The sequence below is a fragment of the Cololabis saira genome, chromosome 18, assembly GCF_033807715.1.
Source record: "Cololabis saira isolate AMF1-May2022 chromosome 18, fColSai1.1, whole genome shotgun sequence".
Taxonomy (NCBI): Eukaryota; Metazoa; Chordata; class Actinopteri; order Beloniformes; family Belonidae; genus Cololabis; species Cololabis saira.
Genome location: NC_084604.1, coordinates 6,913,390 through 7,123,124, shown reverse-complemented (window position 1 = coordinate 7,123,124; position 209,735 = coordinate 6,913,390). Strand labels below are relative to the sequence as shown.

The 209,735-nt window shown below is 41.9% G+C and overlaps 2 protein-coding genes across 2 annotated transcripts; both read left to right on the top strand.

The window, feature by feature from the left end:
- The first annotated feature begins 13,038 nt into the window (after nt 1–13,038).
- ube2j1 (ubiquitin-conjugating enzyme E2, J1) lies at nt 13,039–63,456 on the top strand. Its single transcript, XM_061746730.1, has 8 exons — nt 13,039–13,354; nt 30,034–30,107; nt 33,791–33,922; nt 34,429–34,513; nt 40,124–40,229; nt 54,855–54,984; nt 59,781–59,939; nt 62,647–63,456. Exons 1-8 carry the CDS (start codon nt 13,324–13,326, stop codon nt 62,941–62,943), a joined length of 1,014 nt encoding a protein of 337 aa, XP_061602714.1. The 5' UTR covers nt 13,039–13,323; the 3' UTR covers nt 62,944–63,456.
- Nucleotides 63,457–74,799: 11,343 nt separating this feature from the next.
- LOC133464890 (gamma-aminobutyric acid receptor subunit rho-2-like) lies at nt 74,800–146,221 on the top strand. The gene is made up of 9 exons (XM_061747085.1): nt 74,800–75,074; nt 85,593–85,699; nt 98,050–98,117; nt 103,792–104,015; nt 104,106–104,188; nt 108,718–108,858; nt 140,898–141,050; nt 144,314–144,522; nt 144,603–146,221. The coding sequence occupies exons 1-9, from the start codon at nt 74,950–74,952 to the stop codon at nt 144,915–144,917; spliced, it is 1,425 nt and encodes a 474-aa protein (XP_061603069.1). The 5' UTR covers nt 74,800–74,949; the 3' UTR covers nt 144,918–146,221.
- The last annotated feature ends 63,514 nt before the right edge of the window (nt 146,222–209,735 follow it).

The window sequence follows — 209,735 nt, the reverse complement described above, 5'->3', positions numbered from 1 at the left end:
TAAATTGCGTTATTGCTCAATTAATATATTACTAGTGTGCACTTGAGCCTACAGTGATATTGGTATGTTATTTACATGTTGATATATGCAGCAGCAATATTGCTAGATGGATCATTCATTAAATCTCAGCACGGAGTTTCATTTTATTTTTTGTAATGCAAAAATGTCATACATTCTGGATTCATTACAAATCAACTGAAATATTGCAAGCCTTTTATTATTTTAATATTGCTGATCATGGCTTACAGCTTAAGAAAACTCAAATATCCTATCTCAAAAACTTAGAATATTCTGGGAATCTTAATCTTAAACTGTAAGCCATAATCAGCAATATTAAAATAATAAAAGGCTTGCAATATTTCAGTTGATTTGTAATGAATCCAGAATGTATGACATTTTTGTTTTTTTAATTGCATTACAGAAAATAAAGGACTTTATCACAATATTCAAATTTTCTGAGACAGTCTTGTAAACTTGCTGGCGTGGTTGTGTTTGAACCACTTCTGAATATCCATCGTTACTTTGTGTTAATGGAGCAGCAGAGCAGCGTCTTGCAGATCAGTGACGTCCGGCTGATTTATGGTTCCGCGTTGCACCAACGCAGATCGTACGGCGTAGGAAACGCGGCGACGCGAACGTACGTTGCGCGTCACCGCCGTCGATTTAACGCGGAACCATAAATGAGGCTTAACGCGCACGCATTTCTCAGTTTTCTTTTCGTCTTTATAACTGAGCATGCAAACACATAAACTGAGGGTGCAATGCTTATGCACCCTCGTAGAACCGGGCCTGTATAAGCAGCAGCTGTCTGGAGTGGACTATTTTAACTTTAATTGGACTTTGTATGACAAGCTAACTTGGTTCACCTTTGGGAAAGAAAGCAGTCAGCAGCTCCTTCCCCTCGTTCTGCCATCTTTCTTTTTGTTTCCTCTATTTCTTTTTCTGATAGCCCGATTTATGTTTTTTGGGCAGCATGATGTCCTGCACACAGGTCTCTGATCTGGGCGCACGGTCTGACCCATACCTGTTGCCGGTCGCTGTTGGGCGGACTAAACCATTTTGCATAGGGGGGGCCCAGAATGTCTAATATGTTGGGAGAACTGTGACATTAAGTTCATTCTCTCATTTGATGTTATCAATATATTTGAAATAAATTATGACACCAATTAATTGGAGGGCCCAATTCATTCGAAATAAAAACATCACAAAAAAAATTAAAAAAATCCGGATTTTCATGGGCCCCTCTCTCTACTCGGGCCCTGGGTAGTCAGGTCCACTTTTCCCCCCACTACCACGCCCATGTCTGTAACGTCCTTATCTGCATATGACTAGTGCACTGGGCTACGAGGACTGAAGTGCTTGAACACACTAGCGTAATAATTGAACTACACTTGATTCATTATGACATGAGTCAGTGGTCAAGTTTCCTCTTGCAGCTGCTCATTGTGATCTGGAAGTTTCCAATTCAGTTTGTACAGTGGTTGGTTCAAAATGAAAACACTGAGCATTTTCCAGTTGAAACAAAGCCACAGTTATGTTGTGTAATAATGATGTGTTATTTCAGTGATGCTGAAGACAAAAAGGTTCACATCAGAAATGGGGAACAGTCACCACAAGTCCTAGATCAGGGGTCTCCAACTTTATTTGTCAGAGGGCCAGAATTTTACCGGAGAGTCACCTTGGGGGCCGGACCCTCAAATAAAAATTTAATAAAAATCAGATTTTGGCATAACATTATTGTTTGATGTTTATTGTTTATATATTTGTTCTATTTCGTTACAAAACTGAAGGAATTTTTAGCCTTTATGAGTCAGTCTCCTCTCACCTAGACCACAGTCATCCACCAGGAGTGATAGAGAGATTTAGCCTCAACTCAATTACCGTATTTTCCGCATTATAAGGCGCATCTTCAATGAATGACGTATTTTTAAACTTTTTCCATATATAAGGCGCTACAGTAGAGGCTGGGGTTACGTTATGCATCCATTAGACCAAGGGTCGGCAACCCGCGGCTCTTTCATCCTTTTACTGCGGCTCCGAGTGGCAAAAAAAACAAAAACTAAGTATTTAATTGAAGTGTATTTTATTTGTGTTAATTCTTTAATATTTTAGTTCTAAATTGGAAGATTATTGTGATCTTGACATATTAGAATAAATATATTTTATGTTTTTCGTCGCTCAAAATACGTATATATGTCTATGGTTGCGAGACCTGTTGCGGCTCAATATTGATCCACATATAAGGCTCAATATTGATCCATATATAAGACGCACCGGATTATAAGGCGCATGGTCAGCTTTTGAAAAAATGTAAGGCTTTTAGGTGCGCCTTATAGTGCGGAAAATACGGTAAGTCAACTTTATTTATGCAGTTGATGATCACTGTCCTAGATGAACACTTCAGTTATCAATGTCACCTTTATACACTGGTATAAAGTCTTTACTTTTTAATAGCCTTATGGAAGCCTTGTTTTGCATGTAAAGAAGAGGAGCTATCTAAGCCCACGCCCCTAACAGGCAGATCTCTATAGTGTATTCATGTCCTCGCTTGTATGGATAAATATTTTACTCAGAATAATATATGCAGAGTAGTAAGCAGCACCTCTGGTCTTTGTTATCTTGTAGATAAGCCCACATCTGCCCATGCACATGAATGCATTCTCAAGATTTGGATGGTAAAAATCATCAAACACATGGTACAAAGTTTTAGTGCACAGAGCTCTCCCGCTTGAAAAAGACAGCCCACCAAGAATAGAGTTCAGCTAGATTTCACTATTTGATCACACTTTTGGTTTCTTTATTCTATTTTTTTATTTTGGAAGTTCGACGCAGTGCTCAGTTACTTGGGGGAAAACCCTATAAACACAAATACACACACCATCTTCAGAGCACAAGTGTACACAAAACTAATTTTGACATATACAGGATAAAAATGCTTGGTTTTAAAAGAAGACGACAAAGAAGAGAGAGAGTAAATACATGAAGGATGCTACTTGTGTTTTTGCTTGTTTTTTGACATTGTGGAGATTAAAAGAAAATTCAGCTGGCCTTCTTCATTGGTATAATACACCAACAAGGCCTGAACCCACTTGTCGGTCCATCTATCATTTTTTCTTGTAATCTCCATCTTCATCAAATGTACTTGCGGCAAAATGTTCCTGTTCCACATGCTTCAAATAATCTTTGTTCACATGATTTATGTTCACATGAGTGGGCTGAACATAATTTGGAAATCCTGATCAGCAGAGACGCCAAAATTCCTGGCTCAATGCCAGCAGGAACACATGAACTCCAGAACCTTGAACCCCTTGGCTGCACCTAGAAATTCTGTCCATAAAAGTTATGAAAGAATCAGTGACAAAGGGAAGCTCTGACAGAGTTCAGCTTCTATGTGAAATGGATATGACTCATTACTAGTGATATGGTCCACCGCAGGCAGGTGGAAGCAGCAGCGGGTTGACCAGAGGGGGGGGGGGGGGCAGGCAGGTGGAAGCAGCAGCGGGTTGACCAGAGGGGGGGGGGGGGGGGGTACCGGGTCCTCTGGCCAGCACGCAGCTCCTGAAGCTCCGGCCTGCAAACATGCACAGAAGAGAAAAAAGGGGGCCAGCACAAGAAACTACAGGAACAATGGACAAAAATGATGGCTATGAGATACTTATAATAAATAAAAATGGAAAAGGAGAAGAGAGGAAGGGGAGAGGAGAATAAGGGTGAGAGGCACCGCTCAGTGGATCATGTTGGCGTCCCCCTGCAGCATAAGCCTATAGCAGCATATCTACCACCAAGCTATATTTGAGACTAACTATTATAGTCTTGTTCTATAGCTGCAGCTATGACTACTGACTCTAATGGCACTTTTCCATTAGTACCTACTCAGCCCGACTCGCCTCGGGACGGCTCGTCACACATCGTCCCGGCTCCACCCGCTTTGTCCTCGTTTGTTTTTCCACAGCCAGGTGAGAAGTGGGCGGGTTGGGGTGAAGCTGCTGTGACGTACTCGATTGCGCAACCCCTTTGTTTGTGTCGACGCAGATCAGAAAAAACAGGTGGAGCCGCGAGCGGCTGAGAATAAAACAGAGCTCCTGTGGATCTGATCGTTCCTTATTACCCGTCTACATCCCTTTTTTAATTCTCTCGTCAGCCACCAGGTTTATGAACATCTGCACCTCAGAGTTGGATCACCAAACAGACGTTTGTGCTGTATAATGAAATCGCCGCAAGCCGCCAGTCACTCTCGCGCTGACTCCCGCTTCCTGATTCAAACGTCTGACGGCCCCGCCCCCGACCAATCGGTGGCCTGTAGTGTGATGACGTCAGATATAGTGCCGGCTCAGCCGCTTATGTCGCTTTTGCACTAGGACTTACTTGGCCCGACTCGGCTCGGCGCGGCTTTACACGGCGCGGTCGATTGCGCAGCACCTTTGTTTGTGTCGGCGCAGATGAGAAATCAGCTGAAGCCGGGAGCGGCTGAGAGTAAAACAGCCCGTCTACATCGCTTTTAAAAATTTTTCTCGACAGCCACCAGGTTTATGAACATCTGCACCTCAGAGTTGGATCACCAAACAGACGTTTTTGCCGTATAATAAAATCGCTGCGAGCCGCGAGCAATAGATCCATGGCCGCGAGTCGCCTCGCTCTGACTCCCGCTTCCTGATTCAAACGTTTGACGGCCCCGCCCCCCCGACCAATCAGAGGCGTGGAGGGTGGTGACGTCCCCGCCCCCCGACCAATCGGTGGCGAGGAGGGTGGTGACCTCAGAAATAGTCCCTGCTCAGCCCGCTATAGAACCTCACTGAAATGGTTACAGAAAAAGGTATCGGCTTGGAGCGGCTCTACCCGTCTCAGCCCTAATGCAAAAGCGCAAAACGGGTAGAACCGAGCTAAGGTGATACTAGTGCAAAAGCGGCATTAGAACCTCGGCAGCCTCGTTACAGAAAAAGTATCTGCTTGGCATGGCTCCACCCGCCTCGGCCCGTAGTGGAAAAGCGCAAGACGGGGGCGTGGCGGGTAGAAGCGAGCTGAGTAGGTACTAGTGGAAAAGGGGCCATAACACACTAGAGTTTACACTAACTAAAGATTTACTAACACCAGCTAGATGTTTACTAAACACTAACTATAGGCTTTACTAAACAGAAAGGTTTTCAGTTTGGTTTTAAAGGTGGAGGTGGTGTCAGCCTCCTTAACCCAGATTGGAATTCAATTCAATTCAATTCAATTTTATTTATATAGCGTCTAATACAACAGAGTTGTCTCTAGACGCTTTCCAGAGACCCATACCCAGAACATGACCCCCGAGCAGTTATTACATAAACAATGGCAGGTAAAAACTCCCCTAGTGGGAGAAAAACCTTAAGCCAAACAATGGCAAGGAAAAACTCCCCTTTAGGAGGGAAGAAACTTGAGCAGGACCAGGCTCATAAGGGGGGACCCTCCTGCCGAGGGCCAGACTGGTGGGTCAGGGACGGCAACAGCACAGCAGGCAGATGGAAGCAGCAACGGGATGACCAGGAGTGGGGACCGCAGGCCAGCACGCAGCTCCCGAAGCTCCGGCCCAATCATCAAGTCCCAGGTTGGGGTGCAGGGTCGGGGAAAGGTTGAGAAGGGGCAGGGCCAGGGAGAGGAGTCTTGAGGGACGAACCTTCTCCCCCGCCCAAAAGGGGCCGTTACCCTGCCCCCCTCACTCCCACACTGCAGGTTCCGGTGTCCGGCAAAGGATGCTGCAACATGGACAAAAGAGAGAAAAGGGAGGAGAAGGGGGGGCCAGCACAAGAAACTACAGGAGCGACTCTGACACACTAAAGTTTACACTACCTAGAGATTTACCAACACCAGCTAGAGGTTTACTAAACACTAACTATAGGCTTTACTAAACAGAAATGTTTTAAGTTTAGTTTTAAAGGTGGAGGTGGTGTCAGCCCCCTTAACCCAGATTGGAAGTTGGTTCCATAGTAATGGTGCCTGATAGCAGAACGCCCGCCCTCCAAATCTAAATTTAGATACTCTAGGAACTACGAGTAAACCTGCACTCTGAGAACGGAGAGCTCTGACAGGAACATAAGGCACTATCAGGTCTTGCAAATAATGCGGAGCTAAGCCGTTTTGGGCTTTATACGCAAGTAATACAATTTTAAATTGGATTCTGAATTTTACGGGTAACCAATGGAGCGACGCTAACACTGGAGAGACGTGGTCTCTCCTGCTAATTCCTGTCAGTACTCGTGCTGCTGCACTTTGGATCAGCTGGAGCCTATTCAGCAAATTACTTGGACATCCTGCTAACAACACATTACAGTAATCTAGTCTAGAAGATACAAACGCATGAACTAGTTTTTCTGCATCACTCTGCGAGAGGATTTTCCTAATCTTTGCAATATTACGGAGATGGAAAAAGGCTATTTTACAAACCTGATTGACATATGGTTTAAACGACAAATCCTGATCGAAAATAACACCAAGGTTTCTCACAGTTGCACTGGAAGCCATCAAAACACCATCTAATCCCTTCCTAAGATGCTCTGGACCAAGAATGATAACCTCTGTTTTATCTGAATTTAGAAGCAAGAAATTTCTGGACATCCAGTCCTTGATGTCCCTAAGACATGCCTGAAGTTTAACTAACGGTTCTGTTTCATCCGGCTTCATAGACAAGTAGAGCTGCGTATCATCAGCATAACAATGAAAGTGTATGCCGTGATTCTGGATTATACTTCCCAATGGCTGCATGTATAAACTGAACAAGATTGGCCCTAGCACTGAACCCTGCGGAACACCATAACAGACCCTTGACTGTTCTGAAGAAACCTCATGTACATGAACAAACTGGAACCTGTCAGATAGATATGATTTAAACCAACATAGAGCTGTCCCTTTAATCCCAACAACATGCTCTAATCTGTGCAGTAAAATGCCATGATCTATAGTGTCAAAAGCAGCACTGAGGTCCAGTAGAACCGGTATGGACACTAATCCCTTATCTGAGGCCATAAGAAGGTCATTCGTGACTCGAACCAGTGCTGTCTCTGTGCTATGATGCATTCTGAACCCTGACTGAAAGACTTCAAACAGATCATTTCTATACAAATAGTCACATAACTGGCTTGAAACTGCCTTTTCCAGAATTTTAGATACAAATGGAAGGTTGGAAATTGGTCTATAATTAGCTAAGGTGTCTGGGTCAAAAGAAGGTTTTTTAAGTAAAGGTTTAATTACTGCGACTTTGAAAACCTGTGGTACATATCCTAAACTTAGGGATAGGTTAATTTGGTCCAGTATTGTCGTACCAATAAGAGAAAAAATATGTTTGAATAGTCGAGTCGGGATGGGGTCTAACATACATGTGGTTGACTTAGCTCTATTGACGAGTGAGGTCAGCTCAGGGAAGTCTATAGGATCAAAACAGTCTAGAGTCAAGTCAGAGCCTAGGGAAGTCGCTAAAGCTGAAGAAACACTTACAACCGACTGGTTGATTTCTTCTCTAATTCTCACGATTTTACTGTTGAAGAAGCTCATAAAGTCCTCACTACTGAGAGTTGCAGGAATGCACGGCTCAACAGAGTTGTGACTCTTTGTCAGCCTGGCTACAGTGCTGAACAGAAAACATGGGTTACTTTTGTTATCCTCCATCAACGTTGAATAATAAGCTGTTCTGGCTTTGCGAATGGCTTTTTTATATACTATTAGAATATCTTTCCATTCACGATAAGAGTCTACAGACCTACAAGAGTACCACTTCCTTTCCATTTTACGCACGTTTTGTTTCAACATGCGGATATCAGAATTATACCAGGGAGTTAAGCTCCTGTGGCTAGAAACCCTCCTTTTCAGAGGAGCAACTTCATCTAAAGCTGAATGCAACAAATCAGCAGTGTTACTAGCAAGGAAATCAACATCTGTAGAGGTATAACCCAGGTCACTGGCCTCGACTACATCACTATTTCGCACTGTCGTAAGATAAGCAATGGCCTCCCTAAATTTAACAATAACTTCATCAGACAAACATCTGCTAAAATAATACCTCCTATTTTGCACTTCAACATCAACAAAATTAAATTCAAACGTTATTAAGTAATGGTCGGATAAAAGGGAGTTTACAGGTGACACCAACAGACCATCAGTTTCAACACCGTAGGTGAGAACGAGATCGAGAGTATGATTAAAACAGTGCGTCGGTTTATCCCCTTTTTGTGAGATACCCATTGATTCTAGAAGAGAATCGAAGGCTAATTTAAGATTATCGCTTTCAACATCCATATGAATGTTAAAATCACCCACTAATCAACTGGAAGTTGGTTCCATAGTAATGGTGCCTGATAGCAGAACGCTTATGGGTGAAGGGACAGCCCAGATCATCCCCAGAGTCCACCGATTCCACACAGAGACCTTACACTGTCTGACGACAACCACTTGAGATCAACAGCGTCCAAACCAGGGGGTGGTTTGTTCATTAGGGTGATTGGGTGAAAAGCCTTCAAGCTTAGCCTGAGTTACCCTCTCAGTGCTATTATTCCATTAGCATAAAGCCATGCCACCATGCAGGCCAAATTTAAACATCAAACAAGTTTCTGGTGGATTTTCCCGCAGTGAAAAAGAACTTCTTATTAACAATAATGGTCCTGTTAACCCACAAGGTGACACCAGAAGCACTGAACCTGTGGGTAAATATCATCTTCCAATAGTAAAGAATTTGTTAATGGGATTTAGTTTTAGTTGGTAATTTATATTTATTGGTAATTTTGTGATATCATAGTCACATTTTAACTTATTAATTAGAGCAGAATAGAATAGAATAGAAAGCCTTTATTGTCATTCTAATAATATAATGAGATTAAGCAGCAGCTCCATAAAAGTGCACCCATGTAAAAGGCTATGTAAAAACAAAATAAGAAACAGACAAAATAAGAAACAGTTACAATATAAATATATATACACTATGAAAATGAATGAATAAGAGAATATTTCACATAAATGAGTGAAAAAATATTGCACAGTATGAGGTAGGGTAATTAATAATGACTAATTAATTCAGGATCATCAGACGGAAACCTATTTGTTATGCTAGTGTGACCACAATGCATGCATATAAAAACATTGGGGAAAGGAGAAAAATGTAACATTGCAATCATGGTTGATTCCTATTAGTAATATCTGTCTGAACACACACACACACACACACACACACACACACACACACACACACACACACACACACACACACACACACACACACACACACACACACACACACACACACACACACACACACACACACACACACACAACATGGCATTTTATGAATACATATGTATGGGTAAACGCGTCATGAGCGTTTCCATCATGAGGTCGCCTGCTGTGTGTTTGTGCTCAAGCCCCAAACCTTTTTTTATTGCAAATTCTTGAATTTACAAACAAACAAGGCACATCAAATCTGCCATGTAGCAAGCACATTAGAAAAGGCCTGTACTGAGTGGACAAATTAATGAAATAGGAAATAGAAAATAAGGAACAAAAAAAAAAAAACTTAAATGAAATTAAATAAATACATTTTCTAAACATCATAAATGTTATGACAAAATAATGACAAATAAAATAAATAAATGTAGCTTAAAAGAAAACGAGGATAAAAGACATTTTGCAGTTATGATTTCCTTCTGGTAGGGTTATACATAATTTCAATCAGAATCTATTAATTTATAACACTGAATGTAATTTAGCAGTTTGTCCGCAGATTTGAAGTTCATATACTTGAAGGATTTACAGTACAGGGGGACCTATTATGAAAAACAGGTTTTTTCTTGCTTTAACATATTTAAAGTTGTCTCCTTCTCTGCCAACTCAGAGAAGGAGGAAAGCAACTAGATTCTGCAGTGTCTGTACAGCCGCCCGGATGAGCCGTCCAGTGTGATGTGGATCTACGAGCCAATAAGATTCTTCTCCCGTCGTTACTTAGCTACAGTGAGTCATTTACAGAGGTTGGCCTCCGATGCGTGAAACCACGCCCACAACTAACTCCGCCGGCCGGAGCTTCCGCCATTTTTTCGTAGCGGTGTATCACGTCATTCAGGCAGCCAATCAGCACAGAGCCTCATTATCATAGGCTGCGTCCGAAATTGCATACTTCCAACCTAATGAGTAGCAAAAACAGTATGTGATTAATTAATGCACACTACTGAAATTTACTCAAAAGTGTGCCGAACTTAAAGGGGACCTATTATGAGAAACACGCTTTCTCTTGCTTTAACAGGTGGTCTCCCCTCAGCCTGCCAACTCAGAGAAGGAGGAAAGCAACCAAATTCTGCAGTGTCTGTACAGCCGCCCAGATGAGCCGTCGAGTGTGATGTGACTTCTACGAGCCGTTCAGATTCGGCGCATTTTCGGTACGTAACCAAAATGCAAACCACGCCCACAACTATAAAACCGTGTAACTGCATGTGAGCGTCCGACTATCGCGTCGCACTGCGTGACATTGGACGCTCTCTGTCCAGCTCCCTCCAGCAGCTGCCACTTTATTGAGGTTTTTGTAGTGAAATGAGGAGGAATCATAGAGATAACTTCTCATTTCAACTAACTGGATCAGCCGTTCCTCATCCGTGACTGTTACAGCGCTTTCAACCGGCTTTCAACGCGAGTGGCAGGAAGAAAATAGAAACCTGCATCCGACAAACTTTCAGCTCAAAACGGCGCGGCGCGCTGCGCAGCGCTCGCGGCCAGTTAGGGCAGTCCAATAGAAAATAAAGCAATGGAATTGATTTTGTCGCTGACGCTCACTCGCATCGCATACAGTTAGGAAACGGTGCAACTCCGCCGGCCGGAGCTTCCACCATTTTTTCTTAGCGGTGTATTGTGTCATTCAGGCAGCCAATCAGCACAGAGCCTCATTATCATAGCCCCGCCCACTCAGAATCCTGCATAGATAATGAGGTTAGAGACTGGGAAGATAAAGACATGGATCAGAGGCTGAATTTCTAATTTATTTAGCAAAAACAATCAAAAGCTTGTTTTTAAGACATTCAAGGTCTGTTTAAAATAGGTATTAGATGCCATAATAGGTCCCCTTTAAATTCGGTATAAAAGGCATTAAAGATAGGTGGAGTTTTCATAAATTTCGATTTGTGAATGTAGAATTTGTCCATTATGAGGATTGTGTTAGTCAGTAATAATCTCGTCTTCCATCACTCGAACCCCAAACCCGCTCTTTTTTTTGTATGAAACTTGATTTCAATTTCAGAAAATACAATAACATTAAAATAAATGGCAGACATCATTCAATAATATAAAAACACAAACATCATCATAGTCCAAAAAATATAAGATTATTATCACAAAAAAAACTACAATAAAGTGCAAGTAGTTCGTGACATTAACAATTACACTAAATATAATAGGAAGGCAATACATTCAGATATCAGTAAACATTTCTTTTATGACGTTGACAGTGGTATTACATTTCTTGTTATTAATCAATTGTACTGTCTCAAAATACATTTTGAAATCAACTTTAAAGGGAACTAAGGATGGACAGGATTTGGAGAATTTTGCCTTGTGAATGTGAAACTTAGCAACAAGAATCATTAAGTTGACCAATTGTTGAATTTTGTAATTTTGGTTTTCGTAATATAGTAAGATATCTTTAGCTTCTAATTTAATTATATTTTTAGTTTGTATATCAAAAAATTCTTCAATTTTTTTCCAGTAGCCTATGCTCACATTCATAAAACAAATGTATGATGGTCTCTTCGTCATGTTTACAAAATACACATCTGCTATCAATGTCTACAAATGTGGATATAAGTTGGTTGGTGGGGTAAATATGATGTAAAATTTTATATTGGACTTCTTTTAATTTTTTTGAGATTGCAAATTTATAGGGAAGGAGCCACGCTGTTTTCCATTGAATGTCAGAAAAATGGGAGTTCCAGACAAATTTCCCTCTTGGGGTTATTTTCCTTTTACTGTAGAAGTAGTTTCTTATGTGTTTATTAGTGCACTTTTTATTTCTAATATCTACCGTCAACAAGAAGGGAGAGATCCTTCTCTTGTACTTCTGGCATCTCAAAGTGACACTTCATCAATTGAAGAATAGCATTTATTACCGATTTACAGAGGTGTCAAGTAACTAAGAACAAATACTTCGTTACCTTACTCAAGTAGAGATTTTGGTTATCTATACTTCACTGGAGTAATTATTTTTCAGACGACTTTTTACTTTTACTCCTTACATTTTCACACAATTATCTGTACTTTTTACTCCTTACATTTTAAAAACAGCCTTGTTACTCTATTTCATTTCGGCCTTTAAAAAGAACTATCCAGTTAAATTGCTCCATCCGGATAGAGTGAATTTGGTTGTGGTTGTTTCAGATGTTCTTGTCCAGTTTTGTTCTTACATCCGTTCCCTCAGATTCCTGCAACTAAACTTGGATGTACATTCCAATAAAGGTTAGGATAAATGATAACATGCCTCTGAAGTTTGACTTTTTGCACCATTACAATACTTATAGGCAACTAGTCATCATATCTCCTGCTCTCTGAAACACATGTTAATGCTCAATAGTACACATATATGGTTCTTTAATATATTTGCATTATACTAAGATGCATTCATTTTCAATGGCTTTTGTCCTTAATGGCTATTTTTCCCCCTTACATTACTTTTACTTTTATACTTTAAGTAGTTTTGAAACCAGTACTTTTATACTTTTACTTGAGTAAAAAACTTGAGTTGATACTTCAACTTCTACAGGAGTATTTTTAAACTGTAGTACTTCAACCTGAGAAACGTGAATACTTTTGACACCTCTGCCGATTTATATATATTATATACCGATTTAATACCAATATATATATATATATATATATATATATATATATATATATATATATATATATATATATATATATATATATATATATATATTGTGATAGTAAAGGTTTTAGATTTAAGGAATTCCTCGTAATTTAGAAGGTCTGCGAGGAAGATGATATTCCTGTCAGTCCAGTTTGGTAAATAAACCCCAGCCCGCCACTTCCTGTTTACGCTCCAGATGACGACACGCTGATCACGTTTAACTAAGTGTTTCCAAAACGAAACAGCCAATAACTTCAGTAACAATCCCTCGTCGGTCTTTTACATACTCAATTCAGATATATTCCAACACGGCGACGTGTATTGAACCCCGGAGAGAGAGGAAGAGCATCGATTAACACAGTTATTCACCTTTTAACGCGGAAGAGAGCTAGCCGGTGTGCTATCGGAGCTAGCCGTCATTAACAACAACAGACTCCTCCAAACTGCTCCGTCTGCTCGGTTACCTGACGTCTGACAGCATGGAGAATAAATACAACCTCAAGAGTCCCGGTAAGATGACTTTTAAATGTGCTGCAGATGGTGTCCAGCTTTTAATGCATTTAACTAAAACGGTGTGATAAAGAGGAAACGCAGCTCTCCTCCGCTTTTAAGGCTGATTTATGGTTCCGCGTTACACCGACGCAGAGCCTATGACGTAGGGTTACGCGGCTACGCGCACCTTACGGCGTAGCTCTGCGTTGATTTAACGCGGAACCATAAATCAGCCTTTACACATTTGCTTGCAACAGACAGCCTGAAAAAAATAACACATAACACATTTTAATAAAAACACCGATGCTGACTTATCCACTGGCACTTTAATTAAGTGAGTGCGTTCGATGGGATCTTCCAGTTCTGAATTCACCTGGAGATATTAAGTCTTTTTTCATTTTTATCTGCAGTAAACCAACCACCCAGTCCTCTGTTAAAACCAGTTCTGTCTGTCTATATGTTGCTTTAACTGAGGCATGGCCCGTTTTTAAGTCGTTAAACCCAGTACTCGAGTTGTAAAAAATAAAAAAAATAAGGGGGGATGGTGGATTTGATCATATGGGGACAGATAATTTGTGCTGATTACAAATAATATAATATATTACAAATAATAGCAGTGACCAAAACAGCTGCAGAAATACTGCAGGAATGACATAGCAGCAGTTAAATGCAGCCTTCTGTAAGCTTTAAATATCCACAGGGCTTACATCAAATACATCAAAACACAACAATAAAAAACAGTTTTCTGAACTTATCAATATGACTCTGTCCTTCACAGGATAAGAAAAATGGATCACTGCAAAAACTCAAAATCTTAACAAGAATATTTGTCTTATTTCTAGTTAAAATGTCTCATTTTAGTAAAAAACATCTCATTACACTTAAAACAAGACTCATCACTGGAAAAAACAACAATTTTCAGCTGTTTCAAGTATATTTTCACTTGAAATAAGTAGAAAAATCTACCAGTGGAACAAGATTTTTTTGCTTGTAATGAGAAGATAAATCTTGTCCCACTGGCAGATTTTCCTACTTATTTTAAGTGGAAAATGTACTTGAAACAGGTGAAAATTGTCAAATAAGTTATTTTTCTGGTGATGACTCTAAATGTTGAAATAGCAGTAAAACCACATTCATTGATGAAATGACATACGGGATGGAAAGGGAGGATGGCAGTTTTACAGCACTCTCCTAAGTTTTATATGAATTGCACTGTTTTTCATTGAATTTAAGTAGGGTGTACAAATGTTGCCTATTGATAAGGCCTTGTGATATATACATTTTTTATAGTTCTCAATACTGAAGGTGTTTCTTCACTTAAAGAAGAAAAAAAGAGAAGCCGTTTGATGTTGGAGGAGATTCTTTGCTCTTTTCCTACTTGGCTTTAGCAAGGGTATTATTTATTAATTGATTTGCAATTAATAGATGGGATAGATTTATTCCTTACCCTTTCCTAGATTGCTTCTATGTGTGACTTCCTAAATGGCCATGTGTGGCAAATTACCTATGTGAGAAAAAGAGACTAAACAAAACTTGCTGCTTGATAATTTCTGTGTAGTAAAATGGCATTTGTTTTTCACTTGAACCATATGACCAATAACATATTTTTTTAAAAGTGGGGGAAGAATCTTTTTTTCCCCCCTAATTTTAGACAACTTGACAGCTGCAGCTTTTGTTAGACGTTATCAGTGCTTCCTGAATAGAAGCGAAACTGAGAATAAAACCGTCTTCAACATACTGAAACACTGAGTTTATGCCACGTATCATAAGTGACACTTGCTCATATGTCAGCTTAGTGTTTACTGTGCTGGTGTACAGCTCTTGTTTGAAGGACAGGTGGTAACACACACACACACACACACACACACACACACACACACACACACACACACACACACACACACCCTGTGCACACATGCAGTTGCTCTGAACCAACAACCAGGAGTTATTTGTTTAAAGTAACTGAGTAGGAATGCTTATACTAGTTCCCACATTCAACATTTTAGAACTAATCTCAACACTTATATTGGCAAGTATTGTAGGTACGCAAGCCAAAAATAATCAAAAAGTAAAAATAATAATAAAAAAAAAAATCACTATACAGGTCACAACAGAATGCTGTCACGTTTAAACAATTAAGAGCAGTTTTTCACTTGTTTGAGAGAGTGGAAACTTCTGTTCTGCTAAATTCAAAATCACTAATGCTAAAATGGCCAAAATTAAAGCGCAATGGACAACATGTATCCCAGAACTGTTTGATGTTAGAAAATCCATTTGTTCCTGATAATAGACAACACAAAAGGGCATTATCATGCGATACAGTACATCTTCACTTGTCATATAAAAGATTATGATCAATTTCTATTTCATGCATATAGTAATTTAAGTCTTATGTGACTGAACAAGAGTTTCTACAGAATGTGAGTGTAGTAGAGCGAACTGGAGACGAAGCATGACATGAGTTGGCATGTAATCAGGGTCTCAAATTAACTGGTAGATTAAAAAAAATCCACCGGTCAAGCACATATTTTACCGACAAAATAATAAATTGCCTTTTTGTGTTACATATACATTCATTTTCCTACATTTCATTAATATAAAGTATTATGTTGAATACAAACTTGAAGAAAAGTCCAGAAAACATTTGAAGCAGAATTATTTTCAATGATTTGAAGACTGTGTGTGTGTTTCTAAGGAATACGAGCCTCCCAAGATGCAGTTTATCAAACCATGGCCCCTTATTACACTGGTGGATATCTCTTCTTTAAACATGTGCATCTAGCCTGTCCTTTCTACATTAACTGACACGGGTTGGCTTGTCCAGCTGGCCCAACCAGCCGCCCATAACTCGCCCCTGAGGGGTACGCTTAATCGGGGGTCAGGCCTAATGTATAAAAAAGTGATGCAGGTCATGGGTGATATTCATTGATGACAAGAGGAGGATGTGCGCAAGCTCCTAACCCTCCTATTTTCTCTCCAAATCAGCATATTACAGAACCATATTCTGCAACTGGCTGCTAAAATAACAGACTGCGACTTTGCAAAACACAAAGCTCGGGTCGTTAACAAATTGAAGAACCTCAGAAAGAAGTTATTTGTGGTCAACGAACACAACAACAGGAATGACAGAGACCACTGGTCATATTTGTGCAACATGACTTGGAGGAAATCGCTACGCAAATCCCGTTGTTATTCAGCGTGGATCCTCCACCTGCTCCATCTCCTGCATTAGCCATCTCTTCTGATGTTGGTGTAGTCGGCGAAGCCAACCAGACAGAGGGCGGGTGGTCATGTTATGTAGTACCACTCGATAACACCTCCCAACTTGTCTTCGATCCCCTCAACATGGCTTCAGGTGCCAGGGAGACAATGACATGCCTTATGTTGACATTGACCAGCATTAAACATGCAGGGATAATAGCAGAGTCTGTTTACCCATCAGTGTAGCGAATAGCCTCCGCAATTTACTCGCCAAACAGAAATTTTACCATTGTCAATTGGGCGACCCTGCATGTAATCCTCATCAGTACGTCACCTGATGTCAGCAAGCTTTTGCTTTTTTTTTTTGATTAAACGAACTGATGGTTTTTCATTTAACTGTTATTAATGGCTAATTACTTACTTACTTAAATTTTATTTTAGAGGGACCATGTGCAATTAAAAACATAAATGTAAACATTTGATGCATTGCACCAGAGTTGGCCTTAGGCTAATCGGCAGTCCCTTGGTACAAATAAATACATCACAGATAAAAAACAAACATTATTCAAGGATATTAAACCCAGAGATAAAATGCGAAATTGTGTTTTTACTTACTTTCAGTGATTTGGTAAAAACTAAAGTGATTGTGTTCTCTCATATTGATTGCTAGCTCTTGAGTCGAAATCAATCAAAATGGTGTCGTGGCAGACTGATATATCAAATTGTCATGCAGCTAATCAATGTAATATTGTATATTGTGGCAAAACCTGTGGTAGACAGCTGTAATAATTATGTGCAAAACACCTGGAATCCTTGAAATTTCTTTTTTTTTTTTTTTTTTTTTTTAAGAACCAAATCAGAAAATACAACAAAAAATATGCTTTTTAGTTTATATACAGAACAAAATCACATGACAAAATATACAAATGGTTGTTGATCTGATTGTTTATCTATTTTATATTTTAAAACACAGAAATAGAGAAAAAACAACAATAATGGTCCATTTATTCAAGTAAATGAATGGAGTGGAAGGATGCTGGTTTTAAGAACAAGGTCGATTTGCAGTCGATTCTGCAGCTATAGAGGAGTAAAGTTGAGGAGCCATACAGTAAAGTTATTGGAAAGAGTTGTGGAAGCTAGACTAAGGACAGAAGTGAATATTTGTGAACAGCAGTATTGTTTCATGCCGAAAAAGAGTCCTACAGATGTAATATTTGGGGACGTTGATAGAGAAGCACAGAGAAGGTCAAAGAGAGTTGCTTTGTCTTTGTAGATCTTGAGAAAGCTTATAGTCCATGTTCCAGACCAGATATCAGTACCATTCAAGGTGACAAAACTTGCTCATAATTTTTTAAAGGTCCATATCTCTAGATGATATTTTGGTATGATGACCCTTCCTGAGTGGCAGCTGTATCAGAGTTATCAGCTCATGAAGTTACCCACCCCCTTCAGATGCTTCAAAGGTCCCCTTTAAAATGATACCAAAGACAATATCATGAAACATTGACAGATTTCCTGTACATGATTCTAAACCAGGATATGCAGCAGCATCTAAAATGTAATTTTCTGAAGGGGGTGGGTAACTTCATGAGCTGATAACTATGATACAGCTGCCACTCAGGAAGAGTTATCATACCAAAATACCATCTATAGACATGGATCTTTTCAAAAATCATAAGTAAGTTTTGTCACCTTGAGTGGTACTGACAAGTGAAATTTTGGGCTCTGGCCCATGGACTATTATGGCAAGGTGTCAAGAGAGAGAGCTATGTTAGTGTTTAAGGAAGTCTGGAGTAGTAGAGAAGGATGTTTGAGTGGTGCAGGACATGTAAGGGAGTATAAAAAAAAGACAGTGATGAGGTGTGCTGTTAGTGTGACAGACGAGTTCAAGGTGGAGGTGGCACTGCATCAAGGAGCAGCCCTAAGCTCCTTCTTGTTTGCTAAGGTGATGGACAGGCTGACAGATGAGGTTAGACAGGAATCCTCATGGACTATGATGTTTGCAGATGACATTGTGATCTGTAGTGAGAGCAGGGAGCTGGTGGAGGAAAATCTAGAGAGGTGGAGGTGTGTGCTGGAAAGGAGAAAAATGAAGGTTAGCCTAGGCAAGTGTGTGTGTGAATTACAGGGACCCAAGTGGAATGGTGGGCCTGCAGGGAGCAGAGATAAAGGTGGAGGGTTTTAAGTACTTTGAGTGAACAGTAGAGAGCAATGGAGAATATGGAAAAGAAATGAAGAAGCATGTGCAAGCAGGTTGGAACAGGTGGAGTTTAGTGTCAGGGTTGATGTGTGATAAAAGAGTATGAAAGTAGCAGATGTTAAAATGTTGAGCATTTCTTCAGGAGATAGAATGAAGAATTGGGTCAGCGAATGTTATGTTTTGGAGAGTCTGAGGTCACGTATCCGTTACCCTGTCAAACCAAAACCTGTAATGGAAATGCCTTTTAATAAGAAAAAAATAGCCAAACATAGCAAAAATCTTTTTTTACACTTTCACAAGGTTATTTTTCAGACGCCTCATTAATGGGATGTAGTTGTGCAATAACATTACTTAATCATTATGTTTTACTACATTACATAAGGGCTTTGTCTTTGAATAATCATTTAAATTATTAGGCATGTTTCCCCGAGGGGGAGTTCCAGGTAGATTGTTCAGGGTCGAGGTGTATGGGGCAAAATATGTCACTGTAACAGGAGAGGTACTCTCCTGCTCTTGCCCTCTGGTTGGCCAACAGGAACTTCCTGGCAGGGGGTCTCTGCTAACTTGGATTTCTAAACCAATTTCAGCACTCTCAAGTCACCACAACTCATTTTTTACCATTTGAACCAGAGACATTTTGCTACTAGTACATTTGTCGAAGTTGGAGATTGCAAGAAAAAAATTATAGATGGACCGGCTAGTTGGTTGGAGGTCTTGTTGGTATATTACACCAACGTAAAAGGTCAGGTGGGGAGGCTTTCTTCCAATCTCAATCGCTATGGCCGCGGTGTATGTTAAAAACAACAACAAAAAAGAAAACTGTTCTTCTTCTCTTTATTCTTTTGCTGCATTCTTCTTTTTCATCTTCCTGTAAGCTGCTGACCATCTGTGAACAGCAAAAAATGGGCATTACCGCCCAGGGCTGTACGCTTACTTTTTTGAATGGTAGCACTGGTGCTAGCAAGTTAAAAATTTTAGTAGCACAAATAAAAATTTACTAGCACACCCGGGTGGACAGTTGGTTAACCTGTTTATTGTGAAATCCATGTTATATTCATCAGAACTTCATTTACATGTTGAACAGCAAATAAACCGGTTCAGTCCATGCTGATCTTAATGAGATCTTGTTCTTAAACTTGAGACACAAACTGTGGCCACTCCTTTATAATTTGGTCGCCTGGCACGTTTAGATGAGGAAAGCCAATGGACTGCAGAATTTGTTGGGTCGAATGTTTCTAATGGACATCCCTCAGTGCTGATCCGCATGAGATCCTCTGTGGTGGAGACATGAAGACTGCTCTGGACAGAATTTTTAATTCTGTTCTGGGTCTAGTGTATTTTGAAGGATCAAATACTTAACATCCCATATTATCCATTTTACATAGTGCAAGAAATTATGCAAATTTTGAAAATCGACTGTGCGCATGCGCAGAACCAAAAAGTAGCATTTCTCGGCAGGTAGCAGAAATTGGCAGAACACCGGCCGTTCAAAGTGTAGCCTGATTTATGGTCCGCGTTAAATCGACGTAGAGTCTACGCCGTAGGGTACGCAGCGAAAGGGTAGTGGATTTACCCTGAACTAGAGGAAATTGCGCCTATTATCCACTGCCTCCCTCTTGTTTTTTGCAGTAGTGGCAGTTGCAGTGGCAGTTACAAAAATGTATCCAAAACAAAATATATTTTCGTCAGTCTTCTTTTTCTTTGTTTTGAAGAGAAGTCACAGGATGAGATATGAAGAGTTTCAGAGATACGGAGAGAAATTGGAGAGTTGCGCTCATACAAAGAAAAACATTTTTTGTTTGGCGAAAAAGAGTAATGGAAATCCACCTAGAGAGATTAGACTGAGATGCTTTGGACATGTACAGATAGTGAATATATCGGTAAAAGGATGATGAGGTTGGAATAACCAGGAGGTCTAGAAAAAGACCAAAGAGGAGATTTGTGGATGCGGTGAAAGATGACATGATAACATTGTTAGTGTGAGAGAAGAGGATGCAGAGGATAGGGTTTGATGGAGGCGGATGATTCGCTGTGGCCACCCCTGAAGGGAATAGTTGAAATGAAAAGGGGACAAAGATCTGGAGAATGTTTTCACATTGAGAAAAACGTTCATTCTGTCATTAAAAAAAAGAACAACAACAACATAAAGACCATCAGAGTCGCTTGCGCCTATGAAGAAATTATTAGTGTGCTATTATTATTAGTGTGCTATTATACTAATACAAACTGTATTACCTTGTTGCCCCGTGGGGCATTTATTCATTACATGACTGGAAGAAGGATCTGAATGGAGCACAACTTTGAAAGAAGGAATCATGTTTCTGATTATTTTTCCCCTTGTTACTCGATAGGAAAACTGGTAACGGTGGATGATTGTGTTTCAGTCATTTTCATGTTTTAGTTACATGCCGTCCCTAACACCACACACACACACCCTCTTCATTTTACCCGGACAAAATATAGTACCCTGTACTTAATATTAAAGTGTTGATATTTTAACATTTTATACTTTATCGTTTCTTATTGTTTTTTACTGCTTTCAATAAATTTCACAGAGAATAGGGTTAGCACTTGTACTCCAGTTTTTACCTTCAATTTTTTGCGGAACAGGCAACAGCAGAAGAAGAGCAATTAAAAATGCTAAGACTTTGAAGGAGTCCCTCCCCCTCCTCCACTCTTTGCCTCCCACATCTTTGATGTTGGGTTGTTATTACACAATAGTATCTCCTCTTTCCCCTCTGGACCTGCTATGAATCATTTCCAGTGGCAGAAACTCAAAATGTGTATTACATAAGATGATTTGGCATGTGGGATTATCGCCCCATTGCCTTGGGTTAGTCACCTGACCTCTCCAAATCAAAGGCTTTAGGCACATGTGGGGAAAGGGTTTTTCCATCTCCTCCCTTTTTACGATTAACTAAAGGAAGGGCCAAAAATGGGCATGAGAAATGAAACTCACCAGGGGAAATGGAGCACTGGCACTCGCAGTGAATCCACGCATGAGGAAGGACATTGATGTTAAGAGGATGTCTGAGATTTGGAAGGCCCCTCCCCTCAGTATTTCAGCTCAGCATCCCTAGGAATTATAGCATGTGTTTATAGCACTGTTCGTTTTGTGTTGATGTCTGTGTTGATGTCTGTGCATAAAGTAGTGTGTCATTTCTGCAGTGAGTGTCAGTTACTTCTTGTAACTAGAGATGCATCGATTACAATTTTGTAGAGTGCGCGAGCGTGTGCATATACTGTATATGAATATATACAGTGGGTACTTTTTCTAAATTTCTGTTTTTTTCTGTCAAGGTGGGTGCTGAGTGTACATAAATATAATGAACTTTTTTGATATTAGCAAAAGCTGCAAAGAAAAAAAGAAAGTTCACTACTGCTTCACGAACCAGAACCGGAAATGCGTTGCTACCAAGCAAACCAATCACAGCCCTCTCGGTCTGCGTTGGGTCTGCGACCTCTTGACGCGTAGTTACAATTTTTGGGAGGTGCGTCAGGCGTGGCGTGGCGTCCGCCGTGGGGTGCTCATTGCGGCGCAACCTGCGGCGTAGGCTCAGCGTCAATTTAAAGCAGAACCATAATCCAGCCTTCACGCTCAAGGAGTGGTTTTTCCTTCTCGTTCAGACTGGATAGGTGAATTCATGTGATTTTTAACCATAACACCAAATTTACCGTCATGGGAAAATTTACGTTATTCAACGCAGTGAATGTCGGTTACGCTACATTTTCGGTTTATCACCCAGGCTTAGTATGTATGTATATATTAGGGGTGTGAAATTAGTGCGTTAATTGCAATGAATTATTTACAGGCATATTTAGGGCGTTGTGTTTTTTAATCACCTGATCTATTTTATAAGCTCTGACTTTACTTTTTCTGTTTGAGAGTTGCCTTTATCATGAAATCTGTGTTTGTGCGGTGGGCTTGTTGTGCTTGAGTTGTGGGTGGAAAACAATGGTCAGTCCCACCTTGAAGTGGACACTGATTGGCTGTCCCTGTGTGTGGGCGTGTTTAGCATACGCTGGTAGACTCCCATTGTAGCTGGACTAGCATGGGGGGGTAGCGGAGAAGTAAAGATGGAGGAGCATGTGAAAGTTGTTGGACCAGTGAACGGGGAATTTACATTTCTAATACGCCCCGACGGCACCGTTGATAAAGGTAGATTGATATGTCTTTGTGGAAAGGAATTTGCTTCCCAACGAAGCAGCTCAAATTTAGCCTACCCCATAAATGCAAAGCACCCGGTCGCGAGTAGTAAAGATGTTGCTACAGCAACGCTCTTCCTCAAACTAAACTGGAGGAGAGAAACACACATGCGCACGTCTGCGACAGAGAGGCTGGCGGATGTTCTTGCCACGTGGATGTAAATGGCTAGGACTGTATCTGTTCAAGTCTGTTTAAAAAAATCAATAAATTACTTTATACATTTATATATCAATCTTTTGACCAAACCCCCCACCACGACCCGCCACCCAGCATTAGTTCTGTTTACATTAGACCTGACCTGGTTAAGACTACCCTCGGAGGAGAGTTATTAGCAGGGCAGCTCGACACACCACCCCCCGTTGGTCAATGTAAAAGGGCCGCACGACACGCTAGATCCAACGTTAAACGTTATAAAATTCAAATTATATATTTTTTGGCATTATGTTAATGTGTCAAAAGATTATTTTTGCTTAATTATCACTGGTGTCTTCAGTCTTTTTATCAGTAATTTTGTCAGCCATGTTCTCTGAGGTTGGTTGTAGCCAACCTTAGAGAACGAGGCTGCAAGAAGAAATGCAATCCCAGGTCGATCAAAAAGATTGGTTTGGATGGCAGACGAAGAAACAAGTAAAGCATCCTAAGATTTTCAAGATGAATTCCAAACCCCCCACCACGACCCGCCACCCAGCATTAGTTCTGTTTACATCAGACCTGACCCGCGGTTAAGACTACCCTCAGAGGCGAGTTATTCGCAGGGCAGCTCGACACGCCACCCCCCGTTGGTCAATGTAAAAGGGGCGCTGGATCCAACGTTAAACGCAGGGTATTCGCCAATGTAAAAGGAGCTGGTGATTCAATTTACTTTTGCGCAAAAGTGCAATGAAAATGCTATTTTTTTTTCAAACTTGAGAGTTAATACAAGCTCCTAACTTTGGTCTTTATTTACTTCTTTACTCACAGAATCTTGTGCAAGTGTGGGTGAAGAATTCTAATTTCTGTTACCACTTGAACAATCTATGCATCTCACTCACACAGTAAACTCAAATAACTTTAGTTTACCTTAGTTTGTTGTTTTCCCCCTTGTAAGTAGAAGTTTGTATTTGGTATTTTACTTAATACAATTCAACTTTGGAGTTTTCATGTCATAGTTTAACATTCACAGTTGGTCAGTGAGAATTCTCACCTCTGGGTACAACAGCAAATCTCTACATCTGCTATAGGGATGAACTCCTTGTATATATCCATGGCTACAAATCATTTTTGTAAATCATAGCAAATCCATGCACACAGTTGGCTACTGAATTGGCAAAATAGAAAGTAGATGTGCAATCTTTGTCTCCTGATTATGTATTCCCAGTCAGGGCTCCAGACTGCGACCAAATGCTCGCATTTTGCGACCAAAATTTGAGTATGTGCGACTGAATTTCATGTCCACTCGCACACGTGCGACCAGTAAATTTGCCAGTGTTTTTTTTTTTTTTTTTTTTTTCTTTTCTTTTACACTTTAAACGTGGAAGGGGTGCGTCAATGAACCCGCATATTTGCAGGCCAATGAGTGTGAAAGGGAATGAGTTGGGGGATCTATTTATTTATTTATTTTTTTCGTTTAATTTCACCAGCTCAAAGCAGGTATTACGCCCGGACCACATTTAATGCGACACAACACGCTGCCGCCGCGGCGCGCACAGAAGAAAGAGACGGCGGATATGTTTGGTTTTAGTAACATCATGCTCAGGCAATGAGTCTGCAATGGCCCAGACGGGAGACACATGTAGCTCAGTGCTTAACTTTTATTTTTAATCCACTCTATATTCTTCTGGTTGTTCTCCGATATGTTCCCCTAAAGCCTGAAGGTTCCGCCTTAAATCGACGCAGAGCCGCCGCCGTAGCCCACAGCGTAGGCTCTGCGTTGTTGTAACGCGGAACCATAAATCAGCCTTCACCCGGTAAAGAAAAAAAAAAAAGAAAATGTGCTCCAATACAGCAGGTCTCATAATTTTATTTTGAACATTGCCAAAACTCTAACTTAAAACGTAACTAGAACTTAAAATTTGCTTGACACAAATGAAAGTTAAATTTTAACACGTGGGAAAAACACCTAACCTTTTAAGTGATGTGTGTTATCAGGTGTAATGGCATTTTTAGGTTAGAAATAAGAATATTTCCTGGTAAGATCCTTAGTTATTTGAGTGAAGGCAGTGAATTTGGTCAACTGGTGTAGGTTCAGGGTTTTAGTAAAGACACAAGTAGGGAAATGTTATTGGCCAGTACCCCCAATATTTGTACATTTGTTAAGTACTGTGTTTAACGGTTAAATTCAGGGCTGAAAGGTTACTAAGCACTTTGTTACAAAGCACTTTTTTATCATGTGAATGTATGTTTTTATATATATATATATATATATATATATATATATATATATAATGACAGCAATGGTGCTGTCAGTTTACTTTATGTTGCGGCATCTTTAAAAGTGCACAATAAAATGTAACACTGCATTTGAAACAGCACATTGTGGTAATTCATTAATCTATTATGAAATACGTATTACTAATACACTGAAATGTAGTAGAAATGTAAAAATTTGGTTAGCGTGTCGATAAACGATATGCGCTCCTAAAATGTCTGATTGTGCCCCTAAAAATATTCAGTTAGGGGCTACTGTGCTCCTAGTGAAAAAAGTTAGTCTGGAGCCCTGCCAGTTATGAATTACAAATTTTATAGCATGTTTATTAACCAATTATATGGATTTACCGTTGATTTTAGGCTCACTAAGGTAAAGTTACGCCAAACATAATACATCAGCTGTACGGATGTAAACAAAGATACAGCAGCAGTGAGTGTGCTGTGAAAGTGGACACATTCATACACTAATTATCATGAGAAGAAACCTGGGGAAAAGGAGAGTAACATTGTTGTTATTGTCCATGTGTGGAGCGATGGCTTTAATTTCTGTACAGAGATGTGTGTGGATGAGAGATACTACTTTTTCAGACCGTGGGGATTGTTATTATGATATTATAATATATTATTATGAGATTAATAGAGTAATATAAGGTATGCAAATTGACAGCTAACGATCCAGGCACTCGAGACGAGGTGGATAAAAAGATAAAAAAACCTTTATTAGAAGAGGGCTGCCAACATGTTTTCATCAGGGCAAAAGCAATACAGAGGAAAGGAACCCATATAAATAACCACAGGTGTGGTAATGAGCACAGGTGAAATTAATCACTCATCAAGGCGAAAACACAGGTGAACCATATAGCAACATTTTAAGGTGGTATGGGGAGTTAAACTCATCACAACCAATAATCATTGGAATAAAACATCCATATAGTACACAAAAAAAGCGCCGCACATATGAGCAAAAAATGTCTACAACCTAAAGGCAGGTCTGAAAAATAAAAAAAACACTACACAATATGAAACCAAAATCAAAAGGAAAGAACATGACAAGCCGACAAGGGACGGCATATAATTAAAATAGGCTACAGTAGCCATGACCACAAGGTGAAGGCTGCATAGCAAGCAAGACTATACCGATGACAGGGAAGCAGTAGGCTACATTGTACAGTCATTGTTACATCTGACATTTTTTGCTCATATGTGCGGTGAGCACCTGGTCGACTCTTTTTCTATGCAAATTGACAGTTGCATTATTTGTTGGACAGATTCTTTTAAACTTTAAAATTAAATCTTATGTGGACACCAGAATGCAAAAGTTTAATTTCTAACAGGACGAAGTGTTAATGGATCATTGAAATTTATAAGGAACAACAAGTGTTTTAAAACTTGCACAATAAATAATATCAATGCCCCAGACAACAAATTAACTTAGGGCTCAGTGTAAAATAGGAAGACGTGCTCCTGATGTGTACAGATGTCAAAAATTGTGCTTGTACCCTCAGGGCTCATAGGGAAAAAAAAGAATGCCCAATTTCTTCTGAAAAGTGACTAAATTGAGAGCAATTGTCTCATGTTCTTCTTTTTGCCCTTTATTATGTGTTGGTATGAAATGAAAATACTTGCAATAGAAGAATTGCTTGTTTTATAAGTAGGTTTTTAAGATGCCTTGGACCGATTTGTTATAAAATTCTAATTCTATATTTTTTGGCATTATGTTAATGTGTCAAAAGATTATTTTTGCTCAATTATCACTGGTGTCTTCAGTATTTTTATCTGTAATTTTGTCAGCCATGTTCTCTGAGGCTGGTTGTAGCCAACCTCGGAGAACGAGGCTGCAAGAAGAAATGCAATCCCAGGTCGATCAAAAAGATTGTTTGGATGGCAGACGAAGAAACAAGTAAAGCATCCCAAGATTTTCAAGATGAATTCCCAGTTCAAGGTACATGGCCATCATATTTGCACCATCTGCCAACTTCTGGACAGCAATCTGGTTCATAAAAAAGACCCAGGAAGAGTTCACTGCATTAATGCCCATAAACATACTGAAAGCTAAGGTGATTCTAGAAGCTGGAATCACCAGAATCAGACCGTCCCACTGAAAAAGGTTATTTTGTCATTTTGGTTTAAAAGAAGAAGACGAAAAAAAAAATCATCTCAAGTTTCCTCTAGCTCAAAGTTTCCATCAAAATAAATACCTAAGATTACTTTCTCAGCCCAATTTCTTTTGAATAGAATCTGAAGTATTTCTGCAAACTGCCAAAACTGCCCAGAATGTACTTTGATCATTCTGAGCAAAAAATACTTTATTAGGTTATATAGGAGAAGTGAATTTTTTAACATATGAATCAACAACAACAAAGCATCAGGGGTGTATGGGGGAAGATCATGGGGGACCTTGAAAACCTGCACACACCAAGACTGTTTATTATTTTTGTGTCTCCAGCGTGGTTAGTTTACATCTTAACTAAAGAGAGCCTGTCCTTGAGCTGGATCAGATGCGAAACGTGCCCTTAAAGCCATGTGGTATGAGGCCATCTCTCTTCATTCTGGCCTGGAGGTTCCACGTCCTCTCAGACCGCCTTGCCTTCATCCCTTGTACTTGCACTCCCATCCGTCCCCACAGCTGACCCATGTCATCTTCTCCTGCATTCATCACAGTCTCCATTTTCAGCTTAGCACCCCAGCAGTCCATTCTTGATTTGATTCTAAACCAATTTTACAACCACAAATAACTCTTAGTTCCTTTTTGATTTTTAAAATCACTTAATAAAATTCAGCCTCAACCTGCTTCTTCTTGAAGTGGTTCTTGAACTGGTAGCTGATACTACTTCTGATAAATGTAATGGTTAATGTTTTTAGTTAACATCAAATCATCAAAGAATATCTGTTAGATAAATAAATCCCTGAATTAAACTTAAAGTATAGCTGAAAATTTGTAAACTAAAAAAGGCATTTATATTTTGACATTTAAACATTTGCACGGTGGGTCTAAATGTCTATCATAAACTTTTTTTAGCTCATGAAGTTTATAGAGAGTCGTTTCAGAGATGCACTTTTGTCCTGGGAAACTACTGCGGCTTCAGATGTTCAGTTATGCTCTAAAATCCAATATTGTCAATAGGGCTGCAGCTATCGAATATTTTAGTAATCGAGTATTCTACTGAAAATTCCATTGATTAATCGAGTAATCAGATAAAATATTTTTGTTTAGACAAAGAGCAATTATAAATATACAGAAGATGTTAGATGTTAATTAACATTACTAAGACTAAATTATATAATACAGTAGGTTCAGTAGGCTGTGTATTTAAAAACCCTGAACTTACACCAAATGACCAAATTCACTGCCTTCACTCAAAAAACTAAGGATCTTACCAAGAAATGTTCTTATTTCTAACCTAAAAATGCCATTACACCTGATAACACACATCACTTAAAAGGTTAGATGATTTGCCCACGTGTTTCAATTGAACTTTCATTTGTGTCAAGCAAATTTTAAGTTCTAGTTAAGTTTTAAGTTAAAGTATAAGATTTTGAGTTTTGGCAGTGTTCAAAATAAAATTCTGATTCCTGCTGTATTGGAGCACATTAGGCACCAGCGCTGCTTGTTTTATCCATGAATAACTACAGAGATAAAACTGAAAACTACCCAGTGAGCTTTATTAAATTTTTTACTTTTCTGACATTTTCTGCCTTTTCTTTTAGTTAAAACTGTAGCGGGAACAGATGTTTAGAGGAATCTATGTATGTACCGGGTTAGAAGGGGAACATATAGGAGAACGGACCAGAAGAATATAGCGTGGATTGAAAATAAAAGTTAAGCATTGAGCTACATGTGTCTCCCGTCTGGTTTCCCTGCAGACTGCCTGAGCATGGCATGTTACTAAAACCAAACATATCCGCCGCCTCTTTCTTTTTCCTTTACGTGCGCGGCGTCAGCGCGTTGTGCCGCATTAAATGTAGTCCGGGCGAAATATGATGCTTTGAGCTGCAAAATTAAAAGATTCCTTGAGGCAGAGAAAATTCCTCAATCATTTTTTGTACTCGAATTATTCGAGGAATCGTTTCAGCCCTAATTGTCAATGGCTGGAAGGGCTGATCATCTATGACAATGAATTCTACTGTTTTAACCATCATCATATCGCCTTACTGAAGAAGGAGAAACAATGAATTATTACCCTGAAAAGGTTGTTGGCTAACTTATGGCATTATGAAGAACACTCTGGTTTTTCTGTTTGCTGTGAAAAATCTGCAGGGCCAAAGGTGACTGCAAGTTCATTGTTCTTGCAGATGTTTACCCTTGCAGGCTGAGTAATTATGAAAGTCGGGGTGGATTTTGGGATAAATTTGGTGTACTGCCAGTGCACAGAAGCTTATAACCGTTCACAATCCACTCATATGTTTGCATGTACGAATGTCATCCTCGTGAGTAAGAGGTTTACAGCCCTCTGTGTATCAGAGCCAGAGTCCCTTTTACAACTGCTCTAGTTGAAATGTTTAGAAATATTTGACTGAAACTCTGGACAAAACCTATTGTTGAAGTGCTGTCGACACATAATGTAACCAGTAATGTAGTCACACAGATTATGTGAAGTGGATACAGCTGTCAGGTTGATAACCTTATTTTTTTCTCCTCCCTCTCCTCCTTTTATTGCCTTTTTGTCTCATTGGAATGAGCAGCGGTAAAGAGACTGATGAAAGAGGCTGCTGAACTGAGGGATCCCACTGAGCACTACCACGCCCAGCCGTTGGAAGTAAGTTCAGAAAACAACCACTTACGGCCTTTTTCACTTTCATGCAGAAACACAATATAATGCATTGTACTATGCGCTTCTTACTTGTCTGTAGAAAATGGCCAAGTTGAGATAGATGCATAAAATAAAACAACACTGTATAAGTGTGGACTATTCACCAATTATGTAACCTTTGAATATGTATTTTTGTATAACCAAATCTGTAGAAAACAACCCAAGTAAATATAAATGTAATAATTCACAGTGTGAAGTTTTTACAATGATAAATTGTTTTCTTTGTAACAAGGAACCCACACTAATATGTATTTTGAGCCTCAATATGTTCGAATTACCTACTATACCTAATATTTCCCACTAATTACTTAGAAACTACTACAATGTTTTCAAGAATGCATAAAATATTCTATTTCAAAATCGTCCCATCAGTTTGTCACATATTTTGATCTATATTTTCCACCATTACTTTGCATGTGCAATACATATTACATTTATGATGAAGTAAAAGGGCCATTCAAAGCACGTTCAGCAAGGATTCAGAGATGAGACTTCAGATTTATTCTGCATTAAAATGATATGAAACAACAGCTAGTAATGTTGATGCACTTTTTTTCTTTTTGTAGTTAAGCTTGACATGTGTCGGTGCATTCATTATATTTGAAAAGGGTTTGTCGTACACAATACAAATACCTTTCTTTTTCTCGTGCAGTAAAGGTTTAGTAGATGCATTTCTTTGTTAGGCATGAAATACTTAAATGTCATTTAGTTATTTTTATATAAACTCATTCTGTTAGACCTTTTTCATGAGGGATGCACTTCCTGTGTGATTTAACATATCAATGCATTTGATGTTAGTGGTGCAACGGATCCTCATTGATCCGTGATCCGTTCGGATCAATATCTTTGGTCCGGCACACACGCAAAATGATTTAATGAAGAGAAGTTATGCCCATGTTCAGTCGGCACACAGCGTGGTCATGGCGAGTGAGGGAACCGCAGAGCTTGAAGGCCCCGCGTCATTTAAATCCCCATGGGAGCATTTTCAAATATAATGATGAAGGATAGAGGTTGGTGGATAAAACCGTGATGGTGTGTAGGTGTGAAACGAAGGCTGATCAACAACCGCATATCACTGCAGCATTTATGCACAATCCGACTGGGCTAAAGCCATCACAATCGCTATGGGTGTGTTTAGAGGTGCAGACAGGGACTCAGTGACTGCGAGAGGTCTCCCCAGACAATGTAGACATCCTTACCTTTTTGAAAAAGAATTTGAAATTATAATCTCAGATATGCTTTGGTTTCTTGGGGACATAGGCTTTATTTCACTATCCATGTTTCAAGGAAGATGACTTGCCTTCTTAAGTTGCACTTTAAGTTGTTTTTCATTAATTATGTTAAAAAGAAGATATTATGCCTTGTGCACTTTAATCTTAATCTTTGGGATGTGCCAGAGAAAACCTTCTCCAGCAGTTCGACTTTCCCATCATTAATACAAGAACTTGGCAAAAACATTAATGGCACCGGATGGGAAATAAATGTTGTGACAGTGACTGTGTTTCCATGCATCAATAACCCTTTTAAAACCTGAATATTGGCAATAACCCAAATTTGCACGGCCATGTAAACACCAATAATCCCTTTGAATAACCCGAATTTGCTCATATTTGGGTTTTTAAAAACCCGAATATGAGCCCTGGGTTACTCCTTTTAAAACCCGAATATTCGGTCATGTAAACGTCAAACGGAATATCCTGATCAAACGGAACAGGAATTAGTTTTCTGAACATGCTCTGTTCACAAGGAATCCTGGTCTTTTGAGTCCAGGAAGTTCTTATAAACACGGAGAAACCAAGACCAGGAGGAGACTAATCACTTCATAAATGGAATGAAGGATATGAACATTTCTGCATTTGTAGACGGTAGAAAGTACCGGGATAGAAGATTTAAAAGAAGGTGAGGGAAAAGTTGCGCGAAGCAGCATTTGTTTTGAATTTGGATACAGGAAGAAGAAGTGGAAATTACGGTAATTGCGTCATCACGTTCTCCGCGCGTCGCTGGTTTGATCCAGATATCACAAATGATTAATTACCATGTAAACAGAATATTCCGAATGTTTCAGTAACTGGAATATTAGCAATAACTTGAATTTTGACGGTATGTAAACATAGTCATTGGCTAAGTCGTGTATTGAAGCAACTCCACATAGTAAAAGCAAACGGGTCCAAAAAAAATATTGGTGTAACTTTTTTACTAGCCAGGAAGTTTGAAAATGTTGGATTGGGTTATGAGTAGTTATCTACATATGTGACAAAAGCGCCCAGTTTGTGGACCCTGATATAAACACGATTCCCCACAGTTTAACCCTGTGTGCAATTTAAGTAGTGACAACAACAAATGTACACCAAGATGAAAAAGATCAGAAAGGTAAATGGTCAAATGGCTTACACTTATATAGCGCTTTACACTGTAGACATTCACCCACACTCACACACACACACACACACACACACATTCACACACCGGCTGTCGCCTGACAACCGGGAGCAACTGGAGATTCAGTGTCTTGCCCAAGGACACTTTGGTGGACACAGGAGGAACTAGGACTCGAACCACTGACCTTCAGGTTCATGGGCCAACGCTCTACCAACTGAGCCACCTACCACCTATATTGGGCCAAAATCTATGGTGTGTACAACAGCTGCCTTTCCAATACTACAGGAGTTCTGCTGTTTTGAAATGAGCTGATCTGTGCCAACAATGCTGTACAGCAACAACAGAAAAACATGAGAAACACAACAGAAAAAGAGACCCCTGAAAATTGTTAAAAGGAAATGTATAAATATATAAAATCAACTTAATGGCCAATCCATGTGGAAATTAATGTAGCTTGCTCCCTGAACTGCCATTGATCCCAATGAGTGCTGGCATTGTCATCTTCGAGTAAGCCCGTGCCAAATGCTCCCATCATTCAGCAAAAGAATGGACTCATCAAGCAAGATGACCTTTTTTTTCCCATTTGTCCTGATTTCAGTCTTTAAAAAAATAAAATAAAAATGACTTTTTTTGGTAATTGATTATTCGATTTATCAAATATTCCATTAATTAATCGGATAAAACTTACTTTTGCTTAATTAATGCCCAATTATAAATATACAATAGAAAACAGATCACCTAATAAAAATAACCAATTTCTTTTCATTTATAAGACAAATGGAAAATTATTTACATATTATGCAAACTAGTAAACTGAAGTAAATAAATAAAAGTAAATAAAATGTAAGTAAATAAAATTACTTCAAACTTAGCATTTCCTGAGACATAAAATTAAATGAAAATAAATATAGTTATAATAATAGTTTCCCATTTATTTTTTCTAAGTATCAAAAATAGAACAAAAACCACCAGGTGATGATCAGTTGACATCAGTTCATTTTTAATTTAAAATTATCCCATACTATCAACATCTTCTGTTTGTCTAGTGATCTACAATAGTAGTATTAACAAAGATTAATTTTCATAGAATGCTGCTTTGTTAAAGTCACGGCTCATCATAAGCACAAGAAACCACTGTCACTGAGAGGCTTCACAGGAGACATCAATGTTGCCACTTCTAATAAATCTGCCCTTGCATGTATTCACACATTTTAATATGGCCCTAATGTGACATTTCCTCTTGTCTGCAGGATAATCTGTTTGAGTGGCACTTCTCCGTACGTGGGCCTCCAGATTCAGATTTTGATGGTGGGGTTTACCACGGCAGGATCATACTTCCCCCAGAGTACCCCATGAAGCCCCCCAGCATCATCCTCCTCACAGTAAGACACACATAAAGACCACATTTAAATTGTTTCTAATCATTATTTTTGAAGCAGAATAGTTAAGTGTCAGTTTGAATTATCAAAGCTTGTAATTTAACCCCAAGCCATCTCTGCTTCCGTTACATGTTGTGGCAATTGTCAGTATAAATCACTTTCTGTAAGAGCACTGCAAATGGATTTCCATTAATTTGATAAGAATATAATATTGTTTTATATTTTAGATTATTGTATGACACCCGGTTTAATGACATATGATTAAGCTTAGTAGAATTTATTGTCAGTGTGACTTTCCATGTCATCCATCTAACTCCTTTATTCTTGAGGGGAACCTTTTTTTTTTCATTTGGTAAATTTGCCACAAAAACCTAGATTTTGTTGCATTCCCTCCACTATTTCAAACTCATAGCTGCATGTGATAACTTTTGAGAAGGTATGTTTTATTCATTTGTTTATGTCCTCCCACACAACCAACTCATGCTTGACATTATTGCATTTCTTCCCAGCCAAATGGAAGATTCGAAGTTGGGAAGAAGATTTGTTTGAGCATCTCTGGCCACCACCCCGAGACCTGGCAGCCATCTTGGAGTAGTAAGTATATTCAAAAATGAAAAATGGTTTTAAACATTCACGGTAATCATTTCCTGTTTTATTTTTGTAATGTTTTTCTCCAACTATGATTAAATCTGTCAGTAATCACTAATCGCTTATAATCTGTTATGGCGATTTCTATTTGCGGGTTTTGAACTCTTTTTAACGGAATACATTTTCTTTACCACTTTACACAGACTTAACTTTCACGAAGATGACAATTCCTTCAAGAAACAGGGATCCTTTTTGGCATGAAATATTTATGCAGGAAATACTGTATTTACTTTCATTGACTGTAACATAGCAGTGATTATAAAAGTCTAACTTGAATAAATGAAAGAAAGGAAATGATAGTATATTGCATTATACTAAAGACTATAACTAATGTGAAAGGTAAAATTTGTCTAATTGATCACATCATTAACTGTAACTGAAGATTTGAACAAAATCATTGCTAAAATTTGAGGCCTTTTAAAACAAATCATAAAATTGGACTGATTGGACATTATTTGGGAATTTGCAGTAATGGACCTTCATCTGCAGAATTAAAATCTCCAATCAAGTATAGTCCCTGATGTTTGCTCTGGTATTTTTTAATGACTAGATGAGCTGCGAATTTGAAGTTCATTACAAAATAATTATCAAGGAGTCAGTGCTGAGACTGTAGTTGTGGAGGGTTCCTTTTTTTAAAGCCTTAGGAGTCAAAATTGATAATTTATTTCAACCAAGAACTAATTTTCGTTCGGACCTTGCATTCCATACTTTTTCTGAATTCTGCTTTCATGTTCCTTCACAGCATGAGACTTTAATCAAAGGGAACGCAGTGGGAGATGGTACATCTTCCTCAAAGCACTTTTCCCCACTGACTCATAACCCAAAACAGGTTTAAATCAATAACAGAATTGAATCAAAGACAAAGGTTCCTTTAAACCTCTTTTTACTAATGCACTACGGGTCACATGGCTATCCATGCCTTAGAGATTTGGCTTCTCCTGCTAAGTTTTTGAAAGTGTTGTGTACAAGTCATGCCTGATCTTGTTTGGAATGACCACAGGAGGCAAGGCTTGCAATAACAGCTCTGAACGTCACGGCTCTGCTGATTTCAGAGCTTTTCTAACTAATCTTGGCTGACTCTTTAGTTAATACACACCAGGCCTGCATATTGAATGAAGTGTTGCTAAATGATTCAAACATTTTATTGGTTGTCATTTAATAATATTTTAAACATAAATCTTTTCCACTTTTTTGGCTATGTATATGTAACCCAGCCCATGTGGGATTGCAGCTCTTTACACCCGTGGAATCTGCGCTGTGCTAAAAGTTGTTTGTCTCGGTGAGGCTAGTGAGGCAACAGTCCAAAACATGGTGGTTGTGGTTCAGATCGCGCCGTGTATTGGTGTCAGGGTTCATACGTTTTGAAAAAACCTGGAAAACTCATGGAATTTGAAAATGTCATTTTCAAGGCCTGGAAAAGTTTTGGAAACATAAGTTCACCCCAAAAGTTTTGGAAAAGTCATGGAATTTATTTTTCTCACTTAATGATAACATTTAGTTATAACAGCCTATAAGGTAGATTCAAAATTGATCAATACATATTTCGTATCGAAAAGTCTCACACGTTCTCGCGCGTGACGTTCCGAGCATCTTGCACATCATGCAGATTGGTTATTATTACAGTTATTACAGTTATATTAGATTACTATACAACATATACTACATATACTATACTACAACATATTGCTGGTATACCAGTGTTTAAACAAATGTTTCTTTTGTATAAAACCAATTGTCATTAGATCTCCACTGTGGTGACTTTTTACATAGTTTTATTCCTATATTTCATTCATACATTGATGTATAGTCATGGAAACTTGCTGCCAAGTCATGGAAAAGTCATGGAAATTTGTTGGTTAAAATGTGTATGAACCCTGTGGTGTTGATGCTGGCAGCTCCACCTTACAAACCATAAACAAACACTCCGAGGCAAAATAACTCATACAAAAGTCATGTTAAATACAATACAATAAAAAAAACTTTGCAGGAGTTTGCAGTATGAATGAATGAATGAAAAAATGAACGATTGGAGACTGCTAGCATAATGGACAGGTTTTTGCCAGAGCTCGTTTGACATGCAGGTATTCTGTTATATGATAAATAAAAACAGTTACCCTTGAAATAATTACACTCTAAATGGTGTTTATTTTTTGGTTGTTTAAAACTAGAACTGCTGAGGCGGTCACACAGATGGTTTTGTCAATAACTTGTCAATAACTATGACGTGTGGGTGTCACAGGAAAAATGAGGGTCGTCCACATTGGAGGCAATCTCAATTAGGGATGGGAATCGAGAACCGGGTCTTGTTGAGAACCGGTTCCCAGTGTTTCAATTCCTTGGAATCGTTTGCATTTTTCGCAAACGATTCCCTTATCGATTCCAGTCGGCGCGAATTACGTCACCACGCACGTTGCGCAACGTGCGCATTCGCGCCCCGGAGGAAAACACGGGGACAAAGCGGCATAAACGCTCGAAAGTTTGGTTACATTTTACCAAAAAGGATGACAACAGGGCGACAATTCTTGCAATGTGGACATTTTAACAAAGGGGGGAAACTGTTAGGACTCGGCCGGCTCATGCGCTGTGACACGCACCGTACGGCGCAAGTCGCCGCGTACCCTACGCCGTAGGCTCTGCGTCGATTTAACGCGGAACCATAATTCATGCTTTAGAAGAGCTGCGCGCTCGGCCACGCGGACGTGCTGGGCGCTTCGGCGGACAGTGGAGCTCCTGACACAGCTGCAGCTCGTCAGCTCATCTATGGAGAAGTTAAAGAGCATCTACCACTAGCTTCTCCTTTCATCAAGGCAGGAAGAGTATCAGGCCAGAATAGATGAATGTTACCAGCAGTGACTAAGTTTGTGGTGTTGAACATGTTACTGGACATTCTTGTGCAATTGCTACAAAATAATTTGTTGTTTTTCGTTAATTTCTACAGAAGAATATTTATTTTATTATTATTATTTTATATTAAATACATATTTTACTGTATATTACAAATCATTTTGTGGGGAGCCCAAGGCTGGGGGCATCTTAAGACCTCACTTATATTTTTTTGTTCAAAGATATAAAAGTTTTATATCTTTGAACAAAAAAGATCAGAGAAACAAAGAAATTGAAACAAAGAAACAATTTTAGTATCAACTTTGTTTTATTAAAACAAAGTTGATACTAAAATTGTTTCTTCGCCTTTTTTCCAAATGAGAATCGATAAAGAATCGAATCGTTAAGCAGAATCGAAAATGGAATCGGAATCGAAAAAATCTTATCAATTCCCATCCCTAATCAATGCAGAGAGACATTGAGATGAGATGAGATGAGTGACCAACACAACCACATTGGATGACTTGCAACAAAATCTGGTTGAAGAATGGGATGTTGTTTCTTCAAACTTCAATCATCCAATCCACCAAACACCAAACAAGAGTCAATGGAAAAATAAGTTGTTTGACATTGGCAGAGAAGATTTGGCCCATTTTTCATGGGTGCAACTCACATACTCAGCTCTGCTGCTCCTCCCACAAATACATGTTCCTTACGAATGTGTCACCATTTAAAAGGGAAATACACAGGCTTCCAACGGTATTATTTATAAGATTTATTGCCAAGAAGCATAATTTTGTGTAATTTTTGACTATAGGCTACCTGTCTCATTCAATGTGCATACTGCATATATTTAATTTACTGCACTTTATGGCAAATTGCACTGATTTGTTCTTGGTGAAGCACCACCTTGATAAAAATAAACTGTTTCATAAATTGAACATATGTTTTCACTAGTCAATCATTCACTCGTATACAAAAATCCATTTGAAACAAACAAAAGGAACTCTCATTGTTCTCATTGTTGATATGCGATCAAATGGCGATTAATTGCGATTAATTAATTACAAAGCCTGTAATTAATTCGATTCATTTTTTTAATCGAGTCCCAGCCCTAATATATTTATTTTTATTTCGGGGCGGGGGATGGGGGTATATATTTATATATTTTAATATATCATATATTTATTTTATTAATATTTATACATTTTTTTTAATTATTTTTTAATGTGAAGGAGGGGGTCGGGGTGGGGGTTCGGGGTGACATCCGCTGTTAGTCTAAAACGCGAAAAACACAGGGAAACGCACAACGAGCACATAAGCCTTTGGAGCTGTAAGAGAAAAAACAGACACGAGAACAGACAGAGACCATTTCAGCTCTGCAAATACATTCTTTAAAATCAGACAATGTGATTTTCTGGATTTTTCATAGTTGAGATAGTTGAGATACCTGTGATGAAAATTACAGGCCTCTCTTATCTTTTTAAGTGGGAGAACTTGCACAACTGGTGTCTGACTAAGTACTTTTTTACCCCACTGTATGTATATATGTGTGTGTGTATATAGTCTATTTATTTTTTTATACATTTTCCAGGCTTTGATGGCATGTTTTGCCTCTACTTCTTGGTTTACTCTCTATTTTAATAATACAGCCTGCTTTTGGTGTTATTGCGTTGCCCTAAAGCTGTGGCCATAAGGGACCAGACTTGTCAGTTATTTCTGGTAGCAATATAAGGCAGGAAATGTTTTGTGTTGGTATGTTCAATACCAACTCTGTCTGTTCTCTCTTTTCCTGCTCTGTCCAGCTGGTCTTCAGCAGGAGGGTCCCCCCTTATGATCCAGGTCCTGGTCCAGGTTTCTACCCCCTTATGATCCAGGTCCTGGTCCAGGTTTCTACCCCCTTATGATCCAGGTCCTGGTCCAGGTTTCTTCCCCCTTATGATCCAGGTCCTGGTCCAGGTTTCTACCCCCTTATGATCCAGGTCCTGGTCCAGGTTTCTACCCCCTTATGATCCAGGTCCTGGTCCAGGTTTCTACCCCCTTATGATCCAGGTCCTGGTCCAGGTTTCTTCCCCCTTATGATCCAGGTCCTGGTCCAGGTTTCTTCCCTCATAAAGGGGAGTTTTTCTTGCCGCTGTTTGGCTTAAGGCTTGTCTCCCAGTAGGGGAGTTTGTACCTGCCATTGTTTATGTAATGATTGCTCGGGGGTTTATGTTCATGTTCTGGGTCTCTAAAAGGCTCCTAGAGACACTTGTGTTATAATAGAAGCTATATAAATAAAATTGAATTGAATTGAAATGATATGCACAAACAGCATGCAAATTGCCATGTTTTGTAATTATAATACGAGTAACCTTTTAAAATAAGTATCTTCAAAATACAGTCGTAGAAAGGGCAACCAGGAATAACTGAAGCGCAGTGGCTTGTGTCATAACACACACAAGCCACTGACCCTGACCATGCTGCAAAACTTGCCTTGTGCCAGCCGGAGATTGTGTGAGTGGAGATGCATTCTGAATTTCCTTCAGGGGTGTTGGGGCTGTACACTAAACAGAAACCAAATATTATTCCCCCTTATGTAACACGAGTACCGGCCATGTGCAGTGTTTCATGACATTTAACCTCTGTCTTTCCAAGTAATGCTGAAATCTGTTCATGTTTTTATTCAAATTTTTCTCATCGTTGTTTTTTTCTCTCTCCCTTTTTTCCCTCTTGCTTTTTTCCCCCCGTTAGTCCGAACGGCCCTAATTGCTATAATCGGATTCATGCCAACAAAAGGAGAGGGTGCAATAGGATCTCTTGATTATACCCCAGAAGAGAGAAGAGCCCTTGCCAAAAAGTAAGAATTGCTTGATGAAAATCTTTTCACTGTTTTCTCTCTGGACTGTATGTGCTTTGTGTCCAATGCTTTGGACTGAGAATAATAATGAAGTGGGCATTGCAGAGTGGATTGAAACGGTGCATTCTTCCAGTTTATAAAATCATGATCCATATGATCAGTACTGGAGTTGAGGGGGGATGAGGGGGGATGGCATCCCCCTGAAATAAAAACGGTCCAAATCATGCCCCCTGTAAAACTGCCATCCCCCCTTTCCATCCCTTATGTAATTTCATCAATGAATGTGGTTTTACTGCTATTTCAACATTTAGAGTCATCACCAGAAAAATAACAACAGAAAAATAACTTATTTGACAATTTTCAACTGTTTCAAGTAAATTTTCACTTGAAATAAGTAGGAAAATCTGCCAGTGGGACAAGATTTATCTTCTTATTACAAGCAAAAAAATCTTCCACTGGCAGATTTTTCTACTTACCGTATTTTCGCGACCATAAGGCGCACATACATTTTTTTTTTTTTTTTTTTTTTTTTTTTTTTTTAAATGTGCCGGGCGCCTTATGAAACGGTGCGCCATGTCTATTACCTGAATTACGGTAATGTAAGGCCGGCCACCATGAGAACGCTAAAAAGAGAAGGGGGCGGGTATAGCCGTGAATGAGACCATCCACTGAGCTGTTTAATGCGAAACAGATGATGAAGACTTTTAAAGCAGCACAATGTAACTTTTCCACCTTAATATAATTTTTCCAGAGTCATTGTGATGGTACATCAACTTACAACAGGTTTACTGACACCTCTGTCATGGTCTGAGGGGTCTGTATCGCCTTCACTGGCACTATGTAACTTCGAGGTGGATGGTAGGAACCCTTCCACACTACTGGTAAAGCACTACCGCTTTTGTCCAAAGGAGCCGCCAAACTCAACAAAAGCTGAAAGTTACATTGTGCTGCTTTAAGGATTTGCTTGATGTGTAAAGTGAAATAAAATACAATCAAACTAAGTTTTGCTCCTGCTATATTTTTAAATAAGCACACTTGTGTGTGTGTTCTGCAGCGCGTGTGTTTTGCATGTCGGAACCGAGGAAGAACCTGCCGTGGGTTTGCGGGTCCGATCGCCGCATCCCCGGGGCAGATCCGGCTGAAATGCCGGTGCTCTTTCCCCGGGAGCCCCTACTACCAGTCCATGTGGGCTCCTCCGGTCCCGGCCGGTCGGAACCGGTCACGTTCCCCGGTTAAAGCCGCGGTGATGCGCTGCTCCAGCCCGACTTCCTGGTTCCCCAAGCGGGGTCCGATCGACCTGGTTCCCGGCCGCTTTGGGAGCAGGGATTTCTGGGGTACGTCCCAGGTCGGACCAGCTTCACTCTCCGAGATTTTCAGCAAAATCTGTCGGTTACAAACCCGGTACCGGATCCCCGACAATGCGAGAATGTGTGTGTTTCGCACAGCGAAACACACACATTCTCATTTATGTGGTGCTTGCCTGCCACGCTGATGGACAGAAACTGTATGGTGATTTTTAAAAGAAAAACTTTGCATAAGACGTTTCCAGCCGGAGTCATTATAAGGACGAATGAAAAGGGGTGGCTGGATGAAGGGACGATGATCAAGTGGCTGAGACAGGTCTGGAAATTCGGACTGGCGCAGCTGAATTAGCGGAGCGGAGCTCCTGTCTGATACAACCCGGTACCGGCATGCGCGTGTGTGAGCGGGACCAGCGCGGGGGGGCGGACGGGGAGCGGACCCGGTCCAGCGCGGGGGACCCGGGACCCGGGACCAGCGCGGGGGGCGGGGGAGCGGAGCGGGACCCGGGACCGCCGCGGTCGGGATCCGCAGCACAACGGGGTATGAAAAGTTTACTCTTGTGCTTGCCTGCCACGCTGATGGACAGAAACTGCCGGCTATGGTGATTTTTAAAAGAAAAGCGTTGCCTAAACAGACTTTTCCAGCCAGAGTGAAATGAAAAGGGCTGGATGGATGAGGAGATGATCGGGTGGCTGAGACAGGTTTATGTGCGGGGACCCGTGTTTTTTTTAATTCTTTAATGCGGAAACAGAAGATGAACCTTTTGAAGGGTTTGATTGATGTGAAAAGTGAAATAAAATATCAGACTAGACTAGACTAGAGCTTCCGCTCTATTTTTAGCGCGTGTGTGTTTTGCAGCGTGCGTGTGTGCAGCTCCGTCTCTGTAGACGGCGCCTTTTGGGTCGGTGCGCCGTATGTGTGTTTTAAAACCAAAAATGACACACAAAACTGAGGGTGCGCCTTTCCACACAGTGCGCCATATGGTCGTGAAAATACGGTATTTCAAGTGAAAATCTACTTGAAACAAAATTGTTGTTTTTTCCAGTGATGAGTCTTGTTTTAAGTGTAATGAGATTTTTTTACTAAAATGAGACATTTTAACTAGAAATAGGACAAATATTCTTGTTAAGATTTAGAGTTTTTGCAGTGATCCATTTTACTTATCCTGTGAAGGACAGAGTCATATTGATAAGTTCAGAAAAGTGATTTTTATTGTTGTGTTTTGATGTATTTGATGTAAGCCCAGTGGATATTTAAAGCTTACAGAAGGCTGCATTAAACTGCTGCTATGTCATTCCTGCAGTATTTCTGCAGGTGTTTTGGTCAGTGCTATTATTTGTAATATATTATATTATTTGTAATCAGCACAAAGTATCTGTCCCCATATGATAAAATCCACCATCCCCCCCTGTTTTTTTTTTTTTTTTTTTTTTTAACAACTCGAGTACTGGATATGATACACAGATCGGTAATGGATGTGATCGTGGCTGGAATTGAAGGCAGAATGCCTGTTTACACCATATATATAGAAAGCCAGTTAACACCAACGTATATGTCATCAGCACGTTAACCTTGATGTTAATAATGGCTTCTCTCAGAACACATCGTGCATCCACACCAGTCCTGGTGTTGCATGCCATTATCACATTTATTCATTGTCTCCAGAGGGAACGTGAGCCAACATGTTGATTTTCATTTCACACCACATTAGAAAGAAAGAGGATCCTGTTTGAGTCTCTACTTTATTAGGAGATGAGATGAGGCTCTTGATCAGATGATGTGTTTCATTAGCACATGGAGACCAGATTGGCAGGAATATGCATTTTGCTATAAATGCATGGCATTTCAACGCACATTTTTTTCCCGTGTAGTAAAAATGTTTTATACAAAGTTATGAAAGGAATCGTTCAGTCAAACCTGATGGTTTCCATGCTTAAATTATATTTGACCTTAATCAAGTATTTGTTAATATGCAAAACCCGGATATTGGAGTTGGAATAGTGACTGAACAAGTTGGATAGTTGCAACTCTATTTTTCATGTTTGTAAATTGCTTCAAGTTCTTGTGATGTAACAGGACACATTTCCAGACTGGCCTTTGGGATTCTAGGAAGGATCAGAATGTGAAAAAATATGTTGAAAAATAAATAATACAATCCTCACAATGTAGTCCAAAAGCCAATGAAGACTTCCTTGCTTATATTTTGTATTTGTTTGTATGTAGAGTGTGAAAAAGTGCCCCCTTCCTGATTTGCTCATGGTGGTTTCAGTCACTACGGTCCCACTCTCTGGAATTCCTTGTTGCAGGAACTAAGATCTGCTCCAACAGCCCTCCTTCAAAAGCAGACTAAAAACGTACCTTTTTGCACAGGCGTTTGACTAAACTCATGGTTGGCTGAGTGATAGCATTTTTGTTATAATGGAAGTATTGTCCTGTAATTGTTTGTTTGTTTGTTTGTTTGTTTATGTATTTGAGCACATGCTCGTCGTGTGAAATGTGCTTTATAAATAAATTTGCCTTGCCTGATTCCTTTTTTTTTTTTTAATGTTTGTCGCACTTAAATGTTTCAGATCATCAAACAAATTTAAATATTAGACAAAGATAACACAAGTAAACACAAAAGTTTTTAAATGAAGGTTTTTATTATTAAGGGGAATGAAAAATCCAAACCTACATGGCCCTGTGTGGAAAAAGTGATTCCCCCTAAACCTAATAACTGGTTGTTCCACCCTTAGCAGCAACAATTGCAATCAAGCGTTTGCCATAACTGGTAATGAGTCTTTTCCAGCTGTGGAGGAATTCTGGCCCACTCATCTTTGCAGAATTGCTGTAATTCAGCCACATTGGAGGGTTGGAGAGCAGGAACCTCCTTTTTCAGGTCATGCCAAAGCATCTCAATCAGATTCAGGTCGGGACTTTGACTTGTTTAGTTTTTCTGAAGCCATTCAGAGGTTGCTGGTGTGATTTGGATCATTGTCGTGCTGCAGAACCCAAGTGGCTTCAGCTTGAGGTCACGAACAGATGGCTGGACATTCTCCTTCAGGATTTTTTGGTAGACAGCAGAATATGGGGCTAGAACAGTCTCATAATTCACAAATGCACACGCCGATCCGCAAATGCACAGGAGAAGATTCATAAATGAACAGAACAATTCACACGTGCGTAGGACAAGATACACAAATGTATTTTTGATGCACACACAAATATAACCTGATTTACAAACTTTTTTTTTTGTCTGTGAGCTGCGCTTGATTTGCGTGTGACTTTTGAGACTCCCCTGACATGACTCGATCCACAAATACGTTTTTTTTTTACACGGAAGGATCTGCAACCAAAGTGTTACTTTTACACCAGATGTAATGGGACATACACTTTCCAAAAAGTTCAACCTTTGTCTTTTCAGTCCACAGAGTATTTCCCCAAAAGTCTTGGGGATCATCAAGATGTTTTCTGGCAAAACTGAGACAAGCCTTTATGTTCTTTTTGCTCAGCAGTGGTTTTGGTCTTGGAACTCTGCCATGCAGCCATTTTTGCCCCGTCTCTTTCTTATTGTGGAGTCATGAACACTGACCTTAATTGAGGCAAGTGAGGCCTGCAGGTCTTTGGATGTTGTTTTGTTCTTTACTGACCTCTTGGGTGAGTTGTCGCTGCTCTTGGGGTCATTTTGGTCGGCCGGCCTCCTGGGAAGGTTCACCACTGTTCCATGTTTTCTCCATTTGTGGAAAATGGCTCTCACTGTGATTCGCTGGAGTCCCAAAGCTTTAGAAATGGCTTTGTTACCTTTTCCAGTCTGATAGATCTCAATTACTTTGTTTGTCATTTGTTCCTGAATGTCTTTGGATCGCAGCAGGATGTCTAGCTTTTGAGGATCTTTTGGTCTACTTCACTTTGTCAGGCAGGTCCTATTTAATGGCCCTTTTACACTAGTATCTACTCAACCCGACTCGACTCGCCTCGCCCTTGTTTCTTTTCAATACCCAGATCAGAAGTACTGTATGCAGGGTTGGAGCGAAGCTGCTGTGACGTACTCGATTGTGCGATTGGGCCAATCCCCTGACCAATCAGTGGCCTGTAGTGTGATGATGTCAGTTTCAGCCGCTTAGAACCTTGGCAGAATAGATACAGAAAAAGTATCTACTCGGCACGGGTAGACCCCTAGTGGAAAGGCGGCAAACCGAGTAGAGTCGAGTAGGGCTGGGGATCGATTCCGATTCTTAAAGGGGACCTATTATGAAAAACACGGTTTTTTCTTGTTTTAACATATATAAAGTGGTCTCCCCTCACCCTGCCAGCACAGGGGAGACAAAATACCATGAATTTCTGCAGGGTCTCTGACCCCCGCCGGACAGAGTCCCCCAGTGTCAAGTGGTTTTTTTTGAGCCGATTAAAATCTGCTCCCGTCGTGACGTCACGACGGGAGAAGATTTCCATAGGTTCAGCCTCCGCTGCTGAAACCACGCCCACAACCAGCTCTCTACGCTGCTGGAGCGGCGCTTCCTTCAGCCAGTTGGACGCAGCACCGCGGCGGAGCAGATCCGGGTTAAATCATCCAGGTTCCCGGGTGGTTTGGGAGCTGGGTCCTCGGGGGTCTGTCCCAGGTCGGACCAGCTTCACCCTCCGAGATTTTCAGGCAAATCTGTCGGTTTGATCACCGGTAACCGACGATGCGCCGCGGATGCGCTCCGGAGCCGATCTGTGCGCCCGCCTTGGGGTTGCGCCGCCCGTCGCGCAGCATCCGCCGGGCAGATCCGGCTGAAATTCCGCTGGTTGGTCCCCGGGAGTCCCTGCTACCAGTCCAGGCGGGTTCCTGCGGTCCCGGCCGGTCGGAACCGGTCAGATTCCCCGGTTAAAGCCGCAGTGATGCGCGCTGCTCCAGCCGGGCGCCCGGCGTGGCTCCGGGGCCAGCGTTCAGCATCCGCCGGGTAGATCCGGTTTAAATAGTGCAGAAATGTTATTTATATACAACTCATATTTAATTTTAACAATAAAGTTTCCATTTGTGAAAATTCAGTGTTGTGATAATTTACAGGCTCGGGCTGCTCTGGCGGAGCGAGGTTTATGCTCCTCCCCTGCTACACGTCATTCAGGGAGCCAATCAGCACAGAGCCTCATTATCATACCCCCCCCTTCCCTAAAAATGAGGCGCAGAAAAAGAGGTTAGAAGCGGTAAAACTAGTGACAGGGCCCACAGGCTGGATTTATGATTTATGTAGAAAAAACAAGCTTTAGATTGTTTTTAAGACATTCAAGGCCTGTTTAAAATATACATTAAATGCCATAATAGGTCACCTTTAAAAGTATTGTGACATCATTTTTAACATGCTTTTAACACTATTAAAAGTCTTGGCCAACATCCCTCAAATGTGTCTAAAAGAGTGTAACAAGAAAAACTTCACTCTAGTACTCCATTCTGTCCTTTTTATTACAGTGTTTTTTTGCGCCGTGAAAAACGGGTCCTTTTTCCCCTTTCCTGTCAATCATTGCGCCGCTCCTCCTCCAGACCTCCTCCAACCAACCGCTACACACTTCTGCCGTCTTCACACACACGCGCGCACACCAAACCACAAACACCGACACACAGCCCAGACAGGGCGACTACAGCCCGGGGATGAAGTCCAACCGGGACCAGAGGACCGGGGCCGCAGCTCCCCAGTTTTCCTCCGGTGATTAGAACAGAAGAGGCTCTAAACAGCTCCGTGTTAAGCCTGATTTATGGTTCCGCGTTAAATCGACGCAGACCCTACGCCGTAGGGTCACGGCCCGCCACCAAACCAGGTGCGCCGTTTTTGCACAGTTATGCAGAAAATCCCAGAAAGCACACAATACACTGAATGTTAAAAGTTCGTTGTTTTTTTGGGTGTAATTGATGTCAAGACACCCAACAAAACACAAAAAATCAAGAAAAATGTGTTTTTCATGTCACAATACCTTTAAGATTCAGAATCGATTATCAAGATTCGATTCGATTCTGATATTGATTTGGGTTAGTGTTATTAAAACTGTTTTTTGAGCTGTTGCATGAATTATATGACTAGTTATGCAAAATATTACTACTAGTATTATATTGAGATTCAACAGCAAGTATTGTCAGCTAATGATGCTGTAAGGACCAATCAGCTCCCAGAATGCTGATAGAACTGCTTTCAGAAACATTGTGGGTCAGAATTACCAAACAGATCCAGGGAGGAAACAGAGACGGATCAAATCGGTTTTATTTTTTCACACATTCTGTTTTTATTTGTTCCATTTTCGGTCTATTTTGGTTTTTAATTTTTGAGCATTTGGTTTTTTAGCATTTTTTGCAAATGTAACCCCAAGACAGTATATAAAGTAATGAAATATAGACAATTTATGCAATTATAACCTAACACTTTAATGTTTTCATACCTTTAAACATATTTAAAGGCAAAAACATGGCACCAGTTATTCTCGTTTCCAACAAAACATTCCTTTTTTTGGGATAAACAAAAAAAATAACCAAAAGTTGTAATGGAATGATGAAAAAAAGGAATAAATAAAAGAAAAAAAAATCAATCTTTAGACATATGAATCGATTTTTAGGAATTAATATGAGAATCGATTTAGAATTGGGAAATCGATTTTTTTCAACACAGGCCTAGAGTCGAGTCAGGCTGAGTAGGTACTAGTGGAAAAGTGCCATAAGTGATTTCTTGATTGAGAACAGGTGTGGCAGTAATCGGGGGGGGGGGGGGGGGGTGCATTTGTCTGATGATCTGAAACATTTAATTGTGACAAACGTGCAAAAAAAAAAGAAATCAGGAAGGAGGCAAACACTTTTTCACACAACTGTATTTCTTTACTAGTTATCCGTCATTGAAAAAAAAAAAAAAAAAAATTCTCTCAGGTAAAGTCTTGCAGTCAAAATAATTGTATCTTTTCAGTCAATCCAGAAAATGCAAGGAGGCAGATCTGTATGTTCCCGAATTGGGATAGCTTTTAAATATCAAACGATTCCTTCAGCTACCAACTGAAAAGTGATGATGTTGAAATTGGATTTTATTTTTTAAAACCATATAGTATATGATTGACACTGAGCTTCACTGTTCAAAATAGTTGTTGTAATATGTGAAGGTAAGTACAGTAGTTCAACTAGGTAGGTACTCCTATAGGCCTTGGGTCATGGTGTCAACATTCTCTACTACTTCAGCAGGATGAGTCATTTTCTGATCAGACTGCTGTAAGTCGTCTGTTGTGGGCCGGGGGGCAACAAATGGACTGTAAGGGGCAAAATGCAAGAATGTAAACTTCTAGTTATCAGGGGCTGGTTTTTATTCCTTACGTAAAATTCAAAGTGTTGGCCAGTCCAAGGGACCAACCTGCAAATATGCTCAACATCCAAGACTATGTGATCAAATTATCAAAGTACGGACAAAGTTTGGACATGACATCTGTCTCAAAGGATGATGCCGAAGTTATCTGTTTCTACTTGAATGTTTTCATTGGCTGTGGTAAAACTACTCATAATCTTAAGTACAACTATTAATAGCGCCACTTCCCATTAGTGACGGGTTACAATTCTTAATATTTGTACTCACTCAACCCAATATGAGTTCTGATCTCCACCTCCCAGTAGGGCTGCAACTAACGACTAGTTTAATAGTTGACTAGTCACCGACTATTGAAACGATTAGTCAACTGTTTTCTTCATCCTGCTCCCACTGAATTTCTCACCATTACCGCCCGCGCCTGCAACGTGTGTGTTACACTCCCGCCCGCTCCCGAAAAACTCAGAGAATTTATGCCCGCACGGCGCACAATAACGATGCATTGATTTAGTGTCTTCTCCCGTCCCGCAAGAGAAATGTCCAGACAAATCTATCTGATTTAATGTTAACATGATTATTGTGGAGTTTGATGGATAATTGACAGTTCATAGGTCACCTGACTGAAAATTAGAAGCAAATCCTTCATTGTCATCATCGCACAAGCTATTTCGCCTTTCGCGCACGCATCAATTATGTGATTGAGGTTATAGCAATGAGAGTAGCTGTGAGTGGCTCAAATAATACTAATAAATAACATGAAATAAACAAAGTTAACAAATGAAACGAATTAATTCAACAAATGAATCACTTGGCCATTACATTGCTGTGTAGGGAGAGAATGTTGCTGACCGACTGAGGTCCCAATCCCTCGTCTCTCTTCCAAGATTCATTTAAAATACTAAAAAATAAAGTCAGGCATAACGTTAAAGCCAAAATAAGCTTAATATCTTACCAAGGCAAGTCTGTTTCGTTCAACACTCCGACGTGCTTTCTCTTCAAATGCTCGTGCATTACCGACGTGCTCCCGTGATAAGCAAGGTCTGCTTTGCAAACCCTGCAAGTCATCTTTTTATTACGCGCAGCTGCTGTACAGGACGCCGTCATTTTGTTTTACCCGCCACCGCTCGGCAGAGACGCTATCGTGCATGCGCGACTCTCGGCAGAGATTGTATTGAAGTGAGACGCCTCACTCCGTTGGAAAAAACACGTCTGGCGACAATTGATGACAATGGAATTCATCGTCAACAATTTTGATTATCGATTTTTGTCGACAACGTCGACGAATCGTTGCAGCCCTACCTCCCAACATACAAATGTACTGCTGCTCATATATAGCACACTGAATAGTTAGACTGAGATATGGACCCCTTGAGTCGGGTTTAATCAATATTGTCACATCTCAATTGCAGCCTATAATTACCCATTTGGAGAACCATATATTTACTTTTATTTTTTCACACACAATTTTCCTCTCTCTGCTTTTTGGCATGTCTATATTTGTGGGATGAGGCTTCTTACTGGATCAGCCATTTGTTGGATGACTTGTTGAAAACAAGTTATTTTACTCTGACACATACCCAAACTTTAGTGACCACTACAAGTAGGAATTGGAACTCACTTTTTGGTTTCAATCTTAGCAAAACTAACCTTGGATTTCAACTGCAGATTTTTCAACTCTGATTTGCCATTAAATGACAAAGAGGCGGACAACCCAGGCTGCCTCTCACCACTTCTGCTGCCACTTTGTGACAGTTTCTCCTTGAAGGTAGCGGGAGACTGAAGTGGGGGAAAAAGAGTGAAAACTTCAAACATCGTCTACATGTCAAGCTCCTCACGTTATTTTTATTCGGTTATAGAAATGAAACCCCTTTTTGAAGCCTATCATATGAAATTAAATTGCAAGGAAAACAGTTCCAAGCCAATTATTTATACATCTCCCAAATGTATCTTTTATCTCAGTGTCTATCTCAGATCATACCACGGCTCCAGTTTAAGGACCGTCTGAGCTGAAATGTGTTCTTGTTGATATGCTTGAAAGGCTTCAGTCTTTCAGTTGAGGACCCATCAACCAACCACGCAGCATGATGCCTGCTGGTGGAGGCACAGTCTGCCCTTTTATGCTGTCACAGTCCACTCACACGACTGGCAAAAGAGAATATTCAGCATGCCTCACAGGATGCTTGAAGCTCAGTTTCTTCTTCTGCATCTTAAATTCAGTTGAATATCATCACATTTTACTATGTCTCTAGGGCAGGGGTCGGCAACCCAAAATGTTGAAAGAGCCGTATTGGACCAAAAACACCAAAAACAAATATGTCTGGAGCCGCAAAAAATGAAGTCTTGTATCAGCCTTAGAATGAAGGCAACACATGCTGCATGTTTCTATATTAGTTAGAACTGGGGGAAGATTTTTTTTTCATTATGAACTTCGAGGAAAAAGTCGAAATGTCGAGAAAAAAGTCGAAATGTCGAGAAAAAAGTTGAAATGTTGAGATTAATGTTGAAATACAATCTTGAGAAAAAAGTCGAAACGTCGAGAAAAAAGTCGAAATGTTGAGATTAAAAAGGAAAGGAAAAAAGAAGAAAAAAAGAGAAAAAAGAAAAAAAGCATAAAGAAGGAAAAAAAAGAAGAAAAGGGAAAAAAAAAGGTCAAACATTTTGGAAAAAAGCTCCAGGAGCCACTAGGGTGGCGCCAAAGAGCCGCATGCGGCTCTAGAGCCGCGGGTTGCCGACCCCTGTTCTAGGGCAAGACACCGATTTGGCTCATTTAGCACCTAATTGTATTAAAATGTGTCTGTCACTTTAGCCCAAGTAGCTGATGATATGATGACTCTTTCACCCTGCTTTTCATGGCTGTAACATCAACCCATCAACTGCTGAAAGGGACATTTAGATTTTCTATCGCAAATGCACAGAAAGTGCCTTTCTGTGTTGTATTTTCTTGTCTGTTGTGATCCTCATCTTCACCATATTGTCCTGCGTTCGACTGTCACGACTGACTTGAAGAGCTGAAATCCCATACGACTTAAGAGTCCTGGCATGTGGATGTGCCACAGGTGGTGAGAACAAAAACAAACCTGTCAGCTGAGGACACATGGGACCCAGAGCCGACACTGTGTTTACCCTCACTGCAGGCCAATAATGGATTGCACGAGTGTATTTGAGTTCTGCTGGCCACTTGTGAAGCTGTAGCTGGCAACTGAGCCACATCAGCCCTGGGATTACACAGGAATATGAAATACAAGTGCTTAAAACCAAAACCAACTGTGTTCTCAGTAGATAACAGCTGCCATTCTTCTTCTCTTTTGGGGGTTGTTGTTTGTCTGAAGTTGTATTTGCATTATTTTGAAAAAAAAATATGGTTACTAGGATATTTATTTCTTTGTAGACAGGATAAGAATGTCAAATATTTCCTGTTTGTTTTTTTCCCCAACTCCATTTTATTTATTGATACATCCATTTTTGGAATTCAGATTGGCAACCCTCTTCAAATATGTTTGTACGGGGGAGTTAAGTGCTCGTGAGAAGGTGAAATGAAAAAACATACTGATGTCGTTTCAAACGGGTAATGTCTGCAGGTGATTGTAATGATTCTTGGGTACAAAAGACTGAGTCTCTGTTTAGAAACTTTACATATTTCTCTTACGGTGCATAATATGATTAAAGGATTTAAAATGTCTAGAGGAATTTAAATGATAATAATCTGTGATCCCTCTTTTATCAGTGGCCACCTTCACACAGAGCTCATGGTAGAAAGACAAATGTTGATCCCCCTCTTTATTCCACCTGCAGTCTCCAGCTGTGCGTTCGCAATGATGCCAAGATGGTGCAATATTGCCTCCTTGAAATCTGAAGACAATCCATTCCCCTGTATTCACCGTCCACAACTAGCAACACATTCTTTGTGTCTCAGGTCACTTTATTCAGTGAGTGCTGCGATAAATAAAAGTGGCTACCTGATTGGTCCTGTGGGACAGACGAGGCAACACGTCTTGCCTCAGTTTTACTGTTGGTATCTCCACAAGCACGCTGCAAACAGAGAGACTGCAAGTGGCCTGTTTCCCACTGCTTGATTTCATTCTCTATAGTCGCTTTTATACTAGTACCTACTCAGTGCGACTCGATTCACCACGCCTCGTCTCGACTCGCCTCGTTTCTTTTTAATACCCACATCAGAAGTAGGAGGTTGGAGTGAAGTTGCTGTGGCGTATTTGATTGTGTGATCTAAACAGAGAAGACAACACTAAAGATGTAATGGTAAATGGTAAATGGCTTACACTTATATAGCGCTTTCCAGCTGTGCTCCTACAGCCCCAAAGCGCTTTACACTGTAGACGTTCACCCACCCACACACACACACCGGTTGTCTGCGGAGCCGCCATTCAACGGCGCTGGCCTGACAACCGGGAGCAACCGGGGGATTCTGTGTCTTGCCCAAGGACACTTTGGTGGACACAGGAAGAACTAGGGATCGAACCACTGACCTTCAGGTTCATGGGCGACCGCTCTACCAACTGAGCCACCTACCTATGTAGAACCTGGAGGAGATGATATCTTTGCTGCTGGGTCTGTGGCTTGTGTTCCATATCAAGTTAAAAAATGAGAGTGAGAGAAGCTTCAAGCAGCGACGCTTTTAAATTTTTTGTCTCGGCTGCTGAAAAGTGAGCAGCTATGAAGAGACAGAGCTCCTGGTAGATCTGGTCGTTCCTTATCGCCCGTCTAGATCCCTTTTTAATTATCTCCTCAGCACCAGGTTTATGAACATCTGCACCTCAGAGTTGGATCATGAAACAGACTTTTGCTGCCATTGCTGGTCGAATAAAATGAAGAAGTCGCTCTTTCGCTGATTTTCTCCTCCTGACTCAGACATCTGACTCCAACCCCCCGACCAATCGGTGGCCTGTAGTGTGATGATGTCAGATACAGCCGACTCAGCCCCTTACAACCTCGGCAGAATAGATACAGAAAAGTATCTACTCGGCACGCCTCCACCCCTAGTGGAGAAGCACAAAGGCGAGTCGAGTCGGGCTGAGTAGGTACTAGTGGAAAAGCGCCATATGTGGAATACGCATCCCCCTCATGCCCATGTTATGCCTTTCTGGACTGTTGTTACAACCTCACAAGGTGGAACGAGGGAAACGGAATGTGACATTTCCACCGGTCCACCGCGATGCGTTTCATAAAGCACAATGGGGTGGAATAAAGGTGCTACAGCAAACTGTGTGAATACAGCTTCTAACTGATTTAACCACCCGGTTGGGGATTTGTTTATTTGTTTATTTAATTGGATCGCCATTAGCTGCCACCAGAGTGGCAGCTACTCTTCCTGGGGTCCACACACAACAACATCACATAAGGCACAATAAATCAACAAAACAACACATAAGACACAATAGATAACATGTCTGACAAAACCTAAAAGCAAGTAAAGCAAACATACAAAACAATGCAAGACATAAAAACAAACGGTATAGGCTTCAAATGAAAACAAACTAAAGTACACTAAATCTAAACATCACAATACATTAAACTATATCCCATCTAATTCCCTCAGATTTAGATAACATTTGGATTCAAATTAATGTGTTTTTTAAACAGTTTTTTAAAACTTGCCTTAGTCGGTGCTTCAATAATCAGAATTGGCAACTTGTTCCACACGGAAAGAGCCCGATATATTCTAGACCTCCGGACTGAATCTGTTCTGGGTTTTGGTTTCACTAAAGAACCTCTAGTAGCCTGGTATTGGAACTATGATCTCTTACATCATGTAGTTGTGAATACAGACAGTTTGGTTGTTTGCTGTAGAAGATGTTTCTGAAAAAAAAACCCATTAAGTTACAAGCCAACCTCTCCTGGACTCTGAGCCAAGAGAGACTGGCATGCAAACTTTCAGTACTCTGTCTCACACCTGATGGACAGCACAATGCAGGGATTGGCTGGGGAAAAAGTGTCAAAGGTGTTGGAAACAACCTTTCCCAGCCTGATTGTGTGGTCCTGTGGGAGGTTATCTCACACGTCTTCCCGGTTCCCCCATCAGATCTCTGGACTTCGGCTGTGAATCGTGCAGCTGCTCCATGCGGTCTGCCCTGCTGCCCCTGACTCCCAACAGCAACCCCAGCGCCGAGGACGACACGGCTAAAGAACTGGCTCAGCAAATCAGCTTCAAGGTACAGATGGCAGCTGTTACAAAACACTCAGTCCGTTTCCATGCAGCAAAGAAATCAGATTTCTGATCGTATCAGATAAACATCCAGAAGACCCAATCACTTGTCTGAGTTTACATGCTGTTCAGAGAATGGGATAAATTTCCAGAGCATGGCTGACTCTGTGACGCTATGTGGCGCTGTAACCATGGTAACCATGGTAACCATTTCACCAAAGAGCCACTTCCGGTTGACGGTTGTTTTGTTTGGCGCCAATGTTACGCCTTCCGTATATTTTTCCACTTTATTCTGATCTGCTCCGGTGTCCTGATGAAGCTTCTGCCATCTCTTTCGCGGCCTTTTTAAAGGTGTTTAAACAACTATTTAACACACGCCGTCTCCTTTCACTTCCGGATGAATGAATGAATGAATGGAGGGAGGGAGGGAGGGAGGGAGGGAGGGAACGGAACGGAACGGAACGCCCCATAGGAAATTCTCCAGCATGCGCCGACTGCAATATCCAATGTCTCTGTATACATGGCGTTAAAATTCCGACTCTAAACGAATTATCTAGGTGTTGCTATCCGTTTATTAAATGTCCGAAATAGGTCAGAAGTAGATCTGATTGAGGTGTTTACATGCAGTTTAAAAGTCCGAACGATGTCTTATACGATCAGAAATCCGATTGAACTGCTGCATGTAAACGTACTGACAGTTCACAGTTGAATTTACTTTTCAGTCTTCTATCCAACGTATCTGCTGTTTTTTTTTTTCTTCCTGTGCTCTTGAAGAATAAGCTCACTCAGATCTGTGAAACAAGTCTAGATAATAAACCACTTAACTTTGGTCATCGCAGATTTTGAGTAATTAGTCCATATCAGATTTCAGACATAATTTACCAATCATGTTTAGAAATGTAATCACAGAACTTCTTTCAAAACTAGACCCAATATGTTACCGTGCAGCTTTGAGGATAATTATTGGCAATGGATATTGAAATTGAGAAAGTGACGTTAGTTCTATGTCCTTAAAGCGGTTGCCCTTAGGTGCTGAAATGTGAAGATATTTTCACTAATACTTCCTGAGATGTTTACATTAAAAACATCCTAGTGGCGCAAAGGACATAATCTCCGCTTTTCACCTTGCTTTTTTTTTTACACTGACGCCTTAAGAAATGTTAGGGAATGAAAATAATATGTCTTTTAAAGGAAACTTGAGGAGCAGAGCTGTGATCATGACAGGACTGGTTCCCATCTACCAGAGAGACATCTCTGAACCAGCTAGTCAGTCTGCAAATATCCAGATTCTAGGAAGAGCTGCCTTTCATTTTCATTGATCATGAATAATTGTATAAAAAAACTGGTCAAGTGATGAACTTGCCTTCAGAAATGTCACATGCAGGTGATTGGTAGTCCAAGACATTTGTCCATTTCTCCTTAACATGTTTAACTGTTTTCAACACAGACCTTAATTATTTTTCTTATTATGAAATATTTGCTTTAAATGGTACATAGTTTGAACACATTAACATTTCTTTGGATTAGGACTGTATTACAAGATTAGATTTGTGATATGAAATTGCTACCAAATCAAAAACTTCAACATTATACAATCATGTCACTCTGAAAACCTTTCAGGGAGCCCTTAAAATTTGCAGGGTACTATGACATCACAGACCCAGCATCCCCTTCTATATCACCACCCAACTTTATATCGTGCTGCTTCTGTTGTACTTGAGTAGTGGATACCAAGCCAGAAGGACCAAAGCCAGTAGGCCCATTCTCAAAGAAGCACACCCTGCAGACGAAGGGCCGGCTCCACCTCGGAGACTGTCTGGCTTTGAACAGAGATGTGAAGACTTGGTTGGAAAGGGAACGGCTTTATGGCATCTCTGTGTTGTTTTATGCAAAGCCTGGCAAAGTCATTTCCTTGAGGTAGTTTCCGCTTTTCATCCGTCCATCCATCCATTATCCATACCCGCTTTATCCTTTGCAGGCTCACAGGGGTCTGCTGGAGCCTATCCCAGCTCATTTCAGCCGAGAGGCAGGGGTTACACTGCCATCGACGTCACTTCCCCACTGGACCAGCCCCCTTACTCGCACTGAGTGGCAGAAATGGCTGCAACTAGTGGAGAAGACGGGATAACAGCTGATTATGGGCTTAAATTAAAGGCAGGTGGACTTGACAGTGCAGGGGCGCCGCTAGGGATTTTAGGCCCCATGAAAAGAATCTTTACAGGGCCCCCAACACAGCAGTGAATATTTTTGATGCTATTTTACATACAATTATGCATTTAAATGGTATTTTTGACTTTCATCAAAATAAAACATTTGTGATTATATGTTAGTTAATAATTCAGTGTCATTCTTTTTGCTGTATTATCATTTCATCATCATTAAGGGCCTCTCTGGGCCCCCCTCAATCATTGGCCCCTAGAATCCGTATCCTTTACCCCCCAATTTTGGCACCCCAGTGACAGTGACCCGTACAGTTTCCCCAAGAACCAGTGGTCCATGGACATTAATATTTGGTACAGTTACCAAGAACCAGTGGTCCATGGACATTAATATTTGGTACAGTTACCAAGAACCAGTGGTCCATGGACATTAATATTTGGTACAGTTACCAAGAACCAGTGGTCCATGGACATTAATATTTGGTACAGTTACCAAGAACCAGTGGTCCATGGACATTAATATTTGGTACAGTTACCAAGAACCAGTGGTCCATGGACATTAATATTTGGCCACGAATCCACTTTCCTGATATTTATATGTACTTAATTACGCCGGGGAAATACACGAAGCAAAGCTTGAAGGCTTACAAAAGTCTTGACGCTTGGTCCGACTTCAAGGCAGGATTTGTTGTAGAAATTAAAGTGATGAGGACACTGAACTTTATGATTTGACCGTTTAACGTTAGCTACCCAAAAATCCAACATTACCTGATACAAAATAGGAACCACAAATCCACGTTTCGGTGCCTGGAATCCAGTTGTTTCTGTGAATTGCAGTGATCCATTTGTCTCTCTTAAGCTTATTTTTCGACAGTCTGTAAAACGATAACTCCGATTTCAGAATCAGAATCAGAAAAAGCTGTATTGCCAGGTCAGATATAAATCAGACGAGAGAACTTGACTCCGGTTTACACCGATGGCACCATTAATACGGACGCCATTTTTAGAGGAAGGATGACACTGGGATGGGGGGGAGGAGGGGAAAAAAAGGCATCTTCACACTGTGTATTAATACCTAGTGTCAAGGTGCAAAAAAAAACACCTCAGCACAGAAAAGCGACATACACACAACAACACAACATCATAAGCTTATGGGTATATGGGCAATGGCCATTGCAGCTGGCGCTCCAACCCAGAGACTGTGTCAGGGGGGGCTGCTGACAAGAGGGGAGGGGGGCAGGAAGGCGTTGCATATGGGGAGAGGGGGGTGTGTCAGTGTGTGTGTGTGAGAGTCTGTGACGCGATAAGTCCGAGAACCTTCGCCCAGAGCGCAGCCAAATGTCCTTGATGATATCAGGCAGCGGTACAGTTCTGGGAGGGAGATTCGCAGGTGTGGGAGAGGGGGAGGGTTGAGTTGGGTGCAGAGCGTCGTGTTTACATTCCTCCAGGGAGATTTGTGACGAAGAGGCCTGCCAAGCCGCTCCGTCAAGGCCAAATCAAATCAACAATTTGCAGGCAGCTCAGTAATTTTCCTTCTTCCTTTCAGTCTTCTGGTTCCTCAATAAACTCCAATCAGACGAATTTGTGATCAATCCCCGCCAAGCCGGGTACCCAGCTTCTCCAAGGTGTTCTACATCTTGTTAAAGAGCTCAAAGACCCCTGCTAGCCTACGATTCTGTTCAAGAATCGCATCCAGCTTGCGGCCCTGCTCACCCAACGTTAAAGTCTGAGTGCGGAGCCCCGTGCTCAATCCTTCAGCAGCTTCGGGCAGCTCAGAAAGGGCCAGAACGGCTCCCGCAGACTTACGCGATTGTCCATAGGCCAGAAAGATCCCCACTCCAATTAGAAGAAATCCTGCTATCATAAATCAAATTATGAAGGCGTCTTCAATATCCTCAACAGATAAAATTTGAGACACATCGGCCGCCAGTTCTTGTACACGTCCATCGTGTAACCAGCAAAAAATGTCCCGTCGGGGCAGGATGGCTCCCTAACCCCCTGGCTTCTCGTTGCAAAAATTTGGTCAATGGTGCTGAGAGACCAGTTAATCAATTCCATAATGTAGAGTTTTCGGAGGAGTGAAGAAGGAGAGGCTCTGAAGCGACAGGACAAAAGCAGCAGCAGGGCAGATAGAGAGGGAGAAGAGCAGAAAAAGCGTCCGCCTTCGCTGAGAGCCGGAAGAATAGTACATAAATCTATGAGTACAGTCGATCGCACAACAGCTCTTTCCCATTTTAGATGCTTTCCAGTTGCTCAAACTGAAAGTTTACACTGCCACTCAGTCTTTCTGACACTCAGTCTTTCTGACACTCAGTGGGCGTAACCCGCTGTGAAGTCGCATCTGACGTCATGCACATTCTCTCTATCAAAGGTCTATTCACTAATATTAATTATCTGCAGGGCACATGATATTGAAACAGGCTAAAGTTGATTCAAAAGGTGCTCTTAGAGCAGCTTCTAATTTTCAATAAGCTGTACCTGCACTATGAAAGAAAAAGTCCTCAACCCTACTATAAGCTCAAAAAAATAGTCTTAAATGTACAGAAGTGACATCAGTTGAATGCTCAACATACACAACATGTACATCCAGTCTACGACGAGATTGAGATTGTAGATGACTGCAGTTCCACGTTTGTCCATGCAGGCAGAATCCAGCGTAGCCAGACCGTCTAGTCCAGATGGGGGAGCAGGAAGTGAAGCTCCACCAACCCCCGAGGGAGACGCCTCCACCTCCACCTCCACCTCCACCTCCACCTCCACGCCTGAAGAGCAGGAAGCTGCTGAACGGCCCCAGGTTGAACAGGTGGGTGTTAGACTGCACCCTAGGGTGTCACGGGACGGCATGTAGCCTCCCTCCAGAGTTCACAACCAACCATGCCAACGGCCTCTTCATTTTTTTTTATCCTTTGTTAGAAGTTAATGGATTATTGATGGATGTCCCTATTTTACAGAGTCATCAACTGTGAGGGCAAAGAAAAGGGAAAAATGGCAACAAAAGAAAAATGTCAATATGGCACCTTTATTCATTAAACCAGGTTAATGTGTTTAACCCTTGTACTGTCTTTGGGTCAAAATGACCTAATTCTCCTGTTCCTTCTTTCCTCCTGCTCTGTCCTTCCTTCTCCCTTTCTCTTTTCTCCCTTCCTTCCTTGTTTACTCCTTTCATTCTTTCTTTTCTCCCTTCCTTCTTTCCTCCCTTCCTTCCTTCTTTTTTCCTTCCTTCCTTCCTTCCTTCCTTCCTTCCTTCCTTCCTTCCTTCCTTCCTTCCTTCCTTCTGTTCTCCCTTCCTTCCTTCCTTCCTTCTTTCCTTCCTTCCTTCTTTTTCCCTTCCTTCCTTCTTTCCTCCCTTCCTTCCTTCTTTCCTCCCTTCCTTCCTTCCTTCCTTCTTTTTTCCTTCCTTCCTTCCTTCCTTCCTTCCTTCCTTCCTTCCTTCCTTCCTTCCTTCCTTCCTTCCTTCCTTCCTTCCTTCCTTCCTTCCTTCCTTCCTTCTGTTCTCCCTTCCTTCCTTTTTTCCATCCTTCTTTTTTCCCTTCCTTCTTTTATCCCTTCCTTCTTTCCTCCCTTCCTTCCTTCCTTCCTTCCTTCCTTCCTTCCTTCCTTCCTTCCTTCCTTCCTTCCTTCCTTCCTTCCTTCCTTCCTTCCTTCCTTCCTTCTTTTTCCCTTGCTTCCTTCTTTCCTCCCTTGCTTCCTTCTTTCCTCCCTTCCTTCCTTCTTTTCTCCCTTCCTTCCTTCTTTCCTCCCATCCTTCCTTCTTTCCTCCCTTCCTTCCTTCCTTCCTTCCTCCCTTCCTTCCTTCTTTTTTCCCTTCATTCCTTCCTCCCTTCCTTCCTTCTTTCCTCCCTTCCTTCCTTCTTTCCTCCCTCCCTTCCTTCTTTCCTCCCTTCCTTCCTTCTTTTCTCCCTTCTTTTCTTTCTTTCTTCCTTCCTTCCTCCTATTCTTCCTTCCTTCTTTCCTCCTTTCTTCCCTTCCTCCTTCCTTGACCCGCAGACAGCACAAGGGTTAATAAAGTAGTTAGACATCAGCTCTCTCATAACATAAGGGGACAGATTTTTGGGGCTTGCTGCTTGTCTTCAGAAGCTCTAATATTTGGGCAAGCTTTGTTGCTTAAGAGGATTGATTTTAAGTGGCAGGTGCTATTCACAGAACCATGTAGACTGAGTCTGAAGGAGCAGAGAGGAGGGTCAGCTTAGATTAGTATGTCTGTCTGTAGATAAGTCAAGGCGGGCCAAAATACTCCCTACCATCTGTTGCTGGAGTGTGAGGGAAAAGTAATAAAAATCCAGAATGATAGGCCGGAGCGTTGCACTCAACACGATTCAATTTCCCCAAAGGGAAATGAATCGTTGCAGTAGTCATTTTATTCATTATTGGGCCATAGTTGTGGGCAGAAAAGATCTGTAGCTGTCTGTGTTGCAGCAGGTCTGAAGAACCTCTCACTGAACACTGTTGCTGAATCACTGACTGCGTTTCCATGCACTCAATAACCCTTTTAAAACCCGAATATTGGCAATAACCCGAATTTGCACGGCCATTTAAACACCAATAACCCCTTTGAATAACCCGAATTTGCTCATATTCGGGTCTTTAAAAATCCGAATATGACCCCTGAAAATACTAAAAATACTACTATGAGACTAAAATGTCTCATTTTAGTAAAAAAAATCTCATTACACTTAAAACAAGACTCATCACTGGAAAAAACAACCATTTTCACCTGTTTCAAGTAGATTTTCACTTGAAATAAGTAGGAAAATCTGCCAGTGGAACAAGATTTTTTTGCTTGTAATGAGAAGATAAATCTTGTCCCACTGGCAGATTTTCCTACTTATTTCAAGGGAAAATTTGTCACGTCTGGGGGTAAGGTGTGGACCCAAACGCAGGAGAGCAGGAGGCAGGAGTTTAATGAAAAAAGGATTTATTTAACAAAAAAGCCAAACTAAAACGCTGCAGAGCAGGATCAAAAAACTCAAAGAAACAGGGATCAAAACTTGGATGAAAACCGTGGCAGGAAACATGGGGAACAAACAGTACGGTCCGACCGGGAACAAGGGAATGACAAGACCAGATATACACAGGGGATAACGAGACATGACGAGACACAGGTGCAGACACAATCAGGGCAGATGGGACACAGGCGGGGCAAAACAGAAACTGAAAGCTGGGGGGAATGTCAAACCTTGACAAAATTTACTTGAAACAGATGAAAATTGTCAAATAAGTTATTTTTCTGGTGTTATTTTTCTGGTGATGACTCTAAATGTTGAAATAGCAGTAAAACCACATTCATTGATGAAATGACATAAGGGATGGAAAGGTGGGATGGCAGTTTTACAGGGGGGATGGTTTGGACCGTATTTATTTCAGGGGGGGATGCATCCCCCCTCACCCCCCCCCTCAACTCCAGTACTGGGTAATGTTCTTCTGAATCCTCCAATGGACATTATTTACAGGCAAAGTTGTTTGTTCTGATTTTATCTGAGTTGTTAATTCCGAACTGTCCACCTCCACAGGCAGATCCATTGTCCGCACCAGAATTAGAGGAACCCCAGACACCGACCGACGTCCCCCCCAACCGGCCCCTCAGCCCCCGGCAGCGCCGTGCGCAGCAGCGCAGCCAGCAGGGCCCCCGAGACGGCCGAGAGGCGGCGGCCAGCAGAGCTGCCTTCACCCCGGCTCCCCGCCGTCTCCAGGACAACAGCCACGCGGCCTCGGCACTCCTCATCGTGGTGCTCACGCTGGCTCTGGCCGCACTCATCTTCCGCAGGATCTATATGACTAATGAATACAAGTTCAACTACGACTTCTGACGTGACTCCCTCCTGCTATCAGCCCTCCAGAGCTGTGATCAGATGAAGTGGAACCAAAGCCGAGGCCGAGCTAACACTGACTTTCTGGCCTCACTGCTCAGCAGAAAAGGGTTGAGCTTGAACTGAGGGAGAACTTTCATTCCTGCAGAGGATGCGCTCCACTCACCACAACACCTCCAGGGTGTCCTTTAATCAATGTGAATTTTACTCCCCAGAGCACCGTGTATTTTAAAAACTGGAAACTTTTATTTTGTGATTTTGGCAGCCAGGCACACAATATGTCCTGTACCCCTGTAATAGTCATCTATCCTAGGGCTGCGCTTGTTCCCATTATTTAAATAAAACTGTAACAATAGGATTTCAACAATATAGAATTCTAAAATCTTTCTTGCAGAAAATATATCGCCACAATATTGTCTACATGTGCTGTGTTGTCACACCAACGTCAGTCACACCAACGTCAGTCACACCAACGTCAGTCACACCAACGTCAGTCACACCAACGTCAGTCACACCAACGTCAGTCACATCAACGTCAGTCAGACCAACGTCAGTCACATCAACGTCAGTCACATCAACGTCAGTCAGACCAACGCCAGTCACACCAACGTCAGTCACACCAACGTCAGTCACACCAACGTCAGTCACACCAACGTCAGTCACACCAACGTCAGTCACACCAACGTCAGTCACACCAACGTCAGTCACACCAACGTCAGTCACACCAACGTCAGTCACACCAACGTCAGTCACACCAACGTCAGTCACACCAACGTCAGTCACACCAACGTCAGTCACACCAACGTCAGTCACATCAACGTCAGTCAGACCAACGCCAGTCACATCAACGTCAGTCACACCAACGTCAGTCACACCAACGTCAGTCACACCAACGTCAGTCACACCAACGTCAGTCACACCAACGTCAGTCACACCAACGTCAGTCACACCAACGTCAGTCACACCAACGTCAGTCAGACCAACGTCAGTCACACCAACGTCAGTCACACCAACGTCAGTCACACCAACGTCAGTCACACCAACGTCAGTCACACCAACGTCAGTCACACCAACGTCAGTCACACCAACGTCAGTCAGACCAACGTCAGTCAGACCAGCGTCAGTCACACCAACGTCAGTCAGACCAACGTCAGTCACACCAACGTCAGTCACACCAACGTCAGTCAGACCAACGTCAGTCACACCAACGTCAGTCAGACCAACAGACCAACGTCAGTCAGACCAACGTCAGTCAGACCAACGTCAGTCAGACCAACGTCAGTCACACCAACGTCAGTCACACCAACGTCAGTCAGACCAACGTCAGTCACACCAACGTCAGTCAGACCAACAGACCAACGTCAGTCAGACCAACGTCAGTCACACCAACGTCAGTCAGACTAGCGTCAGTCACACCAACGTCAGTCACACCAACGTCAGTCACATCAACGTCAGTCAGACCAACGCCAGTCACACCAACGTCAGTCACACCAACGTCAGTCACATCAACGTCAGTCAGACCAACGCCAGTCACACCAACGTCAGTCACACCAACGTCAGTCACACCAACGTCAGTCAGACCAACGTCAGTCAGACCAACGTCAGTCAGACCAACGTCAGTCACACCAACGTCAGTCAGACCAACGTCAGTCAGACCAACGTCAGTCAGACCAACGTCAGTCAGACCAACGTCAGTCAGACCAACGTCAGTCACACCAACGTCAGTCACACCAACGTCAGTCAGACCAACGTCAGTCAGACCAACGTCAGTCACACCAACGTCAGTCACACCAACGTCAGTCACACCAACGTCAGTCACACCAACGTCAGTCAGAGTGTCAGAGTGATGCTGCCACGCCGCGTGAAACTGAGCAGTTTAGGACGTTACGGTTCCAACATATAGGCCATTTAGGATCTGGAAATACAATCTAATATTATGAAGTACTTTCTTTTCTTAAACAACAAAACACAAGTCAGCAGCTTTTTCTAGCTCGTATTAGACACTAGAAGTGCACCAGAGCCCCAACAGCACCTCCTGAGGGCACACGTGAAAGGAAGCTCCACATTTTAGACCACATACTTTTAAGGTATACTTTTATTTTTCTCAGAGTTGAGTGTCTGGTGCGGGAGTGTTCTGATCAGCTTTACCTATGACTGTTGCGGTCCCTGACAAAGCATCCCGGAGTTTTTCATCTGAACCTGATTTCACTGCATTGTAATTAAAAAACAAAAAAAGGTTCCACGTGTTGAAAATAAGGATGGAACAGCTTGTTACATTTTACAGAGTAGATCCTCTTAAGACCCCATCCCCCTTTTTTAACCATTTAGTGGAGCCACAGATATTGAATGAAGCTGTTGAATATTGTAAATTTGCTAAAGGGATGAGAGAGAAGCAGAAAGGACAGGCGTTAGACGTGGTGAGAGGATCTGGTGCACCTCCCTCTATCATCGCTAATGCTGCCCCTTTAAATGTGGTTTAAATGCATAAATGGGTTTGTGTGTAATTAAAATAATTTATCTGCAATTTTAAGTCTATATGTTTTGGACATTTCTTGTTTTCGCACACTTGACAAAGTTAACGTAGTTACCTTGACTCAAAAATCAAGTCTCCACCCGCTCTCCACTCGTTCTCCACCCGCTCTCCACCCGCTCTCCACCCGTTCTCCACTTGTTCTCCACCCGCTCTCCACCCGCTCTCCACCCGCTCTCCACCCGCTCTCCACTCGTTCTCCACTCGTTCTCCACCCGCTCTCCACCCGCTCTCCACCCGCTCTCCACCCGTTCTCCGCCCGTTCTCCACCCGCTCTCCGCCCGTTCTCCACCCGTTCTCCACCCGCTCTCTGCCCGTTCTCCACCCGTTCTCCACCCGTTCTCCACCCACTCTCTGCCCGTTCTCCTCCCGTTCTCCGCCCGTTCTCCACCCATTCTCCGCCCGTTCTCCGGACATTTCTTGTTTTCGCACACTTGACAAAGTTAACGTAGTTACCTTGACTCAAAAATCAAGTCTCCGCCCGCTCTCCGCCCGTTCTCCGCCCGTTGTCCACCCGCTCTCCTCCCGTTGTCCACCCGCTCCCCGCCCGCTCTCCGCCCGCTCTCCGCCTGTTCTCCGCCCGCTCTCCGCCCGATCTCCTCCCGTTGTCCACCCGCTCCCCGCCCGCTCTCCGCCCGCTCTCCGCCCGTTCTCCGCCCGCTCTCCGCCCGATCTCCTCCCGTTGTCCACCCGCTCTCCGCCCGCTCCCTGCCCGTTCTCCGCCCGTTCTCCTCCCGTTCTCCACCCGTTCTCCACCCGTTCTCCGCCCGTTCTCCTCCCGTTCTCCACCCGTTCTCCACCCGTTCTCCGCCCGTTCTCCGCCCGTTCTCCGCCCGCTCTCCGCCCGTTCTCCGCCCGCTCTCCGCCCGATCTCCTCCCGTTGTCCACCCGCTCTCCGCCCGCTCTCCGCCCGTTCTCCGCCCGTTCTCCTCCCGTTCTCCACCCGTTCTCCACCCGTTCTCCGCCCGTTCTCCGCCCGTTCTCCGCCCGTTCTCCCGTTCTCCGCCCGTTCTCCGCCCGTTCTCCGCCCGTTCTCCGCCCGCTCTCCGCCCGTTCTCCACCCGTTCTCCGCCCGTTCTCCTCCCGTTCTCCGCCCGCTCTCCGCCCGTTCTCCGCCCGTTCTGCGCCCGCTCTCCGCCCGTTCTGCGCCCGCTCTCCGCCCGTTCTGCGCCCGCTCTCCGCCCGCTCTCCGCCCGTTCTCCGCCCGCTCTCCGCCCGTTCTCCACCCGTTCTCCGCCCGTTCTCCACTCGTTCTCCGCCCGTTCTCCGCCCGTTGTCCACCCGCTCTCCGCCCGCTCTCCGCCCGTTCTCCGCCCGCTCTCCGCCCGTTCTCCTCCCGTTCTCCGCCCGTTCTCCGCCCGTTCTCCACCCGTTCTCCACCCGCTCTCCGCCCGCTCTCCTCCCGCTCTCCGCCCGTTCTCCTCCCGTTCTCCGCCCGCTCTCCGCCCGCTCTCCTCCCGCTCTCCGCCCGCTCTCCGCCCGTTCTCCTCCCGTTCTCCGCCCGTTCTCCGCCCGTTCTCCACCCGTTCTCCACCCGTTCTCCGCCCGTTCTCCGCCCGTTCTCCGCCCGCTCTCCGCCCGCTCTCCGCCCGTTCTCCACCCGTTCTCCGCCCGTTCTCCACCCGTTCTCCGCCCGTTCTCCACCCGTTCTCCGCCCGCTCTCTGCCTGCTCTCCAGTGTCCACCAGGGTTGTCTAAATAGAGCCCAGTTCTCAGATTGGTTGAAATGTCGTTTCAAATGTCAATGAAGAAATAAATGATCTAAACACACTGTTATTGCATCGCAGACACTCCGTCTATCCTCTCAAACCTTGTGTAATCAAGGCATCGCTTGATTTTAACTTCTGTGCTTCTCTTTTTTTTGGTTTTGGATAAATATCCATCTTCCCCCATGTTCATGTTAAATGTATAGAAGGTCATGACAGCTGTTGCAGGAGGAGGCAGCAGTAACCATTCCCTCGTCTGACGGGCCTGGAACTATGTTTACTTTTAATTCAGATACGTCTGCCACAGATTTAGTTTCCTCCACGAAGGCGTTTTTCTAATCCTGTTAATTTGTATCGTTCCTCCCTCGTCGTTGCTCCCGTCGTCTCCTCTGCTGTTTCATGGTATTCATCCCATGTTCCTTTAGCATTAATCTCTTGTTTGGCTGGTATTCTGCGACGCTCTTCAAACACTATTTTTTTTCCCTCCCTGCTGTATAAATAGACCCAAACACTGTTGAACATTTACCCTCTTTGATTTACTTTGAGTAGGGTTTTATCAGTCTAATGAGACTCGGAGGAACAGGGAAGCAATTTAAATTCATTCTTTACGCACCTTAGCTGACAGCTTTTTCCATATGCGACACAGTCGCAGCAGTGGACCTGTTGAAGGGAACAAGCCTGTGTGCTTTTCACGCCTTACACCTGCAGTGTACAGCTATTATTACTATTATCACCTCTTTTTTTTTCAAACAAACATCTGTATTCTCTAAATCTTTGAATATGGGACCATTGTGCCCATGGGGGGCATGATCAGCAAATAAATGACTCAAATGAAATCCTGTGTTTTTCTTGTCAGGTCATTAAACGTACACATCTTACTGGAAACATGGAGAACTTCTGTTACCTGTAAATAATTGATGATTGAGCTGAGCGGATGTTTCGTCTTTACTTCCCACCAGTGAGGGGCTCTACTGCTGCTGAGAGATAAATGTTAACATAACTAGTTGTTGCAATCATGATTTCAAAATCCCTGGAATGTTCACAGCTGGACACTTTTCATGGGAATTAATGGAAAAAACAAGCGATGCATGATACGAGGTCAGCGTGTTACAGGGGGACACACGTGTGGTTGGGAGGTTGGCTTTTCCTTAAATCCAGGTTACAGTAAACAGATTAAAAGAAAAGTGGTTACTTCATTTGGTACTTAAAGCTGTGCATTCCTCCATCACGTACACCAGGGCCCAGGGACCCTTGGATGAGAGAAAAACAGAGCAGGGACCCCCGTTTTAAGCCCATGCTTATAATAACTTTTGAATGTGTTTTATTCTGCTTATATCACCTTATTAACCTACAATTCCTGACTGGGTTATTAGCTACATGTGTTTACGGTTGATGAAACTTTGTCCTCGTCAGACGTGGAAGGAGTAATTAGGCTTCGTTATTGTCACTAATGTATCCGTCAGGTCCAACTAGCGTTAAATATGAAATAGCCAAGTCCATTTAGCAACGAATTTTCTTTTCTTAAACAGCTAGCTAGCTCGTTTTTCCGCTCTAAAGTTGACATTAGTCACATGACTCACGTCATGGGAATCATTTATGTAGAGTTGTAGACTAAATAGTTATTGTCAAAAGTAGATTATTATCGCCTGTTAATGGAGTTTTCTCAATCATATATATATATATATATATATATATATATATATATATATATATATATGTATATATATATATATATAATGTATATGTATATATATATATATATATTATATATATATAATGTATATGTATATATATATATATATATATATATATGTTACGTATATATATATGTATATATATATATGTGGCAGGGTGGAGGAGCTGCAGCCACTCAGGAGATTGGGTACAGGTGTATCCAATCAACCTCTCCACCCTGCCTCCCTTCATAAGGAGCAGCTGCACTCCAGAGAGGGGCTGCTGCTGCTGGGAGAAGGTCTTGCTGTGCACGTGTGTCTTGGGTGATTATTAAAGAGTTCTGCACTGAAACCTGTGTCCTCTGTCCTGTCGGTCGGGCCCAGTAGCACTCGCCGTGCTACAATATATATATATAAATATATATATATATATATATATATATATATATATATATATATATATATATATAGAGCCTATATATATTTTTTTTTTTTAACTCTCACAAATTATTTTGGTTAAAATTTCCTTTATTTCTTGTTAAGTGTAAGGACCCCCTGCCGCACCTCGGTTGAAGACCCCTGACGTACACAGATAATTTCTAGAGTCTGGAGAATACGCAAGGTGTCCAAGGACTGCATCCAGTCAAGTTTGGTGATATTTATTGTGTAAACAGCCTGTATTAAATTGTGACCAATAAATACAGCATATGTTTCTATCGTAATTTCATCAGCTCTTCCCGCTCCAGCTCTCGGTTCAGCAGGTTTGTAGTAGTTCAGCTCTGGTCTGGAGAACGTGCAGCGTACTTTCCTGACATGGAGCCAGACTAAGTCAGACGGAATTTCAAACAGTCGACCTAATAAATCAGCAACAAATTTAAAGTCACGATAACAACATTGTTGCATGAAAATGGCAAAGCTACAGTTCTCACTGATGCTGAATGTGTTCTGGGATACAAGCGTCCACTGGGCCTTCTGGATCACACAGGCACTGCAAAAGCCCTTAAAGGGATGCTGGCTGTTCTTGGCTGGATGTGGACTTGGACGAGAACGTCAGCTGTGACTGCTTGAGAAGCAGCTGCTGACATTTTAAGAGACAGGCAGCTGCTGATAGGCAGCTCATAGTTGTCCTGCTGTTTTTTCTGCCTTCTATTAAGCAGTTTTCAATGATCACACAAGCTTTTTGGTTCATTTAGAACCGGAGTCGGCAACCCAAAATGTTGAAAGAGCCATATTGGACCAAAAACCAAATATGTCTGGAGCTGCTAAAAATGAAAAGTCTTGTAATGAATATATAATGCCTTATAATGAAGGCAAGCGGGGGAAGATTTTATTTTTCATTCGAGAAAAAAGTCGAAATGTCGAGAAAAAAGTTGAAATTTCGAGAAAAAAGTCGAAATGTCAAGATTAATGTTGAAGTACAATCTTGAGAAAAAAGTCGAACTTTTGTGAAAAAAGTCGAAATGTCGAAAAAAAAGTCAAAATGTCGAGAAAAAAGTCGAAATGTCGAGAAAAAAGTTGAACTTTTGTGAAAAAAGTTGAGATGTTGAGAAAAAAGTCAAAATTTCGAGTAAAAAGTCAAAATGTCGAGATTAAAAAGGAAAGGAAAAAGGAAGCAAAGAAGGAAAAAATAAGAAAGCAAAAAAAGAAAAAAAGGAAAAAAAGAAGAAAAAAGGAAATAAAAGGTCAAACATTTTTGAAAAAGCTCCAGGACCAACTAGGGCGGCGCTAAAGAGCCACATGCGGCTCTAGAGCCGCGGGTTGCCGACCCCTGGTTTAGAATAATTCTACGTCCATGATTTGATTGCAAAGTGTAATATTATCAAAACTCCTCGGCTAAACTTGCCATGGAAAGTTCCTGGAAGTTTATTGGAATTTTTTTCAGCCCTTTGCAACCCTGGTCATCGTGCCAAAGGCAGAAGAAATGTTACAGGATCTGCTGGGAAACCTAGATTCAGCTTTCATTCACACCTACTTTGACCTGAGGGGACTTCATCTTGTTGGTTTGTTTTGGTTTGTTTCTTTAATTCCCTAATTCAATATTTGTATCTGCAATGAAAAATATTCTTCAGTTCAAACAAACAGAAAATGCTGGTGGGGAAAAGCTTTATTTTCTTTGCATAGCTTTCCCCCATGCATGCACATTTGTTTTACAGCATCTGAAGGCTGAAACAAGACGCTTAAAGAATGACTGCAAACCTTAATTAAGACCTGTGGTTGTGGAATAATATGTGTGCCACAAAACAATAAAACTGTCTCAGCCTCTCGTCCGTCACTGATTCCCCCCACAACTGCAGTAATCTGAGTATTTGTGCAGATGACAGGACTGTGACTGGTCTGGAGGTCTGGGGTGAACAGGGTGAAGAGGAGTGGAGGGAATGCAGCCAGTACTGGAGTGGAGGGGGATGAGGGGGGATGAGGAGGGATGAGGGGGGATGGCATCCCCCCCTGAAATAAAAACGGTCCAAATCATCCCCCCTGTAAAACTGCCATCCCCCCTTTCCATCCCTTATGTCATTTCATCAATGAATGTGGTTTTTCTGCTATTTCAACATTTAGAGTCATCACCAGAAAAATAACACCAGAAAAATAACTTATTTGACAATTTTCACCTGTTTCAGGTAAATTTTCACTTGAAATAAGTAGCAGATTTTTCTACTTGAAACAGGTGAACATTGATGTTTTTTCCAGTGATGAGTCTTGTTTTATGTGTAATGATTTTTTTTTGACTAAAATTAGACATTTTTAACTAGAAATAAGACAGATTTTCTTGTTAAGATTTTGAGTTTTTGCAGTGATCCATTTTACTTATCCTGTGAAGGACAGAGTCATATTGATAAATTCAGAAAAGTGTTTTTTATTGTTGTGTTTTGATGTATTTGATGTAAGCCCAGTGGATATTTAAAGCTTACAGAAGGCTGCATTTAACTGCTGCTATGTCATTCCTGCAGTATTTCTGCAGGTGTTTTGGTCACTGCTATTATTTGTAATATATTATATTATTTGTAATCCCCCCCCCCCCCCCCCCCCCCCCCCGTTTTTCTTTTTTACAACTCGAGTACCACCGGAGCTGTTTCCTGGCCTAGGCCGAGGTTGGAGCAGAGGTGGGTAGAGTAGCCAAAAATTGTACTCAAGTAAAAGTACTGTTACTTCAGAATCATATGACTCAAGTAGAAGTAAAAAGTAGTCATCCAAATAATTACTTGAGTAAAAGTAAAAAAGTACTTGGTGAAAAAACTACTCAAGTACTGAGTAACTGTTGAGTAACGTCTGATTTATTTTTTTAACACAACCATTCAAACAGACAAAAGTACAAAATAATCATGTTCAGGCAAATTAAATCAATAAAATAATAAAATAAATTAAAATTAATAAAAAATAAAAAAATAGCTTAAATTAAAATAATCTTAAAGTAAATTCAAGTACTTTAATAAATAATAAAATAAATAAAAAAATAGCAGAATAAAAAAATTAATTAAGCAGAAGTAGCACAAAATTTCAAGCCTTTGTACTTTTCTGTCTGTGTCTGTGTAAATGTGACAAAACATGCAAAAACAAACATTTTTCCCAAAGAATCACCCAGTGATGTCGTGAGATTGATGCGTACGCGGATAAAAGGGATAAAAGAAAAGTAACAGCTCAACGTAGCCTAATGTAGCGGAGTAAGAGCCTGATTAACGCAAAGGCAAACTAGGCATGTGCCTAGGGCCCGATTGACAGGGGAGGGGCCCACACAGAGGGACAAAAAAAAAAAAAAAATTTTTTTTTTTTGTCTGCACACATATTACACCGCCGCAAGGGATGTGCGAACCATGCGCCTGGCCTCGCGCTATGGGCCGTTTTTTTTTTTCAATTTTTTTTTCAATTTTTTTTTTTTTTTCAAAATGTTTTCCTTTTTTCCCTTATCAACAGTCACGTTCCATTACAGACCTAAATGTGTACTAGTCTGTGCATATCAATAAATATATGTGTAATGATGCGCGTGTCTGCGTCAGACCAAGCGCAGACACAAGGTGCTCTGATCCAGACGGGTGGAGTTGGAACAAACTGTCACACAATGTCGAGAGAACGAGACAGATTCAGGAAATCTGAAAAAAGAAAAAAACGAAAGAAAATGGAAGAGTTCAATGCCTCTCTGAAAGGCTCGTTTGATAAATTTGTTACAAAAATCACCGATCCGACCGGGTCTCAAGCAGCCGCGAGGCCCTGCGTCGAGGCAAGCCCAGATGATGATGAGGCAGGGGAAGGTATCCAGTATTTTGCTAATTGGAGAGTTAAAATTGCGCATATAGACACCCGATCCGACCCGAAAAACCCCAAAATTTCGCGCGCGCTCGCACAGGGCCTCCCAAATCTCCCAGACTCCCAGGCTCTGCATACGCATACACATACATACATATACACATACAGACATACATACTACAGCACACTTTGTCTTACTGCAAATTTTATTGGTCTTTGTAGATTTGACTTCTTATTTAACTATTCAATTTAATCAACACATTTCATTAAGATTTTCTGCAAAATGCAATAGCTTGAAACATTTATCTTATTTTACTCTGTTTACATAGCAATGCTGACACCTATTGGTGATTTACTGGTACTAATACCTTAACAATGATACTCGCAATCGATAAGATAAGGATAATTTAATAGCATTTAATAGAGCGTTGTAATAACGTATAAATAATAAAAATCAAAAAATACTCTGATAGACTGTTTAATATACAACACATGACTTATTTTGGAAGACAAAGAACCAACTTGACTATGACTATGCTATGTAAAATGTGAATTAAGTTTTATTAGTAACTTTGGTAAGTTTAAGATTTCAATTCATAAATAACATTGATGGAGGGGGGCCCAAAAATCCCAGTTTGCCTAGTGTAGTCCATTTATTTAATCCGGCTCTGAGTAAGAGTAACAGTTTCTCCTTCACAAATCTACTCAAGTAAAAGTAAAAAGTATAGTGATTCAAAACTACTCCTAAAAGTAACAAAATTTTCCAAAACTTACTCAAGTAAATGTAATGGAGTAAATGTAACTCGTTACTACCCACCTCTGGGTTGGAGAGATGCTCCAGTCCCACGTGGCTGGTGTGAACTGGCTTCTCTGCAGGCTTGTTTCCAGTTCAGCTGCTGGAGAGACGGACACGTAACACGTGAAACAAACCTCAAACTTGGATTAACCATCCGCCTCACAAGCTACAACAGTAATGTTCTCTATCCTGCTATAGTTTATTGAAAAGGTCACAACCTTTATTTTTTTTCATGTTATTATAGTGAAACATTTTCTTATAGCGGTACCCGGTAATCTAGCGGTGCATTACTCAAACACGAGGAGGGATAATGCCTTTTAATCTGTTAAGATTGATGTAGGGTTAAGGATGTTCCTTATCATCCACAAAGCCAGCTGTAATGTTTGCAGCTGGAGCGAGCTGCAAACACAACATGTCCTCAACAAAAAAAAAGTGACTTTGACATATTCTATGTTTAAACCTGTTTATTCCAAGAAAATCCTTGCCCCATCTGTGGAGAATAATTCCTCTCCAGGATCCAGCCGGCTGCACTGAAGAGAACCCTGAGCTCTATTGAACCTGTTATTTCACATCATCATAACAGCTCTTAGAAAAAGATTCAGTACAAATAATAGCTGGCACTTATTATCACTCTCGGAGTTCATGAGATCAAACGAAGCTCCAGCAAGAATAGCTTTGTCACAGCATGTTCCCTCTTTCTCTTTCTTTGTTTCTGAGGACAGGCTGCCTTCTCCCATCCTGCATCCCCCCAGCATCCCTCCCATCCCTCGGATCTCTCCGGGAGGGACACATTTCTGTTTGTTTATTTGCCTCTCTGCATGTGGTGCTGATGCTGCGCGCTCCCGGCTCAGGAAAAGCCTCTCTGGAGTCAGACAACCAATCAGATCGCTGATCGGCCCCTCAACCGTCCCATCTCTTTTTCTGCACTCGCTTTATCACAGGTCCTTTTGACTCCCACATTCCCTCCCGTAGCCTCTTGACAGGAAGATGGTGTCGGGATCCGAGCATCCTCCGGGACCACAGGTCTCCCCGGTGTACTCGCCCCTGGACTAGTGAAGCAGCCATGCCGCTCTACCCCCGGACCCTGCTGCTGCTGCTGCTGTGTGTGGCCATGGTCGCGGAGAGCCGGAGACACAGGAGCAGGAGAAAGCGCTGGTCCGCGCCGGCGGAGACGCATAAGCCGGGGAAGTAAGTGTCGTTTTTATTCAGTTAAACTGTGATGCGAAACGTGGAAGAGCGGAGATTTCCTCCAGGAGAAACATTACGCAGGAGATGAAACCCGTTTTCCTCGACGCAGCTCCATCCAAGAGATCAGTCTCCATCCAAGAACTCTGCACTGAGAAATAAGAGAGATAAACTTCAGCATTTGGTAGATGTAAGATATAGATAGATAGATAGATAGATAGATAGATAGATAGATAGATAGATAGATAGATAGATAGATAGATAGATAGATAGATAGATAGATAGATAGATAGATAGATAGATAGATAGATAGATAGATAGATAGATAGATAGATAGATAGATAGATAGATAGATAGATAGATATTGACATTCCTGTCACAACCGTTGTTTTATATCATTGAACATTGACACTCGTTTCGATTTACTTCCAGTTTTTTGTTGTAGTTTCTGTTTTTTTGGTTTGAGGATCTTAATTTAAGTCAGTTGGCACATGTCATTTTTGATGTGGTAGATAGATAGATTAGATCTGGATGCCAGTTTGCAAAAAGAGAACACAACTCGGGGGGCGGCAGCTCCTTTGCAGATTTCATCCACACTTCATTTCCAAGAATGTCGCCACTTGTGGGACGTTTGTTTCCGCGTGGATGGACGTGCTCGTGTCGTGATCACCCCCACATGGCTCCTCGGTGACCCGGGTCGTCTCCCCCCTAGACCCGTCACCACTAGACCCGTCCCCCCCCGCGTCCAGCTTCTGATTTGCGGCTCATTCCGTCCAAAGCAACTCGTGCGTAAAAGCATCCAGCGCGCTGCGCGCTCCAGCTGCTGTGGACATTCTGCACCAAAATTGAGTTAATCCCAACAGATTCAGCACATCTGAAGTTATTGCATCTGAATGCAAGTCGGTTTGCTTGTCAGTAAGAGACCGACAAGATGTTGGAAAGAGGGTCATCATTACATTTCTTTTTTTTTTTTTTTTTTTTGCCTCTTTTTGAAACTGCTGCAGCGTTTTTCGCCGCGCCATGAATTTAAAGTGCCTGCGAAAATGGAAGTGCATGTTGTGCCAGTGCCGGACGCTATATATTCTACCAAATACATTCTCTCTCTTTTGTTTTAATTCCCATTTTGAAGAAGAAACTGTGCATTGTAAGGAGCGTCCCTGTCTCACTCTTCAGTCTACAGGTAGTTACTGATGGTTAGACAGTTCTGCAGGTGAGGTGAATCTGGAGCCTCCATTGGTCTCCAGCAGCAATAACCTAGGGATTTATCATGATCCTATCTGCAGTTTCAGGTTATAAAGTCTCACACATGTAATGTCATCCAGACCATATTGTGTTTTTTTGATCTGCATCTATTTCTAAGGAGGTCTGGATGCTAAAAAGAAAATTAAAAAACAAAGCAAGAAATTGTCCTCTTGCATTTTCACACAATAGAATAAAGATTTCACAAATCTCAAAGTGTGTTTTAGATGCTTGAAGGACTGGGAAGTCATCTTCAATTCTTGCTTAAAGCCTTTATTTTCCTAAAGCTGCATCATTTGTCACCAACAAACCAAAGTCCAAATATGTTGAAATAGTTGAAGACCATAAAAATAAATGAATGAACGAGTAAAACATCAAATGTTTAGTAAGCTGCATGGTTGGGAGGCTTTGTGATCTGCACCCCACAGTTAATTCAACAGTTTAAACTTTTTTGTCTGGTACATGAAAGTCCAGATTTGTAAACTCAAATGAATCTAGATGGAAATGTAGGGATTTGTGATCATGTCCTCCATATTCACTCTTTTGGGTGGTTGCAATGTTCTGTATTTTCATGATTGAGCTAAAAATAAGCATATACTGTACACCATTGTATTTAGTAGCATCTTCAGTGAAATGTGTTTCGTATCAGGAACCCATGACACAAATTAAAAAACGAAAACACAAGTATAAAAAAAAATACCTTTCAGAGATAAAATGTGATATTTGACAGCAAATGTCACCTGACAGCCATAGATGGCTGTATAGTTCTGACAGGCTTTTTCTGCGGTTAATACATGAATCTCATTGCTCTGTATCTTTACAGTCCAAGAATGATTAAAGGACTGAGCTACAGGGCTGCACAAGATGAAATAATAAAACTCACGGTAGCTCTGATTGCCTCAAATACCCCCTAAAACACTAAATATGGATTATCTGCAACTAAATATAGTTCGTAGTAAATGTAAATCAGTGAGAACCACAGGAAACTGTGGTTTCAGCTTATGGTTTTAGCTTATTTTTTTTATTTTATTCAATTTTTAACTCTCTTTACCCTCCATTTGAGATCTCAAATAAGGGTCAGCACCTTACGAGAAGCTTCATACATTTAAATACTCTCAAATTCTGGGATATAGTCAAGTTGCAAACCTTATTGGTCCCATTCAAAGCTCACAACAATCTCCTTCCACGCAGCATCCAGGAAAAATCATGTTCAAACTCCAGGAAAACAAATATGAGCTGAGAAATGCCGGTTCGTTCAAAAACCAAAAGGCAAGAACAAAGTCAAAAGAACATTGTCTTTCAGTAAATGGTGTAAAACTATGGAATTGTTGCGAAAAGGACTTAAGAATGTGTAGTTTGATCCATACCTTTAAAAAAATGTTTAAAATTAAGACTATCAATGGGTATAAAAATATACTGTAATGGGATATACTGTAATGCAATCAAATTCATTGACACCAAATTTCATAGTGTAACAATTATTACTAGGCTTTTGTTTGCTTCTTTGCACCTACCTTGTCTAGTATTGATTGTATGATAATAGGGTTAAAGGCATCACAAGCTCAGGCTTCGGCTACACCTTTATTGGTCACATCTATTTGAGCCTTCTCTGTAGTTTTCCCCATGTGTGCTGTATGATGATGGTTGCACAGATGTATTAACATTGTTTTTTGGATGATCAAAATAAACAAAAAGAATGAAAGAAAGAAAATCCTGCAGGGGCCCTTCTGTGTGCAGTTTACATGTGTCCTCCGCTCTGGTTCCTCACACAGGCCCAGAAAATATGGAAGTCAGGTTCACTGGTGATTTGAAACTGCCCATGTGTGTGTGTGTGCAGAGGTGTCTTCAGTATTCACATTCATTACTCAGGTAGAAGTATAGATACTAGAGTTTAAAAATACTCCTGTAGAAGTTGAAGTTTCAACTCAAGTTTTTTACTGAAGTAAAAGTATAAAAGTACTGGTTTCAAAACTACTTAAAGTATAAAAGTAAAAGTAATGTAAGGGGGAAAAAAGCCATTAAGGACAAAAGCCATTGAAAATGAATGCATCTTAGTATAATGCAAATATATTAAAGAACCATATATGTGTACTATTGAGCATTAACATGTGTTTCAGAGAGCAGGAGATATGATGACTAGTTGCCTATAAGTATTGTAATGGTGCAAAAAGTCAAACTTCATGTTCATGTTATCATTTATCCTAACCTTTATTGGAATGTACATCCAAGTTTAGTTGCAGGAATCTGAGGGAACGGATGTAAGAACAAAACTGGACAAGAACATCTGAAACAACCACAACAAATCACTCTATCCTGATGGAGCAATTTAACTGGATAGTTTTTTTTAAAGGCCCAAATGAAATAGAGTAACGAGGCTGTTTTTAAAATGTAAGGAGTAAAAAGTACAGATAATTGCGTGAAAATGTAAGGAGTAAAAGTAAAAAGTCATCTGAAAAATAATTACTCCAGTGAAGTATAGATAACCAACATTTCTACTTAAGTAAGGTAACAAAGTATTTGTACTTTGTTACTTGACACCTCTGTGTGTGTGTGTGTGTGTGTGTGTGTGTGTGTGTGTGTGTGTGTGTGTGTGTGTGTGTGTGTGTGTGTGTGTGTGTGTGTGTGTGCAGGGTGAACCCTTACCTTTTGCCCAATGAGAGCTGAGATCCCCGTGGCCCCGAATGGGAATAAGGGGGTTCATTATGATGGATTATGATGAATATTTGCATCAGTGCATGAATACAGGAGGCAGAAAGATCATGACCATCAGATAATGCACGGCTGCACTGTCTTCCGTCTTGTGTGCACACAAAGCTGCTGCCATTAAGGCAGCGCAGCGTCTGTGTGCACGGAGAATATGACTGCAGCTGCACCACGGATCCTGCAAGCGTATGTTTTGAACAGCAGTATACTTTACATGACACTGGGAGACATGTTTTTTAGTTTAGTTTAGTTTATTTTGGTCATGACATCACAAAAAAAGAATAAAAATAAGACAAACATCAAAATAGCTTTTACAAAATTAAGAATAAAATAAAAATGACAACAAGGAAACGAATACACTGTCCAAAGAAAACATTACAAAAAAGTTTCCAATGTAAAAATAAGATCTAGACTGAAAAAGGTGTAGGCTGAAGCAAAGCTTATTCATTGCCTTCCCTCAAAAAGATTATTTAAAGTAATGAAATAAAAGCAAAAAGTAAGAGATAAGACTGCCAGTAAAACAAATTGCCTCCATGGGGATAACAAAAATTCCTCAAGAAATAAGAAAGAAAAAAAGGTGCAGTCTACATGTTTCCTTCATCCTTAAATAATCAAACCAAATCACCAATTAAATGAATACCCAAATCAACATAGCAGCATCACCGCTCATTACTTTGATATAGAGAAATCATCTTTCTTTTCAATGTTTTTTTAAATAAGGTTAAGGTTCTGCATGATTTCCAATCCCTCTCCAACCTATTCCATCCATCACCACTGTAGTGTTCATTGATCCTGTCCGTGACTCTGCATGTGCAGGGGGTCGTTGTGGACTGGTATTTGCCGTGAGATGGCTTCTCATCTCCTCCCTGCCGTCCCTTCGTGCCAGCACGTCTGACTGGATCTGTGCCCGAGCCACACGGGCTCTGATCCAACCACAGGTTATTGCTGTTTCCCTGAAATTCCAGCCGGTCTGCTCCTCAGGACAGCTTGGTTTCCGTCTGAATAGTTTCTGGATGTGTTCACTTGTCATCTGTGCCTTGTTTGAATCAACAGGTCATAACTGATAACTGTGCAGCTTCCAGCTTCCACTTCAGAGGAGATGTGCCACTACAACACTGGCAGGATTTGTCTGAACGTTTCTTCAGCATTGAGGCTTTTATTTCAACTGCCTAGGAATTAGATTTCCTTCTGCTAGCGTCTCCAGGACCAAGCGGTAGCTCAGCGTTTAATTTACAACTCCGATGTTTCGTTTCGTTACTATTCATGTTATTTTGATATTTGATATTTTGACAGAAATCTTAACTTTAATAACAACACCAACCACATCTTTAAATCTTGTAATCAGTACTCGAGTTGTAAAAAAAAAAATCAGAGGGGATGGTGGATTTGATCATATGGGGACAGATAATTTGTGCTGATTACAAATAGTATAATATATTACAAATAATAGCAGTGACCAAAACACCTGCAGAAATACTGCAGGAATGACATAGCAGCAGTTAAATGCAGCCTTCTGTAAGCTTTAAATATCCACTGGGCTTACATCAAATACATCAAAACACAACAATAAAAAAACACTTTTCTGAACTTATCAATATGACTCTGTCCTTCACAGGATAAGTAACATGGATCACTGCAAAAACTCACAATCTTAACAAGAATATTTGTCTTATTTCTAGTTAAAATGTCTCATTTTAGAAAAAAACATCTCATTACACTTAAAACAAGACTCATCACTGGAAAAAACAACAATTTTCACCTGTTTCAAGTAGATTTTCACTTAGAATAAGTAGAAAAAGATTTTTTTGCTTGTAATGAGAAGATAAATCTTGTCCCACTGGCAGATTTTTCTACATATTTCAAGCTCAACTCTTCTAGTGTGAGCAGCAGATTATGGAGACTTTATAAGAACCTCATAGAGGGAATCTGAACCTTTAACTTGGCAACGTGGTAAGGCAACCTTAACACAAAAAATAGATGCAAGCTACAAAGAATAGTGAATTTAGCCTCAAAAATAATAGGGAAGACACAGAGAAATGTAAGTGGCATTTATAAGGAAGTGATTGGGAAAAAAGCTGCTAGGATAGTAAATGATCGTATTCACCCACTCTGCAGCTTTAGAGTTTAAATGACTTCCCTCAGGTAGACGGTACAGTTACCAAAGGCAAACTGGAACTTATTTAAAAACTCATTAATTCCCAACGCCATTAAGGCTCTGAATGATGGCACGTCTCGGTAGACTTGTCTTTTATGTACATGCCCTTGTTGTTCCTCCTTTTTGCCACTAAGATGTTTTGCGTGTAAATGTTAAGTGTTTGTTGCTGTGTCATGTTACTGTTGTTTTTGTATTATGACACAAAAGACAAATCTCCACTTGTGGACAAATAAATTAACTAAGTAACTAACTAACTAACTAACGAATTTCAGTACTTTAAGTTTAGCTTGGTTAGAACACAAACCGCTGACTCTGCGGTTCCTGCTGGGAAGACGGTTCAGGGGAAGGGATGCTGGAGGGGTCTTTAATTCCATTAAGGTACAAAGTTTCACTTTCTCTTTAACAATAGCTTCCCTTACTGTAACTAAAAGTAAAGTTCCAAACTTTGCATTAAATGTAACCCTCACATTGATTTTGGTCATTTCCTGTTTGCCGACCATGCAACACAGTCTCACTCCGGAGGCGTCGGATTCCGACGAACGGTCAAGAGCCATTGGCAGGTGGAAGCAGCAACGGGATGATCAGGGGGGGGGGGGCGTCAGCAGCATTTCGTGTCTATTTTTGAACAGTTCACTAATGCTTTGAGCTACGAGGCTGAAATTCTGGACTCTGTATCAGGAGGTGACTTTCATCCACTGTGCAGATTTTCAGATCTGTGTGACCTTCGGAAGTGTCAAAGGTCACGCTTTTCGGTCTGCAAAGACTATTTCGTGTCTTTTTTTGCATAGTTCACTAATGCTTTGAGCTACGAGGCTGAAATTCTAGACCGTAGGGCCGTAGGCTCTGCGTTGGTGTAACGGGGGACCATAATTCAGCCTTAACTGGAAGTCACACGTGTCATTTGTTGATGTTTTTCCAGGATTCTGATTGGCTGGCATGATCCGGGTCCCTACCTACTAACAACCAGCCCCGTGATTGGCTGAGACTTACCAAGCGTACAAATCATTACTGGGCTACTCAAACCATTTGTTTCAGTTATCCATAACTGAAACAAATGGCCGGTAACTACTAGCAGGTTAATAGCCCCCCACTAGCCTACTTATGGGACTAAATAACGCCTCATTCCATGGCCTGATACCAGTCAACGGCACACGAACGGAGCATCTGTCACGTGTCCAGGATCCCCCCGTCACACTATGACGTAGAGGGAATTCCCAGAGGGGGTTCCCGAATCTTGAAAGTCCGTGACTTGGTCGCAAAAGGAATAGTCAGAAAAATGTATTTATACAATTCAAGGGCTATTATTGTAATCCCTCTACGTTTTTGTACTTTGGAACAAGTAGGCAGGGTACGTTTTTATGTGAGAGGAGTCGGGAGTGTAGTGTTTGGTTGTCATGGTGATTTGGTGATTACTTGCCCTGGGCGTCCAGTAGTGCCGCAGCGTAAGCGTCCTTGTGGGACGCATCGGGGGTACCGGAAAGGTGGGGGGAGGATATAAAGCGAGACGACGGCTACTAGTCCCCTATTTAAGTTTTTAAAATATATATACATCTCCCAAAAATGTCAGACAACTAGTAGGCTACAGCCACAGAATATATGGGAATTATAAACGCATGCATGCAATGCATTAAACTAAAAATATATTTTTCAAAAAGGCTGCTGTCGTTTGTTGGTGCCCAATTCCATCCGCATTTCACTCTGGTCAAAGTGGAAAAATGCTTCTTAATAACTGATAAACCATGCATGATACTCACTGAACAGAGATTGTGGGATAAACATTTTTAAATTGAAGTATTTGCATTTTAAAAGAGGAATGAGGACGCGGTGATCAGCTGCTCTGAGCGTCAGATATAGCCGCAGACGGGATTACATTGGAGTCAATTGGAGCCTATTTGCGTCTGAAAGAGACGCAGAAGGGTACCTTTTGCGTCAGTAGATGGCGCCAATGGCTCTTGACCGTTCGTCGGAATCCGACGCCTCCGGAGTGAGACTGTGTTGGACCATAAGAGTATTAATACCAGTGGCGGCTTGTCAATAGGGGGCGCTAGGGCGCCGCCTCCATTAAAATTACAGGAAAAATATAGACACAGTACACATAAATTACGTAATAAAAAGTAATTATCACATCTGTGCACTCATAAAATGTGTCTGACTTTTAATTTTTCAAGCCTTCCCATCCCATACTGGGTTTATTCAGAGTTGTTTTTTATACATAGGTTTCAATGGTGAGGGGCGCCGGCCAAATGAGTGTGTATTGTATGTTCTTTTCTTCCATGTGACTTCATGCTGGTCTCTAATTGGTTACTCAAAGACTCTCCTCCGGGCGCAGCTCTTTGCGCCCGTGGCCAATCAGCGTGTTTTCTGTAAGTCTTCATCCAATCTGATTGATTCATGAGCTGTCAATCAAAGTCACACCCCTGACAGTGTAGACGCGCGACTGTAACTGTCACTCGCTACAAACGGAGTCACAACAAGACAGGAGAGAATGGCAGCAGAAAAACTACATTTGGTTGTTTCATTACAAAATAATAATTTTACGAGGCGTTCGCCGGATGAAAAGAAGCTGATTAAGGAGCTTGGACCGGAGGCTGAATGCACTGGCCGTGCTCTCCATGGAAAAGAGACTTGTTTGTGAAATGACAGATTTCAATCAGAAAGTCATTGAAAAATTTGCTGGCCTGAAGGAGAGAAGAGCAAAATGTATGTTCAAGTAGAGTTTATAGTTGTGTTGTAATCCCCACTCGCCAGTGCGCCCCCCCCAACATGTTTTATCACCAGCCGCCACTGATTAATACATGTCACCAGTTCAGGGTTAAAGCAGCACTATGTAACTTTTCCACCTTAATCTAATATTTCATCATCATCATTGTGATGGTACATCAACTTCCAACAGGTTTAATGAACCTCTGTCATGGTCTGAGGGGTCTGTATCGCCTTCACTGGCACTATGTAACTTTGAGGAGCATGGTAGGAACCCTGCCACACTAAAAAACTACACATTTTTACAGCTTTGACTGCTTTACGGCATACGTCACTTCCCCCTCCTTCCCCATTCGTAGTGGAGACAAAGCTGGGCGGGGCATGGACAGCAGAGCTCAGGAGAAGCTGGTGTCATGGCCGAAGCAGCAAAAAACCCAAGAAAATAAAAGTTTTATCGGAGAAAAAAAGAAAGCGGGAGATTAACAAGCTAAATGCCCGGACAAGAATCAACATTGTCCCGGCGTTCACTCGCTGGCGTGAGCTGAAAGACGAGGAGGGATGTCCGACAAGAGAGACAGAATTGTTATGATACAAATGTAAATGTAGAGTTCTATGTTCAATAAAAAACAAAATTAGAATGTTTCGTCCTGGGTTCTAGTATTTTTCCTGAGAACTGTAAAATTGTGCAGGGCTGATCTGCAAAATATAAGGAATGGGCATTTAATTTATGACGAAGTCCCTCTAAAAAACGTGACAGGAAAAAGGTGCAGAGCGTATGAGTTTGTAGGGCGCATTATCTGGCTGAAACAACTTAATAAAACCAAGTTGAACTTAGTGATTTTCAACATCGTTGATTATTATTTAACCAAAAATAGATACATTACCTCTTCGCTATCCATCCTGCAAATGACCGCTGAAAACAGAAAAGTAGTTTTGAAAGTCCGTCCCGTCTTCTCTCATTCACTATCAAAACAAATGCAGCGACGGGGACAGGAGTTTTCCGGCAGTATGCGCTGGTGCTCATGGGAAATGTAGTGTTCTTTCTGGTAAAGCACTACCGCTTTTGTCCAAAGGAGCCAAACTCAACAAAAGATGAAAGTTACATTGTGCTGCTTTAAGTCCAACAATATGTCAGAAGGATGAGGACAACATGCTCCACATGCTGCCACACTCCACCTGTCCACAGCAGACACAAGACACTCCTTCAGGTGTACTTTCAGGGTCAAATTCAGCCTCAGTCCTCTCTCAGAACTGTGTCAGCAGTTTGATGGTTCTGATGCAGCGCAGCCAGGACTGCACAAGACGTCTCAAAGCGCCCGGTACCTGGCACAGACGTGCTGGCCACAGATCTGTCAAGTTCTGTAAGCTGCTGAGGATCAGACCCGCTTCACTTTCCTCTCCAGCTACCCAGCTACTAGATCAAGCTCTGTCCTTTGTCACATTGACAAGTGCCCGTCTACAAAGCCTGTGATGTTGGAGATTTTGGAGATTCTCCACGCCTCCAGCATCCAACTCTGTTTCATGTCCACTTTTTAGACATGAAACGACTTTTAGACTTTCTTTCTTACTCAGGCGTGACGAGAAGGAAAAATCAGAGGAAGAAAAACCTGTTTGTGTTTCCACAAGGGCATTGAGGATGTGTTTTTGTTTAAAAAGAGAGACTTGAGCCGTGGTGCTGCCATGTATCAGAGCCCTCTATCTTCTGTCTGTTTGCATGTCTCCAGTCCTTTGTCAAAGAAGGTCGCGGATGGCACCAAGAATCGAAAGCTGAAGACCAACCACCTGCTGCGCATCGATGAACACGACTTCACCATGAGGCCGGCGTTTGCAGGTAAGACCAGCACCCCCTATGGTCTGTATCAGAAGGGGGGGGGGGGGATTCAGGATTCCTTCATTGTAGCGCTGTAGCTATTGAATATTTTAGTAATCGAGTATTCTACTGAAAATTCCATTGATTAATCGAGTAATCGGATAAAACATATTTTTGTTTAGTTAAAGAGCAATTATAAATCTACATAAGATGTTAATTGACATTACTAAGACTAAATGATATAATCCAGTAGGTTCATGGCTGTGCATTTAAAAACCCTGAACTTACACCAGTCGACCAAATTCACTGCCTTCACTCAAAAAACTAAGGATCTTACCAAGAAATCTTCTTATTTCTTATTTCTAACCTAAAAATGCCATTACACCTGATAACACACATCACTTAAAAGGTTAGGTGTTTTTCCCACGTGTTTCAATTGAACTTTCATTTGTGTCAAGTACATTTTAAGTTCTAGTTAAGTTTTAAGTTAAAGTCTTTAAGATTTTGAGTTTTGGCAGTGTTCAAAATAAAATTATTCAATTCAATTCAATTCAATTCAATTCAATTCAATTCAATTTTATTTATATAGCGTCTAATACAACATATGTTGTCTCTAGACGCTTTCCAGAGATCCAGAACATGAACATAAACATAAACATAAACATAAACCCCCGAGCAATTATTACATAAACAATGGCAGGTAAAAACTCCCCTAGTGGGAGAAAAACCTTAAGCCAAACAGTGGCAAGGAAAAACTCCCCTTTAGGAGGGAAGAAACCTTGAGCAGGACCAGGCTCATAAGGGGGGACCCTCCTGCAGAGGGCCAGACTGGGGGAGTCAGGGACGTCTGCAGCACACAGCAGGCAGGTGGAAGCAGCAGCGGTAATTATGAGACCTGCTGTATTGGAGCACATTTTCTTTTAGTTAAAACTGTAGCGGGGACAGATGTTTAGAGGAATCTATGTATGTACCGGGTTAGAGGGGGAACATATAAGAGAACGGACCAGAAGAATATAGCGTGGATTGGAAATAAAAGTTAAGCATTGAGCTACATGTGTCTCCCGTCTCGGCCATTGCAGACTGCCTGAGCACATAGATATATATATATATATATATATATATATCTATGCCTGAGCATGGTATGTTACAAAAACCAAACATATCCGCCTCTTTCTTTGTGCGTTGTGCCGCATTAAATGTAGTCCGGGAGAAATACCTGCTTTGAGCTGCAAAATTAGACGATTCCTCGGGGCAGAGAAAATTCCTTGATCATTTTTTGTAATCGAATTACTCGAATTATTGGAGGAATCGTTTCAGCCCTACTTCATTGTTCATCAGACTCCCTTTCTCTGAGTGGATGTTTATATAAGAAAACCAGTGCAGAGTTTTCCAGCTAATGTTGGTCACATGTTCACTGCGTGCCATCTGCTTCCTCGTCAGCGCCCTCACACGTGCAGAGTTGATGCTTTCAACATAAAGAAAAAGTCAGAAAGAGTCAGCGCTTTCTCTTTTAGGTTCATTGCAAACAACGTGACATGGGGTTGAGCACGGGTCAAACTGCAGCGTTCGAATTAAAAACCCTGTCATCCTCTTTATTGCTTAAAGTCACGCTCTTTAATTTTTTGCTACCGGGCCTCTCTGAAATTCCCCCAAGGTTTTATATTATATTTTGTTAAACTATAGAAGCCAAAAATGTGCTGGAAGACACTTTAAAGGCCATGCTTTCACACCTCTCCCACATCCCTGATCCCTGCGCTGCTCCACGTATTTCAGGAGACAATTGAAAATAAGATGCTTATTTTTAAACTAAAGACTCCAGCTCACTGGTGCTTCGCATAAAACAGCACCGTTTAGGCACAGGGGGAGATGCCAGGCTAAATGAAATGTCCCACAGTGAATTTCACGCTCTTCTGGGACTGTAGTTGCAGCCACAGATGGGTGCATGAATCCTAATGAGGGTGTTTTTTTTCCCTCCTTGTATTTGTCAGCCTTTGTTTGCCAGATCCTGCAGAAAGAGAACAAGAGGAAGAATGTTATCATCTTACTCGAACATCATCAAAAGCTGACTTTTGTGAGCACCCTGCTGCTGCTTGTGAGCCTCCCATGCCATGATTGAGCTGCAGACGAGTGTGTGCGTCGCCGCTAAGGCTCCTCTTAGTTTCCAACGCAGCCGCTGCAACGCTACTAATGAAAGCCTCTTACATGACCACTTTCTGTTCACTGAACAATATTGAGAACATCCCCTATTGTGTGTTGGAGAGCATTCCCATGTCTCAATGTGGGGCATTTTTATTGTCCGGCTGCAGCAGACAATGAGCAGCTTTGTTGTGAACTCATGTTCTGAAGAGAAAAGACTTTGAAATGAAAAGGCGCCTCTTTGGCTTCTCGTTAAGATTTTTCTGCCTCTACAAAATCCTCAGAGTAGAATCAAATGTGATTTGTGTTCAGTGGTACTTGGGGAGAAATATGAATGTTGATGAGGTTTCTGTTATCCTAATTATAGCAGGCGCAGCGCTCCCATTGGGCAGTCCCCCATTGTGGCAAGTCAAGTTGCTGCACAGCAGCAGATAGGTGTGTCGTCATGTCAACTTTTGAGGGTTGCATCTATTTTTAGAGCCTCCTCCCAGTATGTTTGGAGGTTTAAAACAACTTAAAACAGGATAGATAGACCTGCCGTGCATTAGTGATGTTTACATTAAAGGGAGAGAAGCACGGAGGTGAAGAAGCCTCCACTAAATGCATCCCATCCCCGGGATTTCCCTCCGGACTTAGTGTCTGTAATGCACAGGTCGAGCTGTCTAATCTAAGCGCGGTCAACCAACAGCGGATTTACAGCTGCTAATCCACCAACAGTGGGACAGTGGGGTGGAAGGGCGTTTTCACAGCCTTAGTTTCCCTCTTTCTATTCTGTAGAAATTGCATGAGAACAATTGAGGTCCGAGAGCCGAGTCTGACGGAGGAAACAAACGAATGAAACTCCTCACCAAGTGCAGATTCAGTCAGAGATGTTTGACCATGATGGACTGCAGATGTACGAGTCCTCCAGCTCTCCAGTCAGATTTAATTTAAACTACAGGACTGTCTCAGAAAATTAGAATATTGTGATAAAGTCCTTTATTTTCTGTAATGCAAAAATGTCATACATTCTGGATTCATTACAAATCAACTGAAATATTGCAAGCCTTTTATTATTTTAATATTGCTGATCATGGTTTACAGCTTAAGAAAACTCAAATATCCTATCTCAAAAAATTTGAATATACTGGGAATCTTAATCTTAAACTGTAAGCCATAATCAGCCATATTAAAATAATAAAAGGCTTGCAATATTTCAGTTGATTTGTAATGAATCCAGAATGTATGACATTTTTGTTTTTTTAATTGCATTACAGAAAATAAAGAACTTTATCACAATATTCAAATTTTCTGAGACAGCCCTGTAATAAAGCAACAAAAAAAACCTGCAGATTGTCTTTGAGAAAACGGATTTGTGCTGACTTATCCAGATGAAAATTTGTTTGCATATATTTGTCATTACATCACAGTCACAGAACGGCAGCCTTGAAGGGCTGGATCTTATGTAAGCTTTAGACTCTAAGCTGTAGAGTCCTCTGTTATTTATGCCCGTATGAATGAATGTGGCTCAATCAAAGTACAATAAATACTGAGCACTCGCAGGACCCTTCGCGAGTAAAGATGTATGTTTTTATTCTTCTTTGCTACGCGCCTGTCTGAACCGCTCCCATCAAACAGGTGACGCAGAGACGTCTCACACATCACACGTGGCAGCGCGTAGGAAGTGCGTGCAAAACCCCCGGAAACCGACTCCTCATGTGCCAGAGTTTTATCTTTGACGAACATCTGTTGGTTCAAATAGATATAAATAGTTGCTTGGATTAAGTGATTAATTCTCGTCATGTAACCCACAAGTGCTGCTATCTTATGCCATTAGTACATTATATCCAAAAGGGCGGCAGAATGTTCATTGATTCAGTGACTTTTAGGCACGTTGGGGATTCTTGTCAGAACAAAGACTGTTTTTTTAGTTTTTTTTAGTTTATTTCGGTCATGACATCACAAAAAAAAAAGAATAAAAATGACAACAAGGAAACGAATACGCTGATCAAAGAAAACATTACAAAAAAGTTTCCAATATACAAATAACATCTAGACCGAAAAAGGTGTAGGCTGAAGCAAAGCTTATTCATTGCCTACCCTCAAAAAGATTATTTAAAGTAATAAAAGCAAGAAGTAAGAGATAAGACTGCCAGTAAAACAAATTGCCTCCATGGGGATAACAAAGATTCCTCAAGAAATAAAAAATAAATAAATAAAAGGTGCAGTCTACATGTTTCCTTCATCCTTAAATAATCAAATCAAATCACCAATTAAATGAATACCCAAATCAACATAGTAAGCATCACCGCTCATTAATTTGATATAGAGCAGGGGTCGGCAACCCAAAATGTTGAAAGAGCCATATTGGACCAAAAACACAAAAAACGCATATGTCTGGAGCCGCAAAAAATGAAAAGTCTTGTATCAACCTTGGAATGAAGGCAACACATGCTGCATGTAGCTATATTAGTTATAACTGGGGGAAGATTTTTTTTCATTATGCACTTCGAGAAAAAAGTCGAAATGTCGAGAAAAAAGTCGAAATTTCAAGATTAATGTTGAAGTACAATTTTGAGAAAAAAGTCGAAATGAGAAAAAAGTCGAAATGTCGAGAAAAAAGTCGAAATTTCAAGATTAATGTTGAAGTACAATTTCGAGAAAAAAGTTGAAATTTCGAGAAAAAAGTCGAAATGTCAAGATTAATGTTGAAGTACAATCTTGAGAAAAAAGTCTAAATGAGAAAAAAGTCGAAATGTCAAGAAAAAAGTCGAAATGACGAGAAAAAAGTTGAAATGACGAGAAAAAAGTCGAAATGTCGAGAAAAAAGTCAAAATGTCAGGAAAATATTCAAAATTTCGTGAAAAAAGTCAAAATGTCGAGATTAAAAAGGAAAAAGGAAGAAAAAAGAGGAAAAAAGAAAAAAAAAGGAAAAAAGAAAGTCAAACATTTTTGAAAAATCTCCAGGAGCCACTAGGGCGGCGCTAAAGAGCCACATGCGGCTCTGGAGCCGCGGGTTGCCGACCCCTGATATAGAGAAATCATCCTTCTTTTGAATGTTTTTTTAAATAAGGTTAAGGTTCTGCATGATTTCAAATCCCTCTCCAATTTATTCCATACATCCATCACTGCCACTGTAGCATCTCAGTTTGTTGTTGGTTCTGATTTTTGATTTCCCTCCACGTTGGGATTCTTGTCAGAACAAAGACTGTCCAGCAGTTTCTGTCCTCGGGACACGGTGAATTTAACTTTTAATCTTTTATTTAAATGTGTATTGTTTTTATTCTGTGGCGATGGAAGAATTGGACGCCCTGTTTGAAAAGTACAGATTTTATTGATCAGACAGACAGACAGTGTGGGCAGAAACAGAACAAGTATAGCGACGCTAAAGTTGTTCAGCAACCGATGGAGTAAAGGTGGGTGGAAAAGAAAAGAGAGTTTTATCTTTGACGAACATCTGTTGGTTTAAATAGATATAAATAGTTGCTTGGATTAAGTGATTAATTCTCGTCATGTAACCCACAAGTGCTGCTATCTAATGCCATTAGTACATTACATCCCAAAGGGCGGCAGAATGTCCATTGATTCAGTGACTCTAATAATTAACTTGATCAGAAAAAAAACGGCAATTGCTTAATCCCAAAACGTGGTTAACAAATGTTTGCTCTCATGTCACATGATGGATTGGTATGGATTATGTGCTTCTGTTTTCCTCCTATTCTTTCATGGTAATTCCATTTTAAAGAGGTGAGATGTGGATTAAATGAGCTCCTCGACTGTGTTCTACCAGAGAACCGTGAAGCGCTGAACAATGACTACGTTTACATGCAGTCAAAATTCGGGTTATTGCTAATATTCCGGTTACTGAAACATTCGGAATATTCCGTTTCCATGCGTGAGCAAACAGGGTTATCCCTGTATACATGGTAATTAATCATTCGGGATATCTGGATCAAACCAGCGACACACGGAGAACATCATGACGCAATTACCGTCATTTCCGCTTCTTCTTCCTGTATCCAAATTCAAAACAAATGCTGCTTCGCGCAACTTTTCGCTCACCGTCTTGTAAATCTCGCTATTCCCGTACTTTCTACTGTCTACAAATGCCAAAATGTATATATCCTTCATTACATTTATAAAGTGATTAGTCTCCTCCTAACGCAGTAAAGGGGTACCGGCAGGCCAAGCGAGCCGCGGCACGGGCAGTCCTGAAGGCAAAAACCCAGGTCTGGGAGGAGTTCGGGGAGGCCATCGAGGAAGACTTTCGGTCGGCCTCGAGGAAATTCTGGAGGACCGTTCGGCGCCTCAGAAGGGGGAAGCAGTACTCTGCCGGCACCGTTTACGGTGTGGGTGGGGAGCTGTTGACCTCGACTGGGGACATTGTCGGACGGTGGAAGGAATACTTCGAGGAGATCCTCAACCCGACTGACATGCCTTCCACTGAGGAAGCAAAGAGTGTGGACTCTGGGGCGTGCTCATCCATCACCCAAGCCAAGGTTACTGAGGTAGTTCATAAGCTCCTCAGTGGCAGGGCACCGGGGGTGGATGAGATTCGCCCTGAGTACCTCAAGTCTCTGGATGTCGTAGGGCTGTCTTGGTTGACACGCCTCTGCGACATCGCATGGAGAAAGGGGACAGTAACGCTGGAGTGGCAAACCGGGGTGGTGGTCCCTCTGTTTAAAAAGGGGGACCGGAGAGTGTGTTCCAACTATAGGGGGATCACACTTCTCAGCCTCCCCGGGAAAGTCTACGCCAGGGTACTGGAGAGGAGAATACGGCCGATAGTTGAACCTCGGATTCAGGAGGAACAATGCGGTTTTCGTCCCGGTCGCGGAACACTGGACCAGCTCTATACCCTCCGCAGGGTGCTCGAGGGTTCATGGGAATTTGCCCAACCAGTCTACATGTGCTTTGTGGATCTGGAGAAGGCATTTGACCGTGTCCCTCGTGCCATTCTGTGGGGTGTGCTCAGTGAGTATGGAGTCCGGGGCCCTCTATTAAGGGCTGTCCGGTCTCTGTATGATCGGAGCAGGAGTCTGGTTCGCATTGCCGGCAGTAGATCAGACTTGTTCCCGGTGCATGTTGGACTCCGGCAGGGCTGCCCTCTGTCACCGGTCCTGTTCATAATTTTTATGGACAGGATTTCTAGGCGTAGCCAGGGGCCGGAGGGGATCCGGTTTGGGAACCACAGGATTTCATCTCTGCTTTTTGCAGATGATGTTGTCCTGTTGGCTTCATCAGACCGGGACCTTCAGCATGTGCTGGGGCGGTTTGAGGCCGAGTGCGACGCGGCAGGGATGAGAATCAGCACCTCCAAAACCGAGGCCATGGTTCTCCACCGGGAAAGGGTGGCGTGCCTTCTCCGGGTGGGTGGAGAAGTCCTGCCTCAGGTGGAGGAGTTCAAGTATCTCAGGGTCTTGTTCACGAGTGAGGGAACGATGGAGCGTGAGATTGACAGACGGATCGGTGCAGCGTCCGCAGTTATGCGGTCGATGTACCGGACCGACGTGGTGAAGAAGGAGCTGAGTCGAAAGGCGAAGCTCTGGATTTACCGGTCAATCTACGCACCTACCCTCACCTATGGTCATGAACTTTGGGTAGTGACCGAAAGGACAAGATCACGGATACAAGCGGCCAAGATGAGTTTCCTCCGCAGGGTGGCTGGACGCTCCCTTAGAGATAGGGTGAGGAGTTCGGTCACCCGGGAGGAGCTCGGAGTCGAGCCGCTACTCCTTCACATTGAGAGGAATCGGCTGAGGTGGCTTGGGCATCTGTACCGGATGCCTCCTGGACGCCTCCCTAAGGAGGCCCCCAGGCATGTCCCTCCTCCCTAGGGAGGTGTTCCAGGCATGTCCCTCCTCCCTAGGGAGGTGTTCCAGGCATGTCCCACCGGGAGGAGACCCCGGGGAAGACCCAGGACACGCTGGAGAGACTATGTCTCTCGGCTGGCCTGGGAAAGCCTCGGATTCCCCTCTGAGGAGCTGGAGGAAGTGTCTGGAAGAAGAGCTGTAGGAAGAGCTGTAGGAAGACCTGGAGGAAGAGCTGGAAGAAGAGCTGTAGGAAGAGCTGTAGGAAGAGCTGTAGGAAGAGCTGGAGGAAGAGCTGGAAGAAGAGCTGTAGGAAGAGCTGTAGGAAGAGCTGGAGGAAGAGCTGGAGGAAGAGCTGGAAGAAGAGCTGTAGGAAGAGATGGAGGAAGAGCTGGAGGAAGAGCTGGAGGAAGTGTCTGGGGTGAAAGAAGTCTGGGCATCCCTGCTGAGGCTGCTGCCCCCGTGACCCGGGAACGGATAAGCGGAAGAAGATGAGATGATGAGTAGTCTCCTCCTCACTCCAAAAGTGTGGCGTGGTCTTGCATTTCTCCATGTTTATAAGAACTTCCTGGACTCAAAAGACCAGGATTCCTTGTGAACAGAGCATGCGCAGAAAACAAATTCATGTTCCGTTTGATGGGGATATTCCGTTTGGGGTTTACATGACCGAATATTCGGGTTTTAAAAGGAGTAACCCAGGGGTCATATTCGGGTTTTTAAAATTTATTCAGAGGGGTAATTGGTGTTTACATGGCCGTGCAAAACCGGGTTATTGCTAATATTCGGGTTTTAAAAGGGTTATTGACTGCATGTAAATGCAGTCAGTGTGTGCCCAGAACTCTGACACGGCTCTGTGTTTCCTCTGCTTCTGCGTTGATGTTCAGTGCTGTTCGTGCAAGTGGCACTTTAAGGTCACGAGGAAGCGCTGATTAATCGGTGTCTTCTAAGAAATTGTGACTGTCAATAATTTGCTGACGGAAAATATTTCAGAATAAGAATAGTCTCAAGAAAATCTGACAAAACCATTTTGTGTGTATGTGACTGTTGCAGCTGAACATTTAAACTCTGCTCTCTCATGTTCAGTGTGCTGAGGCAGAAACATCACCGTAATCATCATACGCAGTCATATTCCTTTCTGAAAAAAAAGGATTTTGTGCTCTTGCAGTTGAGCTCTGAGCTCAGAGTGCAGTGTGGCTGCAGCTTCGTGCTACAGAGCTACAGATGACCTGAAATGCAAGGTCACCCCTGGCTGAGGCTTTTTCTTTTTTTCCCCTCAGCAGGTGTCTGATTTTAGGTTGTCTGTCTGACTGGGCATGTCAGCTCAGGATTTACTGAGGCCAGCACGTGATCTACGGCATATGGTGTGAGTAAGAGTAGGGAGGACACTGTTGACAGCTGGAACCGGGCAGGAGTTAATATCCCCTATTCCAGGTAGCAGCTTTGCTCGGCCACTAGTTACGTAAGGCTGGTGCTTTTACTCCTGCAGATTAACAATAACAGCGGGCCAATATGACTCTAACACACAAATGACAGAAGGATGTGTGAATGTTTTTCGCTGCTGATAATAAGACTACCAGGATACTCTTCCATATCCCTGTAAATCCTAAACTGGCCTTAAATACAATCCTTCCTATCAGCTGGACGACACACATGAACAAAAATGAGAATATGGGAATCTATTTAATGAAACATCCCATGTGAAAATGATGTGAGTTATTAGTCATGGCTTAGCAGGACACCCCGTCCTGTTATTTTTAGGAGTGTGTGTATGAGAGCGTGGACGGATGACACCGCGGCACGACCGCATCACCACTGACGTCACAGTTCCATTAAAATCAATGAATATCTTTGCATATCTATTTGTTCATCAGATCAACTAACTAGGATGTGGAAGAACAAAACTTCCACACGTTCTACAGTCATATTTGTGGAGAGGATTGTAGAACCCTATAATGTAATAATTTCCTGAAAATGTAATAACGCCTGAAAATGTAATAGAATTTGCACTTGCCTCATTTGAAAATGTAATAAAATCCAATAATGTAATAACTTCACCAATAATGTAATAAAATATCCTGACTGATATTGTAATAACATTTTTACCGATAATGTAATACCTTATTACATTATTGGGAATTTATTACATTTTTAAGTGGGTCTTTTTTTTTTTTTTTTAACTGATAAAGTAATACTTGACAGATAATGTAATATGTTAATTTTCAGTCCAGAGATCTACATTTTGTGTTTTAAGAATCTAAGAATGTTATATACACTGGATTGAAACACCAGAATGACTATTGGGTTAAATTGCAGACTTTGAGTACCATGTAATAAATTCCCAATAATGTAATAAGGTATTACATTATCGGTAAAAATGTTATTACAATATCCGTCAGGATATTTTATTACATTATTGGTGAAGTTATTACATTATTGGGTTCTATTACATTTTCGATTGAGTTAAGTGCAAATTTTATTACATTTTCAGGCGTTATTACATTTTAAGGAAATTATTACATTATAGGGTGGAAATTATTACATTATAGGGTGAAATTATTACATTATAGGGTGAAATTATGACATTATAGGGTGAAATTATTACATTATAGGGTGAAATTATGACATTATAGGGTGAAATTATTACATTATAGGGTGCTACAAGGATCCGCCTGTGAATGGCCGTCTCAGAGTTCAGGTTTATATTTAGTTTTAGCTCGTAGGTTGTCTGTCCACACGTTTTTACAGTGTTGGTCCCCTCAGTGTTTTCTTAGCATTATTTTGCCTGTAAAAGGGACTTCTAATTTCAAAGCAAACACCCCACAAATTCCTCCTCAGCGAGCTGCATCGACAGCAGTCAGCTGGTGAACAGATAGGGTTCATGGCGAACAAAAACAGAACTGAAATAGACTTGACACTTTTTATTTCACTGCTGGCTCATATTTCCTAGTATATGATAAATTACAGTGATTCAGTTCTGCTGGAGCAGATAATTAGGTAGTTGCAATGAGTCTCCGATAGCCAGCAGCGTTGGTGCAGAGCCAGCGGCTGCAACAGAAGCCGGGGATGTTGACTGCCTCGTCAAATATGAAGTGGGTGGATGACACGTCATCATCCAACAGTCTCACTGATGTGACGTCTGCATGGGAGAAAACAAACCAACTCAACCAGTGTGGAGCCCAGAGACAGACCTGGTGCTCTACACCAGTTCTCGAGTTGTAAAAAAACATCAGGGGGGATGGTGGATTTTTATCACATGGGGACAGATAATTTGTGCTGATTACAAATAATATAATATATTATGAATAATAGCAGTGACCAAAACAGCTGCAGAAATACTGCAGGAATGACATAGCAGCAGTTAAATGCAGCCTTCTGTAAGCTTTAAATATCCACTGGGCTTACATCAAATACATCAAAACACAACAATAAAAAACAGTTTTCTGAACTTATCAATATGACTCTGTCCTTCACAGGATAAGTAAAATGAATCACTGCAAAAACTCACAATCTTAACAAGAATATTTGTCTTATTTCTGGTTAAAATGTCTCATTTTATTAAAAAAAAATCTCATTACACTTAAAACAAGACTCATCACTGGAAAAAACAACAATTTTCACCTGTTTCAAGTAGATTTTCACTTAAAATAAGTAGAAAAATCTGCCAGTGGAACAAGATATTTTTGCTTGTAATAAGAAGATAAATCTTGTCCCACTGGCAGATTTTCCTACTTATTTCAAGTGAAAATGTACTTGAAACAGGTGAAAATTGTCAAATAAGTTATTTTTGTGGTGTTATTTTTCTGGTGATGACTCTAAATGTTGAAATAGCAGTAAAACCACATTCATTGATGAAATGACATAAGGGATGGAAAGGAGGGATGGCAGTTTTACAGGGGGGATGATTTGGACCGTTTTTATTTCAGGGGGGATGCCATCCCCCCTCATCCCCCATCATCCCCCCTTAACTCCAGTACTGATCTACACTAACAAAACAAATGGAGTTGTTGCTGATGTGAGACAAGAGTACGTGTGTTCTCAACAAAGTTGGATTCGCGTTCATTTTCCCATTTGATGTTGTTTCATCCAGTAAAAACACAATGATCACACTCAACCAATAAAAAACGATCACAAGGAAGAGACGCATCGTTTTTGTTCTTGCAACAGATGTAAGTGAGGTTTGAAGTAATACTTTAAGGCATGTTCAGATTCTTGTCAGAACAAAGACTGTTCAGCAGTTTCTGTCCTTGGGGCACGGTGAATTTAACTCTTCAATCAAACTTGTATTTAAATGTGTGTTGATTTTATTCTGCTGTGAATGAAAAATTGGACGCCTGTTTGAAAAGTACAGATTTTATTGATCAGACAGTGTGGGCAGAAACAGAACAAGTATAGTGATGCTACAGTTGAATGAATGAATGCATTCCTTATGACTGATATTGTCCGTAGGTCCTGCTGTCCCCGTTGGAGTGGACGTTCAGGTGGAGAGCTTGGACAGCATATCAGAAGTAGACATGGTAAGTGGCTTGTAAGTATTAAAAGTGTGTTAAATTAGCAGTAAAGATAGAATATAAACTGGATAAGGCTGTCAAAAGAGGGATGGAGGGAAAATAATTCAGAGAAGTTGGTAATAGGTCACATATACATTAGTGAAAAACAGGGAAATAACTAAGTAATAACCCTAACCCTCTGATAATCAACAATCACCAGCTAAAAGGACAGCTTTTATCAAAAGACTAGAACTATAATGTTGTTGTTAATGCCGTGAAATGACTAGACTAGTGCCAGACTAGACTAGTGCCAGATTGGAGGTTGTGAACAAATGAACACATGGAAAAGAGGCCCCTGTCACAAAATCCAGCTAATGAACCAGTGCAGGGACATTTTTCATCAACAGCACAGGAATGGACGCACAAACAAGCCTGCTAGCAACATTTGAAGTTGTGACAACTTGGCTTATGGGCTGCAACGTGAAATGGAGAGTGAAAATAAAGATGCTGAGCAACTGGGAGCCCAGTCGGGCTGGAATTTGATGAAAAAAGTCACAGGTGCAGCCAATTTAGATGATTAAGATGATGAGGCCGTGGACAGCGCCACCTGTGGAGAAGCGGAGGGGCGTAGCTGAATTCAATAAGATGAGTTTGGTGGAGATGTCTTATTCTAGGTACAGTACAGCAGGCGGCCACTGGTATTAAAGAGATCCCATGTTCTGGAAGGTCATGACTGTATCTTTATTAATAAGAAGTCCTTGTTTTTACTCAGTACGTTTACATGCAGCAAAGAGATGGGATTTCTGATTGTATCAGATAACGACATGCAGAAGACCGGATCACTTGTCTGAGTTTACATGCTGTTCAGAGATCGGATAAATGTCCAGAGCATGGCGGACTCCGTGACGCTAGGTGGCGCTGTAGCCATGGTAACCATTTCAACAAAGAGCCACCTCCGGTTGACGTCCACTTAATAACAACAAGAAAAGATGTCGTACGACGACCTGGTCTGATTTGTTGTTCCGAGTTTGTTTCCTTTGCTGCCACTAACCTTGCGAGAGGCGCAAAAGGCACAATAACCCTTTTTTTTAATTATTATATTATAAAACAGGAAATTTAAGGGAAAATACCAATACGGGAGGACGGCGGGAAAGAGGGGTAAAATACGGTAGTTTCCCAGCCAAAACGGGAGACTTGACAGGTATGCCAAAGTAACAACTCAACATCTGGCCAGCAGAAAAGTTAATCTTGCCGATGCTTCAGCACTTCTGCTGGAACTAGAAGATGTACTGCAGTTTCATGAGCTTGAGTGGAAACAAGTCATACGTGATATACAGTATATATATATATATATATATATATATATATATATATATATATATATATATATATATATATATATATATATATATATATATATATATATATACACACACATATATATAAATGTTGTCCTTTACTGAATTAAATGGTTGCTAATCAATAATTCCGCCAATTAATTAGCCTGCCTAAGTTTCAACTGCCCTTATAACAATATGACCTTTAATTTAAAATATTCATATTTTAGATTGTAGGTCATCTTATACCCCGTCAAACAAAATGACAACTAGCGGTGTCCGGAGCCTCCGCCCTCCGTCTTCCTTTCACTTCCGGGTGAAGCCCCAGAGGAAATTCTCCAGCATGTGCAGACTGCAATATCCGATGTCTCCGTATACATGGCGTTAACATTCCGACTGCAAACGGTTTATCTAGGTGTTGCTATCCGATAATTAAATGTCCGATATAGGTCCGAAGTAGATCGGATAAAGGTGTTTACATGCAGTTTAAAGTTAAAAGTCCAAACGATGTCTTATACGATCAGAAATCCGATTGAACTGCTGCATGTAAATGTACTAACTGTTATAATCAAAACTAGTTTGTGAATGTTGATGAATGCTCATTGACATGAACGGTTTGTTCTGCTTGGGGTCAATGACTTAATTCAGTGTAGGGTTACGCATTTAAACCAACCTTCTGTTCCGGAACCATAAATTTGATCTAAAACAGTCATTCTGACATTGTATAAGCTCCTGTTTGCAAGGACTAATGAGGATTACATTTAATTTACGACCAAAGGTTAGGTATTTAATTGCTTTGAAACAGAAGGGGAGAAATGAATGTTTTCAGACTGCAGCTGCTATTAATTACATTATGTCATAGGCCAAAATATAGACTACTAAACAGTCACATGGCAAAATATCTTTTTCTGTTGTCAGTATGTTTAACAATCATCGTCAAAAAGTTTTATAAAAAAGAGTCAAGCAGTTTTAACTGTCTACTAACTTCCGTTTTCTTTACGTGGGTCTCAGTTCTAAGTAGTTTGGTCCCCAATGACATAAATATTTTTGAGATAAACCACAAAACCACTGTGGCTCAGGAGCTCACAAAGATAGTAGCTAATTAGTACTTAGACAAGAAGTAATTGGGCATCATTGCATCTGCCGTTTTATTTCTTATGGTAGTAAGTTAGTACTGCCACAGGCTGTTTTCAGTCGAAGTGTGTTGAAATGTGTTAATTTGCTTTAGATGAAGGTGAGCCAGCCTAATTAAAAACATTTGTAGTTGAGCCCTGTGTAAGTTTGAAATAGGCTGGAAAATAGCCCACATGTGGCTAGTAGTGAGACTATTTTGGGACTTTTTGGATCCAGTATTAATAGCCCTTGTGCATTGGGTTATCTATGTTTACCCAGAATTGCACATTAGATGGGCCTCGTGTGTTTTCCCGGGAAAACACGTGATCACTGTGGCAATTAAAACCAGGGCAATGTTGAATAAATGGGCAAACTTGTCCTGCCAGACCACCTGTAGCTCCTTTCATACAGAGATAGTGGTAAAAGGGCACACTAGAGACCTCTTCTTTATTCCCTCCACTCTTCAGATGTGCATTCACAATGATCCCACATAGGTGCAGTACTTATGTGTCCTTTCGCAAGGCATTCTGAAATCCAAAGGTGTCCCTTTTCTATGACTGTGGTCCACAGCTAGCAACAAGTCCCTAAAGTCTCTGGCCACTGCTTAATTCAATTGTTACTGAATAAATAAATAAAAATCCAAAAGATACCAAAATAAATAAAGTTGACCTGGTTTTTACAGTGGGACACACAGAACTGTGCTGGCCTCAGTTTCCTCATCGCTGCTAGTGTTTGTGCATTGTCTGCGGCTACAGGAGAGAGACGTTGGGCCAGCTGGAGCAGGTGGTGCCTAAGGAATAGATTTCACTGAGAAGCTAGTGCCTAAGCTATAGAGTTCACTGAGAAGCTAGTGCCTAAGCAATAGAGTTCAACGAGTAGGTAGTGCCTAAGCAATATAGTTCACTGAGTAGCTAGTGCCTAAGCAATATAGTTCATTGAGTAGCTAGTGCCTAAGCAATATAGTTCACTGAGTAGCTAGTGCCTAAGCAATATAGTTCACTGAGTAGCTAGTGCCTAAGCAATATAGTTCACTGAGTAGCTAGTGCCTAAGCAGTGGAGTTTATGGAGTAGCTAGTGCCTAAGCAATAGAGTTCACTGAGTAGCTCGTGCCAAAGCAATAGAGTTCAATGAGTAGCTAATGCCTAAGCAATAGAGTTCACTGAGTAGCTGGTGCCTAAACTTGAGTGACAAAGTGGCCAATCCAGTGCTGTTGACTTGCTTGTCATTGGGCTAAACGTTTTCATTAGGTGGACTCGCCGGTCCAATTCCTCCCCGTCCTCTTAATACCTGATTTCCTCCTCCACTTTGAAGTTTCAGTGTTGTGCCTTTTTACATTTTCAGTTTTCAAAGCATTGATTCTGTCTCTTAGGCCTCCGTTACTATTTCAAGGTGGAACATCGATGAAACGAACTGTTCCACACAGAACAGGCTGTCAGATTAAAGGCTGTGGTCACATCCACCAAGCGAGGCAAAATTTAAGTCTCCATTGAGTCCTTGGCATGCCTTTGGTCTCCACCTGGCGGGACACTTGAGGTATCTGGGTGCCTAGATGTATCAAGATGAACCGCTTTTTGTTTGTCCCCTCACCTTGAACAAATATGCCTTGATCAGCTCTACAAGGGGGATTAGCGGTGGGATATAGAGCACAGCAACCTTTTTAAAATCAATGTACAACCCCAATTCTTAAGTGAAAACAGAATGCATTATTTGCAAATCTCATGAATCTATTTATCCCTAATAGAACTTAAACAACATATTGGATGTTGAAACTGAGACATTTTACCATTTCATGGAAAATGTGAGTTGATTTTGAATCTGATGTCAGCAACACATCTCAAAGAAGTTGGAACAGGGTCATGTTTACCATTGTGTAGCATCTCCTCTTCTTCCAACAACAGTTTGTAAAACATCTGGGAAGCGAGGAGGCCAGTTGCTGGACTTTTAGGAGAGGATTGGTCCATTCTTGTTTGATGCAGGATCCTAGCTGCTCAACAGTCCTGGGCCTCTGTTGCCAGATTTTTCATTTTATGCTTCGCCACTTGTTTTCTATTGGTGAAAGGTCTAGACTGCAGGCAAGCCAGTTCAGCTCCTGGACCTTTCTCCTGTGAAGTCCTGCTGTTGTGATGGATTAGCATTGTCTTGCTGAAACATTCAAGGCCTTCTCTTAAAGAGATATCTGGATGGGAGCATATGTGTACTCTTCACCATCAATGGAGCCTTTCCAGATGTGTAAGCTGCCCATGCCGTAGACGCTAATGTAACTCCATCACCCGTGACGCTTTGGAAATGTTCCCCAGCCCATGCGATGATTTCCAAATGAGCATCATGTCTGTTTTTAATTCAGTACTGCCTGAGGGCCCAAAGATCATGAGCATCCAGTATTGATCTTCAGCCTTGTCTTTTGCATAGGGATTCTTCCTAATTCTCTCAAACTTTTGATAACATTATACACTGTAGATGTAGATCTTCAAAGTCTTTAGTTTTACGTTAAGGAACATTTTCTTGAAATTGTTACATAAACTGTTGCCAGGTCCTGGGGTAGTAGTCCATCAACTTGAGAAAATGGGTTGCTTTGTATTTAACGTATTTCATTGTAGCATGAAGCATGATTTATTTTTTCAAATGTTGGTGGAGAGTCATCAAAATACATTAAATCATCTCTTTAAGTAATTAACCAAAAGGTTGTGGTAATGAATGCCATAAAAAAAATCAAGATACTGCCTCTAAATCTGTGTATTTAAATCATCTTTCTTTTATAAACACATTATAGTTATTGCTCATCCAAGGGATTTACAAATGCCCCTGAACTGCTCTTATGCAACCAAAGATACTTTTATGGTGTTTGCCAAGAGTACAATGTGTTGCTGCAGCCATTATTCCAAAGTGATTTGATCTTATGTAATGCCATGAGGAGAAAAGGATAGAGGCTGATCCGTGGCACGGGGCAGCAGTGCCGGCCCAGGACAAATCAAGCGTGCTTAGCAACACGCAGGAATGAGGCACCGGGACGTGGTTAATCAAAGACCAGTAGATTGTATCTACCGTGGATTGTATTTAGTTAACATATGTTCAAGACTTCTGTCGACTTTGTACGTACATTTAGTAATGAACTATCCAAATAATCCAGCAGCCATGGGTAACAGAACTATAATCCTAGTGGAATTCAATTAACCAGAGGAGTCCTCGCAGTAACACTTAATCCAAAGGCTGTTTCTGTTTTTCTGTGAATCCCCTCCCTGTGACTCCCTTAGGACTTCACCATGACCCTGTATCTGAGACACTACTGGAAGGATGAGAGGTTGGCCTTCCCAAGTGCAACCAACAAGAGCATGACCTTCGACGGGCGTCTGGTGAAAAAAATATGGGTGCCGGACGTGTTCTTTGTCCATTCCAAGAGGTCCTTTATCCACGACACGACCACTGACAACATCATGCTGAGGGTCTTCCCAGATGGCCATGTTCTCTACAGCCTACGGTGAAGATACCCAACTAAATCAGATTTGTTAGGTGTGGTTGCATTCTGCATGGAACTGGTGGAATTTACTCTCTGCTTTTAATACCACAGGGTTACAGTTACTGCTGCTTGCAACATGGATTTCAGTCGTTTCCCTCTGGACTCACAGACATGCACCCTGGAGTTGGAAAGCTGTAAGTATTCATGCACCGGGATATACCCCTCTTTTGCAAGGAAGAAAAATCTAAAAGGCTGTGCTTCTAATTATTAAAAGCCTGAGGCATTTTGGCAGCATGTTGCTGGTTGGTGTACGTTGCACCAACCAACCCCACACTGGGTGAGAATAACATCAAGCAATCTTTCAGGAAGAAGCTGGTGAAAATAATTCTCTCGCATTTCACACTAGCTGGAATTGCTTATAGAGAAACAGATTTTTATTTACTATTGCTATATGTTACAAGCGGGCTTTACGTACCGTTGCTTTTGCTTATGGTCACTGTAAAATCAATGTATCACATGTAAAAGGTGTTTAAATCAGTATTGCAGGTTGAAAAGTGTAAAGAACAATACATGATTAATTCGATTGATACAACATCATACAGTACAGGAGGCATGCCAGTCTCACAGCTCCTATGGTGGTCTGTTCTTTAATCAAAACTGTGTTGTCACACCTCAATTTCTCAGTTTTTTGTGGTACTTTTAAGCGACTGTCAATGAATCAACCTTAAGCTCAAAAACCTTCCAGCATTTCTAAAGTTATTATGTCATTTTTGGGAAAATATGAAACCACTCTTACACTTTGTAGTCCAGTATCCCTGCACACAGACACGACTTCTGCAAATATTTAGCTCTTTAAAGGGCATTAGAACCTACTTTTAAAAATCTACAAGAAGTTAGGATTAATTGAAATGGCTTAGAGTATTTTTTTTAAAGATTTTGTGGCTCTAGTGGCCTTTATACGAGGCGTAGACAGGAAGGGGGCAGAGAGGGAGAAGGGGGTCAACATGCAGCAAAGGGCTACAGGCCGGGACTGGAGCTGCAGGAGGACTGTAGCCTCTGTACATGGGCTGCTTCCTCTAACCACTGCGCCACCCAGCGGCCCAAAATGGCTTACGAGTATTGATGGATTCAGCATTTATGTTAGAATGAGAGGCAGGCTATAACAACTATGCAATATGTAAATTTCCATATATATTTTGTAAGTAAGGTCACGTGAGGACAAAAGTATGCGCTCTTTTGATTTTATCTATCAGATCATGTAAAATATTCTGGGTGTTTATCATGTCTTAAAGTTAGATGAAATCAACCTCTTGAATAAGCGCACACAAGACATATATCACATTATTAGTTATTTGACTAAATAAAGCAAAAATGCAGGGGGATCCCATGATTCGATAGCTTATAGAGCTGCCATTAAAACCCCTTGATTATTTTCTATGGACGTCCTGTGGCTCCAATCAAACCCAAAATGATCACCCTTCCACATTCATGTTTAACAGTCGGCATCACGTGTTTGTGCTGATATTCTCTGTTATACCAAATGTGTGTTATGGCCAAACATGTCCAAAGCTTGTGTTTGACCAAAACATATTGCTCCAGATGTGAGGTGGGGTTTGTTGTCTTTTCAGATGCAATCTTTATCACGTATTGCAGCAGGTGTTGTTTTGCTGCCATCAAGCTTCCAAAATTTGTCCCCAAGATAAATTTGCCTTATTTAAAACATACCTTTGCCATGACCTTGAATAGGATCAGAGCAGGTATAGAAATAGATGAATGTATGGACAATAGCTTTAGGTTTTCCATCAATATTGTGATTCTTTACGTCAATGCAATCTATCCCCACCACTCCCTTTGTCCAGTGTATGTACAGATTGCTTAATTTGGGCCCAAGCATTGACCGTGCGAAGGCTCTATTGTATACACGAATCCGGCGACCGGTTTGTGTGCGCCGCCATCTTGCGGCGGCGCCATCGCTGCGGTGGCAGGTGTCAATCTGCCACCGCAGCACTGTTATTGTAACCTGACGCTCTACAGCATCATTATAGCTGGATTGATGATGTTAGACAGTGGCCTTCCATAAATAATGAAGGTATCTTAAATTAATGCTGATGTTAATTTATAAATAATGATTTGTTTGAGCGATAAGCAGGAAAGAATAGAGGAATAGGGAGATAAGGGAGTGTATGATTAAACACTGTAATATAGTTCTCTCCACCTCCTCTCCTTACGAGGCACGTCTGCACAATTAAATATTACCTGTTTATGTTTTGTTTAATTTTAGGTATCCAAGAATATTTTATTGATCGCCTGGCGTCCGATGACGAAAAAAAAACGCAATTACAGGTCTCTAATTGAAGGGCAGAACTATCTCAGCTCCGGATGATACAGAATACATACATAACCCCAATCTTCAGATAAAACTAGTTTGTTGAGGAAAAAATATTAACTCTATTTGTAGCTGCAGAAGAAAAAAATAATCTCACGAGGAAAAGAAAAATATTACTCAAGCCTCGGAGCCTCTTCAGCATAAAAAAAAACAAAAGAGAAGTAAGAGTAATAAAAAAGATGTACTGTATGTTGTAATATTATACTAATTTATTGAAACACATGGCGAGTCAAACATTTACCAAAGCAGCTGCCAAACACTAAACAAGGTAGTAAGACGTGGGTTGTGCAGAACTGCGGCAGTAAATCCTCATCGGAGCTTCATTCTTTAGTAGTGATTTCATATGAACCCAAACCGTTAATAATCATTATTTTCTCCATATACCGCTCCCTGGCTTGCGTTCCGTCTGTTCACTTTGTGAAACAGAAAAGTAGTTTTTAAAGTCCATCCCGTCTTCATTCACTATCAAAACAAATGCACGTGACCGGGACAGGAGTGTTCCGATGATACAAATACATTAAGAGAGCCTGGCAGGGAGCGGAGTAATAGATCCATACGTATATATGTCTATGGGCTGGAGCGGAGGAGCGGAGCCGCCACATGAGCCGCCACCGCAGTAATGGCGGCCGCTCGACTTCCGGGTTTCGCCGGATTCGTGTATATGTAGGAATTTGTTTTCTCGTTTTTTTTTGTTTTTTTTTTTAATTTTTCCGACGAAATGAGGGCCTTTTTGCCCCCCCTAAACGTGCCCCAAAAGTCACCAAATTTTGCACGCAAGCCAGGCCTGGCTAAAAATTCGATATTTAATGGTTTGCATTAATGGGTGTGGCCTAATGGCTCAACAGCGCCCCCTAGAAAACTTTGTGCCTCAAGTCCCACAATACGGTTTGACATACATGCACGAAAATCAGTACACACCTGTATCATGTTGTAACTTAAAGAAATGTCTCTTGGCGCCATGGCCGAAACCCAACAGGAAGTTGGCCATTTTGAATTAATCGAGTAATTTTGGCGCAATTTATGCCATTTCTTCGGCCGCTTCTTCGCCCGAACCGTAATGTGCACCCAGGTGTGTTATACATCAAAATGTGCGTCTCGATCCTGCGACAACGGGCATTACTTTGCTCAATCAAAAGCGTTACCGTGGCGGCGATAGACGCCAAAAAGCGTGCCCCCCCCCCTTCATCTGGTTGGTCCATATTTGATAGTTCCTACTTTCTGCCATAACTTTTGAATGGTTTGACATAAAGACTTGAGTGGTGTCATTGGACTCAGTTTTGAGTCCTTGACCTTCATTGGCCTGCATTAGCCCCGCCCCTTCTTCTGATTGGTCAATATGTGATAGTTCCTATTTTCCGCAATAACCTTTGGATGGTTTGACATAAAGACTTGTGGGTGGTGTCATCAGACTCAGTTTTGAGTCCTTGAATATAATTGCTGAAAATTAGCCCCGCCCCTTCATCTGATTGGTCGATATTTGATAGTCCCTATTTTCTGCCATAACTTTTGAATGGTTTGACATAGAGAGTCGTGGCTGGTGTCATCCGCTAAATGTCCAGGCCTGAAGAATCTACATTCAAGTCATACAAGCGCTGCCACTGCAGCCTGAACGTGCACAAGGGTGCGAGGGCCCGTTCATCGCTGCTTGCAGCTTTCATTTCCTTTGTGCTGCTTTAAAAGGACTGGCAGAGCATGAGGATCAATATCCTGACTTGGATTATAGCAGTTATAAAGGGGTGTAAGCTTAAAGCAGGATACCAGCCTTCCTTTTCATGTTAGATACCAGACCCCGTTTCATTTGAAAGAACATTTACTTTCTTTTAGGAGGGATAATCTGGTTCCCACAGTCTCTTGTTCCAGCTCTCTGCAAAACCCAGTCAAAGTAACTTTGGACTCCTGATGTTATCTCTTGCTAAAAGCTGTACATCACTTTACAGAACTTTGTCACACATCAACATTTATGATACTAGCTCAGAGACCTACGTTGGACATCTCTAAAGAAGCAACTAAGAGATTTAAGAAAATAATGATGGAAAAGAAATTCAGAGATAAAGTGATAAAACAAGAGATTGGACAAAAGTAGAGTTATATCATGTATTTTTTAATTGGGTTTGGATTTATGTAATTTTAAAAATAGTTAAAGACCTTAATTTTTTATTTTGCCCAGATAAGTAACATCTTAGATTTGAGAGAAGTGTACTTTCTCTCACATGAGAGTATATTTGCTGTTTTTTATTTGACTATTTTATTTAGTTTGCATTTATTTATTACTTGGTTGAATACAAACCGATGTTTTTGTGTGCCGTAATCATAGAGCTGTCTCCTTTTGTCCCTCAGATGCTTACACAGATGAGGACCTGATGCTGTATTGGAAAAGTGGTGATGAGTCCTTGAGCACAGATGACAGGATTTCTTTGTCCCAGTTCCTCATTCAGAAGTTCCACACGACCTCCAGACTGGCCTTCTACAGCAGCACAGGTTGGAAGGCAAAAGACGTCAGAGTGCATTTCTACATGGATTCTGTGTATGGGGCTGGATTGGCCACAATGTTTCCTACTATTCTGATGCACCTTAATAACTTCAGGGTAACTTTGTAGAAATCACTATGGAAGCTTTGAACTAAGTCATTAATATAGGGTGAAAATAAAAGAATCTCAGTCTTTGATATGTGGCCTCCTACTATCAATAATCTTTATATAAGGATCTCATTTTAATACCTTTAATAGTTAAGTTGTAAGTTATATATTCCTCAGTGAATTCCTCATGTATCTTCAGTGCATACGGAATCAGAAAGAGCTGTATTGACTTAGCTGAATCTAAATGAGGCAAGTCAAAGAACCCTAACAAATGCTCAACTTCTGTAGTGTAGGTTTCGAATTGCAATTCAGACAAATTAGGTTGACTTCTTTGATATCTTTTATTGTTATCTTTATTTTGATCGTTTCCTAGATGTCTTCTCTAGTCACAGACAGCAGAAGCATTTTAATGTTTCTGCATGATTAAACAACCAGTACATGCAGGCATGGGCGTCAGTTTGATTTCAGAAGTGCTGGGGACATTTACCATAAACCTGAGTAAGGTTTGAAAAGTGCTGGGTACGAGCTAGGCCCATTACTTCCGAATTAAGGTTTCATGATAAATAATAGGCATTGCATTAGATGATGCGTATTGACGCGATATTGTCCCCATATTAAAAGCCATCTGCGCGGTCTTCAGTGGCGGAGCGTGGGTTTCAGCACAGAGGGGGCGGAGCATTCTCAATGGGCCCTTATGATAATTATTTTACTATTCAACAACTTAAAGATAACGGACACCTCATCATACCCAGCAAACAACCCAAATGCTCACGTTTACTGAGCCAAGCAAGCCTAGGTGCCTCAGAAAGCCACAAACCAGTTCACACACACACACACACACACACACACACACACACACACACACACACACACACACACACACACACACACACACACACACACACACACACACACACACACACACACACACACACACACACACACGCAGCCTGACAGCCGTCAATCCGAGAGCATCGCTGTCCTTGGTGCTGGTGTGACAGTGACTCACAGGGTCTGAGCCGAACCATTTAATATAACTTAAAACATAAAATGTAAACTACAATTACACAATCTATTCAGATAGAATATAGACACAATTGTCTATAAGCCATTAATGAGATCTATAAATAGAAAATAGACACAGCGGTCTAAACACAACAAAACGCATAGCCTATTAAAAATGTATCAACTGCACACAATATGCATTCAAATAGAAAATAGACTCGGCGGTCTATTACAGTTGACAACAACACAAGGTACATTAAGGTGGTCAAGGCAATAACAACATTCTGATCATTATTTATGTGCTCACCGATCGCTGTCTCTGTGCTTGTTGCCGCTGCACCAATTCACAGACTCCGAACTCCAGAACATCATCCTCGGCTCGAAGAATATATTCCAAGTAACGTGGAAAACAATGTAACGGTTCAGAACTATGTACATGCTGTGTGGTCTTCTTAAAGTTTTACCCTCCTCTCCTTCATGGCGGCGAACTTGCCAACCACTTTCTCCTTATCGATGTTAATGTCCCGCTCAACACTCAGCAAAGTGAGGTTCGACAGCCTGGCCTCATCCATGCACGAACGTAAACAGGTTTTTATGAGCTTCAGGCGGCTGAAACTTCTTTCTGCACTACAGCTAACACTAGCCTCCTTATCAGCCACCGGCACCGTTGCAAAATATGAGGAGAGCAGTGGACAGGAAGCAACTAGCCTCTCCTTTCTCTCTTTTACCTTTCTTTTTAACGATCCAGACTGGTGCTTTGTATTTTTTTATTTTTCCTCTTTCAAAGTTCCCTCCAAAATGCCGCAGTCCCACATAGCCTACAACAAGACGAGTTAGTTCAAATGTAAAAAAACGAAACAAGTTAAGTTCCAGCCAATCAGGTTGGCTCACAGCCCTGATGCGTTCAGGACAGTTGTAAAGTAAGAATTAACCTACACTGGCCGCACAATGCACATTTTATCGTTATTATAACCTACAAATTTTACGATTATATATGAACGTATCACACAAAACGGGGCCCTCTCATTGGTGGGGACAAATCTGCTCCTCAGACAAAGTGGTGGGGACGCGTCCCCGGCGGAGATGACGCGCCTGCATGCAGGCAATACTTTACGCCGTGCATTTTTACATTGTGTATTTGAATCCATCCATTCGATATACGCGCTTACCCTGATCACGACTGCACAACCCTGTATGTTCACATGCTTTTGGACTGTTGGGATTGGAGTACCCAGAGATAACCCATGCATGTATGCATGTATATGTGTAAGTGGGCGTGCGTGCGTACGTGTGCGCGCGTGCGTGCGTGCATGTATGTATGCAGACATGTATACATACATGTATGCATGCATGCATGCATGTATACATAAATGACACCTTGCAATTGCCCCTCGGGGATAAATAAAGTTTTTCTGAATCTGAATCTGAATGTATGCAAGCATGCACGTATGTATGCATGTATGGCCTCGTGGCTCCAGGCTAAAAGGTCAGCAGTGGGCCCTAAACCAACTACCCACTGCCCCACTGCCATGTGGGTAAACCTGGGAGGGTACCTTGGCTAGGGGAGTAAACTCCAAAATCAAATCTATACCTGGGGACAGGCATAGGCGGAGTCCAACAGAGATTACTGGCAGTTTCTGCAACTCCTGCCAGACGAAGGTCGTCATGGGTTTTCCATGCCACTGGAACGCACCTGGCGGAGTGAAGATGGTGGGAGTGAGGACTGCGCACCCACACCCTCACCCTCACCCTAATCCTTACCTTGTGGTAGCATGTTGCTCCACCCACCCCAGCCCTGTGGCGATGTGGAATGGCGACTGGCAAAGGCCAAGGATGTGGCTGGGAGTGCCTAGCCAAACCATGCACACAAGCGGCAATGGAGTGATGGTCGTTGTGACTGCGGGATGGGGCAGCGCATCACCCTGGCAGCTTCCATTGCGACTGAGAAGCCCCACACTGCTCACCCCAGATTGGGTAAAGACCTGGAAAAGGTGGTTCAAAAATTGTCTGCTCCCCAACCTCGGGACGGTCAGCCACAACTGTTGGAGCATCCCCCCCTGCGGCCAAAAAACCAAACATAGAAATGTAAACTTATGTATTGCTAAGTGGAATGTCCGCAAACTGCTGGACTCGGCTGTAACACCGGACAGGCGCCACCGTAGGACAACACTGGTGGCTCTTGAGCTTGCCAGATATAACATCGATATTGCAGCAATCAGCGAGATCAGATTACATGGAGAGGACTCCCAGGGTACACTTTCTTCTATAAGAGGGTGCCTGAAGGCACTTGCCGCATCCATGGAGTTTGTTTTGCTGTGAAGACCCAACTGCTGCAGTGCATCTCAGAATCGCCTACAGGCATCAATGAAAGAACGATGACGTGGCGTATGCCCCTTACAAAGGGACGCTTCTCCACCCTCATCAGTGCTTATGCACCAACCCTTGATGCCGAAGACAACATCAAAGAGGATTTCTACCAGTGGGGAAGATTAATTCCAACGAGCTGCGACTCCTCTCCCTCTGTGTAGAACACCACCTGGTCATCACCAACACCACATTTCAAAAGAGGGACAGGCTCAAAACCACCTGGCAGTACCCCCGCTTGAAACACTGGCACTGGACTATGTGATTATTCGTCAAAGGGACAGATGTGATGTTACTACCACCCGAGCCATGCGCAGAGCCGAATGTTGGACGGACCATCTGTGGTCAGATCCAAGCTCCACATGAACATCCAATCCTGTTGTCCAAAGGAAGCCTCTAACAGAAAACTTAACTGTGCAGCCCTCAATAGCCCTGCCAACAAAGACAATCTCCAACGGCTCCTTGCAGTAAACCTTGACCAGATCCTGGAGGATCCCCCTAACTGGCCAACCTTGCATCACGCCATCTACAACGCAACCTCAGAGGCACTTGAAATCAAGAAAACTTCACTAGGACTGGTTTAACTGCAACTCGGCCAACATACAGTCACTTCTTTACTCCAAACATCATTAGGAATTCTTGTGCAGAGGACACTCAGAGTACAAACATGAAAAGGAGTAAACATTTAAAAACTAAAACTAAAAGTAAAAATAATAAAATAACAATAAATATCAATAAATATCAGACACTCTACACTTCACCTAAACATATTGCATGTTTCCCGGTTGGTTGTCAGTAAACAGAGGTAGGTTAGTCAAGAGGACTGATAGTACTTTGCTTTTGCCATCAGTCTCACTGTAGCAAGGAAGAAAGTGTTGTAAAAGTGTGTCTTCCGTGTGATGATACTTTCTGCTTTGTCTAACGCTGTATGTAGAGTGTTTATGTTTGAGGAGGTTGTGTGCTGGGTGATGTGTGTCTCTGATGATGCTATGTGCCTTCTTAGTGCAGCTTTGTGTGTAAATGGTGTCCATAGAGGGATGTTTTGTTTTTATGATCCTCTCTGCAGTCTTGATCACCCTCTGAAGAGCCCTGCTCTCTCCCTGGGTGGTATTTCCGTACCACACAGTGATTCTGGTTGTGAGGATGCTCTCCACAAAACTTTTGTATGCTGGGGGGGCCGAGCCTCAGGCCAGCCTTCCTGAGCAGTCTGATGATGTGCTGCTGGCCCTTTTTCATCGTAGCAGTGTTGTTTGCAGACCAGTTTAGATTTGCCGCTAGCTGAAGAGCAAGGAACCTGTAGCTAATCACGCTCTCCATCTCAGACCCCCTGATGTTAACGGGCTGCAGAGGGGGGGGCTTTCTTCCTAAAGTCCATTATGAGTTCTTTGGTTTTGTCTACGTTGAGGACAAGGTCATTCTCCTCACCATAAGCAAGCATGTCTTTGATCAGACTCCTGTACCCCGACTCGTCCCCACCTTTGATCAGACCCAGGGTGGTTGTGTCATCCGCGTACTTGATGATGACGGTGTCGTCCCGGCTGAGACGCAGTTGCCGGTGTACAAGGTGAAGAGTTTAGGGCTGAGACAGCAGCCCTGTGGAGACCCTGTGCTGCCTGTGAGCTTAGCTGAAATCCTGCCTCCCTTCCTCACCACCTGTGGTCTGTCCATGAGGAAATCCAGAATCCAGTTACAGCTGGTGGGCGGGACCCCCAAGTCAGTAAACTTTATAATCAGTTTGCCTGGACGGGTGGTATTCAATACACTCAGTGGTCATATCGTCCTGCCCGTGGTACATATGTCCTGCTGCGGTCTAGATGTTGTAGTGCATGATAGAGGGCCATGGCTACTGCATCTGTAGGGGATCAACTGTTACGGGAACCAGGGAGTCAATGTGTGAGCACACCAGCTTTTCCAGACACTTCATGGCCACTGATGTAAGTGCCAATGGTTTTAATTTGTCAAATCTGGTGTAAAACCTGTTAATACAGTCAGGCAGATCTGTTTCCTTAGCCTCCATGCTGTAGGCTCTGCTTCTATAGTTAGTGAGTGTTTTGCCACATACTGTGCGTGTTATTTTGCAGGTAGAAGCTTTCAAGCTTTTGTGAGTGTGGCTTCTTTGCAGCTGTGATGGACCTCAGCGCTTCATATCAGGCCTGCTTATACTCCTCGCTGTCACCTGCATTGAAAGCCTTCTGCCTTTCCCTGATTTTAGAATGGATGTCAGTGTTAAACCAGGGCTTTTGATTTGGAAAGACATGTACAGTTTTTGAGGAGACACAGATTGAGGTGCACCAACTGACATAGTCAATGACAGTCTCTATATACATAGACGGATTACCGCATGGGCAAAGTGGGCGAGTGCCCAGGGCCCTGGAGCCAATGGGGGCCCTTGGCTTTCAAACATTTTTTTTTTTTTTTTTATGTGTAAATTAAAATAAATGTACAAACTCATAGGGCCCAATGATAGGGCCCCGTTTTGTGTGATACGTTCATATATAATCGTAAATTGTAGGCTATAATTACGATAAAATGTGCATTGTGCGGTCAGTGTAGACTAATTCTTACTTTACAACTGTCCTGAACGCATCAGAGCCGTGGGCCAACGCTGATTTGCTGTAAAGCTTGATTTATGGTTCCGCGTTAAATCGACGCAGAGCCTCCGCGCATCGCCGCGTACCCTACGCCGTAGGCGCTGCGTTGGTGTAACGCGGAACCATAAATCAGCCTTAACAGTTAGAGCCAATTTGCCGACTCGGCAAATTTGCGGCCATGTAAGAGATGAGCGCTAAACTTTAAAAGAGGACTAAGCATGTACAAAGTTTTATGGAAGAGTCAACTACCATTGGTGAGTCAGTGTAACCTTCATAAATAATTTCTTTATCAGAAAGTTGTGGTATTCTTGACCACCTGCTTATTTGAATGAGCTTTGTGTTTTTGTCAACGAGACCGCCGAGTCTATTCTCTGTTCTAGAGCTCAGAAATGATGTTATAGACCGCTGTGTCTATATCTATCTAAATATGTGTAATGTTTTTTTTTATTTAAACTGTATCAAAGATGGAACTGAGTCAGTCCGAGTCAGCGCCGTGTGATTGACAGCTGTCAGGCCGGTGTGTGTGTGTGTGTGCGTGCGTGTGTGTGTGTGTGTGTGTGCGTGCGTGTGTGTGTGTGTGTGTGTGTGTGTGTGTGTGTGCTTCTGAACAAGTTTGTGACTTTACTCTGCTTTCTGCAGCATAGGCCTATAGGCTTGGCTCAATAAAAGTGAGATAAATGTTGTTTGATGGGTAGGATGATGTTGTTGAACGTTAAAATGACTATCATAAGGGCCCATGGAGAATGCTCCGCCCCCTCTGTACTGAGACCCACGCTCTGCCATTCCGCCATCCACATTCACACGGTGTGATTGTGGATTCTCTGCGCCATTGTGAGACCAAACTGAGTGATTGGGGAGGGCATGCACCGTGCACGTAGGATATTATTGTAGGTAGGGGCCCATAGCGAGTTTGTGTCCAGGGCCCGTGGTCATGATAATCCGTCCTTGTCTATATAGTCGTGTATGTTACTTGTAGCTTCCTTGAATATGTCCATGTCTGTAAGCTCAAGACAGATGTTAAGAGTTCTGACTGTTACTGGGTTAGCTTTCAGCTGTTTGATGTAAGTAGTCTTGAGCAGGATTGCTAAGCGATCTGATTTTCCAAAGTGGGATTTTGGCTCAGCTATATATGCATTTCTTAGAATGCTATAGCATTGGTCTAGTGTGTTTTTACCTCTAGTGGGAAAGGTCACATACTGGTGATAATCTGGCAGATTTTTCTGAAGGTTAGGGATTAAAATCCCCTAACACAATAACAGCACTGCCAGGGTACATGTTTACTGATCATGTTGTGCAGATTATCCAGCGCAGCTTCTTCCTTGGTACAGGGAGGGATGTACACAATAGTCACAATAATGCACTGCAGTTCTCTGGGTAAGAAGAACGGTCTGCACCTCAGGGTTAAATATTCCACGTCCTGAAAACAGAAGAGTGAGATAACTTTACAGTCAGTGCACCAGGACTGCTTGACAAAGTATGGCCGTTCCTCCGCTGCAAGTCTTACTGCTCATTTCAGGTATTTCTCCATTCAGCCATGTCTCACAGAAGCACAGCATTGAACAGTCCTGCCCATACCGCTGGGTGAATATCCTTGCCTGAAACCCGTCCATTTAATTATCCAGAGACTAGACGTTTGCGAACAGTATCATCGGGATGGCTAACCTTCCTGAGTTAACCAGATGCCGGAGCCTCCACTGTACTCCTCCTCACATGCCACGTTTGCACTTTGTCCCTGCTGCATCGCGTACTGGCATTGCAAGTATTTCAGGGAAGGAGTTTAATACGCGCAAGTCACAAAATAAACTCTGACTCTGCTGTGCCAGCTGTAATAAGACTGTCCGGTCATAGCTAATAGTTGCTCGGACTATTGCTCTATCATGGCATATAAAAATGAGGGAAACCAATAGAAAAAACAGTTTGACTCTGACCATCTTCCGTACTTCCGTAACTGCAAGCTCATAAAGCTGTCCTGTCCTGCCCTGAATCTCCAATCCTGAAATCCTCCTTCGCTGCAGTGAGAGCTGAGACCCAACGTGCTCTCTGGGTAATGGAAGATACCTGGTGGGTTCAGAAGGCTCAGGATATCCAACATCTAGAAGACTGCCACAACAACCAGGACTTCTATGATGCTATCAAATCTCTGTATGGCCTTGATAAACTGCCTTACCTACCACCAGTCACACATCTGGACTCCCCGACACAATATCCAGAGACCCGCCAAGCCATCAAAAGCTTGAAAAACAATAAAAGCGCAGGACCCGTTGGCATCCCATCTGAGATTTTCAAACACGGGGGATACCTCGTAACACACTGCCTACACCTTATGATCACACACATCTGGGAGCATGAGACCCTGCCACAGGACTGTAAGGACGCCAACATCACCGCCATCTATAAACGCAAAGGCGAAAGAGCGACCATTGAGAATAGCCATGGAAACTCTCTCTTCTCCACCGCAGGGAAAATCCTGGCAAAGATTATGCTCAACAGACTGGTATAGCACATCTCAGAAGATGTTCTTCCAGAAACACAATGCTGCTTCTGGAAGACCAGATCCACCTCAGATATGGTCTTCATCCCGAGACAGCTAATGGAGAAAAGCAGGGAGAAGTGCAAAGACCTCTACATTGCCTTTATAGACCTCAACAAAGCCTTCAACACTGTTGACTGTGAGTTGCACACCAGAGTCATCGCAGGAGAACTCCAGTCAGTCCTTCAAAGTAAAAACTGAGGTGAGGCAAAGCTGCGTCTTGGTGCCAATACTCTTCAACCACTTTCTCTCCAGCATCACATATCTTTTCCATGGTGCCCTGGATCCTGGAAATGGTGTCAACCTAGAATACCGTCTTGACAGAAGCATTTTAACATCCAGCGCCTCTAGGCCCACACGAAGACAAAGACTAATCTGGCCAAATCTATTCAATTCAATTCAATTCAATTTTATTTATATAGCGTCTAATACAACAGATGTTGTCTCTAGACGCTTTCCAGAGATCCAGAACATGAACATGAACATAAACATAAACATAAACATAAACCCCCGAGCAATTATTATATAAACAATGGCAGGTAAAAACTCCCATAGTGGGAGAAAAGCCTTAAGCCAAACAGTGGCAAGGAAAAACTCCCCTTTAGGAGGGAAGAAACCTTGAGCAGGACCAGGCTCATAAGGGGGGACCCTCCTGCCAAAGGCCAGACTGGGGGAGTCAGGAACGTCAGCAGCACAGCAGGCAGGTGGAAGCAGCAGCGGGATGACCAGAGGTGGGGGGGGGGGGGGGGGGGGGGGGCGTCAGCAGCACACAACAGTCATATGGAAGCAGCAGCTGCAATATGCTGACGACTGTACAGTTAGCACACAGACCAAAATCCATGCAGCACGACCTCAACACCATCTCCTCTCTTTAAAAATCACTCGGGCTACAAGTGAAACACCCAAAAAACTGAAGTCATGTCCCAACTCACCCAACCTACCTCCACCCCGAGCTTTCACATAAATGGTGTTCCACTTAAAACAGTTGATATTTCACCTATCTTGGCTCTACACTGTTCTCACACTGCTCCCTCGACATGGAAATACACACCTGCATCAACAAAGCATCATCAGCTTTCGGACGCCTGCGCAGCAGAGTTTTTGAAAACCGAAACCTAAAGGGCAGCACTAAGGTCACTGTCTACAACGCAATATGTGTTTCAACTCTGATCTACAGGGCAGAAACATGGACTCAATACAGGCAGCATATCATGAACCTTGAGGGCTTCCACATCTGCTACCTCCAGAGGATCCTGGGTCTGTCTTGGGTAGACCGTGTCCCCCAAACAGAAATCCTGGCCAACACCAATTCCATCTGTATGGAAGCAACGGCCGCAAAAAGACACCTACAGTATTCTGGATAGGACACATCATCGTATGCCTGAGCCCCGCCTGCCCCGCTAAGTCCCCGATGGCCAACTGAATGACGCAAAGCAAGTTCCCGGCAGACAAAAAAGGTGTCACAAGGACTATACAAAAGAACTCCTAAAGCGCCCTGCCATCAGTCCCACACAGCTTGAAATCCTGGCACTGGACTGGTCAGCCTGGCAGGTTACCTGTGCCAGAGAAACCTCACAAGAACATAACAGCAACCAGCAGAAAAGGACCAAGAGGCGTGACCAGTGACATCAGAGGGCAGCCCGCATTCCCCCCACATCCGGGCTCCCCTGTCTTGACTATGGACGGCAACATCGCTGACCCCTTTTCCCCCACCCCCACCCCGAAGCAAGCATCCTCATCGTACATGATGGATCTGCCTGAAGGTTTGATGGGGGAGGCAGCCTGGTCTAAAAAGGAGAGAAAGGGCACTGAAAACCCATCTAACACACACTGACGCAATGCAGCAAAACTTGATGGTGGCGCAGCTGAAGCTTGGAATTGTAGTTGGAAACTTGGAATCTCAAGGTCAGACAACTGATCACAGGCAGTTTAAATGGCTATTGATCTTACTTAAAAAAATTAACTTTTCCAATTTGTCACTGCCACCTGCTCTAATAAAAGGAAGAAAAGCAACCCAACATTCAATGAGATAACACAAGATGTGACTTTCCAATAAGTCACTGATACATGTTAATGAAGGGCAATTGATGTGCACAAGACATACAAATTCCCAAGGCATAAACAAAGTCCAGACTGCATCTTAATGATGACGACCTTAATTTATTGTCATAATCCATTCCAGTGAAGCAAACTTGGCTAATTATGTAGCCTATGATTGCATACTGCGCCAACCTGTTTGCACCTGGTCTCCATACCAATACCTTGAGGACAGACCCACAAAACCCAAGGTACATTGCAACAAAATGACAGTCAGTACATTCAAACTGAGTCAGACATTAGCTTTTTGGTCCCTGAATTGCGTAGGTGTTTGCTATGTGAGTTCTCAGAGTAAAGAAAAATATTACAGAGAACTTTTAACTGTTTCGTACACACACACACACACACACACACACACACACACACACACACACACACACACACACACACACACACACACACAAAACCGTTTGAAGCAGCGAGGCATCAGCTTCACTGCATGTAATCAGACACAGCATGACTCCTCCGGCGTGGCTGTTGGTAACACGCAACAGCCAGTCTTTAACAATTCAAATGAAGCTGAAAGCTTTTTTAGAGTGCTATTTTGATGATCATCTGCACCATGATGTGTAAACTAAAGCTTTGCTATGTAAAAAACCATCCTGATGGTTTTTTGTGCACCGATGTGGACAATAATTGAGCCAGTATTTTGAAAAAGGATCATATTGTGTTTCGGGGCCGGCTTAAACTATTGCCGAGCTCCTTTTGGGATAACCACTGAGCCCAGAGGCTCAGTATTAATCCTTTTTGCGACCTTATCTAAATGGGATTCTCATTTTGGTAGTAGAGTCAAGAGAGATGGGATTCTAGCATAGTCAGATAGGTCCTGAAACAGCCACTTGCTGTCAGACAGGTGCTGCTATGCATGATGGGAAAAATTAGTTCACAGGTTCAAAGTTACTGCTACTGTTTTATTGTTTATTATTGTTCAGCAGGCTCATAACATCTGTAACACTTTCTATTAGTAGACCTTTTCAGCACTGTATGAATTATTATTATTATTAGTATGTTTAAGAATATATTTCAAGATTGATACAATTTTCTGAGATTGTAATGCCATGATGTGTATGTTTAAAAAGATCAAATATCCATACGTATATAATAATAATAATAATAATAATAATAATAATAATAATAATAATAATAATAATATATCTCCTTTATGTTTTCTTATCAGAACCGAAAATACAAATAGACAAACAAATAATGAAAAAGGTCAAACATGTAAGAAGTAGATTAAAATCTGCGCATTTAGGAATAGCTGGAGGCAACAGTTGTTTTAACAATCCCATTCCAAAGATGTTGGAGCATATCATATGTGTTGTAATTCATGCCCATTAATTATGTAGCGCATTTACGTGGTCAGGCTTTAATATTGGATGGGAAGGCCGTGCTCGCCATCTCCACTCTAGTTCATCCCAAAGGTGCTCAGTGGGGTTGTGGTCAGGGCTCCAAGCATGCCAGCCAGGTTCTTCCACACCAAACTCATCAAGTCATGTCTTTGTCCAAGATGAAACCTTCCTCCACTAAACCTCATGAGCAGTGCACTTGGGCAAGCAGCGTTCTCCTGGCATCAAACAAACCCAGACTCGCCCATCTGACTGCTAAACAGAGAAGTGTGATCGTTATTCCATAGAACATGTTTCCACTTCTCCACAGCCGTGTCTGCTTTACACCACATCTGATGCTTGGCATTCACTTGGGATTCTTGCATGAAGCTGCTTGGCTAATGAAACCCGTGCACGAGGCTCCTGCCACACAGATTTACATTGGCACCAGTGCAAGTCTGGAAATTCTTCATTATTCTTCTAATAATGTCACTTAAAGGTTTTACATATCAGGACACCACCAAGTATGTGGTCCTGACCAGCTCTATTAGGTACGACAACATCTGGATGCTTGTGAATTTACAGTTGGAATAAGACTGCATGAGTTTAATAATTTGATCATTTAGTTTTGTAATTTTTGCCAGGAGAAACTGGCAAAAGTGTACAGTATCTCAAAACACAAACTACAAAATAAATCCAGGATAATATCCTTTGTGGGTCTTTGAGGATGATGATGATTTGAGATTAGCCTTGGAGTTGTTCTGATACAGACCAAATAAGCAATGTTGTTTATAAGCAATGTCGGCTAAAACTGTAAACAGGTTTACAACAATTCAATTCCATTTTATTTATATGGCATCTATTACAACACAAGTTGTCTCTAGGATTTTTTCAGAGACCCAGAATATGAACCCCGAGCAATTATTACAAAAAACATAACATAAACAATGGCAAGGAAAAACTTCCCTTTTAGGATGGAAGAAACCTGGACCAGGACCTGGATCATGAAGGGGGGACTTGGATCCTGCTGAAGACCAGCTGGGCAGAGCAGGAAAAGAGAGAACAGACAGAGAGAATGAAGAACAGAGAAAGGAGAGAGACAGACACAATGGCTAACTGATGCACTACAGGGATTATATAAGCAGATGTAGAAAGCAGACAATAAGGTGGTCAGGGGGAGGGGACTGCAGGTCAGGATGTCAGCAAGCATATAGTAGACATCCACCCAGGCAGGTGGAAGCAGCAGTGGGATGATCAGAGGGGGGACTGCAGGTCAGCACACAGCTCCTGAAGCTCCAGCCTGCAAACAAAAGGACATTTGAACATTTTTACAGACATTTATTTATTTATTTATTTATTTATTTATTTATTTATTTTTTTTTTCTTTTTTTTATTAACAAACAGTGCAAACGATGACAAAAGACAGCATCAGTATGTGTGTGTGTATGTGTGTGTGTGTGTGTGCATGCGTGCCGTGTTTGAGTGTAAATAAGGTGATGAAAATAGGTACATAAATTGAGAATATTGATTCGAAAGTGAACAAATAAACAATTTTCATATAGAGTGGTGTAGCATGATATCATATAAATATAGCAATATCCTAATATAACATAATTTGTATAAAATATTATAACATGTAACCAAATTATATCACCATACTATTATATATTACAATATAATACTATAGTTTAACATGCCAAGAGATTTCATAACTTAAATATAATAATATGAAACAATATATCATGATAATGCCAGTAATAATTATTAGAGTTAGAATTGGTCATTTATGTTTTGCAATGAGGGGTGAGGTCAGACCGGGGTGTCAGGGGAGCGAGCAGGAGGCCCCCACCAGACTTCAGTTGCCCGACCGGGAGCCCCAGCAGGAGGCAAGTAGGACGGCAGTGAAAGGAAACCCCCCCCTACTATATAAGTACATATATATTTATTTATTTATTTTTTTATTTATTTATTTTTTTTTCTTCTCCCCCTTTTCTTTTTCTTTTTTTTTTATTTTCCCCTATTCCCTTTCCCCCACTACCCCTCCTGATTAATTTTGTTAGTTCTGTTAGATGTCATTTAGAGTCAGGAGGGATCGCATCTTGGACCGCAACCAGACCCAGAGGAGGCTGCCGGCCCGTTGTGGATCGACCTCCTGTGCTTCTCCTACTCTGGGCAACTCCCAGACCCAGAGGAGGGGGTCTGCCCGCTGAGGAGAGGCTTTCCAATTTTTCATTATTCATTTATTTTATTTAATTATTTATGTATTTAATTGTTCCCTCCCCCCCTTTTTTGAGAGTGAGAGAGATGGGGTTCTCCCATACCTGCCCCCTACCGCCAGCCAGGGCCCCGTCATGGCCCCACAGAGCCAGGCCTGGAGCCCCCGCCCACCTCTACCTTCAGCCAGTCAAGCCCGGCCCCGCCCCCCCGCCTTTACTCTAATTATGATATAATAACTTCATTATCATGATTATTGTTCAAATTAAAAAATAAATAAAATAAAATAATAATAAATCATAATAATAATAATAATAATAATAATAATAATAATAATAATAATAATAATAATAGTAATATACAAAAAAGAGAAACTTTGGTTGTGATGTTGGCTGATAATGTTGGCAATGAGAACAACAACAGTAGTAATAATAATTACAGTCATGATCTTAATCATAACCAATATATATATATTTTTACAGACATTTAAATGGGTTTAAATGACAAAATATGAATGCTTTTTAAAATTTTACTATAATAGAATATATATATATATATATATATATATATATATATATATATATATATACATATATATATATATATATATATATATATATATATATATATATATATATATATATATATATATATATATATATATATATATATATATATATCAATTACATTACTGGTGTCAGATGAGGACTTTGTATCAGGTAATATCCAAAGCCCAAGTATTAGAGTGGTGCCGGGACCAAAAATTAAAAAACAAACGCTATCTAAAAATCAGCAGGGATGCATAACGACCTAGGCAATTTTAAAACCAGCGAGTTGATCATTAAATCCTCTGTATATCAAAAGTATATCGGAATTACTTTGAGACTCAGTCTGAAAACTAAGTCACCGGATAATTGTTCATGGAAAAGAAAATTGATCCCAAGCACATCAGGAACTCTACGGCAGAGGGGCAGAACAAATGAAGGTGTTGTTATTGGCCAAAGTCCAGACCCAGGACATTGAAATTCTGCGGCAGGACCAGGACCAGGACCAGGACCAGGACCAGGTCCAGGTCCAGGACCAGGACCAGGACCAGGTCCAGGACCAGGACCAGGACCAGGTCCAGGACCAGGACCAGGACCAGGACCAGGACCAGGTCCAGGACCAGGACCAGGACCAGGTCCAGGACCAGGTCCAGAGAGTTGAGCATAAACAGCAAACCTCAATGATTTAAAGCAATGTTGATCAGAAAAGGAGAACAACAACATTGTCCCTATATGGGATATAGAAATGTACTTTTTTACACAGCTTAACCATTTTAACTTAGTTCCTGTTCAGTAAAAAGCCACATAGTGTAATTTTTCATGTAATGTTCACCTGAGGCTGTTTTCCTAATTTGGAGTCCTTGAAAGGAGAAGATGATAATATACCTATCCGCTCAGGCTTAGTTGCAGCCCTTATTTCAGAAGTTGCTGGCAGGTTGTCCAGTTAGTCAACTTGAAGAGATCCTGAAATGATCCAAGGTAATGATCAGTCAACAGAAGGACCCCGTTTCTGTGAAAGGTAGAAGCTGGTGATGTAGAAACCGCTGAGCTGAAGTCTGTCTAGCTGAGGTTCTCTGGCCAACAGCATTCAGCCCAGAGAGAAAGGGGGCGGATGAAGATAGCTGCTTCAGGCTATTTTGTTCAGTTTCACCCCTAAAGCCTTCAGGGCCTGTAAACAGCACCACAACACATATCATCTTGAAAATATGAATAACTATGCTCTGGTGCATCTTTATTCACAGCTTAGAAGTCAGGAGAATGCTTAGCATGCTAAGCTAAAGCGATGACTGCCAACATTAGCACCAGCCAGCCATCAATCAAGAGATCACACCTCTAATTGTGCTAACATTTGTGGCTTTATATCATTTTACCTGATAAGGTGCATACAAATTTTAATCTAGCTATGCAGACCCAAGCCACTTTTTGAATGAGGCGGTGAATATATTGTGATATATTAATACACAGGTTGATGGAGACGGACTTGCTTTTGACGCCAGCCCCCAGCAATCAGTCGAGGAAAAGCAATTTTCTTCATTTGTAGGTTTGCAAGTCAGATAGACCCTTGGCAGGAGCGAACCACAGCCTACAATGCTTGTAAGTGTAAGTCCTGGACAAACCTTATCCCCAATCAAGGTGCCTCAAGCAGAACCAGGTTCTGATGGATAACCCTCTCTATCCTTACTAGAACCACATGTGACTGACTGTAGACCAGGTAGAGCACTAGTGGCAGCTGGTCAGTGGACCTGTAGAGAAGTAGGTGACATTAGACGAGGACTGTACAGGAGCTGGATGTTGATGTGTTGGTGCAGAAGGAGGCACAGGGACTTGAAAAGTTGTGGCAGATGATGCTCCTTGTATAGGTTCAATCATCCATGATGAGGAATGTAAGAACCTTGCGCCACCACTCACTACAGCACACAAGCCTACAGGTTGTGACTGCATCACCACACACACCAGCTGTGTTCAGTCCATGTCCACCACTGCCCATGCTCTTCCTTACCAAAGCATTTCCCCAGACACAGGAAGAGGCAGTGGCAGCTGGTGTAGTTTTCTCCAGGGGGGGCTATACTAAACTCCAAAATGGACATATACCAAAAAGTAGGCAAATAATGTACTAAAGCAGGGGTCACCAACTCCGGTCCTGGAGAGCACCTATCCAGCGTGTTTTAGATGTTTCCCTGCTTCAGCACACCATGATACAAGGAGCTGTGTCATCAACAGAACTGTCCAGACCTTGATGACAAGTTAATGACGACCATTGATTAGAATCAGGTGTGTTCATGCAGGGAGACACCTAAAACATGCTGGATAGGTGGATCCAGGACCAGAGTTGGTGACCCCTGTACTAAAGTATCACATCTGTATTTGAATCAATTAAATTACAATAGCAACTTTATAATTCTAATAACATGTAGTGTTTTATTTTTTGTACCGAAGTTTTGTCCTGTTTTTGACAAGTTTCTTCTCCATAGAGAGGCTGGCCAATGCATTAAGATGATGCTGTGTTGTGTTCCTGAGAAGGTCTAGATTCTCTTCAGAAGCCTCTCAGATCAGCTGTAGTCAGAGGAGTTGAGATGATGATCTGGTTCAGAACGGTTCAGAACCACAGAACTCATCATTGCTGTAGATGAGGCCCAGTTCAGTGTTCAGCTTGTTCAGCAGAGGATAAACCTCCATGGTGTTCAGTCCTGCTTCAGGGTTGTTGTACTGCTGGAATCCGTCTGCTTGTAGCAGTGCAGCACTGATCAGCTGCTGGAGAAGGAGAACTGGTCTTATGCACAGCCTAAGATGGTGTCACAAACCTAAAACATGAATGCATCAATTTAATAGAACTTAGAGATGGGTATAAGTCAGCTTTACAATATCTATGATCTCATATATAAAAATAAATTATTTTATCTATTATGTGTTCATTTGATTTAAGAGAAAATGCAAATAAACATAGCACCTCTATAAAAGTAACAATTATATTATACATGGTCTATTCCAGTGATTCTTAACCATAGGGCCGCGGCCAACACTTGGGCCGCGAGCGCCATCTAGTGGGCCGCCAAAAAAATTCAGTTTTGTACGTCTGGGCCGCGAGGGCCGCGGGACTGCATATCAACTCCCGACCAAATGAGGAGAAGAAGACCCTCAGCTAGCTGTTCGTGTAATAGTAAGAGAAATGGTGTGTATTTACAGAGACAATCCTTCATTTTGCACAGAGTAGGTTTAGATCCGCCAGGATCAGGGATCGATTAATTGGGTCTGCGCCCAGAGCAAGCGAGCGCGGCGTGATCATTTATCCTGACGCGTCCCCGCGGCCGGGGAGGTCGGCTGAGGCTGCCGCTCGGGCGGTGGGCTCCGTCGTTACTGCTGAAAGATGGTAGATGTAGATGCGTGGGGTGTCTGCTGGACTGGACTGTTCGGGCTTTCGAAAAAGCATCGGAAAGTAACTGCTGCAGCGCGACCAGAGAGCTGCGGTGCGGGCTGGGCCCGTCGCAGCTGATCAGGCTCCGATGAAACCCGACACACTCAGTACGTACACATGCAGCGATTCAACATGGTTGGAGATCTGATCAGATAATGACATGCAGAAGATTGGATCAACTTATCTGATCACACATGCTGTTCTGAGATCAGACTGAATCAGCTTGAATAAGCCACTGTAACCAGAGCATGGCTGACTCCGTGACGCTAGGTGGCGCTGTACCCGAGGTAACCATGGTAACCATTTCAACAAAGAGCCACTTCCGGTTGACCTCCGCTTATCAACAAGGAAAGGAAAAAGTGCACTCTAACTGCTTTCCTATTAATAATCTGTCTAAAACAGCCTTTCTCAACCTTTTTTCAGTCATGACACCTTTCAAAAGTGAATAAAATCTCACGACACCCCAGAGTAAAATATAATTAAAAACCGCACTGCATCGCTCTGACTGTAAATGCATAAATCCTGTTTATTTTGTAGCAATAACTTGAACACGTTAACTGCACCACAGTAGAAGTCATCGTTCACTGTTGTGCTTGGTTGCCACGCTGATGGACAGAAACTATGGTGACTTTTAAAAGAAAAGACTGCCTAAAGAGACTTTTCCAGCCGGCTTCACGCCGGCTGGAAAAGTGAAGCCTGATTTATGGTTCCGCGTTAAATCGACGCAGAGCTTACGCCGTAACGTACGCGGCGAAGCGCACCGTACGTGTGCGTCGCCGCATAACCTACGGCGTTTTCTCTGAGTTGGTTAACGCAGAACCATAAATCGGCCTTAAGGCTGCGAGCGGCGTGTGAGCGACGGATGACTGAGAGGGAGAAGAGTTTCTCCAGGAGTGAAGCAGCGCCGGGCGAATTATGCCACAGTTTGCAGATGGATTGTTGATGCGTGGGCTAACGTGTCTGCTGGGACTATTTTGCGAGCTTTTGCAAAAGCATGCATTTCCGAGGCGCCGCACGGAACGTGACTCTGACAGCGAGGAGTTCGGACTGGCACAGCTGATTTAGCGGAGCTCTTTAATGCAGAAACAGAGGATGAGACTTAATGGGTTTGATTAATGTAAAAACTGAAATAAAGTAGCCTACAATCAAACAAAGTTTTGTTCCCGCTGTATTTTTAAATAGCACGCTTGTGTGCTTGTGTGTGTGTGTTGTTGTGTGTGTGCCTTTTCGGTCGGTGCGCCGTGTGTGTTTTAAATACAGAAATGACACAAGACTGTGCCTTTCCACACGGCGCCCGTATGGTCGCGAAAATACAGTATTTATATATGAAATGTCAGAATAGGAAATATTTTGACGACACCCCTGAAGCAGTCAAACGACACCCCAGGGTGCTACTACTGAGCAGCGTTGCGTCGTCTCCTTTCACTTCCGGGTGAATCCCCTCCCCCGGGGGAAAACCCCACCCGGGGGAAAATCTCGAGCATGCGCAGACTGTAATATCTATGTCCCCGTACACATGGCATTAACAAGGCGGTTGCGACTGGCTTATCTAGGTGCTGCAAGCGGGTTGATGAATCCAGTCTGATCAGATTGACTGGACTGACTTAAGGTGTTCACATGCAGTTTAAAAGTCAGTACGATGTGTGCAAATGATCTCCAACCAGCTTGAATCGCTGCATGTGCACGTACTGAGTCCTGACAACTTATTAATGTAAATAACTTAAAGTAAAATCAAACTAAGTTTTGTCCTCGCTGTATTTTTAAATATGCAACCCGGAATGGACAAATTCATCCTGTTCAGTCTTCCCACTGGGACAAAACCAGTGTCTCATACGTTCAGAGACCGTGGCGTTCAAAGTGCGAAAGTGAAACGCCACTGAAACAAAACACAAAGTTTTTCATCAAACATATCCACTCAAGTCTGAACTGAAGTCACAGAAAATAAACTGACCATCTTAAAACATCCTGCCCATGTCTGGGTCCAGATACAGCTGTGAAGCAGCTTTCTCCACAGTGAACATAATTAAAACTAAATATCGTTTCAGGCTCAACAATGAGCACCTCCAAATGAGAACCTGACAACATCCAGCCCAGATTTAAAGTCCTGACAGGAGAAATTAGAGCTCAGTTCTCTCACTGAACGACAGAAAGTGGGGGCATAAGATTATAAGAGGGGAAGAAAGAAAAACTGCAAAACTGTTAAATTGTTAAGATATGTTTATATTAATTTAGTATAAAAATGTGTTGAGACAATTAACAAAGAAAAGGGGAAATTCAAACTGCTGGTAGAGAAATAAAATAAGATAGCATTTGAAAAATAAAATAAAATCTACTTTATTTTTAAGAGAAAAAAATATGTTTAATTCAAGTTAAACATGTTAATTGGCAAATATGTACTTTTATTAATATAACAGTCAGATGCAGATGTTGATACAACTATGAGGCTACTTGAATATATACACACACACACATATATATATATATATATATATATATATATATATATATATATATATATATATATATATATATATATATATTATGATGTTCTGGACCTTCGCTTGAGTAAATTTTCTCTAAATGGACCTCTTAAAGTTTTAGTTGAATACCCCTGCTATACAGTGTTTATATTTAATGGGCCCAGGGCCACTCTGTACTGAAAAAATTGGACCCCAAAGTCAGAAAGGTTAAGAACCCCTGGTCTATTCTAAGGTGTGTTCCCCACTTTTCTGCACAATACACCACTACGATTAAAAACATTGTCACCTCTCTAGCTTCCCTCTAAAGGTCACCTGAAAGTTACCTGAAGGTCACGTGGGCCCAGTGTGGGCGTTTTACGATTCCCTGGGCAAAGACAGTTCCAAGCTGTTTCACGTCCAGCTTCTCCCAAATGGTGTTGTTTTAAGTGACTTCACTAAATTTGATTTCTCTCTCCATTTTGCTTCTTCCTCCGTTGTCCGTCTCCCACTCAAACTCACTCTGACAGATGGCAGTGATGTAGCATGGGCAGTGTACTGTATGTAAATCCAGCTGCATTCATTAATATAGCAGCCAATTCAGTTGGCGCTTCCTGTGCAGTGTCAGGTGTTTTGGTCGTGTATAAGGGAGTTCAAAGTTACTTTGAAAAAGATCAACACCTCTGAATTTATTCACCAACCTCAATATGCTCCCGTTTGAAAAGGAGATGCAGCTCCTTTTTACAACATAAGCATTGTAGGAAGTGTTTCTCAGCTTTAAACACAAATTGTATGTTCAGGAAAGGTTTCTGCCAAGGTGCCTACTTCTTTAGATAAGAAATAAAAATCGCATCTCTTTAGAAAGGAAATCTGGGAAAATAAATCTGCTTCCCAAATCTTGGTCAAGTCACCAACCCACACCAGTGGACGTCTCCACATCTGCCATCACGAGTGTGCCTTCGTAAACTCATGTTGAATATCACAACAGCAAGAACTACGTAAACAAGTTACACAGGTGCCATGGCCATCATATCAAGGGTTGGGATGTGAATGTCTTTAGCTGGATGAACTGAGTACGGCCAGACAGGTAGGAAATGAACCAGTCCAGGGGTGTCCAATAGACCAATAGATGCGAGCCTGTCGATGAGGATGATGTGGGAGATGGTGTTGAAGGCTGCACTCAGATCGAGGAGGATGAGAATAGATGACAGTCCGGAGTCAGCTGCCAGTAGGAGGTCGTTGGTGATCTTTAGGAGAGCGGTCTCCATGCTATGACGTAGGCAGAAACCAGACTGGAACTGTTCATAAAGGTTATTGTTGTGGAGATGAGCATGAAGCTGGGGTGCCACTACTTTTTCCAGGATTTTTGAAAGAAAGGGTAGGTTGGAAATCGGACGAAGGTGATTGAAGTTGTTGGGATCAGAACCAAGTTTCTTGAAAATGGGTGTTACAGCCACAGATTTGAAAGATGATGGAACAGAGCCAGAGGTTATGGAGGAGTGAATGATGGCGGTTATCAGGGGCAACAGAAAAGGAAGGCATGCGGTGACTAAAGAGATCGGCACTGGGTCAAGCTGGCAAGTGGATGTTTTTGATTTCAGGATGAGGTCTGTTACAATGGGAGAGGGGAGTTGGAAGCTTGAGAATGGTTGAAAGAGGGGGGCATTAGAAGCCAGAGGAGATGGATTGCAGGATGAGTGAGGGGTCAGTTGCTGGTGGATCTTACTTTTGGATTGAAAAATTACATTAGGGAGTTACAGTGTTCAGTGGAGTAGAAATGAGGGTGAAAAGAGTCCGGGGGGTGTAGTGTTTTGTTCAGCACTGAGAATAGGGCCCTGGTGTTCCCATCACCAGTACTGATCAGACCTGTGTAATATTGGGATTTGACTGAGGAGAGGGTGTTCAGGTGGATGACCTTTGGTTTAAAGTCGGCACAGAATAGGTGAAAACCAGGGAGCAGAGTGGGTGAATGATACAGTCCGAGTTTTTACAGGGAACAAGTGAGTTCAAGTGGTCCTCACTCCTGGTCCTCGAGAGCCGCTGTCCTTTTTGATGTTTCCCTGCTCCAGTAAACCCTGATACAGATGACTGTGTCACCAACAGAACTGTACAGACCTGGAGGAAAGATTGGTGATGACCACTAATTAGAATCAGGTGTGTTGATGCAGGGAAACATCAAAAACATGCAGGACAGCGGCTCTCGAGGACCAGGAGTGAGGACCACTGTTGTAGAGGGTAAGCAGTTGATCAGGAGGAGAGGAGTGAATGAAACTGGGGAGGCTGTCAATACCTGAGAGAGCTGCTAAATCAATGTGTTTTATAGTACGGAAGGAGATAAGACGTTAAGACGTGACTGTTTAGAGTTGACTGTTTAGAGGTGTTGAATGAAATTAACATGTGATCTGAGGAGGGAAGATCATCTGTAGCACAGTTAAAAGGAGTGACACCAGAGCAGCAGACCAAGTCCAAAATATGTCCTTTAGTGTGAGTGGGAAACAGTTTTAGTCCAAAACCTGTCCAGGCAAGAAGTAAAATCCTTGGTAAGAGCCTGATTGGAGCAGTCCATATGAATATTGTAATCACTGAGCAAAATTACATTGGGGAAGAGGGAGCAGATGTGAGTGAAAAAAGCAGAGAAGTCATTAATAAAATCCTTGTTTGGTTTGTTTCAAAAGATGAATATGCTGGAGCTGTAAGAGGGGAAACCTTCCAGGTCTCGTGGTAGATTATCACGAGACCTCCCCCTCTGCAGGTGAGACAAGGCTGGCAGATGTAAACAAACCCAGGTGCTGAGAGAAGTCATTGGGTTGTTGACATGTCTCAGTTAGACATAAAAAGACATACTTGATCGCAGAGGAGGTCCAGGAGCAATTCTCCCTTGCCCGTAAGGGAATGGATGTCAAACAGTCCAATTTTGACGTTGCTGCGCTCATTGGTGAAGTTGACGTTAGCCGACCTGGCTAGGCTGGCTGATACACTGTGGTCCACTTTCCTACCGGAGTTTCTTGCAGGATGTCGAGTTGTGGATCAGATGGAGTTGATTGCAGTGGAGTCGTCAATGTGGTAGCTTCGTCGGGCGCCACAGTGGATGTATTTCCGAGGAGGTGGGTGAGCGAGGTCAGGGCAGAGATGCTGAAGCAGTGGAGGATGGCATCGGTGGAGCTGAAGCTGGAGGAGCTCAGCAGCCGTGTAAGGGAGTAAGGCTGACGATGGATTAGGTCCAGACAGTCCAGACGAGCACGAACCTCAGGGCAGGGTGTGGATCTTAATGTTGAAGAGGAGTAGGTCCAATTTTCCTGGAAGCAGTAGGAGAAGAAAGACGCGGGAACCCCACAGGTGAGCAGAACAAGGGCCTCATGTTCAAAACGTGCGGCGCACAAAAAACGTGTGTACGCCACTTTCTACGCTCACGGTCGAATGTTCGAAAATTGACGACACTCACTGGTGATACAGTGAAGTGCAGAATATGAGGAAACGTGACGTCAACAATAAGTTCACGACAGTCCCCACATTACCAGATAAGTTACACAAGACTGGAACTGCAACAATCTCACAATCAACCACATGATCTGAACAAACAACTAAAGGCAGGAGCTCAACGATGGAACCTGCAAATCCAAACGGCAGCTTTGGCTCCGTTAGAGGAACCTGCTGATGCATCAGATCACACTGACCTGCTGGTCCAGGACTAAGACTGGACCATCAGCTGGTTTAGTCTGGACCTGCTGGTCCAGGACTAAGACTGGACCATCAGCTGGTTTAGGTACCAAGAGGATCCTTCTGGATCCCTGAACTGGACCTGCTGCTCCGGTTCAGACCAACATGATGCTTTCAGCTGGAGCTGCTACAGGTCCGACATCTCTCTGTCACCATGACGACCGTATGGGACGAGTACTGGAGATTAAAGCCAGATCCTAAAAAATCCCATAACTGTGTCTCGACAGAAAAACATTAAAATACATTTTACATTTTGTATGTATTTGAGGGAGGAGACAGGGAGTGTTGTGCTCCTGCATATGCGCTCAAATCCACGCTGATTGTGATGTTCAAAGGAACCTGCGTGGATTTGGGCGTACGCAAAGTTTTGAACATCTGAATTTCTTTTGCATACGCAAAAATCCATGCACGGATTCACGTTGAAATCCACGCACATTTCGAACATGAGGCCCCAGATCAGACGAAACTGACAAACAGGTCGTTTTGATGCGGGAACCGAGGTACAAAACCAACAGCGCTGTCTTTGCCCGATGTCAAAAATCCACTGCTGAGTCCATATATTCAATAAAAATCACAAAAAATCACAAATGCGCCAGGGTGTACTCAACCGGAAGTTGAGAGCACATGTGGAAAGTTTCCCAGTTATATTTTTGACCTTTATGAAATGACACCATTGACTTTTGGATGTTGCAACTTCCTGCAATTGTATTTTCTCACCATGAAAATGCCCACAGAGACTTGACTTGAAGATTGTTGCATTTATTGCAACTGCATTCTTCCACAATCACAAAGATCCATCAAATTCTGAGAAGTACCCCCCCGCTGGGTGCAGTCATTACCAGTAATTGCATTTTTCCACTTTCAACAAAACCATTTACCCCAGTGGATTAAAAGGATCCTGCATTTAATGTCTTGAATAGTTTTGCAATTAAATTTTTTTCTCCATCATTACAAACAACCAAACTTATAGGACTTCCCCCTTGACTTCCTGGATGTTCATGGGTGTCGTGTTTCCTGGCTTTTATTTGTATTTGCTCCATGAATGAATTTCACCATGACTAACATGTGCGGGGATTTTAAGTGCTTATTTTCTGGGTGGTGGCACAACTCATACCCCATGAGATGAAGGTATTAATGATCATGTATCCGCAGCTGCTATCAAGGCACGCCACACTGCTCTGCTCTTCCTTGCAGTCTTCACTTTGTAATCAGTGCTGGAAGATAGTGTCCACTTATTCTTCATTCAACAGAAATCACTTCAGCATCAACAACTTTTCAGTCATATTTAAGTCATACCAATCTATCTCTTACCTGCAACACACCTGGAAGGAATCTTCTAACGCCCTGCCCACCCTGCCTATTAACGGTGATGTCACCTTTAGAGGCTCTGGTGTTAAGTGGTTACTGTAGCATCCCTGCCTACTACTGCCTACTGTCCATTTTGAATGCATTTAGCTGGAAATTGTTTATGCAGACTCCAACAGATGAGTCTCTCTTCCTCTTCCACATGTACATATAGGGCTTCTTTGTGCACACTTCAAGTTAGTTGTCACTGTTAAAAAGCTAGATTTGATGCATAGTGGTAGGAGACAACAAAATTTGTATGTAAATCCAGCTGCATTCAAATGTAGCGTTGGGTGCAGCAGGACTGCGTCCCGACAAGTTCCTATCTCCTCCTATCTGAAGAGAGGCAACTGTGCATGTACAACTTCTGTGGGCAAAGATTCTTGTGCCCCGGGGAGCAAACACGTGACCAATCAGTAACTTTAGATGACATAGATGAACATAAAGGGCCGATCCCAATACACCCCCTACTTTCTACCACTAGCTCCCACCCACTACAACTAGCCCTAAAAATAGGTAGGGTCCTTATAATCTTCCCTAGGGATTGGGACACCACTTGCTACGTCACTGCGTGGTTTACGTTCGGGTACGTAAGTGACTGCATAGTTACGTTTGCACAAACGTCACACCATATCAGGAAGCCCAGAGCTAAAAGCTGTTTTAATTTCCGCTGTAGCGCTGTTAATATGTCACTTTATTAAGTTTTAATATTTTTTCAGGCGTAAAAGTAACCGTTAAGCTCCCCAACCTGGGCTCAGTTTATCCAAATAAAGCCTGTTAAGAAATTTGATCCAATGTTTTTGGGGGATGTCTAGAGCCGCCGGCTGATTAATGGTTCCGCGTTAAATCGAAGCAGAGCCTACGGCATAGGATACGCGGCAATGCGCACCGTACGGCGCGCGTCGCCGCATACCCTACGCCGTAGGCTCTGCATTGGTGTAATGCGGAACCATGAATCAGCCTTTATTATGGCGAGATCTGAAAAAACGAGCAAGCGAGTGATTATATACATTCACTGAGTGAATATTATGAAAGTAAAATATATATTTCTCGCTAGAAATGTAATCAAAACGCATTTTTATGCAGAAACTAACTCAAAATATTGATTTTATTCACTAAAAAATAAGAAATGTCCGTCATGTTTTTTCATTTGATTCAGTCTGCAAATGACGACGTAAAGCATTCTGGGAATTTTCTCTAGCCCTCGGTCAGCTAGTGAGCATCTGAAAACCCTCGCTCTGAAGGGATAGATTGATAACCACTAGCCCTCGTTATGTTCGCTAGCCCTACATGCAAAGAGGAATTGGGACACCACTACCCTCACAAAAAAACGCTCAAAATGTACGGATAGTGGTGAAAAGTAGGGGTAGGGGGGGATTGGGACTGGCCCAAAAACCTTTACTCACTATGTACTACTTGTACTGAAAAAAATAAAAAAATATATATAAATATATTTCAAAGTATTTTATTTATTTATTTTTTTCTTGTGCTGGGGCAGCACCGTAGCGCCCTCTATTGGCCATCCGCCATTGGGAGGAGCTTGGCAGCCCCTGCCATCTATCTATCTTTATGAGATTACTTAGAAACATATCATCTCTGCAGATCTTTTTATTGTATTGATTAATTTATTATTTTTTATTATCACTGGGTTCATTTAAAATTTTCTTCAATATGTTAGAAATTAATGCCAGGTCTCTTTTTGTTTTTAATTGTAGTATATATGCGAGTGTTGATATTCCTCTTTTTGAAATGAAATGAAGCTTGAAATTAAGTGTGGGGGGGCACTCTCACTCTCACTCTCACTCTCTGGGAGTGATCTGTCAGGAAGTTCAATACTCCAGCAGCAGATGCCGGGATAAAGTCCCAGCTCTGCCACATCTGGACATCCGTCTGTGGGGGAAGATTGTGTTAACAACAGGCAGCCTTGCATAGCTGCCCTGCTGCTCTAGGAAGATTAGAGCAGGGTGGATTGCTGTGGCGATGATGACATCCTCTGTGACTCGCTCAGTAGGCAAACTGGTGAGTTGAAATGACGTGACCCCAGAACCAGTGTTTCAAAGCTCTTCATAACTCTTGGTGGAGGTTTCGCTGCACAGTAGTCATTTGGGCTGCTGATAGTAGTCTTTTCAGGCAAAGGAACAATAAGAGAAGACTCAGGCAAAGTGGGACAGTGTCCTGGGACAAGGACTGGTTGAAAATCCTGGTAAAGACACCAGACAGCTCACACAGGCCTACAGTACATATCTAGTAGGGGTGTAACAATATATCGTGCAACGAAATGTCAGGATACAAAAACGTCACGATACGTGTCGTGGAGGTGACAAACTGTATTGCGATATTGGATAATTAATATTAATAGCCTATATTGTGTTGACTAGTAACGTGCAGCGTATTTTTGCCGACCGCAGGACGAAAATCTTCCTCCGCTCAGAAGAAACTAGTACCGTTTTGGTCCCGATCACGGGGCTCTTGGGGGGTTTTGAGCTCTGAACTTTTACTTATGTAAGGCTGGTGTAGAGTTAAGCCTTACTTTATTAAATTAAACCTTTTTGGGGTCGTGAGTAGGATAAATACGGGGACAACTTCTGCTGAGTTCCAGTCTACTTTAATGTCCCTCAACAGTGTAGGATTTTAGAACATCAACACAGCACCTAGTAGCGTACTGTGGCGTATCACTCCGCCTAATCTAAAACAGACTAATCACTACAGATAAACTGACTAGTGTCATTATAGTCCCTGATTTACATCAGAATATAAAGAATATATTTATAAAATAATCAACCCTGAATTATCAAAATAATGAGCATGAAAAAAAAGAGCATGAATCAATCTTTTTTATGATGTAAAATTGTATGTATTTATTTACTTTTGTTTATTTATTAAATTTTTGTTGTTAAATTTCTGGAAAAGAAAAAAGTCATATCATACATTCAATTCAATTCAATTCAATTTTATTTATATAGCGTCTAATACAACAGAGTTGTCTCTAGACGCTTTACAGAGACCCATACCCAGAACATGACCCCCGAGCAGATATTACATAAACAATGGCAGGTAAAAAACTCCCCTAGTGGGAGAAAAACCTTAAGCCAAACAGTGGCAAGGAAAAACTCCCCTTTAGGAGGGAAGAAACCTTGAGCAGGACCAGGCTCATCAGGGGGGACCCTCCTGCCGAGGGCCAGACTGGTGGGTCAGGGACGGCAACAGCACAGCAGGCAGGTGGAAGCAGCAACGGGATGACCGGGGGTGGGGACCGCAGGCCAGCACACAGCTCCCGAAGCTCCGGCCCAATCAGCAAGTCCCAGGTTGGGGTGCAGGGTCAGGAAAAGACTTGTGCTCCGTAATGCAAGCTACAAGCCACCCACGGCCACCTGCAGGACAAAAGAGAGAAAAGGGAGGAGAAGGGGGAGGCAGCAACGGGATGACCAGGGGTGGGGACCGCAGGCCAGCACACAGCTCCCGAAGCTCCGGCCCAATCAGCAAGTCCCAGGTTGGGGTGCAGGGTCAGGGAAAGACTTGTGCTCCGTAATGCAAGCTACAAGCCACCCACGACCACCTGCAGGTTCCGGTGTCCGGCAAAGGATGCTGCAACATGGACAAAAGAGAGAAAAGGGAGGAGAAGGGGGGGCCAGCACAAGAAACTACAGGAGCGACTCTGACACACTAAAGTTTACACTACCTAGAGATTTACCAACACCAGCTAGAGGTTTACTAAACACTAACTATAGGCTTTACTAAACAGAAAGGTTTTAAGTTTAGTTTTAAAGGTGGAGGTGGAGTCAGCCTCCTTAACCCAGATTGGAAGTTGGTTCCAAAGTAATGGTGCCTGATAGCAGAACGCCCGCCCTCCAAATCTACATTTAGATACTCTAGGAACTACGAGTAAACCTGCACTCTGAGAACGGAGAGCTCTGACAGGAACATAAGGCACTATCAGGTCTTGCAAATAATGCGGAGCTAAGTCGTTTTGGGCTTTATACGCAAGTAATAAAATTTTAAATTGGATTCTGAATTTTACGGGTAACCAATGGAGCGACGCTAACACTGGAGAGACGTGGTCTCTCCTGCTAATTCCTGTCAGTACTCGTGCTGCTGCATTTTGGATCAGCTGGAGCCTATTCAGCAAATTACTTGGACATCCTGCTAACAACACATTACAGTAATCTAGTCTAGAAGATACAAACGCATGAACTAGTTTTTCTGCATCACTCTGTGAGAGGATTTTCCTAATCTTTGCAATATTACGGAGATGGAAAAAGGCTATTTTACAAACCTGATTGACATATGGTTTAAACGACAAATCCTGATCGAAAATAACACCAAGATTTCTCACAGTTGCACTGGAAGCCATCGCAACACCATCTAATCCCTTCCTAAGATGCTCTGGACCAAGAATGATAACCTCTGTTTTATCTGAATTTAGAAGCAGGAAATTTCTGGACATCCAGTCCTTGATGTCCCTAAGACATGCCTGAAGTTTAACTAACGGTTCTGTTTCATCCGGCTTCATAGACAAATAGAGCTGCGTATCATCAGCATAACAATGAAAGTGTATGCCGTGATTCTGGATTATACTTCCCAACGGCTGCATGTATAAACTGAACAAGATTGGCCCTAGCACTGAACCCTGCGGAACACCATAACAGACCCTTGACTGTTCTGAAGAAACCTCATGTACATGAACAAACTGGAACCTGTCAGATAGATATGATTTAAACCAACATAGAGCTGTCCCTTTAATCCCAACAACATGCTCTAACCTGTGCAGTAAAATGCCATGATCTATAGTGTCAAAAGCAGCACTGAGGTCCAGTAGAACCAGTATGGACACTAATCCCTTATCTGAGGCCATAAGGAGGTCATTCGTGACTCGAACAAGTGCTGTCTCTGTGCTATGATGCATTCTGAACCCTGACTGAAAGACTTCAAACAGATCATTTCTATACAAATAGTCACATAACTGGCTTGAAACTGCCTTTTCCAGAATTTTAGACACAAATGGAAGGTTGGAAATTGGTCTATAATTAGCTAAGGTGTCTGGGTCAAGAGAAGGTTTTTTAAGTAAAGGTTTAATTACTGCGACTTTGAAAAAATACATGAGAGAAACTATTCAGTTTGTGGCTAAATATTTGTACTTGTAAGAAACTGAAGATGCATAATTCAAACCTGACATTTACTTTTAGTTCAGTTTGTAGAAAATGGTTGGCCTGGCTTTCTCTTTAAAACTTAAACAGTTATAAAGCATTACAAACTGGAACAATAGGGCAAACGCACAGTATTGTTTTGTATTTGTGTCTTTCAAATAAAATAAATTTTTTTCCAGTCATATGTTCCTCATTCAAGGTTGTTAAAAAAATACTGCTATAATATCGTATCGTTATCGTGACCTCAATATCGTGTATCGTACCGTATCGTAACAGCGCTAATATCTAGTACACAAGCTTGTACAGATCAAACAGCTCACCACTGGGAGGTGGTTGGAGCTGTGGCCGGTGAAGTGGTGGATAGGCACTGGCTTCACTCAAGAAATGTCTGTTTAAATTTAATCTGTAGGACTATCTAATTACTTTTAGGGAAACTTTATCCAGCCCTCATGGCCTATCATATCTACTGTTGACCAAAAAAACAGGGAAAATAACTTTGCATTCACCTTTCCATTGTCTCATGTACCGCGTATAGCTCCCGCTAGCTCACCGGATAGCTGGACATCATGGACATTCACACACCAGAGAGCAACTATAACATATTTAACTTCTTCTCCTGTCACTATCATTTAACTGTGTGTTGGCTTAGTCCGTTTTGTTATTAAAACTGCTGAGTCAGGAATTTAGATAAGAATATTGATGCATAACATCAGTTTGCATTAACATGCTGTGGCAGGGTGGAGGAGCAGACACTCAGCGGATTGGGCACAGGTGTGCCCAATCAACCTCTCCACCCTGCCTGCCTTCGTAAGGAGCAGCTGCACTCCAGAGAGGGGCTGCTGCTGGGAGAAGGTTCTGCTTGTTCACGTGTCGCGGTGTGAGAGAATAAAGAGTTCCTGCACTAAACCCTGTGTTCTCTGTCCTGTCGGTCGGCCCCAGTGGCAACGAGCTTGCTACACATGCCCTGCCATATTTCTACCACTTTACACTGTTTACCTCTGTACTTTAAAGATAGGATAATCAATCCTGCATGATTCCAGATCCATAACATAAAGTGGGTTGTATTTTCTTGGGGAGCACTGGAGGGAGGAGCATCCAGAAATCCTTTACCCTATATTTAACACATTCTATTGATTCAAATCTGACAGATATAAAAATGCAATGATTACATTTGACCTTTTCTCCTGTCTGCAGGCTGGTACAACCGTTTGTACATCAACTTCACTCTGCGGCGTCACATCTTCTTTTTCCTGCTGCAAACCTACTTCCCTGCTACCCTGATGGTCATGTTGTCCTGGGTGTCTTTCTGGATCGACCGCCGGGCCGTCCCTGCCAGAGTGTCTCTAGGTAGGAGGATTCAGAACTATGACTTTGCACCCTGTCCAAATTTTAATGTACAAACACATCTCAGTGATTTTAAAGTGTGAAATGTGCTCAGTATCTGGCTCATGACAGTGTGAATGTGGAGTTGTGGTTGTGGTTTGCCCTGATGACCATGTGAACCCCTCTTTGGCCACGTTGATGATCTTTTAAAGGCTTCTTTCAGTAGAAGGCACCATGTCATGAACCAAAAGTCATCTTCAGTTGGTGCCATGGAAATACGGTACTGTGCAAATGTCTTAGGCACTTCTAGTGTTATTGTTCTATCAAAGTTGTATTTATCAAAATACTAGCAGAACATACAGTGATCATATTATATTATAATTGATGGTCTGATCATGGCCATTTTCTTTTTTAAATAAGTGACATTGGCCATAGAAAAATCCTTATCATACCTAAGTATTTATATGTAAGTTCCTCCCTCCTGCGTGTCCTGTTTGTACTACTACTACTACTAGTACTACTGTCATTTAGCAGACGCTGTTTATGCTACCATAAACAGTATTAATAATATCAGAGCTTATGAGCACTACAGTCGATTATAATTCGCCCCTGGAGCTCTGCATGTTTCATATTTCTACAGCTGAGGGCTTGCCTTCAATGCAGTTCTAAAGGACTTAAAACTTACTTTTGTCTTTCTAAAAGTAAGATATCATATCGAATCAATGAAAGTGGTCACTGTGGCAGGTTGGGGAGGTGCAGCCACTGAGGTGATTGGGCACAGGTGTGCCCCATCAACCTCTCCACCCTGCCTGCCTTCATAAGAAGTGGCTGCACAGCAGCAAGGGGTCTCTGCTGAAGGTGCTGGTGTATGTGTGTCTGCAGTGAACGAGTGAATAAAGAGTTCCTGTGCTAAACCACGGTGTCCTCTGTCCTGTCGGTCGGCAGAGGTGGACAGAGTACTCGACCCCAGTACTTGAGTAAGAGTACAAATACTACTGGTCAAAATTTACTCTGTTACAAGTAAAAGTAGCTCAGTCAAAATATTACTCGAGTAAGATTAGAAAAGTACTTGCTTTTAAAGGTACTTAAGTATCCAAAAGTAAATGCTTTTAAATTTACTTTAAGTAAAAGTAAGAGTAAGAGTAAGAGTAAATTTCTTATTTTCCACATCAGTAAATTACTATATTTTTTCTAAATTAATTTAAGGATCTTTTAACTCTTGTTTCTGAGAATTAACTCTTTGAAACCAGCTTTAGGGAAGAAGAAAAAAGAGCAGACCTGAAAGTAACGAGTACTTTTCAGCTTTCCTAGAAATTTACTCGAGTAAAAGTAAAAATATTTGTCTTGGAAATGTATTCAAGTAAGAGTAATAAGTACCAAAGAAATCTAATACTCAATTAAAGTACAAATCCTCTGGATATGTACTTAAGTACAGTACTCAAGTAAATTTACTCCGTTACTGTCCACCACTGTCGGTCGGCCCCAGTGGCAACGAGCTTGCTACAGTCACATTAAGGCTGAATTCTGGTTCTGCGTTAAACCTACTCCGTAGGGTACACGGCTACGTGGGAGTCTCTCCGTAGCCTACGCCGTAGCCTGACGTTCACTATTCACGACGAGTTCCCTGAACACTAGCAGATGTGACTCAAGTATCTTTTGGATTGGTTGAATTCCTGCAGGCATGCAGCTGACCAGAGCTAATGGTTCATGAGCAAACTCCTCTCATGTTTCTGGTCAGACAAAAATTCTTAACAAATTGATGCTACATTACTGCCAATAGCTCAATTCAGATGTGCATGTAGCCGTTCTGACTGTCGGACCACTGATGGTACTCTCAAAGACTGTACTCTGGCAGTCTGGCTTTAGAACGGGCCATAGCACAGAGACTGCACTCCTCAAAGTGCTCAATGATCTCCTTTTAGCAGCTGACTCTGGCCATTCATCTATTTTAATCCTTTTAGATCTCACTGCAGCTTTTGATACCGTAGATCACCTGATTTTATTGGAACGTCTCAAGAACTGGGTTGGCGTCTCTGGCATTGTTTTAGACTGGTTTTACTCATATCTCCACAATAGGACTTTTAATGTTGCTATTGGTGACTGCAGATCTTCCACAGCATCTCTGTCTTGTGGAGTACCTCAGGGGTCAGTCCTTGGCCCGCTGCTCTTCTCACTCTACATGTTACCTCTAGGTCACATAATCCGCAGACACAATATTAGTTTCCATTTTTACGCAGATGACACACAGCTTTATTTCTCTTTCGACCCTACCATCAACCATCAACTACACACTCTCAAAGTATGCCTAAATGAAGTACAAACCTGGCTGTCTAATAACTTCCTTCAATTGAACCCGGACAAATCCGAAGTCATTATCATAGGCCCAGACACCACACACAATCACATCTCACCACAACTTGGCTTATTCTCCACCAGTATTACCCCCAGCTGCAGAAATCTTGGTATCATCTTCGACAGTAATCTCAACTTTAATCAGCATGTTAAAGTAACTGTCCAGTCTTGTTTCATTCAACTACGCAGAATCTCCAAAATCCGGTCCTTTCTGTCTCCCAAGAACCTGGAAATTGTCATTCATGCATTCATCACATCCCGTTTAGATTACTGTAACTCACTCTACTCCTGCCTAAGTAAACATAATCTCTCCAGACTTCAGCTTATCCAAAATTCTGCTGCCAGACTCCTCACAAATTCAAATAAAAGAGTACACATAACCCCGATTTTAGCTTAATTACACTGGCTACCTGTGCGTTTTAGAATTGATTTTAAGATTTTAATGATCACTTTTAAGGCCCGGATGGGACTGGCCCCTGAGTACATCAAAGACTGCTTAGTCCCATACGAGCCAAGGTGTCGCCTGAGATCCTCCGGCGGGTCCCTATTAGAGATTCCTAGATCTCGACTAAAAACTAAGGGCGACCGGGCCTTTGCTATCAGGGCCCCGTCGCTCTGGAATGACCTGCCGATTTTTAAATCTCTTTTAAAAACACACTTTTTTAAATGTGCTTTTACTTAACATCTAATAATGCACTCTATAATATCCAATGTTATTATTTTCTAATGTTTTATTGTATTTCTATGCTCTTATGTTTTTATATTTTTGTCATTTTATTGGATTCTGCCTTTTAATTCTGCTTTGTAAAAGCACCTTGTAACCGTGTTTGGAAAGGTGCTATACAAATAAAGCTTATTATTATTATTATTATTACTCCCCATAAAGAATCTTGCAAGACAAACCAAACCAAACAAATGAGTGCTCTGTTTTCCAGGAATAACCACGGTGCTCACCATGTCCACCATCATCACTGGAGTCAACGCCTCCATGCCTAGGGTCTCCTACATCAAGGCTGTGGACATTTACCTCTGGGTCAGCTTCGTCTTTGTCTTCCTCTCTGTGCTTGAATATGCAGCCGTGAACTACCTGACGACTGTGAGGGACGGCAAAGACCGCAAACTCCGGGAAAAAGCAAGGGAACAGGTACAGCGAGCGTCCGGAAATCACATCTTTATGCAAATGGTGGTAGAAACATTTTGACTTGTTTTCTGTTCTTCGTCTAGTCCCAGTCTCTCCCCTGCACTTGCGGCATCCCTCACACAAAGACCATGATGCTGGACGGGACCTACAGTGAAGCCGACTCCAACAGCCTGGCCGGGTACACCAGAGCCTCCATGCCCGCCGAAGATTCATCAGACAAACAAGAGCAGATGGTGGTACATCTCGCCTTGGACAATGAATCCACAGGAACAAAGAAGAAGGGTATCCGCAGCTTCCGGATTATCCAGAACACCCACACTATCGACACTTACTCTCGCATGATCTTCCCAGGCGCCTACATCCTCTTTAACCTGATCTACTGGTGTGTCTATTGCTGAGTGAGAATATTACAGTTTGAGGGACAGCAGAAGAAGAAAATCAAGAACTGTGGACATTTTTCCTTGAGTTTTCTTCATCCTACATGCTCCAGTGGAGTTTTGCGGGATGGCTGATAAATAGATCAGGTTTGTGAGAATCTGGCACCCTGTGGTTCACGTCGCTCTTGGACTGGATCACCCAGAGATTAGAGAGCTTCTCCTACCACTATGAAAAAAATCATGCCTGCCCCAGAAATGCTTCAAGTCTTCATTCTATTGACACTTGTACAAAAATCAAACTGATTAATTTCAAGTAAAAAGAAAAAAAAGAAAAAAAACCATGTCATCATATCCAACGTTAACAACGGTGTCACTTTTGCAAATCAGTCTCCAACAACAGAAGTAGCTACTTATTAAATGTTATGATGTTCTGACATGTTTTTTGCTGAATTCCTGTTTTTTTGCATCCTTTTGAGTGTTTTGAGAACATCCTGAACTCAGACCAGGTGCAAACAATCCAAGGTTACGTTCATGCTGCAGGTCTCAATGCTCAAATCTGACTTTTTACCAAAATCCAATTTTTTTTTATTATTTTTTTCGTGGTCGTTCACATTATCATTTTAATGTGACCTTCATCGCAGTTAAGTGTGAATAGTATGAGGCCCTGAAGTGACATGCATCCACAGAGGAAAACACGACGTCATGTAGTGCGTGGTGTTTATAGAAGTAAATATGGCTGCGCAGCAGTGGTGTCTGCTGCTGCCACTGTTCAGAGGTGCGTGTGGATGCGGAGTCGGAACCAGGAGAGCTGAGACCGCGACGTGAGCGTCTTCACTGACACAAAGTTCATCCATAATGTCAGGATGTGGAGGAAGACTATATCCTGTGACATCAAAGTCGGATGAAATACGACGCAACCGTTCTGACGGATATGATCGGATATGTGTCCGATTCAGAACCACACATGAAAGTGGCCTGGGTCGGCTTTGAGAAAGAAATCCAATTTGCGCCGTTCAGACTGTCATTAAAAAATCAGATATGAGTCACATATAGGCAAAAAAATCAGAGTTGAGCTGCAGTGTGAGCGTGGCCAGTTTATCCAGGTGCTTCAATGTGCTCAAGGCTCCATATTTGGACTCCTGATTCCAAACGTCTTCACAGCCGACATTTATGTAGCGGAAGCAGATGTGGAATAACAGATATATTTTAAATCCATCTAGGAAAGCTAGCTTCAGAGCTTCTCTATGTCTCCCAGGGTCAATTATTATTATTATTATTTCAGTGTTTCAGATTGAACTTCTTCATCAACACTACATTTTAGTCATGAGGGCTGATGTGTACAGTGGCCGACAAGGGCCAAACGCACTGCAACGGCCTCAGTTAAGGAAAACGGCTTCAAGTACAGAAACGATTCAAATTCACAAACTCAAAACGAGGTACAAAAAGAGGAACGTGGTGCAAATGAAAAAACGCTCTCAGCGTAACAGCTCAATGGACAGACACACGGGATGTAGAGAGACCGAACAGCTGACTAAACCACAGAGTATACATCCATTACGAAATGTTTCTTTATTATATTTTACACCAGACGATACAATGTACAACGTTGTACAGTGATATGAACATCGTATATGAAAATAGTCATATAAAAATCACATTACCGTTCCCGCTGTATGTTTAAACCATAGATGTAAACACTGTGGTTCAGTCAGTCAGAAGTTACACCCATAACCGTTTCTACAGTAGAGCCTCCAGGAATAAGGTGGATAGTCACGGTAAAAAGCTACCGTATTTACAAATGTTGGCGTCTGTCCATTGAGCTGTTACGCTGAGAGCGCCCCCTGCAGGTTTGGAGCACTTCCGGTTGTAGTGACCGGTTATGAAGCGTTTTTCTTTTGAAGATGGTTTCTTGTTTTATATCGTTTTGTGCTTTGTATCGTTTCTCTATTTGCAGCGTGTTTGATGAAGCTGCATTTGTCTTTGTTTTTTGCAGCACGTTTTTTCATTTGCACCACGTTCCTCTTTTTGTACCTCGTTTTGAGTTTGTGAATTTGAATCGTTTCTGTACTTGAAGCTGTTTTCCTTAACTGAGACGCATTAGGCCGTTGCAGTGCGTTTGGCCCTTGTCGGCCACCGTAGATGTGTCCGTGTTAGCTGTTTAGTGTTAGAAAGAGACGACCCTGCTAATTTCACTCATCATGGGAGTTATGTTAAACGTTGGTATGAGCAGTTACCTCTGGCCATTTTTGAGACGGCATCCTAGTCAAAAACAAATAATATTCCGATAGTTAGTGTACTGCACTTTATACTGAACTTTATTACTCCATGTTAAAAGCATCTTATCATTTAAATTTCTATTGAGTCGCATAAAATTGATAATTGTGTCCATTTTTGCTAAAATGCAGACCTGCACCTCTGGAATTGCAGCATAAGCTCTATTCACACAGGATTAGTTTAACGCCTGATATTCGGGCAACTTGTCGTACGTACTGTACTAAATCAGACTGCTTGTCCCTTTCTGCAGAGGATACTGGTCCTGAGTGAATAGTGAATGTGTGTTTGTTTATTTCTTCCTAGCCATGAGCCGATAAAACTTACCTACAGCCTTAGAAGAACTGTGGTTAAGTTGGAGGGAAGGTTAATCACGTTCGTTTGATACGGCATGTGTAATATTTTTAGGCGTCACCTCTTCATTGCTCTACAGCTGTCTTCTTCATGTGGCCAGGATCACACAGTACAGTAGAAAGGAGTTATCATATTATTAGTAAGTCCATACAATGAATGAATCCGTTCAATCTCTGCATCAATGATGTGTGCTCTCTGATGTATTTGCACTCCAGGGCAGTCATCTATAGGCACAAACTTAACTTGTCATGGTGAGAAAGGTGTTCCGGTTTTCCAGCCAGATATCAGCAGCTGTAGAAGTCCTGGAAAGAGTCTTGGTTCTTTTACACAATCTACACTTGACAGTAACGTTCCCATCAGCTTTTTTCTTGACACGTTCAAAGTAACAGGCACATACGGAAGAGTATTAGGGCCAGGCAGGAGAAAAAACATTTGAGAGTCGAATATTTTTTTATTGTGCACTTCGAGAAAAAGACGAAATGTTGAGAAAAAAGTCGAAATGTCGAGATTAATGTTGAAATACAATTTCGAGGAAAAAATAAAAAAGTCGAAATTTCGCCTTTTTTCTCAACATTTCGACTTTTTTCTTGACATTTCGACTTTTTTCTCGAAATTGTACTTCAACATTAATCTCGACTTTTTGACTTTTTTTTCAACATTTCAACTTTTTTCTCAACATTTCGACTTTTTTCTCGACATTTCGACTTTTGTCTCGACATTTCGACCCTTTTCTCAACATTTTGACTTTTTTCTCGAAATTGTACTTTTTTCTCGGAGTGCATAATGAAAAAAAAAATGTCTTCCTCCTCTAAAATATTATTTTTATTTTTCTCCTGCCTGGCCCCAATACTCTTCCGTAGGCACACTATCAGTTAGTCAGTAGGAGCATTTATGGCTCTATCTTCCAAACTAAACAACTACGCTGCTGTGGTGCGCGTGCACATTTTGCTTTATGTGGCTGTAAAGGCACTGTAGTTTGTGGTATGTTACGGAATTTGTGGCTAGTTTCCAGTTTTGTAAAAAAAAAAGGTAAACAATAGTAATATTTACTGCTGTCTGCCATTTTTCCAAATAGTTTCAGACGCCGACTGCTGTATTTGGATGCTGAATTAGAGTAGAGCAACATTTTATGTATATTTTAAATCCTCTATTATTGTATCCTAAACTTCTGTATGAAATTTGCAACTGCAGTCCCAGGAACACCAAGCTGGTCTTGGAGAAGGTCTTGGAACTCTTGCAATTTATCTTTCTATAAATATTGTTCATACTATACAGTAAGTTAATTAATTAAGGGAAAAGTTGATTTCCACAGATCCTGCAGACTCCAAGAGCATAGTTCTATTTTCAATTAAACTACAATGAAAAATTCAAAGGATGGATAGATAGATAGATAGATAGATAGATAGATAGATAGATAGATAGATAGATAGATAGATAGATAGATAGATAGATAGATAGATAGATAGATAGATAGATAGATAGATAGATAGATAGATAGATAGATAGATAGATAGATAGATAGATAGATAGATAGACGGTTTGAATAATTGTTTTTGTTTGTGCTTCTATCTACTTTGTTTTATGCGACTTCTCAGTTTCACATGCAGGACTGTCTCAGAAAATGAGAATATTGTGATAAAGTTCTTTATTTTCTGCAATTAAAAAAACAAAAATGTCATACATTCTGGATTCATTACAAATCAACTAAAATATTGCAAGCCTTTAATTATTTTAATATTGTTGATTATGGTTTACAGTTTAAGATTAAGATTCCCAGAATATTCTAATTTTTTTGAGATAGGATATTTGAGTTTTCGTAAGCTGTAAGCCATGATCAGCAATATTAAAATAATAAAAGGCTTGAAATATTTCAGTTGATTTGTAATGAATCCAAAATGTATGACATTTTTGCATTACAGAAAATAAAGGACTTTATCACAATATTCTAATTTTCTGAGACAGTCCTGTACTGTACATTGAGTGGTACAATTGAAAAATATAAAAATCTTTTAGAAAAGAGGATAAAAAAACATTTGGTGCATTGATGAGAGCACATTTCAGCCAAAATGTGCTGCATAACTAATAAACGACTACAGCAATGCACAAACCTCCACGTAGACCTCTGCTCTGAGCTTTGAGTTGTGACAAAGATTCTTTTCTCTGTACATCATTTCACTGCAATGAACAGCAACTGGGGACTTTGCAACATCATAAACAAGGTCCTAATTTTCATTTATGCTATCGTGGACAGGCAACAGAAACGGGCATAAATGTGTATTTCTTGTTGATTTGCAGGAATGTAAACTACATTTGGATGTAAGACTTTGTACTTGTTTCTTTTATTGGCTGCAATTTGTTCATTAAATAACAATTTGTTTACTTTTAGTATAGTAATATATCCTTGTGCCATTCTACCTTAAGTTTTCAAAGGTGCACAGAACAGGGCTCATAAAGACATGTCTTTACGCATGCTATGAAATGTGCATTATAGATTATTTGTAGTTCTATATTTATTAGAAAATACTTTAAACCATGTGGAAGCGTTGTAAAAAGCTTGAACCGCCTTAAGTTAAGTTATTTATTTCTTTTGGTTCACCAGCATGGTCTATTGGGTTGGGCTTTTCTTTTTACGTTGCGTATTTCAGCAGCGTTAGTGACTGCATCGTACTCTATCATGTATCATGTAAATAAGTAAATAGCAAACCAGAAGCTGTTCCTCGAGTAATTATGTAATGTGTGTGATTTCACCCATCCCAAGAAGGACCATTTTACACGTTAACATTTTAAAAGCAAATTCTACATTGTAAAGTATGTCATATCAATATATTCAATAAGCATTTTACACATTTTATAAATTTGATTTTAGTTCAATGAGCATCCGTGCACATAATGTAAAGCGCTGGATTATGGAGATGATAATTCACAATAAAAATTGGAAGCAGGGGAAGATGACTCACATCGGTCGGTCCAAAGTTACACCATCTGTATCTAACACTTCTTAATCAATGATAATATGCAATTTCTTCAATCTACTCACACTGTAAGAAAGATTTTCTGTACTTTTGATTGCACTTTGTTCAGCTTTACTTTGAGATCTTTTGCTGGTAGGCAGGGGATGCTCTTTCATCAGTTTTACACTTAGAAATCAGTTGGAACATACATTCCCTCTTGTCAGCTTTATTATCAGTCAAGAGTGAAGCTGCAGCGCCGGTTCTTTGAAACAGTTGGCGTTTGGTTTGAGCTGATCAAAAAGAGAAGGAAAATCAGCCGGTCAGAAGTACTTGGATTTTTCATTTAGGTTAAAGCAGCTCGGCCTACTACTGTACATCCACCATTTGTATTTTTGCTTATGTGAAATACAGATCGTACAGAAATGCTTGATGGTTAATGTTAAAGTATAAAAAAATAAAAGTGGGCCTTTGTAGATAGAATACTGTTTTTTCATGGTGTTTTTTTTTTCATATGGGCCATTCCTACTATCTGGTGTCATTTCAGTTTGCTAACTGTCTCAGAAAATGTTTTAATTTTACATAATCATCTTCTTTTCCTTTTAGCTGCTCCCTTCAGGGGTCGCCACAACAAGTTAACAATCTCCATCTACCCCAATCCTTACATCCTCCTCTCTCACACCAACCGACCTCATGTCCTCCTTGACTACATCCATATATCTTCTCTTTGGTCTTCCTCTAAAAATGTAAAATGCATATATAAATAATCTTTAATTGTCGGTATACATCTCAAGAAACACACTGAAATTAGTTCTCACTTGTTGGGTGTTAATATCCTTTCTAGTAACACGGAAGGCTTGTTGCACTCAGCTTTAGATGCAGTTGCTCCTTTGAGAAGGAGAGTTTCCAACCAAAGGAGCTTAACTCCCTGTTATAATTCAGGTATCCACATGTTGAAACAAAACGTGTGTAAATGGAAAGGAATTTGGGCACAGGTGTGCCCAATCGGCTGAGTGGCTGCTCCTCCACCCTGCCACACACCCCCATCGTCCAACTCAGGCCAGGAACCGCCATCTGAACCTCCGGGCCTTCCAGGTTCGGCGGGACACCGAGACCGGTCGGGAGGTCGCCCTCGGCATCGGCGTCGGGCCGACCGCCGAGAGGGCCGCTCTAGGGACTGGGCCCAGGGTGGCCTCGGGCCAGACGGCATCCGCGGCCCTGGCCAGGGTGCGCCCAGGACCACCCCCTCCCCGACGCAGCACTGCTCCAGCATCTGGTCCGCCTCCGGAGCTGGCGTGGACCGCCTCGGCGACCTCCGCCACCGACGCCTCCGCCTCGGCGACCTCCGACAACTCCGCCTCGGCGACTTCCGCCACCGACGCCTCGGCGACCTCCGACACCTCCGCCTCGGCGACTTCCGCCACCGACGCCTCGGCGACCTCCGCCACCGACGCCTCCGCCTCGGCGACCTCCGACAACTCCGCCTCGGCGACTTCCGCCACCGACGCCTCGGCGACCTCCGACACCTCCGCCTCGGCGACTTCTGCCACCGACGCCTCGGCGACCTCCGCCAATGACGCCTCCGCCTCGGCGACCTCCGACACCTCCGCCTCGGCGACTTCCGCCACTGACGCCTCGGCGACCTCCGCCACCGACGTCTCCGCCTTGGCGACCTCCGCCTCCAGAACTGCCGTGACGAACCTCAGGCGTGGCGCCTGGGTGGGTCGCGCTGCAGGTTCCGCCATCGCTGGAGCCGCCTCAGGAGCCGTCACTTGGCGGCCTGCAGCCTCCGCCTCACGGCCTGTCGGCTGCTGCACCACCAGCGCCTCCAGCACTGCTGCAGCGAACCTCTGGCGTGGCGCCGGGGTGGGTCGCGCTGCAGGTTCCGCCATCGCTGGAGCCGCCTCAGGAGCCGTCGCCTGGCGCCCTGCAACCTCTGCTTCCCAGCCTGTCGGCTGCTGCACCACCAGCGCTGCGGTCTGCTGCTCCCACTGGCTCTGCAACAGGGCTGCCAGGTCTGCCAGCACCTGTGCAAGCGCCTCCAGGGTCCGCTCCCCGCATCCCTCCTCCATCCTGTAGGGCCCCACGTTGGGTGCCAGTGTAGCAAGCTCGTTGCCACTGGGGCCGACCGACAGGACAGAGGACACAGGGTTTAGTGCAAGAACTCTTTATTCTCTCACACCGCCACACGTGCACCAGCAGAACCTTCTCCCAGCACACCTCTTGCTGGTGTGCAGCCACTTCTTATGTAGCCAGGCAGGGTGGAGAGGTTGATTGGGCACAAGTGTGCCCAATCGGCTGAGTGGCTGCTCCTCCACCCTGCCACAGAAAGATTATCTATTAGTATGTAAAAAAGCCATTCGCAAAGCTTCTTTAACAGTAAAATCATCAGAATTAGAGAAGAAATCAACCAGGCCCACCTATTCAATTGAATTCAATTCAATTCCTTTATTGTCATTATAAGCAGTGCGAACAACGAAATTAGATAGCAACTCTGTGGTGTTACAACAACATAAAACACACAGGACAATGAAATAATAAAAAGCATGTATCAACTAAGATCTGCTACTAAGCATGTATAATAATAAATAATAAACAGTAAAACAGCTGGCTTGTACCAGGTTAAAGTGCATGGTTAAAGTGCAAGAGTGGCAACATAGCAGCATCAGCTTAATTAGTGCATTACAGTATTAAGAGCACAAATAGCCTGGGAAAGAAGCTTCTCTGAATCTGGTGGTGCGTGTTTTCATTGATCTGTAGCGCCTGCCAGAGGGCAACAGATCAAACAAGTGATGGCCAGGGTGGGAAGAGTCTTTAGTGATGTTTCTGGCTCTTTTGAGGTGCAGAATCAGTTTCCTCCAGTGGTGGCAGCGGGCAGCCGATAATTTTCTCTGAAGCTTTCACCACATTCTGCAATTACTTTTTGTCCACTAGTAGCGGTTGTGGGCGTTTCTTCAGCTTTAGCGACTTCCCTAGGCTCTGACTTGACTCTAGACTGTTTGGATCCTGTAGACCTCCCTGAGCTGACCGAGTCATCAATAGAGCTAAATCAAACACGTGTTTGTTAGACCCCATCCCGACTCAACAAAAGAGTCGGGATGACTCTTTTCTCTTATTGAGAAACATTTTCTCTTATTGGCACAACAATACTGGACCAAATCAACTTATTCCTAAACTTAGAATATGTACCACAGGTTTTCTAAGTTGCAGTAATTAAACCTTTACTTAAAAAACCTTCTCTTGACCCAGACATCTTAGCTAATTATAGACCAATTTCCAACCTTCCATTTGTATCTAGAATTCTGGAAAAGGTAGTTGCACGACATATAAATGTCATTATTTTCACAATTTCTTTCCATCCATTTTCTATACCCACTTCATCTTGTACAGGGTCAGGGGTCTGCTGGAGCCTATCCCAGCTCATTACAGGTAAGAGGCAGGGGTTACACCCTGGACAGGTAGCCAGTCCATCACAGGGACACATTTGAGACATTTTAATCTGTCCTGATTTGCATTAATGAGAATATGAGAAGCCCCACACTGCTGCCATGCTCCTCCTTTGTACGGTAGTCGTAAAAGTTAAACATCATGGCCGTGCAGCGCTGCTTGCACTTTGGCAAGTCGCATCAGTTAAGAGATGTATGTTAAAAGATGATAAAAAATAAAGTATTTAAAAAAAGAAGATGATACATGTATACATGTAGCTACTCAAAAACATGGAGGTAAGTGCTCTGAAAAGTTCAGATTTTTTTTATTACACTAGAAAACAAACAGACAAACGAAACTACAAAACAACAAAGTCAATGTTTTCGCTCAGATTTTGATCAGGTGTGTGCGTGTATGAGTGCGTTTATGTATGTATGCACGTGTGTGGTGTGTATGTGGGTATGGTGGTGTTCTACAATGATGGTTATTTAAGGAGAGAAATGCAGAAATGTTGATTCACCTCCGGGCTGTAGAGCATCTATTCAGGTTGGGGATGGGTCCGCTGACTTATTAATATAGCTGTCCAGCCCCAGTCCCATCCGCTGGTCCCCCCTCTCCCAAAGCCCCCAGCCTCCAGGGCCCAACCCGGTACAGTTCCAGCACTCGAATGGTGAAAATAAATAAGTAAATAAGTAAATATAGGGTGGGCTATGTATCAAATCAAATCAAATCAAACTTTATTTATATAGCCCTTCTCATACAAATAATGCAACACAAAGTGCTTAACATAAAACAAATAAACATAAAACTTATTAATGCCCTGCCCCCCTCCCCCCTCCCCGCAGACACAAGCACACTACAATTGACTTAGGTCATACACACAGACACACACACAGACACATGGTGCAGACATGGCTAGGCACAGAGGATCCAGGTGAGGAAACGGTAACAGGGAGCCGTCCACGCCAGGAGGTCTCATAGCCCGCAGCTACAAGGGGGGGGGCCCACAGAGACCATCCCGGCCCGGACGGATAGAGGAGTCCACACCACAGCGGTGAAGCCGTGGTACAGAGCTCCACAACCATCCAGGCCAGAACCACCCCCAGGACGACCCCCTGCAGGCCAGAGTCACTCCCAGCATGGAGGCTCCCCATGAGGAAACACTGGAGATAAAAGCTACAAGAAAGCAGGATAAAATACACTAAAGGAGTTTAAAAGAGTATAACATAACATAAAATCCTAAAAGTATGTCTAGAAAGCAAGACATTAAAAACTAAAAGAATAAGACAGTAGAATGTATAAAATAGACCATAAATAACGACTAAAATATTTAGATAAAACATGAGATTAAAAAAAAAAAAAAATATGATAAAAAAGGATAAACTAAATATAAAACAGAGCAGTAAGATCCAATAAAAATAAGGGTGAGCATAAGAAATTTAAAAGAGTTAAATGAGTGTATGTATGGGTAGGATCAGATCATACACATAAATAAATATAATAATAATAATAATAATAATTAAAGCTGCAAGCAGCGATGAACGGGCCCTCACGCGTAAATTCTTCACTAATAAAAGTCAAGGACTCAAAACTAAGTCTGATGACACCACCCAGGAGTCTTTATGTCAAACCATTCAAAAGTTATGGCAGAAAGTAGGAACTATCAAATGGACCAATCAGATGAAGGGTGGGCTCGCTTTTTGGCATCTATCGTCGCCGTGGTAACGCTTTTGACTGAGAAAAGTCATGTGCATCGTCGCAGGATGGAGATGCATATTTTGATGTATAACACACCTGGGTGCACGCTACGGTTCGGGCCGCATTAACAGCCAAAGAAATGGCATACATTTCGCCAAAATTACACGATTCATTCAAAATGACCGAAACCGACTTCCTGTTCGGTTTCGGCCATGGCGCCAAGAGACTTTTCTTAAAGTTGCAACATGATACAGGTGGGTACCGATTTTCGTGCATGTACGTCAAACCATATTGTGGGGCTTAAGGCACAAAGTTTTCTAGGGGGCTGTTGAGCCATTAGGCCACGCCCATTAATGCAAACCATTAAATATCACATTTTTCGCCAGGCCTGGCTTGGTGCAAAATGTGGTGACTTTTGGGGCACGTTTAGGGGGGCAAAAAGGCCATCCTTTCGTCGGAAGAAGGAAAAAAAAAAACAAGGAAAACGAGAACGAGAAAAATTCCTACAGATACAAGAGGGCCTTCGCACTGTCAGTGCTCGGGCCCTAATTAATAACTAATAAATAAAGTAAAAGAAGGGGGTAAGGTGATCTATACAAAAATAAACATATTCATTCAGAAAAGAAAGAAAGTAGGACCAAAAACAGTCAGGTTTGTCAATATTACCACCTCTTACACTGAAAGCAACAGTAACGTAAACCAACAGATTCCACATATTAATGCAGCTGGCGTTTTAAGGTAATGCACTGACTCATGCTCCATGTCCTGTCATGGCTTATACCTGCTGGCTGCGCCTTAAGGACTAATTGTCCTAACAGGATGTCTGTGCTTTGCCTGGCACACATTTGCATTTATACACATTTCTAAGAGTGCAAAACTAATGGCTGTGGGTAGTTTAGTGACATTTGCACCAGAGGAATGGGAATCTGAATTGAACTGAGCATAACCCTGATGTTGCAGGTTTTGTTTTCTCTTTCTTTCTTTCTTTCTTTCTTTCTTTCTTTCTTTCTTTCTTTCTTTCTTTCTTTCTTTCTTTCTTTCTTTCTTTCTTTCTTTCTTTCTTTCTTTCTTTCTTTCTTTCTTTCTTTCTTTCTTTCTTTCTTTCTTGTTGCTCAGTAAATCAATACTCGGTATAAATGTATGCAGTACTGAGGCAGCAGCCTGATCTGATTTTGGGTTTGAACCCCGGGGGAACTCAGATGAGTATTAACCAAAAGAAGACAGATGGTAGCTATCAAATCTTTTAGCATCACACTTGTGGTGCATTTAAACAGCAGTTGTTTATTGTAGCAGTTGTTAACCATAACTTGGTTGTAGTGATAGATAGCTTTTTATGACTACAAGCAAGAGATTGACCTTCTTTTAATATACAGTCATAGGAAAGTTAGTAATCCCTCTTTTAATCCTATTTTAATATCATGAAAATCATCTAATAGTAATGGATTATGTGAGGACAAGCACAGACAAAAAGCAACATATGACTTTTTTGTAAGATACATGAAGTCAAAAGGCCAAAATTAGAAAAAAATAATAAAAAAATATATAAAAAATCCCATGGGGAACACAGTACATCCTAATTGCTTTCATGGGATTTAAAAGTGTAAGTTGCAGCTGCTGCTAATCAGCCCTTGATTAACTGTTCACCATTTTCAAACAATTTGGAGTTCAACATTCAACGAAAAAGATTATTCAGTAGTGGAAAACAAGGCTCTCTCTCTACTCAGTGAAGTAAAGAAGAACCACAACGTAACAACTAAAGGCCTCTCTGGAACTAGCAGACATCTCTTCATGAATCTCCCACGCACGTCCTTGAACAGATGGGATGTTCATGAAGAAATACCAGAGGAAGCTACTGCTCTCCAAATAGATACATATATAATTCTTCCATACACGTATGTTAGTACACCTTCATTAAGCTTGTTGGCTCATTGAGCCTCCTCCATATTTTCAAGTACTTACCGTCTTCTTTGTTTTAAATACTTCATTTTTGCATCTTTTAACATACATATCTTAACTGGTGCAACTTGCCAAAAAGCTCTTTTTTTTCTTTTCCGTTCAAAGGACATTGACTAAGAAGCGTTGTGGTTTCTCAAAATTGCATTTAGGCAAATTCCAGTCTCAGCTGCTCTTATTTGCTGTCGCCTGGAGTCCTTGGTTGACTTGCAAGTCCAAAGTAAATTGGCTCTCATTTTCTAGATATTTAGCCTTCTCCCTCGTTACTTCCATCCATCTCTCTGATTTGTTGTTCTGAGTTTGTTCCCGTTGTTGCCACTAACCTCGCAAGAACTGCCACCAAGGCTACAGCAGGCGAGGTTGGTGACAATTCAGTTTGGAGAGGTAGAGGAATGCTGTTTAAAAATTATTATATATACAAAACTGGAAATTTACGGGAAAATACTAATACGGGAGGATGGTGGGAAAGAGGGGTAAAATACTGTAGTTTCCCGGCCAAAACAGGAGACTTGACAGGTATGTGCTGGGTGTTGTGTTGTGTTGTGTTAACATGTGAGACACTTGCAGAGGTGTCAAAACTATTCACATTCATTACTCAGGTAAAAGTATAGATACTAGAGTTTAAAAATACTTCTGTAGAAGTTGAAGTATCAACTCAAATTTTTTACTCAAGTAAAAGTATAAAAGTACTGGTTTCAAAACTACTTAAAGTATAAAAGTAAAAGTAATGTAAGGGGGAAAAAAGCCCTTAAGGACAAAAGCCATATATGTGTACTATTGAGCATTAACATGTGTTTCAGAGAGCAGGAGATATGATGACTAGTTGCCTATAAGCAGGGCCGCCGCAAGGGGTGTGCGAACCGTGCGAGCGCACGGGGCCTCGCGCCCCAAGGGGCCTCGCGCTATGGGCCGTTTAAAAAAAAAAAAAAAAAAAAAAGATGTTTTTTTTTCGTTTTTTTTTTTCCTTTTTTCCCTTATAAATATCAACAGTCACGTTTCATTACAGACCTAAATGTGTATTAGTCTCTGTGCATATCAATAAATATATGTGCAATGATGCGCGTGTCTGTTGTTCAATACAACTGATCAGACCAAGCGCAGACACAAGCTGCTCTGATCCAGACGGGTGGAGTGTGTAACAAACTGTCACACAATGTCGAGAGAACGAGACAGATTCAGGAAATTTCCATCAGGGGAGGAAAAAAGAAAAAAAGAGTTTAATGCCTCTCTGAAAGGCTTGTTTGATAAATTTGTTACAAAAATCACCGATCCGACCCTCTCAAGCAGCCGTGGGGCCCCGCGTCGAAGCAAGCCCAGATGATGATGAGGCAGGGGAAGGTATCCAGTATTTTGCTAATTGGAGAGTTAAAATTGCGCATATAGACACCCGATCCGACCCGAAAAACCCAAAAATTTCGCTTGCGCGCTCGATACGCTCACGTGCGAGGGCCCCCCCCGGCCATTTCGCACAGGGCCTCGCAAATCTCCCAGTCGGCTCTGCCTATAAGTATTGTAATGGTGCAAAAAGTCAAACTTCCGAGGCATGTTATCATTTATCCTAACCTTTATTGGAATGTACATCCAAGTTTAGTTGCAGGAATCTGAGGGAACGGATGTGGTGTTCCACAAGGGTCTGTTTTGGGACCAAAGCTATTTATATTGTATTTAAATGATATTTATACAGCATTGAATAAGTTGAAATTTATTACATTTGCAGACGATACAAACTTATTTTGTTCAGGACCAGACATTAAAGAATTGTTGAAAACAGCAGAGAGGGATTTGATCATGTTAAAAAAATGGTTTGATACCAATAAATTATCATTAAATGAAAGTAAAATTAAATTTATGGTGTTTGGTGGTGCTAGAACTAATTGTGAAATTAAATTGAATCTAAGTGGAGTTGAAATTGAAAGAGTATATGAAACTAAATTTTTGGGAGTAATTATAGATCATAAACTTTGTTGGAAGCCACATATAGATTATATTAAGCAGAAATTGTCTAAATCTATTGGTATAATTTACAAAACAAGGGATCTGTTGGATAAAAAATGTCTGCACATACTGTATTTCTCTCTTATCATGCCATACATGTCATATTGTGTGGAGGTTTGGGGGAATACGTATAGAACTTATATAGACCCTATAGTTAAACTCCAGAAAAGAGCTGTAAGAATAATAAATAAAGTTTCTTATCGTGACACTACTAATAAATTATTTGTAGAGTCATGCATATTAAAATTCATAGATATTGTATATTTAAAAACATTAGAAATTTTGTTTCGAGTTAAGAATAATAGCCTTCCTGCTTGTTTTCAGCATTTCTTTAAATTAAGAGAAACAAATTATAATTTAAGAAGGCTGTGGGTCTTTGAAAGATGTCGTGTGAGGACTAATGTTAAATATAGATGTGTTTCATTTTTGGGAGTCAAATTATGGAATCAACTTAGTTATGAAGTGAAACTGTGTAAATCTCTGTTGAATTTTAAAAAAATATTGAAAAGTAAAATAATTAAGGATTACAATGCTAAATGATTGGAGTATAATTTGGTTAAGCAGAACAATTTAAAGGGAAATTTCTCTTTTTGTTTATTTTCATATTGCAGATAATCTGGGTTTTCTGTTGGAAAGTACAGGGTAGGCAAATATAAGCTTTGGCTTCAGCCTATTCCTTTTTCGGTTACAGAGTTTATTATTATTTTTTGTGTGAAACTGATGAGTGTAAACTTGTATGAAAGTGTTTACACACACACACACACACACACACACACACACACACACACACACACACACAGTTTGAATTGCAAATAATGTAATGTAACCGAAATAAACAATTCATTCATTCATTCATTCATGTAAGAACAAAACTGGACAAGAACATCTGAAACAACCACAACCAAATTCACTCTATCCGGATGGAGCAATTTAACTGGATAGTTTTTTTTAAAGGCCGAAATGAAATAGAGTAACAAGGCTGTTTTTAAAATGTAAGGAGTAAAAAGTACAGATAATTGCGTGAAAATGTAAGGAGTAAAAGTAAAAAGTCGTCTGAAAAATAATTAGTGAAGTATAGATAACCAAAATTTCTACTTAAGTAAGGTTATAAGGAAGTATTTGTACTTTGTTACTTGACACCTCTGGACACTTGTGAGATAGTGCTTCACCTGTGGGCTGCTTTGTTACCACACCACACCTAAAGGTCACTGAATAAAACTTTTTTTTTCTTTTTAATTTCTTTTAATCTGTTACAGTAGACTCTAAAAGTTATAAATTGGCAATCATCAGTTGACTGAAGTAACTCCCACAGTCTTGAAGTTAACAAATTTGCTGCTTAACCAAACCCAAAAAACATTTTGCACTGATTGTGAGAGAGCAAGGCATATAATTAAACACCTCCACGTTGCACAGTTCTCACATGTTGAGTCCAAGTTTGTTTTCTTGAGTAATGAGGTTTGGTGTTTATAAAAATCAGAGATTTGGCAATACTGGAAGTAGGCTCTTCAGTCACCATGGCAACAATTGCTCCAAGCCTCACGAAAACATGGATATTAATCAATGCATTTCTTCTGTGTCTGTTTTCTGTATTTGTTATATTAGTTTCTCCATGCTGTGCCTGTGTGGTCAAATTGCCAAAATATTTTCTTAATTTACTGGATGCTCAAACTACGCCATGTGGACTTTGTAAAGCCACCATGCGTTCCCTTTGTCATCTGTCATTATGAAAGCGTACTCTGCGAAACTGTTGCAGCTCCAACTGCATATAAATGTCGGCTTCTCAGAGCCAGTTGCATAACAACATAACACTTGAAAACAATGCTCAAAATGATCATGAGCTTTGCTGCACAACAAAAAAGCATATCCAAAAATTTTAATCGTTTTTTTTTTTACCTGGATTTTCATTCAGAGAGCATGTCTAGAGCCATGTCTAATATGGAGCTATTTCCTATACAGACCCACCTGTTACCAGGGTTCATAAATTGCCTCGGGGGCTCTCTTTCTTCAGCAACAAAGAGAATTCAAAAGTCTTTTAGCACTAAATGTCAGATTATTACATGAAAGAAACTCATATGAATGATTACATCTTTACTCAAAGACATTCAGTGATACATACCGCAGCTATGGAAGTATACAGGTTATCCCTCTTCACAGTATATATAGTTTCTTGAAGTATAGCATGACAGTTTCTCTCAAAGTGATTCTATTGCTCATCTCAGTTTTCTGCACCAGGGCTGTCAGAGTTTGATGGCTGAACCTGGAGGGGGTATTACCACAGGATCTACAAAGGCTGCTCCTTTTTGCTGCACAGTAGGATACGGACCGCTTGGCTTTTATTTCACCCTCCATTCTTATCTGTTATTGTACTTTACTGCTCCCAGTTAGCCATCCACAAGTGTTCTGTTGCCACTGATGCCCAAGATTCAAAGGGTTGGATGTCTGGGCATCAGTGTTATGGTATCAATACACAGTCCTTACAGAGTCCTCTGAAGTCTGCTTTCTGTCTTGGGTTGGAGTTGAGGATGGCGTCATCCATCTGCTGCACCAAGGGCACTCACATCGAGACTGACTGCCGTCGTGGAGTGTGTCAGTAGCACACAGGGGATTCACCACACACACACACAACGGTGGACTGCTTTGTGGCATGATACGGAAGCAATCATCTCATCTTAACCAAGAAGATAAAAGAGAGGATTGTGAATTTTATAAGGACTGGAAAGTCAAATAACATTTCTGTTCATGGAATAAGGTGAGGGTACCTGGGACATATATTTTCTAAACGCCAGAGATGCAAAAGAACTTGTAAGAGCCATTTGTGTTACTTTGTCAAATGTGTCTGTAGAAAGCTTGTTGCCACTGGGGCCGACCGACAGGACAGAGGACACAGGGTTTAGTGCAGGAACTCCTTTATTCAATCACACCGCCACACGTGCACCAGCAGAACCTTCTCCCAGCAGACCTCTTGCTGGTGTGCAGCCACTTCTTATGTAGCCAGGCAGGGTGGAGAGGTTGATTGGGCACAGGTGTGCCCAATCGGCTGAGTGGCTGCTCCTCCACCCCGCCACAGTGTCTTTGTCGTGTTTTTGGTCAGCCTTCCGTCCACTGGGGGCAGTAGTGATACAGTCAATTGGGCTCGGTCTACTTAATCAAGGTGCAATCACAAACAGGTGGCTGTGTGGAGGCAAAAGTTTCTTGACCGTACTAGCGTGTGTTGAATAAGTGAATATAGAAGTAGCAGGCGGATATTTATGTTTGTTTATTTTGGGTTTACAAGTGACAAAGTAGCAATACCTGCATGAACACTGCTTGTATTTCCACGCGTCATAAATGAACTCTAATCACAGCCAGGTAGTGGCTTTTTTGATGGGCAAATGGTCACTACAGAACTAAATAAACAGGTGGAGGGCTTATTGGGAAAATTAAGGATTTGTAAAACACCGAGCACAGCGCTACACATCCTCTAAAAACAGTGTTATAAAACACGTCAGTATCTTCAGTCAGAGGACTCTGCAGGTTCACTGCAATAACAACCAGTACTGCACTGCGCTGGAGAGGAAACAACTGGCACGGATGGTGAGAACTGCTCAGGGCATTGCAGGCTGTCCCCTCCCAGACCTGGACTCCCAGATCCATCGTCACCTGGGCCACTGAACTGCTTCCATCAGGCAAGCGGTACAGAAACATACGGACCACAACAAACAGGCTGAGGGGACAGCTTTTTCCCCACTTTCACTTGACTTGTTCAGTGACAATAAAGGCTAATTGTAGAGCAGCGCTTTGCTATAGTCTAATTCTTTTATAATTACTACAACTACTAGTACTACTACCACTACTACTATACTACTGCTGCTATTACTACTACCACTACTACTGCTACTACTACCATTACTACTACTAGTACTACTACCACTACTACTACTGCTGCTATTACTACTACTACTACTGCTATTACTACTACCACCACCACTACTACCACCACTGCTACCATTACTACTACTACCACTACTACTACTGCTGCTATTACTACTACCACTACTACTACTACTACTACCACCACTGCTACCATTACTACTACTACTACTACTACTACCACTACTACCACCACTACTACCGCCACTGCTACTACTACCACTACTACTACTACTACTACTACCACTACTACTACCACTACCACTACTACTACCACTACCACTACTACTACTACCACTACTACTGCTGCTATTACTACTACCACTACTACTACTACCACCACTACTACCACTACTACCATTACTACTACTACTACCACTACTACTACTACTTTTACCACTACTACTACTACTACAACTACTTCTACAACTACCATTAGTACTACAACTACTACAACTACCACCAATACTACCACTACTACTACTACAACAACTACTACTACCTGTTATGGCTAGTGAGGGTGACCCAAGCGCACAGCAACGAGGAGACGTAAGCTTGGTGAAGCCCGTGGGCGTATTTATTTAAGAGACCAAAAGCAGTGATGAGGAAGTTGGAGTGGGGTGTGGGCTCCGCCGGTGACCGCAGCTCAGCGTAGAAATCCAGAGAACTGAGGAGAAGAGAAGAACGGGGTCAGTGGTGAAAAAACCACAGCAGGAGAAAAACAAAGGCTGCAACTGCATGAAGCTAACAGCTTAGCAATAGCTGTGAGGCTAAATAGTTCTGCTACAACTTTAGAGAGCTAAACTGTAGGCTGGCCTGTAGTACTTTACCATACGTGTAGACAGGTGAAGCTCTGGCGAGGAATGAAGTGCAGACTGGGTCTTTATACTGGCAGTGGTTGATTGTAGATTGGCAGGCTGGTGTGAAGATTGGTGAGGGACATCAGGTGTGCTGGGCTGAGCCATGGAGCAATCAGTGAGGGGGGAGGGGTGGATGTGAAGGTGAAGAGGAGCGAGCCGTAACACTACCACTACTACTACTACTTCCAACCACTACTACTACTACTTCTACCACTACTACTACTACTTCTACAACTACCATTACCACTACTACCACTACTACTACTACTACTAGGAACTCCAGATCCAATTCATCAGATTCTAAGCACCAGTCAAGGGTTCACCCTGACGAGAGATCACTACACTACATTAACTGTTTGACTGTCCCCAAATCTCCTGTTCAATTACCTAAAATGTGGCCTGTTAAATGTCCGCTCCCTCTGAAATAAGTCTTTTATTTGCAATGATTTTATAAGTGCTAACTGCCTAGACTCTTCTTCTTATGGTTACTGAGTCCTGGCTTACGCCTAACGATATCATCCCTTTAGTTGAGGCTACTCCTCCAAATATTTCTAATTTTCATCTCCCTCAGCGTTCAGGTCAGGGTGGAGGCATTGCTGTCATTCACAAGAATAGTTTTAAATGTTATTTTCCATCCTTTGGTTCTTTTAAGTCCTTTGAAGTTTTACGTTTCTTAATTTTTAGTCCAGTTACTCTACTTTGTATACTTTTATACAGACCCCCTAAGCTTGATGGTTTTATTCATGAATTCTCTGAGGTCCTCTCACTTGTCACACCCAAATATGACAAAATCCTCATACTTGGTGATTTCAATGTCCATGTGTGCTGTCCCACAAACTCCTTTTCCTGTGATTTCTTGGAACTTATTGAGTCATTCAATTTATCACAAATGGTTAAAGGTGCGACACACACTAAAGGCCACAACCTAGATCTGGTCATCGCTAGTGGATTTCTCCCCAGTAATGTGAACCTCTTAGACCTTCATGTCTCAGATCATCAAGCCATTATTTTTAATGTCCCCATATCTCCCCTCATTAACAACCCTGAAACCACTGTTCTGCTACGTGATCTTAATGCTGATTCTGCCAGCAAAGTTTATGATGCCATCTCCATTTCCATTACGTCTAGTTCCTACCTCCAGCAACTGTGCCCAGATGCCCTAGCTAATTCTTTTAACAATATTTGCATCACCATTTTGGATTATATTGCTCCTCCTAAATCTAGACAGAAAAAATGCAATCCTTCTCCATGGCTAAATGAGCACACTCGGGCCGTAAAGAAACAATGTAGAAAGGCTGAACGTATATGTGGAAAACAAACAAGCTACAAGTCTCCCTTGAAATACTAAAAAACCTTATAACCTGCTATCAGGCTGCTGTTAAAGAGGCAAGATCAGCATATTTCTCCAATCTGTTTAATAACAATTCCCATAATTCAAAAGTTTTATTCAAAGCCATCGACTCTGTGGTTAATGGTCCATCCACCTCAACTACTGAGCCCACCCTGATTTGGTGGAGGATTTTCTCGACTTTTTTGTTAAGAAAGTTGATAATATTAAAATTCAGATTGTCCCAGACTCACGTGTGATAAGTATTCCCCCTTCAAACTCTACAGTGCTGACTCAATTCCATTCAGTTTCCCTCTCAGCTCTTGAAACCACAATGTCACATATAAAATCCTCTTCTAAGCTATATATGATTCCCTCTAAGCTTTTGAAAGACATTTTACCCAATATAATTCCTTACATTTTAACAACCATTAACCGCTCCCTTGCCACCGGTATTTTCCCTTCTTCCTTCAAACACGCAAGTGTGCAACCTTTGCTAAAGAAGCCCAGTCTCAACCCGCTCACCCTCAGCAATTACCGACCTATTGCAAAAATATCTTTCCTGTCTATGGTGTTGAGAAAATAATTGCCTCTCAAATAATTCATCATATGACTCTTAATAATCTTTTTGATGACTGTCAGTATTTCAGGGCATTTCACTGTACTGAGACAGCATTAGTTAAGGTGACTAATGACCTGCTCCTGGCTGCAGACAAGGGTGATAGCTCGATTCTGGTCCTGCTAGATCTTAGTGCAGCCTTTGACACCGTTGACCATTCCATCCTGCTACAGCATCTTGAAACATGGGTTGGTTTAAAAGGGTCTGCTTTTAACTTATTACACTCCTACTTGTGGTCCTTCATCCTCTATCTCCCATTTCACCCATGGTGTTCCTCAAGGGTCAATTTTGCGGCCATTATTATTCTCCATTTATATGCTGCCCCTGGGTCAAGTAATCAAGAACAACATACAGTACCATTGTTATGCTGCCGACACTCAGTTATATGTTCCATTAAGAGCCACCGATCAGAGCAGTCTCACCCAACTCACCGCCTGTCTTTCCGACATCAATTCCTGGACATCCCAAAACATTCTCAAATTAAATGATGATAAAACAGAAATTATTTTATTTGCCATTCCCAAATCCTCCAGCCAGATAGCTGCCAATCTCTGAACCCTATCACACTACATCATACCAACTGCTAGGAATTTGGGTGTTTTATTTGACTCCGGCCTTTGTTTTAATGAACAAATTAAGAAAGCTGTCTCCACTTGTGGCGCTTTTCCACAAGTACATACTCAGACCGACTCGACACGCCTTGCCATATCTCGACTCGACTCAACTTGCCCACGTTTCTTTTCCATACCCGGATGAGAAGTAGGCGGGGTTGGAGCGAAGCTGCTGTGACGTACTCGATTGTGTGACACAGCTTGTCTCGGCACTGCTGAGAAGTCCGTTTGTAGCCCTGAGCAGACTTGGACTGAGAAAGCTCCTGACATATTTTCTCATTCCTCGTCGCCCCATCTAGCTCTCTCTAAATATTTTTGTCTGCCACCAGGTTTAAGAAGGTCTCCACCTCGGAATTAGACCACGGAACAGACTTTCGTCTTGCCGTTGTTCTTCGAATAAAATGAACAAGAAGCGGCAAGACGCTCTTGAAATTATGTCACATCCTAACCCAGACATCTGATTTGCCAAATGACTGACCAATCGGTGGCCTGTAGTGTGATGACGTAAGATGCAGCCCGACTCAACCGCTTAGACCCTCGGCAGAATAGATACAGAAAAAGTATCAACTCGGCACGGCTCGACCCCTAGTGGAAAAGCGCCACTGAGGCGAGTCGAGTCGGGCTGAGTAGGTACTAGTGGAAAAGCGCCCACTGCAGAAGTCGACAAGCAGCGTGATGCAGGCGTCCCGAGCCTCCACAGGCGATCTTTGACGCTTTCAGTGTGAATCCACCATTAGATGTGGAACCTTTGTGAACTGATATTCTTGTCTCCAGGGTGTACCCCTGCCTTTTGCCCAAAGTGAGCTGTGACAGGATTCAGCAGACCCTCATGACCCTTAATTGGATTAAGCAGGTATAGATAATGGATAGATAGGTGGATGGGTGCATAATGCTGTTATTCCTTCTCAAAACACTGAAATTTATGTTGCTATGACTTAGGAGATTAGTCATCTGCCAATTATAAGGTGGGTCACTTTTAGTCTTTATTTGACAACACAAAGATCAGTATGTCCAGTATGTCCAGAGTGATCAAGTATGTCCAGAAATATCAGAAAGATGGCCAGAGATCCTGTACCCAACAAAGATACTCAACGGTCTGGTGATGAGTGGAGTAAAAAGGTTTGCAACCAGGAGTGATGGTTAGACGAGCCAGCTGTGTCTGACCTGCTGGGTTACAGGAAGGAGTCAACATGTGGGAACAAACTGTAGCAACCAGAGGGGAGAACGCCCAGATTCTAGCGTTAGAACCAAAGTCAAGGATAATTATCTACAAGCAATCTACATGTCACAGAGCAGACCCTCAGCAGCGCCTCAAGGTGAACCATGGTGTCTCTGTGCTAAACAGATACTTCCACCAGAGTTCCTAGAGGAGAAATGATGCCTGGAGCCCTTAGCAGCACATGTAGCAGTACCACAATATGACACAGGAAGAGCAGCTTGTACCAGCTGGATGAACAGGCCCAAGGCATAAGAGAACTATGCAGCTGCTTGGGGCCCCCGTGCCACCAAGAGCACATGAAACATAATTTGCGTAAATTAAAAAAATATAATAATTACAAAAAATATAATTGAATAATAAAAATATAAATGATACAAATGAAAATGATAATACACACAAACATTTTGATTTAACCCTAATTTCATGGTTGGCACACAAATTCTGTTTTTACTCATTCCTGCAGCCTCGCTGACTCTGTCATACAGCACATGTGCAGCAAAGTGCCCCGCAGTTCAAATGAGGATTTATCCATCTGGAATGGAAAGAGAATAAAACAGAGTTTGGAGGAAGAGAAAAAATATTAGCAAAATAAAGGTAGGACTGTTCACGGCTGTTCAGTATTCATAAACTAAACGCCCCTGTGGTGCTGAACTACTTAGGTTTATGTTGATGCAGCTGACACTGACCTTTGTTGAGTTGGTAAAAAAGTGAATAGTAACTGGAATGTACCCACGAGAACCATATTGACCACATTGTGTTCGATTTTATCAGAGTAAATTGTCGATATAATTTAATGTATTGCAACGTAGCATGTGGATGAGTGAGTTAGAGATAAGATATAGTTTCTTCTATGGAAGAAAAATAACATGTTTGGTGGTAGCTTTTAAATATTATTTCATGTCTGAGCTCTCCCACTTTCAAAAAAGAAGCAACATGCTGAAGTCACTGAGAAATGGATGGGGTTTTAATGGACTTCCAATGAACTAAAATGCAACGGCTTGCTAATAAAGATGTAAAAGCTAGAATTTTCAGTTGTTTGGATTTAAATGAGTCAGTCTCTGAAGGCCTCCAAAGATAGCAATTAACGGCAGGTGTCTGTTGTCTTTCTCAGAATCACAGGCATAGTCCTAAAATAAGACTGGGGCAAAAGAAAAACATGTGGCTTAGACTGATTGATAACATCTATCTCATCTTTCGTCTACCACTGGGAATATTTTCGATAATTTTGCCTTAGAAAAGTAAACTCTGTGTAGAACTTTGTTGTATTAAACTAAGCCAGGCACATATAGAACTTTTATGGCTTATCTTAATTGCCCTTTTCCCACTGCACCTTCTCATTCCCCCTCTGGGAAGTTTATGCCTAATTTTTGTTCCCAACTCAATTTTGCTTTAGATGTGGATCATTCATCACATGATAAGATGTTGTAAATCTTGGATATCAATTTTGTTTGTTTGGGCTCCTGTCTAAAGATTCCTCCCATGGTTGTTTGCAGGGTGTTGAGAGGTAAGTAGGAAGCAGGGGTGCTGCACAATGAAACTTGAAAATAGCAGAATAAACTACAAAATGTCAAGAAAATCCAGGCTATAAAGCTATTTCCAAATCCAATTATTATTTTTTAGCACTGCAAATAAACAACCTAACTCCACACAATTGAAAGCTTTCTCCACATCGTGATAAACTTCTGGGGTTACTGAAAATGTCTACAATAAAGAATGTTCAAAAGTACGTCTTTTTTATTGCACCACCTAGAGTCTAGAATTTTTGAAGCATGTGAGTCTAATGTTGGGACTTCCACATGCTACAGAAATAAAGTCATGTCTGTATCATCCGGTTGGGCTTCTGAGAGATAAAGGAGTCGTTTATATTTTTGGGATCCGAGACCAATACAATTGAGGGATTTTTAATCTGCTGAATGGTGCGAGATGGCGCTTTTTCCCCATGCTCATAATACAGATAGTGGAAGTGCAAAAGAAGTCGTTCAGCATCCTTCGTCAACATAAGATTAAGTTCAGTTTGTAGATCAAGTCAATGTTTGAATAGTTCGGGTGGTGGATTCTCATCATTTTGTCAATCTAAAATGTGACAAGTTGGACAAGCTCTCATTTCTTTGCATTAAGCACTTTATTTGCATAGGTCATGTATGACATTATTTGTGCTCTCAGAAACGCTTTTAGAGTTTCCCTTAACAAAGAGTATGAGAAAGTAGTGGGTTGTAGTGGCCATAACATTTTCAATCAATTCCGAAATCTATCAATAACAAAAGTTCATCTCAATACTTTGTTGTTGGGAATGACAGAGGTCAAATGTATCTAACTCCGCAAAAAGACGCCTCACCATCCCCGGGATTGTGCCGATGTCATCCATGCAGGCTGACAGAGACTTTTCAATTTGACCTACAAGGTTTTTCATCTCTGAAAAGTCTGATCCGATGGCTGATATGCTATTGGACAGTTCTTCTTTCATATGGCACAGGTCCGTCTTTATTTTCGACAGGTCAAATCTCTCAAAGAATAAAAGCAATGGGAGTTTAGTTTCTTAGTTACAAGCCTTCGAGAGTTACAAAGACCTGGATGACTGAGTGTAACCCAGCACACTCACTAAAATATATTTTCAGAATGCTGGACTTCTCCTGGCCAAAGTGCATAGACACATTTGAGTCTAAAGAGAATTTCAGAGAAAACTTTACAACAACCTTTTGTTGGCATACTACAAAACATCTCTATACTCAGCTGGTAAGGTCAGATCATTATGAACCTTTTCACAACTGAAAAGGCTAACGGGGCACGCTGAGGAGAAGTCTGAATTTACTTGAGAAAATGACACTTCAATTATGGACAATCTAGCAGAGGATTTACTCTGCTCTCAGCTGGAGTTTGTGCGAGAGGGATACAAACTGCCAGAACTTAGAACAAGCAGCTTTGAAGACGGTGAGCAAACTGAGCCCTCCTGCTGCTCCAGTCTAGAGATTCCTCATGTGGCCTCATGACTTTGATTATGTTCATGATTCACTTCTCTCACGCACTGAAAACCTGTTCTGCACGTACAGAGAAATCCCAGCACACACTCAACTGTGGACTCAGGCTGATCACAGTGTGATTTAGTTTTGTATTTTCTCATCTAGTTTTTGTGTTAATGATCTTCCGTCTTTTGATTTCACTGGACTGGTTCAAATTTCTTGGCTTACCAAGAAATTTAGGTAAGGCAAGAACATCATTTCTACTCCTCAACAACATCTGGCGCTCTAGAGAGATACGGGAAGCAACTAAAAACAGAATATTTAACTCCAATGTTAAATCCGTCTTGCTCTATGGGGCAGAGACATGGAGAACTACTAAGCTTACAATAAACAAACTGCAAACCTTCACAAACAAATGCCTCAGAAGAATCCTGAAAATCTACTGGCCGGACAAGATCAGTAACAACGACCTCTGGATGAAGACACAACAACTCCCAGCAGCAGACGAAATTGGAAGAAGAAGATGGAGATGGATCGGGCACACGCTACGCAAACCAGAGTCTAACACCACCAGACAGGCTCTGACCTGGAACCCTCAGGGGAAGAGAAGTCGAGGCCGGCCTAAAAACACCTGGCGGCGAGATCTCCACGCAGACACCAAGAGACTGGGATGCACCTGGTCGCAGAGAGAAAAGAACGCCAGTGACCGTGTACTCTGGACGTCCCTTGTCGATGGCCTATACCCCAGCAGGGGTGTAAGGCGTAAGTAAGTAAGTAAGTAAGGACTGGTTCAAATTGCGTCTCTGTAGCGTCGTCATTAGACATGGGTTTTCATGGGCACATAGGATGGAGGATGGAGGATCCCAGTTCAGTCAAAACACACATTTTCTAAATTATATTCAACTTTCAAAGCTGCTAAAGTGACAACAAATCATTATACATCAGGTGAGAACATTTCCCAGTGATGCATCAAAAGGTACACGGAGAACATGTGGATAGTTTAAGATTGACTTAATACCTGCAGCATAAACTTCACTTATAGTGCAGATAAACCATATCAAAATCATTTCCCTTACAAGGCAATATATCTTTATAGAGGCCTTTTCTAACCTCACAATGCCTTTAATAATAATTATTATATTAAAGGAGCATGAGGCTCCTTTTAAGAAATGAGACTCATTAGCGCCACCCTTCACCACGACGGCCGTTGGGGGTACTGCAGCCAACAGCGAAGCCGGCACGGGAGAACGGGGAGAACGTGCATGCAGCGTCATGTGACGTCACATCCGCAGCCCAGCGCGGGAAATTCGGGACCGAATTGCAGCACATTTTGCAGCACACAGCCTGTTCAAGGCAACGGAGAGATACACTAGAGGAAACATTCTTTTGGGTTTGGAACGCTTCATCTGACATTATTACTAGAAAACTTAAAACGTATACAAATTTTTTACATAAATCCTGCCTCAATCCTGCCTCAAGCTCCTTTAAAAAGGGACAGGATTAAAACTGATAACCTTTCCCAATTAAGTAACAACCAGATTTATGTCTTCAGCATCTGTGTAGATAGACCCGTACGATGTGTAATATTGAGTTATATCAACTGAAATATGACAAAAGAAGAGCCTGAGATGTGGTAAGAGGCTGTAAAAATGGAGCTTGAAAGTTTTTCTCCTGTTTATCTCTACAGGATCTCTCCTAACGCCGTCAGCCTGAAACAAGCTTCAAGTGATATTGTTCAACATGTTTAGGGGATGTGGTGTCAATTCTGTTGCTGATGTCGCTAATGGCTGATTTTCTATTTGTAGCGATTTTAAATTGAAACAAACAAACATAAGTCAACTTGTAGCACCAACTAGCATAAGGAGAGACACAGACTTCATTCAGTCTGTTAAACATTCCCAATATGTTGCTTTTAGTTATAATTTAAACCAGTTTTTTTTTTAAATATGTAAATATAAATTAAGCTTTGATGTTTTTCTAGCTAAATAAAGAGTTTTCCTACTTAAAAAAAAATATTTGAAATGTTTTGTGTTTTGGGTTATTTTCTTGAGTTTTTTTAGTTCTCCTGATTTTAGTCTTGTTTTCTTGTATTCCTTTGTGTCCCGTTTCATTCCTGGTTGCTTTGTTTCCCATTTTAGTTTGAAAGTGTGTTTCTTTGTGTGTTTAGTTCTGTGTGACTCCCCTTGATCCGTCTCTCTCTGAACGTTCACACTTGTGTTGTATCGTCTTGTCACTTTTCCCTGCCAGACTGTTTTGCTACCCCTATCCAGCTCTTTTGCACTCCTTTTTAGTTCTGTTTTCCTCTAACGTATTCTGTTTCTGCTCTGGATTAGGTGTTCATGCAGTGCATATAGTTTGTCATTAAAGAGCTTTTGCTTGTTTCTCCTGCCTTTGGATCTCCTGCATTTGCATCCCCACCACCAGCAGCATCATAGCGTTTTGATTTGTTTTTTCATCCTTATGAAGAGAAGGAAGAACAACATCTAAACTGCTCATGATCCTATGGCTTTATAAGACATGTTACATTGTACATACAAAAGGTCACCTACAAGTCACTTTCAACCTTTCTATTGCAGTAGGAAGCGATAATTGCTTTTCCTTTAGTCCCCCAAATATTGAACTTGCATCATGGAGCTTCATGTTTGAAGTTTGACAGCCTGTTAGAGTTCTGCAGGTCATCTTTAGGCTCAGCTAGCTACATTTCATCTTCAGAAACTATAGTCATGGTAAAAAGCTTTATTCTCATGGAAAGTTATTCATCTTAGTCCACACAGTTTTATTGTTAAGGTGTGTTTTCTTTCACATCAGTAATTTGGTGGATAAGGCTTCCCATGGCTCATGCCACAAGGCAAAGGTTTTTTGGCTTTGAGTTAACTCAGGGTTCCACTGCAAGGTTTCAGTGTCTATGTGCTCAAAATCTTTCATCTCTCTCTTATGATAGAGAGTTGGAGATTGTCTAAACCAAGGGTCGGCAAACCAAAATGTTGAAAGAGCCATATTGGACCAAAAACACAAAAAACAAATATGTCTGGAGCCGCAAAAAAATGAGTCTTGTATCAGCCGTAGAATGAAGGCAAATGGCGAAAGTCGAAATGTCGAGAAAAAAGTCGAAATGTTGGGAAAAAAGTCGAAATGTCGAGAAAAAAGTCAAAATTTCGAGAAAAAAGTCAAAATGTCGAGAGAAAAGTCAAAATTTCAAGAGGGACTGACAACAGTGACAATGAGAAAACGCAGCCAAGCGAAAGTAATAAGAGGAAGAGAAAGAAGATGTCGAAGCTGTGGGATCATTTTAAATTGATACATTTTTTGATAAAATAAAAATGAAGGCCCCGGTCCACATGGTGTAAGACTCTTGTTCCGAGTCCCGGTCCACAGCCAAGCATTTCTGTTTAAACGTGTTGGTCATGTGTCTAGGTGCGATTGGAGTAGGACCAGTGCTTTAAGTGGGCCGGTACGCACCGGTACGGAGTACCCGCACTTCTCAATGTTAGCCTCTGGCGTACCGGGACTTCTCATGAGCTCATAGTACTCTGTTCTCTCCTTGCGATTTGGCTACAGTGGCGTCGCCATGACAACGCGACTGCCCCTCGCGAGACGTTCACTCGTAAGGAGGTCTCGCGAGACGTGTACCTACCTACCGTATTTACAAATGTTGGCGTGGCTCCAAAAGGGCCAAAAGAGAACCCAGACCGATGACGCACCCGGTGAAGATGATGACACAGGAGGACAAACAGACGTTGATTTTGAAAGTGGAGAGCAGCCAGTTAGCAGTAGCTCTACTCCCTTGCTGTTACCAGACTTTCAAACCTGATCTTACTTAAGGTGTCAGTATGCTTCTGCGTCACACACACGCAGAGCACACGGCGCAGCCGTGACACCGTCACGAATCGTTCAGACTTCTCCGTCTCTCCATTTGGTCGCGGTGCAGTACCCCCCGCGACCACTAGTTAGCGATCTTTTTCTGAATGGTTTATCCGACTTTTTCCGGTCACAGTAAATCAAAGAGATAAGGACAACTATTGTGCAAAAAACAAAAACAAAAAAAATCACACATAAACGAAGAAAAAAGCCCTGGAAGTTCACTACTGCTTCAAACCGGAAACCGGAAATGCTTCGCTTTCAAACGAACCAATCACAGCCCTCTCGGTCTGCGTGTGGACGGCGTCTCCTCGACGCGTAGTTACAATTTTCGGGAGGTGCACGTCACTGACGGCGCATGTGACGGCGTGTCCTCTGCGTGTACAAAAACCACACGCCGTAGACACGGCGTCATTTTGACGCAGAAGCATAATTCAGCCTTTAGATGTAATGGGCCACCATTTGAACAGTTCAGTCCACAAAGCTATGTGATGTCATGGCTGGCGAAGGGGAGACGAAGCGCAGGAGACGGGGAATGTGAAGCTCCAAGCCGTTTGAGCAAAGATGACCCCAAGACCTGCTGGAGCCTCTTCTAAGTAGGTTGAAATATAATCACAATTGTCTTATATATTCACAGTCCACTTCTTTTGACACATTTGTACAATATAATGCAAACCAGAACAGCAACACTGCTATGAATTCTACTTAAAAAAAGCTTCGTAGCTTTTAACATTTGTTGTCTGAAAAATTATGATTCTTCTTTATGTTTATTATGGGTCCGTGTGTTATTTTCTCCATGCTTTGTCTCCATATTTTATCTCTGTGTCTCTCATGTGTATGTCCACAGGGAACTCTAGGTCCAGTTAGTTCGGTTGTGCATCAGCCTCTCTGCTACCTGAGGGCCACCCCCCTGAAGACCTCCCTTGTGTACACATCATTTGTTTGGAAAATTCAATAAAACAATTTTCTTTTTAAAAATCAGGATCATGTCCTAGTATTTAAATATACCACTTAATCATCTGCTGTTACCCACCACCTAATTTACCTGACATCAGTTGAATAAGGGGAGTACCGGCACTTATTTTTGTCCACTTTAAGCACTGAGTAGGACCCAGATGCAGGAGAGCCCGAAGTCCCAAAAAAGTGTTTATTTTAGTCCAAAACAAAACCAAAAACACTGCTGAGCAGGATGTAAAAACCAGAGCTTAAAACAAGAATCAAACACTACAAAAACCAGGGCAAAAAACACGGAGGGAGGAAACAGTACGGACCAGCAGGGAGCAGGGGAAAGACAAGACTACATATACAGAAGGGTTAAGGAGACACAGGTGGGGACAATCAGGGCAGATGGGAAACAGGAAGGTCAAACAAGAACTCTAACGGGCTTCAAAATAAAACATGAACTATCAAACCATAACTGGGGAGTTACCTTCTTGTTCACTGGGGAAGACCTCAATGTGCAGACTATGAGCCACTACGGTGCCTTGCAAAAGTATTCACCCTCCTTCGCTTTTTACGTATTTTGTTACATTACAGCCTTTAATTCAATGATTTTTTTATCTTGTTTTTTTTGGTGATGAACATATAAGAACCAGGTCCTGCTCAATTAATTTTTCCCTCAACAATGGCAAGTGGTCCAAGCCCTCGAGAGCAAATTGACTCCATCATACTTCACACAGTAGCCACAGTAATAAAACTGTCTCCATTTATGGAAGGATTTTCTCGAATTGCTGGACTGAATCCTTATTAATGCAGTTTCCATTCCCAACGGTTCATGTACATTTTCTTACCCAAAAAATGGACAGTACAACAATTACAGCAAATATACAGTCCATCCATACCCGCTTTATCCTTTGCAGGGTCACAGGGGTCTGCTGGAGCCTATCCCAGCTCATTTCAGGTGAGAGGCAGGGGTTTACCTGGACAGGTCATCGCACACATAAACACACTTACACTCACACCCAAGCGCAAGCACGGGGAGAACATGCAAACTCCACACAGAAAGGCCTCTGCTGGGCCTGGGAGTCGAACCGAGAACCTTCTAGCTGTGAGGCAACAGTGCTAACCACTAAGCCACCGTGCTGCCCTCAAATATACAGTATATTAGCTAATATCTATCTATCTATCTATCTATCTATCTATCTATCTATCTATCTATCTATCTATCTATCTATCTATCTATCTATCTATCTATATAATATATAATATATTAGAAATCGTTTGATATTTCTAAATTTAGCAAATTTGGCTGAATTTTTGCTATAAATTATTGGGCATTTGCATGATTTATTCAAACATTTAAATGCAACTATGGTCTGTTGGCAATAACAGCAATAACTCTTAAATGCTTGATTTGATTCAGATCAATTTTGGCTGAAGCACACAGACTGAGAACAGAAATTGCCTAATTGGACTCATTTTCACTGCAGGGAGGATTATTATTAATAATAATAATAATCTAAGGCATACCTGACAGTATGATACAACTTAATACCAAATGCCAGTAATACTGTTCCATTGTTAAAATGTCAAGCATAACTAAAGAAAAATTAGTTGTCGGCAGCCTCTTGATATCACTTTTATTTGGTTGGGTATCTTTTTTTTAATGATTTAATTAAAGCATTTAATTGCTAATATACCGGTAGCTGTGAGCGTTTCTAGAGCTTTAGTGGCCACATTTCCATTATCCCTAGATTTGCACAAAAGCAAATATTGTAAAAGAAATCATCTAATGGAAACAAAACAAATTCCAAAAAACTCCTGAATATTGAGTTAACCTTTTTCCTCTGTTCAGGATGTGTTTTTTTCAGGTGATTCATAATCCACTCTGTCGCAAAAGTGTAATGGAAATGCTTTTTGCAAATTTCCACGTCTCTGGCAGCACTGGATTTGACGTTGCTGGTCAATCTAAAATCATCCAAATCTAGTTTTCAGCTGTTTTTGGCATCATTAATACGATGTAGTTGTGCCGTAACACCACTTCATTATGCATTACATAAGGGCTTTGGCAATAATCATTAGAGTGATCATCCGCTGCCTCATCATCTGACTATCTTCTCATCAGTGACAGCAGCAATCACAATTATTTGTCAAAGACGAAAGATGTTCTTGTCCATCTTCTTCAACATTGAGTATCTTCTTTTTTGTTGTTTTGAACAGAAGTCTTTGGGGAGTTATGAGAATTACGACTGTTCGGAAAAAAACGTTCAATGGAAACCCCGACCCCCTGCAGTCCTACCTCTGTCATAAATTCAGAGATTCGATTTTCTTTTGTGCAAAAGTGTCATTGAAACGCAACTAGTAACTTCCTCAGGTCCTGACCTGACTAGACTGTTTTGCTCCTCTAGACCTGACCTGACCTCAATCACCAGTCAGCTTAAGTGCTGTTCTTGTATCTTGTTATCTGCACTCTTTCTTCTTCTCTTCTGTAGGTGTTTGCAGGCCGGGGCTTCCAGAGCTTCCAAAGCCGCATTCTAACCTGCATTTTCACCCTCTGACCACCTCAGTATTTACCTCCACCTGTCTATACAGATGCCTTGGTAGGATATTGACTCATGCTGATCTGCAGTCCTGCCCTTTGACCACCTCAGTGTCTGCTGTCTACACCTGTTTAGATAGCGCTCTCTGTAGTAAAACTGACCCTGTATTCGGTCATGATATAAGCAGAGGTGGTAGTAACGAGTTACATTTACTCCGTTACATTTACTTGAGTAAGTTTGGGGAAATTTTGTAGTTTTAGGAGTAGTTTTGAATCACTGTACTTTTTACTTTTACTTGAGTAGATTTGTGAAGAAGAAACTGTTCCTCTTACTCCGCTACATTAGGCTACGTTGAGCTGTTACTTTTCTTTTATCACTTTTATCCACATACGCGTCAATCTCATGACATCACTGAGTCATTCTTTGGGAAAAATGTTTGTTTTTGCATGTTTTGTCACATTTACACAGACTCAAACACACACAGAGTTTCTATGAGTTCATGTTTGTTCTAGTTCTGGTTAAAAAAGAAAAGTACAAAGGCTTGAAATGTTGTGCTACTTGTGCTTAATTTATTTTCTTATTCTGTTATTATTTTATTATTTATTAAAGAACTTGAATTTACTTTAAGATTATTTTAATTTAAGCTATTTTTTATTCTTTATCAATTTTAATTTATTTTATTATTTTATTGATTTAATTTGCCTGAAGATGATTATTTTGTACTTTTGTCTGTTTGAATGGTTGTGTTAAAAAAATAAATCAGACGTTACTCAACAGTTACTCAGTACTTGAGTAGTTTTTTCATCAAGTACTTTTTTGCTTTTACTCAAGTAATTATTTGGATGACTACTTTTTACTTATATTTGAGTCACATTATTCTGAAGTAACAGTACTTTTACTTGAGTACAATTTTTGGCTACTCTACCCACCTCTGTCCGACAGTCAGAACGGCTACATGCACATCTGAATTGAGCTATTGGCAGTAATGTAGCATCAATTTGTTAAGAATTTTTGTCTGACCAGAAACATGAGAGGAGTATGCTCATTGACACTGAAGTCTTAGTTTTCCAGCTAACACAGAATGATTACTGATATATTTGGTCTTACTTATCTAATATTGACAGCAATTTGTGTCTCTGCTCTCTCTGTTCTTCATCCTCTTTGTCCTGTCTCCTTCATCTTTTCTTCTTCTACCCGTCTGGCCTTTGGCAGGATCAGGTGCCCCATATGGGCCGGGTCCCGCTCAAGGTTTCTTCCCTCTTAACAGGGAGTTGTTCTTGTCACTGTTTGGCTTAAGGTTTTTCTCCTGCTAGAGTTTTTTTCAATTGTCACTGTGTCTTTAATATTTGCTTGGGGGTCATTTTTTTGGTCCCTGAAAAGCACCTAGAAACAATTTGTATTGTTATAAATGCTGTTTAATAAAATGTAATTGAATTAATAACTGTAAATGATATAAAGACACATATCAGCCGCCTACGGTGAAATGCTTTGTATCACTTTGTCACAGAGTGCTGTATAAATGAAACACTCATCTTCCTACAAGTTTTGTTAAAATTTGTTTATAGGTTTTAATTAAGTTAAAACAATTAACTAATTTGATTGTGACCGGTAAGCTGAACAAGGAAGAACAAGATATGAAAAACAGCTGCAAAAGATTTGAATAGAAAGCAAGAAATAGCAGTTTGAGGAAAGGCAGCTAAGGTTCAGCATCAAGCCAGCCCTCTGCTGACACCTGCTGGTTTCACTGGAATATCCATCCTGAGTTGTGTTCAGGTCACAATTTACCATATCAAGTCATACAGGGAAAATTCAGTTCAATGTGATTTTGTTCATCTTGTACAAGCGATGAACAATCCTGGAAAGAGACAGACAGTATTGAAGGTTTACACCTGGATCAGTCTCAACAACTTCACAGCCAGCTGAACAACAGTGATGCATGTTTTAGTGCTCTCAGTTGGAACCTATGATACTAAAGCCCCCAACTAGGGCTGTTCGATTTTGCCCAAAAATAAAATCTCGATTTTTTTTCTCTCAAAATCCGATTTTCGATTACGATTATTTTGTGAATTGACAAAAGGCAAAGAAATGATTTCAAATATGCTGTTTTTTTATTGAACATTTGCCCCATTGGGCTTTAAGTGCAAACTTTGCTCTTATTAAACCAAAAATCAATGAATAAAGTGCAAAACTCTGTAAAATAAGTTGAAAAAAAGTTTTAAAAAATATAATAAAATATAAAGTTTTATCTCTGAAAAAAAAATCAGCAAATCAGCACTTGCAAACATACAGTAAGTTATATTTCCAATTGAATAAAACAAGACATTTTCTAATTAAACTAAACTGGGTCTTTGCATGCTAAATAATAATGCAACCCATGAAGGAGGCAGAGGTGTGTAATGTCAGTCATTACATTTGCTATTCACATTTGCAAGTTTTTTGCAAGGAACACGAGCCGGTCTACCGCATCTGGCTTGAGGGATGCCCGGTGGCATGTTACAACGCCCCCTCCTACACTAAAGAGCCTCTCCCATGGGGCACTTGTCGCAGGTATTAAGAGGTATTTCCATCAATCATTAATATGGTATCAATCATTAATATGTGTGCAGACAAGGTAAAAAAAAAAAAAAAAAGTGAAAAATCGATTTTACGATTTTCACGTTTTAACATCGTTCTAATTACATAATCGCGATTACGATTTAAAATCGATTAATCGAACAGCCCTACTAACTGTAAAGGTTGTACTTTTCACAAGCATCTTCATCTTATATTTATGCTCATACATTGCATAATTTCTTTAGTTTTGCATTAACATGTTAAAGATTCAAATAATTTGAAAATTGTACAACAAAAAAGCTTGCAGCAATGGACATAAAGGAAGTAAAATACCATGGTTGAGTGTGGAAAAACACCTTTGTACCATTACTCACACTAGGGTCGCCACCCGTCCCTTAAAATACGCAATTGTTACGTAATTGGGAATTAAAAGTTGTGTTCCGTATTGAACCAATACGGACGTATATTATGCTCTTATTAATTGATGTCATAATATACAAGTGAAGGTCGGAAAATTTGAATATATTACAAAAATTCATTCGTAGTAAATTCAACTAAAGGTGAAACAAATATATTATTTCCCACTACAGTCAAAGTGAGATATTTCAAGCCTTTATTAGTTATAATTTTGGTGATTATGGCTCACAGTTTATGAAAACCCCAAATAAAAAATCCTGAAATTATGAAATCAATAAACAATTCAATCATCAACATTATAACAAATAAAGGTTTAACACATCTTGATTTGCATGTAATGGGACTATGTAATGTATTAGTTTCACCTTTTAAGTTGAATTATTGAAATAAATTAACTTTTACAGCATATTCTTCACCTGTAGGTTATATTCTACATCTGGGCTGATGGACATACATAGCATAGGAGGCTATTTCAGTTGCTAGTATGATTGGCTGTCTGTACAGTCCTGCAAGTTCAATGCTATTAAAGCACTTTAAACTTTAAATCAAAGCATTTAGTTTTTTCATATAAAATAAACACATTTCTAAGCAGTTTAGAAGTTTTGCGGATGTTCCTTGTTTTGGCACCTGCACTGCTGAAATCGGGGCGTCCCTTATTTCTATTTCTAAAAGGTGGCAACCCTAACTCACACGCACCTGTGCCTGAAAATGGTTCACAAAGCATGAAGTATATTACTCTGCATTGAGGATGCCGTCAGTTAATGCCACACCTGCTGACATGCTGGGATGTGGTGGAGGGCAGATATCCGTCAGAGGGACTTCTGCCCACACTTTGCAATGATCCCGAATGTCAGATATTGAGTAAAATCATGAAAAGGTAAAGGACTGATTTTTGACTGACACAATATTGAGGCCAATATTTTTTTTTTAGGAAGACAGTATGTTTTTATCCTCTCAGCTTTCTTGGCACTTGCTATGAAATCTGGGCACTTTGCCATTTCAATTTCTCCTTCAATAGATTTGTCTCGCTTATCTGGTAATGAGTCTGCGCTATCTAAAGCTGCAAAACACACCAGTTTCATTGACCTAATGCAGTTACTGTGTCAGGCTCCATTGTGAGAACTATCAACTTTATTTCATTTTTTCCAAGTTCTCGTTAAACTCCGAACACAAAAGGGTTTAAAGGGCTGGAGAGGACATGTTTTTGCTGGTAAACATGAATGATTAGGATATTTTTTTTTTTTTTTTTTTTTTTTTTCTTTTTTTTTTTTTTACAAGCAAAAAAAGGGCAGATTTTTTCTACTAACTCCAAGCGAAAATCTACCTGAAACAGGCGAAAACCGTCAAACAACAAGCCACTTCTCTGGCAATGAGTCTTGTCTCAAGTGCAATGAGACTTCCTGACCAAAAACTAGACATTCCAACCAGAAATAAGACAAACATTCCCGCCAAGATCCAGATTCCTTGCAGTGTATAAGAGACAAATCAGCGATTAAAAAAATATTCTGCGATCAGCTTCATAGTGTAATATTTGAAGCAATTTAAATCACAACTTTTAGCTAAAAATATACATCAGGGGTCTGTGGCACAAAGCTCTCATATTGACGTGACAGACCGACATAAACATATTCGTTAAAGAGTTTTGGTTTTCTTTTTTTTTTTTTTTTTTTTTTTTTTTCTTACCTTGTCTGCACACATATTATTGATTGATACCATGACGGTAGAAACCAAAAGTGTATATATGTGCATTATTACTATATGTAATATATACATATATATATACGCACACATATGCGTACACATACATAAATATACACATACAAACCCAGTGTTTTTTTTTTTTTTTTTTTTTGGGGGGGGGGGGGGGGTGGGGGGGGGGGGTGACGACATCCACTGCCAATCCAGGAAGCAGGAACACACGGAGACACACGTCAAGCACTGGAAATCTGCAACAAAAAAACCACAAACAAAGCACGAAACCGGCACGGAGCCATCCAAAACATGAACAGCAATCGACCTAAATCCTGAGATCTGATCGCAGTCTGAGCTAAGCTATCGCTACCGCTACCTAAACCCAAAAACTAGAGAGCCAGCATGCAGGTGAACAAGCCAGTGTGTATGTCTATGTGTGTGTGTGTGTATGTATATGATCATGCATGTGTGTGTGTGTGTGTGTGTGTGTGTGTGTGTGTGTGTGTGTGTGTGTGTGTGTGTATGCATGTGACTAAATGACTATATGTGTGTGTGTGTGTGTGTGTGTGTGTGTGTGTGTGTGTGTGTGTGTGTGTGTGTGTGTGTGTGTGTGTGTGTGTGTGTGTGTGTGTGTGTGTGTGTGTGTGTGTAATAAACCAAACAAAGCTCCACCTGAAGTGTATCTATAGTGGGGGAGGGGGGGAGCAACCCCGCCACCCGCGAGACCAGAGGCCGACAAGGAAGAGCCCGGAACCCAGGCCACCGGCAACCCCACAGAGGGGAGAAGTAGGAGGGAGGCAACCCACCGCCTGCGAGGCCCCCCCCCACCCGGCGGCGGCCGAGGGGGCCCGCGGGCGGGGCCCCCACGGCGCGGAAAGAAGCAGCCAGGGATCCCGCGGCGGCGGACCGCGACCCAGGCAATCCCCGGCCACCCGGTCCGGGCCGGACACGCGGCCAGGAGGCCCTCACCCTTCAGGCCAACGACCCCCACCCGGCAGGGGGCCAGCCTGCCCGGAGAGACAGAGCTGATTCCTAGGATATTTGAGATAAGCAGATCAGTTTTAAGCAAGCAGTGGATGGACTGACCTTGTGTTCTATGATAAATGATAAATGGTCGTACATGTACAGGACTGTCTCAGAAAATAAGAATATTGTGATTTTCTGTAATGCAATTACAAAAACAAAAATGTCATACATTCTGGATTCATTACAAATCAACTGAAATATTGCAAGACTTTTATTATTTTAATATTGCTGATCATGGTTTACAGCTTAAGAAAACTCAAATATCCTATCTCAAAAAATTAGAATATTCTGGGAATTTTAATCTTAAACTGTAAACCCTAATCAGCAATATTAAAATAATAAAAGGCTTGCAATATTTCAGTTGATTTGTAATGAATCCAGAATGTATGACATTTTTGTTTTTTTAATTGCATTACAGAAAATAAAGAACTTTATCACAATATTCAAATTGTTTGAGACAGTCCTGTATGTAAAGGGGGCCAACTTCCTTGATTCTGCTGGATTTTTCTTTTTTGAGGTCTAATGTGCAGAGAAGGGGTTCCTGTGTTTCTTTCAAACCTTGTGGCATTGTCTGAGCTGGTATTGGACTGCAGGGACAGTTATGTCTTTGTCATGGGTCAGAATCCGGCCTTTTTGAGTCTTCTTTTGGATACAGAGCACCTTTAGCCTTTAAGGTGGCTAAAGCATGACCATAATGAATTCAGCAAAGTTTAGACTTCGGGCTCACTGTAAAGAACTTGGAGGACGGATCCGTCTCGCTCCCAGGTTCTCACAATGCAGAATGGAGTAAGGATTATCTCCAGTGATCAAAAGGGTTTACTGAGGATTGGAGACTAGAGACATCTGGGTTAATGTTTCATGAAACAACCCTATAAGTGGTGGTTTTATGATCTGTCTAAATTACCACTGGATGTTTTGTGCCTTCTTGCCAGTGTCCCGATTCCTTTAGTGTTGATTTCCCTGTTACTAATGTCACAAGCAGACGCATCCGGAAATAGTTTATGTGTAAAAAGCAGTGAGGCGTGATCTGAGATTCTCCTGAGAGCAGAGATGACACAGCTCCAAGACCAACATCGCTTCTACTCTGACTAAATGACTCAGGTAGATTGGTTTGAACTCAGGAGAGGGAACGCTAACTTGGGTTCAATTCAATTCAATTTTATTTATATAGCGTCTATTACAACAGAAGTTGTCTCTAGGATCTTTCCAGAGACCCAGAACATGACCTCCGAGCAATTATTACATAAACAATGGCAGATAAAAAGGGTTCAGAGTTCCATTTGTATTTCTACTGCCCAGGTGGGGATGTGAGGCAGGTGAGGGGTGCAACAACCTGGGAGTAATCCCTGGTGAAGTACCAAGAGAAAACGGCAAACCCCAGGAATATTTAAAGTAGTTTTCCTGGGATAAAGTCACTCCATCTTCAACCCACAAGAAAAGTCTGAAGCGTATCAGGTGATCCTGCTGATCATCTGAGGAGCTGACCTAGTTAAACTCACATGCCCTCTCTCCCCCTCTCTCTCTCTCTCACAAACACACACACACACACACACAAACACACACGCACACACTGACGAAAGGAAAACAAAAGAAAAGGAGACGAAGGTGCCAGATGAGTTTTTTGTCAATGATCTGCTGAAATAAACATGACTTGCACAAACTGAATTGGGAGGCTCTGGATCAGTATATGCATGTAGCAACAACCTCATGCTACTGGGGTGGACCGACAGGACAGAGGACACGGGGTTTAGTGGAGAAAATGTTTTATTTATTTTCACCCAGACACACGTGTGACAGCACTCTCAGCAGCTCTGTCGTTCCTCTACCAGCACACCCACTTGCTGGTGTGCAGCCGCTGCTTAACTAGCCAGGCAGGGTGGAGAGGTTGATTGGGCACAGGTGTGCCCAATCAGCTGGACCAGGCTCCACCTGTGTGCTGCTCCCCGCAGACCACGCCCAATCCTCCACCCTGCCACAATGCACCATATGACTGATTGAACCCGAGCAAAGAGGCAAGAAATCTAGGAGTCATATTTGACTCAGATTTTAATTTCAAATCACATGTACGCTGTGTCACAAAAACAGCATTTTATCATTTAAAAAATATTTCTAAGGTGAGGCCGTTTCTCTCTCTGAGCAACAGGGAGAGACTAATGCACTAACGCCTTCATAACTAGCAGGATAGACGACTGTAATGCTCTTCTTACTGGTCTACCCGAGAGTACCATCAATCAGCTGCAACTGGTCCAAAACGCTGCAGCGCCAGTTCTGATTCAGACCAGAAGGAGAACACACATTAGACCCATTTTAAAATCCTTACACTGGCTACCTGTTAGTTTTCGTGTTGATTTTAAAGTTCTTTTATTAGTTTATAAAGCGCTACATGGGCTTGCACCAGAGTATATTTCAGAGATGTTTTTATTCTATGAACCAGGAAGGAACTCAGATCCTCTGGCTCTTCCTTTCTAGCTGTTCCACAGAGTAGAATTAAAACATTTGGTGATGCTGCTTTTAGCCACTAATATGCTCCAAAACTGTGGAACAGCCTGCCGGAGGATCTGAGAGGAGCTGGAAATGTGGACATTTTTAAACGTAGACTTTGGTCTGGCTTTTATGTAGCATCACATTTTATAGTTGTATTCTGTTTAACATTTTTTAGAGGTATTTGTTTTATTTATTTATCTATTTCTTGTAATGTTTTTATTATTATATTTTATTGTTGTAGACTGATTATTTTTTAGCCTTAATCCTTGAACTTTTATCATTATTTCATTTTAATTAACTATATTGTATGTCAGTGTTCATTGGTCTCCCAGTTTTTATTTTTGTTTTTATTATGCTTATTTTTCAGTCAAAATGTCAAAGCACTTTGTATTTCATGTACCTGGATGAAAGGTGCTATACAAATAAAATGTGATTGATTGAATCGATGAGTCAATGAGAAAAACATCACAAACACATTGACAACATGAAAACATTGCTCTTTGTGGATTACAACTCAGCATTTCATAAAATCATCCTGGACACAGTTACAAATGTTTGTGAACTACAGACGCCCTTTTCCATGTGAACCTGGATTAAACATTTTCCCACAAACCAGCACAATCTGTCAGACTCAGCCCCCACATCTCCTCCATGCTCACACTCAGCGCTGGTTCTGCTCACAAAATAACCTGTCAATTAAAGGTCAGGAAAGACAGACAAGACCATGACCTTCTCATCGTCAACAGAGAGTGCAGGCGATGCAGGGAAGGGAAACGTATTGCGTCACATATTGCATCACTGTCATGGTTAGGTTGTTTTAGGACCCAAGTGCAGGAGACAGAGGTAGGCTGGAGACAGGAGTTCTCAAAACAAAAAGGATTTAATCCACAAAAAGGCAAAACAAAGCGCTGCAGAGCAGGATAGACAAAAAAACCAGGATCATGAAAAAAGTACGAGGAGACATGGAGGAAGACACAGTACGGACCGACCGGGAACCAAGGAATGACAAGACAAGATATACTGAGGGGATAACGAGACAAGACGAGACACAGGTGTGGACACAATCAGGGCAGATGGGACACAGGCGGGGCAAGACAGAAACTGAAGGCAAACTGGAGGCTGGGGGAATGTCAACCTTGACAGAACCCCCCCCTCAAGGGACAGATCCCAGATGTCCCATTTGGCCTACCACCCAGGGCGGGCGGAGGGGGCCTGGAGGAGGGCCCAGGCCAACACACGGCCAACGTTCCGGGGGCCATCCTGGGGACTGTGCAGACCTGCGAGACAGCTCCGGGGGTCGCCCACGAAGCCGGGCAGACCGGCGAGAACGCTCGGGGGGACGTCCACGAGGCCGACCAGACCGGCGAGAACGCTCCGGGGGCCGCCCACGAGGCCTAGGCCTGGGTCTTGACATGGGTCTCGGCGTGGGGCTTGGCGCGGGTCTCGGCGTGGGGCTTGGCGGTCTTGGCGTGGGGCTCAGCGTGGGGCTTGGCGGTCTTGGCGTGGGGCTCGGCGTGGGTCTTGGCGGTCTTGGCGTGGGGCTCGGTGTGGGTCTTGGCGTGGGGCTTGGCGGTCTTGGCGTGGGGCTTGGCGGTCTTGGCGTGGGGCTTGGCGGTCTCGGCGTGGGGCTTGGCGGTCTCGGCGTGGGGCTTGGCGGTCTCGGCGTGGGGCGTGACAGGGATTCCTGGCGGGACTCGGGAACCTGACGGGACTCGGGAACCTGACGGGACTCGGGAACCTGACGGGGCTGCGGGACCGCCTCAGGAACAGAGGGCTGCGGGACCGCCTCAGGAACAGAGGGCTGCGGGACCGCCTCAGGAACAGAGGGCTGCGGGACCGCCTCAGGAACAGAGGGCTGCGGGGCCGCCTCAGGAACAGAGGGCTGCGGGGCCGCCTCAGGAACAGAGGGCTGCGGGGCCGCCTCAGGAACAGAGGGCTGCGGGGCCGCCTCAGGAACAGAGGGCTGCGGGGCCGCCTCAGGAACAGAGGGCTGCGGGGCCGCCTCAGGAACAGAGGGCTGCGGGGCCGCCTCAGGAACAGGACACGGCTCAGGAACGGGACACGGCTCAGGAACGGGACATGGCTCAGGAACGGGACATGGCTGCGGGGGTGCCCGGGTCCGAGGCGCTGGCTGCGGGGGAGCCCGGGTCCGAGGCGCCGGCTGCGGGGGTACCCGGGTCCTGGGCGCCGGCTGCGGGGGTACCCGGGTCCGTGGCGCCGGCTGCGGGGGTACCCGGGTCCGTGGCGCTGGCCCCCCCTCGAGGGGCGCCGGCCCCCCCTCAAGGGACAGATCCCAGATGTCCCCAGAGTCCACATCCAGGGCGGGCTGGGGGGGGACACGGGTCCTCGGAGCTGGCTGGGGGGGGACACGAGTCCTCGGAGCTGGCTGGGGGGGGACACGAGTCCTCGGAGCCGGCTGGGGGGGGACACGAGTCCTCGGAGCCGGCTGGGGGGGGACACGAGTCCTCGGAGCCGGCTGGGGGGGGACACGAGTCCTCGGAGCCGGCTGAGGGGGGTCCGAAACCATCACCGGAGGAGGGGCTGATGCGTCCGGAACCACCACAGGAACGTGGGGAGGTGCATCCGAGACCACCACAGGAACATGGGGAGGTGCGTCTGGGACCACCACAGGAACGTGGGGAGGTGCATCCGAGACCACCACAGGAACATGGGGAGGTGCGTCTGGGACCACCACAGGAACAGGGACAGGTGCAGGAGCTGGAGCCGGAACAGGCTGGGGCTGGCGCTGGCGCTGACGCCGTCGCCGTTGCATCTGCAGGCTCCTGGGTCCACCCAGAGCCAGGCGTGTTCCCCAAAAGGGGTCCCAACACTCACGCACGTTTTTAGCCGCTTCACGGCAAAGGAAGTCCCACATGGTGAGGTACTCTCCCGCTGGGTCCACCTGGTCGGTCCGTTCTGTCATGATATGGTTTTTTAGGACCCAAGTGCAGGAGACAGAGGTAGGCTGGAGACAGGAGTTCTCAAAACAAAAAGGATTTAATCCACAAAAAGGCAAAACAAAGCGCTGCAGAGCAGGATAGACAAAAAAACCAGGATCATGAAAAAAGTACGAGGAGACATGGAGGAAGACACAGTACGGACCGACCGGGAACCAAGGAATGACAAGACAAGATATACTGAGGGGATAACGAGACAAGACGAGACACAGGTGTGGACACAATCAGGGCAGATGGGACACAGGCGGGGCAAGACAGAAACTGAAGGCAAACTGGAGGCTGGGGGAATGTCAACCTTGACAATCACTTCCTGTTTGTTGTTGTTTGCAGTCTGTGTGCCGTGTGCACGGTGTTGCGGGCTCTGATTCCTCCAAACCTTTTTGTCTAAATTTTTGTAGATTATTTTCGCTTGTTTTTTTTTTACAATAACTTTATTGATTTTTATTCACACACAGGATATTATTATAAAGGACATTTCACAACAACTTTTGACTTAACAGTCTTAACCCTACCCCATCCCAACCCACATCCATTCTCTCTTTGCATCTCTCTTCTTATAAGGTCCAAAATTACTACAAAGTAGCATATGACAATATTGGCCGGGTTTCCCAGATCAGTTAAGTAGTTCTTAACAGCGAAAGACTTCTTTCAAACCTTCTTAAGGAGCCTGTGAAAGAAAATCGCGTTTCCCAGAGTCGCTCTTAGCTTAAGTATCTCTTTCATTAAGAAGGAAATGAAAGATGCTGCTGACCCAGTCTTTACAACCATCTTAGTGAACAAAGACTCACAGATCCAGCCGCGTCAGGCAAATCAATATCACACCAAGCAATGAGATATTAAAACAATGCACCCCGCACAAATTTTGATCTATTTTATACTTTAGATTTATATTGTTTTGCATTTATTGGTGACAGCAAAGGGGGGAAAAAAAAGAAAAATAAGGAATAACAAGTGTGTTCCTGTATATGCTTTATGCTTTACGCACAAATAAAACGATCATCATGAATATCATTTATTTGATAATTTGGCTGCTATACAGCATGTTCTCGCTGCAAATCAACCGCATCGCCGTGCGCGAAGCAGAACTGTTTTTATGAACGCATTCGTGCGTCAGCACTTCAATCCCCTGGACGTGTGTCGGACCGGGCTGTCAGGCAGCCGTGACACCTGCGCCGAGCCCGAGCCCGAGCCCGAGCCCGAGGACCTACATGTGTGATGACAGGGAAGCAGCAGCTGAAGAACGAGATCCTTTGATGAATCGTTCATTACAGTCTCAAATATAATCAATGGTGTCGGTTTATATTAAAGAATCTTTTTGCCCAGAAGAAAAAAGAGCGAAGACAACGACCCATAACTATTTTCTTCTCTTGAAAAAACCCACCTGCCGACTCGCGCTGTATACAGCGCGAGTCGGGATGCCGCATCATTCAGAAGAGGAGGAATACGTGCGTGGCGGGGATGATCTCTGCAATCTGAAGCCCTCTATAATTGTAAAAAGAATTTCACTTATCACGGGTTCTTTTTGGAACATAACCCCTGCGAAAAACCAGGGATTGCTGTAATTCCACGTTGCGATTTGCGAAACTCGCCTTCTCTTGGCTCATGTTTTTGAACGCACACACACGCCCACCCCGTTTACTCCCGGTCTCCGTGTGTGGGGAAAAAAAGCCTCACTGTAGCCAGAAATAACGGAGTAACGCACCGTTTGGATGAAAAAGGGTCATTGAATTATATTTATCATCTTAATTTTTTATTATAACGCACAGGCAGCAGTGAATTAGTGCGTTAGGCAGCAGTGCTGCGTGTGAAAATGCGCTGATAGTGATCGGTGATCGATTTGCCTGGCATCGATTCATTTGGTTTCAGAACCGGACAGCTGCTCCAAAGAGCGTCTGAAAGAGCGAAACTAAAGAACGGTGTTAAGAAGTCATCTGGGAAACACCCGTATCTTAGGGTTCTCTCTTAGTTCAAACCTTCTTTGAACCTCTCTTAAATCCTTAAGAGAGGTTGGATCTGGGAAACCCGGCCATTGTAAGTACAGTCCAATGGTACCTCTAGCAAATTAAAAATATACATAAACAAAACTTACACATAAACAAAAATTACACTTTTGCCGTCGCCCTCCAAGACCCTTCCCTTTCCGAGGTTCAACACTTCTTTCATATTTAGGTTTCCTGCCCTGCATTTTCCTCCTGTAGAAGCATCTATATCTCCTTTTTTAATGAATTGATTAAACAGTTTCCAGATTTCCTCGTACATCCCGAGTTTGTTTTTCAATGCATATGTTATTCTCTCTATTGTGCGTTAATCTTGATCCAAGCACCGATTGTAGCTGCATCCGTTTTCTTCCAATTAAGAGCAATAATAATTTTTGCCTGCAATACAGCAAAATCAATACATTTACGTTCTTGGGGTTTCAAATTGAGATCTGCTGGATATAGATGCAGCAGTAACAACGTTGGGTCCAGTGGAATATTCATACAGGACAGGATAAACATGGTTTTGTTAATTACCTCCCTCCAGAATTTTCTAATGTTGTCACATTCCCAGACACAGTGCACAAATGTTCCCTGAACCTCATTGCATTTGAAACAATTGTCAAGTATATAACTGTTATATTTATTTAATTTGACAGGAGTTATGTATGTCTGCATTAACCAATTATATTGGAGTAGCTTTAGATTTGTATTTGCTGTTTGTTTCTGAGATTTTTCACATATTATTTTCCAGTCATCTTCTGAAATGTCCTCTTTTAAGTCCGCCCTCCATGTCACAAGTTTAGTCAGTGATGATTCATTAGAGCCAGATGCAAGACAGTTATATATTGATGAAATCAAGCCCCTATTATTGCAATTCTTTGTGATAGTTTCTTCTAGGGGTGATAGTGCAGGAATACCCACTGATTGGTTTTGCATAGAAGAAATATAATTCCTCAGTTGCAAATATTAAAAAAAAATGTTTCCTTGGGATGTCATACATTAGAGAAATTTCTTCGAAGGTCATTAGAACCCCATCTTTAAAGAGGTCGCCTATTTTACTTTTTTCCTTTCCTTAATCCTGCATTAATCCTGCATCCACCTTGCCTGGTTTAAATGTACCATTGCCCCAAATTGGGCTGAAATGTGACAAGGAATCAGGTATATTCATATTTTTTTTATCTCATACCATATATTAACCATATTAAGAACTATAGGGTGAGTGGTATGTGTTCTTAGATCATTTAGTTTATCTAAATACAGGAATAGATGTAGTGGTATCTTAAAGGAGCATGACTCCATATCCACCCATGACGGAATTTCTTCAGAGGAAAAATAGAACATAATAGTTCTTAATTGTGCTGCTAAGTAATACCAATAAAAGTTTGGACATCTCAGCCCCCCCGCATCAAAGGGAAGATACAGCAGAGACAGGCGAACTCGAGGACATTTCTTATTCCATACAAACTTCCATACAAGTGATTTGATTTTCATAAACATTCCTGCAGGTGGTACCAGAGGGATATTTTGAAATAGATACATACATTTGGGTAATATGTTCATCTTTAATATATTTATTCTCCCTATCAAAAATATAGGTAGGGACATCTTTCCATGGACTTACACGCTGAGTCCATTATGACGTCATAATTTATTAATGCTATGTTATCTACCTGAGGTGTTATTTTGTTGCCTAAATATTAGGGGTGTAACGATACACTAATCTCACGATACGGTACGATACACGATATTGAGGTCACGATAACGATACGATATTATAGCAGTATTTTTTTAACAACCTTGAATGAGGAACATATGACTGGAAAAAATGGTCTTTTATTTGAAAGACACAAAATACAAAAACAATGCTGTGCATTTGCCCTATTGTTACAGTTTGTAATGCTTTATAACTGTTTAAGTTTTAAAGAGCAAGCCAGGCCAACCATTTTCCACAAACTGAACTAAAAGTAAATGTCAGGTTTGCATTATGCATCCTCAGGTTCATACAAGTACAAATATTTTGCCACAAACGTTTCTCTCACGTATGACTTGACTTTTTTCTTTTCCAGAAATGTAACAACTAAAATTGAATAAATAAATAAAAGTAAATGAATAAACTATGAAAAGTCCCAAACTCAAAATGCAACATAACTGTTATTTATCTTGTGCTAGAGCTAAGAGCTTCACCTGCTCCAGCCTGAGGCCGTAAGGTGAACCCGTTATCGTTTCATCCTCCCACCTTTGGGGACGACACAATCTTTACATCATAAAAAACATTGATCCATGCTCACCTTATAAGTAAAAGTCCGGAGCTCAAAACCCCTCAAGAGTCCTGTGATCGGGATGCAAAACGGTACTAGTTTCTTCTGATTATTAGCGAATGGCTATAGAGTACATTGAGAACACGCCTTACATTATGAAATTCTTGTCTTCCCTTTATAAACCCATTTTGGTCATGCCCCACAATCTCTGAAAGTATACCCTCTAGCCTTTTTGCCAGAATTTTTGTATCAGTGTTTATTAAACTTATTGGGCGCATATTCTCACACTTAGTGTTGGGTTTCCCTGGTTTCGGAAGCAGAATGATTAAACCCTCTCTCATTGAAGCAGAAAGATAACCATTATTGTATGCTTCTATGTACATCTCATAAAGAGGAGTTACCAATTTATCTTTGAAATGTTTATTTAAGTCAATTGGGAGGCCATCCGGCCCTGCTGACTTTCCTGTGTTCAGTGCACCTATAGCTTCTAATATCGCAGCGGTGCATATTTGTTTATCCAGACCTTTCTTTCAGTCCTCAGAAATTTGGGGAATGTTAAGTTTGTTTAAGAATTAATTCTGGCCATCCACATTAGTAGTACACTCTGAGCTGTAGAGGTTTTCATAGAATTTTTTTAATGCCATATTAATTTCTAATGGGTCGATGATAATATTCCCTTTTGCATCCTCAATGTTAGTAATTACCCTTTCTGTTTCCTGTTGTTTAATACGCCACGCAAGAAGTCTACCAGGTTTTTCACCCTGATCATGCCTCCGAAAGACTGAACACGCAGCTTCTCTGTAAAGAGAGAAGTGTATGCGAACTCGGTCGGTGTGAGCTCTTTTGAACGGGTGGATGACTTTCCTTTCGAGTGGAGGCATCCTTCATGGTCTTCAAGATGTCCGTCCGCGGGTGGTTGGTGGAGGGAAGGCACGAGGAGGAAACGAAATGAAACGAAACGAGCGACTGCCCGCGGGGCCGGAACGGGTCGAGGAAGGAAACCGGGCCGAATGTGGTGGGAGGGAGGCCGGGCACCAACACCCCGATGCCGGCGGCTCCAACCGAGGCAACCCGCTGGGGCCGACGGAGCCGGGAAGCCGAGGATCCCGGCTATCCGGTTCCAAGAGCCCCTTCCGCCGCTGGCGGTTGGGGCTGCTGAAAGAACATGGCGGGGGGTGCTAGCATCCCAGTGCTAGCGGCCCCGGCTGAGTTAGCTGTTGTAGGTGCTGGGGGGGCTAGCAACCCGGTGCTAGATACCCGGCCCCGAAGTTAGCTGTTGTAGGTTTGTTTGCGCAGGTTTGGCCGGAACTGGAGAAGTGCGGGAAGTGAAAGCGTGGGATGACGGGCGGCGGGACCAGCCGCGGACAGGGCGAAACGAGCAGCTGCCCGCGGGGCCGGAACGGGTCGAGGAAGAAAACCGGGCTGAAATGCGGTGGGAGGGAGGCCAGGCACCAACCCCGATGCCGGCGGCTCCAACCGAGGCACCTGCTGGGGCCAACGGAGCTGGGATGCAGAGGACCCCGGCAATCCGGTGCCGAGAGCCCCTTCTACCGCTAGCGGTTGAGGCTGCTGAAAGAGCATAGCGGGGGGTGCTAGCATCCCAGTGCTAGTTACCCCGGCCGAAGTTAGCTGTTGTAGGTTTGTTTGCGCAGGTTTGGCCGGAACTGGAGAAGGGCGGGAAGCGAAAGCGTTGGGATGACGGACGGCGGGATTAGCTGTGGACGGGGTGAAATGAGTAGTTGCCTGTGGGGCCGGAACGGGTTGAGGAAGGAAACTGGGTTGAAATGCGGTGGGAGGGATGCCGGGTACCAACATCCCGATGCCGGTGGCCCCAACCGAGGTAACCTGCTGGGACTGATGGAGCTGGGAAGCAAAGGATCCTGGCAATCCGGTGACGAGGGCCCCTTCTACCGCTGGCGGTTGAGGCTGCTGAACGAGCATAGCGGGGGTGCTAGCATCCCGGTGCTAGTAACCCCGGCAGAGTTAGCTGTTGTAGGTTCCGGAGGAGGGCTGAGGGGGGTGCTAGCATCCCGGTGCTAGAACGTTGTTCGGAGATTATGTTTAACGAGAATGTTAATGAAAGACCCTGTGAGTAAAGGTAATGCTCAACGTCCGGTTTGTACGATCGCTTCTCTTTTACTATTGCGGTCTATGGGAAAAAGCTTTCTGGGCCCCATGGGATTTTTTTTTTTTTTTTTTTTGCAGTACCGCGGCTGGCCACTGGAAAAATCTTCTGAGTGCGAGACCCGGGGGTCGACGTCACGGCGCGCCTTCGGAGTTGGCGTGATGACATCATCCGGAAGAGAGCAGGCGTCGGCGGGGCTGTTGGCATGGCAGGCTGGCATGAGATGGTTGAGAAGTTTTTTCTTTTTTGTCCATGCGGTGAAAAGGGACTCCTCCACCAGGCAGTGCCATATGGAGGGTGGCGACAGTCCAGCCCGAAACACCTGCAGAAGGCAGGCCGTTGGGGCCCCCCCGCCGGGGCGTGGCGAGACCGCCGGCGGATTGCGCAGCCTGCGCTGTTGGGTCGACGGCGAGGGATTGCCCGCGTCCCCGCCGATGGCGGAGGCGGGCCAGGGGACGGGGAGGACACCTGCGGGCGGGCTGCCGCAATCCCGGATGTTCATGAGAGATGAACCGGCCGGATGGGCCACTCGTTTCTGGGTGTGTGTCGCTGGAGCTGGGTTGACAGCGAGCTCCGCAGGTGGCTGAGAAAAAAAAAAAAAAAAAAAAAAAGGGGTTTGAGAAACACGTGCGTTCCGGAGGAATAAACCGCCACCAGAGCGGCAGCCGACGTCGGAGGTCGGCCTGCCTGGCGGCGGGCTCTTTGGCGGGACACCTGGGGCGGACGGGGCGGCTCGGTCTCGCTGCACGGCACCCCCCAGTGGTGGGGGGGGCGGCGTTATGCGCAACCTGTGCTGTCGGGTCGACGGCGAGGAGACACAGGAGAGGAGTCGGAGACCTGCAACGACGATCCCGGATGTTCAGGAGAGGTGAACCGGACGGGGATGTGAATTTTTCGAGATACGAGAGTGTGTAGTAGCGTTGACGTGCTGCCCGAGAGCGAGCGTGCAGAGAACGAGAGCGAAAAGGAACTGAGGTTTAGGTTAGTATTTGAAGGTTTGCCGGAAGAGGCGTGGTGCCGGAGGAGGCGTGGTTGAGGCGTGGTCCTGCTCCCGAAATTCGCTGGTTAAGCTCCAATTAAAATACATATAAGCTTTATTTTATGCTCATTTTGTGTGGCTTCTTGTTTTATGTAAATATAATGTCCTACAGTGGGTCCTACCTGTAATCAGCAGACCCCCCTGTTGACCCCACTGTGCAATGACAGTAAAGTTGGTTCTATTCTGTTCTATCCAAACTCCTCCCATGAGTCTTCCTTATGTTTTACTCTTCTTGTTTCTGGAGCATTTTTCTCTTTTACTCTGTACAATTTGCTTGCTTGTGTTTTTTAATTATTTTGTCTTGTTTTAAAGTAAAAAAATAAGATAACCAAATTGATAATAATGTTTTATTAATTCAAAAATGGGTGTTTAAGTATTTATTCAACCAAAACCAACCTATCTTTGTAATAATCAAAGATTTTGATACGGTTTCATACAGATACACCATTTAATTCCTAAGTCAATAGTTTGTGTTATTCATTCATCTCATCACAAGGTGTCACTACACTACATGATCAAACACCATGAACTCTGGCGTGTAACGGTATAATCCAGGGTTCATTTTATACTTATTCAGGGATTGTTCTTTTGTAATCATCAATTTTCTGTGATTTTGTTTGAACAATAAACATGAAATGTAAGTGTATATATATATATATATATATATATATATATATATATATATATATATATATATATATATATATATATATATATGTATGTGTGTCTTCACCAGGTTTTCACACACTGTTGCTGGTATTTTGGTCCGTTCCTCCATGATCTCCTCTAGAGCAGTGATGTTTTGGGGCTGTTGCTGGGCAACACGGACTTTCAACTCCCTCCAAAGTTTTTTTTATGGGGTTGAGATCTGGAGACTGGCTAGGCCACTCCAGGACCTTGAAATGTTTCTTGCGTTGTGTTTGAGATCATTGTCCTGCTGAAAGACCCAGCCACGTTTCATCTTCAATGTCCTACTGATGGAAGGAGGTTTTCACTCTAAATCTCACCATACATGGCCCCATTCATTCTTTCCCTACACTGATCAGTCGTCCTGGTCCCTTTGCAGAAAAAAAATCCCCAAACCATGATATTTCCACCCCCATGCTTCACAGTAGGTTTGGTGTTCTTTGGATGCAACTCGGCTTTCTTTCTCCTCCAAACATGACATTCTGTTTCTACCAAAAAGTTCTATTTTGGTTTCATCTGACCATATAACATTCTCCCAATCCTCTTCTGCATCATCCAAATGCTCTCTAGCAAACTCCAGACCTGGACATGTACTGGTTTAAGCAGGGGGAACGTCTGGCCCTGCAGGATCTGAGTCCCTGATGGTAGTGAGTTACTGATGGTTCCTTTGGTACTTTGGTCCCAGCTCTCTGCAGGTCATTCACTAGGTCCCCGTGTGGTTCTGGGATCTTTACTCACCGTTCTTGTGATCATTTTTACCCCCCGGGGTGAGATCTTGGAGCCCCAGATGGAGGGAGATTATCAGTGTCTTGTATGTCTTCCATTTTATAATAATTGCTCCCACAGTTGATTTCTTCACACCAAACTGTTACCTATTGCAGATTCAGTCTTCCCAGCCTGGTGCAGCTCTTTGGTCTTGGCCATAGTGGAGTTTGGAGTGTGACTGTTTGAGGTTGTGGACAGGTGTCATTTATACTGATAACCAGTTAAAACAGGTGTCTTTTATAACCAGTTAAAACATGTGTCTTTTATACTGATAACCAGTTAAAATAGGTGTCTTTTATACTGATAATCAGTTAAAACAGGTGCCATTAATACAGGTAACGAGTGGAGGACAGAGGAGCCTCTTAAAGAAGAAGTTACAGGTCTGTGAAAGACAGAAATCTTGTTTGTACAGTAGGTGACCAAATACTTATTTTACTGGGGAATTTACCAATTAATTCAGTAAAATTCCTACAATGTGATTTCCTGGATTCTTTCCCCCCATTCTGTCTCTCATAGTTGAAGTTACCTATGATGAAAATTATAGGCCTCTCTCATCTTTTTAAGTGGGAGAACTTGCACAATTGGTGGCTGACTAAATACTTTTTTGCCCCACTGTGTATAGGCAGGGGTGCACACAAGCCGGGACTCCAGGGCTAGTCTACTGCATGTTTTAGATGTTTCCCTGTCTTCAACACACCTTTCATCGGGGCGGGTGCTTGCCCGCTGGCATCGGCTGTCGGGGTGGCCCCGTCTCTCCGGGTGGGCTGGCCTCTCGCGGGGTGAGCTAGGTCGTGGGCCTGGAGGGCGTGGACCTCTTGGCCCCGTGATCGGCCCATGCCGGGTGGCTGGTGCTCAGCTGGATCCCGGTCCATAACCGTGGGTTTCCTGGCTGCCTCCTCCCCTGGTCATGGGGGCTCCGCCCGGGGCTTCCCTCTGTCGCCTGCTGGGAGGGGGTGGGGCTTGCTGGCGGGGGGTTTCCTCCCGCCCTCTTCTGGTCCTCTGTAGGGCTGTGGGTGGCCTGGGTTCGGGTTTCTTCCTTGTCGGCTTCTGGTCTCTCATGTGGCGTGGTTGTGCCCTCCCTCCTCCACTATAGTTGCAGTTCGGGTAATGCCTTGTTTTCACCTTGCACACACACATTTACACAGACAATACACACCTGCTCACTCACCTACATACTCACCCCACAGTTTCAGTTTCATTTTCCCAAATCACTCGGGGGCCTGTACTGGTGCACCGAGTGTAAAGATTACCCTAATCAGGTTTCAGTGGTCTTTGCTCTAAAGTCGTTGGGTGTTAATCACACAGATACTTTTATGTGTTTTTCCCCACCCTTTTTGTTGGATCTTTGCATTGCTTGTACAGTATTTCAGTCTGAATGAGGAAGCCCTTTAGTAGTGTAAATCCACCTTCCTCTCAGTCGCAGACATGTTATTTTTACTGAGCATATCTTTTCCTATATGTTAAAAAATCCCAAACAGCTGTAAAACCACTTCAGCTTATCATAAATAAACACTGTACGCTGTACACTGTATAAATGAATACCCCATTTATCTTGAGGAGAATTTTAATACATTCTTTCAAGCTCACATCCATCTTATTTACTAGTAATTATTGTGTTCTATTACCATGAATTCAACACCTTTAAGCACCTTAAATAAAATGTGGGTAGTTAACCCTTAGGTTAACGTTGCACAATTTGGACCAACTCCTCTGACTCGGTGCATGAGACAGTAACTTCTCCATGCAGCTAGACGAGTGCCGGTATCACCACAGAATCATACACTGACTTTTCACTGCATGGACACGCTAGTTGATTTCAAAAATGTATTCTCTGCTGACGACAAATGACAAAGAGCACTAAGAAAAAAGGAGAAAAACATTAAGTCTGTTGCACACACACTCCTTATCCATGGAGAACAGTCTGTTCTGCATAGCTCGGGGGCCAATCCTGAAAATGCAGAGGAGCCGAGGCTTGATCAGATTTCACAAACCTTACATTAAGGGGACTTCTCACAATTACTGTTTTGAACAATATCTAAGTTTTTGCCCTCCAAATGTAATCCATCAAAGCTGACATGCTTAACAAGTTTCCAGGACGGAAATGCTCCTACAGATATCGACACCCCTGCTGCTTCCAGGTCTTTCGTAGACACCCAAAGCAATTAGTTATATGGGATGTTATGCTGTTATTTTTTTCTGTTACCCTCACAGTGAGGCCAAGACACCAGTCTTCTTCTTGTGCAGTCACTCAAGGCTGGATGGTTAGTTGTCACTGTTTAGTTTTGTATTACAATGGCCAAAGGTGCCATGATGGTATGTACAAGAAAAAAAGAGACATTTACTTCTGGAAATTAGTGTAAAAAAGAAAGATACCCCCACATAGTTTTAGTAAAATAATCTTATCACATATAATAAAAAAAAAGTCAAGCGCTCCCAAGCCCGCTCAGAGATGTAATTTCTTCAACGTGTCCTGGGTCTGCCTCAAGACCTCCGTCCTTGTTGGAAACCACCAAAGCCCATCCCCAGGAGGATATCTGGGAGCCATCCTGACCTGATCCCTAACTCACCTCAACTGGCTCCTCTGAATGTGGAGCAGCACTGGATCTCTCAGTCTCCTAAATGGCTGAGCTTTCCATCCTTACTCTAAAGGGAAAGTCCAGCTACCCTGCGGAGGAAACTAATTTCAGCTCCTTGTATCCGCAATCTCATTCTTTCTTTCACGTGCCACAGTTCATGACCATTGATGAGGGTAGATATCTACATTCAATCAATCAATCAATCACATTTTATATGTATAGCACCTTAATCCAGGTACATGAAATACAAAGTGCTTTGACATTTTGAGTGAAAAATAAGCATAATAAAAACAAAATAAAAACTGGGAGACCAATGCACACTGACATACAATATAGTTAATTAAAATGAAATAATGATAAAAGTTAAAGAATTAAGGCTAAAATAAATAAAATCAGATCATCAAATAAATAATCAGTCCACAACAATAAAGTATAATAATAAAAACATTACAAGAAATAGATAAATAAATAAAACAAATACCTCTAAAAAATGTTAAACAGAATAAAACTATAAAATGTGATGCTACATAAAAATAAATTTTCACACATTTAACAATTATATATTTAAAATATATTTACACAAATGTGTGTATCATGCCCTTAAAATACTATGTGCACTCTTATTTTAGTATTAACCAACTCCATTTTTGTGAAAGAAAATAATATTTGCTAAGAACTACATTTCCCTAGAGTCATGCTATACAGCTTTATGCTAATCAGCGCCATATTTGTAGTCACATTAGACAACTAACAGCTGACAACTGACACAGAACACGCGTTGCTAAGCAACCATAAAACGCCTCATGACCGTCCCCCTTCCATATAGTGCTGATGGGTGCGAGGTCCGTAATTGTGTCCGCCACAATACTTTATTTAACGTCCTGTAACTGAATTGATGTATTCACAGTGATTCAATATAAGTTGTAAATGTACCTGTGTATGGTTTATTTTAATATTTACCGTGCAAAAGCACAACATATTTAACCATTTACTTCCACGTCGGGGCACTCGTCACGTGATCAGGATCTCCGCTCGTCACTCTGACGTAGAGGGGACACCCAGGGAATTCCCCAACCTGATCGATCAGGTTGAAAATGTTGCAGTTTCACATTATTCTGGCGAGATCTGAAAAAACTTTGCAACAACGAGCAAGCGAGTGATTATGTACATTCACTGAGTGAATATTATGAAAGTAAAATATTTATTTCTCGCTAGAAATGTAATCAAAACGCATTTTTATGCAGAAACTAGTTCAAAATATTGATTTTTTTCACAAAAAAATTAGATACATTTTTTAAATACCTACAATTAAGACACCTTCTAACAAAACATAATGACTGGAATAAAATTAGAAATCCAACAGGGCAGGAGTTGTACCTAGCAAAGGTACAATTGAGGAAAGATAGGGGAAGACTGATCTCTGGTCCGTACTGTACCAGGAATTCTTATCTATGAATCATACTAGGAACAAATTTGTCTTGAAGCCCACACGGTAACCAATGCCAATATCTGGAGAGAGTACAAATGGAAAGTTATTGTTAGATACTTTCGGACACCACAGATAACTGCAAAGATGAGTCCAACATATACTGATAAATGTTGGCGGAACTGTGTTGGATACATCGGTAACCATCTCCACATATTCTGGTCTTGTCCTAAATGACAACAATTCTGGGGGGAGGTTTACCGAGCCCTTAAGGCGGTATTTAACATTGACATCCCTCAGGACCCACAAATGGCCCTACAGGACTGGATCCTGATGGACTCAGAGAGGGAAGAGCTGCAAAGTATTTATTGCAGATTTCGTTAACTGCTGAATTAAAATGTATCACAATCAACTGGCTGAAGACTGAACCACCTACCTATAACCAGTGGATTCAAAGGATCTGGGATATCTATGCCTCTGGTCATCCGGCTGCTGCTTCCACCTGCCTCCGGTCCCCCACCCCCCTCTGGGCATCCCGCTGCTGCTTCCACCTGCTCCTTCTCTATTTCTTTTCTTTTTGCTCACTATTACTTATTTATTTATTTATTTATTTTTCTTTAATAAATCAAGTATGTTACATAAATAAACACACATGTATCTGATAGGAATATGTTGCTCTTGTGATCAAACCTTTTGATATGATGATGTTTGTACTGAGAGCATATGTCTTATACGACTGTTGTTTCTATGGTTAAGTCTCATGATTTGCTGATGTTTGTACTGAGAACAAAAATTTAAATAAAAAAAAAAAAAAAAAGCAGTAGTAAAATCTAGCAGCACAGCTCCCACCAGCACTGAGTTGTCTATAGCTTTAAGCCAGTCATCAGTCATCTGTATCAAAGCAGTAGAAGTAGAGTGACCGGCTCTATATGCATGTTGGAAGTCTGTTAAAAGCTTGTATGATATAAAATAAGATTGAATTTGTGAATGCACCAACTTTTCCATGATTTTGCTCAAAACAGGTAATATACTTATACTGTAGGTCTAGTAATTGCCTCATTAAAAGCTGCTTTGGTGTCCTTGGGTAAAGGAATAACCACATATTTGGACACAGGCCCACATCCAGACACCTATTGATAATATGACAAATAGGAGATGCTATTATACCAGCAGTCATTCTCAGCACTTTACTATCAAGGCTATCTAGTCCTGCTAAATTACTGTCAGGAAGAGAGCGGAGTAACCGCTCCGCCTCGCTGACTTCAATTTGATCAAATTCAAATTCACAATTTTTATCTTTCATTATAATAGTCTTAATACAATCATTTGCTTTACTGTTGTTTGAAGTAGTCATGACCTCCCTTAGTTTAGATACTTTACCCACATAATAGTCATTAAAATGATTTGCAATATCACTTGGTTTGGTGAGAACAAATCCATTTGCTTCCAGTAAGGGAGTACACACAGTTGTTTTACTACCCATAATTTCATTAAAAAACATTCCATATTTGTTTGCTTTCTTGCCTCATATAACCTTTGTTTGAAATAGTCCCTTTTTTCACCTTGTTTAGTTTTGTAACCTGATTACGTAAAGAACAGTATTTATGCCGGTCATCAGTTGATCCAGAACTAACACAGGCTTTTTTTGGCCATATCTCTCTCTGTCATTAGGGTCCTAAGAGTGTTGTCAAGCCATGGGGCAGATCTATGTTTGACCATGAACTTTTTTAAAGGAGCATACTTATCTACAACACTCATATACATGTATATTGACATAAATAAATTCAGTGCAGCTTTAGGGTCATTCTCACTACACACCACGTTCCAATCAATACTGGATATTTCATCAATAAATGAATCTTCATTAAATCTCTTATAGGACCGTGTTAAAATGACTTTGGCTTTAAAGGTGACCTATTATGGCATTTAATGTATATTTTAAACAGGCCTTGAATGTCTTAAAAACAATCTAAAGCTTGTTTTTTCTACATAAATCATAAATCCAGCCTGTGGGCCCTGTCACTAGTTTTACCGCTTCTAACCTCTTTTTCTGCGCCTCATTTTTAGGGAAGGGGGGGGTATGATAATGAGGCTCTGTGCTGATTGGCTCCCTGAATGACGTGTAGCAGGGGAGGAGCATAAACCTCGCTCCGCCAGAGCAACCTGAGCCTGTAAATTATCACAACACTGAATTTTCACAAATGGAAACTTTATTGTTAAAAAAATAAAATATGAGTTGTATATAAATAACATTTATGCACTATTTAAGCCGGATCTACCCGGCGGATGCTGAACGCTGGCCCCGGAGCCACGCCGGGCGCCTCACCGCGGCTTTAACTGGGGAATCTGACCGGTTCCGACCGGCCGGGACAGCAGGAACCGGCTTGGACTGGTAGCAGGGACTCCCGGGGACCGACCAGCGGAATTTCAGCCGGATCTGCACGGCGGATGCTGCGCGACGGGCGCCGCAACGCCACGGCGGGCGCACAGATCGGCTCCGGAGCGCATCCGCGGCGCATCGTCGGTTACCGGTGATCAAACCGACAGATTTGCCTGAAAATCTCGGAGGGTGAAGCTGGTCCAGCCTGCGACAGACCCCCGAGGACCCAGCTCCCAAACCACCCGGGAACCTGGATGATTTAACCCGGATCCGCTCTGCTGCGGCGCCGCGTCCGACTGGCTCAATGAAGCACCGCTCCAGCAGCGGAGAGAGCTGGTTGTGGGCGTGGTTTCAGCAGCGGAGGCTGAACCTATGGAAATCTGCTCCTGTCGTTACGTAACGACAGGAGCAGATTCTAATCGGCTCAAAAAAACCACGTGACAGTGGGGGACTCTGTCCGGCGGGGGTCAGAGACCCTGCAGAAATTCATGGTATTTTGTCTCCCCTGTGCTGGCAGGGTGAGGGGAGACCACTTTATATATGTTAAAACAAGAAAAAACGTGTTTTTCATAATAGGTCCCCTTTAAGTTTTGGAACCTTTGTCCTTCTAGTGACACCTAATTTATTATGGTCGCTGAAACCGACAGGAAGAGAAACTGTCTTAGAGCATTGTTCAGAAACGTTTGTATACCGTAAATATAGTAAATCCATGTCCCAGAGATGATACCGTCACTGCCTAGAATTATTCTTGTAGGAGTTGTAACGATTTGAGATAGATTCGAAGCATTTAATATAGAGAGCAACTTATTCCTGTTGGGACATAACGGCACCAACCAGTCTACATTCATATCACCCAATAAGAAGATTTCTCTATTTTCAACTGATATTTTGTCAAACATCTCACACAATCCATTCATATACATCTGCACTAGGAGCAGAGGTGGGTAGAGGAGCCAAAAATTGTACTCAAGTAAAAGTACTGTTACTTCAGAATAATATGACTCAAGTAGAAGTAAAAAGTAGTCATCCAAATAATTACTTGAGTAAAAGTAAAAAAGTACTTGGTGAAAAAACTAATCAAGTACTGAGTAACTTTTGAGTAACGTCTGATTTATTTTTTTAACACAACCATTCAAACAGACAAAAGTACAAAATAATCATCTTCAGGCAAATTAAATCAATAAAATAATAAAATAAATGAAAATGAATAAAAAATAAAAAATAGCTTAAATTAAAATAATATTAAAGTAAATTCAAGTACTTTAATAAATAATGAAATAAAATAATAACAGAATAAAAAAATAAATTAAGCACAAGTAGCACAAAATTTCAAGCCTTTGTACTTTTCTTTTTTAACCAGGCAGAACTAGAACAAACATGAACTCAGAAACTCTGTGTGTGTTTGAGTCTGTGTAAATGTGACAAAACATGCAAAAACAAACATTTTTCCCAAAGAATCACCCAGTGATGTCATGAGATTGACGTACGTGGATAAAAGGGATAAAAGAAAAGTAACAGCTCAACGTAGCCTAATGTAGCGGAGTAAGAGAAACAGTTTCTTCTTCACAAATCTACTCAAGTAAAGTAAAAAGTACAGTGATTCAAAACTACTCCTAAAAGTACAACATTTCCCAAAACTTACTCAAGTAAATGTAACGGAGTAAATGTAACTCGTTACTACCCACCTCTGACTAGGAGGGCTGTAGAAACAACATACAAGAATTGGTTTGGAATAAGGAAAGTGGACTTGCACACAGTTAGCTTCAATGTCTACTCTCATCAGATCAGAACGAATTTTGTCTCTGTGGGTGGCACCGGCACACGCTGGCACACCCATGGCTACGCTACTGGTTCCAATCAGCCCCCCAGTCTCGCACTCACCAGGCACGCCGATTTTTTCCAGTGGCCAGCCGTGGTACTGCAACAAAAAATCCCATGGGGCCCAAAAAGCTTTTTTCCCATAGACTGCAATAGTAAAAGAGAAGCCTCTAAAACTGTTCACAGGACACCTTCAGCTGTAATCACCGGCAATTACTAATCTTTGTATTCTATATTTTTAAGTCATGGACTTTATATCCGTCAAAAATGTTTTATAACGGCCAGAAAAGTCAAAGTAAACCCGGAATTTTTCGGCGTATGCGCTAGGTGAGCAATTTACATTGAAATGAATGGGCGGCCATTTTCCTATCTCCTATCCAGTTATTTAATACATCCATGGTTCCAATTCACAAGGATCTAGCCCAGGGATCAGCAACCTGCAGCTCTAGAGCCGCATGGGGCTCTTTAGCGCCACCCTAGTGGCTCCTGGAGCTTTTTCAAAAATGTTTGACCTTTTTTTCTTCTTTTTTTCTCTTCTTTTTTATCTTCTTTTTACCTTTTTTTCTTCCTTTTTCCTTTCCTTTTTAATCTCGACATTTGGACTTTTTTCTCGACATTTGGACTTTTTTCTCAACATGTCGACTTTTTTCTCGAAATTTCGACTTTTTTCTCGACGTTTCGACTTTTTTCTCGAAGTGCATAATGAAAAAAAAAATCTTCCCCCAGTTATAGCTAATATAGATGCATGCAGCATGTGTTGCCTTCATTCTAAGGCTTATACAAGACTTTTCATTTTTTGCGGCTCCAGACATATTTGTTTTTTGTGTTTTTGGTCCAATATGGCTCTTTCAACGTTTTGGGTTGCCCACCCCTGATCTAGCCGTTGTTAGCAATGCTGTGTGATTACGTTACCCATGTTCCTTAGATGTGATGACTTTTCAGTTAGTGTTCTGTGAGTGTTCGTTAACGGCAGTTGAAATGAGAGAGTGAAATAAACAACACAAGTTTTTCCTTCGTCCACAAAAAGCGTTGTTCAGCTCTTTTGTTCCCAAACTCCTACAATACTTTAATTCAGGTGCCACAAATGTTTGCACCCTGAGACTTTTTGGAGGGAAACTTAAAACAGTGAAATAGTAAGACAACATTGAAGTCAAAGTTTCTCAATAAACTGTAGTGCCTCTGTGACTTCTCACACCGAAGATGGACAGTTGGAAAGCAGCATCCAAGCCTGTGGTCCCAATATGATTTCCCACATCATATTTTTCTGCTATTTATCATATAACTTCAAACTTTAAAGTACCAATTTTTAAAAGCCAGGTTAACCATTTCATTATTGAAAAGAATCCACGTATGAAACAGAAAGGGGATGAGGCATTAGTGGTGACGAGACGTCCTGGACATGTCAAAAATTTGCAACAAAATTGATTTGATTGCATTACTTTTTTTTATGTAATGACAATGCCAATAAAAGGAATCATTGTACTGATATCACTGTAAAATCACCGGACTGTGCCATTTAAGATGGGTTCTTACAGGGATCCTTAACTTTAATGCAGAGCCGGCCCAAGGCATAAGCGAACTAAGCGGCTGCTTAGGGCCCCGTGACCACGAGGGGGCACCCAAGAGATAAAAAAATTAAATAAAAATGTCATTATTTTTTTATGTGTGAGTGATGATTCCTACAATATCAAAGGTATGTTATTGTACAAAAACGCAATAATTAATATCATTACATAAACAATATAAATGACTTTGCCTCAGCAAGGAGCAAGGAAACACAGTTTCTAAGGAGAAGGTGGAGTATTGAGGACAAATAAAAAAAGGCAAAGGTTTGTATTACAGTAGTTTATTTAGATTTTGTTCTACCTAATTTTACCAAAGCTTTTGCACATTTTTACATCGTTTTCATAACTAATTATTTAACTTAATATTTGATTTTTAAACAATTTTCTTTACCTTATTTCTGGTACCTCTGTTAATTTACATAATTATTTAAATATTTGTTTGATTTTATTTGTTTATTCTCTTTAATAATGTCTGTTTTTGTACTTATTCTTATATGGGCTGACAGTAGGATGATGGAAACAACACTGCTGCAACTGTGCAGCTCTTTGACCTTTTATCTGTTGCTTCTCTGTGTGGCCAGCAGCCCATGGAGGCTTGGGCCGGCCCTGCTTTAATGAGTTCAAAATCCTCCTTAAAGCAGCACTATGTAACTTTTCCACCTTAATATAATATTTCCAGAGTCATTGTGATGGTACATCAACTTACAACAGGTTTAATGACACCTCTGTCATGGTCTGAGGGGTCTGTATCGCCTTCACTGGCACTATGTAACTTGGAGGTGGATGGTAGGAACCCTTCCACACTACTGGTAAAGCACTACCGCTTTTGTCCAAAGAAGCCGCCAAACTCAAAAAAAGCGGAAAGTTACATTGTGCTGCTTTAACGCAAAGAAATAACATCGCAAAGAGGCGCCTGGCTGGATGGTATGGAAGAGTATTAGGGCCATGCAGGAGAAAAAAAAATTTGAGAGTGGAAGATTTTTTTTTATTGTGCACTTTGACAAAAAAGTCTTAATGTCGAGATTAATGTTGAAATACAATTTCGAGAAAAAAGTCGAAATTTTGTGAATAAAGTCGAAATTTCTTACTTTTTTCCCAACATTTCGACTTTTTTCTCGACACCTTGACTTTTTTCTCGAAATTCTACTTCAACATTAATCTCGACTTTTTGACTTTTTTCTCCACATTTCAACTTTATTCACCAAATTTTGACTTTTTTCTCGACATTTCGACTTTTTTCTCGACATTTCGACTTTTTTCTCGAAATTCTACTTCAACATTAATCTCGACTTTTCGACTTTTTTCTTGACATTTCGACTTTTTTCTCCACATTTCAACTTTATTCACCAAATTTTGACTTTTTTCTCAAAATTTCGACTTTTTTCTCAAACTTTCAACTTTTTTCTCAATATTTCGACTTTTTTCTCAACATTTCGACTTTTTTCTCGAAATTCTACTTCAACATTAATCTGGACTTTTCAACTTTTTTCTCGACATTTCGACTTTTTTCTCACGATTTCGACTTTTTTTCTCACGATTTCGACTTTTTTCTCAACATTTCGACTTTATTCACAAAATTCTTCTTTTTTCTCAACATTTCGACTTTAT

Coding starts and splice junctions, on each gene's coding strand:
- ube2j1 (XM_061746730.1), top strand. CDS start 13,324: ATGGAGAATAAATACAACCTCAAGAGTCCCG. Junction 13,355..30,033: donor ATACAACCTCAAGAGTCCCG/GTAAGATGACTT, acceptor TGGAATGAGCAG/CGGTAAAGAGACTGATGAAA. Junction 30,108..33,790: donor ACCACGCCCAGCCGTTGGAA/GTAAGTTCAGAA, acceptor TCTTGTCTGCAG/GATAATCTGTTTGAGTGGCA.
- LOC133464890 (XM_061747085.1), top strand. CDS start 74,950: ATGCCGCTCTACCCCCGGACCCTGCTGCTGCTGCTGCTGTGTGTGGCC. Junction 85,700..98,049: donor CATGAGGCCGGCGTTTGCAG/GTAAGACCAGCA, acceptor TATTGTCCGTAG/GTCCTGCTGTCCCCGTTGGA. Junction 104,189..108,717: donor CACCCTGGAGTTGGAAAGCT/GTAAGTATTCAT, acceptor TTTGTCCCTCAG/ATGCTTACACAGATGAGGAC.